The sequence below is a fragment of the Engystomops pustulosus genome, chromosome 7 (assembly GCF_040894005.1).
Source record: "Engystomops pustulosus chromosome 7, aEngPut4.maternal, whole genome shotgun sequence".
Classification (NCBI taxonomy): Eukaryota; Metazoa; Chordata; class Amphibia; order Anura; family Leptodactylidae; genus Engystomops; species Engystomops pustulosus.
In genome coordinates this window covers 9,419,309-9,636,318 of record NC_092417.1, presented here as the reverse complement: position 1 = coordinate 9,636,318, position 217,010 = coordinate 9,419,309, and the positions used below count along the sequence as shown (strand labels likewise).

The 217,010-nt window shown below is 43.8% G+C and overlaps 2 protein-coding genes and 1 long non-coding RNA gene across 9 annotated transcripts; 1 reads left to right on the top strand and 2 right to left on the bottom strand.

The window, feature by feature from the left end:
• Nucleotides 1-9,433: 9,433 nt before the first annotated feature.
• On the bottom strand, nt 9,434-30,166 carry LOC140069227 (NACHT, LRR and PYD domains-containing protein 12-like). The gene is made up of 7 exons (XM_072114686.1): nt 29,072-30,166; nt 22,100-22,267; nt 19,206-19,373; nt 18,873-19,040; nt 15,572-15,646; nt 15,425-15,484; nt 9,434-10,086 (listed from the first exon to the last, which is right to left on the bottom strand). Coding segments are annotated over exons 1-5 (1,554 nt in total). The 5' UTR covers nt 30,121-30,166; the 3' UTR covers nt 9,434-10,086; nt 15,425-15,484; nt 15,572-15,645.
• Nucleotides 30,167-43,778: 13,612 nt separating this feature from the next.
• Nucleotides 43,779-203,522, bottom strand: LOC140069249 (uncharacterized). 4 transcript variants are annotated; one of them, XM_072114720.1, is made up of 9 exons: nt 203,456-203,522; nt 197,437-197,600; nt 195,822-195,993; nt 183,954-184,019; nt 178,226-178,393; nt 170,084-170,158; nt 169,937-169,996; nt 167,138-167,508; nt 166,745-167,026 (listed from the first exon to the last, which is right to left on the bottom strand). In XM_072114720.1, exons 1-5 carry the CDS (start codon nt 203,478-203,480, stop codon nt 178,341-178,343), a joined length of 480 nt encoding a protein of 159 aa, XP_071970821.1. In that variant the 5' UTR covers nt 203,481-203,522; the 3' UTR covers nt 166,745-167,026; nt 167,138-167,508; nt 169,937-169,996; nt 170,084-170,158; nt 178,226-178,340. The 4 variants fall into 4 exon arrangements, 2 of the variants coding, with proteins under 2 accessions (XP_071970821.1, XP_071970820.1); XR_011848742.1 differs by lacking the exons at nt 166,745-167,026; nt 167,138-167,508; nt 169,937-169,996; ... (3 more) ...; nt 195,822-195,993; nt 197,437-197,600 and adding exons at nt 43,779-43,988; nt 48,899-48,958; nt 49,046-49,120; nt 53,704-53,871 and having other exon boundaries at nt 203,456-203,513; XR_011848743.1 differs by lacking the exons at nt 166,745-167,026; nt 167,138-167,508; nt 169,937-169,996; ... (4 more) ...; nt 197,437-197,600; nt 203,456-203,522 and adding exons at nt 43,779-43,988; nt 48,899-48,958; nt 49,046-49,120; nt 53,704-53,871; nt 61,129-61,311.
• Nucleotides 74,792-90,764, top strand: LOC140069258 (uncharacterized). Of its 4 annotated transcripts, none has more exons than XR_011848761.1 (3): nt 82,142-82,436; nt 82,894-88,257; nt 88,537-90,764. It is a non-coding gene; the product is annotated as an uncharacterized lncRNA (long non-coding RNA). The 4 variants fall into 4 exon arrangements; XR_011848762.1 differs by having other exon boundaries at nt 82,894-89,185; nt 89,750-90,764; XR_011848760.1 differs by lacking the exon at nt 82,142-82,436 and adding an exon at nt 74,792-74,857 and having other exon boundaries at nt 82,894-90,764.
• Nucleotides 203,523-217,010: the final 13,488 nt, after the last annotated feature.

The following is a 217,010-nucleotide window of genomic DNA, read 5'->3' as shown; positions in this document are numbered from 1 at the left end:
GAACCTCTGCACACACACCTCAGGTACCACAGAACCTCTACACGCACACCTCAGCTACCACAGAACCTCTACACGCACAACTCAGCTGCAACAGAACCTTTACACACACACCTCAGCTACCACAGAACCTCTACACACACACCTCAGCTACCACAGAACCTCTACACGCACACCTCAGCTGCCACAGAACCTCTGCACACACACCTCAGGTACCACAGAACCTCTACACGCACACCTCAGCTGCCACAGAACCTCTACACGCACACCTCAGCTACCACAGAACCTCTACACACCTCAGCTGCCACAGAACCTCTGCACACACACCTCAGGTACCACAGAACCTCTACACACCTCAGCTGCCACAGAACCTCTACACGCACACCTCAGCTGCCACAGAACCTCTACACGCACACCTCAGCTGCCACAGAACCTCTACACGCACACCTCAGCTACCACAGAACCTCTACACACACACCTCAGCTGCCACAGAACCTCTACACACACACCTCAGGTACCACAGAACCTCTACACACACACCTCAGGTACCACAGAACCTCTACACGCACACCTCAGCTGCCACAGAACCTCTACACGCACACCTCAGCTGCCACAGAACCTCTACACGCACACCTCAGCTGCCACAGAACCTCTACACGCACACCTCAGCTACCACAGAACCTCTACACGCACAACTCAGCTGCCACAGAACCTTTACACACACACCTCAGCTGCCACAGAACCTCTACACACACACCTCAGCTGCCACAGAACCTCTGCACACACACCTCAGGTACCACAGAACCTCTACACGCACATCTCAGCTGCCACAGAACCTCTACACGCACACCTCAGCTGCCACAGAACCTCTACACACACACCTCAGCTGCCACAGAACCTCTGCACACACACCTCAGGTACCAAAGAACCTCTACACGCACATCTCAGCTGCCACAGAACCTCTACACGCACACCTCAGCTGCCACAGAACCTCTACACGCACACCTCAGCTACCACAGAACCTCTACACACACACCTCAGCTGCCACAGAACCTCTACACACACACCTCAGGTACCACAGAACCTCTACACACACACCTCAGGTACCACAGAACCTCTACACGCACACCTCAGCTGCCACAGAACCTCTACACGCACACCTCAGCTGCCACAGAACCTCTACACGCACACCTCAGCTGCCACAGAACCTCTACACGCACACCTCAGCTACCACAGAACCTCTACACGCACACCTCAGCTACCACAGAACCTCTACACACACACCTCAGCTGCCACAGAACCTCTACACACACACCTCAGCTACCACAGAACCTCTACACACACACCTCAGCTACCACAGAACCTCTGCACACACACCTCAGGTACCACAGAACCTCTACACGCACACCTCAGCTACCACAGAACCTCTACATGCACACCTCAGCTGCCACAGAACCTTTACACACACACCTCAGCTGCCACAGAACCTCTACACACACACCTCAGCTGCCACAGAACCTCTGCACACACACCTCAGGTACCACAGAACCTCTACACGCACATCTCAGCTGCCACAGAACCTCTACACGCACACCTCAGCTGCCACAGAACCTCTACACGCACACCTCAGCTACCACAGAACCTCTACACACACACCTCAGCTGCCACAGAACCTCTACACACACACCTCAGGTACCACAGAACCTCTACACACACACCTCAGGTACCACAGAACCTCTACACGCACACCTCAGCTGCCACAGAACCTCTACACGCACACCTCAGCTGCCACAGAACCTCTACACGCACACCTCAGCTGCCACAGAACCTCTACACGCACACCTCAGCTACCACAGAACCTCTACACGCACACCTCAGCTACCACAGAACCTCTACACACACACCTCAGCTGCCACAGAACCTCTACACACACACCTCAGCTACCACAGAACCTCTACACACACACCTCAGCTACCACAGAACCTCTACACGCACACCTCAGCTGCCACAGAACCTCTGCACACACACCTCAGGTACCACAGAACCTCTACACGCACACCTCAGCTGCCACAGAACCTCTACACGCACACCTCAGCTACCACAGAACCTCTACACACCTCAGCTGCCACAGAACCTCTGCACACACACCTCAGGTACCACAGAACCTCTACACACCTCAGCTGCCACAGAACCTCTACACGCACACCTCAGCTGCCACAGAACCTCTACACGCACACCTCAGCTGCCACAGAACCTCTACACGCACACCTCAGCTGCCACAGAATATGTGGAATGGGACTCAAGAGGTGTACAGTTGTGGGGACATAAGACAGCGGATGGGTTCGGATATATCTGCCTAGGGGTAGTGCGGATACAATAGGTGGACACTGATATTTGTAGGTTTGTAAGGGCCATGTGTCCAAACCTGCAAACGTGGTTGAGGTACCCAGGATAGATAGATACAATGGCCAAAATGTCTTTGATCCAAGGCCGATATTGCCTGTTTTCTCACCTAGAAAGATTGGAGTTTGTTATATTTATCACCATTATGCTTCAACTTGAAGAGACAAAATATAATTAAAAATTCTGAAAATATCATTGTATGTTTTATATATATTTAGTTAGCATTGTATTTGACCAGCTATCAACCAGCAGGAATTCTGGTGTTCTTAGATCCGTTGGGACACATTTACAGAGTTTCTTGCACCAGTTTTCAGTCAGGCTTTGCATGTTCTTTTAGGTACAAACTGTTTGCACACAAAGTGTCAGCACCACAATTGCGCTCTTTTGTGGCACAGCTGCACTAGGCATCTTGCAGCACAAATTAGGGCATGTCCTATGTTAAAGTTGCACCAGAAAAAAGTTGGTGCCCTCTGTCGGGGAAGTGAAGGGAGTGACAGAATCATGAAAAACATGCAACATAAATCCTGAATCTCCTGACTTTGTGGGAATTATGTGTCTCTGAGTTGAAGTGTGCATCTCCATTCTTTGAGGGGAGAAAACCTGTATATAATACATATTTTCTCCTCTGTACATATTCTCAATAAATGTAGGTGATCATGTAGATGATGGTAATCATAACAATCAAACCCTTTGGTGGAGATTGGTTAAAAGTGTCTGTGAGCAATTGTCCATGGCAACCAATCAGAGCTAAGCTTTCATTTTCTTGCATCGGTTTATAAAATTAAAGCAGAGCTCTGATTGGTTGCTTTGAACTGTTTTCATAGTATCATAGTATATAAAGCTGTAAAACGATGCACATCCATAAAGTCCAACCTATAAGAATTAAACAAATGTTTTGCCCCATAACCCCTGATATTTTTTCTCTCCAGAAAGTCACCCAGGCCTCTCTTGAACATGTACATAGAGCAGGGCCGGATTAAGGTTGGTGGGGGCCCCATGGCGCAAAATCTGGTGGAGGCCCCCACTAAGTGTAGCGTACACACTCGTCCTCCTGCTTCCTTTCCACTATCCCAGCAGTAACACAGCTATATACAGCCGCCTCACCCCCATACGTTCTTGTGAATGTACCCTTATACAGACATGTTTATACAATTACCCACATTTATTTACATATACCGACACACACATAAAGTTCTAAACTCATATACTTGCACCCATATATACACAAAAGTATACACTTATACACACACATTTATGCACTCATATACATTTATAAACTAATACACAGAGTATATACAAACTCATAAAGTATATACACACATACAGCAAATACACACACATTCAGTATATACAGCATTTACACACATATGGGAAATACACACACATTCAGTATATAGAGCATATACATACATTCCATATACACAGTATATACAAAAACCACATCATTCACATATATATAAATGTACACACATATATGCTTATATAAATATATGCGTGTATATACACAGTAGATGCATCTATACACAGTATATACACAGTAGATGCATATATACACAGTATATGCATATATATACAGTAGATACATAAATACACAGTATATACATATATACACAGTATATACATATATACACATATACACAGTATATACATATATATATACAGTATATACATATATACACATATACACTGTATATACATATATATATACACAAAAAAACACATATGTATATACTTACCTGTTAGGGTGACCGTGTGACCTGTTTGGGTGGGTGGGGGGTCTTGCCGCTGCTTGTTTGCCAGGGGGGAAGGGGGTGGGTAGTCGCCCGGTTGCTTGTTTAGCTGGGAAGGGGAGGGGGGGTTGGCGGTGAATGTTCGTGCGGGGAGTGGGGGGGAGGTTGAGCGGGGGGAGGGGAGCCGGAGGCGGTGTTGAGCCGGGAGCGTGCGGAGCGGGGAGCGAGCGGAGCGGGGAGCTGGGAGACGGAGGCGGTGTTGAGCCGGGAGTGAGCAGAGCGGGGGGCGGGATTTGTGGGGTTGCTTTTTTAGTCGGGCCTGGAAGCAGTCACCTGTGCAGGGGGGGCGAAGTGGTGCCAAAGGGCAGGTGGCTCGCCATGCAGTAGGATGAGTGGCCGGGCAGTTTATGCAGGGGCTGGAGGGCCGGGGAGGTGCAATTTGGTGGGGGCCCCTAGAGGGGACGAGATGGCGGGGACCCCGGGGCTCGAGCCCCGCCTATAATCCGGCCCTGACATAGAATCCGCCATAACAACCTCCTGCGGCAGAGAGTTCCATAATCTCACTGCTCTTACATTAAAGAATCCTTGTCTATGGCTATTGTTTTTCTCTCAGACATTTTTTATGAATAAGGCACATTGTGCACTATTCACGTTTAATTAAAAAAAAAAATTTAAATAAACATTCCTGAACTATATCGATATTAGCAATACAATTATACTATTTATTTAAAAATGTCAATTTGATTTATTATTGTTCCAGGTATTAAAACTTGTCTACAAAAATGCCTTCCTGTATAATTAAAGGCTGTCAGCATACATGGAAACAAAAAAATGCAAATGTCATTATGCATGCGTTTCCTAAAGAGAAGACCGCTATTAGACTTTGGCTTTCTCAAGCACCAGAGCATTTTCATAATCTAGAAGAACTAGCTGACAGAATACATGCCAACAAAGCAAATGATGTATATCGCATGTGTTCTAAGCATTTTGCAGATGACCAATATTTTCATGAGAATACCAAACGTCGGCTGCGCCCAAATGCGGTGCCATCAATTTTCCCAATAAAAAAGTCACCTGAGTTAGATGATGATGCTTTCAATAAAAGACCTTTAAAACGCAAGCGCTCATCTAAAAGTTATTCAGAAAAAGGCATGGTAGATATTGGTATAAACACCGATGTGTTTCTCCATAAAATATGCCGTGCTGTTGGGACAGATCCTTCGTATGGAAAAAAGGATGCATCTACACAGACAATGCCCCAGAAAGGCATTTCAAAGGCTTGTATGTGTGATTTACAAAAATCGGATGCATTATTACCAGAAAAAGTCACCACAAGCTTTTCAAATCTTCCACCTATATCCGAAGATACAGATTCTTGGAGCAGCATTGATGAGAGCAGAGAGGAGGTAGATGATACATTATATTTAGAAGACTCTGACCTAGAAGACGAAGATTCCCAGGAATCTTCATCCGATGATGACGATTTGATGGAGGAAGGAAAGTTTGAAGAAATCATCTATGATTCACCTGACCTGGCAAATGAACCAAAATTTATAATCTTTAAAAGCAGTTTGCACAAACTGTTGTCACTGATTCCTTGCCAGTTTACAAAATCCTGCCATTCTAGCCTTACACATGTGCATTTTAAAAAAATAGGTTCAATGCTTATTATTGATGCTCGCTGCACAAATGGACATGTATCAACATTGTGGCATAGCCAGCCGAGTTCCAACCGGTTTCCTATTGGCAATGTTGCCCTGGCTAGCGCTGTTATTTTAAGTGGGTCAAGTTTTTTAAAAGTAAGCAATTTTTTTAATATTCTAAATATCAGTATGATATCTCATTCAACATATTATAGATATCAAAGACGATTTCTATTCCCTACCATACACCATCATTGGCTAACAGAAAAATCTAAAGTAATAGAAAGCTTGAGAAATACACCTATCTGCCTAGTGGGTGATGGCCAGGCAGACAGTCCAGGCTTTTGCGCAAAATACTGCACTTATACCCTGATAGAGGCAAAATCCAACAAAATTGTGGGTTTTAATGTGCAACAAATAATTCCACCAATTACATCTGTTTGCCTTGAAAAAATTGCCTTCCAAAAAACTTTAGAGGACTTACTATCTGAAAATGTGAATGTGAGGATTGTGGCTACCGATCGTCACATGGGAATAAGAAAATTAATAAGAGAAGAGTACAGTCATATTTTGCACCAGTTTGACATCTGGCATGTTGCTAAATCTGTTGGCCAAAAAATTTTATGTGCCTCAAAATTAAAAAACTGTCACGAACTGGCAAATTGGGTTGCACCGGTCAAGAATCATCTATGGTGGTGTGCGAAGCATTGCAATAAGGATCCTAATATGCTTGTTGCCCAGTGGCAGTCTGCAAAATACCATGTGGTTAATGTTCACGAGTGGCCTAATAATGCATTATACCCAAAATGTCACCATGATCAACTTCCTGAGGATACCAAATGGTTAAAAATAAATTCTCTCCCCCATGAAAGATTGAAAAGTGTTATCGATAATCCAACCCTCCTGCGTGATATTCGTCATCTAACATTTTTCTGCCACACAGGAAATTTAGAAATCTTTCACAGTACAACATTAAAATACAGGCCTAAAAGAATTCATTATAATCATGATTCAATGGTTGCCCGAACTGAGCTCTCCGCATTAGATCACAACTATAATGTAGGACGAAGGCAGGCCACAGCAAGGGGCTTTGATGGAGAAGAAAAAGAGAAATATAGAGTGGAGTACTCCAAGGCCAGGCGATCATGGGTTGTGAAAAAATTATACGAGCCAAAATCGAATGAATTTTTAAAACCTATCCTCAATGATGTCCTAGGTGCTGTGGCAGGAGAGAAACTATTTCATTGGGAATCAGCAAGGGGAATTCTTCCTGTAAATATTGCTCCAGTGGAGAAGCCATGCAAAGAGGAGCTTATTCAAAAATTTAAATCACGGTTTTAAATTGTTTTATTGTATGCAATGATAGTTTTTAATATATTTATTGTTGTATGATAATTATAGTGTAAATTATATATTTTATGTGTTGTAATAGATTTATATGTTTTTAGAAGTCATCGTTAGGAGATGGCATGGGGTGTTCATCTTATAATACTGGATGGGGTGTTTATCTGCGTAGATGAAAAAAAAACAGGCAATCTGTTTAGCCTCAGGAAACCTAACTGGTTGAGGTCTTTAGTAACAACCTATTGGGGCCTATTTTTTTGGAATGGTGGGTAGGCAGGTAGTGGGACCTGCCATTCCCTCCCCACTCCAGTAAGGGGTAGGATAAGTGTGTGTACCTTATAAGACTTTTTCACATGTAAGTTTAATTTAACATTTTCGGTTTGCTCTTTATTTATAGTGGTTAATAATACAATACGATACAAATGTTTATCTTTTATACACAGTGTTCAGGCAAATTGTTACAAACAGATAGGGCTACAGGTTCAGTAACATACACGTTACATTGGGATGGCAAGACTACATTTAATTTGCTTCTTGCTTAGGGTCTTAGTTACATACATACAATATTGACATATATGATCGTAAGGCAATACTTGTTGTAACTTACATCTGTCTGTTGCTCCTGCGCATCCTGCGCATCTGTTGACAGCGCATCAAGCTGGCTGTCAACCATGAGCTCATAGATAAAGTGCATCACTCCCATACAGGGCGATACGTTACCGTGGTGGTGGGGAGGCATGGAAGATTTGGGATAGGGCGGGGGGGGGGGGGGGGGTGCAGAGGTGATAGTTCTGGGCTTTCTGGTACAAGAACTTACATTCCAGAGTCAGAATCAGGTGCCGTGTGCAGCCAGGTTATGGTGCCCTAGTGCACTTGAGGTTTAACACTTCAATGATGCCTGGGGTTTGGGTGGACGTAAGGCCTGTGCTGGCGCTTTTGTTGTGGCATCGGTGTTCACAGTCACTTCTGGTCATTGGTGCTCCCATTCAGATAATGTTTCTGGTGGTATTGGTTCCAGTTGGTTGCGAGGTTTGGTGGAGGGGGCATTGCGCTTGTTTAGTCCATTTTAATTGATGGTACGTGTGGGGACTGTAGGTGGTGTGAGTCCATTGATAGGCGTAAATTATTATGCGACATGACCAACTTGGCGCTCCTTAGAGGGCAGTCATTGTGCGGCCAGTTTGTGGCCCCTGGTCATCTTCTCTACCCCATTTTTGCTGGTTACGGGGCAGAGGGGATGGAGCCCGAGGCTCAGCAGCCACCATACATGCCCTGTGGTACTTGGCCCTTTAAACCAGCACTGCAGCTATCTCTGCTGATCGTGTTCTCCTTACTTGTCACTGGATGATATGCTGTGTGCCAGCTGAACCTAACCACTCCGCTTGAGTGGCGGGCTGCCCACTTGTTAATGGTGCAGGAGGTTTGTCAGGTTAAGGAGTGCCGCTGGTTGGTGGCGTTGCTCCATCCAGAGGGAGCAGGGTCCACTGTCACTCCAGTCTGCTGCAGAGTTGAGAGAAGACTGCTATGATGCTTGTAAAATGTGCATATACACTGACATATACATATGTTCTCAAGGAATGGAAGTGGTTCTTTTGCCTCTTGTCATTGTTTATGTCAACAGAGTTGAGAAGGCTATAAGATACTCACTAAGATGCTCACTATGGGAGAAGAAAGGGGCACAAAAATTGGAACATTTTTTCCTTTACAAAATATATTGCAAAGTTTACTATTATCACCTGCACTTGGGTTGTAATTATGTGCAGACACAATTTTTATGTTCTACATTTAGGTTTTGTCTTGTTATATACCAGTGTACTAAATGTTTTTTCAATTGTTTACTATTATTTAAAATATATAGCGGTCGACCTTTAAAACAATGTTGCCTGTGACATATTCCTAATTATTGAGGACTATTGTGTCAGCTTTGCTAAACTTATACACTATCTACAGATTTTTAGAGGTCAACTATTTTCTCTCATTCCGTTTACAAGGAAATCTACCATCAAAATTAATCATGATATACCAGGAACACTTACTCATAGATCCAGGCACTGTGACTGTGGTAATCATCTTATATTTGTTATCTGTGGTCTCCTACCTTCTAATATCAACTTTTATAATTATGAGCTATAAGTGTCCCTGCGGGAGTTACCAGAGAACCTCTGTTCTGTAGCTTTACAGGCTGTTACACTGTGAATGAGCACTTCCCTCCTCCTACTGTGTGATATTACATCAGGCAAAGGAAGGGGGAAGTGCTGAGGGATTATATTATAGTGTGACAGCCTGTGGAGCTACAGCATGGAGGAGCTCTGTAAAAATCCCCATCTATCGTTGGCATAAATATAAAAGTTCATTTTAGATGGAAGATTACCACAGTCCCTGTGCCTGGATCTATGAGTAAGTGCACTTTATTTTATCATGATGGATTTTGATGGTAGATTTCCTTTGAATGGACAGAGCATAGGAGTGGACAACCACCTGTGGTGTAATGTACCCTCTTTGTGATTGCCAGTCAAACCAAAACTATTCTTACTAAATGTTTGAATATTTATGTGACATGTATCCGATCACAACCCGGTAATAAAGTTTTATTATTAAACAATATTGCACACTTTGTTATCACAATTGTTACCCTTCACTAACAATTACAGCTAAAATATGGTCTAGAATATTTTTAAATATAAATTTGCATATTATTACACTATAGGTTAAAATATATATTGGAAACACCACAAGAGTATAAAATAGAAGAGACTATAAAATAAATAAACAGAAACTTATGTAGAATCTTAACACATTTTATTTAAAAATTTTAACATAAAAGTGTCATGCAAAAACATATCAAACCAGCCTCAGAAGTTTAGGTCCATATCAAATAAATCTGGATTAACATCAAAGTAATATTGGAAACCTGTGTATTGTCCATTTGGATCTGGGTAAAACAGCGATATGAGGCCAGACGCAATGCTCTGTGTGGAAGAATAAAAGTTAAAATATTAACAGCGATATATCTGCCCCGCGGTCATAATCATCCGAGTCAGAATCTTCTCCACAGAAATAGCAAATTGTGGCAGTAAAAATAATATTACATCATGCAGTAAACAAGGGATACACAATCCTTTTCTTCGCCTCCTCAGAAAGTTCAAACCATAGGACTGACCCTGTCGCCGGTGACCCGCTTCACCCCTTGTTGCAGATGCCACCATATACCCCAGACCAAACTGTAGTTGGCAATGCCAAACAATGACCCCCGTTTTCCTGCAAACCAAGCCAAACTGTGGATCATACCAACACCCCTCCTAACCGGACTGTGGCTAACACCACAAAAAAGCCTCTTCCCGGACCAGTACCCACTGCACATAAACCGTACACACGGTACACTCAGTACACACTGCACATACACCGTACACTCAATACACACTGCACATACACCGTACATTCAATACACACTGCACATACACCGTACACTTAGTGCACAGTGTATGTGCAGAGTGTGCTGAGTGCACGGTGTATGTGCAGTGGTTACCCAGTGCACGGTGTATGTGCAGTGGTTACCCAGTGCACGGTGTATGTGCAGTTGTTACCCAGTGTACGGTGTATGGGCAGTGGTTACCCAGTGTACGGTGTATGGGCAGTGGTTACCCAGTGCACGGTGTATGGGCAGTGTGCGGTGTATGGGCAGTGGTTACCCAGTGTACGGTGTATGGGCAGTGTGCATTGAGTGTGCAGTGTATGGGCAGTGTGCATTGAGTGTGCGGTGTATGTGCAGTGTGTACTCACTGCAGTGTGTACACACTGCACATACACTGTACACTCAGTACACACTACACACACACTATACACTCAGTACACACTGAACACACACTTAGCATACATTGCACATACACTATACACTCAGTACACACTGCACATACACCGTACACGCAGTACACACTGCACATACACCGTACACTCAGTACACACTGCACATACACCGTACACTCAGTACACACTGCACATACACCGTACACTCAGTACACACTGCACATACACCGTACACTCAGTACACACTGCACACACACCGTACACTCAGTACACACTGCACAAACACTATACACTCAGTACACACTGAACACACTCTATACACTCAGTACACACTGAACACACTCTATACACTCAGTACACACTGAACACACACTTAGCATACACTGCACATACACTATACACTCAGTACACACTGCACATACACCGTACACTCAGTACACACTGCACACACACTATACACTCAATACACACTCCACACACACTATACACTCGATACACACTGCACATACACTATACACTCAGTACACACTGAACCAACACTTAGCATACACTGCACATACACTATACACTCAGTACACACTGCACATACACTTAGCACACACTGCACATACACTCAGTACACACTGCGCTTACACTCAGTACACACTGCGCTTACACTCAGTACACACTGCGCTTACACTCAGTACACACTGCGCTTACACTCAGTACACACTGCGCTTACACTCAGTACACACTGCGCTTACACTCAGTACACACTGCACAAACACTATACACTCAGTACACACTGCACAAACACTATACACTCAGTACACACTGAACACACTCTATACACTCAGTACACACTGAACACACTCTATACACTCAGTACACACTGAACACACACTTAGCATACACTGCACATACACTATACACTCAGTACACACTGCACATACACCGTACACTCAGTACACACTGCACACACACTATACACTCAATACACACTCCACACACACTATACACTCGATACACACTGCACATACACTATACACTCAGTACACACTGAACCAACACTTAGCATACACTGCACATACACTATACACTCAGTACACACTGCACATACACTTAGCACACACTGCACATACACTCAGTACACACTGCGCTTACACTCAGTACACACTGCGCTTACACTCAGTACACACTGCGCTTACACTCAGTACACACTGCGCTTACACTCAGTACACACTGCGCTTACACTCAGTACACACTGCGCTTACACTCAGTACACACTGCGCTTACACTCAGTACACACTGCGCTTACACTCAGTACACACTGCGCTTACACTCAGTACACACTGCGCTTACACTCAGTACACACTGAGCATATACTCAGTACACACTGCGCATACACTCAGTACACACTGCGCATACACTATACACTCAGTACACACTGCGCATACACTTAGCACACACTGCACATACACCGTACACTCTGTACACACTGCACACACACTATACACTCTGTACACACTGCACACACACTATACACTCGATACACACTGCACATACACTATACACTCAGTACACACTGCACATACACCGTACACTCAATACACACTGCACATACACCGTACATTCAATACACACTGCACATACACCGTACACTTAGTGCACAGTGTATGTGCAGAGTGTGCTGAGTGTATGGTGTATGTGCAGTGGTTACCCAGTGCACGGTGTATGTGCAGTGGTTACCCAGTGTACGGTGTATGTGCAGTGGTTACCCAGTGTACGGTGTATGTGCAGTGGTTACCCAGTGTACGGTGTATGTGCAGTGGTTACCCAGTGTACGGTGTATGTGCAGTGGTTACCCAGTGCACGGTGTATGTGCAGTGGTTACCCAGTGCACGGTGTATGTGCAGTGGTTACCCAGTGCACGGTGTATGTGCAGTGGTTACCCAGTGCACGGTGTATGGGCAGTGGTTACCCAGTGCACGGTGTATGGGCAGTGGTTACCCAGTGTACGGTGTATGGGCAGTGGTTACCCAGTGCACGGTGTATGGGCAGTGTGCACTGAGTGTGCGGTGTATGGGCAGTGGTTACCCAGTGTACGGTGTATGGGCAGTGTGCATTGAGTGTGCGGTGTATGGGCAGTGTGCATTGAGTGTGCGGTGTATGGGCAGTGTGCATTGAGTGTGCGGTGTATGTGCAGTGTGTACTCACTGCAGTGTGTACACACTGCACATACACTGTACACTCAGTACACACTACACACACACTATACACTCAGTACACACTGAACACACACTTAGCATAGATTGCACATACACTATACACTCAGTACACACTGCACATACACCGTACACGCAGTACACATTGCACATACACCGTACACTCAGTACACACTGCACATACACCGTACACTCAGTACACACTGCACACACACCGTACACTCAGTACACACTGCACACACACCGTACACTCAGTACACACTGCACACACACCGTACACTCAGTACACACTGCACACACACCGTACACTCAGTACACACTGCACACACACCGTACACACTGAACACACTCTATACACTCAGTACTCACTGAACACACACTTAGCATACACTGCACATACACTATACACTCAGTACACACTGCACATACACCGTACACTCAGTACACACTGCACACACACTATACACACTCCACACACACTATACACTCGATACACACTGCACATACACTATACACTCAGTACACACTGAACCAACACTTAGCATACACTGCACATACACTATACACTCAGTACACACTGCACATACACTTAGCACACACTGCACATACACTCAGTACACACTGCACATACACTTAGCACACACTGCGCATACACTCAGTACACACTGCGCATACACTCAGTACACACTGCGCATACACTCAGTACACACTGCGCATACACTCAGTACACACTGAGCATACACTCAGTACACACTGAGCATACACTATACACTCAGTACACACTGCGCATACACTTAGCACACACTGCACATACACCGTACACTCTGTACACACACTATACACTCAATACACACTGCACACTCGATACACACTGCACATACACTATACACTCAATACACACTCCACACACACTATACACTCGATACACACTGCACATACACTATACACTCAGTACACACTGAACCAACACTTAGCATACACTGCACATACACTATACACTCAGTACACACTGCACATACACTTAGCACACACTGCACATACACTCAGTACACACTGCGCATACACTTAGCACACACTGCGCATACACTCAGTACACACTGCGCATACACTCAGTACACACTGCGCATACACTCAGTACACACTGCGCATACACTCAGTACACACTGCGCATACACTATACACTCAGTACACACTGCGCATACACTTAGCACACACTGCACATGCACTGTACACTCAGTACACACTGCACACACACCTAGCATACACTGCGCTCAGTACACACTGCACATATACTATAAACTCAGTACATACTGCACATATACTATAAACTCAGTACATACTGCACATATACTATAAACTCAGTACATATACTATAAACTCAGCACACACTGCACATACACTTAGCACACACTGAACCTACATTATACACTCAGTACACACTGCAAATATTCTGTACATATTGCACATACTCTGTACACACATACTATACACTGCAGATTTACTCACCTGGTCCATTCGCGATCCAGCGACGGGTTCTCCGATGCTGGTTCGTGTCTTCCGGCGATTCACTAAGGTAGTGCGCCCGATTGTCCACCAGGTGTCGCTGCTGCGCTGAAGTCCGTCGGAGTTCACTGAAGTTCACCAAGCTAGCCTGGGTGCAGGTAACTGCATGTCAAGCGATACATTTTTTAAAAAAAATATGGCGGTTTTTTCGAATCCGACAGGTTTTCCGACGGCCACGACCCCCGATTTCTGTCGCGTGCATGCCGGCGCCGATGCGCCACAATCCGATCGCGTGCGCCGAAAACCCGGGGCAATTCAGGGAAAATCGGCGCTAAACGGTAAAATTCGGGCCTTTAGTAAATGACCCCCAATCTGTACACAATGCACATAAACTTAACACACACTGCACATGCACTACGCATGGCATTAATTTTGGGGGGTAGTGGTGTCTCACATAGCCCCTTTAATCTGCTAATTTAACAGCTTTTGTGCAGGAAGCAGATTGGCCTTTCCTATGTGTATTGTAGCTCAGCAGCCATCTCAATAAATGGGCACTAACCTGCTATAGCCCAGCACTACCACTGCACAGTAGATGAAATTGTGTGCTTCTTGTTCAGTAAAATGAGCTATGAATCTAACAATCTGCTATTAAAGGGGTTTTCCCACAAATCGAGTTAGGTCCGATCCACAGGATCAGCAAGTTAGGCTCGATCCTGTGGATAGGGCCTAACTTTGAATCGTGGAAAAAACCCCTTTAAACTCTAGCATCATATGAAGAAGCATAAATATCAATTACCGCATCATATTCTGGACCGTGGCCAGGGTCTTCCTCGCTTGATTCCCCTTGCTGAGACAGCTTGAAGATGTAGTTAAAAGAATAGACATTTAGTTAATTTAATAATCAAACTTACATGACAAATTACTCAAAAATGTTTTCATTTACCTGTAAAGAAGAAATTGTAGTTTCTGATATGGTCAAAGATTCTTCATCATCCGTGTAATAATTTTGACTTGTTGCCTTCAAAAAATGATTGCATATGGCATGATGTAAACTAAGTGGTAATAGATGTGTAAGATAGAAAACAAATGATGTAGAGCGGCAACATGTAGAGGTAAAGCGGGTGCAGGTCTTAAAAAAGGTTCTGACACAAACCCCATTCAGCTGTAGCAAGTGAGGAAGCAGCACTCCAAGGAAAAAAAGTAGATGGCATAACCCCTTTAATAACAATTAATTGCACATAAACTTCTGACATCTCACAGGTTTTTTCCTTGTGCTCCGGTGATTCCTGGTTATTATCACTTGTCCTATCACTTCTGTGTTACTTGTGGAGCTTTATATGTATGACATTATGGTCCTATATTATCACACAGGGCTGTCAGGGGGGTGTATATACGGCGCCCCCTAGAGGTGATGGGGAATAACTCTGCACCTTCCTGTCCTGTAAGACTTTGGGTGCTGGAGATGATATGTGGGTGCAGGGTGCCCCCATCATGTATTACCGGATCACAGAGATAAGAGAAGGACAAGGCCGGGGCTCGTCATCCACAGCTCAGTGTCTCCTCTCCAGTCCTGGAATATTGGATGTGACCTCTGGGGGGCGCTATAGTCAGCTCCTAATAATGAGATGATTCTGTATCTTCCTCTCCTCTATATTTATGGCGGACGGTTATTATAGGATTTCTGGACTTGGTTCCTGTATACATTGTATATTTATAGATTATTAGGGAGAATCTTCCGGAAATAGCAGACACAGGAGAGGATTAGATACACGGCTCAGCAGTATCACACAGGAGAGGATTAGATACACAGCTCAGCACACAGTATCACACAGGAGAGGATTAGATACACAGCTCAGCAGTATCACACAGGAGAGGATTAGATACACAGCTCAGCAGTATCACACAGGAGAGGATTAGATACACAGCTCAGCAGACAGTATCACACAGGGTAGGATTAGATACACAGCTCAGCAGTATCACACAGGATAGGATTAGATACACGGCTCAGCAGACAGTATCACACAGGAGAGGATTAGATACACAGCTCAGCAGACAGTATCACAAAGGAGATCAGATACACAGCTGAGCAGTATCACACAGGATAGGATTAGATACACGGCTCAGCTGTATCACACAGGATAGGATTAGATACACAGCTCAGCAGGCAGTATCACACAGGATAGGATTAGATACACAGCTCAGCAGTATCACACAGGAGGGGATTAGATACACAGCTCAGCAGTATCTCACAGGAGAGGATTAGATACACAGCTCAGCAGTATCACACAGGAGAGGATTAGATACACAGCTCAGCAGCATCACACAGGAGAGGATTAGATACACAGCTCAGCAGTATCACACAGGAGAGGATTAGATACACAGCTCAGCACACAGTATCACACAGGAGAGGATTAGATACACGGCTCAGCACACAGTATCACACAGGAGAGGATTAGATACACGGCTCAGCAGTATCACACAGGAGAGGATTAGATACACAGCTCAGCAGTATCACACAGGATAGGATTAGATACACTGCTCAGCAGTATCACACAGGACAGGATTAGATACACTGCTCAGCAGTATCACACAGGATAGGATTAGATACACAGCTCAGCTGTATCACACAGGAGAGGATTAGAAACACAGCTCAGCAGACAGTATCACACAGGATAGGATTAGATACACAGCTCAGCAGACAGTATCACACAGGAGAGGATTAGAAACACAGCTCAGCAGTATCACACAGGAGAGGATTAGATACACAGCTCAGCAGTCAGTATCACACAGGATAGGATTAGATACACAGCTCAGCAGTATCACACAGGAGAGGATTAGATACACAGCTCAGCAGTCAGTATCACACAGGATAGGATTAGATACACAGCTCAGCAGTATCACACAGGAGAGGATTAGAAACACAGCTCAGCAGTATCACACAGGAGAGGATTAGATACACAGCTCAGCAGTCAGTATCACACAGGAGATTAGATACACAGCTCAGCAGTATCACACAGGATAGGATTAGATACACGGCTCAGCAGACAGAATCACACAGGAGAGGATTAGATACACAGCTCAGCAGTATCACAGGAGAGGATTAGATACACAGCTCAGCAGTATCACACAGGAGAGGATTAGATACACAGCTCAGCAGTATCACACAGGAGAGGATTAGATACACAGCTCAGCAGTATCACACAGGAGAGGATTAGATACACAGCTCAGCAGACAGTATCACAAAGGAGATCAGATACACAGCTGAGCAGTATCACACAGGATAGGATTAGATACACGGCTCAGCTGTATCACACAGGATAGGATTAGATACACAGCTCAGCAGGCAGTATCACACAGGAGAGGATTAGATACACAGCTCAGCAGTATCACACAGGAGAGGATTAGATACACGGCTCAGCTGTATCACAAAGGAGAGGATTAGATACACAGCTCCGCAGACAGTATCACAAAGGAGATCAGATACACAGCTGAGCAGTATCACACAGGAGAGGATTAGAAACAAAGCTCAGCAGTATCACACAGGAGAGGATTAGATACACAGCTCAGCAGTATCACACAGGAGAGGATTAGATACACAGCTCAGCAGTATCACACAGGAGAGGATTAGATACACCGCTCAGCAGTATCACACAGGAGAGGATTAGATACACAGCTCAGCAGTATCACACAGGAGAGGATTAGATACACAGCTCAGCAGTATCACACAGGAGAGGATTAGATACACAGCTCAGCAGTATCACACAGGAGAGGATTAGATACACAGCTGAGCAGTATCACACAGGATAGGATTAGATACACAGCTCAGCAGGCAGTATCACACAGGATAGGATTAGATACACAGCTCAGCAGTATCACACAGGAGAGGATTAGATACACAGCTCAGCAGTATCACACAGGAGAGGATTAGATACACAGCTCAGCAGTATCACACAGGATGGGATTAGATACACAGCTCAGCAGTATCACACAGGAAAGCATTAGATACACAGCTCAGCAGTATCACACAGGAGAGGATTGGATACACAGCTCAGCAGTATCACACAGGAGAGGATTAGATACACAGCTCAGCAGACAGTATCACACAGGATAGGATTAGATACACAGCTCAGCAGACAGTATCACACAGGAGAGGATTAGATACACGGCTCAGCAGTCAGTATCACACAGGAGAGGGATACAAAGTGTCTATTACCCAGAGAAACTTCATTATATCTTATACTTACTATAATTCCTCCAACCTGCAGAGACCGGACAGAGCTTCCAGCAGGACACTGAGGTCAGGACCAGCCAGGCGGTTACCAGACAGGTCCAGTATCTTCAGGTCCGGAATATTCCTTATTACAGAAGCCAACGGGACGCAGGACGTGTCTGGGAGATCATTATAACCCAAACTGTAAGAATAAGAGGAGATGTGAGGGAGGTATCACACAGGATTAGATACACAGCTCAGCAGTATCACACAGGAGAGGATTAGATACACAGCTCAGCAGTATCACACAGGAGAGGGATACAAAGTGTCTATTACCCAGAGAATCTTCATTATATCTTATACTTACTGTAATCTCTCCATCCTGCGGAGACCGGACAGAGCTTCCAGCAGGACACTGAGGTCAGGACCAGGCAGGCGGTTATAGGACAGGACAAGTATCTTCAGGTCCGGATTATTCCTTATTACAGAAGCCAACGGGACGCAGGACGTGTCTGGGAGATTATTACCAAACAAACTGTAAGAATAAGAGGAGATGTGAGTGACGTATCCGCAGACTGTATCACACAGGAGAGGATTAGATACACAGCTTAGTAGACAGTATCACACAGCATAGGATTAGATACACAGCTCAGCAGACAGTATCACATAGGATAGGATTAGATACACAGCTAAGCAGACAGTATCACACAGGAGAGGATTAGATACACAGCTGAGCAGTCAGCATCACACAGGATAGGATTAGATACACAGCTCAGCAGACAGTACCACACAGGAGAGGATTAGATACACAGCTCAGCAGACAGTATCACACAGGAGAGGATTAGATACACAGCTCAGCAGTATCACAGGATAGGATTAGATACACAGCTCAGCAGTATCACACAGGAGAGGATTAGATACACAGCTCAGCAGTATCACACAGGAGAGGATTAGATACACAGCTCAGCAGTATCACACAGGAGAGGATTAGATACACAGCTGAGCAGTACCACACAGGATAGGATTAGATACACAGCTCAGAAGACAGTATCACACAGGAGAGGATTAGATACACAGATCAGCAGTCAGTATCACACAGGATAGGATTAGATACACAGCTGAGCAGTATCACACAGGAGAGGATTAGATACACAGCTCAGCAGGTCATATCACACAGGATAGGATTAGATACACAGCTCAGCAGACTGTATCACACAGAATAGGATTAGATACACAGCTCAGCAGACAGTATCACACAGGATAGGATTAGATACACAGCTCCGCAGGCAGTATCACACACAATAGGATTAGATACACAGCTCAGCAGACAGTATCACACAGGATGGGATTAGATACACAGCTCCGCAGGCAGTATCACACACAATGGGATTAGATACACAGCTCAGCAGACCGTATCACACAGGAGAGGATTAGATACACAGCTGAGCAGTATCACACAGGAGAGGATTAGATACACAGCTGGGCAGTACCACACAGGATAGGATTAGATACACAGCTCAGCAGACAGTATCACACAGGAGAGGATTACATACACAGCTGAGCAGTACCACACAGGAGAGGATTAGTTACACAGCTCAGCAGGCAGTATCACACAGGATGGGATTAGATACACAGCTCAGCAGTATCACACAGGATAGGATTAGATACACAGCTCAGCAGTATCACACAGGAGAGGATTAGATACACAGCTGAGCAGTACCACACAGGATAGGATTAGATACACAGCTCAGAAGACAGTATCACACAGGAGAGGATTAGATACACAGATCAGCAGTCAGTATCACACAGGATAGGATTAGATACACAGCTGAGCAGTATCACACAGGAGAGGATTAGATACACAGCTGGGCAGTACCACACAGGATAGGATTAGATACACAGCTCAGCAGACAGTATCACACAGGAGAGGATTACATACACAGCTGAGCAGACTGTATCACACAGGATAGGATTAGATACACAGCTGAGCAGTATCACACAGGAGAGGATTAGATACACAGCTGGGCAGTACCACACAGGATAGGATTAGATACACAGCTCAGCAGACAGTATCACACAGGAGAGGATTACATACACAGCTGAGCAGACTGTATCACACAGGAGAGGATTAGTTACACAGCTCAGCAGTACCACACAGGAGAGGATTAGTTACACAGCTCAGCAGGCAGTATCACACAGGATGGGATTAGATACACAGCTCAGCAGTCAGTATCACACAGGATAGGATTAGATACACAGCTCAGCAGTATCACACAGGAGAGGATTAGATACACAGCTGAGCAGTACCACACAGGATAGGATTAGATACACAGCTCAGAAGACAGTATCACACAGGAGAGGATTAGATACACAGATCAGCAGTCAGTATCACACAGGATAGGATTAGATACACAGCTGAGCAGTATCACACAGGAGAGGATTAGATACACAGCTGGGCAGTACCACACAGGATAGGATTAGATACACAGCTCAGCAGACAGTATCACACAGGAGAGGATTAGATACACAGCTGAGCAGTACCACACAGGAGAGGATTAGTTACACAGCTCAGCAGGCAGTATCACACAGGATGGGATTAGATACACAGCTCAGCAGTCAGTATCACACAGGATAGGATTAGATACACAGCTCAGCAGTATCACACAGGAGAGGATTAGATACACAGCTGAGCAGTACCACACAGGATAGGAATAGATACACAGCTCAGCAGACAGTATCACACAGGAGAGGATTAGATACACAGCTCCGCAGGCAGTATCACACAGGATGGGATTAGATACACAGCTCAGCAGTCAGTATCACACAGGATAGGATTAGATACACAGCTCAGCAGGCAGTATTACACAGAATAGGATTAGATACACAGCTCAGCAGTATCACACAGGAGAGGATTAAATACACAGCTCAGCAGTATCACACAGGAGAGGATTAGATACACAGCTCAGCAGTATCACACAGGAGAGGATTAGATACACAGCTCAGCAGTATCACACAGGAGAGGATTAGATACACGGCTCAGCTGTATCACACAGGAGAGGATTAGATACACAGCTCAGCAGTATCACACAGGAGAGGATTAGATACACAGCTCAGCAGGCGGTATCACACAGGAGAGGATTAGATACACAGCTCAGCAGTATCACACAGGAGAGGATTAGATACACAGCTCAGCAGTATCACACTGGAGATGGATACAAAGTGTCTATTACCCAGAGAAACTTCATTATATCTTATACTTACTATAATTTCTCCAACCTGCGGAGACCGGACAGAGCTTCCAGCAGGACACTGAGGTCAGGACCAGCCAGGCGGTTACCAGACAGGTCCAGTGTCTTCAGGTCCGGATTATTCCTTATTACAGAAGCCAACGGGACGAAGGACGTGTCCGGGAGATTATTATGGGACAAACTGTAAGAATAAGAGGAGATGTGAGGGACGTATCCGCAGACTGTATCACACAGGGGAGGATTAGATACACATCTCAGCAGTATCACACAGGAGAGGATTAGATACACGGCTCAGCAGTATCACACAGGAGAGGATTAGATACACAGCTCAGAAGACTGTATCACATAGAATAGAATTAGATACACAGCTCATCAGGCAGTATCACACAGGATAGGATTAGATACACAGCTTGTGAGGGAATAGAATCCATTTTCTGTTGTGTTCTCACACTATGGGGCAGATTTATCAAGTGTCTGAAAGTCAGAATATTTCCAATTGCCCATGGCAACCAATCACAGCTCCCCTTTAAAATATTCATGAGCACTGGTGAAATGAAAGCTGAGCTGTGATTGGTTGCCATGGGCAACTGGAAATATTCTGACTTTCAGACTGCTTGATAAATCTGCCCCTATGTATCTTTACATTGCCTCTATGCATAGTACCATCCCCCGCGCACAAAGATCATTTTACACTGATACATCCTATTCAAGGCAATTGGAATGCGGACATGCTCAGTAGGTTCCTTTGTCCCAAGAACCTATAAAAACTCTCTCTTGACTAAATAAAGTGGAATTCTCTCAAACATGTGAAGGTCTGAGAGATTCACCGAGCAGCTCGTACTATACAATGATTTGGAAACACATCACATCCGAGTAAGGAGATATTTCTCTAACAAATTGGCGTCCGAACAGGGACAGGGTTTGCATGACGCCTATCGGACAATTTGGGGATCATCCTTTCAGGACAGACAGACCATGCAGCTGCACAAAAAGGTAGGAAGCTTATTTTTACAATTTGCTCTGTCTCTCCTTGTTTGGATTGTCCCATGTCCGGTGAGTTGCATGCCTATATTGCCCAGTCCAAAGAATCTTGTTATTTTATTTTGAAAACTCCATGTGATGTGTGGTAGTGTATATGGGTATTGTGTGAGTTTGAACATGTGTGTTTGATAGCGCTTTGTTGTGATACTGTACTGTACTAGTTTTAGGAAAGTAACATCCTAGAATAGCCCCTAACTAAAGAGTCAGCCTTGAAAAGTAGTTGGTGGATCGTAATTCACTTGAGACAAAGGAGACTGAGTTTGGACAGTCAGACTTTATACATTTTTTTTGTGGTAGGATCCCAATCTGCTTGAAGGAAAGGGACTAGCTCAGTCATACTTGACGGCCAAAAGTTTAGGAAAAAATCAAATAAAAGTGGTTAAAACTGCCCTAAGGAAGAGAGACTGTGTGTGTGTCGGCACTAGAGATAATATAGAAAATTATGGGAAAATTGCTAGGTAGGATGAGAGGCAATTTGGAGGGAAACCCGCAGTACAGATCGTGAGAGAGAGAGGGAAAAGAGGCTGTAAAAGGATGTCAGAGAATGTTGAAAAGGACAAAGAATGCCAAAAGATGGTTGTTTGGAAGTTAGCAAATGGAAAGGTTCTTTAAAGAGCAAAAGGCTGGTTGCATGATAATGATACGACGGAAATTGCAAGTGGATAGAAGAAAGTTACAGAGGAAGTGACCAGAGGAGGTTATAAAGAAACATAGGAAATCGTGTGTTGTATGAGTGTTATGACGATGACGAACGAAAAAAGTTGGACAGACAAAAGAGAGAGACAACATTCAGGAAAAGTTCTACCTCCACCCTAAAATGGTGGATGAATTGCAGAGTGTATAGAAACACCCAGACTGGTGGGAGACATGTACAGTGTGGCACCTAGACCCAACCCCCACACTGGAATACATCCAGTCATGACTAGATAAGAAAAAGTGTGGGCTCCCAACAGAACAAAGAATAGTGTTAATACTCCATTTACAGCTTCAGATGTTTCTCCTGTAGGGGGCAGATGTTTCTCACTTTGATATACTTTAGTAGACCAGTGGTATGGAGAATGATGCATTGCCTAAAGATCTTTGGATTTGCACCCACAGTCCGCTCAGCTGTATTTAACTGTATTTGGCGAATGCTGTAACTTTAGAGGACAACTAAGATATAGTACCCAGGGAATAAATGTAGGAGACTGTGCTGCTTATCTAAGAGTCACCTCTCAGAACTTCAAAGTCCAAAAACTGGGTAGTAACATATTTGTTACGGACCTTGGACTTCTGTGGGGAGAGCTCCTGGACGGTTGTGCAGTCCCAATTGGATTCCCTGAGCTGACCCTTGCCAGATACTGTAGATGTTCTAGGAGTTTATTACTTTATACAGTCCTGCAGATTATGGCAAAGATATAAAGATTTGTTTTGCCTATATCATGTATAGAGCTAATGGTATTTCATCAGAGTTGCCAGATGTGAGGAAAGTCCAGCACACAATCGTGGAGATTGTTCATTGCAGGTTTGGACGTGAGACTCCTTGTGATGAATGTTTAATAACATCAGAAATGTAGTGTAAAACTTTATAAATACACCTAAAGTTTGAAGGGTGTGGTCAAAAGTTTTAGCAATCTGTGTAGGATGATACAGTGAACTTAGATGTTACAATGGTGTGTTAGATTCCTTCTTTGTTATCCTGGCATGCTGAGACACATAGTACTACAGACACCACAGGGAGAAGGAGGGGGACACAGGAGGAGGAGGAGGGGGACAAGTGTTGGAATGTTAAAAGACAAAAGGAACAATGAGAATGTGTGTTCATTACTGAGGACTGATAACCCTGACGGCCCTAAGCAGATTTTGGGTTTGATTCGCTGCAACTTCTGTAATTCTAATGGTTTAACCAGGAGTAAAACCTTCCCATGACCCTACACTATTAGTCCTATTCCGCAGCTATGACTGAGATTATTATTAGGAGCTTTTTAGGCAAAAGGTATAACACTCCTAGAAGCCTCCTACGTCACTGGCTCTAGTGATGCTTTTGCTCAGTAACACTGTCCCTCAGCATGTGCCCCCAGTATGTGCCCCTATTATGACTGTATAGTTTTATAATAAGGTCTAAGGAATTTGTATGCTGTACGTCTCCTATCATACAGCATTGGTCCCAAAACTGTGTTCTTCTGCAGTATATTGCTCATTTTCTGTTGTTCTCATTTAAGTTTAAGCCAAGCACCTCAGAGGAGAGGAAACCGGCCGGAAGCTGCTGATTGTGTGTCACATGACAACCTGGACCCTTCTTGGTTTTGTATCCTACTGCTGCCTGTGTATATAAAGCTTCTGTAGTAGTTTTGGACTATCCTGTTACTATTTCACCTCTTCATGACTAGAAACCTCGGTTACAATGTGCCTTCTTCATGATGTATTACATTGAATCCAGCTCCACTACTTTCACTAGATTCAAAGGGGGGAGACATGAGGTAGACGGGTTGTATTTAATGATAAATGAACCAGTTATATTTTAATATGTCTAACCTGAATATATCACTAATCTGCATTTTAAGTTTTTTTGTAGATGGCTTTAGAAACCAGGAATGAGGTTAATTCTACATCAGATGTGCAGCGGTCACACAACATGAGGTAACAGCAGCAGAACCACTCCTGACCTACCTGTCTGTACAGGAGGCGGAGGTGAGGGCACTGATGGAGGGGGGTAAAGTGGCAGAGGGTAAGAATGTGACTTTTTTTGGATTTCTTAAGATTCCCGACCTGATATAGTAAGTACATTAACAACTATGAGACTTTAAAATAGCTGATAGAGGCCTTAGTGATACATAAAGGTCCATACTAGAAGGTAAAATCTTTAAAGCTCTAATAAATGAAGTGACCACTGGTTACCAGAAAGCCTAGGGGAAAGGAGCCTGGATCAGTACAGTCCGTGACCCTCGCTGGCCCAGTAGGTTTATCTATACTCACAGGTGAGGAAGCAAGACTGGAGTAACACTGGGACCCAATGGATGGAGGGTGGACTATGGCAAAGAGGTGACAAGCAATGTCTGCCAAGGGCCTTTTACCCTACGATGGTTCAGTGCACCCACAGGGTGAGACACCAGTCTAAGGCTATATTCACACTGTCGTTGCCCGCCCGCACCGTACCGTAGCGGGCAACGGCAGTGCACAGGGAGAGGAGGTGAGCGCAGCTCACCCCCGCCCCTCTCCATAGGAAGTAATGGCGAACGGCGCCGTACTACGGGTAAAGATAGGACAGGTCCTATCTTTTTCCCGGGTACAGAGCGGTACGGTGCCGCACGTGTGCAGCACCGTACCGCTCCCGTAGGGCGCCATGCGCCCATTGCAGTCTATGGAGGACGTATATCGGCCGTATATACGTCAGCCGTATATACGTCCTCCATACGTTAGTGTGAATATAGCCTAAGACTCTATATGCTCCGTGGTGGATAAGTGTTGAGTATCACGTAGATTCACTTTTGCTACTGTCCATTTACACAAGTATGTTTATATGTGCTTAGTACAATGTAGGGAGAGTAGTGAAGACCCTCATATATACACCCCGAAGCCGCTTTACCCCTTCCAGAGGTTGCAGATTGGCTAAGTACAGCTACAAAAGGTAAGTAGCTATGAACATGTGCTTGTGTGTGTGGACCTCTTTTCTGGGTAATCTGAACCCTATCCTGTAACTAAAGCAAAGACCACAGCCAGGGATCGAGGAATACGTTAGTCCACTTATTCTAGAGACTAAAGTACAAATCTCTATTGGGGTAATAATATAGTTGATGACAGTTCTAGGGATTAAATAGGCTTTTCACCTACTGAGGTTGTTTTATATAATTGCCCCATGGATGAACATATACTTCCCTAAGGTTGTTTAGAGGTGTCATAGAGAATTGGTGGGGTGTCCAAAACCTGCAGAAACATTTTTCTCAGATGCATAACCAAGTACAGGCGGTCCCCTACTTAAGAACACTCAACTTACATACGACCCATAGTTACAAACGGACCTCTGGATATTGGTAATTTATTGTACTTTACTCCTAGGCTACAATAAGCAGCTGAAACAGTTATCAAATGTGTCTGTAATGAAGCTTTAGTGTTACTCCTGGTTCTTATGACAACCCAACATTTTTAAAATCCAATTGTCACAGAGACCAAAAAAGTTCTGGCTAGGATTACAATGATAAAATATACAGTTCCGACTTACATACAAACTCAACTTAAGAACAAACCTACAGACCCTATCTTGTATGTAACCCGGGGACTGCCTGTATCTGTTTTAGTTTCAGAACCTGATAAAGTAGCTAGAGCAGAGGACCTGCACCTGGGTGATGAGATGGTCCTGATGTGAAACCTGAGAAGTCTTTTGAAGGGTCATCCCAAATACCTCTGACACATCCACGTGTAGAAACTACAAGGAGACTGCGACAGCTGAAGAAGAAGAGCGCAGGACCCAGAGACTACGGAACATGAATCTGTGTATCTCGATGCTGCTATGGACATTGTTACTCTTACCACTTGCAGCATCACTGGGGAAAGATTGTGATCATAATGGGGGTCATTTACTAAGGGCCCGATTCGCGTTTTCATGACATGTTACCCGAATATTTCCGACGACTTTCCCTGTATTGCCCCGGGATTTTGGCGCACGCGATCGGATTTTGGCGCATCGGCGCTGGTATGCATGCGACAGAAATCGGTGGGAGTGGCCGAGCGAAAACCTGACGGATTCGGAAAAAACGCAATTGGAATGCGGACATGCTCAGTAGGTTCCTTTGTCCCAAGAACCTATAAAAACTCCCTCTTGACTAAATAAAGTGGAATTCTCTCAAACATGTGAAGGTCTGAGAGATTCACCGAGCAGCTCGTACTATACAATGATTTGGACACACATCACATCCGAGTAAAGAGATATTTGTCTCAGCAGTATCGCACAGGATAGGATTAGATACACAGCTCAGCAGACAGTATCACACAGGACAGGATTAGATACAAAGATCAGCTGACAGTAACACATAGAATAGGATTAGATACATGGCATAGTAGTCAGTATCACACAGGATAGGATTAGATACACAGCTCAGGAGACATGATCTGTGTATCTAATCCTGTCATGTGTGATACTGTCTGCTGAACTGTGTATATAATCCTATTGTGTGTGATAATGTCCGCTGAGATGTGTATCTAATCGTATTGTGTGTGATACTCTCTCATGATCTGTGTATCTAATCCTGTCATGTGCGATACTGAGAGAGTATCACACACAATACGATTAGATACACATCTCAGCGGATATTATCACACACAATAGGATTATATACACAGTTCAGCAGACAGTATCACACAGGATAGGATTAGATACACAGATCAAAGACCGCATAAGACATGGTAGGATTAGATACACAGCAGACAGTATCACACAGGACAGGATTTGATACACAGCTCAGCAACCAATGGGGCACATTTACCTACCCGTCCCTGCACGATCCCCGAGGTGTGTTGTCCGACGATCCTGCACAGCTGCCGCGAATCACTAAGATCGTGCGCCCGATGTCCTGCACTCAGGTCCGCCGGAGTTCACCATCTTCTTCCCGGTGCATGCAAGTGCATTGGATGAGTCACAATTTAAATGTTAAATCCCGTGTGTTGTCCGAATCCGTCGGATTGTCTAACGGCCCGCCCCCGATTTGTGTTGCATGAAAGCCGGCGCCAATGCGCCAAAATCCGATCGCGTGCGATGCATTCCACGGCGCGATCCCCGAAACCGTCGGAAAACCCAACAAAAATGCGTCCACGGGCCCTTAGTAAATAAGCCCCAGTGTGTGACATGATTAGTTTAGATACACAGATACAGTGTCCCCTTATTACCACCTGGGGCACTATCACTACCATTACTACTATTACTATTGGCTACTGTGTATCCCGGTGTAATAATAATCTGGATGATTTTTACCTCAGATCCCGGAGGTTGTGTAATCCTGGTGCAAGTCTTTCTAATCCCTCAGGATCTATAGAACATCTAGATAGATGGAGACCTTCTATATGTGAGCAGGACTCCATGATGAATGATAACACGGTGCAGTCTAGAGCCGACAAGGGCACATAAGAAAGGTCCAATGTTCTGTGCGATTGTAATGATTCCTGCACCAGAACCTTATTCCGGGTCTCAAACAGATAGAAGAACATTCTGAGAAGACGTCGCTTTTTATATTCACTTTCCTCCAGCCTCTCTTCTTCTCCTCCTCCTCCTGTAATGAAGTTCTTCAGCCAAGTGATGACGTCTCTGGAGGCCTGAGCTGCTCGTGTGTCCAGGTATCCGGTTAGTAGTGACCTGGTGGTGGCATCTGATAGACCACACAGGAAGCGGAGGAACATCTCACCTCGTCCATCAGGATAGGATTTGGCTTTCTCTAGTGATTCCTGTAACTTCTCAGGAGAATAATCGGCATAATGCACAAAGGCAGAGAAGAATTCCTGGACAGTGAGATGTAAGAAGGAATAGGACACAGGTTCCTCCGATTCCATCAGGAAACTTGATAAGAGCTTTGACTTATTGTCCACATGGAAAGATTCCAGATCCCGATCATCAAATATAATCGTGTGATTCATGACCCCATGTTCTGCCATCCATCCCATGGACTGCAGGAGCTTCTGGGCGCCACTTTTCTCCAGGCTGTGATTGGACAGGATGTTGGCGACAAATATGGCAAAGAGCTGTGTCACGGTTCTGGGTAATAATGAGACCTGCTGGTCACTACTTGTGGTCTGGAAGCTCCTGGATAATACTGTACAGATGATCCAGCAGTAGGACGGGAGGTAACAGAACGTGTACAATGTGTCATTCTGCCTCACATAGGTAAAAGCCTTTTCTGCCAGTTCAGGGTCACGGAAGAAATTATCAAAGTAAATCTTTCTTTCTTCTGTGAAGAATCCAGTGATTTCTACCATTCGCTGGAAATCCCTACAATCTATTGATGCCAGTCTGGTCGGGCGACTGGTCATCAGAACAGAACAACCATTAAAGGGGTTATGCCACCATATAAATCTACTGTTAAAACATTACCATGTATAAAAAATGATATTTTCGGCTACCATCTTCATTAAAAATAATGCTGGCTTACTGTGATAATTGACTGTGAAGACCGTGGTAGCACCCCCTGTCGGCGGCTGTCTCCGTCCTGGTTGGCATCCCGGCATGGCCGAACATGCGCAGAATGACTTATTTTCAAAGATGGCGCCGCTCTTCTGCGCATGCGCCGTATCCGTTCTGAGCGGCGCCAAATACTCTGTGTGTGCGCCGTGACTGCAGCCGCTTCATGCTGCATACTCATCCGCGGCCGCATCACAGAATGAGGATCCAGTTCACTGCTCAGGAGCAAGGAGCGTTTGCTGTGTCCCTTGCTCTGTGACGCAGTTTTACTCTTCACGCCCCTCGGTTCCCAAAAGTCCATCTAACCCACATATTTCATTTGTTTTATCACTCACTAAGTAAGTAAAAGTAAAGTCTAGCACTAAACACCACTTACTGAATATATATCAGAATATATATATATATATATATGTATATATATATATCTCAGAATATATATATATATATATATCTCAGAATATATATATATATATATATATATATATATCAGTATATATATATCAGTATATATATATATATATCAGTATATATATATATATATATATCAGTATATATATATATATCAGTATATATATATATATATCAGTATATATATATATATCAGTATATATATATATATATCAGTATATATATATATATATCAGTATATATATATATATATATATATATATATATATATATATATATCAGTATATATATATATATATATATATATATATATATATCAGTATATATATATATATATATATATATCAGTATATATATATATATATATCAGTATATATATATATATATATATATATATATATCAGTATATATATATATATATCAGTATATATATATATATATATATATATATATATCAGTATATATATATATATATCAGTATATATATATATATATATATATATATATATCAGTATATATATATCAGTATATATATATATATATATCAGTATATATATATATATATATATATATCAGTATATATATATATATATATATATATATATATATATATATCAGTATATATATATATATATATATATATATATATATCAGTATATATATATATATCAGTATATATATATATATATATCAGTATATATATATATATATATCAGTATATATATATATATATATATATCTCAGTATATATATATATATATATATATATCTCAGTATATATATATATATATATATATATCTCAGTATATATATATATATATATATATATATATATATCTCAGTATATATATATATATATATATCTCAGTATATATATATATATATATATATATATATCAGTATATATATATCTCAGTATATATATATATATATCAGTATATATATATATATATATATATATATATATATATCAGTATATATATATATATATATATATATATATATATATCAGTATATATATATATATATCAGTATATATATATATATATATATATCAGTATATATATATATATATATATATATCAGTGTATATATATATATATCAGTGTATATATATCAATATATATCAGTATATATATTCAGATATATATCTGAATACATATATATATATCTCTATCTGAATACACACACACACACACACACACACACACACACACACACACACACACATATATATATCTATCTGAATACACACATATATACATAGATAGATAGATATATAAATAAATATAGTATAGTATATAGCCAGCCAGCCCCCAGTAGTATATAGCCTGCTAACCTCCTGGAGTGTATAGCCTGCTAACCTCCTGGAGTGTATAGCCTGCCAGCCCCCTGTAGTATATAGCCTGCCAGGCCCCTGTACTGTATAGCCTGCCAGCCCCCTGTAGTGTATAGCCTGCCAGCCACCTGTAGTATATAGCCTGCCAGCCTCCTGTAGTGTATAGCCTGCCAGCTCCCTGTAGTGTATAGCCTGCCAGCCCCCTGTAGTATATAGCCTGCCAGCCTCCTGTACTGTATAGCCTGCCAGCTCCCTGTAGTGTATAGCCTGCCAGCTCCCTGGAGTGTATAGCCCGCCAGCCTCCTGTAGTGTATAGCCTGCCAGCCCACTGTAGTATATAGCCTGCCAGCCTCCTGTACTGTATAGCCTGCCAGCTCCCTGTAGTGTATAGCCTGCCAGCTCCCTGGAGTGTATAGCCCGCCAGCTCCCTGTAGTATATAGCCTGCCAGCCTCCTGTAGTGTATAGCCTGCCGGCCCCTGTAGTATATAGCCTGCCAGCCTCCTGTAGTGTATAGCCTGCCAGCTCCCTGTAGTGTATAGCCTGCCAGCTCCCTGGAGTGTATAGCCCGCCAGCTCCCTGTAGTATATAGCCTGCAGCCCCTGCCTCCAAAATAATGCTTTTAGGAAAAAAAGTGTACCACTCGCTGACATCTTAGTGTGTGCCAATGCCGGCGCACGTCACGATATATATTTATATATAGATTTGCGTGTATGTATATACTATATATGTGTGTGTATGTATGTATCTTGTATGTAAGTATGTATATAAATATGTATATATACACGTATATGTATAAATGTAAATATATGTATGTGTACATATATATATACATGTTAATGTTATTGTAAATATGTACATATTATTGTATAAAGAATTATATAAAATAAAACTTTTTTTTGAAATATAAAGTAAATGTAATAAAGTAATAAAGTAGAACCTCTTCATAGACACCTCAACTGCTGCAGAAACTCTACACATACCTTAGCTGCCCTAGAACCTCTAAAGACACACCTCAGCTGCCACAGAACCAGTGGCGCAACTAGGAGAGACAGGGCCCCCTAGCAGGCTACTGCACGGGGCCCTCCTTCCCACTTATACATATACATATTATACATATACATATTAGTATACTCACACATTGGGAGTTACAATCACATATAAATACACTCATGTGCATATACACATACATAAGGTGCCATGTGCAACATACATACAGTGTATACAGACACCTTATACACATCACAGATACTGCATATATACATCACAGTATATGTTATACACAGATTATGCTGGACGTGTGCAGTACAATATAGATATAATGGTGCACATCCTCCATTCTTTATTGTGTCAGGTCGGATGACGGAGCCCCCTGACACTGCGGGCCCCAAAGCGGCCGCTATAGCTGCTACCGCTGTAGTAACGCCCCTGCACAGAACCTCTAAACGTACACCTTAGCTGCCACAGAACCTTTACACACACACCTCAGCTGCCACAGAACCTCTACACACACACCTCAGCTGCCACAGAACCTCTGCACACACACCTCAGGTACCACAGAACCTCTACACGCACACCTCAGCTGCCACAGAACCTTTACACACACACCTCAGCTGCCATAGAACCTCTACACACACACCTCAGGTACCACAGAACCTCTACACGCACACCTCAGCTGCCACAGAACATCTACACGCACACCTCAGCTGCCACAGAACCTCTACACACACACCTCAGCTGCCACAGAACATCTACACGCACACCTCAGCTGCCACAGAATATGTGGAATGGGACTCAAGAGGTGTACAGTTGTGGGGACATAAGACAGCGGATGGGTTCGGATATATCTGCCTAGGGGTAGTGCGGATACAATAGGTGGACACTGATATTTGTAGGTTTGTAAGGGCCATGTGTCCAAACCTGCAAACGTGGTTGAGGTACCCAGGATAGATAGATACAATGGCCAAAATGTCTTTGATCCAAGGCCGATATTGCCTGTTTTCTCACCTAGAAAGATTGGAGTTTGTTATATTTATCACCATTATGCTTCAACTTGAAGAGACAAAATATAATTACAAATTCTGAAAATATCATTGTATGTTTTATATATATTTAGTTAGCATTTTATTGCATGAAATTTGTATTTGACCAGCTATCAACCAGCAGGAATTCTGGTGTTCTTAGATCCGTTGGGACACATTTACAGAGGTTCTTGCACCAGTTTTCAGTCAGGCTTTGCATGTTCTTTTAGGTACAAACTGTTTGCACACAAAGTGTCAGCACCACAATTGCGCTCTTTTGTGGCACAGCTGCACTAGGCATCTTGCAGCACAAATTAGGGCATGTCCTATGTTAAAGTTGCACCAGAAAAAAGTTGGTGCCCTCTGTCGGGGAAGTGAAGGGAGTGACAGAATCATGAAAAACATGCAACATAAATCCTGAATCTCCTGACTTTGTGGGAATTATGTGTCTCTGAGTTGAAGTGTGCATCTCCATTCTTTGAGGGGAGGAAACCTGTATATAATACATATTTTCTCCTCTGTACATATTCTCAATAAATGTAGGTGATCATGTAGATGATGGTAATCATAACAATCAAACCCTTTGGTGGAGATTGGTTAAAAGTGTCTGTGAGCAAAGTTATTCCAATTGTCCATGGCAACCAATCAGAGCTAAGCTTTCATTTTCTTGCATCAGTTTATAAAATTAAAGCTGAGCTCTGATTGGTTGCTTTGAACTGTTTTCATAGTATCATAGTATATAAAGCTGTAAAACGATGCACATCCATAAAGTCCAACCTATAAGAATTAAACAAATGTTTTGCCCCATAACCCCTGATATTTTTTCTCTCCAGAAAGTCACCCAGGCCTCTCTTGAACATGTACATAGAGCAGGGCCGGATTAAGGTTGGTGGGGGCCCCATGGCGCAAAATCTGGTGGAGGCCCCCACTAAGTGTAGCGTACACACACGTCCTCCTGCTTCCTTTCCACTATCCCAGCAGTAACACAGCTATATACAGCCGCCTCACCCCCATACGTTCTTGTGAATGTACCCTTATACAGACATGTTTATACAATTACCCACATTTATTTACATATACCGACACACACATAAAGTTCTAAACTCATATACTTGCACCCATATATACACAAAAGTATACACTTATACACACACATTTATGCACTCATATACATTTATAAACTAATACACGGAGTATAAACAAACTCATAAAGTATATACACACTTACAGCAAATACACACACATTCAGTATATACAGCATTTACACACATATGGGAAATACACACACATTCAGTATATAGAGCATATACATACATTCCATATACACAGTATATACAAAAACCACATAATTCACATATATATAAATGTACACACATATATGCTTATATAAATATATGCGTGTATATACACAGTAGATGCATATATACACAGTATATACACAGTAGATGCATATATACACAGTATATACATATATATACAGTAGATACATAAATACACAGTATATACATATATACACATATACACTGTATATACATATATATATACACAAAAAAACACATATGTATATACTTACCTGTTAGGGTGACCGTGTGACCTGTTTGGGTGGGTGGGGGGTCTTGCCGGTGCTTGTTTGCCAGGGGGGAAGGGGGTGGGTAGTCGCCCGGTTGCTTGTTTAGCTGGGAAGGGGAGGGGGGGTTGGCGGTGAATGTTCGTGCGGGGAGTGGGGGGGAGGTTGAGCGGGGGGAGGGGAGCCGGAGGCGGTGTTGAGCCGGGAGCGTGCGGAGCGGGGAGCTGGGAGCCGGAGGCGGTGTTGAGCCGGGAGTGAGCAGAGCGGGGGGCGGGATTTGTGGGGTTGCTTTTTTAGGCGGGCCTGGAAGCAGTCACCTGTGCAGGGGGGGCGGAGTGGTGCCAAAGGGCAGGTGGCTCGCCATGCAGTAGGATGAGTGGCCGGGCAGTTTATGCAGGGGCTGGAGGGCCGGGGAGGTGCAATTTGGTGGGGGCCCCTAGGGGGGACGAGATGGCGGGGACCCCGGGGCTCGAGCCCCGCCTATAATCCGGCCCTGACATAGAATCCGCCATAACAACCTCCTGCGGCAGAGAGTTCCATAATCTCACTGCTCTTACATTAAAGAATCCTTGTCTATGGCTACTGTTTTGCTCTCAGACATTTTTTATGAATAAGGCACATTGTGCACTATTCACGTTTAATTTAAAAAAAAAATTTAAATAAACATTCCTGAACTATATCGATATTAGCAATACAATTATACTATTTTTTAAAAAATGTCAATTTGATTTATTATTGTTCCAGGTATTAAAACTTGTCTACAAAAATGCCTTCCTGTATAATTAAAGGCTGTCAGCATACATGGAAACAAAAAAATGCAAATGTCATTATGCATGCGTTTCCTAAAGAGAAGACCGCTATTAGACTTTGGCTTTCTCAAGCACCAGAGCATTTTCATAATCTAGAAGAACTAGCTGACAGAATACATGCCAACAAAGCAAATGATGTATATCGCATGTGTTCTAAGCATTTTGCAGATGACCAATATTTTCATGAGAATACCAAACGTCGGCTGCGCCCAAATGCGGTGCCATCAATTTTCCCAATAAAAAAGTCACCTGAGTTAGATGATGATGCTTTCAATAAAAGACCTTTAAAACGCAAGCGCTCATCTAAAAGTTATTCAGAAAAAGGCATGGTAGATATTGGTATAAACACCGATGTGTTTCTCCATAAAATATGCCGTGCTGTTGGGACAGATCCTTCGTATGGAAAAAAGGATGCATCTACACAGACAATGCCCCAGAAAGGCATTTCAAAGGCTTGTATGTGTGATTTACAAAAATCGGATGCATTATTACCAGAAAAAGTCACCACAAGCTTTTCAAATCTTCCACCTATATCCGAAGATACAGATTCTTGGAGCAGCATTGATGAGAGCAGAGAGGAGGTAGATGATACATTATATTTAGAAGACTCTGACCTAGAAGACGAAGATTCCCAGGAATCTTCATCCGATGATGACGATTTGATGGAGGAAGGAAAGTTTGAAGAAATCATCTATGATTCACCTGACCTGGCAAATGAACCAAAATTTATAATCTTTAAAAGCAGTTTGCACAAACTGTTGTCACTGATTCCTTGCCAGTTTACAAAATCCTGCCATTCTAGCCTTACACATGTGCATTTTAAAAAAATAGGTTCAATGCTTATTATTGATGCTCGCTGCACAAATGGACATGTATCAACATTGTGGCATAGCCAGCCGAGTTCCAACCGGTTTCCTATTGGCAATGTTGCCCTGGCTAGCGCTGTTATTTTAAGTGGGTCAAGTTTTTTAAAAGTAAGCAATTTTTTAAATATTCTAAATATCAGTATGATATCTCATTCAACATATTATAGATATCAAAGACGATTTCTATTCCCTACCATACACCATCATTGGCTAACAGAAAAATCTAAAGTAATAGAAAGCTTGAGAAATACACCTATCTGCCTAGTGGGTGATGGCCAGGCAGACAGTCCAGGCTTTTGCGCAAAATACTGCACTTATACCCTGATAGAGGCAAAATCCAACAAAATTGTGGGTTTTAATGTGCAACAAATAATTCCACCAATTACATCTGTTTGCCTTGAAAAAATTGCCTTCCAAAAAACTTTAGAGGACTTACTATCTGAAAATGTGAATGTGAGGATTGTGGCTACCGATCGTCACATGGGAATAAGAAAATTAATAAGAGAAGAGTACAGTCATATTTTGCACCAGTTTGACATCTGGCATGTTGCTAAATCTGTTGGCCAAAAAATTTTATGTGCCTCAAAATTAAAAAACTGTCACGAACTGGCAAATTGGGTTGCACCGGTCAAGAATCATCTATGGTGGTGTGCGAAGCATTGCAATAAGGATCCTAATATGCTTGTTGCCCAGTGGCAGTCTGCAAAATACCATGTGGTTAATGTTCACGAGTGGCCTAATAATGCATTATACCCAAAATGTCACCATGATCAACTTCCTGAGGATACCAAATGGTTAAAAATAAATTCTCTCCCCCATGAAAGATTGAAAAGTGTTATCGATAATCCAACCCTCCTGCGTGATATTCGTCATCTAACATTTTTCTGCCACACAGGAAATTTAGAAATCTTTCACAGTACAACATTAAAATACAGGCCTAAAAGAATTCATTATAATCATGATTCAATGGTTGCCCGAACTGAGCTCTCCGCATTAGATCACAACTATAATGTAGGACGAAGGCAGGCCACAGCAAGGGGCTTTGATGGAGAAGAAAAAGAGAAATATAGAGTGGAGTACTCCAAGGCCAGGCGATCATGGGTTGTGAAAAAATTATACGAGCCAAAATCGAATGAATTTTTAAAACCTATCCTCAATGATGTCCTAGGTGCTGTGGCAGGAGAGAAACTATTTCATTGGGAATCAGCAAGGGGAATTCTTCCTGTAAATATTGCTCCAGTGGAGAAGCCATGCAAAGAGGAGCTTATTCAAAAATTTAAATCACGGTTTTAAATTGTTTTATTGTATGCAATGATAGTTTTTAATATATTTATTGTTGTATGATAATTATAGTGTAAATTATATATTTTATGTGTTGTAATAGATTTATATGTTTTTAGAAGTCATCGTTAGGAGATGGCATGGGGTGTTCATCTTATAATACTGGATGGGGTGTTTATCTGCGAAGATGAAAAAAAAACAGGCAATCTGTTTAGCCTCAGGAAACCTAACTGGTTGAGGTCTTTAGTAACAACCTATTGGGGCCTATTTTTTTGGAATGGTGGGTAGGCAGGTAGTGGGACCTGCCATTCCCTCCCCACTCCAGTAAGGGGTAGGATAAGTGTGTGTACCTTATAAGACTTTTTCACATGTAAGTTTAATTTAACATTTTCGGTTTGCTCTTTATTTATAGTGGTTAATAATACAATACGATACAAATGTTTATCTTTTATACACAGTGTTCAGGCAAATTGTTACAAACAGATAGGGCTACAGGTTCAGTAACATACACGTTACATTGGGATGGCAAGACTACATTTAATTTGCTTCTTGCTTAGGGTCTTAGTTACATACATACAATATTGACATATATGATCGTAAGGCAATACTTGTTGTAACTTACATCTGTCTGTTGCTCCTGCGCATCCTGCGCATCTGTTGACAGCGCATCAAGCTGGCTGTCAACCATGAGCTCATAGATAAAGTGCATCACTCCCATACAGGGCGATACGTTACCGTGGTGGTGGGGAGGCATGGAAGATTTGGGATAGGGCGGGGGGGGGGGGTGCAGAGGTGATAGTTCTGGGCTTTCTGGTACAAGAACTTACATTCCAGAGTCAGAATCAGGTGCCGTGTGCAGCCAGGTTATGGTGCCCTAGTGCACTTGAGGTTTAACACTTCAATGATGCCTGGGGTTTGGGTGGACGTAAGGCCTGTGCTGGCGCTTTTGTTGTGGCATCGGTGTTCACAGTCACTTTTGGTCATTGGTGCTCCCATTCAGATAATGTTTCTGGTGGTATTGGTTCCAGTTGGTTGCGAGGTTTGGTGGAGGGGGCATTGCGCTTGTTTAGTCCATTTTAATTGATGGTACGTGTGGGGACTATAGGTGGTGTGAGTCCATTGATAGGCGTAAATTATTATGCGACATGACCAACTTGGCGTTCCTTAGAGGGCAGTCATTGTGCGGCCAGTTTGTGGCCCCTGGTCATCTTCTCTACCCCATTTTTGCTGGTTACGGGGCAGAGGGGATGGAGCCCGAGGCTCAGCAGCCACCATACATGCCCTGTGGTACTTGGCCCTTTAAACCAGCACTGCAGCTATCTCTGCTGATCGTGTTCTCCTTACTTGTCACTGGATGATATGCTGTGTGCCAGCTGAACCTAACCACTCCGCTTGAGTGGCGGGCTGCCCACTTGTTAACCCCTAGGCGCACCTGGACGTTATAGTACGTCCCCGGGGCTAGATGCTTAGCGCACGGGGACGTTCTATAACGTCCTGCTTCTGGCACCGGCTCACGAACGGAGCCGGTACCAGAAGCAGCGGCTGTCAGCTGTCTAGTACTGCTGACAGCCTGCGCTAACACCCGCGATCGGAGCCGGCTCCGATCGCGCGTGTTAACCCCTTACACGCCGCGGTCAAACATGACCGCGGCGTGTAACGGTGTTAGCGCTGTGGATCGGATCCCCCGTGCCGCTTACCGGGGGATCCGATCCTCTTCCGGGCAGCTCCGAGGACTGGCATGTGCCCCGGAGCTGCCCGGTCTCCATGGCAGCCAGACCCCTTCCGGGTCTGGCTGTAAACTGTCTGAGCATGCGCAAGCTTGCTCAGACAGTTTACACTGCTCTACAATAAAATAGTATTGTAGAGCAGTGTATTGAACTTAAACCAGTGATCAGAGCATCACTGGTTTAAGTTCAAGTATGTATAAGTAAAAATATGCAAAAACAGTTAACACTACACATTATAATAAATAAAAAATTAATACATAAAAATATAAGCCCCTAAAATGTCACTTTCCCATAAAAAAAACTTAATAAAGTATAAAAAACATAAAAACACAAAAAAACCCCGCATATTTGGTATTGCCGCGTCCGTAACAATCTGCATAATAAAACAGAATCGTTACTGGACCCGCACGGTAAACGCCGGAGGAAAAAAACGCAAAAAACATTCCGAAAAAAGATAATTTTTAATTAATACCCTATAAAAAATGCTCTAAAAAGTGATTTAAAAAATGTTATGCACTCCAAAATAAGCCCACTAAAAAGAACAACTCTTCTCGCAAAAAATAAGCCCCTAACAAGATTTATCTGCCAAAAAATAAAAAAGTTATGCATATGAAAAGATGGTGATGCTAAAATGAATAAGATTTTCTCCAAATTAGTTTTTATTCAGTACAATTGAATAAAATACACAAAACCCCCACATATTTGGTATCCCTGCGTCCGTAACAATCTGTATAATAAAACAGAATCGTTATTAGATCCGCAAAGTGAACCCCGTAAAAAACAACCTAAAAAAACTCTCTCTGCTAAAGATGATTTTTTATTAATGCCCTTTAAAAATGCTCTAAAAAAGTGATTTTAAAAAGTTACGCAATCTAAAATAAGACCACTAAAAAGAGCAATCATTCTTGCAAAAAATAAGCCCTTAAACAGATTTTTGAGGTGAAAAATAAAAAAGTTATGCATATGAAAGACGGTGATGCTAAAATTAACAACAATTTTGCCAAATTACTTTTTATACAGTAAAAATGGGAAAAAATAAAAAAATATATATAAATGAAGTATTTTCATAAACGTGGCGACCCAAAGAATAAAAATAATATACTATTTTCATGGTATGGTTAACGGCCAAAAAAAAAAAAACACATAAAAATTTTCCTAAAAATTGATGATTTTCATTTCCTCCACCAACAAAGAGTTAATTAAATCTCACCAATTAGCTATAGATGCCCCAAAATTATGTATTAGAAAAGTGCATCTCATGTGGCAAAAGAAATAAGCCCCTATAGGTGCACAATAAAAAAAAGAAAAAAATTATAGCCTGTACAATGTGACAGCAAATCTGATTTGAATGGCGCCTCCTTCCCTTCTATGCCCGGCCGTGCGCCCATACAGCAGGTTACCACCACATATGGGGTATCCGTGTACTCGGGAGAAATTGGGTAACAAACTTTGTGGAGCCTTTATTCATTTTATCCATTAGAAATGTAAAATTTTCCACCCAAAATGAGTGTATTGTGAAAAAATATTACAATTTGCAGACTCCACCTCCATTTTGTTTTAACCCCTATAAAACACGTAAAGGGTTAACAAACTTCTTAAAAGTGGTTTTTCATATGTTGAGGGGTGTAGTTTCCACAATGGGGTAATTTACGAGTCTTGCTATTATTTAGGCCTCTCAGTGTCAATTAGAAGTTGAGCAGGTCCATCTAAATACAGGTTTTGGCGATTTTACAAAAAATGTGAAAAATGGCACCCAAATTCTGAGCCTCATAACATTCTAGTAAAATATGTGGAATCTTAAAAAACCATGCCAACATAAAGCAGACATTTGGGAAATGTAAGTTATGAATTTATTTGGGTGCTATGACTTTCTGAATCAAAAGTAGAGAATTTAGAACGTTGAAAATAAAGAATTTTTCAAAATTTTTGCCAAATTTTGTTTTTTTTCATAACTAAACGCAAAAGATTTCATCCAAATTTTTAAACTAATTTGAAGTACAATGTGTCACGAGAAAACAATCTCAAAATCCCCTGGATATCTCACAGCGTTCCCACGCTATAACCACTTATAGTGACACAGGCCAGATTTGAAAAATGGGGCTGCGTCCTTTAGGCCAAAAGATGCTGTGTCCCGTAGGGGTTAATGGTGCAGGAGGTTTGTCAGGTTAAGGAGTGCCGCTGGTTGGTGGCGTTGCTCCATCCAGAGGGAGCAGGGTCCACTGTCACTCCAGTCTGCTGCAGAGTTGAGAGAAGACTGCTATGATGCTTGTAAAATGTGCATATACACTGACATATACATATGTTCTCAAGGAATGGAAGTGGTTCTTTTGCCTCTTGTCATTGTTTATGTCAACAGAGTTGAGAAGGCTATAAGATACTCACTAAGATGCTCACTATGGGAGAAGAAAGGGGCACAAAAATTGGAACATTTTTTCCTTTACAAAATATATTGCAAAGTTTACTATTATCACCTGCACTTGGGTTGTAATTATGTGCAGACACAATTTTTATGTTCTACATTTAGGTTTTGTCTTGTTATATACCAGTGTACTAAATGTTTTTTCAATTGTTTACTATTATTTAAAATATATAGCGGTCGACCTTTAAAACAATGTTGCCTGTGACATATTCCTAATTATTGAGGACTATTGTGTCAGCTTTGCTAAACTTATACACTATCTACAGATTTTTAGAGGTCAACTATTTTCTCTCATTCCGTTTACAAGGAAATCTACCATCAAAATTAATCATGATATACCAGGAACACTTACTCATAGATCCAGGCACTGTGACTGTGGTAATCATCTTATATTTGTTATCTGTGGTCTCCTACCTTCTAATATCAACTTTTATAATTATGAGCTATAAGTGTCCCTGCGGGAGTTACCAGAGAACCTCTGTGCTGTAGCTTTACAGGCTGTTACACTGTGAATGAGCACTTCCCTCCTCCTACTGTGTGATATTACATCAGGCAAAGGAAGGGGGAAGTGCTGAGGGATTATATTATAGTGTGACAGCCTGTGGAGCTACAGCATGGAGGAGCTCTGTAAAAATCCCCATCTATCGTTGGCATAAATATAAAAGTTCATTTTAGATGGAAGATTACCACAGTCCCTGTGCCTGGATCTATGAGTAAGTGCACTTTATTTTATCATGATGGATTTTGATGGTAGATTTCCTTTGAATGGACAGAGCATAGGAGTGGACAACCACCTGTGGTGTAATGTACCCTCTTTGTGATTGCCAGTCAAACCAAAACTATTCTTACTAAATGTTTGAATATTTATGTGACATGTATCCGATCACAACCCGGTAATAAAGTTTTATTATTAAACAATATTGCACACTTTGTTATCACAATTGTTACCCTTCACTAACAATTACAGCTAAAATATGGTCTAGAATATTTTTAAATATAAATTTGCATATTATTACACTATAGGTTAAAATATATATTGGAAACACCACAAGAGTATAAAATAGAAGAGACTATAAAATAAATAAACAGAAACTTATGTAGAATCTTAACACATTTTATTTAAAAATTTTAACATAAAAGTGTCATGCAAAAACATATCAAACCAGCCTCAGAAGTTTAGGTCCATATCAAATAAATCTGGATTAACATCAAAGTAATATTGGAAACCTGTGTATTGTCCATTTGGATCTGGGTAAAACAGCGATATGAGGCCAGACGCAATGCTCTGTGTGGAAGAATAAAAGTTAAAATATTAACAGCGATATATCTGCCCCGCGGTCATAATCATCTGAGTCAGAATCTTCTCCACAGAAATAGCAAATTGTGGCAGTAAAAATAATATTACATCATGCAGTAAACAAGGGATACACAATCCTTTTCTTCGCCTCCTCAGAAAGTTCAAACCATAGGACTGACCCTGTCGCCGGTGACCCGCTTCACCCCTTGTTGCAGATGCCACCATATACCCCAGACCAAACTGTAGTTGGCAATGCCAAACAATGACCCCCGTTTTCCTGCAAACCAAGCCAAACTGTGGATCATACCAACACCCCTCCTAACCGGACTGTGGCTAACACCACAAAAAAGCCTCTTCCCGGACCAGTACCCACTGCACATACACCGTACACTCAATACACACTGCACATACACCGTACATTCAATACACACTGCACATACACCGTACACTTAGTGCACAGTGTATGTGCAGAGTGTGCTGAGTGCACGGTGTATGTGCAGTGGTTACCCAGTGTACGGTGTATGTGCAGTGGTTACCCAGTGCACGGTGTATGTGCAGTGGTTACCCAGTGCACGGTGTATGTGCAGTGGTTACCCAGTGCACGGTGTATGGGCAGTGGTTACCCAGTGCACGGTGTATGGGCAGTGGTTACCCAGTGCACGGTGTATGTGCAGTTGTTACCCAGTGTACGGTGTATGGGCAGTGGTTACCCAGTGTACGGTGTATGGGCAGTGGTTACCCAGTGCACGGTGTATGGGCAGTGTGCGGTGTATGGGCAGTGGTTACCCAGTGTACGGTGTATGGGCAGTGTGCATTGAGTGTGCGGTGTATGGGCAGTGTGCATTGAGTGTGCGGTGTATGTGCAGTGTGTACTCACTGCAGTGTGTACACACTGCACATACACTGTACACTCAGTACACACTACACACACACTATACACTCAGTACACACTACACACACACTTAGCATACATTGCACATACACTATACACTCAGTACACACTGCACATACACCGTACACGCAGTACACACTGCACATACACCGTACACTCAGTACACACTGCACACACACCATACACTCAGTACACACTGCACAAACACTATACACTCAGTACACACTGAACACACTCTATACACTCAGTACACACTGAACACACACTTAGCATACACTGCACATACACTATACACTCAGTACACACTGCGCTTACACTCAGTACACACTGCGCTTACACTCAGTACACACTGCGCTTACACTCAGTACACACTGCGCTTACACTCAGTACACACTGCGCTTACACTCAGTACACACTGCGCTTACACTCAGTACACACTGCGCTTACACTCAGTACACACTGCGCTTACACTCAGTACACACTGCGCTTACACTCAGTACACACTGCGCTTACACTCAGTACACACTGCGCTTACACTCAGTACACACTGCGCTTACACTCAGTACACACTGCGCTTACACTCAGTACACACTGCGCTTACACTCAGTACACACTGCGCTTACACTCAGTACACACTGCGCTTACACTCAGTACACACTGCGCTTACACTCAGTACACACTGCGCTTACACTCAGTACACACTGCGCTTACACTCAGTACACACTGCGCTTACACTCAGTACACACTGCGCTTACACTCAGTACACACTGCGCTTACACTCAGTACACACTGAGCATATACTCAGTACACACTGCGCATACACTCAGTACACACTGAGCATATACTCAGTACACACTGCGCATACACTCAGTACACACTGCGCATACACTATACACTCAGTACACACTGCGCATACACTTAGCACACACTGCACATACACCGTACACTCTGTACACACTGCACACACACTATACACTCTGTACACACTGCACACACACTATACACTCAGTACACACTGCACATACACCGTACACTCAATACACACTGCACATACACCGTACATTCAATACACACTGCACATACACCGTACACTTAGTGCACAGTGTATGTGCAGAGTGTGCTGAGTGTATGGTGTATGTGCAGTGGTTACCCAGTGCACGGTGTATGTGCAGTGGTTACCCAGTGTACGGTGTATGTGCAGTGGTTACCCAGTGCACGGTGTATGTGCAGTGGTTACCCAGTGCACGGTGTATGTGCAGTGGTTACCCAGTGCACGGTGTATGTGCAGTGGTTACCCAGTGCACGGTGTATGGGCAGTGGTTACCCAGTGCACGGTGTATGGGCAGTGGTTACCCAGTGCACGGTGTATGGGCAGTGGTTACCCAGTGTACGGTGTATGGGCAGTGGTTACCCAGTGCACGGTGTATGGGCAGTGTGCACTGAGTGTGCGGTGTATGGGCAGTGGTTACCCAGTGTACGGTGTATGGGCAGTGTGCATTGAGTGTGCGGTGTATGGGCAGTGTGCATTGAGTGTGCGGTGTATGGGCAGTGTGCATTGAGTGTGCGGTGTATGTGCAGTGTGTACTCACTGCAGTGTGTACACACTGCACATACACTGTACACTCAGTACACACTACACACACACTATACACTCAGTACACACTGAACACACACTTAGCATACATTGCACATACACTATACACTCAGTACACACTGCACATACACCGTACACGCAGTACACACTGCACATACACCGTACACTCAGTACACACTGCACATACACCGTACACTCAGTACACACTGCACATACACCGTACACTCAGTACACACTGCACACACACCGTACACTCAGTACACACTGCACACACACCGTACACTCAGTACACACTGCACACACACTATACACACTGAACACACTCTATACACTCAGTACACACTGAACACACTCTATACACTCAGTACTCACTGAACACACACTTAGCATACACTGCACATACACTATACACTCAGTACACACTGCACATACACCGTACACTCAGTACACACTGCACACACACTATACACACTCCACACACACTATACACTCGATACACACTGCACATACACTATACACTCAGTACACACTGAACCAACACTTAGCATACACTGCACATACACTATACACTCAGTACACACTGCACATACACTTAGCACACACTGCACATACACTCAGTACACACTGCACATACACTTAGCACACACTGCGCATACACTCAGTACACACTGCGCATACACTCAGTACACACTGCGCATACACTCAGTACACACTGCGCATACACTCAGTACACACTGCGCATACACTCAGTACACACTGCGCATACACTCAGTACACACTGCGCATACACTCAGTACACACTGCGCATACACTCAGTACACACTGCGCATACACTCAGTACACACTGAGCATACACTCAGTACACACTGAGCATACACTCAGTACACACTGAGCATACACTATACACTCAGTACACACTGCGCATACACTTAGCACACACTGCACATACACCGTACACTCTGTACACACACTATACACTCAATACACACTGCACACTCGATACACACTGCACATACACTATACACTCAATACACACTCCACACACACTATACACTCGATACACACTGCACATACACTATACACTCAGTACACACTGAACCAACACTTAGCATACACTGCACATACACTATACACTCAGTACACACTGCACATACACTTAGCACACACTGCACATACACTCAGTACACACTGCGCATACACTTAGCACACACTGCGCATACACTCAGTACACACTGCGCATACACTCAGTACACACTGCGCATACACTCAGTACACACTGCGCATACACTCAGTACTCACTGCGCATACACTATACACTCAGTACACACTGCGCATACACTTAGCACACACTGCACATGCACTGTACACTCAGTACACACTGCACACACACCTAGCATACACTGCGCTCAGTACACACTGCACATATACTATAAACTCAGTACATACTGCACATATACTATAAACTCAGTACATACTGCACATATACTATAAACTCAGTACATATACTATAAACTCAGCACACACTGCACATACACTTAGCACACACTGAACCTACATTATACACTCAGTACACACTGCAAATATTCTGTACATATTGCACATACTCTGTACACACATACTATACACTGCAGATTTACTCACCTGGTCCATTCGCGATCCAGCGACGGGTTCTCCGATGCTGGTTCGTGTCTTCCGGCGATTCACTAAGGTAGTGCGCCCGATTGTCCACCAGGTGTCGCTGCTGCGCTGAAGTCCGTCGGAGTTCACTGAAGTTCACCAAGCTAGCCTGGGTGCAGGTAACTGCATGTCAAGCGACACATTTTTTTAAAAAAATATGGCGGTTTTTTCGAATCCGACAGGTTTTCCGACGGCCACGACCCCCGATTTCTGTCGCGTGCATGCCGGCGCCGATGCGCCACAATCCGATCGCGTGCGCCGAAAACCCGGGGCAATTCAGGGAAAATCGGCGCTAAACGGTAAAATTCGGGCCTTTAGTAAATGACCCCCAATCTGTACACAATGCACATGCACTACGCATGGCATTAATTTTGGGGGGTAGTGGTGTCTCACATAGCCCCTTTAATCTGCTAATTTAACAGCTTTTGTGCAGGAAGCAGATTGGCCTTTCCTATGTGTATTGTAGCTCAGCAGCCATCTCAATAAATGGGCACTAACCTGCTATAGCCCAGCACTACCACTGCACAGTAGATGAAATTGTGTGCTTCTTGTTCAGTAAAATGAGCTATGAATCTAACAATCTGCTATTAAAGGGGTTTTCCCACAAATCGAGTTAGGTCCGATCCACAGGATCAGCAAGTTAGGCTCGATCCTGTGGATAGGGCCTAACTTTGAATCGTGGAAAAAACCCCTTTAAACTCTAGCATCATATGAAGAAGCATAAATATCAATTACCGCATCATATTCTGGACCGTGGCCAGGGTCTTCCTCGCTTGATTCCCCTTGCTGAGACAGCTTGAAGATGTAGTTAAAAGAATAGACATTTAGTTAATTTAATAATCAAACTTACATGACAAATTACTCAAAAATGTTTTCATTTACCTGTAAAGAAGAAATTGTAGTTTCTGATATGGTCAAAGATTCTTCATCATCCGTGTAATAATTTTGACTTGTTGCCTTCAAAAAATGATTGCATATGGCATGATGTAAACTAAGTGGTAATAGATGTGTAAGATAGAAAACAAATGATGTAGAGCGGCAACATGTAGAGGTAAAGCGGGTGCAGGTCTTAAAAAAGGTTCTGACACAAACCCCATTCAGCTGTAGCAAGTGAGGAAGCAGCACTCCAAGGAAAAAAAGTAGATGGCATAACCCCTTTAATAACAATTAATTGCACATAAACTTCTGACATCTCACAGGTTTTTTCCTTGTGCTCCGGTGATTCCTGGTTATTATCACTTGTCCTATCACTTCTGTGTTACTTGTGGAGCTTTATATGTATGACATTATGGTCCTATATTATCACACAGGGCTGTCAGGGGGGTGTATATACGGCGCCCCCTAGAGGTGATGGGGAATAACTCTGCACCTTCCTGTCCTGTAAGACTTTGGGTGCTGGAGATGATATGTGGGTGCAGGGTGCCCCCATCATGTATTACCGGATCACAGAGATAAGAGAAGGACAAGGCCGGGGCTCGTCATCCACAGCTCAGTGTCTCCTCTCCAGTCCTGGAATATTGGATGTGACCTCTGGGGGGCGCTATAGTCAGCTCCTAATAATGAGATGATTCTGTATCTTCCTCTCCTCTATATTTATGGCGGACGGTTATTACAAGATTTCTGGACTTGGTTCCTGTATACATTGTATATCTATAGATTATTAGGGAGAATCTTCTGGAAATAGCAGACACAGGAGAGGATTAGATACACGGCTCAGCAGTATCACACAGGAGAGGATTAGATACACCGCTCAGCAGTATCACACAGGAGAGGATTAGATACACAGCTCAGCAGTATCACACAGGAGAGGATTAGATACACAGCTCAGCAGTATCACACAGGAGAGGATTAGATACACAGCTCAGCAGACAGTATCACACAGGGTAGGATTAGATACACAGCTCAGCAGTATCACACAGGATAGGATTAGATACACGGCTCAGCAGACAGTATCACACAGGAGAGGATTAGATACACAGCTCAGCAGACAGTATCACAAAGGAGATCAGATACACAGCTGAGCAGTATCACACAGGATAGGATTAGATACACGGCTCAGCTGTATCACACAGGATAGGATTAGATACACAGCTCAGCAGGCAGTATCACACAGGATAGGATTAGATACACAGCTCAGCAGTATCACACAGGAGGGGATTAGATACACAGCTCAGCAGTATCTCACAGGAGAGGATAAGATACACAGCTCAGCAGTATCACACAGGAGAGGATTAGATACACAGCTCAGCAGCATCACACAGGAGAGGATTAGATACACAGCTCAGCAGTATCACACAGGAGAGGATTAGATACACAGCTCAGCACACAGTATCACACAGGAGAGGATTAGATACACGGCTCAGCACACAGTATCACACAGGAGAGGATTAGATACACTGCTCAGCAGTATCACACAGGAGAGGATTAGATACACAGCTCAGCAGTATCACACAGGATAGGATTAGATACACTGCTCAGCAGTATCACACAGGACAGGATTAGATACACTGCTCAGCAGTATCACACAGGATAGGATTAGATACACAGCTCAGCTGTATCACACAGGAGAGGATTAGAAACACAGCTCAGCAGACAGTATCACACAGGATAGGATTAGATACACAGCTCAGCAGACAGTATCACACAGGAGAGGATTAGAAACACAGCTCAGCAGTATCACACAGGAGAGGATTAGATACACAGCTCAGCAGTCAGTATCACACAGGATAGGATTAGATACACAGCTCAGCAGTATCACACAGGAGAGGATTAGATACACAGCTCAGCAGTCAGTATCACACAGGATAGGATTAGATACACAGCTCAGCAGTATCACACAGGAGAGGATTAGAAACACAGCTCAGCAGTATCACACAGGAGAGGATTAGATACACAGCTCAGCAGTCAGTATCACACAGGAGATTAGATACACAGCTCAGCAGTATCACACAGGATAGGATTAGATACACGGCTCAGCAGACAGAATCACACAGGAGAGGATTAGATACACAGCTCAGCAGTATCACACAGGAGAGGATTAGATACACAGCTCAGCAGTATCACACAGGAGAGGATTAGATACACAGCTCAGCAGTATCACACAGGAGAGGATTAGATACACAGCTCAGCAGACAGTATCACAAAGGAGATCAGATACACAGCTGAGCAGTATCACACAGGATAGGATTAGATACACGGCTCAGCTGTATCACACAGGATAGGATTAGATACACAGCTCAGCAGGCAGTATCACACAGGAGAGGATTAGATACACAGCTCAGCAGTATCACACAGGAGAGGATTAGATACACGGCTCAGCTGTATCACAAAGGAGAGGATTAGATACACAGCTCCGCAGACAGTATCACAAAGGAGATCAGATACACAGCTGAGCAGTATCACACAGGAGAGGATTAGAAACAAAGCTCAGCAGTATCACACAGGAGAGGATTAGATACACAGCTCAGCAGTATCACACAGGAGAGGATTAGATACACAGCTCAGCAGTATCACACAGGAGAGGATTAGATACACCGCTCAGCAGTATCACACAGGAGAGGATTAGATACACAGCTCAGCAGTATCACACAGGAGAGGATTAGATACACAGCTCAGCAGTATCACACAGGAGAGGATTAGATACACAGCTCAGCAGTATCACACAGGAGAGGATTAGATACACAGCTGAGCAGTATCACACAGGATAGGATTAGATACACAGCTCAGCAGGCAGTATCACACAGGATAGGATTAGATACACAGCTCAGCAGTATCACACAGGAGAGGATTAGATACACAGCTCAGCAGTATCACACAGGAGAGGATTAGATACACAGCTCAGCAGTATCACACAGGATGGGATTAGATACACAGCTCAGCAGTATCACACAGGAAAGCATTAGATACACAGCTCAGCAGTATCACACAGGAGAGGGATACAAAGTGTCTATTACCCAGAGAAACTTCATTATATCTTATACTTACTGTAATCCCTCCAACCTGCAGAGACCGGACAGAGCTTCCAGCAGGACACTGAGGTCAGGACCAGCCAGGCGGTTACCAGACAGGACACGGAGGTCAGGACCAGGCAGGCGGTTACCAGACAGGACAAGTATCTCCAGGTCCGGATTATTCCCCAACGGGACGCAGGACGTGTCTGGGAGAACATTATTATCCAACCTGTAAGAATAAGAGGAGATGTGAGAGAGGTGTCCGCAGACTGTATCACACAGGATAGGATTAGATACACAGCTCAGCAGTCAGTATCACACAGGATAGGATTAGATACACAACTCAGCAGACAGTATCACACAGGATAGGATTAGATACACAGCTCAGCAGACAGTATCACACAGGATAGGATTAGATACACAGCTCCGCAGGCAGTATCACACACAATAGGATTAGATACACAGCTCAGCAGACAGTATCACACAGGATGGGATTAGATACACAGCTCCGCAGGCAGTATCACACACAATGGGATTAGATACACAGCTCAGCAGACCGTATCACACAGGAGAGGATTAGATACACAGCTGAGCAGTATCACACAGGAGAGGATTAGATACACAGCTGGGCAGTACCACACAGGATAGGATTAGATACACAGCTCAGCAGACAGTATCACACAGGAGAGGATTACATACACAGCTGAGCAGTACCACACAGGAGAGGATTAGTTACACAGCTCAGCAGGCAGTATCACACAGGATGGGATTAGATACACAGCTCAGCAGTCAGTATCACACAGGATAGGATTAGATACACAGCTCAGCAGTATCACACAGGAGAGGATTAGATACACAGCTGAGCAGTACCACACAGGATAGGATTAGATACACAGCTCAGAAGACAGTATCACACAGGAGAGGATTAGATACACAGATCAGCAGTCAGTATCACACAGGATAGGATTAGATACACAGCTGAGCAGTATCACACAGGAGAGGATTAGATACACAGCTGGGCAGTACCACACAGGATAGGATTAGATACACAGCTCAGCAGACAGTATCACACAGGAGAGGATTAGATACACAGCTCCGCAGGCAGTATCACACAGGATGGGATTAGATACACAGCTCAGCAGTCAGTATCACACAGGATAGGATTAGATACACAGCTCAGCAGGCAGTATTACACAGAATAGGATTAGATACACAGCTCAGCAGTATCACACAGGAGAGGATTAAATACACAGCTCAGCAGTATCACACAGGAGAGGATTAGATACACAGCTCAGCAGTATCACACAGGAGAGGATTAGATACACAGCTCAGCAGTATCACACAGGAGAGGATTAGATACACGGCTCAGCTGTATCACACAGGAGAGGATTAGATACACAGCTCAGCAGTATCACACAGGAGAGGATTAGATACACAGCTCAGCAGGCGGTATCACACAGGAAAGGATTAGATACACAGCTCAGCAGTATCACACAGGAGAGGATTAGATACACAGCTCAGCAGTATCACACAGGAGACGGATACAAAGTGTCTATTACCCAGAGAAACTTCATTATATCTTATACTTACTATAATTTCTCCAACCTGCGGAGACCGGACAGAGCTTCCAGCAGGACACTGAGGTCAGGACCAGCCAGGCGGTTACCAGACAGGTCCAGTGTCTTCAGGTCCGGATTATTCCTTATTACAGAAGCCAACGGGACGAAGGACGTGTCCGGGAGATTATTATGGGACAAACTGTAAGAATAAGAGGAGATGTGAGGGACGTATCCGCAGACTGTATCACACAGGGGAGGATTAGATACACATCTCAGCAGTATCACACAGGAGAGGATTAGATACACGGCTCAGCAGTATCACACAGGAGAGGATTAGATACACAGCTCAGAAGACTGTATCACATAGAATAGAATTAGATACACAGCTCATCAGGCAGTATCACACAGGATAGGATTAGATACACAGCTTGTGAGGGAATAGAATCCATTTTCTGTTGTGTTCTCACACTATGGGGCAGATTTATCAAGTGTCTGAAAGTCAGAATATTTCCAATTGCCCATGGCAACCAATCACAGCTCCCCTTTAAAATATTCATGAGCACTGGTGAAATGAAAGCTGAGCTGTGATTGGTTGCCATGGGCAACTGGAAATATTCTGACTTTCAGACTGCTTGATAAATCTGCCCCTATGTATCTTTACATTGCCTCTATGCATAGTACCATCCCCCGCGCACAAAGATCATTTTACACTGATACATCCTATTCAAGGCAATTGGAATGCGGACATGCTCAGTAGGTTCCTTTGTCCCAAGAACCTATAAAAACTCTCTCTTGACTAAATAAAGTGGAATTCTCTCAAACATGTGAAGGTCTGAGAGATTCACCGAGCAGCTCGTACTATACAATGATTTGGAAACACATCACATCCGAGTAAGGAGATATTTCTCTAACAAATTGGCGTCCGAACAGGGACAGGGTTTGCATGACGCCTATCGGACAACTTGGGGATCATCCTTTCAGGACAGACAGACCATGCAGCTGCACAAAAAGGTAGGAAGCTTATTTTTACAATTTGCTCTGTCTCTCCTTGTTTGGATTGTCCCATGTCCGGTGAGTTGCATGCCTATATTGCCCAGTCCAAAGAATCTTGTTATTTTATTTTGAAAACTCCATGTGATGTGTGGTAGTGTATATGGGTATTGTGTGAGTTTGAACATGTGTGTTTGATAGCGCTTTGTTGTGATACTGTACTGTACTAGTTTTAGGAAAGTAACATCCTAGAATAGCCCCTAACTAAAGAGTCAGCCTTGAAAAGTAGTTGGTGGATCGTAATTCACTTGAGACAAAGGAGACTGAGTTTGGACAGTCAGACTTTATACATTTTTTTTGTGGTAGGATCCCAATCTGCTTGAAGGAAAGGGACTAGCTCAGTCATACTTGACGGCCAAAAGTTTAGGAAAAAATCAAATAAAAGTGGTTAAAACTGCCCTAAGGAAGAGAGACTGTGTGTGTGTCGGCACTAGAGATAATATAGAAAATTATGGGAAAATTGCTAGGTAGGATGAGAGGCAATTTGGAGGGAAACCCGCAGTACAGATCGTGAGAGAGAGAGGGAAAAGAGGCTGTAAAAGGATGTCAGAGAATGTTGAAAAGGACAAAGAATGCCAAAAGATGGTTGTTTGGAAGTTAGCAAATGGAAAGGTTCTTTAAAGAGCAAAAGGCTGGTTGCATGATAATGATACGACGGAAATTGCAAGTGGATAGAAGAAAGTTACAGAGGAAGTGACCAGAGGAGGTTATAAAGAAACATAGGAAATCGTGTGTTGTATGAGTGTTATGACGATGACGAACGAAAAAAGTTGGACAGACAAAAGAGAGAGACAACATTCAGGAAAAGTTCTACCTCCACCCTAAAATGGTGGATGAATTGCAGAGTGTATAGAAACACCCAGACTGGTGGGAGACATGTACAGTGTGGCACCTAGACCCAACCCCCACACTGGAATACATCCAGTCATGACTAGATAAGAAAAAGTGTGGGCTCCCAACAGAACAAAGAATAGTGTTAATACTCCATTTACAGCTTCAGATGTTTCTCCTGTAGGGGGCAGATGTTTCTCACTTTGATATACTTTAGTAGACCAGTGGTATGGAGAATGATGCATTGCCTAAAGATCTTTGGATTTGCACCCACAGTCCGCTCAGCTGTATTTAACTGTATTTGGCGAATGCTGTAACTTTAGAGGACAACTAAGATATAGTACCCAGGGAATAAATGTAGGAGACTGTGCTGCTTATCTAAGAGTCACCTCTCAGAACTTCAAAGTCCAAAAACTGGGTAGTAACATATTTGTTACGGACCTTGGACTTCTGTGGGGAGAGCTCCTGGACGGTTGTGCAGTCCCAATTGGATTCCCTGAGCTGACCCTTGCCAGATACTGTAGATGTTCTAGGAGTTTATTACTTTATACAGTCCTGCAGATTATGGCAAAGATATAAAGATTTGTTTTGCCTATATCATGTATAGAGCTAATGGTATTTCATCAGAGTTGCCAGATGTGAGGAAAGTCCAGCACACAATCGTGGAGATTGTTCATTGCAGGTTTGGACGTGAGACTCCTTGTGATGAATGTTTAATAACATCAGAAATGTAGTGTAAAACTTTATAAATACACCTAAAGTTTGAAGGGTGTGGTCAAAAGTTTTAGCAATCTGTGTAGGATGATACAGTGAACTTAGATGTTACAATGGTGTGTTAGATTCCTTCTTTGTTATCCTGGCATGCTGAGACACATAGTACTACAGAAACCACAGGGAGAAGGAGGGGGACACAGGAGGAGGAGGAGGGGGACAAGTGTTGGAATGTTAAAAGACAAAAGGAACAATGAGAATGTGTGTTCATTACTGAGGACTGATAACCCTGACGGCCCTAAGCAGATTTTGGGTTTGATTCGCTGCAACTTCTGTAATTCTAATGGTTTAACCAGGAGTAAAACCTTCCCATGACCCTACACTATTAGTCCTATTCCGCAGCTATGACTGAGATTATTATTAGGAGCTTTTTAGGCAAAAGGTATAACACTCCTAGAAGCCTCCTACGTCACTGGCTCTAGTGATGCTTTTGCTCAGTAACACTGTCCCTCAGCATGTGCCCCCAGTATGTGCCCCTATTATGACTGTATAGTTTTATAATAAGGTCTAAGGAATTTGTATGCTGTACGTCTCCTATCATACAGCATTGGTCCCAAAACTGTGTTCTTCTGCAGTATATTGCTCATTTTCTGTTGTTCTCATTTAAGTTTAAGCCAAGCACCTCAGAGGAGAGGAAACAGGCCGGAAGCTGCTGATCGTGTGTCACATGACAACCTGGACCCTTCTTGGTTTTGTATCCTACTGCTGCCTGTGTATATAAAGCTTCTGTAGTAGTTTTGGACTATCCTGTTACTATTTCACCTCTTCATGACTAGAAACCTCGGTTACAATGTGCCTTCTTCATGATGTATTACATTGAATCCAGCTCCACTACTTTCACTAGATTCAAAGGGGGGAGACATGAGGTAGACGGGTTGTATTTAATGATAAATGAACCAGTTATATTTTAATATGTCTAACCTGAATATATCACTAATCTGCATTTTAAGTTTTTTTGTAGATGGCTTTAGAAACCAGGAATGAGGTTAATTCTACATCAGATGTGCAGCGGTCACACAACATGAGGTAACAGCAGCAGAACCACTCCTGACCTACCTGTCTGTACAGGAGGCGGAGGTGAGGGCACTGATGGAGGGGGGTAAAGTGGCAGAGGGTAAGAATGTGACTTTTTTTGGATTTCTTAAGATTCCCGACCTGATATAGTAAGTACATTAACAACTATGAGACTTTAAAATAGCTGATAGAGGCCTTAGTGATACATAAAGGTCCATACTAGAAGGTAAAATCTTTAAAGCTCTAATAAATGAAGTGACCACTGGTTACCAGAAAGCCTAGGGGAAAGGAGCCTGGATCAGTACAGTCCGTGACCCTCGCTGGCCCAGTAGGTTTATCTATACTCACAGGTGAGGAAGCAAGACTGGAGTAACACTGGGACCCAATGGATGGAGGGTGGACTATGGCAAAGAGGTGACAAGCAATGTCTGCCAAGGGCCTTTTACCCTACGATGGTTCAGTGCACCCACAGGGTGAGACACCAGTCTAAGGCTATATTCACACTGTCGTTGCCCGCCCGCACCGTACCGTAGCGGGCAACGGCAGTGCACAGGGAGAGGAGGTGAGCGCAGCTCACCCCCGCCCCTCTCCATAGGAAGTAATGGCGAACGGCGCCGTACTACGGGTAAAGATAGGACAGGTCCTATCTTTTTCCCGGGTACGGAGCGGTACGGTGCCGCACGTGTGCAGCACCGTACCGCTCCCGTAGGGCGCCATGCGCCCATTGCAGTCTATGGAGGACGTATATCGGCCGTATATACGTCAGCCGTATATACGTCCTCCATACGTTAGTGTGAATATAGCCTAAGACTCTATATGCTCCGTGGTGGATAAGTGTTGAGTATCACGTAGATTCACTTTTGCTACTGTCCATTTACACAAGTATGTTTATATGTGCTTAGTACAATGTAGGGAGAGTAGTGAAGACCCTCATATATACACCCCGAAGCCGCTTTACCCCTTCCAGAGGTTGCAGATTGGCTAAGTACAGCTACCAAAGGTAAGTAGCTATGAACATGTGCTTGTGTGTGTGGACCTCTTTTCTGGGTAATCTGAACCCTATCCTGTAACTAAAGCAAAGACCACAGCCAGGGATCGAGGAATACGTTAGTCCACTTATTCTAGAGACTAAAGTACAAATCTCTATTGGGGTAATAATATAGTTGATGACAGTTCTAGGGATTAAATAGGCTTTTCACCTACTGAGGTTGTTTTATATAATTGCCCCATGGATGAACATATACTTCCCTAAGGTTGTTTAGAGGTGTCATAGAGAATTGGTGGGGTGTCCAAAACCTGCAGAAACATTTTTCTCAGATGCATAACCAAGTACAGGCGGTCCCCTACTTAAGAACACTCAACTTACATACGACCCATAGTTACAAACGGACCTCTGGATATTGGTAATTTATTGTACTTTACTCCTAGGCTACAATAAGCAGCTGAAACAGTTATCAAATGTGTCTGCAATGAAGCTTTAGTGTTACTCCTGATTCTTATAACACACACATCATATACACAATACACAGATACCACTATAAGGACACAGTATGGAGGTAATATCCCCATCACTGCCCCCTGTATACATGTAATGTACATAACACACATATCATATACACAATACACAGATACCACTATAAGGACACAGTATGGAGGTAATATCCCCATCACTGCCCCCTGTATACATGTAATGCACATAACACACATATCATATACACAATACACAGATACCACTATAAGGACACAGTATGGAGGTAATATCCCCATCACTGCCCCCTGTATACATGTAATGTACATAACACACATATCATATACACAATACACAGATACCACTATAAGGACACAGTATGGAGGTAATATCCCCAGCACTGCCCCCTGTATACATGTAATGCACATAACACACACATCATATACACAATACACAGATACCACTATAAGGACACAGTATGGAGGTAATATCCCCATCACTGCCCCCTGTATACATGTAATGCACATAACACACATATCATATACACAATACACAGATACCACTATAAGGACACAGTATGGGGGTAATATCCTCATCACTGCCTCCTGTATACATGTAATGCACATAACACACACATCATATACACAATACACAGATACCACTATAAGGACACAGTATGGAGGTAATATCCCCATCACTGCCCCCTGTATACATGTAATGCACATAACACACATATCATATACACAATACACAGATACCACTATAAGGACACAGTATGGAGGTAATATCCACATCACTGCCTCCTGTATACATGTAATGTACATAACACACATATCATATACACAATACACAGATACCACTATAAGGACACAGTATGGAGGTAATATCCTCATCACTGCCTCAGGTATACATGCAATGTACATAACACAGTCATATCATATACACAATACACAGATACCACTATAAGGACACAGTATGGAGGTAATATCCACATCACTGCCTCCTGTATACATGTAATGTACATAACACACATATCATATACACAATACACAGATACCACTATAAGGACACAGTATGGAGGTAATATCCCCATCACTGCCCCTGTATACATGTAATGTACATAACACACATATCATATACACAATACACAGATACCACTATAAGGACACAGTATGGAGGTAATATCCTCATCACTTCCCCCTGTATACATGTAATGTACATAACACACACATATCATATACACAATACACAGATACCACTATAAGGACACAGTATGGAGGTAATATCCCCATCACTGCCCCCTGTATACATGTAATGTACATAACACACATATCATATACACAATACACAGATACCACTATAAGGACACAGTATGGAGGTAATATCCCCATCACTGCCTCCTGTATACATGTAATGTACATAACACACATATCATATACACAATACACAGATACCACTATAAGGACACAGTATGGGGGTAATATCCTCATCACTGCCTCCTGTATACATGTAATGCACATAACACACACATCATATACACAATACACAGATACCACTATAAGGACACAGTATGGAGGTAATATCCCCATCACTGCCCCCTGTATACATGTAATGCACATAACACACATATCATATACACAATACACAGATACCACTATAAGGACACAGTATGGAGGTAATATCCCCATCACTGCCTCCTGTATACATGTAATGTACATAACACACATATCATATACACAATACACAGATACCACTATAAGGACACAGTATGGAGGTAATATCCTCATCACTTCCCCCTGTATACATGTAATGTACATAACACACATATCATATACACAATACACAGATACCACTATAAGGACACAGTATGGAGGTAATATCCCCATCACTGCCCCCTGTATACATGTAATGTACATAACACACATATCATATACACAATACACAGATACCACTATAAGGACACAGTATGGAGGTAATATCCCCATCACTGCCTCCTGTATACATGTAATGTACATAACACACATATCATATACACAATACACAGATACCACTATAAGGACACAGTATGGAGGTAATATCCCCATCACTGCCTCCTGTATACATGTAATGTACATAACACACATATCATATACACAATACACAGATACCACTATAAGGACACAGTATGGAGGTAATATCCTCATCACTGTTTTTAGTCATTGTAACATAAAGCATAAATCTCAGAACATGTAATTGCAGCCGGATGTGAGAACAGCAGTGATATCATATCAGTAATAGTGTAAGAAGTAGAAGAGCCGGAGGTAGACAGCGGGAGAATCTTACCATCACTGGGAGATACAATACTCATCTCTGATCCTCAATAGATAATAAATCCTGCAAGACACAAAACCTTCATTACATGTGGAAGAAACACATTTACCCCATTACATGACAGAACATCTCCCCTCCCCCGCACCCTGACACCTTCTCTATACACAGAGGGATGTGGATGAGGCTTGTTGTCAGCAGTGACCAATTTTTAGTCTTTCTTAGAAATTCATCAGCTGCAGTTTCCTCCATATCTTACTTTAGGAGGGGGAAAAGTTCTATAGTTTCTTCCTCTACCTGAGTCCTCCTATTAAAGGAAACCTACCATGTGATTGGATGCATTATGAAGCAAACATACCTTGATACTGCTGTAGCTACACTGATGCAGGATCATATCTTGGTTAATCCCTGAGCTGAGTGGTTTTGCTGAAAAACAATTATAACATTCAGGACCTTGGGAAAGCTGAGTCAGCATGGCTGCCAAGATAAACACATTACACACGGGAGCTTGGAATTACAGATGGAGTTAAGTCGAGCGTGACTAATCAACCTGAGCTGGTTCACTCATATACAACAGCTGGGGGATGGTGCAGCAATTGATTATTCTGTCTGGCAGGGAGAAGAGTGATTGCATCATCATCTCCTGCAGAGAAAAACTCTACTGCTATGAGAAGCGGGAAAGCAAGCGCCATAGAAGGGACAGAGCTTCATTATCATAATGTTATAATTGTTTTTTCAACAAAACCACTCCGGGATTAAACAAGATATGATCCTGCATCAGTGTAGCTACAGCAGTCTCAAGGTATGTTTGCTTCATAATGCACCAAATCAAATGGTAGGTTTCCTTTAAAGGAAACCTACCACTTCTGAAGGTAGGTATGAGATGCAAACACCGGGCACCAGCTCAGGGTGAGCTGGTGCCGGTGCTTAGTCTCGTTGGTGTTAAAACCGCGGTATCGCGGTTTTAACACTTTTTAAACTTTATAGTAGAAACTGCTTCGGCGCTGCAGCGCACGCGTGCGTTAACATCGCGTTTACAATGCGTTTTGTAAGCGGAAACGTTAACAGTGATGTAATTAGGCAAATCACCTCTCCTCAGCTGTTGTATATGCGTTTCAAACGCAATGAAAACGCAGGTCAAAACGCAACGTGTGAACACGCCCTCAGGTAAAAATACTCCTCAAAAATGGTGAGAGGAGTATTTTTACCGTTCTGGAAAAATGTTAGTGCGACCTCTGGGGTACTATATAACGAAATATAGTCTATGGGGGACATTTACTTAGAGTGTCGGTGTCTGCATTGGCTTTGTTACCGACCTGCTCTCGGAAAGAAGATACACATTTAATATTGTAGAGCTGTACAGAGACATTTCTGTCCCCAAGCCCATTTTCTGTCCCCGAGCCCATTTTCTGTCCCTGGGACCAAAATCTGTCCCAAGCACCAGAAATGTGTCCAACAGTCCCTGCTAGACCAGTTTTCTTTTGGTCTACTTTCCGCCAGTTTACAGCGCCCAAAAATGGCTGTGACACATATTAATTCTGTCTGAGTTTCCACTCCGCCAAAGCCACGCCCCTTTTCGGAGAAGAGTCGGAGCAGACGGAAAAAGTAATTTTTTCTGTCCCCGACAGCTAATAAATAGGTAGGAGAGCAGAACATGTGGTGAGAGCGCCACAAAACTGGCGGAAACGCCATAGTAAATGTCCCCCTATGTGTACAATATATTGAGGGGGTCACTGTGTATTTATTATATGTAGCAAAAAGAAAGTTGTATGGAGTAAATGTTTGTTATTTAGATTTTATTTTATCACAAAAATGGGAAATTTTTATGCTGTGATTACAAAACACTTCACGTGACAAGACATATCATAACATCACAGCAAAAATATAGAAACAAAAACACAATGGACAGAAATGACCTTTGTAAGAAGCACTTGGCAAAAACATGCAGTGTCTACATATCTCCATTCCTGGCCACAACATAATTCATCTTAGCTGGTTATCCAGGAGAAACTATACTGTAAATAACTGTGATATTTTTAGTGGTGCAGTGTGGACATGTGTAGCAAGGAGCTGGAGAGACCTGGCTGGCAAATCCTGCAGTGAAGGCCGGGAGAAGTTCACAAGTTGCGTTTTGGTCGCGTTTTCATTGCGTTTGAAACGCATATACAAAAGCTGATGAGAGGTGATTTGCCTAATTATATTACCGTTTACGTTTCTAAACGCAATGTTAACGCATGCGTTAATAAAACGCATGTGTTAACGCGTTAACATCACGTTTACGATGCGTTTTGTAAACGGAAATGTTAACAGGGATGTAATTAGGCAAATCAACCCTCCTCAGCTGTCCTATATGCGTTTTAAACGCAATGAAAACGCAGGTCAAAACGCAACGTGTGAACGCGCCCTGAGGAGGTTTTATTTGCAGTTTTGTCAATTAAACAGGTGAAAGACATGAACTGAAGACATGAACGGGTGAATGACATTTGTGGAGCAGGTTTCCCCTTCAAAGTCAAATTCACTCATTCAGTTCATGTCTTTCACCTGTTTAATTGACAAAACTGCACCTAAAACCACCTCAAAGCTGATTTCGATGCAGTTTTAACTGCAACATGTGACCGCACCCTGAGGGCGCTGTCACACGTTGCGTTTGCAAACGCAGACCAAACCGCGCCCACCGGGGCGGTCCGCGGTCCAATCGCATCGGCGTTTCTCTATGTTTCTATGGAAATCGCCGATGCGATCGGACCGCGGACCGCCCAAGTGGGCGTGGTTTGGTCTGCGTTTGCGTCTGCAAACGCAACGTGTGACCGCGCCCTAAGGATCTATACCTGATGGGTAATTGAAGCCTGTGAGGAGACCACCAGGATATGGACCAGGCCAGCACTGATGGAAAAGGCCGCATATTTCTGTTATATGTATCACACCCCCGGGGTGCAGTACATTTATTGTCAATATATTTATATACAGATCAGATCAAATGCTAATACAGGCGGTACCCTACTTAAGAACACTCGACTTACATACAGACCTCTGGATATTGGTAATTATTGTACTTTAGTCCCAGGCTGCAATAATCAGCTGTAACAGTTATCACAGGCGTCTGTAATGAAGCTTTAGGGTTAATATTGATTTTTATGACAACCCAACATTTTTAAAATCCAATTGTCACAGAGACCAAAAAAGTTCTGGCTGGGATTACAATGATAAAATATACAGTTCCGACTTACATACAAACTCGACTTAAGAACAAACCTACAGACCCTATCTTGTATGTAACCCGGGGACTGCCCGTATATATTTCTGTGTGCAGTACATTCATTTCTGGTATATTTGCATTACATTCATTACAGGCACATATTTGTCTGTGTGTTTATGCAGTACAAGTGTTTGCTCAATATAATGTGTGGACGTTGCTGTGGGTTTTTGCTATATGGGGACCTGACACAAAGTTTGTACCGTGGCACATTACAGTCTTATTACGCCACTGTCTGTCACCTTATTTCAGTGTTTGCGTCACCATTTTTTACTCCCCTCAACCGAAAGCAAATTCTATTACTCCATGCAAGCTGGGAACATGTACCGCATTTTTTCGGCGCACCGGATTATAAGGCGCACCATCAATAAATGCCTGCTAAAACATCTAGTTTCATATATAAGGCGCACCGGATTATAAGGCGCACCTGATTATAAGGATGAATGACCAGCAGGTGGCAGACCTGTGCACAGTACAAGGCAGCTGTTGTCTGTAAGTACAGTTCATATATAAGGCACCTTTGATTTAAAAAAAAAAAAAAAAAAACGGTAATAAATATTTTTTATGTATTGAATTTCTGAAAAAAATCACATTTGCACCATTTTCTTACTCTGTTTTCCCGGCTTTTACTGTGCGCTCCAAATGTCCCCTTCCCTTTATCCTTTTGGTCAGTACAATCAAGAAAATACAAAATTTCTATATTTTTTCATTTATCCCAATTTTGGTGACTGTACGAGCATTTGATCACTTTATTTTTGTGTGTGGATAAAATAGCGGCGATTTAGACATTAGGGTTTTTTTTTTCCATTTTCTCCACTGTATGGAGCAATCATTTCTATATTTTGATAGAATTGTAGGATTACCTACATGCATTTATTCATCTTTGAGTTCTAAGAAAATGAAGGTAATTTTTAACCCCTTAAGGACGCAGGGTTCTTTCGCTCATTTCTCGCTCTCCACCTTCACAAATCCATAACTTTTTAATTTTTCCGTGTACAGACCTGTGTATGGCCTTATTTTGTGCGTAACAAATTTTACTTTCCCGTGATGTTATTTATTATTCCAGGCCGTGTACTGGGAAGCTGGAAAAAAATTCCAAATGTGGAAAAATTGGAAAAAACGTGTTTGTATCATGTCCTTGTGGGCTCAGTTTTTATGGCTGTCACTGTGCGCTTTACATAACACGTCTACTTTCTTTTTTGGTTTGGTACCATCGCAGGGATACCAAATTAATATATACAGGTTTTAATTTAATAACTTTTTCATAGCTATCATTTTTAGGACTGTGTGACATTTTGATCACTTTTTATTCCATTTTCTATGTGTTGTAAAATGGTGTAAAAGTCGCTATGGGGATAGCCGCCGGCATTAAGTAGTTTTAGATTTGGATAGATCAAGAATTACCTATTGTGTCTGTTATTATTACGTTTTATATCATTTCTAGGGAAAGGGGGGGCGATTTGAACTTTTGTTTTTTCCTTTTTTAATTATTTTTGAAACATTTTAGAAATTTTTTTTTTACTATTTTTTTTAGACACTCTAGGGTACATTAACCCTAGATTGTCTGATCGTTCCTACCATATACTGCAATACTACTGTATTGCCCATGCGCCACCGTTGTCAGCTGCATCGGAAGACGTGGGGGTGCTGTCACACGTCGCGTTTACTGCATGCGTTTAAAAACGCATTGCTACAGCTGAAGGGATATTTCCCTAATTAAACAGCTGTTAACGCTTGGGTTTACAAAACGCAAGTGTTAACGCATTGTTAACGCATGCGTTAACATCGCGGTTAACGCATGCATTTTGTAAACGCAGGTGTTAACAGCTGTTTAATTAGGCAAATCTCCCTTCAGTTGTAGCAATGCGTTTTTAAACGCATGCAGTAAACGCGATGTGTGACCGCACCCTAAGAGGCAATATGCAGCAAACCCCACCTGTGTATGAAGAGGGCTCACCCCGTCCTATGCACAATACCTCCAGACAACACAAGATATGATCCAGTTGCAGGGGCCCCTGTTACAATAATAATCTCTGAGAAGATCCCTCTCTATATACCAGTGCAATCTGTGTCACATTGTAACAGTAGCAGATAACAGCTCTTAGTTACATAAAATCCACAAATAGACAACCACTAAGCCCATAGCCTAGTGCAGTGATGGCGAACCTTTTGAGGCTGAGTGCCCAAACTGCAACCCAAAACCCTGCTTATTTATCGCGAGGTGCCAACCAAAAAATTAAAGCAGTATCTTATTGCTCCCTGTTCAACAACTTTCAATCATATTGGCCTCCTGAAGACAGCAACACAGTAGATAGATAAACGCATTAACATTTTTCCAGAAGGGTAATAATACTCCTCTCACAATTTTTGAGGAGTATTTTTAACCGAGGAGGAGTACGAAATTTTCATTAATAAATATATAACTCCTAGGCGTATTTATAGTGTTAAGAGACGTCTATTAATACAAGGAAAAAGTTACAGCTCCTGTTTTCTCTGCTTAAAAGGGTTTTCCCACAAATTCAAGTTAGGCCCTATCCAATTCTTGGGAAAATCCCTTTAGGGGGCATTCACACGATGCATTGAGTCACTTTTTTATGCGTTTTTGACGCATTCCAAAGGCTTCACATGTTGAAGTAACATTGGGTTTTAGCAAATGCAATGGAAACGCAATGTTACTTCAACATGTGTTCAAGGTTCAAGCCTTTGGAATGTGTCAAAAACGCAACGCATCGTGTGAATGCGCCCTCAAAAAGCAAGTATGTATTAAACAAGTGCTGCACAACATTTTTGTGGTGTCTTCACACATGGCATTTTCAAACACATGAGAACAGCTGAGAAGAGATTTGCATAATTACATTGCAGTCAACATTGTGTTAACAAAACGCATGCATCAACGCAATTCTATTGCGTTTTGTAAACAAAATGTTAACATCAATGCAATTAGGCAAATCTCTTCTCAGATCTGTTGTGATGTGTTTGAAAATGTATGTAATAACCTCACCCTTGGGTGATGTCACACATGGCGTTTTATGTCCGTTTTTAAACCTCCGTTTTCAGTCCGTTTACCATGCATTTGGCTGCTTACAACCTGTTTTTCTATTAAGATAATTGGGAAAAACTGACTAAAAACGGACCAAAAATGCCATGTGTGGCATCGCTCTTAGGCTACATTCACACCATATGGGGGACGCATGTACAACCGCAAGTTTGCGGCTTTTAGGTCCCCAGTAGAAGGCAATGGCCGCACGGAGCAATACCGCTCCGTACACGGGAAAAGGACATTACCCAATGCAGGTCACCCCTTCCTCCTCTCCATGTCACTAAACACGTCTGCACGGCTACGGCCTGGCGGGCATACGTTTGTGTGAATGCAGCCTTATTGTCTACAGAGCGGACTATGGCTGATGGCGGCCCCCAGCCCAGTCTTGGGCTGATGCTGCTGAATTTTTATTTAATTTATTTTCTGGAGTTTGGGAACTTTTTTTTTTTTTTTTGCAGGGGCACATTTAGAAATGGAACATATAATATACTCAAATATAGATCACAGATAACAATGATCTAATGGTAAGAGCCCATTGGATCACTGTCATCAGTGATTTATATACAGAGACCTGCAGAGAGGATGCACAGCACCTTCCCTGCAGCCTCTCACTGTATACAGGGGCTGCTGTGACAGGGGGCCGATTATTATCAGTCCCCTGTCACAGTACACGATTGGGCTGTCACATAGACAGCACGATCCTGTTACTGGCTGTGTGCACGATCGTACACCGATCAGGAGCACAGCCCCGGTAACAGATATCCCTCCCCCCGCTCGGCTCCTCCATCTCTCACCACTCGCTCGGCTCCGCCCCCTCACCCCGCTCGGCTCCTCCATCTCTCACCCAACTCTCAGCGCCCCGCAGGAGAGGCTCGGACAGTGAGCAGGAAGTCCCTCCCTGTCCTGCCTCCAGACACTCAGCGCTGCGATCCTGCAGAGAATATTTTGCATGATCGCAGCCGGCGCCGTCACCGCTTGGAAGCGGCAGCTAACATTCAGACAAGAAAATCACCAAGCGTACTTATACGCTTGGTGATCTTTTGGGGGAGTAAATCAGCCTTTAAACGCGTCTATGACGCTTGCAGAGGCGTTATCGCGACCTCTGGATAGATGGAAAATTTTCATCATTTTAGCTTCTTTCCAGTTTCCCTCTGGGGCCAGCAGGAGGTCCTCCAAAAATAATCCGACCCTGTCTAATTCTCCCTCTTCCTACAATCCCAAGTATCAAAGTAAGTATCAAAATATGACTGAAAGCAGCATCTTTTAAGTTGCTTGGATCTGCAGGAAGATTCTTTGAGTCTTGTCTAGTGTTCTGGGGTGATGGTGCAGGTGCCCATAAAAAGGGCTCCGAGTGCCGCCTCTGGCACCCGTGCCATAGGTTCGCCACCACTGGCCTAGTGGGTAGAGGCTCTGTGTCTCTATGGCAGATGGAGCTGTGAGGTTGTGGGTTTAAATCCCAGGCTGGGCAAAAATGTATTTATTATTATTATTGAGACGATGACTATTATTATGATACTATAGTAAAAAGTTGGGGCATGGCCAGGGCGAGATTGGGGGTGTGGCTTAGGAGGATCACTACGCGTGCTGCCATTTTATTCTTCTTTCCCTTCCAAAAATATTGGGAGCTATGGTCATAGGTCATACGAGAATGAACCAGCACAAAGAGCTGACTCATTTATGTGAACAACATTGTGAGCTGATGGCTCACTAAACCCCTCCCCTAAACGGCTCACCACGTATGGGGTTTGGTATGGGGTTACGGATTGGCCTGTTCAAGAGCCAAAATAGCTGGCTCTTCTTAGTGGGCGGAGTCTAATGAGCCAGCTCACTAAGAAGAGACGTAATTCCCATCACTACTGCAGATTGTATTTACAAAACAACCCCTGTTTATATCTCTGGGGTTTCTGAGGCAATACAGCAGGGGCAACAGGCTAATCACACTATTTCTTAGCAGCATTAGCAAATCCCTATATATGTCCACAGTGTAGACAGAGACCATATAACATGTGACAGGACATACATATATACAGCAGATAAGAGAGGGGGATATTACCTGGGGGCCGCACAGTGTAGACAGAGACCATATAACATGTGACAGGACATACCAGAGGTCGCATTAACGCCTCACCACGCGTCATAGACGCGTGATGAGGCGCCATTACCCCCCAAAATAATTGCCATGCGTAAAAGAACGCATGGCAATTATTCCCTGTAGCGCGCAGGCTGAGCGGTTCAGCGTGCGCTGCAAATGAGGGAAATGTCTATAGAGCGATCGCAGCGCGCGCTGGACCGCTCAGCAGGACACGTGACTCAGTGTCAGGGGCGGGCAGGAGAGACCCGCAGCGAGAGCGCAGGCCCCGGCGAGGCATGTGGGCAGCGGGGCTGCCGCTCCCCGTCCTGCTCCAAATGCTGCCTGCGTTTATGTGATCGATGGGACCGGGTGAGTGTGTGCAGTGTCCTGTGTGAGTGTGTGCAGTGTCCTGTGTGAGTGTGTGCAGTGTCCTGTGTGAGTGTGTGCAGTGTCCTGTGTGAGTGTGTGCAGTGTCCTGTGTGAGTGTGTGCAGTGTCCTGTGTGAGTGTGTGCAGTGTCCTGTGTGAGTGTGTGCAGTGTCCTGTGTGAGTGTGTGCAGTGTCCTGTGTGAGTGTGTGCAGTGTCCTGTGTGAGTGTGTGCAGTGTCCTGTGTGAGTGTGTGCAGTGTCCTGTGTGAGTGTGCGCAGTGTCCTGTGTGAGTGTGCGCAGTGTCCTGTGTGAGTGGTGTGTGTGCGCAGTGTCCTGTGTGAGTAGTGTGTGTGCGCAGTGTCCTGTGTGTGTGTGCGCGTGCAGTGTCCTGTGTGAGTGTGCGCAGTGTCCTGTGTGAGTGTGTCCTGTGTGAGTGTGAGTGTGTCCTGTGTGAGTGTGTGCAGTGTCCTGTGTGAGTGTGTGTAGTGTCCTGTGTGAGTGTGCGCAGTGTCCTGTGTGAGTGTGCGCAGTGTCCTGTGTGAGTGGTGTGTGTGCGCAGTGTCCTGTGTGAGTAGTGTGTGTGCGCAGTGTCCTGTGTGTGTGTGCGCGTGCAGTGTCCTGTGTGAGTGTGCGCAGTGTCCTGTGTGAGTGTGTCCTGTGTGAGTGTGCGCAGTGTCCTGTGTGAGTGTGCGCAGTGTCCTGTGTGAGTGTGCGCAGTGTCCTGTGTGAGTGTGCGCAGTGTCCTGTGTGAGTAGTGTGTGTGCGCAGTGTCCTGTGTGAGTAGTGTGTGTGCGCAGTGTCCTGTGTGAGTAGTGTGTGTGCGCAGTGTCCTGTGTGAGTAGTGTGTGTGCGCAGTGTCCTGTGAGCGTAGTGTGTGTGTGTGTGTGTGCGCAGTGTCCTGTGAGCGTAGTGTGTGTGTGTGTGTGTGTGCGCAGTGTGCGCAGTGTCCTGTGAGCGTGCAGTAGTGTGTGTGTGTGTGTGTGTGCGCAGTGTCCTGTGAGCGTGCAGTAGTGTGTGTGAGTGTGCAGTGTCCTGTGAGCGTAGTGTGTGTGCGCGCTATGTGTGCTATGTGTATTACAGAAATTTTCATACTCCTCCTCGGGTAAAAATACTCCTCAAAAATGGTGAGAGGAGTATTTTTACCCTTCTGGAAAAATGTTAGTGCGACCTCTGGGACATACATATATACAGCAGATAAGAGAGGGGGATATTACCTGGAGGCTGCACAGTGTATACAGAGACCATATAACATGTGACATCTGCTGTATATATATATATATATGTCCTGTCACATGTTATATGGTCTCTGTATACACTGTGCAGCCTCCAGGTAATATCCCCCTCTCTTATCTGCTGTATATATGTATGTCCTGTCACATGTTATATGGTCTCTGTATACACTGTGCAGCCTCCAGGTAATATCTCCCTCTCTTATCTGCTGTATATATATATATGTCCTGTCACATGTTATATGGTCTCTCTCCACACTGTGCAGCCTCCAGGTAATATCCCCCTCTCTTATCTGCTGTATATATATATATGTCCTAAGAGAGGGGGATATTACCTGGAGGCTGCACAGTGTGGAGAGAGACCATATAACATGTGACAGGACATATATATATATACATACAGCAGATAAGAGAGGGGGATATTACCTGGAGGCCGCACAGTGTATACAGAGACCATATAACATGTGACAGGACATATATATATATATATATACAGCAGATAAGAGAGGGGGATATTACCTGGGGGCTGCACAGTGTGGACAGAGACCATATAACATGTGACAGGACATATATATACAGCAGATAAGAGAGGGGGATATTACCTGGAGGCTGCACAGTGTATACAGAGACCATATAACATGTAACAGGACATATATATATATATATATACAGCAGATAAGAGAGGGGGATATTACCTGGAGGCCGCACAGTGTATACAGAGACCATATAACATGTGACAGGACATATATATATATACAGCAGATAAGAGAGGGGGATATTACCTGGAGGCCGCACAGTGTGGACAGAGACCATATAACATGTGACAGGACATATATATATATATATACAGCAGATAAGAGAGGGGGATATTACCTGGAGGCCGCACAGTGTGGACAGAGACGAGATCTGCAGGGAAATGGCCGCCAGTAATGTAATGGAGGAAGGATCAGGATAGAAGTTACTTTCGCTTTCAGTTCTGCTAATGATGTAAATACTTCTGTCTTAACCCTTTCCCCGCTGAGGTCTGGGACAGGCTGCTCCTCTGCTGTTCAGGGCTATTCTCACATTAATGACACGTATAAAGAAAAGCAACATGACAACATAAAGAATGGCAGTGGCCCCATAGTCATAGACTATCAGAGAGCGGACGCCGGACACATCATCGCTTTTAAGGCACCAACGCCGTGATGTCATTAATACTTATAGTCCACATAGAGAACATGGCACACACCAAAATGGTTTTCTTTAATTTTTTTATTTTTAGCGTTTTCAATGTATAATTCACACAGTGGAGCCTTCACCGTAGAAATTGAACAAAAGTTATATAATTCTATACAGATCAGAGGTAATATACGACGTTTCGGTCATCACGACCTTTGTCAAGCATGATCTGGCAATGTCTGCAGTAGGTAGGAGAGTGGTGAGGCTGCAGCACCAGTTTGGTGTGTGCCATGTTCTCTATGTGGATTATGGATGGACTGAGAATCCTACATTGAGCACCACCCATACATGGTGTGCGGTCACTATTGTTTCTACGTGATTAATACTTATAGTGTCATTTCCATTCAGAATCACAAAAATCGCCATAAGTGGCTGAAAATGTGACATCACAGGAGCGCGTGTTATGTGTTACCTGTATGTGACATCACAGGAGCGCGTGTTATGTGTTACCTGTATGTGACATCACAGGAGGGCGTGTTATCTGTTACCTGTATGTGACATCACAGGAGGGCGTGTTATGTGTTACCTGTGTGTGACATCACAGGAGCGCGTGTTATCTGTTACCTGTGTGTGACATCACAGGAGCGCGTGTTATGTGTTACCTGTGTGTGACATCACAGGAGCGCGTGTTATCTGTTACCTGTATGTGACATCACAGGAGGGCGTGTTATCTGTTACCTGTGTGTGACATCACAGGAGAGCGTGTTATCTGTTACCTGTGTGTGACATCACAGGAGCGCGTGTTATCTGTTACCTGTGTGTGACATCACAGGAGCGCGTGTTATCTGTTACCTGTGTGTGACATCACAGGAGCGCATGTTATCTGTTACCTGTGTGTGACATCACAGGAGCGCGTGTTATCTGTTACCTGTGTGTGACATCACAGGAGCGCGTGTTATCTGTTACCTGTGTGTGACATCACAGGAGCGCGTGTTATCTGTTACCTGTGTGTGACATCACAGGAGAGCGTGTTATCTGTTACCTGTGTGTGACATCACAGGAGCGCGTGTTATGTGTTACCTGTGTGTGACATCACAGGAGCGCGTGTTATGTGTTACCTGTGTGTGACATCACAGGAGCGCGTGTTATGTGTTACCTGTGTGTGACATCACAGGAGGGCGTGTTATGTGTTACCTGTGTGTGACATCACAGGAGAGCGTGTTATGTGTTACCTGTGTGTGACATCACAGGAGCGCGTGTTATCTGTTACCTGTATGTGACATCACAGGAGCGCGTGTTATCTGTTACCTGTATGTGACATCACAGGAGAGCGTGTTATCTGTTACCTGTATGTGACATCACAGGAGCGCGTGTTATGTGTTACCCTTGTGTGACATCACAGGAGCGTGTGTTATGTGTAATACTGTCCCCTGTGTGGGGCACTGTGCTCTCCTGCAGCTCTATCTCCCTTCAGACTAATGCTGTCCCCTGTATGTCCTGTGCGGGGCGCTGTTCTCTCCTGCAGCTCCATCTCCCTCCAGACTAATGCTGTCCCCTGTGTGTCCTGTGTGGGGCGCTGTGCTCTCCTGCAGCTCCATCTCCCTCCAGACTAATGCTGTCCCCTGTGTGTCCTGTGTGGGGCGCTGTGCTCACCTGCAGCTTCATCTCCCTCCAGACTAATGCAGTCCCCTGTGTGTCCTGTGTGGGGCGCTGTGCTCACCTGCAGCTTCATCTCCCTCCAGACTAATGCTGTCCCCCTGTGTGTCCTGTGTGGGGCGCTGTGCTCACCTGCAGCTTCATCTCCCTCCAGACTAATGCTGTCCCCCTGTGTGTCCTGTGTGGGGCGCTGTGCTCACCTGCAGCTCTATCTCCCTCCAGACTAATGCTGTCCCCTGTGTGTCCTGTGTGGGGCGCTGTGCTCACCTGCAGCTTCATCTCCCTCCAGACTAATGCTGTCCCCTGTGTGTCCTGTGTGGGGCGCTGTTCTCACCTGCAGCTCCATCTCCCTCCAGACTAATGCTGTCCCCTGTGTGTCCTGTGTGGGGCGCTGTGCTCACCTGCAGCTTCATCTCCCTCCAGACTAATGCTGTCCCCTGTGTGTCCTGTGTGGGGCGCTGTGCTCACCTGCAGCTCCATCTCCCTCCAGACTAATGCTGTCCCCTGTGTGTCCTGTGTGGGGCGCTGTCCTCACCTGCAGCTTTATCTCCCTCCAGACTAATGCTGTCCCCTGTGTGTCCTGTGTGGGGCGCTGTGCTCACCTGCAGCTTCATCTCCCTCCAGACTAATGCTGTCCCCTGTGTGTCCTGTGTGGGGCGCTGTGCTCACCTGCAGCTCTATGTCCCTCCTCAGCAGTGCAGCCAGAGATATATTTTCCTGTCAGAGACATGGAGAGCCCCGCGAGGAGGTGAGGGGAGAGGGAGGGATCAGTCTCCTCCTTCGCGGGTGTCAGGCGGCTCCTGGAGTCTCTCACACTCTGAGGTGATGGAGATGCGGAGAGAAAATGGCCGCGGAGTGCAGAGCAGCCAATGAGGTGAGAGGGCGGGAAGACGAGGGGGCGGGGTTATGGAGTGTGAAGTGTGAGGAGAGCAGTGACCTGAGGGAGAAGATGCTGTGAGGAGAAGGTGATGGCGGGAATCACATAATGGCGGCTCTTATGTGTGTGAGGAGAAGGTGATGGCGGGAATCACATAATGGCGGCTCTTATATGTGTGAGGAGAAGCCCCAGCGGTTCTTGTGTTATATACATGTAGCAGGGGAGGGATACAACCCTTTCAGGACCCAGGAGTATAGACATTATTAGTGATTACTGTGTGTGAGGAGATTATGTGCTTATATATAAGTGAGGTAATATCTCTCCTGTGACAGGACAGGACTTCCATTATTATCTGACACCCAGTACAAGTCATTAGTTGTCAGGTAAGTGGCTGTGACTCCAGGGCACATATGTTCTGGTACATATCAGCACCAGGTAACTAATGAGTAATACAGCACTCACTACTCTGTTACTCCTCCTTGGCGGGGGTAATACAGAACATACTACTCTGTTACTCCTCCTGGCCGGGGGTAATACAGCACTCACTACTCTGTTACTCCTCCTGGCAGGGGGGTAATACAGCACTCACTACTCTGTTACTCCTCCTTGGCGAGGGTAATACAGAACATGCTACTCTGTTACTCCTCCTGGCTGGGGGTAATACAGCACTCACTGCTCTGTTACTCCTCCTGGCCGGGGGTAGTACAGCGCTCACTATTCTGTTACTCCTCGTGGCCGGGGGTAATATAGCACTCACTATTCTGTTACTCCTCCTGGCAGGGGGTAATATAGCTCTCACTACTATGATGCTCCTCCTGGCAAGGGGTAATACAGCACTTACTACTCTGTTACTCCTCCTTCGCCGGGGGTAATACAGAAGATACTACTCTGTTACTCCTGGCAGGGGGTAATGCTGCTCTCACTACTCTGTTACTCCTCCTGGCAGGGGGTTGTACAGCACTCACTACTCTGTTACTCCTCCTGGCCCGGGGTAATACAGTACTCTCTACTCTGTTACTCCTCCTGGCTGGGGGTAATATGGCGCTCACTACTCTGTTACTCCTCCTTGGCGGGGGTAATACAGCACACACTACTCTGTTACTCCTCCTGGCCGGGGGTAGTACAGCGCTCACTACACTGTTACTCCTCCTGGCCGGGGGTAATACAGAACATACTACTCTGTTACTCCTCCTGGCTGGGGGTAATACAGAACTCACTACTCTGTTACTCCTCCTGGCCGGGGATAATACAGCACTCACTACTCTGTTACTTCTCCTGGCCGGGGGTAATACAGCACTCACTACTCTGTTACTTTTCCTGGCCGGGGGTAATACAGCACTCACTACTCTGTTACTTCTCCTGGCCGGGGGTAATACAGCACTCACTACTCGGTTACTCCTCCTGGCAGGGGGTAATACCGCACTCACTACTCTGTTACTCCTCCTTCACCGGGGGTAATACAGCACTCACTACTCTGTTACTCCTCCTTCACCGGGGGTAATACAGAACATACTACTCTGATACTCCTCCTGGCCGGTGGTAATACAGCTCTCACTACTCTGTTACACCTCCTGGCTGGGGGTGATACAGCACTCACTATTCTGTTACTCCTCCTGGCCGGGGGTAATACAGCATTCACTACTCTGTTACTTCTCCTGGCCGGGGGTAATACAGCACTCACTACTCTGTTACTTCTCCTGGCCGGGGGTAATACAGCACTCACTACTCTGTTACTCCTCCTGGCCGGGGGTAATGCAGCACTCACTACTCTTATATTCCTCCTGGCCGGGGGTAATACAGCACTCACTACTCTTATATTCCTCCTGGCAGGGGGGTAATACAGCACTCACTACTCTTATATTCCTCCTGGCCGGGGGTAATACAGCACTCACTACTCTTATATTCCTCCTGGCCGGGGGTAATACAGCACTCACTACTCTTATATTCCTCCTGGCCGGGGGTAATACAGCACTCACTACTCTTATATTCCTCCTGGCCGGGGGTAATACTGCACTCACTACTCTTATATTCCTCCTGGCCGGGGGTAATACAGCACTCACTACTCTTATATTCCTCCTGGCCGGGGGTAATACAGCACTCACTACTCTTATATTCCTCCTGGCCGGGGGTAATACAGCACTCACTACTCTTATATTCCTCCTGGCCGGGGGTAATACTGCACTCACTACTCTTATATTCCTCCTGGCCGGGGGTAATACAGCACTCACTACTCTTATATTCCTCCTGGCCGGGGGTAATACAGCACTCACTACTCTTATATTCCTCCTGGCAGGGGGTAATGCAGCACAGAACAGTGTAGGGCAGTGATGGCGAACCTTTTAGCGGTCGAGTGCCAAACTGCAACCCAAAATCCCCCTTATTTATTGCGATGTGCCTCCCAAAAATTAAAGCAGTGACTTATTGCTCCCTGTTCAACAACTTTCGATCATATTGGCCTCCTGAGGACAGCAACACAGTAGAAAGATGATAACTTTTCATCATTGTAGCTTCTTTCCAGTGTCCCTCTGTACACAGAGAATTGTGGGGCCAGCAGGAGGTCCTCCAAAGATAATTCGGCCCTGTCTACTCATTCTCCCTCTTACGAAGTTTCAATATGGCTGACACCAGCATCTTTTAAGTTGCTTGGAACTGCAGGAAGATTCTTTGAGTCCTGTCTGGTGTGCTGGGGCGATGGCCCGGGTGCCGACAGAAAGGGCTCTGAGTGCCGCCTCTGGCACCCGTGCAATAGGTTCGGTACCAGTGGTGTAGGGTGTCATTTTTTTTATGTGTAACTTTTTGACCTTTTATTACAATTTGTGTGAAGGCAAGTGGAAATTAGGACATTTGCAGTTTCTTCATCATCACAGTGTGGACCATATGGGAAAATTATTTTTATTTTCTGATATATCGGGCATCAAAAGGTAGTATAAAAAAATCAGCATAGAGTATTTAAAGGAAACCTTCCACTTCCAATGGTGGTTATAAGCTGCAAATGCCGTACACCAGCTCAGGGTGAGCCGGTGCCGGAGCTTATTTTTGTTCTGTTTTTAAAGAGATGTAAAGCGTTTCAACGCTTAGTAATCTTTATATACAAGTAGCTTCACCGCACCTTGGTCCGCGCTCGGCGGACCATGCACGCGATCACTTCGTGCGCCTGAACAGGAAGCGGGCGAGCATGGTGCGCCGAGCGCGGACCACGGTGCGGTGAACCTACTTGTATAGAAAGATTACTAAAAGCGTTTAACACCTTAAGGACGCAGCCTAAAATGACCTTCAGGATGCAAGCCTATTTTTCAGACCTGACATGTATCATTTTGTTTGATAATAACTTCAGAACACAATAACTTATCTATGTTATTTTGAGATTGTTTTTTCTTGACACACTGTGCTTTATGTCAGTGGTAAATGTTAGTTGATATGAATCATGTTTTTTTATTAAAAAAGGGGAAATGTAGCAAAAAATCAAAAAAATCTGAAATTTTTCTAATTTAACATGTTTTTTTTTTCAGACAGACAATCTTACCAGCCAAATTACCGTATATACTCGAGTATAAGCCAACCCAAGTATAAGTCGAGGCTCCTAATTTTACCACAAAACCCTGGTAAAACCTTTTTTTTTTTTACTCAAGTATAAGCCGAGTTTGGGTTTTCAGCACAATTTTTGTGCTGAAAAACTAGGCTTATACTCGAGTATATATGGTACTTAATAAATAGCATTTACCATAGCTCTGCATTATATTGTAATAACTTTGTAAATATTCTTAAATTTTTCTAGGATGTTAGCAGACTTACAATAGTAACAGCAATTTATAGGAAAATTTGGAAACCGTGTTTATGGACTATTGCAATTAAGAAAGAGCTTTTTAAAAGACTTTGCAATAAAAAACCATCACAAATTACTTCATTTTCAGAAATGCCCCCATCCAGCTTTTCAAAACCACTTTTAAAAAGGTTTTTTTTTTAACCCTTTCGGTGTTTCACAGGAATTAAAGAGAAATAGAAGTACAATTTTGAAAAATAATTTTTTTTCACTAATATATTAATTTAGGCCTAAAATGTACAAATATAGGAAAAAACACACACCCCATTTTATTGCACAATTCCTCCTGAGCACGGAAATACCCCACATGTGGGTGTAAACTGCTTTTAGGGCATATAGCAGGGCATAGAACAGAGCGAGCACCATTTGGTTATAAGTGGGTAGATTTTCCTGAAACTGTTTTAGGCCACCATCATTCATTTACAAAGACTCTTGGGAATGGGAACATTTAAAAACCCCAAAAAGTGACCCCATTTTGGAAACTACACCCCTGAAGGAATTTATTAAGGGGTACAATGGCCTTTTCTTCCCCTCTGTGTTTCACAAAAATTAAAATAATATGGAAGTCAAATTTTGAAAAATAATTTTTTTCACTAATATATTAATTTAGGCCTAAAATGTACAAATTTACAATGGGTTGTAGGAAAAAGCACACACCCCATTTTATTGCACAATTCCTCCTGATCACAGAAATACCCCACATGTGGGTGTAAACTGCTTTTAGGGCATATAGCAGGGCACAGAACAGAGCGCCAATGAGCACCATTTGGTTATGAGTGAGTAAATTTTCCTGAAAGTTTTATGTCACACCTTTCATTTACAAAGACTTTTGGGAATGGAGACCGTTAAACCGCAACAAGTGACCCCGTTTTGGAAACAAAATCCTTAAAGGTTTCCAGGATAAAGCAATAGTGACTTATAGGCCCCATTCCACACTTATAGTAGATTTGAGCTAACAGAATAATGTAACACCACCATAAGTGAACCTTATTGAAAGCAACACCCAGAAAGCAGAATTTATTCATTTAGGGGTATAATGAAAGTTTTTGGCGCTAGTAAAATTAAATCCAGGCAAAATCTATTTGCATATGTTGTGAAGAACACTTGTTCCTTCTGTATTCATCTAGGGGTATAATGAAATGAAATGTTGTTTAAAATTTTAGGTATAATATCACTTTGTAAATGGCCAACATTGCAATGAAATTTTGGGCATGTTTGTTCCGGATCATGTAAAAATAACAAAAATGACAAAATAACAATAAAATGAATATTCCAGGGAAGTATGGTAAGCGCGGAAACAGTCTTTGATGCACAACCCTGGCTTATCTGGGCAAGTGTCGCATTGATAACCGGTATCTTTGCGTGTTCCCTTCTTGTAACACACACGGCATTTTTTGTATGGCCATCTTGTCTTTTCTGTGGGGGGGATCTCAGATGGGAAATGTTGTCCTGGCACAATTCTGCTGGCGTGACTAGTATGGGATGTGCTCGCACCCTCTTCACCCTCTGGGAACAGTAATTGCTTAATTACTTGTTCTTGATATGCCAGGTATGTTACTTGTTGGCGGGTCTTGCGGTAAATGATAAAGGAATTATACAATGCATTTGGTACAAAAAGGTTACAGTGCATTTAGTGCAAAGTGCGGGACTTGCGAATCGCATTATATGGCTGTAGCATTTGATCGGCTAGATCATCCCCTCCCATGTGTTGGCTGTACTCCTGTATGCAGACTGGCTTGAGGACTGTGGCATTGGCTCCTCTAACAGAGACTGGGGTGCTGTAATCTGCATGGATAGATGTGAGGACAAACACATCTCTCTTGTCCTTATATTTTGTCAGCATGATGTTACTCTGACACAAGGACTTGCTTTCACCCCGTCTCAATTTAAGGTCCACCAGATTTTTTGGGAGGGCTCTTTGATTCCTCCTTATTGTTCCGCAGGCCACTGTTCCTTTTTCAAGGAGGCACTGACAGAGAGGGACACTTGTATAGAAATTATCTATGTAAAGGTGATCGCCTTTACCCATCAGGGGGAATAAAAGATCCCATACAATTTTACCGCTTGTGGTTAGGACAGGGGGGCACTCAGGTGGACAGATCTGGGAGTCCTTTCCCTCATAGATACGGAATTTGTAGGTGTATCCGCTTTCACTCTCACAGAGCTTGTAAACTCTGATCCCGTATCAAGCTTTTTTGCTTGGCAAATATTGCCGAAATTTAAGTCTACCTCTAAAAAGTACAAGTGACTCGTCGATGGCTACATTTTTTTGTGGGGTGTAAACTTCCATAAATTTCTCATTAAAATGAGTCGCTACTGGCCTAATTTTGTACAATCTGTCTTGGGCGTGGTCACCAGCAGCAGGACACTGACTATTATCACTGCAATGCAGAAATTTTAACAGCGCCTCAAAACGTGGTCTTGTCATTACAGCCCTGGACATTGGTGTGTGGTATAAAACGTCACTGGACTGGTATGACCGGATGCTAGGCTTTTTAACAAGTCCCATATTAAGAAAAAGTCCCCAGAATTTTTTTTAATTCTGTGGCATTAGTGGGGTGACCGGCCAGAAACTGTTCTGCATACAGATTTGTCTGTGTAACCATTAGGTCTACAAATTCCTCTGTAAAAATCAAGTTCCTTGTACCCATCTGTATTAATATTTATTCCTGGGTTGGAACTGAATGCTGGAATTTGGGGAGAAAACATATTTGGGGTCACTTGACTGCTCTTCACTCTGCCTACTGCGCCTTTGTGAGGGCTCATCACTAGGAGGAGAAAGTGTTCTTCATCACTTGCAGTGTCTGTATCTGAACACATGTAGGCATAGGCCTCATCCGCTGAATACACCCGTTTAGCCATGCTAGAAACTATTTTTTTTTTGTCTTTTTTTTGTTTTTTAGTATTTTTTTTAATAGTTTTTTTTTATTTTATGGTGAAACAAAAAACTAACTGAAACGTCAGCGCACGAAGGGATACAAACGCTGACGGTCTGTGTAAGTATATGTAATAATGTATCCCTACAGTACTAAACTGATACTAAATCTATAAAACTAGAACTATATTTTTTTTAGTATTTTTTTTATTTTTTTTTAATTTTATGATAAAACAAGAAACAGTAACTGAAATGTCAGCCCAGGAAGGGATACAAACGCTGAAGGTCAGTGTAAGTATATGTAATAACGTACGATTTTATATACTGCTTTTGTGTATACAGTATATGTCCCTACTCGCTGTCCCTGTTCACACATAAAAAAAAAAAAATGACAGCTCCGTCTGTCACACTGAATAAAGATGAAGAACAGGGGTGTGGAGGGGGTCGGATTGGGTTTTGTGGGGTATTTGTTTGTGAGGGGGCACTTTCCACACACTGAGGGGACAGAGCTTCGGTTCACGGCTCTGATCCTGTCACTTCTGTCACGAAATATGACAGAATCAGACCCGGGAACCAGCTCTCCCCTCCCTCTTTAACAGTGATTGGTCAGGCTGGATCCCCTGACCAATCACAGTGATTGTTGGGCAGGGACGGCTGTGATAGATCCCTGGCCCGATGTCCGTGACGATCCGCTGTCGTTGACAGCTGTCGCCACGGACTTGTCACCATGTGTTAACACATGGTGACAGTTTCAATGTATGACGATATAGATCGTCTTTTTGCGTGAAGTACCTGCGGAGAAAGACGATCTATATCGTCTAGCGTCGCTAACGTGTTAAAGAAAATCTGCAACTTGGAATTGCTAAACCTGATGCAGAAGATGTAATGAAACGACCGAAAATTTTAAAAGATCGCCCTCATTACCTGCAATCCCTGAAGCGCCAGAAAATAAAGCTTACAAAGATACTGAGGGTAAGCCACGCTTTAGACCCAAACAATGTCCGGGTTTGCAAAACTAAACACCTCTCACATACACAGATCAGTTATCTACAGAAAAACTACGGCGCTCTGTAGAAATGTAGAATTGCATGAGCCGTTTGACATCCTTCATTAACACTTCTGACAGAATACGCAATCAATAAAATCTTGTATGAATAGGTACTTACAGCTGGATCTTAGAACATTCCCTTGCAATGAAATACAGGACATAACACCCTTACAGAAAATACTGTCACAATCTACTTGCTGAGTATAAAAAGTTAGCGGGGGTTGGGCATAATTTATTACTACATATGACTTGTAGGGGTCTGAACAAAGTTAACCAGGGCAAAACATTTCTTTTTTAAAAGAACCTATTAAAGTTAAGTATCACAGTCAGGGGACTTGATGGCCTGAAATATATATGAACTGTAATTGTTGTCCTTTCCAGATACGCATGGTGCAGCATTTTGAGAGCTCTGATACGCAAGAAGACTCAATCACAGCCTGCTAAAAACACAATACCTACTGGATGGGACACCTTTCTGCAAGCCATGGCTGAACTAAATATCCCATCTACAGTTGTGGGTAATTCAACTACGCGAGAGAATCTGGAAGAAATAAAAATGTCACTGATTGAACCATCCGAATCATTCACTACTACACGCAGAGGACTGTCTATTTCATCCACCCCATTGGGGATAACACAGGGAAGTTTACTCCTAAAGAAAAGGGGGCTCCCCTTATTACAAACCGCGTGGTTAACTCTGTAATGCGATTGTTTCTACTAGTCTTATACATGCTGATGTAGCATATTGGGTAAGTGTAGTTAAACTTCTGTTTTTGTGTACAAAGTATATCCTGTCAGGTTCTTCCTGACAGATTTTCCCATATCTTAGCACTTCAGCATTCACGTTACTTCTGTTTTTTCTTTTCTGATACATCATATTGCATCATACAGTGTAATTAATGTAGGGGCCGTGTGCTAATGGGATCTTATCAGCTGAGAACAGAATATAAGGACAGAGCGACCCTTAGATTCTGTTAGGTGTCTGTTTCATTTTTGTCATTTTATCTATGGTAAAACATTATATATAAATGTTATACACGCACAATTTAAAGTTATATTAAACTATTTGTTACATCCAAGTTAATATAAAGTGAGATCACACACAATTTCATTTAAATTTATACTTGAAGTTGTTAAGGAGGTCGCACTGGTTTCGGACGCCATCTTGACTACTGTCCGCCATCTTAGATACAGCGGCCATGTTCCCTGACCATTGTCAAGTTAATGTCATGATTCAAACTTCATTTTATGTAACCTGTTTGCTGGCCTGTCAGCTAATACCCTTTGACATTTAATGAGAAGCCAGTCTGTCCTCGAAGCTGCATAATAATATGATTCTGGAGCCACTTATCTTCTTCTTAGTATAAACAATATCTGTGTACAAGGTCTCTGAGAACTGAACACAATTAATTAACTTTTTTCCCAAAATATGCTGATGTCCAATAGCTTTGCTGTATACTATTCACACCCCTTTGATGACTCTTCTGTCTGATATATATTATGCATTTTGATTATTAAAAGAGGAGAAGATCTTGACTGAGATTGACGTATGTCTGGCTTAGTCTTTATGTTCAATCATGAAAGGGTTAATTAGGACTCACCTTACAAAAGTCAAGAGGGCTGTTGGGGCCCTGCATAAAAATCCCTAACAATATTTGGCGTCCCTGGGTGGGCTTAGGAGTAAACAACAACAACACCGAGACAGCCTCCGTGAAGTGTCCCCGCCGGCTCAGTGAACAGAACTGACCAGAACGCTCTCAGGGTAAGCTGTTTTTTCTTGTCTACCTTGATATGTCACTTCTGGTTCACTGGTTGGACGGACCGGGTAAGACTGTCTCTGTGTTATGTATTTGCCACTGTTGTTCACTGTAACCTAAGCTCAGAGTTTTTGGCAAAGAACCACTTTGTAAGGTGATTGGACAGAGACTGGACAGTGACGGATGGTTAGACAGTCTGTGATGTTAGCTGAAACTGTGGGACGGGAGGGAGTAGCCCTTAGAGGTCCGCACTGCTAAAGTAGGAGATACTTTGTTGTGGTTGTCAGATTATCATAGTGTCTATAGTACTGTTTGACTGGTGCCAATAGGGTTGCCCATAGAGGTATAGAGCTCAATTTGTGCACGTGCAGCGGAGACCCACTCTGATCAAGTGTGCGTTTAGCTTCATTTTGGAGTCTGAACGACTTTGTGGATGACTGTAAGAACTAGTAGTGACTTGGTAAAGAGTCAGTAAGAGAGTTGACTTGGTAAAGAGTCAAGGAGAGAGTAGTTCAGTGAAGAGAGTTGATTTGGTTAAGAGTCAATAAGGGAGACTTGGTAAAGAGTCCTCTGTGGAAGTCTGGTATCTAGTTTCTTTGGGGTCGGTCACACAAGGTGTCGGATTCGTTGTATCTGTGGGGGACAGGTTTGGCAGTGTTGCAGTTGTAGACATTTGTGATGGGAAGTAAGCAAAGTAAAGTAAGCCAAGGGTGCGGACCTAGAAAAGCTACTCAGATTGTGTCCCACATGAAGGGGAAAGATGCACAGAGATAGAAGGTTGTTGAGTTCAGTAGGACTGATGGAAAAGTGCAAGTTGACATGATCGGACATAAGGGCTGGTAGTTTTGTGTTGAAGTAGAAAGTATTGAAGGTTTGAAGGTTTTGGGATGTGTCAGATGATCTGATGATTGTACAAGTGAGAAAACTTGATCAGATTTGCGAAACAGACATTTATAGCCTCTGACTTTGACGGACGGACCAGGACAGAGTGACAGGAATCCTTCAGAGTGCCCAATGAAGAAAGAGACAGGTGATAAGGGACATTTCAAAGTTTTTGATGTGGAAAGAATTTGAGAAAAAGAGATTTTATTATATTTTCCTTGGAGTGAAAAATGGCCCCTGTAATCCAGACTCCACCCCTGTATCTGTGGTTAGAGAAGATGACACGCCCTACCATTCTTCAGTGGCGGCCATCTTAAGACAGTTTATTTCTCAGTGGCGGCCATTTTAAGTTATATTCCCTTCAAGTCCCTGAAAGTTGATTGCTGTTGGCAGCCATAAAAGCTGTTGTGGGGCTTTGTAGGAAAACAGCTGACCATGCTTGGGGCGTCTGCTAGGGGTCTTGGAGTGTGGGAGGTTGTTTGAGTATTATTCAAATTTATTGATCCCGACAATTAGAGAAAAATTACTATGAAAAAGTGTTACAATGTCTCCGGTACCTGCTTTCTGGCATTTAAGGGGTTAACAAAAGGGTGGGGGCTGTTGGAGCTGCGTTTTGTTTTGTAAAGGACTGACATGTAAGTCTAAGGCTTTGCCTGAATGCTGTGTCTGTCTTATGTGACCTTGATGTTCACGGAAAACTGAATTTCTCCATATTGAGTTGCTTGGAATCTGTGTTCTGTTATCTCGTGGTTTACAGGCTAGTGAGAACATTTACATTTGGGAGGGGTAGATCGCTGCGTTTAGACTTCTCCCTGACAATCTAAAAAAGACTTGAAGGAATTTATTTGATTGTGGAACAAGAATACAGTATGATGTGATGTCCTCCTGTGTACCCCATGAACAGACTAAGCAAGAACGAGCCTCCCAACTGTATTACAGAGCCTATGACTGACTTTTGTTCCTTTTTGATTAAAAACCATCTTAAGTGTACCTGGATTTTATTGAGACGTTGGAGTCTGGCCAGAACTTTATAGGTAGCGCAGAACACTGGACTGGAGATGTGGTGGAGGGACTCTGACATTGACGTTCAGAGGGAATAGAGGATGTTTCACAGACCAAAGTGAGATTGACAACATCTCCGGAAGTCTCAACCGACCAACCCAAGTGGGCGTTGCGGGGAGGAGACATTACTGTAGTGAGTGGCGGAGACGGCCCCCACAGGGCAAGACGGGGGGGGGGGGGTGGTTACGGACAAGGATGTCAGTGAGAACAGCCCCCCCAAACAGAGTTATCGCCTTGCATTGTAGAACTCTCCCCTGCTAGTCCGATGATGATTTTAGCCCATTCCCGGTCAAGAAAAGACTCAGAAAGAACAGCCGGATACATGTTGGATGGTCCATGACCTTTAAGTTGCCAATGAGTGCACTGAAGCCCAGTGGTCCCTAGCCCAAACTGGCAGCAGTCCCTGAGAGTGACATATTATTCACTATTATTGATTTGGCAAATGTTTTCCTCTCTGTGCCCCTACATGAGGATTGCCAGTATCTATTTGCCTTTACCAGTTCAGTATTCCAGTATACCTGGTGCAGATTCCCACAGGGGGGTAAAACTCACCCAGCCAATACCCCACGGCTTTACAGGGAGTAGACTGGCAGACTGGCCCCTTACTGGATGTTCTCCTTTCAGTATGCGGAGGACCTACTGTTGTTGTTTGCCAGGATGCATTTATTGACCTTATGTGTTTTCTGTTCCAGAAGGGTTACAAGGTTTCCAGAGACAAACTCCGGTATTGCCAGGAGAAGGTGGTCTTCCTAGGCCACTGCTTCTCAGCCACAGGCAGATACCTGACAGAGGAAAGAAAGCTGGCAGTCCAGAATATGCCCCTGCCCTGAGGCCCTAAGCCTCTTCACATGATTCTAGGACTGGCCAGCTCCTGCAGCCTGGGATAAGGTCTGCTGCCCCTTTCTGACTGAATTGCCTCTTCCCCATTTGCCCTTAGTCAGGAGGCAATTGATGCATTCCACAGCCTTAAGCTGGCAAATCCTGTCTGCCCCGGCCCTAGGCACATGCCACTGAACCAAACCTTTTATTTTATTTTGCACGGAGTATCTAGGAGACGGGTGTCCTAGCCCAGGAACGTGGTGGCCTCCCCAGTGGCCCACTATTAGGCCCGGTTAGACTCAGTTGTGAGGGGAGTCCCGCATGTGTCAGTAGCTGCAGCCAGCAATCTGCTCAGCAAGGCCAGTGAGCTGATCCTAGACCCTAGATCACTCAGTTACAGTGCAAACCCCACATGACTTGCACAGTGTCCTCACCCAAGTACAGCCCAAGCATCTGAGCAAAGGCCAGACAGCTCAGACTCCAGTGTGCACTCCTGATGCCCCAGGACACACTGATAAGGTGCACAGCTCTGAATCCTTCATTCTGTCACCAGTCTTCCAGGATTCAGAGAGGGGGAGGGGGGAGAAGGGTGATTAACCCAGATGTTGAGTTTTTTCTCATAGATCGCTCCAGGTCTGCAGGAGAAGACAGACGGTTCTACACTGGATATACAGTGGTCAGTGGCGCACATGAGGTAGTACAAGCAGAACCACTCCCTCCACACAGATCAGCGCAGGAGGTGAAGTGATGGCACTCAGGGAAGCGCTACAGCTGGTGGAAGGTAAAAGGGCGAACATCTATACTCAAGGTATAGTTTTGAGGTCTAAACACGACTATGAACCCTTATGGAAGGCTGGAGATTTCCTCACCTCTGCAGGGACCCCCTTTAAGCATGGCACGCTGGTTATAGAGCTCATGGATGCTCTCTTACTTCCACAAGAGGTGGGGATAATAAAAGGAAAAGCACACACAATTTGGTAACTCCACAAGCCAAGGACAAGTATGTGGCCGACGGGATGGCGAAGGCAGCTGCACAGATGGAGCCCGGAGACTGTCCTGAAGTCTCAGTTCTGAGCTAAAAGTTTGATCCACAGGTGTTCCAGTCCCTGGTGGCCCGAGTGTCATCAGAAGTGAAGGAAGAGTGGAGGAAAGCTGGAGCCCAGATGCCAATGGGACCTGGATGCTGGGAGAGAGGGTGTGCCTGCCCGGAGCCCTGCACACGACAGTAAGTCAAGTAGCCCACGGACACACACACATATCCAAAACGGCCATGCTAGCGCTCATAAACCATAAGTGGTTTGCCCGGGCGTTACTACCCCTGTCACTAGACTAGTGAAAGTCTTTATAGTCTGTGCCCGCCACAACCCGGGTAAGGTGGTAAAGACCCCACAGAAGGTGACACCCAAGCTGCTGTATCCCTTTCAAAGACTGCAGATGGATTTTATTCAGCTACCAAAAAGTGGTACGTAGGAGTACGTGCTTGTGTGCATTGATCTCTTTCCAGGGTGGCCAGAAGCTTCTCCCATGACCAAGGCTACTGCCAGAGCTGCAGCCAAAGAAGTTGGTGAGTGAGATTTTTCTGCAGGTTTGGACTTCCAGAGACCATAGAGTCCGGTGGCAGAACCCACTTCACTGGACAGGTAAAGACCTGAAACCTTGTCCCTCCTGGGTGTAGAACAGGCCCTGCACACCCCTCGCCCTTCCCAAGTTGGTGGTGCGTTTGAGATACTTTATATGGCACTCTTAAGTTAGAGATCTGGAAAGCCATGGAAGTAAAAGGGAAACCATGGCGCGAGTGCTTTCCTGCTGCCCACCATTCAGATAGGACCACCCCCAACAGAAAGATGGGATTGTCCCCTTTGAAGTACTTTTTGGCTGTGCACCCAGACTAGGCCCCTACTTCCCACAGACCCTATAGCTGATGGCAGGAAACCCGGTGGAACACGCCATACAGTTGAGCCAGGTCTTGGAAAAGGTCCGCAAAAGTGTTTCTGATTCCTTTTTCAGATCCAGACAGAGACCTCAGGACGCATAACCTGAAGCCTGGAGACTACGGGTGGTGAAGACACACCAGAGAGAGAGTCTGGAGCCTCGCTACGATGGTCCTTTCCAAGTCCTGCTGACCAGTGCCACGTCTGTGAAGCTAGAGGGAAGTCAGCACGCTTCCACACTTTCTATTCCATGCTTACTTATTCTTCTTGCTAGCTGGTCTCTTCTGACTGACTGTATGCTCAGGGACACCCCAACCATGACTATCACTGTATCTATAGGGGTGACCAGGATGCCCCCAGGGTAGGAGACTTTACCTACGGCTGGTGCAACAAGACAATGACCTTCTATAACATTGACAGCACAGGTAGCCCTGTATTAGCAGTGTCTGATGTATACTGGATTTGTGGGGATAGGAGAGTCAGGTCGGGCCTAGAGTCTGGGAAGGTGAGTGTACGGTGATAAAACTTGTGCATTCCTTCCTCGTGACCCCAGGGATAAGTTTGATCAGACACATAAGAAAAGGTAGAGAATCCCAAAGGATTCTGGAGGTCTGAGAGAAGCACCTAGATGACAACGTTTATATAGATACAGTGGGAGCACCAAGGGGGGTCCCAGATGAGTACAAGGCCCACAGTCAGATATGGACAGGACTAGAGTCCATTATTCCCCAGAGAGCTATGAGCAAAGATGTTGGTTGGGTAACTGTTTTTTATTGTAATCAACAGAGATTTGTGAATTATATCGGAGATGCTTCCCAGAACCGCATGGCTTTGGACTTGATCCTTGCTGAGAAGGGAGGAGTCTGTACGATGGTGGGAGTGGCTTGTCGCATATACATCCCAGATGACATCGCCCCCTATGGATCCATTACCCATGCACTGGAAGGATTGGAGGACTGTCCAGGGAACTCAAGAGAAACTCTGGGGTGGACACTTTGTCCTTAACTTTGTGGTTGGGGGATTGGAAGGGTTTCCTTTAAGTGGGGGTAATATTGAGGATTGTGATTTTGCTCTTGTCAACGCTCTTGCGCGTTGTGTGGTCCCCCTCATCAAGTCCACCATGTCCCAGATGGCCGTCCAAGCGGTAAGAACCACGACAGGAGAAGTTCCCGGAGCGGAGGATGATGCTGCCTGTTTACAAGCCTATGGACTATGGGGACTCAGTGATGTGATTTGAGTGTGCGGGCCTGTAACCCCTGAGTGACCAGCCTCCAGGGGATCTGGTGAAGAGTTAACAAGTCCAGCAGGTACGGGCTTAGCCTACCTGTGGGTACCTGGGGCTTGAGGAGGTCGCTCAGGATGGAGTTACAGGCCAGCAAAGCTCAAAGGGGGGAATTGTTAAGGAGGTCGCACTGGTTTCGGACGCCATCTTGACTACTGTCCGCCATCTTAGATACAGCGGCCATGTTCCCTGACCATTGTCAAGTTAATGTCATGATTCAAACTTCATTTTATGTAACCTGTTTGCTGGCCTGTCAGCTAATACCCTTTGACATTTAATGAGAAGCCAGTCTGTCCTCGAAGCTGCATAATAATATGATTCTGGAGCCACTTATCTTCTTCTTAGTATAAACAATATCTGTGTACAAGGTCTCTGAGAACTGAACACAATTAATTAACTTTTTTCCCAAAATATGCTGATGTCCAATAGCTTTGCTGTATACTATTCACACCCCTTTGATGACTCTTCTGTCTGATATATATTATGCATTTTGATTATTAAAAGAGGAGAAGATCTTGACTGAGATTGACGTATGTCTGGCTTAGTCTTTATGTTCAATCATGAAAGGGTTAATTAGGACTCACCTTACAAAAGTCAAGAGGGCTGTTGGGGCCCTGCATAAAAATCCCTAACAAAGTAAGAACACTGCATTAGATAAAAGGGGGTTCACTCTGCACAGCCTCCAGGCACCCACACATTACATCCTATTAGATAAAAGGGGGGGGCTCACTCTGCACCCACACATTACACATGCCATACAACACATTACATACAGGGCACCCTATAAAAAAGGAGAAAGGGAAATAGGACTGAATCATAGGGGGTTTCAATTTATACTTCACTGCATTAGATAAATATACAATTAAAATTAAATGAAACTATGTGTGATAACCAATATGATATGAATCTGCTACAGATCATATAAAAGGGGGGTTCACTCTGCACAACATACAGGTACCCACACATTACATCAACCCTGCACCCTCACATTACAGAAACCCTATTAAAAAATGGAGAGAAATAGGACTAAATCAAAGGGGCGTGTACTTCTGAATCAAAGGGGGCGTGGTACCTGTCACTTTCAGGAAGTGGGCGGTTTGACATAAGGTATGGACGCTTTACTACTTCCCTGCACTGGTCCGACACAATTTGCAAGTTAAATACGGCGCTCGGTCCAAATCAGTCGGATCATTCAACGGCACGCCCCCGTAATTTGTGTAGCATGGAAGCAGCGCAGCTGTGCCACAAAAACGTCACGTATGACACAATAGCGGCACAGACACTTCTGAAAAGAGCTGCACAAGCAGTTTTAGCCTAGAGGAACGTGCACAGTCTGACAAAAGTGCCCTAAAAAAAACACTGCAAAAAATTTTAAGGTAAAAAAGTTATGGCTCTTAAAACGAAAATTCGATAAAAATGCCCCGGTCACTAAAGCCTTTCCACGCCGTGTCACTAAGGGGTTAAGACAAAATATTATTGATTCTTAACTAAACCATCTTTTTTTCAGGTTAAATTGCTGTACTGGCACTTTGCGATGAGTAGGAAGGTTTTGGGTTGCAGTTTGGGCACTCGGTCTCTTGAAGGTTCGCCATCGTTGCCCTAGTGTGTCCTGTCTTACTTGTTAACAGAAATACTACTGCCATGTGGATGAACACTTGACATACTAAATACAGGCAGTCCCCAAGCTAGTACAAGGTAGGTTCCAAATGTTTGTTCTTAAGTTGAATTTGTATGTAAGTCGGAACTGTATAGTTTATAATTGTAGATCCAGACCCCAAAAAATTTTTGTCCCAGTGACAATTGGAATTGAAATTTTTTTTGCTGTAATGGGACTGTCACGAACCCGACTCACCGGCGTTCACACACTGGGATAACTACTCTATGGAGTCCCAGAATTTAGCCCTTAAGCTCCGCCCACTTCCACAAAATGGCGTCCTTACGCTAAATTTACTCCACAGAATTTCCGCCCCAGCCAATCCACTGCCACCACCCACGAGTTACTTATGCAAAGAAGGCCGTAGGCACCTCAACCACACAGACAATGCACCCTGATGATAACTCAGCACATGCACTCACTACTTACACGATATTACAATTATAAACTCACACAGAACATGCAATCGCTTACTACATGGACTATGCTAATAACGACCTCTGGTAACGTGATTCCCTTTAGAGACTCAGATTCTTTAAGGCTACAAGTAGAGGCTTATTAAAAAGTTTTAATTTACATAAAAATGCAGTACACTCAAAGAATTAAATTGTCAGATAAAATGAAAAAAGGATTAAAAACAATACACATACAATACTTACAAACAGTTATGGAAGTAGAAACAAAAAATTCTTGCTAGTGGAATAGGAAGAAATTCTTTGGCCCGAGGACAGGGCATAAGCATCGATCCAGCCTTCTATTGTCATAGAGTCACTCAGTCTGAACACTACTATGTGGCTGCTTCATTAATTTAAGCCCAGGTGATTTTTGACCCCCACCCCTGGCTGTGATGTCACTGTGAGGGGGATTTTTCTATCCCCCTCCCATCAGTGAGCTACTTTTTGGGTCTGGGTTTTTATCAGAACCCAATAACTTTTGATTGGGAGATGGCACAATTGTGCCATGGCTTCCAACCAAACGGGCATGTTATTCCCATTAACCCCATACCAAACTCGGGGTGTCTTAGCCTAATATCAGGGGTGTTCTGCTATTGGCTGCCTTCCATTGCAGCTAATGTTCTAATTTTCGGACCAGGAGTGTGTCTAGACCCCATAACTGTCCTGTGTAACTTGGGACCTATAATTATGAATTATGTCCCAGTTATGGGCAGCTATGATATTCCCCTTTGTCTGAATTTGGAGGGAAAAACATGTAGTCTGTGGCTTCTTTTCATCCCCCACTAACTAGACTACTCTGGCCGAGAGGTGTTAATTTTACCACTTAGGAAGACCATGCTTCTCTGATCAAACATAGACTCCCTGGGGTTTTATAACCACCCTGCCAGGCTCATCTTCTGGCTGATCTTAAACAAATAGAGCCTAATGATTTATAACAGGCAGAATGAAACAACACAAAGAAAGAATAAAAAAAAATATATATATATACAACAAACAAACTGTGGAGGAGTAATATTATTATCACACCTCCCTCCAGAGATATGGCATGGGATTTGGATATTCCAATCAATATCCCAAGCCATTGTCCGCCGGCTCTCCCTGCCGTGACAACCCGTCCGCATTCCCATGTTCACTGCCCTTCTTGTGTTGAATGGTAAAGTCATATTGCTGTAGGCCTAGACTCCATCTCAGCAGCTTTCCGTTATCCCCAGATACCCGGTGAAGCCAACTGAGAGGGTTGTGGTCCGTTACCACGGTGAACTTTCGGCCATATAAGTAGGGCTGTAGTTTCTGTAGGGCCCACACAATGGCAAGGCATTCTTTTTCTATGGTGGCATAGGCCACCTCCCTGGGTAAGAGTTTCCTGCTTAGGTATAGGATGGGGTGCTCATCTCCCTCTGGGTTGACCTGGCTGAGTACCGCACCCAAGCCATAGGCGCTGGCGTCAGTCTGGACTACGAACTTGCGGCTGAAATCTGGACTCTGTAATACTGGAGAGCTAGTCAGAGCCAATTTCAGAGCCGCCATGGACCGCTCACAATCGGCAGTCCAGCTGACTACCTGTGGTAGTTTCTTCTTTGTGAGGTCTGTGAGGGGCTTGGCCAGGGTACTGTAGTTAGGGACGAACTTACGGTAGTACCCAGCTGTTCCTAGAAATGACATCACCTGTTTCTTCGTTTTGGGGGTAGGCCAATTTGCAATGGCCTCTACTTTCCCTGGCTCGGGCTTAAGTGTCCCCCCACCTACCAGGTGTCCTAGGTATTGCACCTCAGACATGCCTATCTGACACTTCCCAGGCTTGATGGTGAGACCGGCTTCCCGGAGGCGCTTGAGCACCTGTGACAGGTGTGTCAAGTGCTCCTCCCAAGTCTGGCTAAACACTGCAATATCATCCAGGTATGCCACAGCAAACCCTTCAGACTTACTTAGCAGTTTGTTCACCAAGCGCTGGAATGTGGCAGGGGCATTCTTCATGCCAAAGGGCATGACTTTAAACTCATATAGTCCAAAGGGGGTGATGAAGGCGGACTTTTCCTGCGCCTCCACTGTCATGGGAATCTGCCAATACCCCCTACTTAAATCCATGATGGTGATATACTGGGCGCTGGCGAGTTGATCCAAAAGCTCATCTATGCGGGGCATTGGGTAAGCGTCAAAAACTGTGATGCTGTTCAGCTTCCTGTAGTCCACACAGAAGCGTGTGGTCTTGTCCTTTTTGGGGACAAGCACCACAGGTGATGCCCACGCACTTTGAGACTCTTGGATCACCCCCAGTCCCAGCATTTCCTCCACCTCCCTCTTAATGTCAGCCCTTACTTCTGTAGAAACCCGATATGCACCCTGTCTGACTGGTGGGTGTCCCCCCGTGTCTACGTGATGAGAGGCTAGTGGGGTTTTTCCTGGTTTACCGGTGAAAATGTCAAGGTATGGGTTGAGTGTCTTTCTCAGCTGGGATTTCTGAGATCCAGACAGCTGGGCGCTGACTATTGCATCCTCAATGGACCCTCCCTCCTGTGCGGATGCCACTAAGTCAGGCAAGGCCTCCCTTTCTCCCTCCTCTGGTATACTGCAAACTGGCAGGACGCTCGTATCCCTATCATGATGAGCCTTGATCATGTTCACATGAAAAACCTTGTGCTTCTTGCGAACATGGTCGATCGTGACTACATAGTTCACGTCATTTAGGCGTTGATGAATGGGATATGGGCCTTCCCACGCAGCTTGGAGTTTGTTTTGGGTAGTGGGGATCAGGACCCACACCTTCTGGCCCACCTCATACACTCTCTCCCTGGCGTTCCTGTCATACCACCGTTTCTGGTCGGCCTGGGCTTGAGTCAGGTTCTCCTGCACCATCCCTGTCAATGCCTGCAGTCTGTCCCTGAACTTCAGAACATAGTCAACTACAGAGACCTCTGGTGACCCTAATTCTCCCTCCCATGACTCCTTCATGAGATCTAGTGGGCCACGTACCTTCCTGCCATAGAGAAGCTCAAAGGGAGAGAATCCAGTCGATGCCTGCGGTACCTCTCTGTAAGCGAATAGCAGGTGTGGTAGATAACGATCCCAGTCCTTCCCATGGGTATCCGCAAACGTCCGGAGCATCTGTTTGAGGGTCCCATTAAACCGCTCGCAGAGTCCATTGGTCTGCGGGTGATAAGGACTGGCTACCAAGTGCCGCACCTGTATTTTCTTACAGAGGCACTGCATAAGGTGAGACATAAACTGGGTCCCCTTATCTGTGAGCATCTCTCTGGGGAACCCTACACGAGAGAATATAGTGAGGAGCGCATCTGCCACCTTGTCAGCCCGGATGGATGACAATGCCACGGCCTCTGGGTAACGTGTGGCATAATCCACAACCGTCAGGATGAAGCGTTTACCTGAGCTGCTGGTGACATTCACAGGCCTACAATGTCAACAGCAATTCTCTGGAAAGGCTCCTCAATTATGGGTAAAGGGATGAGGGGTGCTCGCTGTACCTGGCCGGCCTTCCCCACCCTTTGACATACTATACAGGAACGGCAATATTCCGCCACATCATTCCCCATATTGGGCCAATAGAAATTCAGCTTGAGTCGACTTTTGGTTTTACTTATCCCCAGATGGCCTGCTAGTGGTATCTCGTGGGCAACTCTCAAAAGCTGCTCCCGGAAAGGGCGAGGTACCACCAGTTGCCTATCAAGGGATACATCCTGCTGGGGGTCAGTGTGAAGGCTCTGTCTATACAGCCTACCCTGGTCCCATGTAATACATTCCTTGTCCCCCTCCTCAGGGGTCTGACCAGCCCTCTCACGTAGCTTGTGTAGACTCTCATCTGAGTGCAGGGCGTCCAGAAACTGGCGACGCTCTGACTCTGTACTGGTTAATAGTTTAACCCCTTGACTTGTCTCAGCCACTGGTGACAGGCTGTCAGTCTGCTCCTGTTCCTCTGTAACCCGGACAGCAGGAGGTTCAGGACTCAGGCAACGGTGAGCTTCCTGAAGACTCCGACTGCGAGTTACAGCGGACACGGACACACCACACTCCAGCTTTTGGCGCAGAGCTGTGGGTGTTAACATACTACCACTCTTAGCCACATTATTAACACAGTTAAACTCTACATCATTACTATGTTCACATTCATGGTCTATGGCATTAGAAGCTAGGTTAGAAACAGGTAAATGGTTACTACACATTTCAACAATATCACCTGATGCATCATTGTCACAGTCTACAGTAGGCATAGTCCCAAAAATATCAGATGTTAACTCACGTGGGGCACCAGGGATGCCTGTGTCCTCATTGGCATCCTGGATTACATATCTAGAGACCAGGCGCCCCAGGTCGGTCCCCAGCAACACATTGGTGGGAATTTTATCCGTTACACCCACGTCTGTCATCCCTCTCCCTGCCCCCCAATCCAGGTACACCCGGGCCATGGGCAATGCAGGGGTGAGGCCTCCAACTCCAGCAACTGTAAGAGTCCGTCCTGGGATGAGATCCTCCGGCTTGACAAGTGAGGGGTGCACAAGGGTCATCTCTGCACCAGTGTCCCTCAACCCCATTGTGACATTGTCACCCACAGTAACCTCCTGTAGGTTGTCACCAACCACCCGCTTACTCCCACCCACAAACAAAACAGATGGTGAAGACAATGTTGGTTTGGTCAAAGGGGTGGTCTCCCTCTTCTCAGGGCATGTAATGCTGATGTGCCCCGATCTGTTGCAAACAAAACACCTGCGTTGGTCTCCCGCTGGCTTAAATGCTGAAGAAGGGGATGCCCCAGAAGCTTTGTGGGAAACTGTAGAAGAGTTAACAGGGGGCTTACCCCCCTTCCATCCTGCAGCTGCAGGTTTCCGTGCCTCGGGCACTCTGCTGGCAGCAAACACATCTGCCAGCTGGGCAGCCTTTTCCAACGATTTTGGCTCCCGTTCTCGTATGAACTGTCGCACCTCCGCTGTACAGGTGTGAATAAATTGGTCCATGGCGATCAGGTCATCCATCTCCTCTAGAGTGGTCACACCCCATCCTCTGGACCATTGTTTCACCAGGTTTAGCAGTTTCCTGGCAAACTCGGCATAGCTATCCGTATCTGTCCGCCTGACAGTACGGAAACGCTCCCTGTATACCTCTGGAGTGAGGTTAAAACGCTGTATCAGAGCCCTTTTGATAGCCTCATAATCGTGCTCCACAGAGGCAGGTAAGGCTACAAACGCCTCCAGTGCTTTGCCTTTAAGTCCAGGGGTAAGGTATCGGGCCCATTCAGCAGGCGGCAGTTGAAATTGCCTGCAGACCCTCTCAAATCCTTGCAAAAAGACATCCAGGTCCCCATCATTCTCCAGGACAGGAAAACGATCCAGGCGGGGCCTAAAAGAAACACTGTCCATGGACTCACTCTGTGATGATGGTGAAGTTCTTTGCTGTTGTTGGAGCTGTATCTGGGCCATCTGCAGCTCATGCTCCCGCTCTGCTTGGCGTTCAGCAAACTCACGTCTACGTTCCTCAGCCGCCCTCTCTGCTCGGGCAGCTTCCAGCGCTGTTTGGCGTTCAGCAAATTCACGCTCTGCTTGTCTCTCCCGTTCTTGCATCAACAGCTGTATCCTAAGGCTAGGATCACAGTCACCGATCTGCTGGAGAATTAGAGAAAAAGAAGTGTCCATACCGCTGGCGCTGCCATGCCCAGCCGGTTGCGAGACATCTCCTATCGGTTCCTCTGAGGCTGGAGGTCCCTGGTCCGGTTCCGCAGAAGGATGGGACTGCACATCAAACGCCACCAGCGTTTGAATTACCTCCGCCTTGTTCTGGCCCGTTGTTATTAGCCCTCTCTCCGCACAGAGAGTCAGCAGATCAGCCTTGGATCTGTTTCTGTATACCTCTGCCATCTTAGCAGTGGTCTCAAGTTAGCAAACAAAAGATAGAAAAGAAAAGAGGGGGAGGGGAACTGTTTTGCACGTATGTATATTGACTGACAAGTTTTGAGTGCACTGAGTCTCTTGCTTGTGGACTGTAGTATTAGGAATACTTCAGCCCTTAAGTGAAAGGGTTAATTGCTTAAACCAAACACTTAAAGCCTTAACAGTGTAATAAAAAATTATACACTATCCCACCGCTATGCCACCAATCTGTCACGAACCCGACTCACCGGCGTTCACACACTGGGATAACTACTCTATGGAGTCCCAGAATTTAGCCCTTAAGCTCCGCCCACTTCCACAAAATGGCGTCCTTACGCTAAATTTACTCCACAGAATTTCCGCCCCAGCCAATCCACTGCCACCACCCACGAGTTACTTATGCAAAGAAGGCCGTAGGCACCTCAACCACACAGACAATGCACCCTGATGATAACTCAGCACATGCACTCACTACTTACACGATATTACAATTATAAACTCACACAGAACATGCAATCGCTTACTACATGGACTATGCTAATAACGACCTCTGGTAACGTGATTCCCTTCAGAGACTCAGATTCTTTAAGGCTACAAGCAGAGGCTTATTAAAAAGTTTTAATTTACATAAAAATGCAGTACACTCAAAGAATTAAATTGTCAGATAAAATGAAAAAAGGATTAAAAACAATACACATACAATACTTACAAACAGTTATGGAAGTAGAAACAAAAAATTCTTGCTAGTGGAATAGGAAGAAATTCTTTGGCCCGAGGACAGGGCATAAGCATCGATCCAGCCTTCTATTGTCATAGAGTCACTCAGTCTGAACACTACTATGTGGCTGCTTCATTAATTTAAGCCCAGGTGATTTTTGACCCCCACCCCTGGCTGTGATGTCACTGTGAGGGGGATTTTTCTATCCCCCTCCCATCAGTGAGCTACTTTTTGGGTCTGGGTTTTTATCAGAACCCAATAACTTTTGATTGGGAGATGGCACAATTGTGCCATGGCTTCCAACCAAACGGGCATGTTATTCCCATTAACCCCATACCAAACTCGGGGTGTCTTAGCCTAATATCAGGGGTGTTCTGCTATTGGCTGCCTTCCATTGCAGCTAATGTTCTAATTTTCGGACCAGGAGTGTGTCTAGACCCCATAACTGTCCTGTGTAACTTGGGACCTATAATTATGAATTATGTCCCAGTTATGGGCAGCTATGATATTCCCCTTTGTCTGAATTTGGAGGGAAAAACATGTAGTCTGTGGCTTCTTTTCATCCCCCACTAACTAGACTACTCTGGCCGAGAGGTGTTAATTTTACCACTTAGGAAGACCATGCTTCTCTGATCAAACATAGACTCCCTGGGGTTTTATAACCACCCTGCCAGGCTCATCTTCTGGCTGATCTTAAACAAATAGAGCCTAATGATTTATAACAGGCAGAATGAAACAACACAAAGAAAGAATAAAAAAAAATATATATATATACAACAAACAAACTGTGGAGGAGTAATATTATTATCACACCTCCCTCCAGAGATATGGCATGGGATTTGGATATTCCAATCAATATCCCAAGCCATTGTCCGCCGGCTCTCCCTGCCGTGACAACCCGTCCGCATTCCCATGTTCACTGCCCTTCTTGTGTTGAATGGTAAAGTCATATTGCTGTAGGCCTAGACTCCATCTCAGCAGCTTTCCGTTATCCCCAGATACCCGGTGAAGCCAACTGAGAGGGTTGTGGTCCGTTACCACGGTGAACTTTCGGCCATATAAGTAGGGCTGTAGTTTCTGTAGGGCCCACACAATGGCAAGGCATTCTTTTTCTATGGTGGCATAGGCCACCTCCCTGGGTAAGAGTTTCCTGCTTAGGTATAGGATGGGGTGCTCATCTCCCTCTGGGTTGACCTGGCTGAGTACCGCACCCAAGCCATAGGCGCTGGCGTCAGTCTGGACTACGAACTTGCGGCTGAAATCTGGACTCTGTAATACTGGAGAGCTAGTCAGAGCCAATTTCAGAGCCGCCATGGACCGCTCACAATCGGCAGTCCAGCTGACTACCTGTGGTAGTTTCTTCTTTGTGAGGTCTGTGAGGGGCTTGGCCAGGGTACTGTAGTTAGGGACGAACTTACGGTAGTACCCAGCTGTTCCTAGAAATGACATCACCTGTTTCTTCGTTTTGGGGGTAGGCCAATTTGCAATGGCCTCTACTTTCCCTGGCTCGGGCTTAAGTGTCCCCCCACCTACCAGGTGTCCTAGGTATTGCACCTCAGACATGCCTATCTGACACTTCCCAGGCTTGATGGTGAGACCGGCTTCCCGGAGGCGCTTGAGCACCTGTGACAGGTGTGTCAAGTGCTCCTCCCAAGTCTGGCTAAACACTGCAATATCATCCAGGTATGCCACAGCAAACCCTTCAGACTTACTTAGCAGTTTGTTCACCAAGCGCTGGAATGTGGCAGGGGCATTCTTCATGCCAAAGGGCATGACTTTAAACTCATATAGTCCAAAGGGGGTGATGAAGGCGGACTTTTCCTGCGCCTCCACTGTCATGGGAATCTGCCAATACCCCCTACTTAAATCCATGATGGTGATATACTGGGCGCTGGCGAGTTGATCCAAAAGCTCATCTATGCGGGGCATTGGGTAAGCGTCAAAAACTGTGATGCTGTTCAGCTTCCTGTAGTCCACACAGAAGCGTGTGGTCTTGTCCTTTTTGGGGACAAGCACCACAGGTGATGCCCACGCACTTTGAGACTCTTGGATCACCCCCAGTCCCAGCATTTCCTCCACCTCCCTCTTAATGTCAGCCCTTACTTCTGTAGAAACCCGATATGCACCCTGTCTGACTGGTGGGTGTCCCCCCGTGTCTACGTGATGAGAGGCTAGTGGGGTTTTTCCTGGTTTACCGGTGAAAATGTCAAGGTATGGGTTGAGTGTCTTTCTCAGCTGGGATTTCTGAGATCCAGACAGCTGGGCGCTGACTATTGCATCCTCAATGGACCCTCCCTCCTGTGCGGATGCCACTAAGTCAGGCAAGGCCTCCCTTTCTCCCTCCTCTGGTATACTGCAAACTGGCAGGACGCTCGTATCCCTATCATGATGAGCCTTGATCATGTTCACATGAAAAACCTTGTGCTTCTTGCGAACATGGTCGATCGTGACTACATAGTTCACGTCATTTAGGCGTTGATGAATGGGATATGGGCCTTCCCACGCAGCTTGGAGTTTGTTTTGGGTAGTGGGGATCAGGACCCACACCTTCTGGCCCACCTCATACACTCTCTCCCTGGCGTTCCTGTCATACCACCGTTTCTGGTCGGCCTGGGCTTGAGTCAGGTTCTCCTGCACCATCCCTGTCAATGCCTGCAGTCTGTCCCTGAACTTCAGAACATAGTCAACTACAGAGACCTCTGGTGACCCTAATTCTCCCTCCCATGACTCCTTCATGAGATCTAGTGGGCCACGTACCTTCCTGCCATAGAGAAGCTCAAAGGGAGAGAATCCAGTCGATGCCTGCGGTACCTCTCTGTAAGCGAATAGCAGGTGTGGTAGATAACGATCCCAGTCCTTCCCATGGGTATCCGCAAACGTCCGGAGCATCTGTTTGAGGGTCCCATTAAACCGCTCGCAGAGTCCATTGGTCTGCGGGTGATAAGGACTGGCTACCAAGTGCCGCACCTGTATTTTCTTACAGAGGCACTGCATAAGGTGAGACATAAACTGGGTCCCCTTATCTGTGAGCATCTCTCTGGGGAACCCTACACGAGAGAATATAGTGAGGAGCGCATCTGCCACCTTGTCAGCCCGGATGGATGACAATGCCACGGCCTCTGGTTAACGTGTGGCATAATCCACAACCGTCAGGATGAAGCGTTTACCTGAGCTGCTGGTGACATTCACAGGCCTACAATGTCAACAGCAATTCTCTGGAAAGGCTCCTCAATTATGGGTAAAGGGATGAGGGGTGCTCGCTGTACCTGGCCGGCCTTCCCCACCCTTTGACATACTATACAGGAACGGCAATATTCCGCCACATCATTCCCCATATTGGGCCAATAGAAATTCAGCTTGAGTCGACTTTTGGTTTTACTTATCCCCAGATGGCCTGCTAGTGGTATCTCGTGGGCAACTCTCAAAAGCTGCTCCCGGAAAGGGCGAGGTACCACCAGTTGCCTATCAAGGGATACATCCTGCTGGGGGTCAGTGTGAAGGCTCTGTCTATACAGCCTACCCTGGTCCCATGTAATACATTCCTTGTCCCCCTCCTCAGGGGTCTGACCAGCCCTCTCACGTAGCTTGTGTAGACTCTCATCTGAGTGCAGGGCGTCCAGAAACTGGCGACGCTCTGACTCTGTACTGGTTAATAGTTTAACCCCTTGACTTGTCTCAGCCACTGGTGACAGGCTGTCAGTCTGCTCCTGTTCCTCTGTAACCCGGACAGCAGGAGGTTCAGGACTCAGGCAACGGTGAGCTTCCTGAAGACTCCGACTGCGAGTTACAGCGGACACGGACACACCACACTCCAGCTTTTGGCGCAGAGCTGTGGGTGTTAACATACTACCACTCTTAGCCACATTATTAACACAGTTAAACTCTACATCATTACTATGTTCACATTCATGGTCTATGGCATTAGAAGCTAGGTTAGAAACAGGTAAATGGTTACTACACATTTCAACAATATCACCTGATGCATCATTGTCACAGTCTACAGTAGGCATAGTCCCAAAAATATCAGATGTTAACTCACGTGGGGCACCAGGGATGCCTGTGTCCTCATTGGCATCCTGGATTACATATCTAGAGACCAGGCGCCCCAGGTCGGTCCCCAGCAACACATTGGTGGGAATTTTATCCGTTACACCCACGTCTGTCATCCCTCTCCCTGCCCCCCAATCCAGGTACACCCGGGCCATGGGCAATGCAGGGGTGAGGCCTCCAACTCCAGCAACTGTAAGAGTCCGTCCTGGGATGAGATCCTCCGGCTTGACAAGTGAGGGGTGCACAAGGGTCATCTCTGCACCAGTGTCCCTCAACCCCATTGTGACATTGTCACCCACAGTAACCTCCTGTAGGTTGTCACCAACCACCCGCTTACTCCCACCCACAAACAAAACAGATGGTGAAGACAATGTTGGTTTGGTCAAAGGGGTGGTCTTCCTCTTCTCAGGGCATGTAATGCTGATGTGCCCCGATCTGTTGCAAACAAAACACCTGCGTTGGTCTCCCGCTGGCTTAAATGCTGAAGAAGGGGATGCCCCAGAAGCTTTGTGGGAAACTGTAGAAGAGTTAACAGGGGGCTTACCCCCCTTCCATCCTGCAGCTGCAGGTTTCCGTGCCTCGGGCACTCTGCTGGCAGCAAACACATCTGCCAGCTGGGCAGCCTTTTCCAACGATTTTGGCTCCCGTTCTCGTATGAACTGTCGCACCTCCGCTGTACAGGTGTGAATAAATTGGTCCATGGCGATCAGGTCATCCATCTCCTCTAGAGTGGTCACACCCCATCCTCTGGACCATTGTTTCACCAGGTTTAGCAGTTTCCTGGCAAACTCGGCATAGCTATCCGTATCTGTCCGCCTGACAGTACGGAAACGCTCCCTGTATACCTCTGGAGTGAGGTTAAAACGCTGTATCAGAGCCCTTTTGATAGCCTCATAATCGTGCTCCACAGAGGCAGGTAAGGCTACAAACGCCTCCAGTGCTTTGCCTTTAAGTCCAGGGGTAAGGTATCGGGCCCATTCAGCAGGCGGCAGTTGAAATTGCCTGCAGACCCTCTCAAATCCTTGCAAAAAGACATCCAGGTCCCCATCATTCTCCAGGACAGGAAAACGATCCAGGCGGGGCCTAAAAGAAACACTGTCCATGGACTCACTCTGTGATGATGGTGAAGTTCTTTGCTGTTGTTGGAGCTGTATCTGGGCCATCTGCAGCTCATGCTCCCGCTCTGCTTGGCGTTCAGCAAACTCACGTCTACGTTCCTCAGCCGCCCTCTCTGCTCGGGCAGCTTCCAGCGCTGTTTGGCGTTCAGCAAATTCACGCTCTGCTTGTCTCTCCCGTTCTTGCATCAACAGCTGTATCCTAAGGCTAGGATCACAGTCACCGATCTGCTGGAGAATTAGAGAAAAAGAAGTGTCCATACCGCTGGCGCTGCCATGCCCAGCCGGTTGCGAGACATCTCCTATCGGTTCCTCTGAGGCTGGAGGTCCCTGGTCCGGTTCCGCAGAAGGATGGGACTGCACATCAAACGCCACCAGCGTTTGAATTACCTCCGCCTTGTTCTGGCCCGTTGTTATTAGCCCTCTCTCCGCACAGAGAGTCAGCAGATCAGCCTTGGATCTGTTTCTGCATACCTCTGCCAAACAAAAGATAGAAAAGAAAAGAGGGGGAGGGGAACTGTTTTGCACGTATGTATATTGACTGACAAGTTTTGAGTGCACTGAGTCTCTTGCTTGTGGACTGTAGTATTAGGAATACTTCAGCCCTTAAGTGAAAGGGTTAATTGCTTAAACCAAACACTTAAAGCCTTAACAGTGTAATAAAAAATTATACACTATCCCACCGCTATGCCACCAATCTGTCACGAACCCGACTCACCGGCGTTCACACACTGGGATAACTACTCTATGGAGTCCCAGAATTTAGCCCTTAAGCTCCGCCCACTTCCACAAAATGGCGTCCTTACGCTAAATTTACTCCACAGAATTTCCGCCCCAGCCAATCCACTGCCACCACCCACGAGTTACTTATGCAAAGAAGGCCGTAGGCACCTCAACCACACAGACAATGCACCCTGATGATAACTCAGCACATGCACTCACTACTTACACGATATTACAATTATAAACTCACACAGAACATGCAATCGCTTACTACATGGACTATGCTAATAATGACCTCTGGTAACGTGATTCCCTTCAGAGACTCAGATTCTTTAAGGCTACAAGCAGAGGCTTATTAAAAAGTTTTAATTTACATAAAAATGCAGTACACTCAAAGAATTAAATTGTCAGATAAAATGAAAAAAGGATTTAAACAATACACATACAATACTTACAAACAGTTATGGAAGTAGAAACAAAAAATTCTTGCTAGTGGAATAGGAAGAAATTCTTTGGCCCGAGGACAGGGCATAAGCATCGATCCAGCCTTCTATTGTCATAGAGTCACTCAGTCTGAACACTACTATGTGGCTGCTTCATTAATTTAAGCCCAGGTGATTTTTGACCCCCACCCCTGGCTGTGATGTCACTGTGAGGGGGATTTTTCTATCCCCCTCCCATCAGTGAGCTACTTTTTGGGTCTGGGTTTTTATCAGAACCCAATAACTTTTGATTGGGAGATGGCACAATTGTGCCATGGCTTCCAACCAAACGGGCATGTTATTCCCATTAACCCCATACCAAACTCGGGGTGTCTTAGCCTAATATCAGGGGTGTTCTGCTATTGGCTGCCTTCCATTGCAGCTAATGTTCTAATTTTCGGACCAGGAGTGTGTCTAGACCCCATAACTGTCCTGTGTAACTTGGGACCTATAATTATGAATTATGTCCCAGTTATGGGCAGCTATGATATTCCCCTTTGTCTGAATTTGGAGGGAAAAACATGTAGTCTGTGGCTTCTTTTCATCCCCCACTAACTAGACTACTCTGGCCGAGAGGTGTTAATTTTACCACTTAGGAAGACCATGCTTCTCTGATCAAACATAGACTCCCTGGGGTTTTATAACCACCCTGCCAGGCTCATCTTCTGGCTGATCTTAAACAAATAGAGCCTAATGATTTATAACAGGCAGAATGAAACAACACAAAGAAAGAATAAAAAAAAATATATATATATACAACAAACAAACTGTGGAGGAGTAATATTATTATCACAGGGACCAAGGATTATCAGTGAAGCTTCATTACAGACACTTTACAGCTGATCATTGCAGCCTGGGACTATAGTTATATACAGAGGGGTCTGTCTGTAACTAGGGGTCGTCTGTAAGTCGCTGTCCTTAAGTAGGGGACCGCCTGTAATTTGTATGTGTAGGACAATGGAGTAGTATTTGACACTTCATTGTTTATACTGTACTTTCCAAATGTTTTGGATGCAGTGGGACTGTGATGAATTTTGGGTGGAGTCTCAATGGTGAATGAGCTGCCAACTCCCTGCTTCACGTTTCACCTTGCGCCAGGAGGTGACAGGACCATCTCCTTACACAGGACAAGAAGCTGGGGGTGGGGGCTGGTAATCTGAAGAGGGGGTGCATTGTAATCAAAAAGGGGAGGCATAAGGAAGGGGATAAACTGAGGGTAGGGGGTGGAGTGGAATAGTAAACTAGCAAGATAAGGGTTAACTGCATGTATACCGGTGAAACTGGGTATAAGGGTCTCCATTTGGTGAGTTAGGGCCTATGTATAACACTTAAAGGGGATGTCAGGAGGTTGAAAAACAAGTCTGTTTTCTTCCAAAAACCGCTCCTCTCCTGATCCTGGGTAGTGCCTGGTATTTTCAACTAAGCTTCAATCATTTCTGTATACCTGAGCTGCAGTAGCAGAGAAAAAACATGGTCAGGTGTACAACCCCTTTAAGATAGGAACCCTACAATACTGTATCCCTCATAAATAGCCCCAATACAAAAAATGTGAAAATAACTGGGCAAAAAGGGGCGGGATTCAAATTTTTAACAGGCTCTCTAAATGGGGAGTAAGAAGTCCATCCTGTTGCTTGACAAAAAATGCTTCCTACTCTAATCAACTATTCCTGTATTTACAATGCACCTTATGTTAATATTCTATTTAACCGGATCGCGACCGCCCGCCGTGTATTCACGGCCCTCTCCATAGCCGGTAAGTCTCTGCTGCATATTGCAGCAAAGGCTTACCGGTAACACCTGCGATCGGTGCCGGCACCGATCGCGGGTGTTTTCTTGCAGAACGCCGCCGGCAAAGCGCCGCCATCTTTCCGAGGATCGCCGCTCCCCGTGACGTCATCGGGGAGCGCCGATCCATTGCCATGGTAGCTTCGGGTCTCACGAAGACCCGAAGCTACTTCGGGTTAACCCATTCATTACAATGTGCTATCAGCACATTGTAATGTATGAGGAGTAAAATCCCCATATACTGCCATACTATAGTATGGCAGTATATGGTAGGATCGATCAGACAACCTAGGGTTAAAGTACCCTAGGGAGTCTGAAAAATAGTAAAAATAAAAGTTAAAAAAAAGTTAGAAAAAATTATAATAAAAAAACCTAAAAATTCAAATCACCCCCTTTCCCTAGAACTGATATAAATATAAATAAACAGTAAAAATCATAAACAAATTAGGTATCGCCGCGTCCGAAAATGCCCGATCTATCAAAATATAATAAAGTTTTTTCACTGCGTTTAACCCCGTAACGGAAAATAGCGCCCAAAGTCGAAAATGGCACTTTTTTGCCATTTAAAAAAAAATTAAAAATTCTATAAAAAGTGATCAAAAGGTCGTACAGTCCTAAAAATAATATCATTGAAAACATCATCAAAAGTCGCAAAAGATGACACCACCCTCAACTCCATACACCAAAGTATGAAAAAGTTATAAGCACAAGAAGACGGCAAAATAAAAAAAACATTTTTGTTCATGAGGTTTTAATTTTTGTAAATGTATGCAAACATTATAAAACCTGTACAAATTTGGTATCCCTGTAATCGTACCGACCCAAAGAATAAATTAGATGCGTCATTTGTGGCGTGAAGTGAAATCCGTAATCTCCAAGCCCACAAGAATACGACACAAATGCGTTTTTTCACCATTTTCACTGCATTTGGAATTTTTTTCCCGCTTCCCAGCACATGGCATGGAATATTTAATACCATCACTATGAAGTGCACTATGTTACGCAAAAAATGAGCCGTCACATAGCTTTTTACGTGTAAAAATAAAAAAGTTATAGATTTTTGAAGGTGGGGAGTGAAAAATGGAAATGAAAAAACGGGAAAGGGCCCGGTCCTTAACCGGTTAAAGAGAATCTGTCACCAGGGAACCCCGTGGTAGCCACACACAGTACTTGTTAGATGTCTTTATACCTGTTCCATGGGATTAGAGCCGACTTTTATTGATTGCCTTGTCCCAGTGATGGAGGCAGAGAGCTGCAGTATACAGTCTGTATACCCCACCTCCTCACTGACCCTGACACTGCTTACCCAGCCCCCTCATGAATGAGAGAGACGTGTGACTCCCTAAAAACAATTCCTGAAGGCAGCTGGAGGTTGACTCTTCACATAGCCAGCTCTCTCTGTCCCCACCTTTCTGCTGGAGTGTCTGTCTCTCTCTATCAACATTCCAGCAAGTTGTAAACAACTTCCTACTGCACCTGAAGGTGAAAGTAAAGGGAGCTGTATAAGTCTGTAGTTAAATGTTGGCAGGCGGTCCCTAAGTACTAGTTACATACAGTAGCTTGTCCTAGCATTGACACCTGTCACTCTGTGACACATCTGCAATAGCGATGGGAATTCCGGCTCTTCTTAGTGATCTGGCTTCACTCACTAAGAAGAGCCGGCTCATCTGGCTTCTGAACGGCTCCCTATTACATGTATAATAGGGAGCCGCATGCCAGTCAATCACCCCACGCCACTCCACTTTTAACACGATTGTATCGGGTTAAAGGGCTGTGGTGAGCTGGTTTAGGGCGGGCTTAAGTGAGCCGGCTCATTCGCGAACGACACATCACTAATCTACATAAGACCCCATCAATATCATTGCACTCACATCAGGTGAGTTACATATAAGTTTACATACAGATTTTTTTAATATTGCAGCTATGAAAGGGAACCATTTAGGGATAAGGGCAATAGGGTTTTTTTTTTAAGGGTTTTTAATGAAGTATTTATTTTGAGTGGGTTGATGTGCATGGCAGGTTCTCTTTATATCAACCTTTTTGTACCTAAAATTATTTAATTAATTGTATTGATTTATATATAGACATAGGAAGCCCATTTACTAAACAATAAATACAAAAAAGGTTTATTAACCCCTTCAGGTCCAAGCCATTTTAGACCTTTAGGACAAGGCCTGATTTTTAAAATCTGCCCTGTGTCATTATAGGAAGTTCAACCACAAGAAGAAGAAAGGATACATGCCAAGTGACCAAGACAATACATTCTTTATTCATATATCAAAAAAACACCACAGCACAAAAAGAGAGAATAAAAACCATTAAAAAAAAAGTGAACAATCACAGAATAATCTACCACAGGAAAACCCAACATGTGATAGTGTTAGTGATCCTGGGACCAGCAGCTCCCCCTGGAGACTAAAGCCTTATGTAACACAAAAAGATACAACAATATTATCCTATAAGGGATTACACATTGGGCTAGGGAAAATGCGGTACCAAAATATAATGTAAGCGCATTGCAAAAAAGTCACAAAAAAGGGGGGTATTTTTTGTATAGAGCATGAGAGTATGCAAGCAAAAGTAAATAAATAGATAGTACCACACTGCGCACCTAAATCATACACACAAGAGGGAGCTCATTCTTAGATTCCTCCAAAATTCTTCTGGACACCCACCTATTTGATACATTCCTGAACAGCCATTCCAGAAATGGATTCATCCCATCAGTTTGCTTCGTTTACCACGGAATCCACCAGGCTCTACTTGCTCACGACCACCATAGTCGTTCTTTTGTGGACTCTCTCCCTCTCCTGCTGGCCCTCCGTGGCACTCTGGACTCAGATATACCTTTTTATTGATACCATATATACTATAAGTATCCATATATATCTTTGATTTGAATAATGTTCTTGAATGTCTCGTCCGCTTTTTATATTCCGTTGATCCCTATGAGCATCATTCCATGGGTGGGTATCCTACCTGGCATTGACTATTTCGCCCCCATCCATCCATTTTACTTCACTGTAGTACAATTTAGCATTTAAATTGTTGCACTTGCACTTTATGGGCACGTAGTCCATGCAACCACTCACTTAGTTTATATTGACATCATCTAATCACACATAATGGGGCAGATTTACTTACCCGGCCCATTTGCGATCCAGCGGCGCGTTCTCTGCGCTGGATTAGGGTCCGGCTGGGATTCACTAGGGCAGTTCCTCCAACGTCCACCAGGTGTCGCTGCTGCGCTGAAGAGCATCGCAAAGCACTGGAATACAACGGGCTGAGTGAAGGTAAGTGCAATTTTCGAGGCACGTTTTTTTTTTAAATGCGGCGGTTTTTCTGAATCCGTCGGTTTTCGTTCGTCCACACCCCCCGATTTCCGTCACGTGCATGCCGACGCCGATGTGCCACAATCCGATCGTGTGCGCCAAAATCCCGGGGCAATTCAGGGAAAATCGGCGCAAATCGAAATATTCGGGTAACACGTCGAGAAACCGCGAATCGGGCCCTTAGTAAATGATCCCCAATGTTGTTTATCTCTAATATGCAGATTCATTCTGCATATGGTGGTTGTTTGGTTGAATGTATGATGCATGGGCCCATGATAGTATGTATGTGTTGATTGGTGGGGTGATAGATTATATGTTCTATAGTATTTTAAGTATATTACATGCTATAGGTTAGTTCACTATTTAATATTCATTTATTTCTTTTTTTATACAATATTGTGTCACATACACTGATTTTTATATTGTTATCTTACACTATTTTCACTGTACAACCTTTCTATGTACATTCCCCCCTTTTTTGCATGTAGATTTTCTCATGTATACTCTATACAATTTTGTGCTTTTTTTTATACATTTGATCTGCACATTTTTATAGATAGCACTTTTGTAAGCTATTTATTTGCATTGTAGGTTTTTATGCCATCCCCTGTTTTGTGCGTGCATTTAGTGTACCAGTTTCTGGCTTATTTACTCTTTAGAACACGGGGACATGTTTCTCTGTTGCACCACATTGAGAACACGGGGACACATTTCTCTGTTGCACCACATTGAGAACACGGGGACACATTTCTCTGCTGCACCACATTGAGAACACGGGGACACATTTCTCTGTTGCACCACATTGAGAACACGGGGACACATTTCTCTGTTGCACCACATTGAGAACACGGGGACACATTTCTCTGTTGCACCACATTGAGTACTTGATGCTGGAAGTGAGCTAATTTAGCTCACTACCAACACATGGGATCTTCCTTTATAAATGGACGCACCACACCATACAGATACCCCTGGGGAAGCCACAGCAGGTGGTGATACGTGTGGGGTGGTCATCCCCAGCTCCCTCTTGTGTGTATGTTTGCCGCACAGGTAATACTTGCTTATCTCTTGATTTAGGTGCGCAGTGTGGTACCATCTATTTATTAACTTTTGCATGTATACTCTCATGCTCTATACAAAAAATACCCCCCTTTTTTGTGACTTTTTTGCAATGCGCTTACATTATATATTGGTACCGCATTTTCCCTAGCCCAATGTGTAATCCCTTATAGGATAATATTGTTGTATCTTTTTGTGTTACATGAGGCTTTAGTCTCCAGGGGGAGCTGGTGGTCCCAGGATCACTAACACTATCACATGTCGGGTTTTCCTGTGGTAGATTATTCTGTGATTGTTCACATTTTTTAATGGTTTTTATTCTCTCTTTTTGTGTGTGGGATTTTTTGATATATGAATAAAGAATGTATTGTCTTGGTCACTTTGCATGTATCCTTTCTTCTTCTTGTGGTTTAAGCTATCTTTAACTGCATTGACCTTTAGACCCTTTACCTGACCTCATTTTGTGCAGTGCTGGTCCCATTTTTTTTGTATTCCATTATAGGAGGTTCTACCTTTTGTAACGCTATAACATATCCCGGGGATTTTGAGATTGTTTTCTCGTCACTCATTGTACTTCAAAGTAATAGAAACATTTTGATGATATCTTTTATGTTTAGTTATGATAAAAAAAGGAAATTTTCTAAAAATTATTCATTTTCAAAGTTCAAAATGTTCTGCTTTTCAGGCAGATAGTGATAGCACCCCAGTAACTTTACAGCTAACATTTCCAGAATGTCTGCTGTATATCGGCTCAGGGTTTTATGCCTCCTCTCTCTTTTCTAGGTTGTTAGGACGTCCAGAGTTTTGGGTGCAATTTTTCTGAAAATCGCTGAAACCCTTATTTTGAGGCACCTGCTCAGCTTTAAGTGACTTTGAGAGACCTAAACAGCAGTAAAACCCCTTAAATTATACCATTTTAGAAACTGCACCCTGCAATGTGTGAAAAATCAACTTTAAAGGGAACCTACCACCCCGATTCTACCTATAAAGGTAGATCGGGTGGTAGGTGGATGGATGGGACGTGAGGATAGCCCTTTTTTGGGCTAATCCTCACGTCCCGGGTGTCTTTTACAAAACTTTATTACATCTATATGCAAATTTTTTTTATGCGGCTACTGGGGCGTGGAGTAGCCGGACATTAGGCTACTAGTTGCGGCTACTCCACGCCCCAGTAGCCGCGTTACTCCGCCTACCAGGAAATCTTCGGCGCGCAGCTCCTGGTAGCTGCGCGCCCTCGTCCGAGTCCCCCGGCTACTGCGCATGCGCAGTAGTTCCGGCCGCGCAGCCGAAGGTGCCCTTTAAGAAGTGTGTTAACCCTTTAGATGTTTCACAAGGGTTAAAATAAGATGGAGGATTAATTTACAAGCTGTCTTTTTTTCTTTTTTTTTTTTAGACAATACATTAATTTTGGCCAAAAATGAAACCTTCACAAAGTATTAAGTGACAAAAAAACTCCACAAAGTTTTATACCCAAAGTCTCCCGAGTATGAGGTTGCCCCATATGTGGTGGTGACTGCTGTACGGGCGCACGGTCGGGCATAGGACAGAACTAGCCATTCAGAGCAGATCTGCAATGTCACATCTTACAGGCTATAAAATGTTTATTTCTTTGTAATTTGGACATATTATTTTTTATTTTTTTCTGTGGATGAGATCCACTTATTCATAGCGAATAATCAGATTTTATTAACTCACTCACTAAGGTGGTGGTTAAAAAAAATCATTAATTCTTGTTTATGTTTTTAGCATTTTTTTTACCATAAAAATAATGTGTTATCTTTATTCTATGGGTCATCACTATTACGGCGATCCCCCATTTATATGGCCTTTTTATGGTTAACTTGTTTTGCAGATTCTAGAACAAATTTTTTGAGAATTTCATCATTTTTGTGCGTTTTTTGCGTTGTTCAGTGACATTTTTATTTTATTGTACGGGTTGTTACGGACATGGTGTTACCCAATATGTTGTGTTTTTTGGTGATTTTTCACTGTTTTATGTTTTATTTGATTATTGCATGGGACGGGACTTCAGGGGACTTCTATTCTTTTTTTTTTTTTTTTTTTTTTAATTGCACTAGGTTTTTTTTGTACTGTTTTTATTTTGCCCCAGTGTGGGACATGAACAAGAGATCATTTGATGACTTGTTCATTGTAATATACTGGAATACTAATGTATTGCAGCAGATTACATAGTCAGCCTATGCATTCAGCACAATCCTAGAAGGCTGCTACTATAGGCAGCCCTGGGGTCCTTATCGGACCTCAGGGTTGACCTGGCAACGATGGCACCTTCGTACCCTGCAGGAAGGGTCCCAATTGTCATGTCGGTGCACTATAGACGCCGCAGTCACTTTGACCGCGGCGTCTATAGGGTTAAACAGCCGGGATCGTGTTAGTCGTGATCTCGATTGTTACTGCAGGATCCCAGCTACCGCATACTGCCGGGATCGCCAAGATGTGATTCTACTTCAAGGTGCGGGAAAGGGTTTTCCTATAAAAGAACATTCTCAAATGTTAACCCCCTAGTGATGTTTATTAAATAAAGATTATTTTAACCCCTTACTTTGCAATTTTATTGCTATCACTTAGTGATGGTCGGTGTAAAACTGGGCAGTGAGGGCAGGCTCTAGCGGCGCAGACACTTCATGATACCTCTGTGCTATTAGATGCTGTGTGCTGACAATGTGCTTAGATTATCAGGGTCTAGGTTTTGCTACACTTTTGAAGATTCTACTAATATCTGACACATATACATGACATGGATTTAATGACATCTCTACTCACCTCACCTAATAAATCAAATTCATAGTCAGCACTGCTATTCCCTTTCCCCTCGGATCAAGACCTTATTGTGTGTGTAGAGCTCTAGAGTTTGCAGGTCTCCTCTACACACTGCTGGACAGAGGGTGCCTCAAACTCTAGTGCTCTCTGACTTGTGCCCCTCCTTGCAAACGCGCCTACTTTCATGCCACAAATTGGGGTGCGGGCCGATGGACAATCCAACAATTAGGACGCAGGATTTAACATTCAAAATGGTGTCGCAAGCCATGCACTTGCATGCACCGGGAAGAAGATGGTGAACTCCGGCAGACCTGACTGGGGAAGCGACACATGCAGGAAATTGGACGCATGATCTTAGAGAATCGCGGCAGCTCCGAATCCTCGTTGAACAATGCACCTTGGGGATCGCGACGGGTTGGGTAAGTAAATGTGCCCCATCAACTTTAGGTTGCTCACTTCATCATCATCATCTCCTCTATCTTAATACTGTTCAGTTGTTACTCTACAGATCACTATTATGTCCCCACAGTAACAAATTTAGTAACATTCCCCTCACAGTTGCCAATATAGTAACGGTGCCCCTATACAGTAGCCAATTTAGTCCCAGTGCCCCCACACAGAAGCCAAAAGGCATGGCCATCGACAGGAGCCAGTAGTCACAGCAGCAGCCCCACGGTAGTCAACAGTCACACTTAAACAGCAGTTAAAGTATCCTAGGGGATCTGAAAAATAGTATACATTTTTTTTTAATTATATTACAAAAAATTCTAATCGCTCCCATTTCCCTAGAAGTCATATAAATATAAATAAACAGTAAAAATCATAAACATAATGGGGCACATTTACTTACCCGGTCCGAGGAGTTCACAGAAATTGCATTGTCCGACCTATATCCTGCATGTGTCGCTTCCCTGCTCAGGTCCGCAGGAGTTCACCTTCTTCTTCCTGGTGCATGTAAGTGCTTGATCTTGTGACACAATTTGAAACTTAAATCCTGCACTCAGTACGATTTAGTCGGATTGTCCGACAACCCGCCACCCCATTTCTGTCGCATGGAAGCTGCGCTGCCACGCCAAAATCCGATCACGTGCGACACAATCCCAGCGCAAACCCCTGTTAATTACCTGTCAAGACTGCGCAAATGCTGAAATCCGCGAACAAACCAACGATAGTGCAATCCGCAATCCTTAGTAAATAAATTAGATCTTGCCACGTCCGAAAATGCCCGGTTTAACAAAATATAATGACGGTTTTTCACTGCGTTTAACCCCATAACAGAAAATAATGTCAAATTGCAATTTTTGCCATTTTGAAAAATATAAAAACATCAATAAAAAGTGATCAAAAGTCCTAAAAATAGAAGCATTGAAAACATCATCATGCAAAAATGACCGAAGTATGAAAAAGTTATTGACGCCAGAAGATTAGAGGCAAAATTGAGAATTTTTTTTTTTGTACAGGATATTACACATAAACATGTATGTGATACATATGCAACATCCCCCACCGGGGCCTAGCCCTTTCTTGGGGCCTGGAGGCAGCAGAATACCAGAGTGGCTGGCAATAGAGGGAGAGGCTGATATACTGGTTCTCCCTAGGGCAACCCCTGAGTCTCTGTAAGATAAGTCCCTGGGTAATGGAGGGGAAGCCCATGGTGGTAACAGCTGTATCCAGGGAACAGACGGAGGCAACGTTGTGCAGCTCCTGACCTGGAAAGGGCGCTATTCGCAACTACCAGCATACCCATGCATTGGCAGGGGTGTTGCACACATATATATTACACATATGTGTATGAATGAGTAAGCTGTAAGTGCATGAGGTGTGTCTGTGTGTTATATGCATATGTTTATGTATATGTGTGCAACATCCCCCACCGGGACATAGCCTTTTCTTGGGGCCTGGAGGCAGCCGGGGCCCAGAATACCGGAGTGGCTGGCGATTGCGGCCTAGGGCACATTGATGTCACGGTGCTTGGTATGGGGACTGGAGGACTGTCCTACAGCCTGGCAGCTCTCCAGCAGGTGGTGTGTGCAAGAAATATGGAGGGAGAGGCTGAAGTACTTGTTTCTCCTGGGGGCAACCCCTGAGTATCTGTAGGATGAGTCCCTGGGTAATGGATGGGGAAGCCGTGGTGGTAGACAGCCGTATCCAGGGATCAGACGGAGGCAACATTGTGCAAATCAACTTACAGTTCTTTATTGAACCTCAAACAGCAGGCAACAGCCAAACTCGATTAACATCGGATTCTGGTTACTGGAGTGGTCACGGAGAGTGGTCCGTAGAAATGGTGCACACAGCCTGGTAGTAGATGCTGGGAAAATTGAGATGGAGCTGTGTCCAAACTGTGGAAGCTGCAGCTCTGGGCTAGAGTCTCCTGACTCAGCTCCGGGGATTAGTGTCCATGGCAGTACTGAAGGTGTACTGAGCACTCTGTCTCCTTGGGATTAGAACATAATAAGACCATGTGCTCCCACTGCACAGGGGTTTTATACTCCCCCTGGTCAGGTGGTAGCACCTTTCCAATCACAATACAGCTACATAATTGGATAATTACTTACACCCATTTAACTGTTGCCTTTTCTAGCATTATACTCTGGGTGAGTTGCGCAGGCTCATCAGATAGATCCTGACATGGAGAGGGCGCTATTCAAAACTACCACCTTGCTTATACATTGGCAGGGGTGTTGCAAGTCTATCTGGTGGTACTATATGTGTATTTATGCGTGTGATTAATTTATCACATGCATAAACACACCATACACTAGAATACACATATACTACCACATGCATATAACACACAGACACACATCATGCACAGTTTACACATACATACAAACATACCCATAATCAGATAGAAATGCAGCTGCTGCAGATAATGAGGGGGGGGGGGGGGGACCGCAGCCAAGATAGACCTACCTTCTCTGATATAGCAGTGGAAGGCAAATTCTCTAACTAGATGAGCAATGGACGCCTGTCAGGGTGCAGGTTCAGTGGATCCTCTGGACCACCGTAAGAGGTGGCACTAGCTGACACCTAGAACCGGAATCTAAGTGGCACCTGTTCTTCACCAGAGCCCGCCGCAAAGCGGGATGGGGTACCACCAGGCCGTTCCGCCGATGCGACTAGCCCACGGTGGCAGCGGAGGTTGAGGTACCTTAGAAGGAGACAGTTGCGTGGTCAGGTACAGGCAAAGAGTCAGCCCGTCGGGTTTTCATTCGGCCACGCCCCCCGATTTCCGTCGCTTGCATGCCAGCGTCGATGCGCCAAAATCCGATCACATGCGCCAATTCAGGGGAAATCGGCGCAAATTGGAAATATTCGGGAAACCGCGAATTGGGCCCTTAGTAAATGACCCCCACTGTGCAAGTCATGTGGGGTTTACACAGTAATTGAGTGATCTAGGATCAACTCACTGGCCTTGCGGAGCAGATTGGTGACCGCAGCTACTGACACATGAGGAGCTCCCCTCACGACTGAGTGTAACCGGGTTTAATAGTGGGCCACTGGGGAGGCCACCACGTTCCTGGGCTAAGACACCTGTGGCGTAGATGCAAAATAAAAGGTTTGGTTCAATAGGATGTGCCTAGGGCGAGGGCAGTCAGGATTTGCCACCTTATGGCTATGGAATGCATCAATTGCCTCCTGACTAAGGGCAAATGGGGAAGAGGCAATGCAGTCATCAAGGGGCAGCATCAGGCTGGAGGCAGCAGACTTATCCCAGGCTGCAGGAGCTGGCCAGTCCTAGAATCATGTGAAGAGGCTTAGCGCCTCTGGGCAGGGGCACATTCTGGACTGCCAGCTTTCTTTCCTCTGTCAGGTGTCTGCCTGGGGCTGAGAAGCAGTGGCCTAGGAAGACCACCTTCTCCTGGCAGTACTGGAGCTTGTCACCCTTCTGGAATAGAAAACACATAAGGTCAATAGATGCATCCTGGCAAACCTGTAAAATGGAGGCACAAAACAGTATAACATAATGTCATCCACATACTGTAAAAGACCATGTAATAAAATATCGTATTGAATATTAAATCTTTCCCGTGTCCTTTAATACGTTCTTCTAAAAATAGAAGGACTCAGGGTAATTATAAAAAGTTACGTTTATTGTTGTCGTCCAGGTTGCAGAATACAGAAAACTTGTGCAGATTATTAGTCATGTGTTACAGTCAGCCCATGAAATTATGTTCAGGTGAAGGTTTCATCATCTTGTGTTGGTCTTTCTTCCTCCATTCTTCATCTCCATCTTGTGTCCTTAAATCTCCTCCATATGTCAGCGTGTGTGTGATATGCGCAATGTGCCCATCCCCCTTGGACCGAGTCACTTATAAAGAGTACAGTCCTATAGAGTTGCATTATGAGCCAAACTCATCCATTGGCCTTGTCCATAACCATATATGGTAACATTATGGTCCTTTATGACCAGCTAACACAGAGACCATTATATAGTAAAGCCATATGGATGTGGTTGGGGGTTGTTTCCTTCCATTGTATTTTACGTATACATCAAGAATGTCCATACAACTCAAGTACTGGCCATATATGGTCCTGATCTTACACTCATGATTATTACACACTTACTCACCATTTGTATTTTAATCCTCACATTTGTATCTCATTGACCATGTTGTGCTTGATCAACTCTTGAGTACATTTTCACACCCAAATTAGAATATTGTTCATCAATAATAATTAACAGAACATCACCCATTAAGGGTCCTAGTCTGCAGGTCTACTCCCTGTAGGGCCGTGGGGTATGGAGTTTGCCCCCCCCCCCCTCCTTGTGGGAATCTGCACCATATGTACTGGAATACTGAACTGGTAAAGGCAAATAGGTGCTGGCAATCTTCATGTAGGGGCAAAGAGAGGAAAACATTTGCCAAATCAAATAACAGTGAAGAATATGTCTCTCTCAGGGACTGCTGCCAGCGAGGTGTGTGGATTAGGAACCACTGAGCGTCAGTACACTCATTGTCAGCTTGGAGGTCATGGACCATCCTACATGTATCCGGCTGTTCTTTATGGGTCTTTTTCTTGACTGGGAACAACAAAAAGGAGCTAACTCTGTCTTGGGGAGGTTGTGCTTGCCGACGTCCTCGTCCGTTACCACCCCCTGCCCTAGTCCTCCCCTGTTGGGGGCATTTCTGTTTCCTAGGATGTGGCCACTCACTTCAGTCACTTTGGTAATGTCTCCTCCCCGCAGTTGAAACACGCCCAACTCTCTCACGGCACCGGATCTTCTCTGTTTCACTTTGGCAATGGTCTGTGAAACTGCTGATGCTGGTCTCTGTTCCCCCTGGCTTTCTGTCAGTCTTATCAGTCCCTCTGTACACCAGTCTGGCTGAGAAGTCTCTAGTCTGTTAACACCTTTGGTAACAACCCATTACAAAACTGCTGTCAAGTGCATTACATGTACACTACACTGTCAGGTCATCCCCCATGTGTCCAAAAGCTGTAACCAGTGGAACTCTTCTAACTGTTCAGGTCTCTGCTTTATCTCATCTACACACATGGGATTCTCCCATAAATATCTCTAGCCCAGCGTTCTGCGCTACCTATAAAGTTCTGGCCAGACTGCAGTGTCTCAACAAAAGCCAGGGACACTTAAATGAAGTGTTGGTGTTTAGTCAAAAAGGAAACAAAAGTCATAGGCTCAGTCATAGAGTTGGGGGGCTCTGTCCTTACTTAGTCTGTTCATGGAGGACAGCAAGAAATCTGCACCGTCTTCTCAATCTCAAGCAGAATTCTCTCCAAGGTCACACACTGCCTGTGAGCACAACACAGACACAGCATTCCAATCCAAAAGAGCCCAGATTTGGAGCCCCCGCCATCTCCATTTTCAACGTACAGGAGATGTTATAAAAATCACTTCTGAAGGGGCGTGGCCTGATGACGGACTGAGGAGACGTGCGCCGCGGAGCTCCCGGGACCCGACACCCCATCTCCCTCCTAAGGCAGCCATCCCTCACCTATACTTGTCCCCTTCAGCTCCGGGGTGCCCCACAAGCTTGCCGCTGTCCTCCGGTCCCGATTTGGAGGCGGCTGCGGACTCCGCGCCGCTCCTCCGTACCTCGCCGCGGCCGACCACGTGACCCGCGCGGCGGCCCGCTCCTAGCCGCCCGGTGCAGCTGTAACGATCCCGGGAAATCATCCTCCCCTCCGGCAGCCTGCGACTCCGTTCCCACTACCGGAGGCACCGTGACAGCGCTCCAGCCAGCACTGCATCCTGCTGGAGGCGCCATCCTGTGGACTCCCCTGCGCTGCCTGAGGCCTAGGCGCGCAGGGTTAACCCTGACACTGCTGGACTGATCCAGGACCAGGTAGGGAAGAAATTCCCCTGCTGCTGCCCACCTCTGCCCTGGGGACCCCAAGCTATACAGCCCAGCACTGAGTCCTCCATACTCCCAGTGATCCCCTGCTCCTGGGTTCTGTTTTATATTAACCCTTGCAGTGCCGCTGCAATACTCCACGTGGGTTTGGACTGTATCTCTGCTAACTACTGGACACTAGGCTCCTTGATTGTTTATCACTGGCCCCCCCCTGCCCAGACGCCATGGGTAACCGGAGGAGGACGGCTAAAATGCTCAAAACAGCGTCCGGGGTGTCTGCGCCTCCATCGGATGATGAATCCGTCCATGAAGATCCTCCATTCCAGTCCCTGGAACCCCTGGACGCGCAGGATTGCTCCACATCCCAAGCCGTTCTTGCACAGATACAGTCGAACGCTGCCAAAAAGTTAGGGAGATTCTCCCGCACACAACTCTGCTCTCCTCAGGGGTCCCCAAACTCCTCTCCCTCCCTCTTTGAAGGCTCCCAGAGCCCGCCGCAGCTTGTAAGCTATGAAGAGGGTGCTGATCCGTCTGACGCGGCTACGGAGTTGGATCGGAAATTTGCAGAGGTGCTGGCGGCCATTAACGGATGCCAATCCAAACTGGTTACCAAGGTGGATGAGCTGCGACAGGACTTTGTTCTTTTAAGACACGATGTCCACAAAGCTAAAGAGCGAATTACTGAAACTGAACGCAGAATATCTGAGGTGGAGGACGTCCAGAGGCCTATGCCGACACAGATCAGAGAGCTTCAGCGCCAAATGTCTACATCCATCGACAGAGCTGATGACCTCGAAAACCGCCTGCGACGGAACAACGTCAGAGTGGTCGGCCTCCCCGAAAAAGTGGAGGGGTCTGACCCTGTATCCTTTTTTGAAAATTGGCTCAAAAATATGCTTCCTGCAGATACCTTCTCCCCGTTCTTCACAGTAGAAAGGGCCCATCGTGTGCCATCCCGCCCTGGCCCCCCAGGGGGCAATCCAAGACCCTTCCTGGCCCGGCTGCTGCACTTTAGGGACAGGGACTCTATCCTCAGGGCTGTCCGTACCAAGGGAGAAATTCTCTATGCCAACAGCAGGGTGTCCTTCTACCCTGATTTCTCTGCATCCGTCAGGAAACAGCGAGCACAATTCACCGAGGTCCGTGCCCGTCTCCGTGACAAGGGGTATAAATACTCCATGATGTACCCTTCGAAGCTCCGAATTGTGGATGGTCAGAAGACTCGATTCTTCACTTGCCCAACCGAAGCACTTCACTGGGCTGATGCAGCTCCACGGGCTCCAGCTGCAAGGCCCGCACCTCCTGAGTGACTGGACTCACATATCCTTTTATCTGATATGCAATGACAGTGCTGGACTTAGTCCTGAATAGTTATCCAGGGGTCCCAAATCACTGTTACAGTTTTCTAATATTTGCTTATACTTTACGTGCCTCACAAATGTACCCTGTGATTGATTTGCGCTTTCTTCTTGGTCATCTTGACCAGTGCGCCATTTATGGCACTCCATTCTCTCCCTCCCTCCCCCCCCTCCCCACCTCCCCCTACCATTACCTCCTTGCGTCTTCCTTCTTTCCCCCCCCCCCTCCCCTATTTCCTCTTGGTTCTCTCTAAATATGGCTGCCTAATAACCTCCTGATCATCTATTCATTAAGGGTTGAAGGTCCCGGGACAAATGGTGTAGGTTTGTCTTGAGTTAGGGACCACTGTTCTACTATTTGACTGTTATTGGGTCTAGGTCTACACTACTGCTGTTAGGGTGTTAGACAGGGGGTTTGTATTCTTGGGATTGTTAGTTCAGTTCTGTTATATTTGTTATGCTCACTGTTGTCTGTCTGTCTATGTCTCTGTGGTATGAAAGGATGAATGCTTGGTTGCTCACGTCTCCTTCCCCACACCCCTTTCCCTTCCGCTAAGATGTCTTCACTTAAGGTAATGAGTTGGAATGTGAGGGGACTTAACTCCAAATTCAAGAGGGCTCTGATGTTAGATGTCATTAAGCGTCAGGCCCCCCATATTGTATGTATCCAAGAGACACACCTTACGGGTCAGAAGGTCCTCTCCCTGAAGCGGGCCTGGGTGGCTAGAGGTTACCATTCCTCCTACTCTGTATACGCTAGGGGAGTATCCATACTCATATCCAAAGCGCTTCCCATAGAGGTCATACAGGTAGCACCGGATCACTTTGGCCGTTATGTGATCATACATTGTGCCTTGTGGGGCTTTACCTTTACTATTGCGTCTATTTATGTCCCCCCTCCCTTTGATCCAGCTGTATTGCACCTAATATCCAGTAAGCTGGCTGCTATGCCTCCAAGTCCGATACTCTGTATTGGTGACTTCAATGCAGTCCCTAACCCCTCCTTGGATCGTACAAGTGGTCTTGACACAGGCTCGGCCCGTCTGAACGAGTGGCTCACCTCTCTAGACCTCGCCGATGTTTGGCGTAGTAAACACCCTCAAGAGAGAGAATACTCATTCTATTCCTCTGTGCACAAGAGCTTCTCTCGGATTGACCTGGCCTTTGTCTCCCCTGATATGATGCAGCACGTTGACCAGGTATCCTATTGCCCGCGCAGTGCGTCAGACCACTCCGCCTTGCTCATCAGTTTCCTTCTAGGCCCCCCCAGTGACTCCCGCTTATGGCGCCTGCACCCGGCTTGGCTCCTATCCCCAGCGGTCCAGAGTACTGTTAGGGCAGCGCACAGCGAGTTCTGGGATGTACACTCAACCCATCCTGATCCTCTTCTAGTCTGGGACTCGTACAAGTCCTCGGTGCGGGGGGCATTCATGTCGGGGGTAGCTGGCCATAGGAAGTCCTTAAATGCCCAGGAGGAAAGGCTGACGGCTGTACTGGTGACTGCAGAAAAGGATTATCTAGAGAAACCTACTCCGGGGAATAAAAAGACTTGGGCTCAGGCGCAGAGGAACCATCTAGCTGTAGTGAAGGAGCGCACCAGCAAGCGCCTGCTAGCCAGGGAAGCGTCCATCTTTGAATTTGGAGATAAAGACGGGAAGCTGCTTGCGTATTTATCGCGGGCTGAACGCCCCTGTGCTTCCGTTCCCTCTATTATTGATGGTAACGGAGCATTGATCACAGAACCCCGGGCCATTAACATGGTATTTCATGAATACTATTCATCTCTTTACAGCTCCAGATTATCCGCCTCTTCCGTCGAGATCTCCGGATTCCTTGACAGTCTTCCACTTTGGAGGCTCACACAGGCACAGTCATCGGAGCTTGATGCTCCGCTCTCGGCAGAGGAGGTGGAACTGGCCATCCAATCGTTGCCCCCCGGTAAGACTCCTGGACTTGATGGGCTGGGAGGTGAGTGGTATAGGGATAACTGTGAGACTCTGGTCCCCCTTCTCCTCAGCCTGTACTCCGATGCGCTTGATAGCGGTTCCCTCCCCGACTCCATGCGAGAGGCCCTTATTGTAGTTCTTCCTAAGCCTGGCAAGGATCCCCTACTTCCCGACTCATACCGCCCAATTTCCCTCCTAAACTCAGATGTTAAAATACTAGCAAAAATTCTGGCAACAAGGCTTAACAAAGTAATATTATCCTTGGTTCACCCAGACCAGACAGGCTTTATGCCTGGGAGGGGAACTGACATAAATATACAAAGACTACACCTGAACATTGCAGAGGCAGAGCGGTCTCCAGACCCTGGGTTTATATTATCCTTCGACAATTGTAAGGCATTTGATTCTGTGGAGTGGCCCTATTTGTGGACCCTTTTGCCTAGAATGGGTTTTGGCCCTCGATTTACAGCATTAGTTAAACTACTGTATAACGATCCCAAGGCTAGGGTGCGGACTAATCTTAACATCTCACCTACTCTCCCTATGGCCAGGGGCACTAGGCAGGGCTGCCCGCTATCTCCCCTCCTCTTCGCACTCGCCATTGAGCCCCTTGCTGTGGCGATCCGCCACTCTGAGGGCATTAAGGGCATAACTAGAGGTACTATTATTGAAAAGGTATCTCTCTATGCTGATGATACACTTGTATACCTTGGAGACGTGGGCCCCTCTCTGGAATCCCTTCTGTCCCTGATAGAACGTTATGGGGGGTTCTCAGGCCTTCGGGTTAACTGGGACAAATCGGCCCTCTTTCCCTTATCTGATGTAGGGGTACACTCCCTCCCCGTCCCAGTCCGGGTGGTGTCCACCTTTAAATATCTGGGAGTCCAGGTGTCACGCAAGGTCCAGGCATTTACGGAGTTAAACATTACACCCCTGATAGCTGCAACGGAATCGCGCCTAAAAGCCTGGTCCACTCTCCCCTTGTCTTTGTACGGGCGTATTAATATATTTAAAATGATTTTTCTTCCAAAATTTCTATATCTTTTCCATGCCTGCCCTATACTACTTCCTAAGAGTCAGTTTAAACGCTTGGACGGCATTCTCAGGTCCTTCTACTGGCAGAGTAGTGCCCCGCGGTTCAGTTTAGCGCTGCTTCAGGCTCCCAAGTCTAGGGGTGGACTGGCTGCCCCGGATCTGTACCTTTATTACCTGGCTTCCCAGCTAGTATATGCCCAGTGGTGGATAGATATAGACATGGGTAATGCAGCTACTGCACTGGCTGGTGCCCTGGTAGGTTCCTACGAGGCCCTTACAAACCTGCTGTACAGGTATAAGTCCCCATCTGATACCCCACTTCCCCTACGTACGGTAGCGGTGTTCTGGCGTAGGGCACAATCCCTGGTAGAACCGAGCTGCTCTCCCCCTCTCTCGCCTAGGACTCCATTGTGGCTCAATCCGTGGCTCTCTCACTTCCTCTCCCTCCCAGGCTGGACAATGTGGGGGGCGGCGGGGGTGAAATTTGTAGGTCAGCTCTTATCCCCGGAAGCAGAATTACTCAGCTTTAACGAGATAAGGGAGAGACATACGGTACCCAATACGGCTAGCTTCCATTACACGCAACTGCGACACGCATTCAAAGCCCAATTCGGCTCCTTCAGCCTGACAGTGAAATTCTCCAAACTAGAGACTCTGATGAGTACCCCGGACCTCCCTAAGCCACTCACTCAGTGCTATGCTCTCCTACAAGAGCAAAAGTCCAGACCGTTTGATAGAGCCTGTGAACGCTGGAGACAGGATATCCCTGACCTGTCAGATGATGACTGGAGGGAGGTCGAACTGTCCTACTTCACATCTGTAGTGAGTGTGAGGGACTTCCTGATCCAATCTAAATTCCTCCATCGAGTATATTTCACCCCTGCTAGACTATTCCGTATGGGAGCAATGCCCAACGACCTTTGCTTTCGCTGTCAGGCTGAAGTCGGATCCTTCCTGCATTGTGTCTGGTCCTGCCCTAAGGTTCATGCCTTCTGGTCCGAAGTGCTGGAGTTCCTTAATCTACACTTTGATTTCCCACGCTTACTGTCTCCCTCTGTGTGTCTCCTCGGCATCATAAACGAAGTTGTCAATGGCCACTATGACAAAATTTTCTTTAGGTTTGTCCTATACTACGCCCGAAAAGTGGTGGTGATGACCTGGAAGGACCAGGAGCCCCCTCCATTAAAAAGATGGATACTACTCATTAATAGTGTCATTCCCCACTACCGGTCTCTGTATACCAACAGGAAGTGTCCCCAGAAGTTTGATCGCATCTGGTCCAGATGGTGCGCGACTCCCCATACAGCCTTATAAGCACATGTGATTTATACTCCTCTCCATGATGGAGACTGAGCGTGCTGGTGTGTGTGTGTGTGTGACTCCCCATACTGCCTTATAATCACATGTGATATATACTCCTCTCCATGATGAAGGAGACTGAGCGTGCTGGTGTGTGTGTGTGTGTGACTGATTGTCTATGTGTCAATAGTTATTTGTGTTGTATCAAGATGTCTGGCTGCAGTATCTGCTGTTATCTACTGTGTAATATCCCTCAGGTAGTTTTGAAACGCAGTAAGAACCTGACTGTTACCATGGCTGTTGTATAATAATCCTGTATTGGGGGGAAGGAAATATGTGACAGACAATCTTGTTTTCTGGTTTTGTTTATTATGTTTGTATAAAAATTCAAAAAACTGCAAAAATAAATACTTTTAAAAAAAAAAATAAAAATCACTTCTAAGCCACAGGATTTTTTTCTTTTAATCATCAGAATCAAATAAGTTTTATCGGGACCTTAATAAAACAAACAACTTCCCACTCCAAGAATCCTATTAGCAGAAATCTTCGCCAGCTTTTACATCTATCAAGATTCTCCAAGGTGCTCAGCTGCTAAGCTACAACAAAGACCAGTTGTTTTCTACAACTGTTGTCCTCAATCAGCCTTTATGGCTGCCGACAGAGTACAGTCATAGGCAATTAACTTCAGAGAAAATAAACTGTCTCCAGTGGCGTAACTAGGAGAAACAGGGCCCCCAAGCAGGCTACTGCCTGGGGCCCCCCTTCCCACTTAAAAAATATACGTATTAGTATACTCATACATGCGAGTTACAATCACATATAATTACACTCATGTACATATACACACACACATACAGTGCCATATGCAACATACTCACAGTGTATACAGATATACAGTATATGTTATATACAGATTATGCTGGACATGTGCAGTACAATATAGATATAATTGTGCACATCCTCCATTCTTTATTGTGTCAGGTCGGATGATGGGGCCCCCTGACACTACGGGCCCCATAGCGGCTGCTATGGCTGCTACCACTGTAGTTACGCCCCTGACTGTCTCTAAGATGGCCGCCACTGAAGATTGGTAGAGCGTGTCATCTTCTCTAACCACCAGGTACAGGGGTGTGACTAGTGACATGGTCTGGGGAGAAACTGGGGGCACCACAATAAGTGGTCTCTCCTGGCTCCCTGAATCCACACCTCTGCTGATATGGGTTAAGGGGGTGGAGTCTAAGAGGGTGCTAGTCCGGATCCTAGACGCCATATTTTTTTCCAGGGAGGAAAATACATAAAATCTATTTTTCTTCAACTTTCTCCACATCAAAAACTTTGAAATGTCCCTTATCGCCCGTCTCTCTCTTCAGCGAGCACTCCTCCTCCTTCTGTCACTCTCTCCTGGTCCGTCAGTAGTCACTGGTCTAAGTCTCCAGTAATCAACCTCATCTACTTTCCTTTCCATCATAGTATACTTTCACAACCAACTACCTACTTACATCAAGCCAACCTTCTGCCTGGGTGCCACCATTTTCATCAAGTGCTGTCTGCCACCTCTGCACACTCAGGGGATCATCTACCATACCCAAAAACTTCAAAACCTCATGACTTCCTTTCACCCACTCTTTACCTTTCCTGTGTGACACTATGTCAGTTGCTTTTTTTAGGTCTGCAATGCCCAGCTAGTCTTACTTTGCTCACTACCCATATTGTGACCTGTGGAATACCTGTTTTGTTCAAGGACTATAGATATCCTCCGTACCTACAGCACCAGACTACCCCACTACCTATCAGTAAGTACAAATTAGAGACCTTCACAAATCAAGGAGTTAACACTCAACCGTAAAATCTCTGTCAGTGTCCCTGAGACTCTGCGGTCCCTTACCGCATCACGGGGACAATCCCAATCCCGGAGGAAAGGTTCGTAAACCTGGCCAGGGTTTGTCTCTGCAAACTTCCAGATTCTATACACCACTTACAGAAACAAAACTGTCATAGAAACAGTCACAATCTCAAAAACTCAACAATCCACAAGGGGCACTGCAGACCTTTTTCTACAACATATATGGTCACTGTTAGGTCTCAAAAGTCTGTCATATCACCTTACAAGGGGTTCTTTGCCAACACAGTGAGCCCAGGTTGCAGTGAACAGTAAGAATATATTACACACAGAGGTAACCTTACTCTGTCCATCCAGCCAGTGAAACAGAAGTGACATATCAAGGTAGACAATAAAATTTGTGTACCCTTGGTGCACCTGTCAATTCCATTCATAGGACAGGAATAGACTTGTTTTAAACTTGACTAAGTGGTCAGCTATCCACACCTGAGCCCCACGTTCAAGGGCGCCAAAAATGTTAAAGATGACCAGAAGGGTCTTTGGATACACGAGGCTTTAACAGTACCCGTCAGCGTTGCAAGGTGATTTTTGAATTATATGAGTCTTTGTTTCCGGCGCTGGAATAGAGTAACACAGAAAAGACACACTGTCCTTACTGATGAATAGCTCAAGACAAAAACTGTTTATTTTTGGCACTGAGACTCTTATATAGAAAATCATAAGGCACTTTGCATAGGGCGTACAAGTACACAAGCGGGCAATTCTATTGGGTGGTTTGACCCCGGAAATGCAACACAATTGGATGCAAGCACACAGAAATGTAGAACCATTGGCTGTCTTCACACAAACAAAATGCCCAGGTGCTCCCCTGAATACCTTCCCTAAGGTGGTGCTAGCGAGTCTTTGTGTTTTCTACCTTAATTTGTTTGTATAGAAACCCCACCCAAACTTTAGTTTTCACTAGACAAGTTGTGTGAGTCTTTAAAATGGCTGAGAGTACGCAACGTGGCGTCCGAGACCAGTGCAATCTCCTTAACACCCTTGTATCCTGTATAATATATGATAGAGGAGGTTCTGTATATGTCCTGTATACACCTGGTATTAGGGGGGGGGTATTATACAGAACCTCCTGTATCATATATTATACAGGATACAAGGGGTTACACACAGTGACCCCACTAATACCAGGTGTATACAGGACACATATACAGAACGTCCTGTATCATATATTATACAGGATACAAGGGGTTACACACAGTGACCCCACTAATACCAGGTGTATACAGGACACATATACAGAACCCCCTGTATCATATATTATACAGGATACAAGGGGTTACATACAATGACCCCCCACTAATACCAGGTGTATACAGGACACATATATAGAACCCCCTGTACCATATATTATACAGGATACAAGGGGTTACACACAGTGACCCCCCACTAAAACCAGGTGTATACAGGACACATATACAGAACCCCCCTGTATCATATATTATGCAGGATACAAGGGGTTACACACAGTGACCCCACTAATACCAGGTGTATACAGGACACATATACAGAACCTCCTGTATCATATATTATACAGGATACAAGGGGTTACACACAGTTACCCCCACTAATACCAGGTGTATACAGGACACATATACAGAACCCCCTGTATCATATATTATACAGGATACAAGGGGTTACACACAGTGACCCCACTAATACCAGGTGTATACAGGACACATATACAGAACCCCCTGTATCATATATTATACAGGATACAAGGGGTTACACACAGTGACCCCACTAATACCAGGTGTATACAGGACACATATACAGAACCCCCTGTATCATATATTATACAGGATACAAGGGGTTACACACAGTGACCCCACTAATACCAGGTGTATACAGGACACATATACAGAACCCCCTGTATCATATATTATACAGGATACAAGGGGTTACACACACTGACCCCCCACTAATACCAGGTATATACAGGAAACATATACAGAACCCCCTGTACCATATATTATACAGGATACAAGGGGTTACACACAGTGACCCCACTAATACCAGGTGTATACAGGACACATATACAGAACCTCCTGTATCATATATTATACAGGATACAAGGGGTTAAACACAGTGGCCCCACTAATACCAGGTGTATACAGGACACATATACAGAACCCCCTGTATCATATATTATACAGGATACAAGGGGTTACACACAGTGACCCCACTAATACCAGGTGTATACAGGACACATATACAGAACCCCCTGTATCATATATTATACAGGATACAAGGGGTTACACACAGTGACCCCACTAATACCAGGTGTATACAGGACACATATACAGAACCTCCTGTATCATATGTTATACAGGATACAAGGGGTTACACACAGTGACCCCCACTAATACCAGGTGTATACAGGACACATATACAGAACCCCCTGTATCATATATTATACAGGATACAAGGGGTTACATACAATGACCCCCACTAATACCAGGTGTATACAGGACACATATACAGAACCCCCTGTACCATATATTATACAGGATACAAGGGGTTACACACAGTGACCCCCCACTAAAACCAGGTGTATACAGGACACATATACAGAACCCCCCTGTATCATATATTATGCAGGATACAAGGGGTTACACACAGTGACCCCACTAATACCAGGTGTATACAGGACACATATACAGAACCTCCTGTATCATATATTATACAGGATACAAGGGGTTACACACAGTGACCCCACTAATACCAGGTGTATACAGGACACATATACAGAAACCCCTGTACCATATATTATACAGGATACAAGGGGTTACACACAGTGACCCCACTAATACCAGGTGTATACAGGACACATATACAGAACCCCCTGTATCATATATTATACAGGATACAAGGGGTTACACACAGTGACCCCACTAATACCAGGTGTATACAGGACAAATATACAGAACCCCCTGTATCATATATTATACAGGATACAAGGGGTTACACACAGTGACCCCACTAATACCAGGTGTATACAGGACACATATACAGAACCCCCTGTATCATATATTATACAGGATACAAGGGGTTACACACAGTGACCCCCACTAATACCAGGTGTATACAGGACACATATACAGAACCCCCTGTACCATATATTATACAGGATACAAGGGGTTACACACAGTGACCCCCACTAATACCAGGTGTATAAAGGACACATATACAGAACCCCCTGTATCATATATTATACAGGATACAAGGGGTTACACACAGTGACCCCACTAATACCAGGTGTATACAGGACACATATACAGAACCCCCTGTATCATATATTATACAGGATACAAGGGGTTACACACAGTGACCCCACTAATACCAGGTGTATACAGGACACATATACAGAACCTCCTGTACCATATATTATACATAATACAAGGGGTTACACACAGTGACCCCACTAATACCAGGTGTATACAGGACACATATACAGAACCTCCTGTATCATATATTATACAGGATACAAGGGGTTACACACAGTGACCCCACTAATACCAGGTGTATACAGGACACATATACAGAACCTCCTGTATCATATATTATACAGGATACAAGGGGTTATACACAGTGACCCCACTAATACCAGGTGTATACAGGACACATATACAGAACCCCCTGTATCATATATTATACATAATACAAGGGGTTACACACACTGACCTCCACTAATACCAGGTGTATGCAGTACACATATACAGAACGTCCTGTATCATATATTATACAGGATACAAGGGGTTACACACAGTGACCCCACTAATACCAGGTGTATACAGGACACTTATACAGAACCTCCTGTATCATATATTATACAGGATACAAGGGGTTACACACAGTGACCCCCACTAATACCAGGTGTATACAGGACACATATACAGAACCCCCTGTATCATATATTATACAGGATACAAGGGGTTACACACAGTGACCCCCCACTAATACCAGGTGTATACAGGACACATATACAGAACCCCCTGTATCATATATTATACAGGATACAAGGGGTTACACACAGTGACCCCACTAATACCAGGTGTATACAGGACACATATACAGAACCTCCTGTACCATATATTATACAGGATACAAGGGGTTACACACAGTGACCCCACTAATACCAGGTGTATACAGGACACATATACAGAACCTCCTGTACCATATATTATACAGGATACAAGGGGTTACACACAGTGACCCCACTAATACCAGGTGTATACAGGACACATATACAGAATCACTGTGTGTAACCCCTTGTATCCTGTATAATATATGATACAGGGGGCTCTGTATATGTGTCCTGTATACACCTGGTATTAGTGGGGTCACTGTGTGTAACCCCTTGTATCCTGTATAATATATGATACAGAGGGTTCTGTATATGTGTCCTGTATACACCTGGTATTAGTGGGGTCACTGTGTGTAACCCCTTGTATCCTGTATAATATATGATACAGGGGGTTCTGTATATGTGTCCTGTATACACCTGGTATTAGTGGGGTCACTGTGTGTAACCCCTTGTATCCTGTGTAATATATGATACAGGGAGTTCTGTATATGTGTCCTGTATACACCTGGTATTAGTGGGGGGTCAGTGTGTGTAACCCCTTGTATCCTGTATAATATATGATACAGGGGGTTCTGTATATGTGTCCTGTATACACCTGGTATTAGTGGGGGTCACTGTGTGTAACCCCTTGTATCCTGTATAATATATGATACAGGAGGTTCTGTATATGTGTCCTGTATACACCTGGTATTAGTGGGGTCACTGTGTGTAACCCCTTGTATCCTGTATAATATATGATACAGGGGGTTCTGTATATGTGTCCTGTATACACCTGGTATTAGTGGGGGTCACTGTGTGTAACCCCTTGTATCCTGTATAATATATGATACAGGGGGTTCTGTATATGTGTCCTGTATACACCTGCTATTAGTGGGGTCACTGTGTGTAACCCCTTGTATCCTGTATAATATATGATACAGGAGGTTCTGTATATGTGTCCTGTATACACCTGGTATTAGTGGGGTCACTGTGTGTAACCCCTTGTATCCTGTATAATATATGATACAGGGGGTTCTGTATATGTGTCCTGTATACACCTGGTATTAGTGGGGGGGTCACTATGTGTAACCCCTTGTATCCTGTATAATATATGATACAGGAGGTTCTGTATATGTGTCCTGTATACACCTGGTATTAGTGGGGTAACTGTATGTAACCCTTTGTATCCTGTATAATATATGATACAGGGGGTTCTGTATATGTGTCCTGTATACACCTGGTATTAGTGGGGTCACTGTGTGTAACCCCTTGTATCCTGTATGATATATGATACAGGGGGTTCTGTATATGTGTCCTGTATACACCTGGTATTAGTGGGGGGTCACTGTGTGTAACCCCTTGTATCCTGTATAATATATGATACAGGGGGCTCTGTATATGTGTCCTGTATACACCTGGTATTAGTGGGGGTCACTGTGTGTAACCCCTTGTATCCTGTATAATATATGATACAGGGGGTTCTGTATATGTGTCCTGTATACACCTGGTATTAGTGGGGGTCACTGTGTGTAACCCCTTGTATCCTGTATAATATATGATACAGGAGGTTCTGTATATGTGTCCTGTATACACCTGGTATTAGTGGGGTCACTGTGTGTAACCCCTTGTATCCTGTATAATATATGATACAGGGGGTTCTGTATATGTGTCCTGTATACACCTGGTATTAGTGGGGGGGTCACTATGTGTAACCCCTTGTATCCTGTATAATATATGATACAGGAGGTTCTGTATATGTGTCCTGTATACACCTGGTATTAGTGGGGTAACTGTATGTAACCCTTTGTATCCTGTATAATATATGATACAGGGGGTTCTGTATATGTGTCCTGTATACACCTGGTATTAGTGGGGTCACTGTGTGTAACCCCTTGTATCCTGTATAATATATGATACAGGGGGTTCTGTATATGTTTCCTGTATATACCTGGTATTAGTGGGGGGTCAGTGTGTGTAACCCCTTGTATCCTGTATAATATATGATACAGGGGGTTCTGTATATGTGTCCTGTATACACCTGGTATTAGTGGGGGTCACTGTGTGTAACCCCTTGTATCCTGTATAATATATGATACAGGAGGTTCTGTATATGTGTCCTGTATACACCTGGTATTAGTGGGGTCACTGTGTGTAACCCCTTGTATCCTGTATAATATATGATACAGGGGGTTCTGTATATGTGTCCTGTATACACCTGGTATTAGTGGGGTCACTGTGTGTAACCCCTTGTATCCTGTATAATATATGATACAGGGGGTTCTGTATATTTGTCCTGTATACACCTGGTATTAGTGGGGGTCACTGTGTGTAACCCCTTGTATCCTGTATAATATATGATACAGGGGGCTCTGTATATGTGTCCTGTATACACCTGGTATTAGTGGGGTCACTGTGTGTAACCCCTTGTATCCTGTATAATATATGATACAGGAGGTTCTGTATATGTGTCCTGTATACACCTGGTATTAGTGGGGTAACTGTATGTAACCCTTTGTATCCTGTATAATATATGATACAGAGGGTTCTGTATATGTGTCCTGTATACACCTGGTATTAGTGGGGTCACTGTGTGTAACCCCTTGTATCCTGTATAATATATGATACAGGGGGTTCTGTATATGTGTCCTGTATACACCTGGTATTAGTGGGGGGTCAGTGTGTGTAACCCCTTGTATCCTGTATAATATATGATACAGGGGGTTCTGTATATGTGTCCTGTATACACCTGGTATTAGTGGGGGGTCAGTGTGTGTAACCCCTTGTATCCTGTATAATATATGATACAGGGGGTTCTGTATATGTGTCCTGTATACACCTGGTATTAGTGGGGTCACTGTGTGTAACCCCTTGTATCCTGTATAATATATGATACAGGGGGTTCTGTATATGTGTCCTGTATACACCTGGTATTAGTGGGGGTCACTGTGTGTAACCCCTTGTATCCTGTATAATATATGATACAGGGGGTTCTGTATATGTGTCCTTTATACACCTGGTATTAGTGGGGGTCACTGTGTGTAACCCCTTGTATCCTGTATAATATATGATACAGGGGGTTCTGTATATGTGTCCTTTATACACCTGGTATTAGTGGGGGTCACTGTGTGTAACCCCTTGTATCCTGTATAATATATGGTACAGGGGGTTCTGTATATGTGTCCTGTATACACCTGGTATTAGTGGGGTCACTGTGTGTAACCCCTTGTATCCTGTATAATATATGGTACAGGAGGTTCTGTATATGTGTCCTGTATACACCTGGTATTAGTGGGGGTCACTGTGTGTAACCCCTTGTATCCTGTATAATATAAGATACAGGAGGTTCTGTATATGTGTCCTGTATACACCTGGTATTAGTGGGGGGTCACTGTGTGTAACCCCTTGTATCCTGTATAATATATGATACAGGAGGTTCTGTATATGTGTCCTGTATACACCTGCTATTAGTGGGGTCACTGTGTGTAACCCCTTGTATCCTGTATAATATATGATACAGGGGGTTCTGTATATGTGTCCTGTATACACCTGGTATTAGTGGGGGTCACTGTGTGTAACCCCTTGTATCCTGTATAATATATGATACAGGGGGTTCTGTATATGTGTCCTGTATACACCTGGTATTAGTGGGGTCACTGTGTGTAACCCCTTGTATCCTGTATGATATATGATACAGGGGGTTCTGTATATGTGTCCTGTATACACCTGGTATTAGTGGGGTCACTGTGTGTAACCCCTTGTATCCTGTATAATATATGATACAGGGGGTTCTGTATATGTGTCCTGTATACACCTGGTATTAGTGGGGTCACTGTGTGTAACCCCTTGTATCCTGTATAATATATGATACAGGAGGTTCTGTATATGTGTCCTGTATACACCTGGTATTAGTGGGGTCACTGTGTGTAACCCCTTGTATCCTGTATAATATATGATACAGGGGGTTCTGTATATGTGTCCTGTATACACCTGGTATTAGTGGGGGTCACTGTGTGTAACCCCTTGTATCCTGTATAATATATGATACAGGGGGTTCTGTATATGTGTCCTGTATACACCTGGTATTAGTGGGGTCACTGTGTGTAACCCCTTGTATCCTGTATAATATATGATACAGGGGGTTCTGTATATGTGTCCTGTATACACCTGGTATTAGTGGGGTCACTGTGTGTAACCCCTTGTATCCTGTATAATATATGATACAGGAGGTTCTGTATATGTGTCCTGTATACACCTGGTATTAGTGGGGTCACTGTGTGTAACCCCTTGTATCCTGTATAATATATGATACAGGGGGTTCTGTATATGTGTCCTGTATACACCTGGTATTAGTGGGGGGTCAGTGTGTGTAACCCCTTGTATCCTGTATGATATATGATACAGGGGGTTCTGTATATGTGTCCTGTATACACCTGGTATTAGTGGGGGGGTCACTATGTGTAACCCCTTGTATCCTGTATAATATATGATACAGGAGGTTCTGTATATGTGTCCTGTATACACCTGGTATTAGTGGGGTAACTGTATGTAACCCTTTGTATCCTGTATAATATATGATACAGGGGGTTCTGTATATGTGTCCTGTATACACCTGGTATTAGTGGGGTCACTGTGTGTAACCCCTTGTATCCTGTATAATATATGATACAGGGGGTTCTGTATATGTTTCCTGTATATACCTGGTATTAGTGGGGGGTCAGTGTGTGTAACCCCTTGTATCCTGTATAATATATGATACAGGGGGTTCTGTATATGTGTCCTGTATACACCTGGTATTAGTGGGGGTCACTGTGTGTAACCCCTTGTATCCTGTATAATATATGATACAGGAGGTTCTGTATATGTGTCCTGTATACACCTGGTATTAGTGGGGTCACTGTGTGTAACCCCTTGTATCCTGTATAATATATGATACAGGGGGTTCTGTATATGTGTCCTGTATACACCTGGTATTAGTGGGGTCACTGTGTGTAACCCCTTGTATCCTGTATAATATATGATACAGGGGGTTCTGTATATTTGTCCTGTATACACCTGGTATTAGTGGGGGTCACTGTGTGTAACCCCTTGTATCCTGTATAATATATGATACAGGGGGCTCTGTATATGTGTCCTGTATACACCTGGTATTAGTGGGGTCACTGTGTGTAACCCCTTGTATCCTGTATAATATATGATACAGGAGGTTCTGTATATGTGTCCTGTATACACCTGGTATTAGTGGGGTAACTGTATGTAACCCTTTGTATCCTGTATAATATATGATACAGAGGGTTCTGTATATGTGTCCTGTATACACCTGGTATTAGTGGGGTCACTGTGTGTAACCCCTTGTATCCTGTATAATATATGATACAGGGGGTTCTGTATATGTGTCCTGTATACACCTGGTATTAGTGGGGGGTCAGTGTGTGTAACCCCTTGTATCCTGTATAATATATGATACAGGGGGTTCTGTATATGTGTCCTGTATACACCTGGTATTAGTGGGGGGTCAGTGTGTGTAACCCCTTGTATCCTGTATAATATATGATACAGGGGGTTCTGTATATGTGTCCTGTATACACCTGGTATTAGTGGGGTCACTGTGTGTAACCCCTTGTATCCTGTATAATATATGATACAGGGGGTTCTGTATATGTGTCCTGTATACACCTGGTATTAGTGGGGGTCACTGTGTGTAACCCCTTGTATCCTGTATAATATATGATACAGGGGGTTCTGTATATGTGTCCTTTATACACCTGGTATTAGTGGGGGTCACTGTGTGTAACCCCTTGTATCCTGTATAATATATGATACAGGGGGTTCTGTATATGTGTCCTTTATACACCTGGTATTAGTGGGGGTCACTGTGTGTAACCCCTTGTATCCTGTATAATATATGGTACAGGGGGTTCTGTATATGTGTCCTGTATACACCTGGTATTAGTGGGGTCACTGTGTGTAACCCCTTGTATCCTGTATAATATATGGTACAGGAGGTTCTGTATATGTGTCCTGTATACACCTGGTATTAGTGGGGGTCACTGTGTGTAACCCCTTGTATCCTGTATAATATAAGATACAGGAGGTTCTGTATATGTGTCCTGTATACACCTGGTATTAGTGGGGGGTCACTGTGTGTAACCCCTTGTATCCTGTATAATATATGATACAGGAGGTTCTGTATATGTGTCCTGTATACACCTGCTATTAGTGGGGTCACTGTGTGTAACCCCTTGTATCCTGTATAATATATGATACAGGGGGTTCTGTATATGTGTCCTGTATACACCTGGTATTAGTGGGGGTCACTGTGTGTAACCCCTTGTATCCTGTATAATATATGATACAGGGGGTTCTGTATATGTGTCCTGTATACACCTGGTATTAGTGGGGTCACTGTGTGTAACCCCTTGTATCCTGTATGATATATGATACAGGGGGTTCTGTATATGTGTCCTGTATACACCTGGTATTAGTGGGGTCACTGTGTGTAACCCCTTGTATCCTGTATAATATATGATACAGGGGGTTCTGTATATGTGTCCTGTATACACCTGGTATTAGTGGGGTCACTGTGTGTAACCCCTTGTATCCTGTATAATATATGATACAGGAGGTTCTGTATATGTGTCCTGTATACACCTGGTATTAGTGGGGTCACTGTGTGTAACCCCTTGTATCCTGTATAATATAGGATACAGGGGGTTCTGTATATGTGTCCTGTATACACCTGGTATTAGTGGGGGTCACTGTGTGTAACCCCTTGTATCCTGTATAATATATGATACAGGGGGTTCTGTATATGTGTCCTGTATACACCTGGTATTAGTGGGGTCACTGTGTGTAACCCCTTGTATCCTGTATAATATATGATACAGGGGGTTCTGTATATGTGTCCTGTATACACCTGGTATTAGTGGGGTCACTGTGTGTAACCCCTTGTATCCTGTATAATATATGATACAGGAGGTTCTGTATATGTGTCCTGTATACACCTGGTATTAGTGGGGTCACTGTGTGTAACCCCTTGTATCCTGTATAATATATGATACAGGGGGTTCTGTATATGTGTCCTGTATACACCTGGTATTAGTGGGGGGTCAGTGTGTGTAACCCCTTGTATCCTGTATGATATATGATACAGGGGGTTCTGTATATGTGTCCTGTATACACCTGGTATTAGTGGGGGTCACTGTGTGTAACCCCTTGTATCATGTATAATATATGATACAGGAGGTTCTGTATATGTGTCCTGTATACACCTGGTATTAGTGGGAGGTCACTGTGTGTAACCCCTTGTATTATGTATAATATATGGTACAGGGGGTTCTGTATATGTGTCCTGTATACACCTGGTATTAGTGGGGTCACTGTGTGTAACCCCTTGTATCCTGTATAATATATGATACAGGGGGTTCTGTATATGTGTCCTGTATACACCTGGTATTAGTGGGGGTCAGTGTGTGTAACCCCTTGTATCCTGTATAATATATGATACAGGAGGTTCTGTATATGTGTCCTGTATACACCTGGTATTAGTGGGGGGTCACTGTGTGTAACCCCTTGTATCCTGTATAATATATGATACAGGAGGTTCTGTATATGTGTCCTGTATACACCTGGTATTAGTGGGGTCACTGTGTGTAACCCCTTGTATCCTGTATAATATATGATACAGGGGGTTCTGTATATGTGTCCTGTATACACCTGGTATTAGTGGGGGGTCAGTGTGTGTAACCCCTTGTATCCTGTATGATATATGATACAGGGGGTTCTGTATATGTGTCCTGTATACACCTGGTATTAGTGGGGGTCACTGTGTGTAACCCCTTGTATCCTGTATAATATATGATACAGGAGGTTCTGTATATGTGTCCTGTATACACCTGGTATTAGTGGGGGGTCACTGTGTGTAACCCCTTGTATCCTGTATAATATATGATACAGGGGGTTCTGTATATGTGTCCTGTATACACCTGGTATTAGTGGGGGTCACTGTGTGTAACCCCTTGTATCCTGTATAATATATGGTACAGGGGGTTCTGTATATGTGTCCTGTATACACCTGGTATTAGTGGGGGGTCACTGTGTGTAACCCCTTGTATCCTGTATAATATATGATACAGGAGGTTCTGTATAGGTGTCCTGTATACACCTGGTATTAGTGGGGGTCACTGTGTGTAACCCCTTGTATCCTGTATAATATATGATACAGGAGGTTCTGTATAGGTGTCCTGTATACATCCCATCAGTGATATTCACCAGGGAACCTCCTAACACTGGAGGAAGAATTGTCCATAATGTCCTGGGATCAGCACGTAGACACTTCTGCTCTCGGTTTCCTCAGTAATATATTCTCATATTGGGTTTTCTTTTTTGCAGCTTTTCTATTTCTTTCTTCTCCTCCTCAGAGAATCCATTGTCCCTCAGACTAGAAAATAAAACAGATCCAGTGTTAGTGACTTTGTATTGTGAGGATTTCCTCATCTCCTCAGATTAGTCGGGGGATTGATGGGTGTAAGGAGGAATCTGTACAATCTACAGTCGTCTCTGGGAACAGTGATACCGATCCAGGTCCAAGTTCCAAATATAAACAGTACATGTATAGTGTGTGTGTGTATATATATGATACATGTGTATTGTGCGTATACAGGCCTAGCCTTTTCTTGGGGCCTGGAGGCATCACCTGGTGGGTGGTGGAGGTGTGCTAGTATAAGTAAACAATGAGTTTTACATGTGGTTACATAAGTTACATGTGGTTTACGCTTCAAGTTTACTTATACTAGCACACCTCCACCACCCACCAGGTGATTAATTATGTGAAACTTACGGTACGGAAGGGTGGAGGTGGAGCCATACATTCAGGTATGTTTAAAACAGCGTTTACTTTAGACCTTGAGAAAGACACGATGTGTCGAAACGCGTCGGTCTGTGACGCTTAAAGCTGTATTTTGTTGGTTTTTTGTATGAAGAATAAACGCATATATTTTTTAAGCCTACGCTGTGCCGTGCTGGACTGATGGATCATTTCCTCACTGTTTATCTACCGTGGGTCGATACTGTGTGTATACAGTACGTGTATGATGCGCGCGCGTGTGTGTGTGTGTATACAGTACGTGTATGATGCGCGTGTGTGTATACAGTACGTGTATGATGCGCGCGCGTGTGTGTATACAGTACGTGTATGATGCGCGCGTGTGTGTGTATACAGTACGTGTATGATGCGCGCGCGTGTGTATATACAGTACGTGTATGATGCGCGCGTGTGTGTATATACAGTACGTGTATGATGCGCGCGTGTGTGTATATACAGTACGTGTATGATGCGCGCGCGTGTGTGTGTATACAGTACGTGTATGATGCGCGCGCGTGTGTGTGTGTATACAGTACGTGTATGATGCGCGCGCGTGTGTGTGTATACAGTACGTGTATGATGCGCGCGCGTGTGTGTGTATACAGTACGTGTATGATGCGTGCGTGTGTATACAGTACGTGTATGATGCGCGCGCGTGTATACAGTACGTGTATGATGCGCATGTGTGTATACAGTACGTGTATGATGCGCGCGCGTGTATACAGTACGTGTATGATGCGCGCGTGTGTGTATACAGTACGTGTATGATGCGCTCGCGTGTATACAGTAAGTGTATGATGTGGGTGTGTGTGTATACAGTACGTGTATGATGCGCGCGTGTGTGTGTATACAGTACGTGTATGATGCGCGCGTGTGTGTATATACAGTACGTGTATGATGCGCGCGTGTGTGTATATACAGTACGTGTATGATGCGCGCGTGTGTGTGTATACAGTACGTGTATGATGCGCGCGTGTGTGTGTATACAGTACGTGTATGATGCGCGCGTGTGTGTATACAGTACGTGTATGATGCGCGCGCGTGTGTGTATACAGTACGTGTATGATGCGCGCGCGCGCGTGTGTGTATACAGTACGTGTATGATGCGCGCGCGCGCGCGTGTGTGTATACAGTACGTGTATGATGCGCGCGTGTATACAGTACGTGTATGATGCGCGCGCGCATGTGTGTATACAGTACGTGTATGATGCGCGCGTGTATACAGTACGTGTATGATGCGCGCGCGTGTATACAGTACGTGTATGATGCGCGCATGTGTGTGTATACAGTACGTGTATGATGCGCACGCGTGTATACAGTACGTGTATGATGTGGGTGTGTGTGTATACAGTGCGCGTATGATGTGGGGGTGTGTGTATACAGTGCGCGTATGATGTGGGTGTGTGTGTATGCAGTGCGCGTATGATGTGGGTGTGTGTGTATGCAGTGCGCGTATGATGTGGGTGTGTGTGTATGCAGTGCGCGTATGATGCGGGTGTGTGTGTATGCAGTGCGCGTATGATGCGGGTGTGTGTGTATGCAGTGCGCGTATGATGTGGGTGTGTGTGTATGCAGTGCGCGTATGATGTGGGTGTGTGTGTATGCAGTGCGCGTATGATGTGGGTGTGTGTGTATGCAGTGCGCGTATGATGTGGGTGTGTGTGTATGCAGTGCGCGTATGATGTGGGTGTGTGTGTATGCAGTGCGCGTATGATGTGGGTGTGTGTGTATGCAGTGCGCGTATGATGTGGGTGTGTGTGTATGCAGTGCGCGTATGATGTGGGTGTGTGTGTATGCAGTGCGCGTATGATGTGGGTGTGTGTGTATGCAGTGCGCGTATGATGTGGGTGTGTGTGTATGCAGTGCGCGTATGATGTGGGTGTGTGTGTATGCAGTGCCCGTATGATGTGGGTGTGTGTGTATGCAGTGCGCGTATGATGTGGGTGTGTGTGTATGCAGTGCGCGTATGATGTGGGTGTGTGTGTATGCAGTGCGCGTATGATGTGGGTGTGTGTGTATGCAGTGCGCGTATGATGTGGGTGTGTGTGTATGCAGTGCGCGTATGATGTGGGTGTGTGTGTATGCAGTGCGCGTATGATGTGGGTGTATGCAGTGCGCGTATGATGTGGGTGTGTGTGTATGCAGTGCGCGTATGATGTGGGTGTGTGTGTATGCAGTGCGCGTATGATGTGGGTGTATGCAGTGCGCGTATGATGTGGGTGTGTGTGTATGCAGTGCGCGTATGATGCGGGTGTGTGTGTATGCAGTGCGCGTATGATGCGCGCGTGTGTGTATGCAGTACGTGTATGATGCGCGCGTGTGTGTGTATGCAGTGCGTGTATGATGCGCGCGTGTGTGTATGCAGTACATAAGGTGCAGGTATTATACAGAGGGTGAGGAGTGTCCTGTATAGGTTTAGGATGTGTGTATACAGCACATGCAGAGGGAGTGCTACTCCTCTTATCATTCTTAACCCCTTTATGACCGATGATTATTTGTGCCTGAATGGCCAGGGCAATCTTTGCAGTTCTGCTATGCGCTTCTTCAAATAGCAATATCTTTGGAAACACTTTACATATCAAAACAATCTTTACTTAGTTTTTTTCATGACATATGACAGTGGCAAATGGTTCTGTGAAGCTTCCATACACAATCCTTATAGCATATTCTCCTGTTTAATATGAAAGGTGTTGTCAGGATCAGGGGTAGTGAACCCACTGAACAACCACAAACGATGAGGTAAGACGACACCTGGGAGCGGAGTCTAAGTGGCACCCGGTTTTCCACCGCAAAGCAGATTGGACTTGCTACAGCAGGATACCACCAGGTCGCTCCACAGGCACGGCTTTGCTCGCAGTGGTGGCCAAGACGGGGTACAGAATCGTAAGGCTGAGGCGGAGTCATGGACAGGCTGAAGGTCAGGAAAGGCGACACAGGAGCGGAGTCAGGAACAAGGCAGGAGGGCAGGGCTGGCAGCAAAGGAGTAAAGTCAGGAACGGAATCAAGGTCACAACTGGAAATCACTATAAACGCACTGGAAATAGGAGACGAGCTTACACAAAGACATGAGGCACAAAGATCCGGCAGGGGACACTGGGGAGAGGCTGGAAATTTAACAGGGAAGGCGGTCGGCCACTGCCAATCATCGGCGCACTGGCACTTTAAACCTTAGAGAGCTGATGCGCGCGCCCTAGGAGGCAGGGACATGTGCACCGGAGCTTGGAGACCACTGCTGGAGCGAGGGAATGTAAGGGAGGCTGCAGCCGGGCTCCAGGGACGCAGGGAGGCTCACGAGATATAGACGTTTCGGCCCCCTTGAACTTTTCTAGCTTTTGCCACATTTCAAGCTTCAAACACAAGGATATAAAATTTTTTTTGTTAAAGTGGGACAAAATTGTAAAGTGGAATGAAATTTATTGGATATTTTATTGGGGCATGCAATATTATTTGGCCCCTTAAGTTAATACTTTGTAGCGCCCCCTTTTGCTGCTACAAGTCGCTTGGGGTATCAAGTCTCAATCAGTTTTGCACATCAAGAGACTGAACTTTTTGCCCATTCTTCCTTGGAAAATAGCTGGAGACCATGGAAGTTATATGAAGCGGTTGTGAACAGCAGTTTTCTGCTTTGGACTGTGACTCGGCCGTTCTAACACCTGGATACGGTTATTTGTGAACCTTCCATTGTAGATTTTGCTTAATGTTTGGGATCATTGTCTTGTTAGAACATACATCTCCGTAAATTGCTCGACAAAGGCGTATTCACAAAGAAACGTTGCCACACTTGAATAAACCTCACCTTAGATTGGAAAATTGGAGAGCTGCCTGTCTTCCTGGATATTTGGTTTGATAAGAGCACAGAAACGCAAGATTTTCTTGAAATTTGAAAAATGCGAACTTTTTGGTGATCAATTCAGTTTGGAAGTGCCGTATAAAGGCTTATGTACTATATACCCCCACAAGTAACACCATTTTATGAACCTAACATCTCAACCTATTCAAATCAGCATTTAAGAAGTCTGTTAACCCTTTAATTATTTTTCCGGAAGCATATGAAAATGGAGTGGAAATTTTGAAATTTCAATTTTTGATTTCAATCTTTCCAATTTAGCCCTAAAACGGATACATTCAGAAGGAATTTGAGGTAAATATATATTCCTAATTTCTTGCCCTGCTTCTTCCGAGTACGGCAATACCAGACATGTGGATGTCAGCTGCTGTTTCCCCGCACATCGATGTCCAGAACAGAGTTAGCGATACCGGGAATTTGGAAGGCCAATTTGGCTGCAAATATTTTGTGGTGCCACAGTGTAATTGAAGAGCCCCTGAAGTAAAAGTACAATAGAAAACCCCCCAAAATGTCACCATTTCGGAAACTAGACCCCTCAAAGAATTTATCGGTGGTTGTGGTGAGCATTTTAACCCCCGACACGCTGGTCAAAATTGAATGCAAAGTAAATGGTGCAGAGTAAAAATTGTGTTTTTATCTCAAAAATGTCATTTTAGTGCCTCATATACTGTGCCCAACTCATGCCACTTTAGACAAACACCCCAAAAATCATTCTGCGGGTTGTCCCGAGTACAGCAATACCACACATGTGCCAATAATTTACAGACTGGGCGCACAGAAGGGATGAGAACGGAAGGAGTGAAATTTTGATTTTCCAGCTCCGTTTTCACATGTTTGGATTTGGAGTGCCATGTCATGTTGGCAGGGCCCGTGAGGTGCCAGTGCAATAGAAACCCCCAATAAATGATACCATTACGGAAACTAGACCCCTCAAAGAATTTATCGGTGGTTGTGGTGAGCATTTTAACCCCCGACACGCTGGTCAAAATTAAATGCAAAGCAAATGGTGCAGAGTAAAAATTGCGTTTTTATCTCAAAAATGTCATTTTAGTGCCTCATATACTGTGCCCAACCCGTGCCACTTTAGACAAACACCCCAAAAATCATTCTGCAGGTTGTCCCGAGTACAGCAATACCACACATGTGCCAATAATTTACAGACTGGGCACACAGAAGGGATGAGAACGGAAGGAATGAAATTTTGATTTTCCAGCTACGTTTTCACATGTTTGGATTTGGAGTGCCATGTCATGTTGGCAGGGCCCGTGAGGTGCCAGTGCAATAGAAACCCCCAATAAATGATACCATTACGGAAACTAGACCCCTCAAAGAATTTATCGGTGGTTGTGGTGAGCATTTTAACCCCCAACACGCTGGTCAAAATTAAATGCAAAGCAAATGGTGCAGAGTAAAAATTGCGTTTTTATCTCAAAAATGTCATTTTAGTGCCTCATATAATGTGCCCAACCCGTGCCACTTTAGACAAACACCCCAAAAATCATTCTGCAGGTTGTCCCGAGTACAGCAATACCACACATGTGCCAATAATTTACAGACTGGGCACACAGAAGGGATGAGAACGGAAGGAATGAAATTTTGATTTTCCAGCTCCGTTTTCACATGTTTGGATTTGGAGTGCCATGTCATGTTGGCAGGGCCCGTGAGGTGCCAGTGCAATAGAAACCCCCAATAAATGATACCATTACGGAAACTAGACCCCTCAAAGAATTTATCGGTGGTTGTGGTGAGCATTTTAACCCCCGACACGCTGGTCAAAATTAAATGCAAAGCAAATGGTGCAGAGTAAAAATTGCGTTTTTATCTCAAAAATGTCATTTTAGTGCCTCATATACTGTGCCCAACCCGTGCCACTTTAGACAAACACCCCAAAAATCATTCTGCAGGTTGTCCTGAGTACAGCAATACCACACATGTGCCAATAATTTACAGACTGGGCACACAGAAGGGATGAGAACGGAAGGAATGAAATTTTGATTTTCCAGCTCCGTTTTCACATGTTTGGATTTGGAGTGCCATGTCATGTTGGCAGGGCCCGTGAGGTGCCAGTGCAATAGAAACCCCCAATAAATGATACCATTACGGAAACTAGACCCCTCAAAGAATTTATCGGTGGTTGTGGTGAGCATTTTAACCCCCGACACGCTGGTCAAAATTAAATGCAAAGAAAATGGTGCAGAGTAAAAATTGCGTTTTTATCTCAAAAATGTCATTTTAGTGCCTCATATACTGTGCCCAACCCATGCCACTTTAGACAAACACCCCAAAAATCATTCTGCGGGTTGTCCTGAGTACAGCAATACCACACATGTGCCAATAATTTACAGACTGGGCACACAGAAGGGATGAAAACGGAAGGAGTGAAATTTTGATTTTCCAGCTCCGTTTTCACATGTTTGGATTTGGAGTGCCATGTCATGTTGGCAGGGCCCGTGAGGTGCCAGTGCAATAGAAACCCCCAATAAATGATACCATTACGGAAACTAGACCCCTCAAAGAATTTATCGGTGGTTGTGGTGAGCATTTTAACCCCCGACACGCTGGTCAAAATTGAATGCAAAGTAAATGGTGCAGAGTAAAAATTGCGTTTTTATCTCAAAAATGTCATTTTAGTGCCTCATATACTGTGCCCAACCCATGCCACTTCAGACAAACACCCCAAAAATCATTCTGCGGGTTGTCCCGAGTACGGCAATACCACACATGTGCCAATAATTTACAGACTGGGCACACAGAAGGGATGAGACCGGAAGGAGTGAAATTTTGATTTTCCAGCTCCGTTTTCACACGTTTGGATTTGGAGTGCCATGTCATGTTGGCAGGGCCCGTGAGGTGCCAGTGCAATAGAAACCCCCAATAAATGATACCATTACGGAAACTAGACCCCTCAAAGAATTTATCGGTGGTTGTGGTGAGCATTTTAACCCCCGACACGCTGGTCAAAATTGAATGCAAAGTAAATGGTGCAGAGTAAAAATTGTGTTTTTATCTCAAAAAAGTCATTTTTGTGCCTCATATACTGTGCCCAACCCATGCCACTTTAGACAAACACCCCAAAAATCATTCTGGGGGTTGTCCTGAGTACGGCAATACCACACATGTGCCAATAATTTACAGGCTGGGCACACGGCAGGGGTCAGGAAGAAAGAAGCACAATTTAGGTTTTCAAGCTTCGTTTTCACTAGATTGGTAATGGGGGGTACCCCCGAGGTACCAGTACAATAGAAACTCCCAAGTAGTGAACCCATTTTGGAAAGGGCACCCCTCAAAGAATGTATGTAGGCTTGTATGATCATTTTAACCCCCAACACGCTGGTCAAAATTGAATGCAAAGTAAATGGTGCAGAGTAAAAATTGTGTTTTTATCTCAAAAAAGTCATTTTTGTGCCTCATATACTGTGCCCAACCCATGCCACTTTAGACAAACACCCCAAAAATCATTCTGGGGGTTGTCCTGAGTACGGCAATACCACACATGTGCCAATAATTTACAGGCTGGGCACACGGCAGGGGTCAGGAAGAAAGAAGCACAATTTAGGTTTTCAAGCTTCGTTTTCACTAGATTGGTAATGGGGGGTACCCCCGAGGTACCAGTACAATAGAAAGCCCAAGTAGTGAACCCATTTTGGAAAGGGCACCCCTCAAAGAATGTATGTAGGCTTGTATGAGTATTTTAACCCCTAAGGTGCTGGCTCAAATGTAATACAAAGTGAGTAGTGCAGAGAAACAGTTGTATTGCAATTTATCAAATATGCCATTGAAGTGACAAAAGTATTTTGCCCAACTCATGCCACTGGGGAAAAACACATCAAAAATCATTCTGCGGGTTACCCCGGTTAGGGCAATACCCCATAGGAGGCAATAATCTGTAGGATGGTGACACGGCAGGGCTCAAAAGGGAATAACTTGTTGGAGCACAGACATTGTACTTTTTTTTTTCTTTTTGGCATCATGAAAGATTTGTAGATGCCAATAGGGGCCAGTACAGTAGAAACCCCTAAGAACTGACCCTATTTTGGAAACTACACCCCTCCATGAATTAATCTAGGGGTATAGTTAGCATTTTAACCCCACAGGTGGACCCCTGAAAAAGTGCAAAATGGATAGTGCATAGTAAAAAATATCTATTATGTCATTTTGTGCCCAGCTGCTGCCATGGGAGACAAACACCCTAAAAATCATGATGCATGTTTTCCCGGGTAAAGCATACGGGACAGTAATCTAGAGGCTGGGCACATGGCAGGGCTTAGAAGGGAAGGTGCGGCATGCGGCATGATGTATAAGCTGTGCGTCAGGGTAACAACAGGGTACTCTAAAAATCCAGGGATGTATGATAAATTCGGAAGCAATCTTTCATACATAACCCTGGTTTTTCTGGGCATGTCTCACAGTGATGAATGGTGTCCTTCCGAATGCCATTTTTGGAGCACACCCTGCACCTCTTTTGTGACCTTCCCTTGCTGGCTGTTTGGGGAACTACTCCTGGAAAGTGCTGCCCTGGTACAATACGTGATGTGGCCTCACTTCCAGATGTGCTAGCACTCCCCCCTTCCTGGTCTCCAAAAAGAAAGTACTTTATTACCATCTCTTGAAATTCCAGGAAAGTTCCCCTCTGGCCGGCATATCGATGCAGCACATAAGCATTATACAATGCCATCTGCATGATGTGCACGGCCAGCTTCTTGTACCACACCCTCGACTTCCGCATGGCATTGTACGGCTGAAGCACCTGGTCAGACAAGTCCACCCCTCCCATGTATTTGTTATAATCTAAAATACAGTCTGGCTTGGGGGCTTCTGCACTGGCACCTCGTACTGGGACAGGGGTGGTGGTGTGCTCATGTATTGTGGTTAATACAAGGACCTCTCTCTTGTCCTTGTACTTAACACACAATACAGAGTCGCTGCATAGTGCCCTGCTTTCGTGCCTTTTAAGTTTTTGCCCAAGCAGCGACTTAGGGAGACCTCTCTGATTTCTGCGTACAGTGCCGCATGCCGCAGTATTTCTGGAAGTGAGGCACTTGAACAGGGTGGTGCTGGTGTAGAAATTGTCCAGGTAGAGGTGGTAGCCCTGGTCCAGCAGTGGGTGCACTAAATCCCACACTATCTTCCCTGTAACACCCAGGAAGGGGGGGCATTCTGGGGGCACTATAGAGGAGTCCTTCCCTTCATATACCCTGAACTTGTATGTGTACCCTGATGAACTTTCGCACAGCTTATACATTTTCACACCATATCTTGCCCTCTTATTGGGCAGGTACTGGCGGAATTGAAGTCTCCCTTTGAATTGTACTAGGGACTCGTCTATGCTTACATGTTTGGCGGGAGTATATGCCTGGGCAAACTTGGCACTAAAATGATCTAATATGGGCCTGACCTTAAATAACCGATCATAACTGGGGTCACCTCTGGGTGGGCACTGTGTGTTGTCAGTGTAGTGCAAAAACTTATGGATGGCTTCAAAGCGCATCCTGCTCATTGCCATGCGGAACATGGGGGTGTGGTACAGTATATCTGTGCTCCAGTAGTCCCTGATTGAAGGCTTCTTTACTATCCCCATAAGGAGTATTATGCCCCAATACTTGTACATCTCTGCTGCAGTGACAGGGGTCCACCTGTAGGGTTGTGCATAAAAGGACGTGGGGTTTTGGGCAATATGTTGTGCAGCGTAGAGATTTGTCTGAAATATAATAATATTTAGCAGCTCCTCATCAAAAAAAAACTTAAAAAAGTCTACAGCTCTGAGCCCTGTCGTGTCAAAGTTAATGCCAGGATGGCCCAAAAAGTCAGGGACCTGAGGGGTATAATTATCTGGGGCTACCCATGTGGGGTCAGTGGAAGCCCCAGACGCTTCTCCTGCAGAAGTCCCAGAAACTTCTCCTGCAGAAGTCCCAGGCACTTCTCCTGCAGAAGTCCCAGGCACTTCTCCTGCAGAAGTCCCAGGCACTTCTCCTGCAGAAGTCCCAGGCACTTCAATTGCAGAAGTCCCTGGAACCCTACGGCGCCTTCTTGGGGGTCCTTCCAGGTCACTGGAAGATGAGCAGGAGGATGATGATAGGTAAAAGGGACCATCATCCCCACTAGCTGACTCGGTGTCAGAGGCAAGCATGTTATATGCCTCCAACACGGTGTACGTCTTCTGAGACATTGCACACAAAAAAAAATAGAGAACAAGAAAAATTAGATAATGTGCACCAAACTACACGGATAAACCGTCTAGCAGGCACACAAAAAAAAAATATAATGCACACCAAACTACACGGACAAGCCGCACAGATGGCACACACAAAAAATAATGTGCACTAAACTACACGGACAAGCCGCACAGATAGCACACAAAAAAAAAAAGATAATGCGCACCAAACTACACGGACAAGCCGCACAGATGGCACACACAAAAAATAATGTGCACTAAACTACACGGACAAGCCGCACAGATAGCACACAAAAAAAAAAGATAATGCACACCAAACCACACGGACCAGCCGCACAGATGGCACACAAAAAATAATGCGCACTAAACTACACGGACAAGCCGCACAGATAGCACACAAAAAAAATAATGCGCACTAAACTACACGGACAAGCCGCACAGATAGCACACAAAAAAAATAATGCGCACTAAACTACACGGACAAGCCGCACAGATAGCACACAAAAAAAAAAGATAATGCACACCAAGCCACACGGACCAGCCGCACAGATGGCACACACAAAAAATAATGCGCACTAAACTACACGGACAAGCCGCACAGATGGCACACACAAAAAATAATGCGCACTAAACTACACGGACAAGCCGCACAGATAGCACACAAAAAAAAAAGATAATGCACACCAAGCCACACGGACCAGCCGCACAGATGGCACACACAAAAAATAATGCGCACTAAACTACACGGACAAGCCGCACAGATGGCACACACAAAAAATAATGCGCACTAAACTACACGGACAAGCCGCACAGATGGCACACACAAAAAATAATGCGCACTAAACTACACGGACCAGCCGCACAGATGGCACACACAAAAAATAATACGCACTAAACTACACGGACAAGCCGCACAGATAGCACACAAAAAAAATAATGCGCACTAAACTACACGGACAAGCCGCACAGATAGCACACAAAAAAAAAAAGATAATGCACACCAAGCCACACGGACCAGCCGCACAGATGGCACACACAAAAAGTAGCTATGTACGGGTACACCTACGGCGTTCTGGAAAAAAATATTACCAGGCACCGAAAAAAAACCTATGTGCACCGCGCAAAAAGGCGCTACAAATGCACCTAGCTTGCCCTAAGACAAACTAACTACCGCTAAGACTGCTAAAGATTCTGTGCAGCGCTATTCACACGGCGCACTGAAAAGTGCGTCCAGTGCAGAACAACGCTAACACAGCGCACTGAAAAGTGCGTTTGGGTTCAGAAGGGACAGACAGGGAAAAACGGAAGACACGTGGGATCACACAAGGCGATCACACAGGGAACACACAGGACACAGGAAAAAACAGATAGGATGGGAATTTGTAGGGAACAATAGGGATCAGATAAGGATCAGAACACTATTTATAGTGTAAAAGTGTATTTTGGTGCACACAGTAACGCTCTCTCCTCTCTCCAGCGATACCAAACCAAAATGGTGCCGCTGGAGGAAGAGGAAAGTGCTAAAAGCACGTTTTTTAGCCTAAAATCGCTGTAATTGGCCAGTCAGGTTTGACTGGCCAATCACGGCGATCGGCGGGCGGGACCAATTTGATTGGTCGGGTGACGGAGACAGGAACTCCTCCTGCCTCTGTCACCCAAATTTCAGCCCGATGTCACCACGTCTCGCGACGTGGTGACAATTCTAAAATAGTATGCGCTCGCGCAGTAGCTGTACTGCGCTGAGCGCCAATAGTGGGAAGCTGCGCAGTACAGCTACGGCGCGGAGCGCTAAGGGGTTAAAGGACACCTGTCATCAGGTCTGTGTCACTAGTCCTGTCACCTCTTCCTGTTGGAGCAGCTCACAAGGATCCCATCCCAGCCTTTATCTAGTTATTTCATACATTAATAATTGTAAAATCATCTATTTTTATTATGTAAATGAGGCTGGTCACATGGTCAGAGGCAGTGATGTCACCCCTGTTCCCCCCCCCTCACCTCCCCCTGCTCATGTCTGTGTGTAATGTATAGTAAAGCATAGTTAGTGCATCTGCTGACATGCTGCATCCTCCTAATACACATGTGTGATACACAGACATCAGCTACACATGAATCTGTGGTAACATGGCTGCCTGGAGCTGCTGTATCTCTCCTAAACACACACACATGTATACACAGGCTGCAGGGGGCATGGCCACCAGCACCAGGAAGCACATCATTATACAGCCTCACATCATTATACAGGCTGTCAGTCATGCATAGGGGGTGTGGCTGTGCCTCCCACTCATGAATAGAGTGGACAGCTTGAATATGCTAATGCTTCATTGGACATTTCACAGGTCATTTGCATACAGCTTTAGGACCTCATTGCTTAGGTTTACAGGCATGTAGAGGGACAATGAAGGGATAGAGGCAATGCTCTCTAATGGCAGTTTATGAAAATATATTTAGTTAAGGGGGGTTATTTTGCATGACGGGTTCTCTTTAATTCAACTACGATTATGTTTGATAGAAGAAGGTAAATCCAGCAACCAGACAGACATGGAAAAATAAAGATGTAGAAAAACTACATTCAAAGCTTCCAGAGAGTTCTTACTCATAGTCTGGAGACAATAAGGTGCGAGTTCATTATATGAGGTTTTTAAGCGGAAGTGGGCGGCAACCAAGTCGTAGGTTATGTAACTTCAGTCGGGGAAGAAACAATTTGACGGGTACGGCTAGCAAAATACTAAACTAAAAATAAGTAAAGTTAATATATATACACACACAATAAATCATTTCTTTGATTTAGATCATGAGGTGTTCAATTTTCATGGTCAAAATCCAAAAAGCCTCTTTGTTTTGTAAGGCTTTTACCCAGTCTCCGCCTCTTTTAGGGCGGGCTACTCGTTCAATAGGTATGACAGATAATTGTGAAGTGTCTCCATTGTGTATTTCCTTACAATGTTTGGATTCTGCTGAGATGTTTCGTGTGTAGTTGTCAGTGCTAGGACGAGCTCATGATATATGTTCTGCAATTCTAGCTTTGAGGCGACGCTTCGTGCTGCCCACATAGTGTAAAGAGCAGGTAGTGCAGGTAATTGAATATACTACATAAGTAATATTACAGTTTATAAATGTGTGTATGGTGTAGTTTTTATTATTGCAAGGATAAAACAAATTGTGATTTCTGTATATATTTGCATGTAGAACATTGTGGTAATGCACATTTGAGTGTAAGCCATGATTCTTGTTTGAGAGAAGATGTAAATAAGTTTGGGGAAAATAGCAGCTAATGTAGCAGAATTTCTAGCCGAAAAACGGCAGCCTGATTTTAATGTCATATAAGATAGGATCTTGGTAGGAGATCGGAATATGTTTTTTTAATAATTTGTGTGACTGGATAGATAGAAACGTATAAGAAGTAGAGAGTTACTTGACTTGTGGCTTCTTTGGACATGTCAGTATAGAAAAGTTGTGATCTAGATTTAGACTGTAAATTTTCTTTAGTACGTTTGATAAGGGATTTGTTGTATCCCCTGTCGTGTAAACGTTTGTCAATTTGTGCAGAAGTTTGATGATAATGTACGTCTTGTTTACATATATACGTTTGGCTCGTAAAAATCCTCCCTTGGGTAAATTCTTGACAACGTGAGGGGATGGCAACTGGTAGCATGTAAGAGGGTGTTACCTGCAGTAGGTTTACAATATAAATCACGTAAAACTTTATGAGTCATGAAGACCAATTAAATGTAAATGCAAAAGGAAATAGTGGTGGTGGTGGTGGGGGGGAGATGCAAAAGTCAATTAAGTGAATTGAACATTGTAATCATTGTAGTATAGATAATAGATAAAAAAAAGCAATGTCTTCATCATTTCCTGCCCTTACCATGAGACAGTCATCAATAAAACGCCCGTACCATTCAATACTGTGTAAGAAGCGATTATGTACAGAAAAAACAAATTCTTCTTCTTCATACCATGTCATGGACTAATTGGCTATAGACGGTGAAAACCTAGAGCCTATTGGACAACCCTGTTTTTGGAGAAAAAAAATCATCATCAAAAGGTAAAATAATTGTTGGTAAGCAGAAAATACAATCACTATTGCAAGACAAAATTCGACAGAGATTTCAGAGATTATAACCTTAAAGGGGTTATGCCACCATATAAATCTACTGTTAAAACATTACCATGTATAAAAAATGATATTTTCGGCTACCATCTTCATTAAAAATAATGCTGGCTTACTGTGATAATTGACTGTGAAGACCGTGGTAGCACCCCCTGTCGGCGGCTGTCTCCGTCCTGGTCGGCATCCCGGCATGGCCGAACATGCGCAGAATGACTTATTTTCAAAGATGGCGCCGCTCTTCTGCGCATGCGCCGTATCCGTTCTGAGCGGCGCCAAATACTCTGTGTGTGCGCCGTGACTGCAGCCGCTTCATGCTGCATACTCATCCGCGGCCGCATCACAGAATGAGGATCCAGTTCACTGCTCAGGAGCAAGGAGCGTTTGCTGTGTCCCTTGCTCTGTGACGCAGTTTTACTCTTCACGCCCCTCGGTTCCCAAAAGTCCATCTAACCCACATATTTCATTTGTTTTATCACTCACTAAGTAAGTAAAAGTAAAGTCTAGCACTAAACACCACTTACTGAATATATATCAGAATATATATATATATATATACATATATATATATATATATATATATCTCAGAATATATATATATATATATATATATATACTGATATATATATCAGTATATATATCAGTATATATATATATATCAGTATATATATATATATATATCAGTATGTATATATCAGTATATATATATATATATATATATCAGTATGTATATATCAGTATATATATATATATATCAGTATGTATATATCAGTATATATATATATATATATATATATATATATCAGTATGTATATATCAGTATATATATATATATATCAGTATGTATATATCAGTATATATATATATATCAGTATATATATATATCAGTATATATATATATATATATATCAGTATATATATATATATATATCAGTATATATATATATATATCAGTATATATATATATATATCAGTATATATATATATATATCAGTATATATATATATATATATATCAGTATATATATATATATATATATCAGTATATATATATATATATATCAGTGTATATATATATATATCAATATATATCAGTATATATATATATATTTATATATATATCAGTATATATATATATATATATATATATCAGTATATATATATATATATATATTCTGATATATGTATATTAATAAATATATGTATTCAGATATATATATATATATATTCAGATCTGAATACACACACACACACACACACATATATATATATATCTATCTGAATACACACATATATACATAGATAGATAGATATATAAATAAATATATATATATATATATATATCTCTATCTGAATACAGATATATATATATATATCTGAATATATATATATATATATATATAAATCTGAATATATATATGTGTGTATTCAGATATATTTATATATACGGTATATATATATATATTCAGATTTATATAGATATATATATCTATTCAGATTTACATAGATATATCTATGTATTCATATATATATATATATATATATATATATATATATAGATATATATGTATATATATATATGTATATATATATATATATATATATATATATATATATATATATATATATGTGTGTGTATTCAGAGATATATCTATGTATATGAATACATAGATATATATCTCTATCTGAAAATATATATATATATATATATATATATATATATATATATATATATATATATATATTATATATATATATATATATCTGAATACATATATCTAAGAGAGAAAGATAGATATATGAATATAGCCTGCCAGCCCCCAGTAGTGTATAGCCTGCTAACCTCCTGGAGTGTATAGCCTGCCAGCCCCCTGTAGTATATAGCCTGCCAGGCCCCTGTACTGTATAGCCTGCCAGCCCCCTGTAGTGTATAGCCTGCCAGCCACCTGTAGTATATAGCCTGCCAGCCTCCTGTAGTGTATAGCCTGCCAGCTCCCTGTAGTGTATAGCCTGCCAGCCCCCTGTAGTATATAGCCTGCCAGCCTCCTGTACTGTATAGCCTGCCAGCTCCCTGTAGTGTATAGCCTGCCAGCCTCCTGTAGTGTATAGCCTGCCAGCCCCCTGTAGTATATAGCCTGCCAGCCTCCTGTACTGTATAGCCTGCCAGCTCCCTGTAGTGTATAGCCTGCCAGCTCCCTGGAGTGTATAGCCCGCCAGCTCCCTGTAGTATATAGCCTGCCAGCCTCCTGTAGTGTATAGCCTGCCGGCCCCTGTAGTATATAGCCTGCCAGCCTCCTGTAGTGTATAGCCTGCCAGCTCCCTGTAGTGTATAGCCTGCCAGCTCCCTGGAGTGTATAGCCCGCCAGCTCCTTGTAGTATATAGCCTGCAGCCCCTGCCTCCAAAATAATGCTTTTAGGAAAAAAAGTGTACCACTCGCTGACATCTTAGTGTGTGCCAATGCCGGCGCACGTCACGATATATATTTATATATAGATTTGCGTGTATGTATATACTATATATGTGTGTGTATGTATGTATCTTGTATGTAAGTATGTATATAAATATGTATATATACACGTATATGTATAAATGTAAATATATGTATGTGTACATATATATATACATCTTAATGTTATTGTAAATATGTACATATTATTGTATAAAGAATTATATAAAATAAAACTTTTTTTTGAAATATAAAGTAAATGTAATAAAGTAATAAAGTAGAACCTCTTCATAGACACCTCAACTGCTGCAGAACCTCTACACATACCTTAGCTGCCCTAGAACCTCTAAAGACACACCTCAGCTGCCACAGAACCAGTGGCGCAACTAGGAGAGACAGGGCCCCCTAGCAGGCTACTGCACGGGGCCCTCCTTCCCACTTATACATATACATATTATACATATACATATTAGTATACTCACACATTGGGAGTTACAATCACATATAAATACACTCATGTGCATATACACATACATAAGGTGCCATGTGCAACATACATACAGTGTATACAGACACCTTATACACATCACAGATACTGCATATATACATCACAGTATATGTTATACACAGATTATGCTGGACGTGTGCAGTACAATATAGATATAATGGTGCACATCCTCCATTCTTTATTGTGTCAGGTCGGATGACGGAGCCCTTTGACACTGCGGGCCCCAAAGCGGCCGCTATAGCTGCTACCGCTGTAGTTACGCCCCTGCACAGAACCTCTAAACGTACACCTTAGCTGCCACAGAACCTTTACACACACACCTCAGCTGCCACAGAACCTCTACACACACACCTCAGCTGCCACAGAACCTCTGCACACACACCTCAGGTACCACAGAACCTCTACACGCACACCTCAGCTGCCACAGAACCTTTACACACACACCTCAGCTGCCACAGAACCTCTGCACACACACCTCAGGTACCACAGAACCTCTACACGCACACCTCAGCTGCCACAGAACATCTACACACACACCTCAGCTGCCATAGAACCTCTACACACACACCTCAGCTGCCACAGAACCTTTACACACACACCTCAGCTGCCACAGAACATCTACACGCACACCTCAGCTGCCACAGAACCTTTACACGCACACCTCAGCTGCCACAGAACATCTACACGCACACCTCAGGTACCACAGAACATCTACACACACACCTCAGGTACCACAGAACCTCTACACGCACACCTCAGCTGCCACAGAACCTTTACACACACACCTCAGCTACCACAGAACCTCTACACACACACCTCAGGTACCACAGAACATCTACACACACACCTCAGGTACCACAGAACCTCTACACGCACACCTCAGCTGCCACAGAACCTTTACACACACACCTCAGCTGCCACAGAACCTCTACACACACACCTCAGGTACCACAGAACCTCTACACGCACACCTCAGCTGCCACAGAACATCTACACGCACACCTCAGCTGCCACAGAATATGTGGAATGGGACTCAAGAGGTGTACAGTTGTGGGGACATAAGACAGCGGATGGGTTCGGATATATCTGCCTAGGGGTAGTGCGGATACAATAGGTGGACACTGATATTTGTAGGTTTGTAAGGGCCATGTGTCCAAACCTGCAAACGTGGTTGAGGTACCCAGGATAGATAGATACAATGGCCAAAATGTCTTTGATCCAAGGCCGATATTGCCTGTTTTCTCACCTAGAAAGATTGGAGTTTGTTATATTTATCACCATTATGCTTCAACTTGAAGAGACAAAATATAATTAAAAATTCTGAAAATATCATTGTATGTTTTATATATATTTAGTTAGCATTTTATTGCATGAAATTTGTATTTGACCAGCTATCAACCAGCAGGAATTCTGGTGTTCTTAGATCCGTTGGGACACATTTACAGAGGTTCTTGCACCAGTTTTCAGTCAGGCTTTGCATGTTCTTTTAGGTACAAACTGTTTGCACACAAAGTGTCAGCACCACAATTGCGCTCTTTTGTGGCACAGCTGCACTAGGCATCTTGCAGCACAAATTAGGGCATGTCCTATGTTAAAGTTGCACCAGAAAAAAGTTGGTGCCCTCTGTCGGGGAAGTGAAGGGAGTGACAGAATCATGAAAAACATGCAACATAAATCCTGAATCTCCTGACTTTGTGGGAATTATGTGTCTCTGAGTTGAAGTGTGCATCTCCATTCTTTGAGGGGAGAAAACCTGTATATAATACATATTTTCTCCTCTGTACATATTCTCAATAAATGTAGGTGATCATGTAGATGATGGTAATCATAACAATCAAACCCTTTGGTGGAGATTGGTTAAAAGTGTCTGTGAGCAAAGTTATTCCAATTGTCCATGGCAACCAATCAGAGCTAAGCTTTCATTTTCTTGCATCAGTTTATAAAATTAAAGCTGAGCTCTGATTGGTTGCTTTGAACTGTTTTCATAGTATCATAGTATATAAAGCTGTAAAACGATGCACATCCATAAAGTCCAACCTATAAGAATTAAACAAATGTTTTGCCCCATAACCCCTGATATTTTTTCTCTCCAGAAAGTCACCCAGGCCTCTCTTGAACATGTACATAGAGCAGGGCCGGATTAAGGTTGGTGGGGGCCCCATGGCGCAAAATCTGGTGGAGGCCCCCACTAAGTGTAGCGTACACACACGTCCTCCTGCTTCCTTTCCACTATCCCAGCAGTAACACAGCTATATACAGCCGCCTCACCCCCATACGTTCTTGTGAATGTACCCTTATACAGACATGTTTATACAATTACCCACATTTATTTACATATACCGACACACACATAAAGTTCTAAACTCATATACTTGCACCCATATATACACAAAAGTATACACTTATACACACACATTTATGCACTCATATACATTTATAAACTAATACACAGAGTATAAACAAACTCATAAAGTATATACACACATACAGCAAATACACACACATTCAGTATATACAGCATTTACACACATATGGGAAATACACACACATTCAGTATATAGAGCATATACATACATTCCATATACACAGTATATACAAAAACCACATCATTCACATATATATAAATGTACACACATATATGCTTATATAAATATATGCGTGTATATACACAGTAGATGCATATATACACAGTATATACACAGTAGATGCATATATACACAGTATATACATATATATACAGTAGATACATAAATACACAGTATATACATATATACACATATACACAGTATATACATATATATATACAGTATATACATATATACACATATACACTGTATATACATATATATATACACAAAAAAACACATATGTATATACTTACCTGTTAGGGTGACCGTGTGACCTGTTTGGGTGGGTGGGGGGTCTTGCCGGTGCTTGTTTGCCAGGGGGGAAGGGGGTGGGTAGTCGCCCGGTTGCTTGTTTAGCTGGGAAGGGGAGGGGGGGTTGGCGGTGAATGTTCGTGCGGGGAGTGGGGGGGAGGTTGAGCGGGGGGAGGGGAGCCGGAGGCGGTGTTGAGCCGGGAGCGTGCGGAGCGGGGAGCTGGGAGCCGGAGGCGGTGTTGAGCCGGGAGTGAGCAGAGCGGGGGGCGGGATTTGTGGGGTTGCTTTTTTAGGCGGGCCTGGAAGCAGTCACCTGTGCAGGGGGGGCGGAGTGGTGCCGAAGGGCAGGTGGCTCGCCATGCAGTAGGATGAGTGGCCGGGCAGTTTATGCAGGGGCTGGAGGGCCGGGGAGGTGCAATTTGGTGGGGGCCCCTAGGGGGGACGAGATGGCGGGGACCCCGGGGCTCGAGCCCCGCCTATAATCCGGCCCTGACATAGAATCCGCCATAACAACCTCCTGCGGCAGAGAGTTCCATAATCTCACTGCTCTTACATTAAAGAATCCTTGTCTATGGCTACTGTTTTGCTCTCAGACATTTTTTATGAATAAGGCACATTGTGCACTATTCACGTTTAATTTTTAAAAAAAATTTAAATAAACATTCCTGAACTATATCGATATTAGCAATACAATTATACTATTTTTTAAAAAATGTCAATTTGATTTATTATTGTTCCAGGTATTAAAACTTGTCTACAAAAATGCCTTCCTGTATAATTAAAGGCTGTCAGCATACATGGAAACAAAAAAATGCAAATGTCATTATGCATGCGTTTCCTAAAGAGAAGACCGCTATTAGACTTTGGCTTTCTCAAGCACCAGAGCATTTTCATAATCTAGAAGAACTAGCTGACAGAATACATGCCAACAAAGCAAATGATGTATATCGCATGTGTTCTAAGCATTTTGCAGATGACCAATATTTTCATGAGAATACCAAACGTCGGCTGCGCCCAAATGCGGTGCCATCAATTTTCCCAATAAAAAAGTCACCTGAGTTAGATGATGATGCTTTCAATAAAAGACCTTTAAAACGCAAGCGCTCATCTAAAAGTTATTCAGAAAAAGGCATGGTAGATATTGGTATAAACACCGATGTGTTTCTCCATAAAATATGCCGTGCTGTTGGGACAGATCCTTCGTATGGAAAAAAGGATGCATCTACACAGACAATGCCCCAGAAAGGCATTTCAAAGGCTTGTATGTGTGATTTACAAAAATCGGATGCACTATTACCAGAAAAAGTCACCACAAGCTTTTCAAATCTTCCACCTATATCCGAAGATACAGATTCTTGGAGCAGCATTGATGAGAGCAGAGAGGAGGTAGATGATACATTATATTTAGAAGACTCTGACCTAGAAGACGAAGATTCCCAGGAATCTTCATCCGATGATGACGATTTGATGGAGGAAGGAAAGTTTGAAGAAATCATCTATGATTCACCTGACCTGGCAAATGAACCAAAATTTATAATCTTTAAAAGCAGTTTGCACAAACTGTTGTCACTGATTCCTTGCCAGTTTACAAAATCCTGCCATTCTAGCCTTACACATGTGCATTTTAAAAAAATAGGTTCAATGCTTATTATTGATGCTCGCTGCACAAATGGACATGTATCAACATTGTGGCATAGCCAGCCGAGTTCCAACCGGTTTCCTATTGGCAATGTTGCCCTGGCTAGCGCTGTTATTTTAAGTGGGTCAAGTTTTTTAAAAGTAAGCAATTTTTTTAATATTCTAAATATCAGTATGATATCTCATTCAACATATTATAGATATCAAAGACGATTTCTATTCCCTACCATACACCATCATTGGCTAACAGAAAAATCTAAAGTAATAGAAAGCTTGAGAAATACACCTATCTGCCTAGTGGGTGATGGCCAGGCAGACAGTCCAGGCTTTTGCGCAAAATACTGCACTTATACCCTGATAGAGGCAAAATCCAACAAAATTGTGGGTTTTAATGTGCAACAAATAATTCCACCAATTACATCTGTTTGCCTTGAAAAAATTGCCTTCCAAAAAACTTTAGAGGACTTACTATCTGAAAATGTGAATGTGAGGATTGTGGCTACCGATCGTCACATGGGAATAAGAAAATTAATAAGAGAAGAGTACAGTCATATTTTGCACCAGTTTGACATCTGGCACGTTGCTAAATCTGTTGGCCAAAAAATTTTATGTGCCTCAAAATTAAAAAACTGTCACGAACTGGCAAATTGGGTTGCACCGGTCAAGAATCATCTATGGTGGTGTGCGAAGCATTGCAATAAGGATCCTAATATGCTTGTTGCCCAGTGGCAGTCTGCAAAATACCATGTGGTTAATGTTCACGAGTGGCCTAATAATGCATTATACCCAAAATGTCACCATGATCAACTTCCTGAGGATACCAAATGGTTAAAAATAAATTCTCTCCCCCATGAAAGATTGAAAAGTGTTATCGATAATCCAACCCTCCTGCGTGATATTCGTCATCTAACATTTTTCTGCCACACAGGAAATTTAGAAATCTTTCACAGTACAACATTAAAATACAGGCCTAAAAGAATTCATTATAATCATGATTCAATGGTTGCCCGAACTGAGCTCTCCGCATTAGATCACAACTATAATGTAGGACGAAGGCAGGCCACAGCAAGGGGCTTTGATGGAGAAGAAAAAGAGAAATATAGAGTGGAGTACTCCAAGGCCAGGCGATCATGGGTTGTGAAAAAATTATACGAGCCAAAATCGAATGAATTTTTAAAACCTATCCTCAATGATGTCCTAGGTGCTGTGGCAGGAGAGAAACTATTTCATTGGGAATCAGCAAGGGGAATTCTTCCTGTAAATATTGCTCCAGTGGAGAAGCCATGCAAAGAGGAGCTTATTCAAAAATTTAAATCACGGTTTTAAATTGTTTTATTGTATGCAATGATAGTTTTTAATATATTTATTGTTGTATGATAATTATAGTGTAAATTATATATTTTATGTGTTGTAATAGATTTATATGTTTTTAGAAGTCATCGTTAGGAGATGGCATGGGGTGTTCATCTTATAATACTGGATGGGGTGTTTATCTGCGAAGATGAAAAAAAAACAGGCAATCTGTTTAGCCTCAGGAAACCTAACTGGTTGAGGTCTTTAGTAACAACCTATTGGGGCCTATTTTTTTGGAATGGTGGGTAGGCAGGTAGTGGGACCTGCCATTCCCTCCCCACTCCAGTAAGGGGTAGGATAAGTGTGTGTACCTTATAAGACTTTTTCACATGTAAGTTTAATTTAACATTTTCGGTTTGCTCTTTATTTATAGTGGTTAATAATACAATACGATACAAATGTTTATCTTTTATACACAGTGTTCAGGCAAATTGTTACAAACAGATAGGGCTACAGGTTCAGTAACATACACGTTACATTGGGATGGCAAGACTACATTTAATTTGCTTCTTGCTTAGGTTCTTAGTTACATACATACAATATTGACATATATGATCGTAAGGCAATACTTGTTGTAACTTACATCTGTCTGTTGCTCCTGCGCATCCTGCGCATCTGTTGACAGCGCATCAAGCTGGCTGTCAACCATGAGCTCATAGATAAAGTGCATCACTCCCATACAGGGCGATACGTTACCGTGGTGGTGGGGAGGCATGGAAGATTTGGGATAGGGCGGGGGGGGGGGGTGCAGAGGTGATAGTTCTGGGCTTTCTGGTACAAGAACTTACATTCCAGAGTCAGAATCAGGTGCCGTGTGCAGCCAGGTTATGGTGCCCTAGTGCACTTGAGGTTTAACACTTCAATGATGCCTGGGGTTTGGGTGGACGTAAGGCCTGTGCTGGCGCTTTTGTTGTGGCATCGGTGTTCACAGTCACTTTTGGTCATTGGTGCTCCCATTCAGATAATGTTTCTGGTGGTATTGGTTCCAGTTGGTTGCGAGGTTTGGTGGAGGGGGCATTGCGCTTGTTTAGTCCATTTTAATTGATGGTACGTGTGGGGACTGTAGGTGGTGTGAGTCCATTGATAGGCGTAAATTATTATGCGACATGACCAACTTGGCGTTCCTTAGAGGGCAGTCATTGTGCGGCCAGTTTGTGGCCCCTGGTCATCTTCTCTACCCCATTTTTGCTGGTTACGGGGCAGAGGGGATGGAGCCCGAGGCTCAGCAGCCACCATACATGCCCTGTGGTACTTGGCCCTTTAAACCAGCACTGCAGCTATCTCTGCTGATCGTGTTCTCCTTACTTGTCACTGGATGATATGCTGTGTGCCAGCTGAACCTAACCACTCCGCTTGAGTGGCGGGCTGCCCACTTGTTAATGGTGCAGGAGGTTTGTCAGGTTAAGGAGTGCCGCTGGTTGGTGGCGTTGCTCCATCCAGAGGGAGCAGGGTCCACTGTCACTCCAGTCTGCTGCAGAGTTGAGAGAAGACTGCTATGATGCTTGTAAAATGTGCATATACACTGACATATACATATGTTCTCAAGGAATGGAAGTGGTTCTTTTGCCTCTTGTCATTGTTTATGTCAACAGAGTTGAGAAGGCTATAAGATACTCACTAAGATGCTCACTATGGGAGAAGAAAGGGGCACAAAAATTGGAACATTTTTTCCTTTACAAAATATATTGCAAAGTTTACTATTATCACCTGCACTTGGGTTGTAATTATGTGCAGACACAATTTTTATGTTCTACATTTAGGTTTTGTCTTGTTATATACCAGTGTACTAAATGTTTTTTCAATTGTTTACTATTATTTAAAATATATAGCGGTCGACCTTTAAAACAATGTTGCCTGTGACATATTCCTAATTATTGAGGACTATTGTGTCAGCTTTGCTAAACTTATACACTATCTACAGATTTTTAGAGGTCAACTATTTTCTCTCATTCCGTTTACAAGGAAATCTACCATCAAAATTAATCATGATATACCAGGAACACTTACTCATAGATCCAGGCACTGTGACTGTGGTAATCATCTTATATTTGTTATCTGTGGTCTCCTACCTTCTAATATCAACTTTTATAATTATGAGCTATAAGTGTCCCTGCGGGAGTTACCAGAGAACCTCTGTGCTGTAGCTTTACAGGCTGTTACACTGTGAATGAGCACTTCCCTCCTCCTACTGTGTGATATTACATCAGGCAAAGGAAGGGGGAAGTGCTGAGGGATTATATTATAGTGTGACAGCCTGTGGAGCTACAGCATGGAGGAGCTCTGTAAAAATCCCCATCTATCGTTGGCATAAATATAAAAGTTCATTTTAGATGGAAGATTACCACAGTCCCTGTGCCTGGATCTATGAGTAAGTGCACTTTATTTTATCATGATGGATTTTGATGGTAGATTTCCTTTGAATGGACAGAGCATAGGAGTGGACAACCACCTGTGGTGTAATGTACCCTCTTTGTGATTGCCAGTCAAACCAAAACTATTCTTACTAAATGTTTGAATATTTATGTGACATGTATCCGATCACAACCCGGTAATAAAGTTTTATTATTAAACAATATTGCACACTTTGTTATCACAATTGTTACCCTTCACTAACAATTACAGCTAAAATATGGTCTAGAATATTTTTAAATATAAATTTGCATATTATTACACTATAGGTTAAAATATATATTGGAAACACCACAAGAGTATAAAATAGAAGAGACTATAAAATAAATAAACAGAAACTTATGTAGAATCTTAACACATTTTATTTAAAAATTTTAACATAAAAGTGTCATGCAAAAACATATCAAACCAGCCTCAGAAGTTTAGGTCCATATCAAATAAATCTGGATTAACATCAAAGTAATATTGGAAACCTGTGTATTGTCCATTTGGATCTGGGTAAAGGTCTCTGATTTTGCATATGACACATGCTGGAATAGGGACTCTGTTATGTTTCCCCAAAATGCCATGTACCCACATGGTGAAACAGCGATATGAGGCCAGACGCAATGCTCTGTGTGGAAGAATAAAAGTTAAAATATTAAATTGTATTAAAACATCAAATAATAAGCATAACATATATTGAAAGAACTACAAATAATTTTATTCCATAATAATTACTTACCGGTTATCATTTATGTCATAATAATGGCGATGTTGGGGTCTGAGGAAGGTGATAAACCTTTGCAAGTGTTCTTTTAAAGTACACTGCTCTATGAAGCCAGCATTTTCAGTAATACATTTTTCATTTACACATGGAAGTTCGTGTAATTCCTCAGATTCTTTGCAACAAAAACTTTCAGATACACTTGGCATAGTGTGACAAAGGGTACAGGAACACCAGGCTGTGCCAAGAAGTCTTCCTTCAGGATCCCCCTCTGGTTCTGGTCTTTCTTCCCCAGGGCCCCAACGAGGATCATTTTGGAAGCAATGTCCATTATCTGAATCCCCTTGGTCAGGTGTATCACATAGACTTGATATTAGCCACTGTAGTTCCTAAAAAAGACAAATAAATAAAAATTTAAAATAGATTTTTATTATCATTTAAATTGTAGCCCTGTAGCTTTGAGGATCAACTGCCAGTCATACACAGGGTTCTGTGGGTAAAATGAAAGTGTGAGTTCATGGTGTAGATGATCACTGTTGTGATGTTTGTACTGGCTTCTAAACATCTGCCTAATAAAAATTGTTAGTTTGAAATTTTATGCTCCACAATCAGGTTGTGTTGCAACATTACAAGCCAATAAGGCATCTTTCTCCCATATGAAGAGACAATTTTCCCAGAAAGGTAATAATACTCCTATTTTTGGGGAGTATTTTTAGCCGAGGAGGAGTATTACATTTCCAGTATTACAAATATGGGCAGTGGTTACCCAGTGCACGGTGTATGGGCAGTGTGCACTGAGTGTGCGGTGTATGGGCAGTGGTTACCCAGTGTACGGTGTATGGGCAGTGTGCATTGAGTGTGCGGTGTATGGGCAGTGTGCATTGAGTGTGCGGTGTATGGGCAGTGTGCATTGAGTGTGCGGTGTATGTGCAGTGTGTACTCACTGCAGTGTGTACACACTGCACATACACTGTACACTCAGTACACACTACACACACACTATACACTCAGTACACACTGAACACACACTTAGCATACATTGCACATACACTATACACTCAGTACACACTGCACATACACTGTACACTCAGTACACACTACACACACACTATACACTCAGTACACACTGAACACACACTTAGCATACATTGCACATACACTATACACTCAGTACACACTGCACATACACCGTACACACAGTACACACTGCACATACACCGTACACACAGTACACACTGCACATACACCGTACACTCAGTACACACTGCACCGTACACTCAGTACACACTGCACACACACCGTACACTCAGTACACACTGCACACACACTATACACTCAGTACACACTGAACACACACTTAGCATACACTGCACATACACTATACAATCAGTACACACTGCACATACACCGTACACTCAATACACACTCCACACACACTATACACTCGATACACACTGCACATACACTATACACTCAGTACACACTGAACCAACACTTAGCATACACTGCACATACACTATACACTCAGTACACACTGCACATACACTTAGCACACACTGCACATACACTCAGTACACACTGCACATACACTTAGCACACACTGCGCATACACTCAGTACACACTGCGCATACACTCAGTACACACTGCGCATACACTCAGTACACACTGCGCATACACTCAGTACACACTGCGCTTACACTCAGTACACACTGAGCATACACTCAGTACACACTGCGCATACACTATACACTCAGTACACACTGCACACACACCTAGCATACACTGCGCTCAGTACACACTGCACATATACTATAAACTCCGTACATACTGCACATATACTATAAACTCAGTACATACTGCACATATACTATAAACTCAGTACATATACTATAAACTCAGCACACACTGCACATACACTTAGCACACACTGAACCTACATTATACACTCAGTACACACTGCAAATATTCTGTACATATTGCACATACTCTGTACACACATACTATACACTGCAGATTTACTCACCTGGTCCATTCGCGATCCAGCGACGGGTTCTCAGATGCTGGTTCGTGTCTTCCGGCGATTCACTAAGGTAGTGCGCCCGATTGTCCACCAGGTGTCGCTGCTGCGCTGAAGTCCGTCGGAGTTCACTGAAGTTCACCAAGCTAGCCTGGGTGCAGGTAACTGCATGTCAAGCGACACATTTTTAAAAAAAAATATGGCGGTTTTTTCGAATCCGACAGGTTTTCCGACGGCCACGACCCCCGATTTCTGTCGCGTGCATGCCGGCGCCGATGCGCCACAATCCGATCGCGTGCGCCGAAAACCCGGGGCAATTCAGGGAAAATCTGCGCTAAACGGTAAAATTCGGGCCTTTAGTAAATGACCCCCAATCTGTACACAATGCACATAAACTTAACACACACTGCACATGCACTACGCATGGCATTAATTTTGGGGGGTAGTGGTGTCTCACATAGCCCCTTTAATCTGCTAATTTAACAGCTTTTGTGCAGGAAGCAGATTGGCCTTTCCTATGTGTATTGTAGCTCAGCAGCCATCTCAATAAATGGGCACTAACCTGCTATAGCCCAGCACTACCACTGCACAGTAGATGAAATTGTGTGCTTCTTGTTCAGTAAAATGAGCTATGAATCTAACAATCTGCTATTAAAGGGGTTTTCCCACAAATCGAGTTAGGTCCGATCCACAGGATCAGCAAGTTAGGCTCGATCCTGTGGATAGGGCCTAACTTTGAATCGTGGAAAAAACCCCTTTAAACTCTAGCATCATATGAAGAAGCATAAATATCAATTACCGCATCATATTCTGGACCGTGGCCAGGGTCTTCCTCGCTTGATTCCCCTTGCTGAGACAGCTTGAAGATGTAGTTAAAAGAATAGACATTTAGTTAATTTAATAATCAAACTTACATGACAAATTACTCAAAAATGTTTTCATTTACCTGTAAAGAAGAAATTGTAGTTTCTGATATGGTCAAAGATTCTTCATCATCCGTGTAATAATTTTGACTTGTTGCCTTCAAAAAATGATTGCATATGGCATGATGTAAACTAAGTGGTAATAGATGTGTAAGATAGAAAACAAATGATGTAGAGCGGCAACATGTAGAGGTAAAGCGGGTGCAGGTCTTAAAAAAGGTTCTGACACAAACCCCATTCAGCTGTAGCAAGTGAGGAAGCAGCACTCCAAGGAAAAAAAGTAGATTTTTATTCCACCATCAAACAGCAACGTTTCACCTTTTCCATAAAGACATTATCAAGCATGCTATTATCTAGAATGCACGCATGGGAAAATATAGTATAAATCCTAAAAACACACCTGTAAACACAGCCCAACAAGAAGCATGTAACAAGAGGTACTGATTGTACTGGGCCCAATAGTAGCATGTTTCTTTTATGATACAAAAGGAAACAGCAACAAAGTACCTGAGTGCCTAAAATGATACAAAGTGAAACAAGTGCTATCTAGTGCCTAAAATGATACAAAGTGAAACAAGTGCTATCTAGTGCCTAAAATGATACAAAGTGAAACAAGTGCTATCTAGTGCCTAAAATGATACAAAGTGAAACAAGTGCTATCTAGTGCCTAAAATGATACAAAGTGAAACAAGTGCTATCTAGTGCCTAAAATGATACAAAGTGAAACAAGTGCTATGTAGTGATAGCACTTGTTCACTTGTTTTTGAATGAATAAAAATAAATGCTTTTTTTGTGAAATTTATGGATTGGCCGTTTTTCGTGCATTCCTTTCTCTCTCTTTATTCATTGAACAGAATTGTGTGTGAGTGAAAAAGGGACACAGAAGTGTGATGTGAAGCATTGATAGGTGTATATGATAAATCCTGATGAATCTGACTGGGGTTGTGCCGCCAACATTTCTTCACAAGGTCTAACCTGATGTAGAAAAGTGCCTTGACCTGCACTAGAAACAAGCGCAGATTAGGGATAGTGTGCTGGGCCACTGAGCTGCTGGCAGTGCTCGCCTTTGCACATGTGGAGGTAGCATAAGAGCATAAAGGCACAATTTTCATCCATATGCATGAACTACTCCTAATTCAAGGCTTGATTTCAGTCACACAAGCTCTGATAAATCCCCCCTCAATGTTTTTGACTTTGTACCTCTTGAGATACCTATGTATATTGCTTGTTTGTGCTGCTGTGGTAGATAGATGGATAGATATGAGATAGAATGAATATACATGAGAAAGATGATAGAAAAATATAAGATAGGTAAAGGATTTATACATAGGGGCATATTTATCATATGCTCTACTCGGCCGGCCACCCCCCCCCCCCCCCCTTCACCCCACTGCGTGAAGGTGGCGGATTGGGGCAAATAATCGCAAGTGCTAGCAATAAGCTAGCGTTTGCAATTATTTCAGGCGAGGCGCAGAGGTCCTGATAAATATCCCCCATAGATATCATACAGATAGATAGCTTATAGATATATGTGAGGAGAAAGGAGAGAAATATGAGATATATAGACAATAGATAAATAGGTATGAGAGAGATAGGCTATAGGTATATATTAGTAGATAAATATAAACAAGATACACAATAGATAAAAATATAGGTAGATAGATAGAAAGAGATACTTAGATAGAAAAGAAAAGGATAGACATGGACAGATACGAGAGATAGATATTTAGATATGAGAGATGAATAGAAAAATAGGCTCATTTATAAAAACTCTCACAGAAAACCTTTCTATATTGCCCATAGCAGCAAGTCTGCGCTCAGCTTCCATTTTAAATCTTCTCAGGAGAAATGATAGATGAGCTGTGATTGGTTGCTATGGGCAGCATGGAGACAGTATTTATAGATGAGATCTCTGAGGTAATGAGATTTTCTGAGGTAAAGGTTATTGAGTTTATGTAACCATTTGTTTTCTTATTTACAAGAATGAAAAAGGACAGGGAATAGAGTGTTAGGGCTTTGGTAGAGGGAATAATATGGACACACACCATGTTTACTGGAATCCTGCTGAGGTGGTTATCAGTAACTACAGGAACTATTTTACCACAGCAGGTGGAAGGAGCCTCTGCAAGCAGTGAGCACACAGCTGAGGGAAGGCCAATGAGAGAGAGGCCGCTGCAAAGCAGTCTGGGACTTGTGGTAAAACTGCCTCTCTCAGTGCTGCGCACTCAACTCCTAGGCCCCTCCCCCATTGGTTTATGTATAGAATAGAAGAGGGGCTAAATAAGCATCAGTAAAACAAATTGAAAGGTCATTATATACAATATGTCCATTATGAATATCTTTTCTAACTAATTATAGCACTCTGGGCGCATTAAAAAAAAAAACTGCGTCATGGCATAACCCCTTTAAGGAAATCCTCAGTGTCAGAGCATGCTCTCCATAACCTAGTGAACTCACCAGCAGGTATGGCTTTCTAAGTGTGGTCAGGGTGGTTGCTGGTGGCATTCAGTATAGTATTTCCTGAGGTGCTTTTCCTAAATAGAGTAGTAATAACGTTCTTCCTGGTTGCACAACCTCTCAGAGATAGAGATTTTCTTTTTTTGTACACATTCGTTTAATTTTTGAAAATTTATTAAAACACAATAAAAAATGTATAAATTTGGTATCACCGCGATCGCACCGTACCAAAGAATAAACTAGACGTGTTATTTGGAGCGCAGAGTGAAAGTCGTAAAAACTGAGCCAACAAGAACGTGACGCACACACGGTTTCTTTTTTCAATTTTTCCACATTTGGAATTTTTTTCCGGCTTCCCAGTACACGGCGTGTTGTACTAAATAACATCACGGGAAAGTAACATTTGTTACGCACAAAATAAGTCCTCACACAGCTCTGTACACGGAAAAATGAAAAAGTTATGGATTTTTGAAGATGGAGAGCGAGAAATGAGCAAAAATACCCTGCGCCCTTGAGGGGTTAAATTCTTACCTACAAAAGGACATGATTCCTTGTGGTCTTTGAATTAAAAAGAGACCAACAACAATTTATAAGAAGAATATGTGATATCCTGGGACAAAACCTTATCTGAATGCTCTTTGTCCCTCATGAGACTCATTGTAAAAGAGAAAACAATCCAAACTCCAAACATTAAGGCTACATTCACACTACAGTATGGGGGACGTATATACGGCCGATATACGTCCCCCATACACTTCTATGGGCTCACAGCCCTGTACGGGAGCGGTACGGTGCAGCACACGTGCGGCACCGTACCGCTCCGTAGCCCGGGGAAAGATAGGACATGTCCTATCTTTCCCCGTATTACGGCGCCGTGCGCCATTACTTTCTATGGAGAGGGGCGGGGGTGAGCTGCGCTCACCTCCTCCTCCTCTCCCCGCACTGCCGAGTGCCCGCCGTGCCACGGTGCGGCGGGCTCACGGCAGTGTGAATTTAGCCTAAGAGATGAAATTAACCAGGAGGAATTAAGTCTGAATATGCACAAAGACATCCCAGAACTTAATGAATTGAAAGGCAACCTGTGCAAAACAATGGAGAAAACAGAAACACATATAATAGAAACTAAGAAAAAAAAAGTTTCTAAGGGATACAGAGGACTATACCAATGGATTTATATATACAAAACGTCCATCAGATTTTGTCACTCCTTGTACTATTTTGAAAAAAAGATCTAAAAAACGTTATAAGAACAAACCCTCTACACCCAAAGTTTCCTTCAGTTCTTCTGAATTTGACTGAAAAACTGAGGAGAGCAGGGCACAAGCACACGCTTCAGATCTGGACAGAGACTATCCAACCAGGAGCAAAGAGAAGGGACACAATTGATTTCTTCATGTTCAGCAGTGGACAAGTTACAGAATGTTAGCAGCTTTTTGAATCGCTCTGCCTTCTGCCTTTTTTCTCCAGATCAAATAAGCACATTAGAAAGAGGTTTGAATTTTGTGCCGTCCAGAAAATTTGACATATTGGATGCGAATCGATTTGTCAGATCCTTGACTATCAAACAACATTTTTTGAGTGTGTGGATAATGGTGAGGTACAGAGTTCATCTCATATTCATATAAACGAGTATATTGATTTATCTTTTCCTGATCAGTGCACTCTGCTGAGTTTGAATAGTTTAGGGACTGTAACTGAAATAGAAAGACATATACATACAGGCCCAGTTAAAACTTCTTCAAGTCACAACTGGAAGAAATGATACAAGAAGGGGTGGATTTGGTTATTATTCCGGAGAAGGATCAAAATTATTTGTGTCCTCCTTTTCCGGTTACACCAATATTCCATGGGTTGCCAAAGGTGCACAAAGACGTCTATCAACCACCTTTAAGGCCGATAATATCAGGGATTGTCTCACTTAATGAACATTTGTGTGAGTGGCTAGACACATTGTTGCAATCTTTGGTAACTAAACTAAGGGGATATTTAAAAGAAAGTAAAGAAGTGCTCAAAACTTTTGACAAATTCACCTGGCAAAATAGCTATAGTTGGGTCACATGCGATGTGAGTGCTCTTTATAGCCCACAATTTCTTTTCATTTTATGGCTCCTTCTTCCTCCAGATCAAGGGGGCTCCAATGGGGGACCAATTTTAGCCCTCATTGGTGAACCTTTTTATCGCATGGTGGGAGGAGGAGTTCATCTATTCAGATCAGAATGTTTTTGGGGGAAGCAATGCCTGGTACGGGCGGAACATGGACGACATACCGATTGTGTTGTTGGGTGGTGTATCGTCCGTGCCAGGCTTTGTGTCCTACCTCAATATGAATTTACATTTCACTTACAATGTGGAAATCCTTTCTTGATATTTCTTTTGAGAGGTTGTGCAACCAGGAAGAAAGTTATTACTACTCTATTTAGAAAAAGCACCTCAGGAAATACTGTACTGAATGCTACCAGCAACCACCCTGACCACACTTAGAAAGCCATACCTGCTGGAGAGTTCACTAGGTTAAGGAGAGCATGCTCTGACACTAAGGGTGCGGTCACATGTCGCGTTTACTGCATGCGTTTAAAAACACATTGCTACAGCTGAAGGGAGATTTGCCTAATTAAACAGCTGTTAACGCTTGCATTGTTTCAGTATATACATTTTCCATGAAGATATTAATATTTGTTCATCTGTTTACCCCAATATGTCATTTGTGTCAGAGATTATTATCTCCACATCAATGGTTAAAGTAAAAGCTATAACTCATCTTCTGATGCAATATTTCATTGTTTTCTGTCAGAAATACAGATTTCCTTACCTTTTTGGATGATCAACAGATCATTGAAAATCGGCAGTTGAACTTGCTTTTGATATGTTCACATAATTATATGTAGATAATGCAGGACTTGATTTTTTTTTTTGCTTTTATATAAGAAGAAATGTATATATTTACAATGTTGTTACAGATTTAATGCTGTGTTGGGCATTTTCCCTTCTGGTGAATCACAGCCTTAACAGGACACGCCCCCAATACAGGGATTGGCTGTTTGTTTCAAAATCTTACTGTGTCATACAGAGATTACAGAGGTAAGCTCCAGCGAGGATCCAAAAATGTGGGAAGTCAAGAAAAAATATATATATGAAAAAATCAAAAAAATATAAGCATAAAAACTAACTTTTAATTCATAAGGTTAAAAAACCATGTGCACATGGGAAAGAAAAAAGCCATGACACGTTTCAGAAGTCAATCCTTAGTCATACTGGCGTGTGTGCATGTGGGAACTTGGGGCATTTAAAGTCTAAATGGAAACACCCGGTATGCATGAGAAGAAGGAAGTGACATCATGAAGACACAGTATAAGGGAAAGAGGGAAAACCCGATGTGGACAGAAAATGTTTACAGATGGAAACAAATTGTAAACAATGAAAAAATCTAAAAAGATCAGGCAAATCTTAAAAATGCGGTAGGTATGAACTTAATAGAAATGACATAGTAGAGACACAGTATAAAACAAAGAAAGGGGAAACCCGATATGGAAAGAAAATGTTTACATGTGTAAACAAATTGTAAACAATGAAAAAATCTAAAAAGATCAGGCAAATCTTGGAAATGCGGTAGGTATGGACTTAATAGAAATACATGAGGTCAGATCGCAAGTTTAAACCATGTGGATGGCTAGTATTTAAAGTATGTGGATGGCTCTTTTACACATATGTCGGCATCGGTTATCGAAAAAGTTCCCCCACCTAAAAGAGGAGGCGATTGGCGCAAAACCCTACTTATTAGAGAGGCTTTTTGGATACTTACTTTAAATACTAGCCATCCACATGGTTTAAACTTGCGATCTGACCTCATGTATTTCTATTAAGTCCATACCTACCGCATTTCCAAGATTTGCCTGATCTTTTTAGATTTTTTCATTGTTTACAATTTGTTTCCATCTGTAAACATTTTCTGTCCACATCGGGTTTTCCCTCTTTCCCTTATACTGTGTCTTCATGATGTCACTTCCTTCTTCTCATGCATACCGGGTGTTTCCATTTAGACTTTAAATGCCCCAAGTTCCCACATGCACACACGCCAGTATGACTAAGGATTGACTTCTGAAGCGTGTCATGGCTTTTTTCTTTCCCATGTGCACATGGTTTTTTAACCTTATGAATTAAAAGTTAGTTTTTATGCTTATATTTTTTTGATTTTTTCATATATATATTTTTTTCTTGACTTCCCACATTTTTGGATCCTCGCTGGAGCTTACCTTCGTTTGTTCTTCCACATTGTCTCGGAGCGGCCCGACTTCTTTGCTCCGTGCGCCTGATCCTCATATGGCCTCCTACATGTCGGTGAGCTGAAAGAAAAACTTTATTTCCTTTTGTTTTATACAGAGATTACACCATGATTAAGAGAACGTGGTGCTCGAAACGCATAGGTCAAGTCTCTGACATGTTTCCTGTTATTTCAAAATGAAGAAATAAAGAATACATTGCTTTTCAAGAAGTGCTGCGGTCCCTTGTTACTTTGGCGTATCACACATGATATGATTAGATACAAAACTCAGACAGTATGTCACATAAAAGGATTAAAAACATCTTAGCAGTATCACAAATAATAGGATTAGATACACAGCTCAGCATACAGAATCACACAGAATTGGATTTAATACACAGTTCCAATACTATGTAATACTGTCTGCTGAGCTGTGTATCTAATCCTCTCCTGTGTGATACTGTCTGCTGAGCTGTGTATCTAATCCTCTCCTGTGTGATACTGTCTGCTGAGCTGTGTATCTAATCCTCTCCTGTGTGATACTGTCTGCTGAGCTGTGTATCTAATCCTCTCCTGTGTGATACTGTCTGCTGAGCTGTGTATCTAATCCTATCCTGTGTGATACTGTCTGCTGAGCTGTGTATCTAATCCTTTCCTGTGTGGTACGGTCTGCTGAGCTGTGTATCTAATCCTTTCCTGTGTGGTACGGTCTGCTGAGCTGTGTATCTAATCCTTTCATATGCGATACCCTCTAGTACAGTATTCAAAGCTCTGTGACCTCTGGGGGGCGCTGTAGTCAGCTCCTAATAATGAGATGATTCTGTATCTTCCTCTCCTCTATATTTATGGCAGAGGGTTATTATAGGATTTCTGGACTTGGTTCCTGTATACATTGTATATCTATAGATTATTAGGGAGAATCTTCCGGAAATAACAGACACAGGAGAGGATTAGATACACGGCTCAGCAGTCAGTATCACACAGGAGAGGATTAGATACACGGCTCAGCAGTCAGTATCACACAGGAGAGGATTAGATACACGGCTCAGCAGTCAGTATCACACAGGAGAGGATTAGATACACGGCTCAGCAGTCAGTATCACACAGGAGAGGATTAGATACACGGCTCAGCAGTCAGTATCACACAGGAGAGGATTAGATACACGGCTCAGCAGTCAGTATCACACAGGAGAGGATTAGATACACGGCTCAGCAGTCAGTATCACACAGGAGAGGATTAGATACACGGCTCAGCAGTCAGTATCACACAGGAGAGGATTAGATACACGGCTCAGCAGTCAGTATCACACAGGAGAGGATTAGATACACGGCTCAGCAGTCAGTATCACACAGGAGAGGATTAGATACACGGCTCAGCAGTCAGTATCACACAGGAGAAGGATACAAAGTGTCTATTACCCAGAGAATCTTCATTATATCTTATACTTACTGTAATCTCTCCAACCTGCGGAGACCGGACAGCGCTTCCAGCAGGACACTGAGGTCAGGACCAGACAGGTGGTTACCAGACAGGGCAAGTGTCTTCAGGTCCGGATTATTCCTTATTACAGAAGCCAACGGGACGCAGGACGTGTCTGGGAGATTATTATAACCCAAACTGAAAGAATAAGAGGAGATGTGAGGGACATATCAGCAGGCAGGAAAGGATTGGATACACAGCTCAGCAGTATCACACAGGATAGGATTAGATACACAGCTCAGCAGTATCACACAGGATAGGATTAGATACACAGCTCAGCAGTCAGTATCACACAGGAAAGGATTGGATACACAGCTCAGCAGGCAGTATCACACAGGATAGGATTAGATACACAGCTCAGCAGACTGTATCACACAGGATAGGATTAGATACACAGCTCAGCAGTATCACACAGGATGGGATTAGATGCACAGCTCAGCAGTATCACACAGGATGGGATTAGATGCACAACTCCAATCCTGTGTGATACTGTTTGCTGAGCTGTGTATCTAATCCTCTCCTGTGAGATACTGTTTGCTGAGCTGTGTATCTAATCCTCTCCTGTGTGATCCTCTCCGGTGAGCTATGTATCTAATCATCTCCTGTGCGATACTGCTGAGCTGTGTATCTAATCCTCTCCTGTGTGATACGGTGTACATGATATATGTATGATCACACCTGGGGACCCTCTTATCTACTGTTCCGGGGTCTTCAGTTGATGCTTTTCCCCTCTTCTGTTATTTGTAGATATTTTTGTGATTATTTTAAGTCTCTTGATAATGAAAAGGAGAAAAATCTTCCCTGAAATGTGTTTATGTCCCAGCGGCTGATTTCTACTAGAAGTGCCCCCGGGACTATGCCTCTTCCTTACATGTAATGTGTATCGGGTAGGTACCTGGACCACCTACCTTCCTACTCAGGGACACTAAAGATTTTGGGGCCCCTGACTGGGAGATGCTGGGGGCCCCCTGGCCCCGCGCTGCTTGTATATTTGACATTATGGTCCTACATTATCACACAGTGTTGTCAGGGGGTTATATATACGGCGCCCCCAGAGGTGATGGGGAATAACTCTGCACCTTCCTGTCCTGTAAGACTTTGGGTGCTGGAGATGATATGTGGGTGCGGGGCTCGTCATCCTGCGATTATTGTAGAAACGCGTCAGGCGGAGGGTGTACAGGCGGAACTTGACAACTGATAAGCAACCTATATCAGTTGATAATAATAGTTCCATTAATCGGCACAGTGCCAGTACCCGTAACAGGATCTAGCACGGCTGCTAGTGATCTAAGCAGCATCGCAGTCAGCATTATAGGGAGATAAAAGTGACTATGATCCGATATTGTGATCAAATTTCCCTATAATAAATGCTGAAAGCCTGAACTCTGTGTATCTTTAGTGGCTGACAAGTGGCCCTTTTTTAAGGTTTCTAAATAAAGTTTATATTTTAAAGTGTTCTATTCAGGCAGAATCAAGTTTTCATACCTAGAACATAAACCTTCTATCTAACTAATTTATGATTAAGTTCTTGAATCCATACTGGAATCACCTGTGAGATCAGCCACCCCAGCAGTGTGGACGCCACCCAAGAGAAGTGAGATTGTGAAAGGAGATGACCTCTTCTCTTGTGCTATAGACTGGAGCTACAAAGGTACCATCTTATCCTTACTATCCTGCCGTATATTGGAACATTGGAGCACATAGAAGAGGAAAAGACTGTATTACTTGATGGAATCAGTATTTAACCTCTTAAGGACTGAACATGCAATAGGTTGCAAATATATTAAGAAGGTTCACAGGCTGAGTCCTCTTCATATACACCGGTTGGGGGGGGGGATTTATCACTTCTTCTATGGCAGTGTTCTGGTGTAGAAGCAGTGAAATAATTGTAAATTCTTGCGCAGTACATGAATTTGCGATTATAAAGGCAACTACGCCACCTCCAAGACATGTGGTCGTGCAGGGCTGTAGAGGGACGCGGCGGCCAGTGGAGTAGGTGGGCACGGGGCGCACCTGAATTCTTTTGAAAAATCCTGCAAACTTTTGTTTGCTGGTTTTTACGCAAAACTACACCAGGTCGGACTTGGCGAAGTTTTGCCCGATGATTGCGCCCATTTGCCACACAGCGCATATTGGGGAAGATTTATCAAGCTGTCTGAAAGTCCGAAAATTTCTAGCTGCCCATGGCAACCAATCACAGCTCAGTTTTCATTTTTCCAGTGCTCATGAATATTTTAAAGGGGAGCTGTGATTGGTTGCCATGGGCAACCAGAAATATTCTGACTTTCAGACAACTTGATAAATCTCCCCCATTGTCTTGTATTGTGTAAATGCAAAACACTGGGTGAGGATTGCCGATCGCATGCTGCTATTGGCTACTGGGGGCCCTCACTGTGGCTATCGGCTACTGGGGGCCCTCACTAACTATTAAGGTCAGGCACTGTGACTAATAGCTACCGGGGGTCATCACTATAACTAATAGCTACTGGGACGCCTGCATGATCCTCAACCAGACTACAAAGCCATCCGCAAAACCATGCAGCACCAGAAGTCACATTAAAAGGACATCTACCACCAGGATGAAGGATTGTACACCAAGCCCACTGACATACTGGTGTGCGCCCCCTCTGGCGGGAGCTGCTCTTCTTTAGCAGTCAAAGGACTTCCATAATTTTATTAAAATCAATTGGGCAACCTGCTTAGATGACCACCTGGAACATTCTGATGATTCAGATTTAATGTGGACATCATCAAAGGCAGTCACGAGGGGCCACATGATCGCCATGTTGCACATATACGTAAAGTTTGAAATACTTCACACCTCCCTGTGCAGGCAGAACAGGCATCTGCTGCCCTCACAGCACCACAGTCTAAACAGGTCTACATGTATGGTAAGAGACTGCTGGAAACCCATGTCCAAGGACAGGCACCCTGTAGTGTTGGATGAGCACAAAAGATATTATAGGAGAGGTAACCTCATGGGTAAACTCCTGGGGTCTTTAACCAAGCCCTGGAGAACTACTAATCCCATTTTCTGCCTGTGAGACCCTTCATCAGTCGGCTAGTTGCAAGCCCCGATGAGATGGGGCTCTGATACATGACTACTTTGAGGACCCTTATCGAGCTGCACCCGCTGATGCTGCTGGCATTGAGGCGTTCTTGGTCTCTTTTTCCTTGCCAGGGGTGACTGACGGGCAGAGGGAGGTGTTGGGGGCCCCCTCTATTCACAGGACAGGACATTTTTAAACAGTATTCATTAAAATGAGTCACTGGCTCATTGTAACGAAACTGCAGATGCCATGCATCATCGGGTATGATGGAGACCTAAGGCTGTCATGGCAACCAATCGGTGCTCCCCGATGATATCCTGGTGAGCGACGATCGGAGCCAAGTTGGTGGCGCCCACGCGCCGCCTTCTTTTAGAGATCGTCCAAAGGCATAAGAAGGGTTAATACCCGCAATCAGTGCTAGCAATTAGCAATATGCAGCAAACCTCACCTCTGTGTGAAGAGGGCTCAGCCTGTGAGGCGCAGGGCGTGAAGAGGTTAAACATTGCTGGTGAAATTCCTGGTTAACTAACATCTTCTCGGTAAATATTAGTTTGGTACATACCTTTGTTATGATTATGTATGATGTGTATACGCCTATTCTGATGTGTATAAAACTCTCTACATATAAAATGTGCTTTTTACTAACCTTAAAGTGTAACCGTCATTCTGAGCAAAAAAAAACTAAAATAAATAATTCTGTTCCAGGTGTCCCTGGGAATCATTCCTCAAAGTATTTTCCCTCTCGGTCCTCATTTAGTACCTTTTTTGGCCCGTAGGAACCATGGTTTCCAGCTCTCAAAAAACTACAATCAGCAAGATGGAGGGGCGGAGCCTCCTGTCACCTCATCACAAGCGCCTGCTACTGGCCAATTACACCAGAGCTATCTATCAATGCATATCCTATATCTCTCTATGTATCTATCCAATAGAGAAAAACGGCAGCACTCCAAAATAGTGAAGTGGCTCTACCCATGGGGCACAGTTAACATTGATAGTGTCTGCTTCACAGAGTCCCATAAGTCTATTATTATTCCGGGGTCTACCTTAGAGTTTGTTTATTTTTTTAGTTGTAGTCTTTCCCTCTTTCAATATGGCGCCCGCGGACACAGTGACGAGGTCCGCGCTTGCGCCGATGACTAGTAAAAACACACCCCTTTGTTTCTCACTAAGCGGAGATACCCTTTTCCAAGATGGCGTCGGTTGAAGCCTAAATAGCTTATGCTCATGCGTGACATGCGCACTTCTGATCTGCTCCCCACTACAGGTCACGGGCATGCGCAGTAGCTCTGCCAAGACGCGATCAGCGTTTGTTATGATTTTTGTAAAGGAGGTTCCACACAGGTGAGATTTTTCACTGATCAGAGGTATAATATGAATTTCTATCACTTTATTATGGTCATATATGTATTTCACTATTGCACATATTGATGTACTGACCTTAAATCAGTGTAATATTGTGAAATGAAGCACGATTGTGTATACTCATGTAATGTTTACTTTTTGTATGATGTCATTGAACTGCGACTATAAATACCTGTATGTATTCAGACACACCTCGCTTGACAAAGGCTGAACAACAGCCGAAACATTGCGGGAGGTGGAATAAACACCAAGTTTTTTCACTATTTTGGAGTGCTGCCGTTTTTCTCTATTGCATATCTACTGGACTCTGACTGGTGAGAGTCAAGGATAGCACCCATTACTTTCGTTCACTAGGACTGTGCTGCTGTTTCTCCGATTTCTATCTATCTATCCATCTATGTATCTATCTATCCATCCATCTATCTATCTATGTACCTACTATCTAAGTAACACTCCAGCACAGCACATGAGGGCAGAGCTTGGAGTCTCTCCTGGCATTTCCTTGTGTGAGGTGATGGGGGCTACAGTTTGTCAGTGTGGATTATTTGTTTATACAGTATACAGGTGTAGGGAAAGATAAGTGTAGGTGTTTGGTTATTACATTAATCAGTGTTCCTGTCAGCACATGACTGCTGCAGACATGAGGTAATCAGCTGTGTGCAGTGAGAGGGGTGTGTGTCTCCTGCCCATAGTCTTCTTTATGAAGACGCAATGTCCATAGTAACAGCTATCTGAGCAGTCACTTCCATCTAGGGCAGTGATGGCGAACCTTTTGGAGATGGAGTGCCCCAGCTACAACCAAAACCCACGTATATGTCACAAAGTGCCAAAATGACAATTTAAGCAGTAACGTGTGGATCCCTGCTGTATCACAGGTTTTAATCGTATTGGCGTCCTGAGTTCACCAATACAATAGAAAGATGATGGAGAAATTTGGATTGTAGCTTCCCTCCAGGGTCCCCTGAAGAGGAAGAATCAGGGGACCCAGAGCAGAGAGTCCTGGGCTGGAGGAAGCCTTGAGTCGTAACTGGCAAACTCTGTGTTGGGGTGAAGGCCTGGGTGCCCACAGAAAGGGCTCTGAGTGCCACCTCTGGCACCCGTGCCATAGGTTCGCCACCACTGATCTAGGGGAAGTCTGCAGAATACAAGAGGAAGGAGCAAGATTTGGGTAACTAATCCAATTGCAAAAGGGCTTAAAATTACCTGCCCTACAACATATCAAAAGTTTTTTGAAATGACGCTTACACTTTAAATCTGTGTTGCTTGCATGTTGCTTGTGAACTTACCTCTCCTTTCTGGGGGTAGGTTGTGTCCTTCCTCATCCAGTAGGATTTCTCCCGGCACAGCGTCACCTAATAAGAAATAAGAGATTTGTAGGACTTTATAGTATGTAGATCAGTGCTGGGTGTACAGATATAATATACATGTGAGATTATACAGGGATATGGACAATGGTCATAACTATAAAGCTGAGAACAATCCCAATGTATCACAAGCCCCACCGATACTAATGCTAAATAAATACACAACAACGACTTTTTAGAACAATTTTGGCCGCGGCGTTTATTATGGGTTACATAAATAACTTAAAAAATAATCAATTCATAAATAAATACTCAAATAAATAAATAATCAATTAAATAAATATTCTTTAAAAACCACCATAACAATTCCAACTCATGTAATATCTCTCAAGTTAAAATTAATAAACCAGTCCACCGCGCAATGACTGGGTGACTAAATCCCATAAGCCTTACCCTGAAAGGGGAAGGCCCTCCCACACCGCAGCCAACAATCAATAACATTATGTAAACCTGTGTTAAAAACCTCAATACCAATATTTGATAAGTGCACCCAATGTAAACGGTAAAAAAAGATATTACCTTCCCAATCCTGATGCCTGACAGGCCACCAAGACTGTGCAGCTATTTGGACATTGAAAAATTAATTATTTTACTATTTCCCCCCCCCCCCCCCGTACTAAAGCTCCTTACAAGACAGGATTAACCTAGGAATTATTTCCGAGAAACAAATGACCACATCTGGAAACATAACTTTCACCAAAGCTAAATCTTTTTATCATATCCCACAGTAAACCAATAGTTCTTCTCTTACCTATGTCATTACTCCATTATGTACTATTAAAAGATCTAGATTAGGAAAAACACCCATCAATGAATGAAACGTAGGTAAAAGATCCACCCACTTCAAACCTCTAACACCATGCCAGAATACAGATTTTTTTTTTTTTTAATGTCAAAGGACAAATTTTCAGAGTAGGGTCTTCGGGCTGATCTCTTCTTGGCCCAATAAGCAAACGATCCATACTGTTTTCTTAATATCTGAAAGATAAAATAACTAGCACAATGCTATATTAGGTCTAACATATAACTTGAACCAGATGGACTCCCATCTTGCAGCTCCTATCTGAATTGAATGGGCCAATCATTTTTCATAGCCGAAACCCCATTTTTTGAAATTTAATTTTTAAACATTTTTTAAGAACCGCATTAAACTGAAAAAGTTACCAGCAGACCATCATTATGTATTAAATACCCTTCACCCTAACACCAATCTACCATCAAACTAACTGGGCATAAAACATTGTCTTATAAACTATTCAATCTGATTGTACATCCACTACCAAACTGATCTGTCCTAGACCTTCTGAGAAACAATTGTATAAAACCCTCTATACATGTCACATCCCTCAATAGCAATCCTGACTGAACTTTCTTATGCCGTCACCTCATTGCTGCAAAGAAAGCTAAAGCAAAAGCTGTTATAAACAGACGAACTTCAAACCCGTCCAAAAAACACCTCGCTTTAACCCCTTAAGGACGCAGGGTATTTTCGCTAATTTCTCGCTCTCCATCTTCAAAAATCCATAACTTTTTCATTTTTTCCGTGTACAGACCTGTGTGAGGGCTTATTTTGTGCGTAACAAATTTTACCTTCCCGTGATGTTATTTATTATTCCATGCCATGTAGTGGGAAGCCGCAAAAAAATTCCAAATGTGGAAACATTGACAAAAAAACTGCATGTGCGTCATGTTCTTGTGGGCTCAGTTTTTACGACTTTCACTCTGCACTCCAAATAACACGCCTACTTTATTCTTTGGTTCGGTGCGATCGCGGTGATTCCATATTTATACAGGTTTTATTGTGTTTTAATAAATTTTCAAAAATTAAACGAATGTGTACAAAAAAGAAAAAAAAAAATTTTGCCATCTTCTGACGCGAATAACTTTTTCATACTTTGGTGCACGGAGGTGTGTGAGGGGTCATTTTTTGCGAAATGAGCCGACGTTCTCATTGCTACCATTTTGAGGTCTGTGCGACATTTGGATAATTTTTTATTACATTTTTTATGTCATCTAAAAAGGTGTAAAAGTCGCGTTTTGGACATTTGGGCGCCATTTGCCGCCCCAGAGGTCACCGCTGTCAATAACCGTTTTTATATTTTGATAGATCGGGCATTTTGGGATGCGGCGATACCTAATGTGTCTGTGATTTTTACTATTTATTATATTTTATATCAGTTCTAGGGAAAGGGGGGTGATTTGAACTTTTAATATTTTATTATTTATTTTAAATTTTTTAAATTTTTTTTTTCTTTTTTTTCCCACTATTTCTTAGACCCTCTAGGGTACATTAACCCTAGATGGTCTGATCGCTCCTGCCATATACTGCGATACTTCTGTATCGCAGTATATGGCATTTCTGCACACTATACATTACAATGAGCCACAGGCTCATTGTAATGAATAGGCAGAAGCCATGTATCCTCGGGTCAAACGTTCGGGGGAGCGGCGATCGGAGGTAAGATGGCGGCCCACGCGCCGCCAAATTTAAAGTGCCACCGGCGACTTTGCCGGCGGCAAAGAAAAGGGTAACACCCGCGATCGGTGCAAGCACCGACCATGGGTGATAGCGATGGGTCTTTGCTGCGATATGCAGCAAAGCCCATCTCTGTATGAAGAAGGCTCAGCCCGTGAGCCTTCTTCATACAACCTTCACAGCTCTGTGGCGGATATATCCGTCACGGAGCGTGAAGGGGTTAACAATCACATAAACTATGAATAACTCAAAAGAAAAAGGGCGCCTTTGTGCCCTCCCTGGTTCCATTCATTTACATCCCTTCAGCATCTGTTTTACTATAAATTGAAATGTAACTAGTTGAATGCCATTAGCCTTGAAAAAGAAAGATATACCTGAAAAATGACAATTTTCTAGCCCTTAAACCGAACTAAAACATCACAAATCATTCAACTTATTTGTAAAACAGTTAATATTGTACAGATAAAGACATTTTGCCATTGCCGCCGTGCAGCCGAATATGCAGCCCATGTTTTTTCAGCAATAGAATTTTGAATACCCTCACTAATTATAAACAACATAACAACAGGAGGCGTAATAATTACTACGTCACTTATATATGACAAAGTATATATATGTATATATGGAAACAACTCAAGCGCTACAATGGCATTTCTCTGCTGACCAGTTCCCGTTCCAAAACAGCCATAACCCAAACTTCCTGCAAAGCCTGAAACGAAAGGCCGAACGAAAACCTGACGGATTCGGAAAAAACAACGCATTTAAAAAACAAAAAGTGTTGCGGAGCTTGCACTTACCTTCACCAGGAATAGGCCGGTGTACTTAAAGGACACCTGTCATCAGGTCTGTGTCACTTGTCCTGTCACCTCTACCTGTTGGAGCAGCTCACAAGGATCCCATCCCAGCCTTTATCTAGTTATTTCATACATTAATCATTATAAAATCATCTTTTCTTTATTATGTAAATGAGGCTGGTCACATGGTCAGAGGCAGTGATGTCACCCCTGTTACCCCTCCCCTCTCCCCCCCCCTGCTCATGTCTGTGTGTAATGTATAGTAAAGCATGGCTAGTGTGTGTGCTGCATCTGCTGACATGCTACATCCTCCTAATATACAGGTGAGAGACATCAGCTACACATGAATCTGACATGTTCTGCTATAACATGGCTGCCTGGAGCTGCTGTATCTCTCCTATACACACACACACACATGCACACACAGGCTGCAGGGGGCGCCAGCACCAGGAAGCACATCATTATACAGCCTCACATCATTATACAGGCTGTCAGTCATGCACTGGGGGTGTGGCTGTACCTCCCACTCATGAATAGAGTGGACAGCTTGAATATGCTAATGCTTCATTGGACATTTCACAGGTCATTTGCATACAGCTTCAGGACCTCATTGCTTAGGTTTACAGGCATGTAGAGGGACAATGAAGGGATAGAGGCAATGCTCTCTGATGGCAGTTTATGAAAATATATTTAGTTTAGGGGGTTATTTTGCATGACGGGTTCTCTTTAAGTGCATTTCTGCGGACTTCAGCGCAGCAGCGCCGCCTGGTGGACGTTGGAGGAACTGCCTTAGTGAATGCTGGCCGGACTTGAATCCACCACAGAGAACGCGCCGCTGGATCGTGAAAGGACCAGGTAAGTAAATTTGCCCCATAATCTGCTTTAGCCATCATGTATTAACTTCAAATTTTGAGCACTTGCAAAATTTTTGTCAATCTCATCATTTAATGTAGTTTCTCTGGGTAAGATATGTCCAAGCAATCCTATTCATTTTTAACTATTTTGACAATTTTTCCCTTACAACATCGTAATGAAACAACACAGATATTAAAATTCTTTACAACCTTTACCAGAAAAGGCAGGCACATGAAAAACATGCTGAAAACCTTTAGTTATTAACTCCGCCTTCTCCCTCTATAAATGGTAGCATTTGGATAGCCTCACTGGAGTCAATGCTCTGTGCCACTTGCTCCTTTGTACTTGGAGCATGCTGTGACTGACTGGCTTTTTTGGGTGAGTTCCTGCACAGAATGAGCACTCACGCCTATAGCAGCAGTTGGCTGGCCACTTACATTGCCAGTCATTGTATGCAAAGCACAGCCCTTTTCGAAAAGTACTTTGACTGGAGCTCTGACTGACACTGGATTGTCTGTTAAGAAACAGCCGTGGAGACAACAACAAATCTAACCACAAACCAACATCCTTAATTCCCCATCTTAAAGATGGATACACCGCAAGCTTTTGCCGAAATGATTCATCACATGTGATCAGAGCCGAACCGCCAAATTATCTATATGCTTCTTGAATAATATCCACATGCTGAAACAATCCACTACATGGATGCAGTTGTTTTAAAATGGCAGCATAAATACAAAAAGCTTAAAGAGAACCCGTCATGCAAAATAAACCCCCTAAACTAAATATATTTTCATAAACTGCCATTAGAGAGCATTGCCTCTATCCCTTCATTGTCCCTCTACATGCCTGTAAACCTAAGCAATGAGGTCCTAAAGCTGTATGCAAATGACCTGTGAAATGTCCAATGAAGCATTAGCATATTCAAGCTGTCCACTCTATTCATGAGTGGGAGGCACAGCCACACCCCCAGTGCATGACTGACAGCCTGTATAATGGTGTGAGGCTGTATAATGATGTGCTTCCTGGTGCTGGTGGCCACGCCCCCTGCAGCCTGTGTGTGCATGTGTGTGTGTATAGGAGAGATACAGCATCTCCAGGCAGCCATGTTATAGCAGAACATGTCAGATTCATGTGTAGCTGATGTCTGTGTATCACACCTGTATATTAGGAGGATGCAGCATGTCAGCAGATGCAGCACACACACTAGCAATGCTTTACTATACATTACACACAGACATGAGCAGGGGGAGGAGAGGGGAGGAGTAACAGGGGTGACATCACTGCCTCTGACCATGTGACCCGCCTGATTTACATGATAAAGAATAGATGATTTTACAATGAATAATGTATGAAATAACTAGATAAAGGCTGGGATGGGATCCTTGTGAGCTGCTCCAACAGGTAGAGGTGACAGGACTAGTGACACAGACCTGATGACAGGTGTCCTTTAAACCAATTATGAAAAGACATATATGGAACTTTTTCCTTGTCATCTTCTGACCTATCAGACTTATCCGATTTAACCAAATGCTCCTTTTTAGAAGGAAGCAAACTCCAAATGTCTATATGCTCATTTCTCCAAATCTTTTCTTTAACTGACACTAAATGAAAACCTAACGGTGTTAATTCACATGCAAAACCTCCTTTACACAACTCTGAGACACTCCTTTTTCAAAAATAGGCGAATTAACTGATTCAACATCATCAATATCAATTGTATTAACTTCAAACATATCTTTCAGGTGAATTAATCCACAGTTCAGCTGGCGAATTCTGCGCCACTGATTACTCATAAAATCTGAAAAAGAATTCATAAAACTAGCCATCCTATTAAATTTATCTTGAAAACATTCAATAGAAAATGATTTCTCACCAGATCCACTAGATGGCACCAAAAACTCCATGTCCTCCCTCACTGGCTCCAGCTGATGCTGCTGGGTTTGACGCCTCTCAGTCGTCCGCTCTTTAGGACCCAGCAGTTTCTTACCAGAGCCGGACGAAGGATGAGAGTAAACATGCTTTACCTTCCTGATCCTCTTATGAGGTAACCCTTCCATCTCAGGCCCTCTCCCTTACACCCCTGCTTTCTCCATAACTCCTGCCTGACCTGCTTCCAATGTAACCGCTCCACACGATGATCCAGCTGCCACAGGCTGAGTGTAATCACCCGGCTCACCTGCTTCATTACCTCTTGCCGGGCCTCTGTTGCGGCTGTTATAGGCACCTGACCGCAGCACGGTGCGGCCTCACTCCTTCCTTCTTCTGCCGGCTTCACTCCCCTCAGAGACTTCTTCTTGTTCCACATCCCAGACTCGGCTCCCAGACCCTCCATCCTCACGTCTGTCTTTATCCAAAACTGCTATACACTTCTGGAGCCAGTCTTCTCTTCCTCTGCTTTCTGCCTTCTTTAGCTTTCCTTTCAGCAAGTCTTCCATGACGATAACGGTTTCTTCTTTTCTAGCTGGACTTGCAGAACTTCTCTCTCCAGCTTCACCTGATGAACTGCTGGACCAGGCAGAACTCCTTTCATTTATCACCTTCTGTGTTTCCCGCCTAAACACAGCTGCCAATCAGCTGTCCAGTTCCAGATGTTTTGCCCAGCAACTGGAAGCTTCCAGAGAAGACTGTACCAACTACTGGACTAGGGAAATAAAACTTCACATTTACCACTGCAACAGCACATACCATTCTTATACTATGTCTATTAACCCTAAACATACCAAACTCCTACAAAATCACTAAAGCTATAACTCATATATACCAACTAATGACAGAAGGGAGGGGGGGCTGTGATACCATGCGTCCCCCAGCTTACAACTGGGGGGCCCCTATCAGGAGCCAGGGATTGGACCAGACAGAGATCGCATTAACCCCTCCACAAGCGTCATAGACGCTTCCAAATGCAGTATTACTCTTTGAAAAGCCCCTCATGCGTCTAAACACCCACTGACTTTTCCCTGTGACTGGGGAGACTAAGGAGCTGAGTAGCAGCAGTAGTGCTGTGTCCTGCCGTCCTGACAGCTCGGCCCCCGCACAGCCGCTGCTGCGGAGTTATTGTGGAGGCGCAGGTGACCTGTTCCGTGTGTGACCCCGAGCAGTGTAGCAGCGGGACACAGCCCCTCCCTGACCTGATGCTGTTTCTCTGTAGCCGGGTCACAGTGGGCGGAGCTACCGGAAGCCACGCCCACTCCCCATGCCCATGTCTCTGTGTGATAGTTGTGGCAGATATGAAAGGCTGGGGCTGTACCAGAAGACAAGGTGACAACAGATCAACCAGGGAGCTGACTCCATAGTGAGTAGTCTCATAAGTGTAACACCTGCAGCAGCCTACTGCCCAGGCAGGGTTATACATTAGGTGCATATACCATGTATACAATGTGTAAAAGCAGCCTTACATTTTAGGTGATAGTGGCCTTCTACTTTCAGTCAGTTTCTGAGACAATAATGATTTTTGGTGGATATGGCCATCCCTGGCCAATCACAGTCACAGCTAGTTGCAAGGAGCTTCAATTTGCCGCATTGTTGTTGGGCTGTTTGGGTCCGGGACTCACGGTAGAACCAGAACGCGGACGTCGTGACTGCTTATCTCTAGCGGCCAGCGTTGTCCACAATCAGGTCTGCATGACCAGCATCACAACCCGTGCGTGGTCAGGGGTGGTCTGGGGCGTCATCCATGGTCTGGAGGGGGTTGCTGGGGGGTCATCTATGGTCTGGACAGAGGGAGTCTAAGGCATCAGCCATGGTCTGGATGGGGGTGAGGGGTCTGGGGTGTCAGCCATGGTCTGGACAGGGGTGAGGGAGGTCTACGGTGTGAGCAGAGGTCTGGACAAGGGTCTGGGGTGTCAGCTGAGGTCTAGACATGAGGGATCTGGGGTGTCAGCCAAGGTCTGGACAGGGGTGCTGGGGTGTCAGCCGAGGTCTGGAAAAGGGGGTGGGGCTGGGGTGTCAGCCATGGTCTGGAAAGAGGGGGGGCGGCCATAGTCTGGTCTGTAGGTTGAAATAATTTGAGACAAAAGGAAAGAGCTTTTGCCCTATTATTTAATGCATGACGTGAAATTAATACAATTGTCTCAATTGGCTATTTAAGCACACAAAACACTGGCTGCAATCATATTCATGCATAAATGAATGATGCAGGCAGTATTTATTTTTATGCATTACTGAAAATTTCATACTCCTCCTCGCCTAAAAATACTCCTCAAAAATGGTGAGAGGAGTATTATTACCCTTCTGGAAAAATGTTAGTGCAACCTCTGGGACCAGATGAAACCAGTAGATTTTCAACCTTTTTTGAGCCGCGGCACACTTTTTATACTTAGAAAATCCTGGGGCACACCAACAACCAAAATAGCACAAAATGACACTAAAACAGTCATATTATACATATAGTTAATAATATAGATTCTAAATTTATTTTACTCAGTGTGAAACCTGGGCCTGTCTCGATAAACACAAAAGGGATATCCTGGCAGGAATGGTGGAAAGACAGACGAAGCTCTTCCCCAACAGTTCTCAGTTTCTCCCTGTTTTTAGTATATGGTGCTGATTATTATGTGGCTCATATACTGCAAAATAAAGGGGTACAATGAGAAGTACTATGGCCATGATGCAAGAGTACAAGTGCCACCTCATATACTCAGCATATGAGCTGGTACTTGTAGTACTCCAACCTCATGACTATAGTATTTCTCATTTTACATTTCTCATTGTTATATGCAGTATACTGCTGGAGTACAAAAAGTACCAGCTCATATGCTGAGTATTCTGCCAACAGTTCATATACTCAGGCAAAAGCTCATATCGTCAGCATTATTGGTGGGCATTACCTTGGCGGTGGGCAAATGCGAGAGTCTCTCCGCTCTCAGGATGATGCGGCAGCCTCGGTGACGTCATTTTGTCGCGCGAGGTTCAAAGCTTGTGCATGTGTTATTGTACACGTCTCCTACATTGTAAGAAGCCGTGACTGTGCATCGCTGCGCACTGCCGGGAAACAAAACACAGGGGGCACCATAGTTTGGGGAACTTTCTCCGCGGCACACCCGACCATGTGTCGCGGCACACTAGTTGAAAGTCACTGAAGTAGATGGATCAGAATCTACATGTACGACTACCACAGACACTGCAATTATTCCACAGCAATAGGTAGAGGTCAGAATTTATATCAACAATCTGTAGAAAACCTAACATCGATGGATTTATATAGAAAGTTCTGGACCTCACAGACCCCCGTCCTCCTCCCCAAGAATAAACCACTTACATATAAATGGTAGAAACCACTTGCTGAACACAGAATGACTTGGAGGAGTTAAAGCAGCTCAATATAATAGAACAAGAGTTTTCTCCAAATTCAGGAAACAAGATTCCCCCTGAAAACCATTTTGCCTCATGGCTACACTGAACATGGTGTGAAGCTTCCCTGACTGAGATGAGTATAAAGGTTTGTTGCAAGTAGAAAGCGACAAATAAAGGGTCATTTGAGACACCAAACCACTGGTCCACAAGTATCAATAGATGGTTTAGTGTCCCAAATAGCCCTGACAGTAGTTACTACTGATGAGTGGAGAAGTCAGTGCCTGCTAATGTATAGGGACCAGACACCTTCCAGGGGTGTGCAGGGAGTGGATGGACAAACTGCAGTAATAGTCACTTACAGCTTTTCATCGGGAGTCTGTTTGTGTACCCGAGGACCTAGAGGACAACAACAGCCAAGAGGAGGAAGCAGGACAACGTGAGAGGACGACAACCGCCAAGAGGAGGAAGCAAGACAACGTGAGAGGACAACAACAGCCAAGAGGAGGAAGCAGGACAACGTGAGAGGACGACAACCGCCAAGAGGAGGAAGCAAGACAACGTGAGAGGACAACAACAGCCAAGAGGAGGAAGCAGGACAACGTGAGAGGACAACACCAGCCAAGAGGAGGAAGCAGGGCAACGTGAGAGGACAACACCAGCCAAGAGGAGGAAGCAGGGCAACGTGAGAGGACAACAACAGCCAAGAAGAGAAAGCAGGACAACGTGAGAGGACAACAACAGCCAAGAGGAGGAAGCAGGGCAACGTGAGAGGACAACACCAGCCAAGAGGAGGAAGCAGGGCAACGTGAGAGGACAACACCAGCCAAGAGGAGGAAGCAGGACAACGTGAGAGGACGACAACCGCCAAGAGGAGGAAGCAGGGCAACGTGAGAGGACAACACCAGCCAAGAAGAGAAAGCAGGACAACGTGAGAGGACAACACCAGCCAAGAGGAGGAAGCAGGACAACGTGAGAGGACAACAACAGCCAAGAGGAGGAAGCAGGGCAACGTGAGAGGAAAACAACAGCCAAGAGGAGGAAGCAGGACAACGTGAGAGGACGACAACCGCCAAGAGGAGGAAGCAAGACAACGCGAGAGGACAACACCAGCCAAGAGGAGGAAGCAGGGCAACGTGAGAGGACAACAACAGCCAAGAGGAGGAAGCAGGACAACGTGAGAGGACAACACCAGCCAAGAGGAGGAAGCAGGGCAACATGAGAGGACAACAACAGCCAAGAGGAGGAAGCAGGACAACGTGAGAGGACAACAACAGCCAAGAGGAGGAAGCAGGACAACGTGAGAGGACAACAACAGCCAAGAGGAGGAAGCAGGACAACGTGAGAGGACAACACCAGCCAAGAGGAGGAAGCAGGGCAACGTGAGAGGACAACAACAGCCAAGAGGAGGAAGCAGAGCAACATGAGAGGACAACACCAGCCAAGAGGAGGAAGCAGGACAACGTGAGAGAGACAACAACAGCTAAGAGGAGGAAGCAGGGCAACGTGAGAGGACAACAACAGCTAAGAGGAGGAAGCAGGGCAACGTGAGAGGACAACAACAGCCAAGAGGAGGAAGCAGGACAACGTGAGAGAGACAACAGCCAAGAGGAGGAAGCAGAACAACGTGCGAGGACAACACCAGCCAAGAGGAGGAAGCAAAGTCACGTGAGAGGACAACACCAGCCAAGAGGAGGAAGCAGAGCAACGTGAGAGGACAACACCAGCCAAGAGGAGGAAGCAGGGCAACGTGAGAGGACAACAACAGCCAAGAGGAGGAAGCAGGGCAACGCGAGAGGACAACACCAGCCAAGAGGAGGAAGCAGGACAACGTGAGAGGACAACACCAGCCAAGAGGAGGAAGCAGGACAACGTAAGAGAGACAATTAGATCTATCCATCTATTTCCTGGTCCTCTGTTTCATATCAGGGCTGGACACTGCTACAAACTATCTCCACACGCTTGTCACTATTTGGGGTATGATCACAGCTGACACTGCTGTGTGACCATTTGATGCATTCTCAGAACTATTCACCAGTTTATAATTATTAAAAGATGTGTTTTCTCTGCAGAGAGTAAATGGTTAATATGTGATCACATCTGGTGAAAGAAATTTAAGATCCACAATCTGATTATATTCTTCCCGTCCCAGGACAATCATTTACAGATAAAAAAGCAGCTGCACAAAGTCTCTATAACGTTATTGCTCTGTGAGATAAGAGTGTTAGTCCTTTGTATATTACACGTTGCTCCATCTGTACATTTATACACTGCGGAGAATGACTGATCCAGTGCAGAGATCTGTATTACTGAGGTCATTGTACATGATGAGCCCCGGATATGATGAGTGACACATGTCATACACAATGTTACCTCTGTGGCCGAGCTCCTCCAGTACAGCGTCCAGGACCGGGGAACCATGATCCTTCCGTAATGCATGAAGACTGACCCACAACGTTATCACAGCTTCTCTTCCTCTCCGGAAAATATCCTGGAGTAAAGTCCGTGCCAAGGTGTTTCCATCATGTTCTAGACTCATGTATTTCTAGAAAGATCACAAGAAAGGTCAGACAAAAGGGACATTATACAAGGAGACAATACTAAGGGTTAATATACACAGATATTTAAAGGGAACCTACCACCAAATATCTACCTATAACGGTAGATCGGGTGGTAGGTGCATTGAAAGGACGTGAGGATAGAACTTTTAAAGGCTAATCGTCACATCCCCACAATCTTTTGATAACTTTTATTTCGCTAATATGTAAATTTTCTAAAGAAGCTACTGTGGTGTGGAGTAGTCGGAGCTGAGGCTACACGGCGCGGCTACTACACGCCCCAGTAGCCTCGTTTATCCACCTACCAGATAACTTCGGCGCGCAGCTCCTCATAGCTGCACGCCCTCGTCTGCGAAGACTACCGTCTGCGCATGCGCAGTGGCTCCAATGACTGCGCAGCCGCAGGCCTGCATGCGCAGACGGCAGGGCTCGCAGGCGAGGGCGTGCAGCTATGAGGAGCTACGCGCCGAAGTTATCTGGTAGGTGGATAAAAGAGGCTACTGGGGCGTGTAGTAGCCGCGCCGTGTAGCCTCAGCTCCGGCTACTCCACACCACAGTAGCCTCTTTAGAAAATTTACATATTAGCGAAATAAAAGTTATCAAAAGATTGTGGGGACTTGAGTATTAGCCCTTAAAAGGTCTATCCTCACGTCCTATAGATCCACCTACCGCCCGATCTACCTTTATAAGTAGATATGTGGTGGTAGGTTCCCTTTAATGTCTTCTCTATAATGTGCTGGTCCAGAGGAGAGGAATATATGGAATAGTTGGGGAGAAAATCCTGAATCCACAAGTAACAATCATAATATTTACCAGAATGTAATGACCCCCTTATGTATGTGTGGGGCAAGACGGGATAGCTACACTTATAATACTTACACAATATAATCTGCTATATAAGCCATAGGCCTGTAAAAGAAGGTTGTGAGCTTCCCGCAAAAATGGCAGCGAGGTCACGGCCCCCACTGAGGTCTATTGTGCGGTCACAGTGCGGCGAGAACATTGTGTGTCCTGCTACCATGACTGTGCAGGGATGGGAAGGGCGAGAGGCGCTGTACACGTGGCCTTACTCTGATAACCCGGAGATTCATCCCTGATAACACAGGGGGCACCTGTACACAACACAGGGGGCACCTGTACACAACACAGGGGGCACCTGTACACAACACAGGGGGCACCTGTACACAACACAGGGGGCACCTGTACACAACACAGGGGGCACCTGTACACAACACAGGGGGCACCTGTACACAACACAGGGGACACCTGTACATAACACAGGGGACACCTGTACATAACACAGGGGACACCTGTACATAACACAGGGGACACCTGTACATAACACCTGATAACACAGGGGATACCTGTATATAACACCTGATAACACAGGGGACACCTGTATATAACACTGGCACATCATGTTCTCTCACCTCCAGATCTGGGATATTTCGGGAGATCAGCTCATGTAGAAGTGATTGATTCCTCCAGTTCTCCACAATGTAGATCAGATCCTCGTGGAAATATTCATACGTCATCCTCAGGACATGATGTGGATAGTGACAAAGCTGCTGGTAAAACTTCTGGGTCTCATCATCTGAATATGAGGGAGACACAAGGATGAAATCTTCCAGGACATGCAGAGGACGGTCAGCAGTGGATATCAGTACAGAAATGTCATTGTGCTGCCAGGGGAACCCGGCACAGGCCAGGAAAGACACTGGTATAGTATAGTATGAGCCGTAATATCATATACACAATACACAGATACCACTACAAGGACACAGTATGGAGGTAATATCCCCATCACTGCCTCCTGTATACATGTAATGTACATAACACACATATCATATACACAATACACAGATACCACTATAAGGACACAGTATGGAGGTAATATCCCCATCTCTGCCCCCTGTATACATGTAATGTACATAACACACATATCATATACACAATACACAGATACCACTATAAGGACACAGTATGGAGGTAATATCCCCCATCACTGCCCCTGTATACATGTAATGTACATAACACACATATCATATACACAATACACAGATACCACTATAAGGACACAGTATGGAGGTAATATCCCCCATCACTGCCCCTGTATACATGTAATGTACATAACACACATATCATATACACAATACACAGATACCACTATAAGGACACAGTATGGAGGTAATATCCCCATCACTGCCCCTGTATACATGTAATGTACATAACACACATATCATATACACAATACACAGATACCACTATAAGGACACAGTATGGAGGTAATATCCCCATCACTGCCCCCTGTATACATGTAATGTACATAACACACATATCATATACACAATACACAGATACCACTATAAGGACACAGTATGGAGGTAATATCCTCATCACTGCCTCCTGTATACATGTAATGTACATAACACACATATCATATACACAATACACAGATACCGCTATAAGGACACAGTATGGAGGTAATATCCCCATCACTGCCCCCTGTATACATGTAATGTACATAACACACATATCATATACACAATACACAGATACCACTATAAGGACACAGTATGGAGGTAATATCCTCATCACTGCCTCCTGTATACATGTAATGTACATAACACACATATCATATACACAATACACAGATACCACTATAAGGACACAGTATGGAGGTAATATCCCCATCACTGCCCCCTGTATACATGTAATGTACATAACACACACATCATATACACAATACACAGATACCACTATAAGGACACAGTATGGAGGTAATATCCCCATCACTGCCCCCTGTATACATGTAATGTACATAACACACATATCATATACACAATACACAGATACCACTATAAGGACACAGTATGGAGGTAATATCCTCATCACTGCCTCCTGTATACATGTAATGTACATAACACACACATATCATATACACAATACACAGATACCACTATAAGGACACAGTATGGAGGTAATATCCCCATCACTGCCCCCTATATACATGTAATGTACAAAACACACATATCATATACACAATACACAGATACCACTATAAGGACACAGTATGGAGGTAATATCCCCATCACTGCCTCCTGTATACATGTAATGTACATAACACATATCATATACACAATACACAGATACCACTATAAGGACACAGTATGGAGGTAATATCCCCATCACTGCCCCCTGTATACATGTAATGTACATAACACACACATATCATATACACAATACACAGATACCACTATAAGGACACAGTATGGAGGTAATATCCCCATCACTGCCCCCTGTATACATGTAATGTACATAACACACACATATCATATACACAATACACAGATACCACTATAAGGACACAGTATGGAGGTAATATCCCCATCACTGCCCCCTGTATACATGTAATGTACATAACACACACATATCATATACACAATACACAGATACCACTATAAGGACACAGTATGGAGGTAATATCCTCATCACTGCCTCCTGTATACATGTAATGTACATAACACACAGTCATATCATATACACAATACACAGATACCACTATAAGGACACAGTATGGAGGTAATATCCCCATCACTGCCCCCTGTATACATGTAATGTACATAACACACACATATCATATACACAATACACAGATACCACTATAAGGACACAGTATGGAGGTAATATCCCCATCACTGCCCCCTGTATACATGTAATGTACATAACACACATATCATATACACAATACACAGATACCACTATAAGGACACAGTATGGAGGTAATATCCTCATCACTGCCTCCTGTATACATGTAATGTACATAACACACACATATCATATACACAATACACAGATACCACTATAAGGACACAGTATGGAGGTAATATCCCCATCACGGCCCCCTGTATACATGTAATGTACATAACACACATATCATATACACAATACACAGATACCACTATAAGGACACAGTATGGAGGTAATATCCCCATCACTGCCTCCTGTATACATGTAATGTACATAACACACACATATCATATACACAATACACAGATACCACTATAAGGACACAGTATGGAGGTAATATCCCCATCACTGCCTCCTGTATACATGTAATGTACATAACACACATATCATATACACAATACACAGATACCACTATAAGGACACAGTATGGAGGTAATATCCCCATCACTGCCCCCTGTATACATGTAATGTACATAACACACATATCATATACACAATACACAGATACCACTATAAGGACACAGTATGGAGGTAATATCCTCATCACTGCCCCCTGTATACATGTAATGTACATAACACACATATCATATACACAATACACAGATACCACTATAAGGACACAGTATGGAGGTAATATCCCCATCACTGCCCCCTGTATACATGTAATGTACATAACACACACATATCATATACACAATACACAGATACCACTATAAGGACAGGGTATGGAGGTAATATCCCCATCACTGCCCCCTGTATACATGTAATGTACATAACACACATATCATATACACAATACACAGATACCACTATAAGGACACGGTATGGAGGTAATATCCCCATCACTGCCTCCTGTATACATGTAATGTACATAACACACATATCATATACACAATACACAGATACCACTATAAGGACACAGTATGGAGGTAATATCCCCATCACTGCCTCCTGTATACATGTAATGTACATAACACACATATCATATACACAATACACAGATACCACTATAAGGACACAGTATGGAGGTAATATCCCCATCACTGCCACCTGTATACATGTAATGTACATAACACACACATATCATATACACAATACACAGATACCACTATAAGGACACAGTATGGAGGTAATATCCTCATCACTGCCCCCTGTATACATGTAATGTACATAACACACAGTCATATCATATACACAATACACAGATACCACTATAAGGACACAGTATGGAGGTAATATCCCCATCACTGCCTCCTGTATACATGTAATGTACATAACATACATATCATATACACAATACACAGATACCACTATAAGGACACAGTATGGAGGTAATATCCCCATCACTGCCCCCTGTATACATGTAATGTACATAACACACATATCATATACACAATACACAGATACCACTATAAGGACACAGTATGGAGGTAATATCCCCATCACTGCCTCCTGTATACATGTAAAGTACATAACACACATATCATATACACAATACACAGATACCACTATAAGGACACAGTATGGAGGTAATATCCCCATCACTGCCTCCTGTATACATGTAATGTACATAACACACATATCATATACACAATACACAGATACCACTATAAGGACACAGTATGGAGGTAATATACCCATCACTGCCCCCTGTATACATGTAATGTACATAACACACACATATCATATACACAATACACAGATACCACTATAAGGACACAGTATGGAGGTAATATCCCCATCACTGCCCCCTGTATACATGTAATGTACATAACACACATATCATATACACAATACACAGATACCACTATAAGGACACAGTATGGAGGTAATATCCTCATCACTGCCTCCTGTATACATGTAATGTACATAACACACATATCATATACACAATACACAGATACCACTATAAGGACACAGTATGGAGGTAATATCCCCATCACTGCCCCCTGTATACATGTAATGTACATAACACACACATACCATATACACAATACACAGATACCACTATAAGGGCACAGTATGGAGGTAATATCCCCATCACTGCCTCCTGTATACATGTAATGTACATAACACACACATATCATATACACAATACACAGATACCACTATAAGGACACAGTATGGAGGTAATATCCCCATCACTGCCCCCTGTATAAATGTAATGTACATAACACACAGTCATATCATATACACAATACACAGATACCACTATAAGGACACAGTATGGAGGTAATATCCTCATCACTGCCTCCTGTATACATGTAATGTACATAACACACACATATCATATACACAATACACAGATACCACTATAAGGTCACAGTATGGAGGTAATATCCCCATCACTGCCCCCTGTATACATGTAATGTACATAACACACACATATCATATACACAATACACAGATACCACTATAAGGACACAGTATGGAGGTAATATCCTCATCACTGCCCCCTGTATACATGTAATGTACATAACACACATATCATATACACAATACACAGATACCACTATAAGGACACAGTATGGAGGTAATATCCTCATCACTGCCCCCTGTATACATGTAATGTACATAACACACATATCATATACACAATACACAGATACCACTATAAGGACACAGTATGGAGGTAATATCCCCATCACTGCCCCCTGTATACATGTAATGTACATAACACACATATCATATACACAATACACAGATACCACTATAAGGACACGGTATGGAGGTAATATCCCCATCACTGCCTCCTGTATACATGTAATGTACATAACACACATATCATATACACAATACACAGATACCACTATAAGGACACAGTATGGAGGTAATATCCCCATCACTGCCACCTGTATACATGTAATGTACATAACACACACATATCATATACACAATACACAGATACCACTATAAGGACACAGTATGGAGGTAATATCCCCATCACTGCCTCCTGTATACATGTAATGTACATAACACACAGTTATATCATATACACAATACACAGATACCACTATAAGGACACAGTATGGAGGTAATATCCCATCACTGCCTCCTGTATACATGTAATGTACATAACACACATATCATATACACAATACACAGATACCACTATAAGGACACAGTATGGAGGTAATATCCCCATCACTGCCTCCTGTATACATGTAATGTACATAACACAATACACAGATACCACTATAAGGACACAGTATGGAGGTAATATCCTCATCACTGCCCCTGTATACATGTAATGTACATAACACACACATATCATATACACAATACACAGATACCACTATAAGGACACAGTATGGAGGTAATATCCTCATCACTGCCTCCTGTATACATGTAATGTACATAACACATAGTCATATCATATACACAATACACAGATACCACTATAAGGACACAGTATGGAGGTAATACTCTGGATACATGTAGGGTCAGGAGGTAAGAGCTCTCCATAAGGAGACTTGCTGCCATTGATGCTGCAGGAAGAAGTTCTGGGACATATGGGAATATGTTTTCCAGGATGAGATAAGGAAAACATTGCCTCTTAGTTACCTTGATGGTCATTGTAACATAAAGCATAAATCTCAGAACATGTAATTGCAGCCGGATGTGAGAACAGCAGTGATATCATATCAGTAATAGTGTAAGAAGTAGAAGAGCCGGAGGTAGACAGCGGGAGAATCTTACCATCACTGGGAGATATAATATTCATCTCTGATCCTCAATAGATAATAAATCCTGCAAGACACAAAACCTTCATTACATGTGGAAGAAACATTTACCCCATTACATGACAGAACATCTCCCCTCCCCCACACCCTGACACCTTCTCTATACACAGAGGGATGTGGATGAGGCTTGTTGTCAGCAGTGAGCAATTTTTAGTCTTTCTTAGAAATTCATCAGCTGCGGTTTCCTCCATAGATCACTTTAGGAGGGGGAAAAGTTCTATAGTTTCTTCCTCTACCTGAGTCCTCCTATTAACTACATGTGATTCCCTTAGGGCAGACAGTTATCTTATATTTATTTAAAAAAAAAAAAACTTTAAATATTTATATATTTTGACCAATTTTTTTTAATTTTGTAACATTTCATCCACATGAGGAGACATTCCCTTTTCTATGTGTTGCATGTATTTTCCCATTACTATCTGCAAATACATTTTCCAAGGTGAGATAAGAAAACATTGCCTCTTGGCTTCCTTACAGGCAGCTCCCTCTAGATCAACTATGACTTACAAGAAACCTAGTGACATGATGTGGGATAATAGCCAGACTAATCAAAAGGTTATCAAAATGATATTCATGAAAATGTCAGCTCATTCCCCCAGAAAATGACACATTTCGCACTGTTTTTACGTGTTACCGTGTGTTTGGATGGTTTTACAACATTTTTCTTCATGGAAAGTGGAAGTGTAAGCACCAGTGACGACACTTTCACAGCTGCTTCCACTTTCATAAATTTAGAAAAACTATTTCAAAACTAGCCAAACGCATGGTAAACATGGTACAACCTGTTTATCTATTAAGATAATTGGGAAAAACTAGCAAAAACGCATGCTTTTGTAAATGGCACCGAAAAAGGCCTGATAAAATAACGGACCAAAAGCGCCACGTGTGGCATCAATGTATGCTTTTTGTAAACGCAATGTTGACAACAATCTAATAAGGCGCAGCTCTTCTTCAGCTGTTTGAAAACGCACGTGTTAAATGCAAACAAAATGCACCGTGTGACCGCACCCTTCGAGTTGCTAGTAATACCAGGGCTCATGTGTCTCGACTCATAGATTTTTAATGTTTTTATTGCCATCCTGTTGTAAATAAGATCTCCCTGTTTTTATCAATCTGTTGTTTTAGTTTTTTTAATATCCTTTGATGATCACTGCCGGGTGTATAAAATGCTGTGAATTTTCAGTTTCATGCATAACATCATGTCTGACGAAGAGAACTAGTATTCTCCAAAGCTCCACCAATATATACAGGCAGTCCCCGGGTTACATACCAGATAGGGTCTGTAGGTTTGTTCTTAAGCGGAGTTTGTATGTAAGTCGGAACTGTATATTTTATCATTGTAACCCCCAGCCAGAACTTTTTTTGGTCTCTGTGACAATTGGATTTTCAATGCAATTTCAATGCGTTTTTCACGCAAAAAAAACGCGCGTGTGTGCGTGAAAAAAATGCAAGTCTGAAAAGACCCATTGGTTACAATGGGTCAGAGTGCAATGCAAGTTCTGCGCGTCAAAAGCACGCGCAGAAAACGCGCATGAAAAACGCAAGTGTGAAAGGGGCCTCACAATCAGCTTTGAGGAGGCTTTATGTGCAGTTTTGCCAATTAAACCGGTGAAAGACATGAACTGAACGAGTGAATGACATTTGTGGAGCAGGTTTACCCTTCAAAATCAAATTCACTCATTCAGTTCATGTCTTTCACCTGTTTAAATGACAAAACTGCAACTAAAACCTCCTCAAAGCTGATTTTGAAAAAACGCGTTTGCATCACGTTCTTGGGGGCTCCGTTTTTATGACTGTCACCGTGCACTCCAAATAACCCCTCTGCTTTATATTTTAGTTCGGTACGATCGCGGTGATACTAAATTTATATATATAGGTTTTATTGCATTTTAATACATTTTCAAAAGTTAAAGGAAACCTACCATTTCAAATGGTAGGTTTAAGCTGTAAACACCGAGCACCAGCTCGGGGTGAGCTGGTGCCGGTGCTTAGTTTCGTTAGTGTTAAAACCGCGGTATCGCGGTTTTAACACTTTTTAAACTTTATAGGCAGAAGCCGCTACGGCGCTGCGCGCGCCTGCGGCATTTCCTATGTAGGCGCGCGCACGATCGTGCGCACGCAGCGCCGAAGCAGTTTCTGCTATAAAGTTTAAAAAGTGTTAAAACCGCGATACCGCGGTTTTAACACTAACGAAACTAAGCACCGGCACCAGCTCACCCCGAGCTGGTGCTCGGTGTTTACAGCTTAAACCTACCATTTGAAATGGTAGGTTTCCTTTAAACAAATGTGTACGAATAAGTAGTTTTATATTTGGAGAGATCAGGCATTACCTATTGTGTCTGTTATTTTTACTGCTTATTACGTTTTATATCAGTTCTAGGGAAAGGGGGTGATTTGATCTTTTGTTTTTTCCTTTTTTTAATTATGTTTGAAACTTTTTTGAATTTTTTTTTTTACTATTTTTTTTAGACCCTCTAGGATACATTTACCCTAGATTGTCCGATCGTTCCTACCATATACTGCAATTCCACGTGCCATCGTCTTTTAAACGCTGCCGCCAGCGCATCGGAAGAGGTAAGAGGCAATATACAGCAAACCCCACCTCTGTATTAAGAGCGCTCACCCAATGAGCCCTCTTCACACACACACCGAGTGTTAAGGGGTTAAAAACCATTTTTTGCACATACCAGGGTATATAGTGAGAGAGTCCTATGCACAATACCTTCAGACAACACAAGAGATGATCCAGTTGCAGGGGCCCCTGTTACAATAATGATCTCTGAGAAGATCCCTCTCTATATACCAGTGCAATCTATGTCACAGCGTAACAGTAGCAGATAACAGCTCTTAGTTACATAAAATCCACATATAGGCAACCACTAAGCCCATAGCCTAGTGCAGTGATGGCAAACCTTTTGGAGACAGAGTGCCCAAGCTAAAACCAAATCTCACTTGTATGTTGCAAAGTGCCAACATGCCAATTTAAGCAGTAACTTATTGATCCCTGCTGTATCACAGGTTGTACTCGTATTGGTGTCCTGAGTTCACCAAAACAATAGAAAGATGGAGAAATTTGGTTTGTAGTTTCCCTCCAGGGTCCCCTGAAGAGGAAGATCCAGAGGACCCAGAGCAGGAGCTCCAATGACAATCCATCTCTATCCACACCTTTCTGCTCCTCCTGTAGTCCTGGCAGTGAAGGATGTCACTTTAAAATAACGCTAGCATGCCACGTCCTGGGCTGTATTGGACCACAAGAGAAAGCCTTGAGTCGTATCTGGCAAACTCTGTGTTGGGGTGAAGGCCTGGGTGCCCACAGAAAGGGCTCTGAGTGCCACCTCTGGCACCCGTGCCATAGGTTCGCCACCACTGGCCTAGTGGGTAGAGGCTCTGTATCTCTATGGCAGATGGAGCTGTGAGGTTGTGGGTTTAAATCCCAGGCTGGGCAAAAATGTATTTATTATTATTATTGAGACGATGACTATTATTATGATGTTATGGTAAAAATTTGGGGCGTGGCCAAGGAGGATTGCTACGCGTGCCGCCATTTTATCCTTCTTTCCCTTCCAAAAATGTTTGGAGCTATGGTCATAGGTCATACGAAAACGAACTAGCACAAAGAGCCGAGCCGTTCACGTGAACAGCTTTGTGAACTGATGGCTCACTAAACCCCTCCCCTAAACAGCTCGCCACATCCCCTTTGACCCGATAATATCAGGTTAAAAGTGGGTTGTATGGGGAGCCTGTTCAAGAGGCAAAAGAGCCAGCTCTTCTTAGTGGGCGGAGCCTAATGAGCCAGCTCACTAAGAAGAGATGTAATTCCCATCACTACTGCAGACTGTATTTACAAAACAACCCCTGTTTGTATCTCTGGGGTTTCTGAGGCAATATAGCAGGGGCAACAGGCTAATCACACTATTTCTTAGCAGTATTAGCAAATCCTTATACATATGTCCACAGTGTAGACAGAGACCATATAACATGTGACAGGACATTATATATATATATATATATATATATATATATATATATATACAGCAGATAAGAGAGGGGGATATTACCTGGGGGCTGCACAGTGTATACAGAGACCATATAACATGTGACAGGACATATATATATATATACAGCAGATAAGAGAGGGGGATATTACCTGGAGGCTGCACAGTGTATACAGAGACCATATAACATGTGACAGGACATATATATATATATACACAGCAGATGAGAGGGGGATATTACCTGGAGGCTGCACAGTGTATACAGAGACCATATAACATGTGACAGGACATATATATATATATATATATATATACAGCAGATAAGAGAGGGGGATATTACCTGGAGGCTGCACAGTGTATACAGAGACCATATAACATGTGACAGGACATATATATATACAGCAGATAAGAGAGGGGGATATTACCTGGGGGCCGCACAGTGTGGACAGAGACCATATAACATGTGACAGGACATATTATATATATACATATATATACAGCAGATAAGAGAGGGGGATATTACCTGGAGGCTGCACAGTGTATACAGAGACCATATAACATGTGACAGGACATATATATATATATATATACAGCAGATAAGAGAGGGGGATATTACCTGGAGGCCGCACAGTGTAGACAGAGACCATATAACATGTGACAGGACATATATATATACAGCAGATAAGAGAGGGGGATATTACCTGGGGGCAGCACAGTGTGGACAGAGACCATATAACATGTGACAGGACATATATATATATATACAGCAGATAAGAGAGGGGGATATTACCTGGAGGCCGCACAGTGTATACAGAGACCATATAACATGTGACAGGACATATATATATACATACATACATATACAGCAGATAAGAGAGGGGGATATTACCTGGGGGCCGCACAGTGTGGACAGAGACCATATAACATGTGACAGGACATATATATATATACATATATATACAGCAGATAAGAGAGGGGGATATTACCTGCAGCCCGCATAGTGTGGAGAGAAATAAGATCTACCAGGAAGCGAGAAAAGTAAAATACCCGAATACCGGATAGAACTGCACAGGTGACATTCCTGTACAGGATAGATACTCATATACTGTAGAAGGAAGGGCAGACAGATCATCTTCTAGTATATAAAGGTGTATGTGTGTGTATGTGAGTGTGTGTCCGTCCGCTAAAGGAATCTGGGTTTAGGATCACCAAATTTTGCACAGCCGCTCCATGTGACTCAGGGAATGTCATATAATAAGTTTTTTCACCCCACGCTTTCCAAATTCCACTTATTACCCACCATATATAGGAGCTATTGTCTATGATTGGTTGCTGTTCTGCCACAGATCATTAATATGAGCTCTGAGCAGTGATTGGTTACTATAGGCAATGAGTATCAGATGCTTATGTGTGAGGCAAGAAAATCAAAGGATTTTTTTGTGCGCCTTATAGTCTGAAAAATACGGTATATATCAGATAATAGAGGAGGATATTACCTGGAGTCTGCACAGTGTGAACAGAGACAATATAATAGGATAATATATTACACTCACAGGCCACTTTATTAGGTACACCATGCTAGTAACGGGTTGGACCCCCTTTTGCCTTCAGAACTGCCTCAATTCTTCGTGGCATAGATACAACAAGGTGCTGGAAGCTCCTCAGAGATTTTGCTCCATAGTGACATGATGGCATCACACAGTTGCCGCAGATTTGTCGGCTGCACATCCATGATGCGAATCTCCCGTTCCACCACATCCCAAAGATGCTCTATTGGATTGAGATCTGGTGACTGTGGAGGCCATTTGTGTCCAGTGACCTCATTGTCATGTTCAAGAAACCAGTCTGAGATGATTCCAGCTTTATGACATGGCGCATTATCCTGCTGAAAGTAGCCATCAGATGTTACAGGGTACATTGTGCTCACAAAGGGATGGACATGGGCAGCAACAATACTCAGGTAGGCTGTGGCGTTGTACCAAGGGGCCCAAAGAGTGCCAAGAAAATATTCCCCACACCATGACACCACCACCACCAGCCTGACCCGGTGATACAAGGCAGGATGGATCCATGCTTTCATGTTGTTGACGCCAAATTCTGACCCTACCATCCGAATGTCGCAGCAGAAATCGAGACTCATCAGACCAGGCAACGTTTTTCCAATCTTCTACTGTCCAATTTCGATGAGCTTGTGCAAATTGTAGCCTCAGTTTCCTGTTCTTAGCTGAAAGGAGTGGCACCCGGTGTGGTCTTCTGCTGCTGTAGCCCATCTGCCTCAAAGTTGGACGTACTGTGCGTTCAGAGATGCTCTTCTGCCTACCTTGGTTGTAACGGGTGGCGATTTGAGTCACTGTTGCCTTTCTATCAGCTCGAACCAGTCTGCCCATTCTCCTCTGACCTCTGGCATCAACAAGGCATTTCCGCCCACAGAACTGCCGCTCAGTGGATGTTTTTTCTTTTTCGGACCATTCTCTGTAAACCCTAGAGATGGTTGTGCGTGAAAATCCCAGTAGATCAGCAGTTTCTGAAATACTCAGACCAGCCCTTCTGGCACCAACAACCATGCCACGTTCACAGGCCACAAATCACCTTTCTTCCCCATACTGATGCTCGGTTTGAACTGCAGGAGATTGTCTTGACCATGTCTACATGCCTAAATGCACTGAGTTGCCGCCATGTGATTGGCTGATTAGAAATTAAGTGTTAACGAGCAGTTGGACAGGTGTACCTAATAAAGTGGCCGGTGAGTGTATATACATACACACACGCGCATGCGAGGGCGGTTCAATAAGTACCCGTGTTAGAAATGAAGACACCATTTTTTCCCAAAATTTTTTTTTATTTTTCAACATAGTCGCCTTTTGGAAAGATACACTTCTCCCAACATTCCTGCCAATTTTTTTTAACCCCTGCCAAATATAGGATTTGTCGAACTCTCCAAAATACATCTCTGTCTCGGGAATGACTTCCTCGTATAAGTAAAAATTTTTCCCGTGAGCCATTTCTTCATGTAAGGGAACAAGAAAAAGTCGTAGGGAACCAAATCGGGTGAATAAGGGGGTGCGGCAGCAATTCATAACGCAATTAATGCGGTTTGGCGGCGACAACTTCGGATGCATGTGCTGGTGCGTTATCGTGGTGAAACAGCACCTTCTTTTTCAAATGCGGCCGCGTCTCAAACTCACTGTAGTATTGTCTAGTGATCGTTCTTCTTTTTTCTAAAAAATCCGTGAGGATGACGCCGTTCGCATCCCAAAAAGTCTTCGCCTTCTTTGGAGCAGATTCACTGGGAGAAATAAATTGTTCTGAATGTTTCTGGTGTGTAATGATGAATCCAGGTTTCATCAACGGTATCTCCTCGCATTTTACCCATCCAAAAACAAAAAGCAAATTACCGAACGATACTGCGCTTTTTCCATCTTAGCGAGAATCACGGAACACGTCTCACTCAAATGGCTGCCAAATCCAAACTAACCAATCAATCAGTCTGCAACTTGTTTTACCGTCATTTGAGAGATGGCAACACACAATGGTAACACCAACTTCCCTCAAGAATGCCCTCTGTTGTCAAACACAGGTACTTATTGAACCGCCCTCATATATAAAGTCATGGTCAAAAGTTTTGAGAATGACACAAATATCACATGATGTGTTGCCCTCTGGTTTGTCAGATGTTTTATCACATACAGAGATACAAGTGCAATCATATAATGAGAAACAAAAGCTTTTATGGACAGTTAGAAGGAGTTACTGCAGCGAGTCAATGGCGCAGATTTACTTACCTGGTCCAGTCGCGATCCAGCGGCACGTTCACTAAAGTCGTGCGCAGGATGTCCACCAGGTGTCGCTGCTACGCTGAAGTCCGCCGGAGTTCACCTTCTCGGTCTCGGTGTATGCGAGTGCAATTCTTGCGACACAATTTTTTTTTAGAAATTCTGCGTTTTTTCCGAATCCGACGGGTTTTCCGATGGCCACTCCCCCCGATTAAGGTCGTGTGAAAGCCATTGCGATACGCCACAATCCGATCACGAGCGCCAAAATCCCGGGGCAATTCGAAAAATTCGGGAAACCTGACAATATAACAGGATATTTTTTTTTTTTAGTTTTCAACATAGTCCACTTTTGGAAACATACACTTCTCCCAACGTTCCTGCCAATTTTTTTTAACCCCTCCCAAATATGGGATTTGCCGAACTCTCCAAAATACGTCTGTCTCGGCAATGACTTCCTCGTTTAAGTTAAATTAAATCGCCCCCCGATTTTTGTCGTGTGGAAGCCGGCGATACGCCAAAATCCCGGGGCAATTCAGTGCAAATCGAAAAAATTTGGGAAACCTGACGAAAATGCGCGATTCGGACCCTTAGTAAATGAGCCCCAATATTTGCAGTGTTGACCCTTGTTCTTCAGGACCTTGCAATTCTCCCTGGCAGATCTCACTCACCTTCTGACTGATAGCCGTCCATTCCTGCACAATCACTGCTGCATTTTGTCACAATGTGTTGGTTTTTGTTTGTCCCCCGTCTCCTGATGATTGACCACAAGTTCTCAATGGGATAAGATCCGGGGAGTTTCCAGGCCATGGACCCAAAATCTCTCTGTTTTGTTCCCTGAGCAATTTAGTTCTCCCCTTTGCTTTATGGCAGGTGCTCCATCATGCTGGAGAAGGCATTGCTCATCACCAAACTGCTCCTGGAGGGTTGGGAGAAGTTGCTCTTGGAGGTCATTCTGGTGCCATTCTTTATTCATGGAGGTGTTTTTAGGAAAGACCGTGAGAGAGCCGATTCCCTTGGCTGAGAAGCCGCCCCACACATGAATGGTTGCGAGAGGCTTTACAGGTGGCATGAGACAAGACTGGTGGGATCATTCAACTTGTCTTCTCCCAACAAGCTGTTTTCCAGATGTTCCAAAGCAGTCCACTCCCTGCACCTCCTGCAGAATATCAGTCTTTCCCTAAAACCTAATGCAGTAGACTTTGTAAAAATTAACATTTGTATCTTTCTCAAAACTTTTGGCCATGACTGTATACAGCAGATAAGAGAGAGGGATATTACAATTTCCATTTCCTTTAGTCCGTGAGGCAGCACGCACGTGATTCTTCCCCTAGGCACAACTCAAAAAAGAACAGGTTACCAAGCAGTAGGAGACAATTAAACAATTAGTGTCTTGGCTGACTCCACCTATATAAGGCCGGAGCACACACACAACCCTTGTATGGTATATAGCAATAACGTTTCATCATTTAAGGGTGGGAAAGTTGTGCTTCCTCACGGACTAAAATAAATGGACATTTCGGTAAGCAAATTTCCTCCTTCTTTTTCGTCCGTTCGGCAAGCAGTACTTATGGGGAGGGATCTTAGTTGCCTGTTGCAGCACCATATTGTGTAAGGATGAAACCTTCGGAGGCAGAGAAGTCCATCCTGCAGAGATCTATAGACGAGGATGGAGAGGACCACGTGGCTGCTCTGTAGGACTGATAGACGTGGCAGAGCTCAGCTAAAGAAGCTGATGTAGAGTTGGCTCTCAGCTGGTCTAGAGCTTCATGACCGGAGAGACTCAACAGCATCTCATGGAGACAATGATCCAAGTGGACAATTTGCCCCCTTTTTAACCCCAAAACGACCTGGCCCTTTTTAGTTTTTTTCGATTCCATTTTACACACACTTCAAAAATCTCTAACTTTTTTATTTTTCCACATAAAGAGCTCTATGACGGCTTATTTTCTGCGTAACAAATTGCACTTCATAGTGACGTATTTAATTTCCCATGCCGTGTACTGGGAAGCGGAAAAAAAATCCAAATGCAGTGAAAATGGTGAAAAAACACATTTGCGATGTTTTCTTGTGGGCGTGGATATTATGGCTTTCATTGTACGCCCCAAATGACATGTCTGCTTTATACTTTGGGTCGCTACGATTACGTGGATACCAAATATGTATAGGTTTTATAATGTTTTCATACATTAAAGGAAACCTACCACTTGAAGTGGCAGGTTTCTGATGGAAATACCGGGCACCAACTCAGGGTGAGATCAGGGTGAGCTGGTGCCGGAGCTTATTTTCGTTAGTGTTTTAAACCGCGGTGTCGCGGTTTAAAACACTTTTTAAACTTTATAGCCGGCGCAGGGAGGTACACGCTCAGCGCTTACCATGCGCGCGGCTCTCCTTCACTTCCTATGTAGCCGCGTGCACGGTAAGCGCCGAGCGCGTACCTGCCTGCGCCGGCTATAAAGTTTAAAAAGTGTTTTAAACCGCGACACCGCGGTTTAAAACACTAACGAAAATAAGCTCCGGCACCAGCTCAGCCTGATCTGGTGCCCGGTATTTCCATTAGAAACCTGCCACTTCAAGTGGTAGGTTTCCTTTAAAACCTCCTGTACAAAATTTTTTTTTATTATTTTGCCATCTTCTGGTGCCAATAACTTTCATACTTTGGTGTATGGAGCTGTGGGTGGCGTCTTTTTTTTTTGCGACTTTTGATGGCGTTTTCATTGCTATAATTTTTAGCACTGTGCGACCTTTTGATCACTTTTTATTAATTTTTTTATGTTTTTCAAAATAGCAAAAAAATGCCATTTTCCACTTTGGGCGCTATTTTCCGTTACGGGGTTAAATGCAGTGAAAATACGTTATTATATTTTGATAGATCGGGCATTTTCGGATGCGGTGATACCTAATGTGTTTATGATTTTTACTGTTCATTTATATCAGTTCTAGGGAAAGGGGGGATTTGAATTTTTTGGTTCTTTTTATTATAATTTTTTTTTCCTTTTTTTATTTTTACTATTTTTCAGACTCCCTAGGGTACTTTAACCCCTTAACGCTCTGCGCCGTAGCTCTACGGCGCAGAGGTATAAGGGATGTATGAAGAGGGCTCACGGGCTGAGTCCTCTTCATACAGAGGTGGGGGTTTTTGCATTTTGCACAAAACCCCCACCGCTAATAACCGCGGTCGGTGCTTGCACCAATCGCGGCTATTAACCCTCTAAACGCCGCCGGCAAAGTCGCCGGCGGCGTTTAAAAGACGGCGGCGCACGGGCGCCGCCATCTTTTTTTCGATCGCCACGCCCCCGAACGTCATCGGGGGGGCGGCGATCGGTTACCAGGGTAGCCTCGGGTCTTCTTTTGACACGAGGCTACATGGTTTATGCAGGTTCGTTACAATGAGCCAGTGGCTCATTGTAATGTATGACCTGCAAAAATGCCATATATTGCAATACTGTAGTATTGCAGTATATGGTAGGAGCGATCTGACCATCTAGGGTTAATGTACCCTAGATGGTCTAAAAAAATAGTGAAAAAAAAAGTTTAAAAAATAAAAAAAATTAATAAAATATTAAAAGTTCAAATCAAAGTACAAACAGTAAAAATCACAGACATATTAGGTATCGCCGCGTCCCAAAATGCCCGATCTATCAAAATATAAAAAACGGTTACGGGCAGCGGTGACCTCTGGGGCGGGAAATGGCGCCCAAATGTCCGAAATGCGACTTTTACACCTTTTTACATAACATAAAAAATGAAATAAAAAATGATCAAAATGTCGCACAGACCTCAAAATGGTAGCAATGAAAACGCCGGCTCATTTCGCAAAAAATTACCCCTCACACATCTCCGTACACCGAAGTATGAAAAAGTTATTAGCGTCAGAAGATGGCAAAATTTTTTTTTTCTTTTTTGTACACATTCGTTTAATTTTTGAAAATGTATTAAAACACAATAAAACCTGTATAAATTTGGTATCACCGCGATCGCACCGAACCAAAGAATAAAGTAGGCATGTTATTTGGTGCGAAGAGTGAAAGTCGTAAAAACTGAGCCCACAAGAACGTGACGCACGTGCGTTTTTTTTTCAATTTTTCCACATTTGGAATTTTTTTTCAGCTTCGCAGTACATGGCATGGAATAATAAATAACATCACGGGAAAGTAAAATTTGTTACGCACAAAATAAGCCCTCACACAGCTCTGTACACGTAAAAATGAAAAAGTTATGGATTTTTGAAGTTGGAGAGCGAGAAATCAGCCGAAAAACCCTGCGTCCTTAAGGGGTTAAAGGAAACCTACCACTTAAAAGTGGTAGGTTTATACACATATACATGGCACCAGCTCAGGGTGAGCTGGTGCCGGAGCATATTTTTGTTAAGGGAACAAAGCCCCGATCTTAGAATTATAAGTTATATTAACATATAACTCGGCGCACCGCACTTGCGCTCGGCGCACCATGCACGCGCCCTTGCGTGCGCCGTGTTCTGAAGTGCAGGAGAGTCGGTGACGTCACCGAGCTCTCCGGCACATGCGCGCCTGCGCAACTTAGCATGGGGAAACAGGCCGTGCTAATTTGCGCAGACGCGCGTGTGCCAGAGAGCTCGGTGACGTCACCGGCTCTCCTGCACTTCAGAATCCGGCGCACGCATGGGCGCGCGCATGGTGGGCCGAGCCCAAGTGCGGTGCGCCGAGGCAGGCTTAGGGTGATGCCACACATGGCATTTTTAGGCCGTTTTTAGTTTTGTAGAAAACGCATGCATTAAAAAAAACATCAGTTTTTGTCCGGTCTTCCGAATTTGCACAATTAAAATAGAAAAAACCGCATGCGATTTTTACAATCTGAAAACGACTAAAAACGCCATGTGTGGGGCATCACTCATAGGGACGGGCAGCAGCAGGGACATAGAGGGACTCGACCGCCCCCCTTAGCATTGCGGATGCGGCAGCTATGGTCAATAGGGCCAACAGGAGCGCGTGTTATGTGTTACCTGTGTGTGACATCACAGGAGCGCGTGTTATGTGTTACCTGTGTGTGACATCACAGGAGCGCGTGTTAAGTGTTACCTGTGTGTGACATCACAGGAGCGCGTGTTATGTGTTACCTGTGTGTGACATCACAGGAGCGCGTGTTATGTGTTACCTGTGTGTGACATCACAGGAGCGCGTGTTATGTGTTACCTGTGTGTGACATCACAGGAGCGCGTGTTATGTGTTACCTGTGTGTGACATCACAGGAGCGCGTGTTATGTGTCACCTGTGTGTGACATCACAGGAGCGCGTGTTATGTGTCACCTGTGTGTGACATCACAGGAGCGCGTGTTATGTGTCACCTGTGTGTGACATCACAGGAGCGCGTGTTATGTGTTACCTGTATGTGACATCACAGGAGCGCGTGTTATGTGTTAACTGTATGTGACATCACAGGAGCGCGTGTTATCTGTTACCTATATGTGACATCACAGGAGAGCGTGTTATGTGTTACCTGTGTGTGACATCACAGGAGCGTGTGTTATGTGTTACCTGTATGTGACATCACAGGAGCGCGTGTTATGTGTTACCTGTGTGTGACATCACAGGAGCGCGTGTTATGTGTTACCTGTGTGTGACATCACAGGAGCGCGTGTTATGTGTTACCTGTGTGTGACATCACAGGAGCGCGTGTTATGTGTTACCTGTGTGTGACATCACAGGAGCGCGTGTTATGTGCTACCTGTATGTGACATCACAGGAGCGTGTGTTATGTGCTACCTGTA

Excerpts from the sequence above, each read along its gene's own strand:
- LOC140069227 (XM_072114686.1), bottom strand. The coding sequence starts at position 30,120 with ATGACCAGTCGCCCGACCAGACTGGCATCAATAGATTGTAGGGATTTC. Across the intron at positions 22,268-29,071 it reads CACAACCTCCGGGATCTGAG|TTTGTCCCATAATAATCTCC; the intron begins GTAAAAATCATC and ends TTATTCTTACAG. Across the intron at positions 19,374-22,099 it reads CGCAGGTTGGAGAAATTATA|TTTGTTTGGTAATAATCTCC; the intron begins GTAAGTATAAGA and ends TTATTCTTACAG.
- LOC140069249 (XM_072114719.1), bottom strand. The coding sequence starts at position 170,487 with ATGCTTCTTGTTGGGCTGTGTTTACAG. Across the intron at positions 169,997-170,083 it reads CTACAATTTCTTCTTTACAG|CTGTCTCAGCAAGGGGAATC; the intron begins GTAAATGAAAAC and ends TACATCTTCAAG. Across the intron at positions 167,027-167,137 it reads TATGACATAAATGATAACCG|AGCATTGCGTCTGGCCTCAT; the intron begins GTAAGTAATTAT and ends TCTTCCACACAG.